At 38.3% G+C, this 288,358-nt stretch overlaps 4 protein-coding genes across 5 annotated transcripts; all 4 read right to left on the bottom strand.

Moving 5' to 3' along the window:
* Window positions 1-45,902: 45,902 nt before the first annotated feature.
* Window positions 45,903-63,394, bottom strand: LOC145991808 (transmembrane 6 superfamily member 2-like). Its single transcript, XM_083127858.1, has 3 exons — window positions 63,290-63,394; window positions 62,648-62,866; window positions 45,903-46,390 (listed from the first exon to the last, which is right to left on the bottom strand). The coding sequence occupies exons 1-3, from the start codon at window positions 63,392-63,394 to the stop codon at window positions 46,187-46,189; spliced, it is 528 nt and encodes a 175-aa protein (XP_082983984.1). The 3' UTR covers window positions 45,903-46,186.
* A 19,060-nt stretch (window positions 63,395-82,454) lies between these two features.
* Window positions 82,455-115,981, bottom strand: LOC145991493 (transmembrane 6 superfamily member 1-like). Its single transcript, XM_083127510.1, has 6 exons — window positions 115,954-115,981; window positions 107,240-107,449; window positions 103,656-103,857; window positions 101,894-102,182; window positions 89,886-90,104; window positions 82,455-82,981 (listed from the first exon to the last, which is right to left on the bottom strand). The coding sequence occupies exons 2-6, from the start codon at window positions 107,436-107,438 to the stop codon at window positions 82,778-82,780; spliced, it is 1,113 nt and encodes a 370-aa protein (XP_082983636.1). The 5' UTR covers window positions 107,439-107,449; window positions 115,954-115,981; the 3' UTR covers window positions 82,455-82,777.
* A 36,666-nt stretch (window positions 115,982-152,647) lies between these two features.
* Window positions 152,648-229,282, bottom strand: LOC145991492 (transmembrane 6 superfamily member 1-like). 2 transcript variants are annotated; one of them, XM_083127508.1, is made up of 6 exons: window positions 229,168-229,282; window positions 194,547-194,756; window positions 192,295-192,496; window positions 166,952-167,240; window positions 164,298-164,516; window positions 152,648-153,134 (listed from the first exon to the last, which is right to left on the bottom strand). In XM_083127508.1, exons 2-6 carry the CDS (start codon window positions 194,743-194,745, stop codon window positions 152,931-152,933), a joined length of 1,113 nt encoding a protein of 370 aa, XP_082983634.1. In that variant the 5' UTR covers window positions 194,746-194,756; window positions 229,168-229,282; the 3' UTR covers window positions 152,648-152,930. The 2 variants fall into 2 exon arrangements, with proteins under 2 accessions (XP_082983634.1, XP_082983635.1); XM_083127509.1 differs by lacking the exon at window positions 229,168-229,282 and adding an exon at window positions 200,622-200,691.
* A 20,412-nt stretch (window positions 229,283-249,694) lies between these two features.
* Window positions 249,695-286,480, bottom strand: LOC145991491 (transmembrane 6 superfamily member 1-like). Its single transcript, XM_083127507.1, has 6 exons — window positions 286,349-286,480; window positions 262,267-262,479; window positions 261,405-261,606; window positions 259,481-259,769; window positions 256,361-256,579; window positions 249,695-249,938 (listed from the first exon to the last, which is right to left on the bottom strand). The coding sequence occupies exons 2-6, from the start codon at window positions 262,466-262,468 to the stop codon at window positions 249,732-249,734; spliced, it is 1,119 nt and encodes a 372-aa protein (XP_082983633.1). The 5' UTR covers window positions 262,469-262,479; window positions 286,349-286,480; the 3' UTR covers window positions 249,695-249,731.
* Between the last annotated feature and the right edge of the window lie 1,878 nt (window positions 286,481-288,358).

The raw sequence follows: 288,358 nt of genomic DNA, 5'->3' as shown, positions 1-288,358 counted from the left end.
TCCTGTGATGTGGGCAAATTTGATACTGTATTCTGCAAAGATTCAAGTGCCAATTTTACATTGTTTAATTCAGAAGCATCAGCCACATTTTGCATAGCATTTTGGAGCAGGGCTATATCTGCCTGAGAGGGTGTGGATTGTTGTAAAATTTCAAGTTTTGTTTGGATATCATCGATCAAGTGATGAAAATGAGATAGCTCAGATTTAGTGTTGAGGTTTTCAAGTTTTGTGATCTGTTGCTGGACACTGACGAGGGTATCTACAATACCAGGCAAGCGGGATTCTAGTACATTTGCCAAATCACTTTGCACTGCTGCTATTGTACCTTCAAGATGGGTTATGGTACTTTGAATTTTTCCAAAATCTTCATATGTTTCAAGTTGCAGCTTGATATTTGCTACACTCCGAGTTATTGCACTCAAAGCATCAGAAGATGGCAAATTGTTCATAAAATTTTCAAGTGTCTCAATTTTTTCTTTAACCTCGGCTATGGCATTGTTCAGGGGGTCCAGATTAGGTATTTGGAGTGATTGAATCTGTTCTTTTAGAGTGGAAATCACTAGATCAAAATCTTCTTGTGATTTTATGCTTTTGACAATTGTTTGGAGCTGTGTCTGGACATTATTTATCTGCTCTTCCAATTGCTGTTTCAATTGCTCAGAATTGGTGGCCTGGGTCTTAAATTTGGCTTGAAGAGCTGCTACAGCTTCTTCCAAACTTTGAAAATTATCTAATGTGGCCAAATCAGTATATTTCTGAAGCAATAATTTGAGTTCAGAATCAATTTTAAGAAGAGGGTCCATGCATTGTGATTGTAAATTTGTAATTTCTAATTGAAGACTGGCATTGAGTGTGGTTTGTAAAGCTTGTAAATCACTTCTTAATTTCTTGACTCTGACATCAAGCATCAGAATCTCATCACTGTGATCTTCATGTCTTGTATGGCCAAATATATCATTAGGCATTTTTGTTTTAGTGGTTATTTATTATTGAATATCTGATTCTTAATTCTATAAAAAAGGGTATAAGCTTGTCATATAATCCAGGGACCTCAATATATAAGCAGTCACCAGCAGAAACAGTATAAACAGTGCCAGAAACCATGTTTGAGTGCTTAATTCTATAAATATTTCTCCCTATTGAAATTTTGACATGACCCTCAGGGGTTGTAATAAATTGCAATTGCCCACCTACAGGTAATTGGTAATGATTTAAATTATTGTTAAATATGTACAATGTTTTGCCTGTTTCATCATCAACATCTGTAAGTATGCTGTTCAGATGAATAATTAACAAGTCACTCAGTTTAGACAGCATATCAGAAGAGGCTTGTGGTGTTGGCAGCTCCATAATAGCCTGTTTTTTGAACCCAAATAAGTTCATAGGCATGTTTATTTATTTCAAATCATGCTCTGTAATTGGGCATTGACTCCCATTTTTCAAATCACAATGCCCCCATGGTAGAGTATGTATGCCACATGATAAAATGCATCTCTTATCATCATGTGGGTCCAGGGCCACTTTTCTTACAATATTTGAAGTCAACAAGTGATCCTCACTCTGAATTCTATTTTCTGGTGTTCTGATTGAACTCTGGGATTTGAGGCAATTTTCATAATCTTCAAATTGGAGGTCTTTTTCAACAGTTACTTTGCCAATGCCCTTGGCCTTTTTGACAACAGCACTACATGTTTTAAAACTATACACCTTGGCACTTAACCCAGCAAATGCCACAATAACATCACCAAGTGTCTCATCTTTTAACTTGCCAGGCACCTTTTTGTTGTGGGGTTGAATTATTGTATGTTCACTGGTATCAAAGTATTGAAACAATTCAGACTGCGCAATATCTTGATAAACATCTTCTGTTTTAATATCAAGAATAAAACTATCCGTATCCATGTACATCAGTTTTACACGATCACCATAAAAAGGCTTCAACACATCATAATACAATGTTAACATATGTAATTTGGACAATTCCAATATCACAGCCCCTACATAAATAGGTTTATCAAACTTAATCTTTGTTTTCTTCATGTTGAAAAGTGCCATGTGCTCATCATAAATTCTTCTATAATTGAAGTTGGGCTTTGCAACCAATTTTTTGCTCAGGGTGGGGTCAGTAATTATTTTAACATCGGTATGTTTTCTGACATTTTCAATAGTTTTGCCATATACAGAATTAACCATCAATTTAAACAAGTCCTTATCAAATTGGCTCTTTGCAGATGTTCGAAGCTCTGTGTTTGTATCAATGTATGGTTTCAACCATTCTGAGTGCCTGAACCTCAAGACTTTGCCAACTTTGGTCACTTGAACACCATGTTTCATCAGGAACTGGAGGTTTTTGTAATATATGACATAACCTTGTTTTGGCTCCAGAGTCATCATGAGCTTCTTCTGTTTAGAGCCAGGTGAGCACTGAACCTCGGGAATTGGGGGCAGATCAGAAAATGTGTTGTGCAAATGATCAGGAATTATCAGATCAGCCTCTAAGAAGAGGCCATAATCACTGTCATCAAAATCCTTAAGATCTTCAATGTTGAAATTTTCAACCCACTCAAGCCCTGCATATGGCAGTTTATCCATCATGGCATGACCATAGAGGCTGTTTGCATCTACATACACTATATAATTTGATGGCCGTGCTGGATCATAATCAGGCATATATTTGTTATTTGCTCTGGCATATCTCTGGGAACATTGCACCATGCCTCCTCTTATACATTTCTCCATAAACAGATACTTATCTTGATCTGGGATCAGATCCAATTGCATTTTAGTGTTCAAAAACGTTGCAGCCCATGCTAGGCCCGGGGCACTGTAAAAATATATTGGGTCCAGTCCATAATTTTGCATGCAAGATTTTCTGAATGTCTGTATTATATCTGCTAAGAGGGTGACATCAAGTTTCAAATATGCCATGTGATAATCACCAAATGTCTGGCAATTTAAATTGTTCCACATCAACTGAGCATGGTGATAATCTTCATCAGTGATTCCAGATCCTCTGATTCTGCTGTAAAACTCTTCTTGTGGTGGCAGGGAACACTCATCAAATTTAGAAAAATCTGTAACATAGTCATATGGATATACACCCTTCCGCCTAATTAATTTCAGGTCCAGATTTGGAAACGAGGCACTTGTGATTTTGAATTTATCATCAGATAATTGATTTGCCAGTGTAGCCAGGCTAGCAGGTAAAAATCTGTAAGAATCAAGAAATCTTATGTGAATAGGAACACCATCAACTTTAATTATCTTGCTAATAGATATATATTTCTCATCATTTTCAGCTAAAATATTTAAATTCTCCTTGTCAAACCCCTCGTACCTGATCAAATGATGAAAATCATAATTGGATGCTCCATGGCAAAATATGGGGATAAATCTTGGTCTCTTGATCTGAATATTACAGCTTTTACACAGGGCCATTAAGAATTTACCATCTGTATGAGAATGGTGATGAACCTTGATATTTGCATCTGAAAATTCACAATCACATACCGGGCATTTTTCTGCATTGTTGAAATCTTCAATCTGTTTCTCTGTTAAGGGCAACATGGGCTTTGATTTTAATAAGTTGTTAGATGCTATGTCACGGCACACATTTTTTATTCTATGTGCAAATATTTTGATGGCATTTGGTCCCACGTATGAATATTCTTTAATAACAACACCATCCCGTACAACCACACAACAAAAGCTGGAAGGTTCATGTTGCTGGTATGGTGTACTTGAAGATTCTTCTGGATCTGGATTGCAGAATGCAAGAGGTTTGAGGTTCGATTCAAAATGACAGGCAATATATACTGGGTGTTCCAACAAGGCTTCAAACTTTTTGAATTTGCAATTTTCACTTGGATTAGGCATCACCATATGAACAGGTTTATGGTTGCCACAGTATTTCAGATGCTCAATTAACTTGTTTTTAGCAATTTCTGCACTCTCTTCCCGAACCCCCTTCACCATTTTTTGACCATCAAATACAGTTAAGCATCTTCTACACAACTTGAATATTGTATTGGATTTGTCTAGTTGTGTTCTGACTAAAGCTTCAAGATTATGTATTAGAGTGTAATGATATGTGCCATCCTCTTCAATTAAGAGCAAATCAATTGGAATAGCAGATTCATCAAGTATACTGATTCTGAGAGGTGCTATCGGGCAATTGCCAGTGGAACAAATAAATACATTAATAGATAATTGTTTGCCATTGATGTGCTTGGCTCTTTTTTTCAAATTTATCAATATTCTGAACAGACATTGGATATTCTAAACCCTCCATTGCCTCATCGAAATTGTGTTCATGTTGTTTGTAATAAGTTATTCTCTCTGGATGCTTTGAAACTGGATACAGAGCAGCTAAAATACACCACAAAAAGCATTTCTGGTCATTATTTTTTATATTAACCACGGCTCTTTTGTTTTTGATATTGGCAGGTAATGGCAAATATGTAGATCCTCGCAATGGGCTGAATTCAGAAATATTAACATATAACTTGTGGGGAGAGCCGCATAGGCTCCATCCAGACTCTTTTGCTGCAAATTCAGAGTGTTTAATATTCAATTGATCCATCAAACTGCTTATTATTCTGTCCGAATTTGAATTTGAATATACAGGTACAGTTTCTGTTATGTGGGGCTGTGTAAATTTTGTGCCATTTGGCTTCTTATATTGTACAAACAATTTGAGGGACAGCTTATAAGACCCATTTTGTGCATTTAGAATTGCCTGCACATTAGGATTTATACTGTTCAAAAAATTCTCAATTCCACATCTTGGCTCTGATTCAAACCGGTGATCCCTTAATTGGCCGTTAAAACTGCTACGGATGGGTGCATAGCGTGGCTGCTTTGCAGGTGAAGCATTAACAGGTGCTTCATGCTTCCTTTTCAGACCAGATGTGGATGGTTGTGTTGATGATTGTGCAGAGCAAGTGCCTTTATGTGTATATGTGAAGTATTGCATGCTGTATTTTCTATGGCATTTGGGGCATATTTTTGTGGGAGTTCTGCATTTGTCTGGGTTACAAATCTTTTGGTGCTTGGCCCAATTAGGGCTGGATATATTCTTATTGCATTGATTACAATATTTTTGATTCGGCATTTTTGTTGTTGTTTATTATATACAATTTCTTGGGGTTCAAATCAAAACTCTATGCTGGATAAAAATATCAGTTGGATTCAACACTGTGCTTTGTGTGTGTGTGTACGTGTGTATGTGTGTATACACTTAATATTTTTGGCTTTGGTATTTATATACAATTTCTTGGGGTTCAAATCAAAACTCTATGCTGGATAAAAATATCAGTTGGATTCAACACTGTGCTGTGTGTGTGTGTGTATGTGTGTATGTGTGTATACACTTAATATTTTTGGCTTTGGTATTTATATACAATTTCTTGGGGTTCAAATCAAAACTCTATGCTGGATAAAAATATCAGTTGGATTCAACACTGTGCTGTGTGTGTGTGTGTATGTGTGTATGTGTGTATACACTTAATATTTTTGGCTTTGGTATTTATATACAATTTCTTGGGGTTCAAATCAAAACTCTATGCTGGATAAAAATATCAGTTGGATTCAACACTGTGCTGTGTGTGTGTGTATGTGTGTATGTGTGTATACACTTAATATTTTTGGCTTTGGTATTTATATACAATTTCTTGGGGTTCAAATCAAAACTCTATGCTGGATAAAAATATCAGTTGGATTCAACACTGTGCTGTGTGTGTGTGTGTATGTGTGTTGATATTTTTGGCTTTGGTATTTATATACAATTTCTTGGGATTCAAATCAAAACTTTATGCTGGATAAAAAAAGCAGAAATAGGGCACAACTTGGCCACAAGTGGACCGGAAGTGGACCGGAAGTGGACCGGAAGTAGACCGGAAGTGGACCGGAAGTGGACCGGAAGTAGACCGGAAGTGGACCGGAAGTAAATATGTGTGGGTGTGGGTGTGCGTGGGTGTGTGTGGGTGTGGGTATCTGAGGGGGTTCATACTTTCTGAGGGGGGTCATACTTTCTCATGGAATCCATGAGAGCTTTTTTACAAAAATCTTGGATTAGACGGGGTTCCACACTTGAGCAAAAAGCTCATATGGGCATGTTGAGCTTGTTTTAAGTGTGGCCAAAGCTGCTTTAGGGGGTTCATACTTTCCGGTCCTGTCCCTACCGTAAATACCACTACTCATATACATTGTACGAGTATTTCTAAATGGCCCCTCCCTTCTACTAGCTTCAGGAGTAACAGTAACCTGGGCACACCATAGATTATTAGAAAAAAAAATCACCATATTTTAGATACGCAATGAAAAATAACTGAATAATTCACACGAGGAATCGTTCTTTACTTGATAAGAGAGCTATGCACAGAATGAAGCTAATGGTTCTTTTTCTGAGCGTTGCTGTGTTGTTCGAGAGAACTGGTTGCTGAGCAGAAAGTCCTTGCGAAAACCAGATGGGGAGCAATCAGTACTAAGAGATTGCACACCCAATACACTAAAGCGTTGGCTGCATCGTTTGGAATTCCGTACTGTGGCGGCGTCAGCCAAAGAATAGAGCCTCCAATTGTGTACACTTCTACCTGGAAGACAAAGAGAAAACAATATTCAAGACTCACTTTCTGTAGCTAGATTGCTATCACTCATTTGATGTGACCGAAAAGTGTTCATGTGAATCGAGAAGAATTAAAAGAAATGTATTGAATGACTGCAAAATGAAAGAACACATAAATAAAATAAATATTAGAACTAATATGCATCAATGTTTAGTTCATATATTGGTTATTTTACGTCATTACTCTCTATTAGAGGTGGATCATTCCTGATGTCTAAAATTAAGCAATCGGGGAGCCTTAAACAAGCTCCGAATCTTTAGTAGTGCCTTCGAACCACTTCGCCACACATTTAATACACAGGTAATATGTAGATGCCCTAATAATTAGGAACAACCAAAGCACGAAATAAAAGTGAATCAATATTAATCTCCATCAGACATACGTGGGTGCTGCTAGCAAACTATTTGCTGTCATACTTACACAGTGTGCAAACTGAACTTTTTGCTTTGGAGAAATACTAAGAAATTCGTTCTTTTTTAGAGTTTATATACCGATGTATCTCTATCGGTTAGTATCGCTTGAAACTTTTCCACCGATAACATTGTCTTTGAGTCGCTAGAACCAAGGCCAAAAACAACATTCATCCTTTTCTAAAGTTAATTCACCCTTCCTTGTGGTAGGTTGCAAGGCCAGCACAAGACGTTCCGTATGTACGAGTAGTTTTTCCATAGAAATACTGAATCAACCTCCTGGGAAGCAGATACAAGATCAAAGGCATGGGCAAAGTGAAAGCTGCGACCAAACTTCTCGAAGGCATGTCACTGCCTTGTAAAAGCTGTGTGGAAATGAACGAAATCACTCATTCCCAATTCCTGCTCGCAAACTTGGGGGTTAAGAAAGATGGACATTTTCAAAACCAGCAACACTATATCATGCTAGGCTGTTTGCAGGCCAGTTGATTTCGGAGTTCTTGGGAAAGACTGGTGAAAGTTGCTATGGAATTCGTTTGGTTCATCTATATTCACACAAGAATGGAGGGTTGTGGATTCAACAATTTCTTCTTGCAATCTTTCCTTCTGTGTAAGTTTCTTATGCAACTGTTGGTATCGGTCAATTCTGCAGCGACTTGTTTGTATTGCAAATGACAGAGAATGATGAATAGCACAGCATAAAGAGAGCCAGCGAAATGAGCGTTCTTTTAATAACTCTATTTGTATATATTTTTACGTCGCCTTTCTCCCTCCCTAAGTTAATCCAAACGACAAGAATGAATAATAGTGTTTACATGAAACTGAAGAAAAGAGACAATTCACCAAATTTTTTAGTGTAACTGCAACATGTTAAAAAGTCTTGCAACATTACAAAACTTTCTTTACATCCCCTGTGTCTACAGAGAAGTTCACATAAAAAAATTACCAAATGTCGCAAGACATCTTACAGATCTTAGTGTTGTAAAGCTACATAAAATAATTTGGGAGATATTGAAATGTGAAGTATTGAGTTACGTAGTATGACTCAGTAACTAACCTTTATCTTAAAATCGAATTTCACAAGTATCATCACAATAATTAGTAGTGGTATTACTGACGATGACTAGAAGAAACATTAGAATAATTGTATAATAAATCATTGATTTTGTCATCTTTTGCGAATCATTGCGACGGATTCGCTGTTCCACTGTTAATTATGACCCTTTATATTTGATACATTATTATTTCATTTTGATAAAAGTTGAACAAGTTTGTGAAATATTTGTAAGAAGTGTACTATTGTTTTTGGTGGAGGGGGAGCGAAAATTTACCTCTATCGCCAGGGTTACTGGAGTTTTGTGGAGGAGAATCCCGTGCATCCTCCGTTAATGTATGTCACGGTATTCTGTGGATATGTACATCTCTGTCTAATATTTTATTTTAATTATGTATAATTAATCAATATGTTACTGATGTATTGCGTAAGATTTGATTTTGAGGTTTGAAATGTTCATAGATATCAGTCGGAAAAATTAAATTCTGGCGAGAATACGGGAGTTGGGCGTAAGGTTCTGAGTCACGGTGAAGATTGTCACGAAGGTTCACTACTCTCTGCGGCCCACCTGAGCAATAATAGGTCTTATGGAATATCTCCGTTTCCAGTCGGCGGATACACGTGTATTTTGGACAACCAAAGCGGTATGTTATAAAAGATACCTAGATGTAATTTTAAGATGATCAACTGAATATCATGGACGCAAGATCGAATTTGTTATAAAAAGGCAAATCATGGACCATCTACGAATCTGAAATTCTGGCGCCGGAGAGACTGAAACTTAATCCTAATCCTTCCGTACCTACCTGAGGACACGCGTTGGGCCCCGCGAGGACACAATGACAATGGACCGGGGTCGAACAAACCTCGCTGAGAGGGAAGCGACGCTTACCATTAACGAGATTCCAACCGAAATTTCAAATGAGGTATAAAACCATGGAAACCCAAAACATCTACACAGTTCGCCGCGATTCTCGTAGTGAGAGCACCTCCGTGCTAAACCGCTGTATTCCGTGGTCTTAGTATTTTTTTGCGACCAACAGCGTGTGACTGCAAGTGAGTTGATACGGGTGTGCTTACATCAATCGCTGGAGGACGTCGAAGAGAGACTGTCGTTCTGTTATAATCTTACGCAGTTAATAGTTTTGTGAAACGAGGAACGTCAAAAACCATGGCAGGCTAGAAGGATAAGAGAAGAGGGGGACGTCGGGTGTCCAAGTCCCTAGCGACGCCGCCACTACCACCCGCCTAGACGCTACCGCCAAACCAGCATATGCCGCCAATACCAACGACGCACCATACCATGGAAACCATCCAACGACGCTGCCAACACCATCCGTCGAGATTGCCCAACCAGCAAACGTCCAGCAGTAACAATGAAGAAACGCTCGACGCTTCAGAGGAGGGAACTCAAGCCGACGCTTGAGAGACGCCCGCCAGATGAAAGCGACGAGCCTGGAAATGCTAGCCGTTGGAAGCCGACGTCAGAGCGAAGGAGAGATACGCGACGCCGAGAGAAAATGAAAGTGCCAAGTGTCACCATTGCCGGCCATCGTCGCGGTTATTAGCCGAAGAAACATTTTTCGTCACAATGGAACCACGTGTGATTATCCGCACCTAGGAAAGATGAACCACCTGATGACGTAGCAGAGCCTGGTACAGTATTCATCTGTCGATTCGTATCCACGTACGAAGGTATTGTTTTCTTTCATCGCCCTACCACCAAAACTAAAGCCATTTTGATTCGCTGTTTTCGAGGTGAATCGGCACGCCAAACCTAAATTTCGTGTCTTGAAATTGAGTACTGTTATAAAATAGGTCGTTTTGTGTTTGTTTTTAATGTCTTTTTAATGTCACCATTTAAATATAAAGCTCCTTCATTGTGTTAAATTCCATTGTAACTTGTCAAAGTGTGCTTCATAATAAAGAAATCCGCCACGCAGTCGTTTGAATAATTAATCGATAGTTGACTGTTTAGTCTTTTGTTTGTTGAATAATATGTGTTAACATTCCCAAAGTCGTGCAAGTGATGCTCCTTTATTATAGAGTTGTAATGTAATTTTTGCTCGCGCCGAAGGCTAATTGAGATATCCCGGCAGCTATAGTATATTTGTGTATTACGTCACGCAGCAGAGTTGTAATTGGTTGAAAGGACGCGAGAGGGCTTGTGTGTAAATCCGAGAGAATTGGTAAATTTGATACTTGCTGCCTAGACGCGAATGTTCTTGTGGAACGAAAGGTTCAATCACGCCGACCGTTAATTTTGATAATTGTTTTTATTGAGGGCTGGCACATATTTAATTATAAGGAGCACAGGAGCTGAGATTAACGACCCAATTCAAAGAGTCCATGTTAAAAGAAAGAAACGTACATCGATTATATCCAAGCTTTGCATGTATAATTTTATGTTGATATGGCCCATCGGAATGAATGTGTGTGTGTGAATGGATGAGTGTTTCAGGGCGAGCTGTACTGTGTTTTGTTTTGTTTATGTCAGATTCCAATACATATATTTTTTATAGTTTGTACGAGTTATCGTTCGATGTTTACAGGTACCAGGTGGTCAGGTACAATGCTATTTGTTGTTATATTTTATGTGCCGACAGGTGTCAGGTAAAATTAAGGTGATATATTTCAAGGTATTATATCCCCGCCCTCTCATTGAAAGGGTGCGATTACCGTCCAGAACCCGAACTCATCCTGGACCGTTTGCTAACGCACGAACGGCATTTCCTGCCTATTAGTGTGTGATATGTATACCTTGTGTTTACACGTTAATATCATTTTAAGAGAGCGAGTTAAGATGATATAGGAAAGAGTGACTGAGAATAAGTGAAATGAAAGATACACGCACAATCACAGACAGTGAGAGAGGGGGAAGAAATAGTAAAGAAGGAGGAGAAAATGAGACAGAAATGGGGAATTAAAGGAAAAGCATTACCCTGTGTATTGTCATGTCATGTCACACATTCCCAATCTTTACCGCAGGATAGTTGACTAACATCCTCTACTGGCCGCTTTAATCATCAAAGGTTGTCCCAAGTACATACCAACTGATGACTTCGGTATGAAGGAGTCTCCCATCTAAGATCACAATGGAATCCGTTAGTGTGACGTCACAGCAGACGACGAGCTGGGACTGAGTCTAAACAAATAAAAACGTGCTTTTCTCACTATTCAAATACATCAAATTTCAAAGGGTAATTAAAACTACTCCTTCCGATGGAAAATCCCATGGATTTGAATAGAAAGAAAACACGTTTGCCCGTTGTTTAGACTCTGTTCCAGCTCGTTGTCTGCTTGTGACGTCACCACTAATGGACTACATTCTCTGAATCGAAACTAGTCTCCCGTGTGTGAGTGAAACGTCCTACCACCATAGCAGAAAAATGATCTATAAAATGACCTTAAAATATCAATAAAATGACCTAAAAATTTAACATTTTGTCTTTATTTAAGGGTATGACAGTTAGTACGGCACAGTCCTTACTTTCGCAAACGTTAGAACTGAAATTACAAGGTGTATGTGAATTTTAGGTATAAAAATCTGTATAAATCTTACCATATTAGTAGGTGAAACCCAACGTTCTGGAGCGGTCTTTTGACCTACTTTTCGCCTTACGACATTTTACTATAAGGCTGTCTCCCCTTACGATATTTTTCTGTAAGGCTAGACCGGTCCTTTGACCTACTTTTCGCCTTACGACATTTTACTATAAGGCTGTCTCCCCTTACGATATTTTTCTGTAAGCTCAGTTCTAGAGCGGTTCTTTGACCTACTTTTCGTGTAGACCCAAATGGAGAATTCAACGCCCGAAAATGGAGCTCGGTGGAGCTCGCCTTAATGGTTTGCTCTTGTAAGGCATGAGCTCCATTTTCTCGCAGTGTTACCAACTCCTCACTCGAAAAAATCACCAGGGTTTTTGTTTTTGGGTATAACCTAACCTAAAGCAAGGAGGTGGCAACCTTGCTTGAGGTATTTTCTCGCAGTGTTGCCAACTCCTCACTCGAAAAAAATCACCAAGGTTTTTTTTCTTGGTCTAACGTAACCTAAAGCAAGGAGGTGGCAATTTTGCTTGAGGCTTGCCTTACAGTGCATAAAGCAAGGTTGCCAACCCACTGGTACTTTTGCCATAGCCTTTTACAAGAAAAAAAAAAGAGAAAGGGAAGAGTTAAACAACCGACAGCTTACCCACAGCCTTTTTTGCTCTAACCTAACCTAAAGCAAGGAGCTGGCAACTTTGCTTGTGCAATCAACCCGGTCGACCGCCCTCAAGTGGAGATAAGCGTTGCCAACTCCTCACTCGAAAAAAAAAATCACCAAGGTTTTTTTGGTCTAACCTAACCTAAAGCAAGGAGGTGGCAATTTTGCTTGTGCAATCAACCCGGTTGACCGCCCTCAAGTAAAGATCAGCGTTGCCAACCTACATATACTAAACAAGGAGAGCCGGCACTGCCGTAAAAGAGAGAGAGAGATGGGTGGATGGTAATATAGTATGTGTGTGCGTGTGTGCGTATAATATGTAGCATTATTAACTAGAGTGTGTTGGCAATTTACTTGCAACTAAAAAAATAGAGATGCCAACGTTGGTGTAAGATGAAGAGAGAGAGATTTATGGCTGGCAACAGTAACGAGCGAATGCGCCATATCGTAATTTTCCAACTCCGTATATCGTGATTTTTGTAAACCTCTCTCTCGGGGGAAACACGATGTGTTATACACACGCGCGCGCGCGCCTGTATTGTGACGCAAACAAACAAACAAAATAATAAATGTTGTCTTTTAGGATACCTGGCCCCCTATAACCTCGCGAGGGTGCGTGGTGCCCAACGCAGTTCTAATGGCCGCGGCTAACAAAGCCATGCCTTTGTAGAGTTTCATGGGTTCTTTTTTTTTTCCTCCCACCCCCTCAATTTGTTTAAGAAATTCGATTTGATCCTAAAAAACACTCTGCATCCTATTGGAGTGCTTTGGATGTGTTTTTAGATTAAAAATTTTGTAATTGGGGAATGTAGAAAAGCTATTCTTGCTTGTTGGCGATATTTTTTAAAACTGCTCTGTGACCCTCTCGTTTTTCACGTCGTAGGCGAAGGACTTCTCTGCAATCAGGATGACACTGCATAGGGTATCCTCGGGCAAGGCATCGTGGAACTCGCAGACGACCTTGATGTTGGTTCGATCGTTGACCACAATCTTCTTTCTCTTAGATGTGTTGATGACGGTCATGGGTCTCCGTGCTTTGAACTCGCTGGGCGTGTAGTACATGTCCACGCTCCCCTCGGTCACGCGTTTGTAAGCCGAGAACGCTTCGTAAAGTTTGAGGTAATCGTTTTTGGTCACGTCGAGGTTGTAATTCTCGCGCGGGAACACTTCGTTGCGTCCATTTTTGAGATAAACATTCTTGATCTTGCAGTCGTCGAATTTACTGGAATCTTTTTCCTGATTGTTATTGCGCCCGGTCTGAAAGAGCACTACGACGAAATCTGGCATGTCGAACTGTATGTTGTTGAACTGCGTTGTCACGTCGAATTCCATGTGACTTCCCGATGCCACCTTCTGTACGCACTGGTAACTGTGAAAGTGAATCGCCACCTGCGGACTTTTCAAGATCTCCGCTTTGTACTTGAGGGCGTAGTTTGTTTCGTATTCCACCACCGGCATTCTCAATTCCATGCTCCGGATGACGCATTTCGCTGCTTCGGGTAGAGTGTTGGCTATCGGCGTGGTGCCGTCCGGACCCAAAGTAGCGTATCGCATTAGTGCGTCGTTGTCGTTGGTCGCTCTTCGAAACGTAACGCGCAGTCCTCCCTTCCACATGATCTCCTTGTAGTCCGAGAAGAAACCAGGCAGCAGACGCATGGGAAAGAGCACCGTGTGACTTTTCGTCGATATTTTGGTCCCGGCTTCGAATCCTCCCGCTTGATAGTACGCTGCGTCCGTTTTGGATAATTTCAACGTTCCCACTGCCGTCGACGTGATGCCTGGATAATCTATTCTGTCGATGACGGTGTTGTGTTTCCTCACCTCCACCTGCGAGAACAGGTGAGGCACGAAGTTGTCCACGAGTATCAAGTTTGCTGCTGCAGGAAACGCGTCTCCGCTTTCATTCTTCACCACGTCGAATTGAAGGTAGAGGTCCGCTCTGTGAGGATGAATGAACCCGTCGCCTACGTCCACGTCATATTCGATCTCCCTGTTCGCCTCGTTCAGATTGGCAAACGTGCGACGGTTGGGAGGGAAAGATTGCAATTCGTAACTTTCGATTTGCTCCATTTTACATGTATGGTTATTTATTATACGTTGATCTCCACGATGGCCGTCGTAGTGGCACCTGCGAAATCCACCACGTCTCCTTTCTCGTTCGTCACCACCAACTCTATGTCGTCTATGCGGTTACGACATACCGGAAAATAGATCGGCGAAGAGGGCGTGTAGATGATCGGTTCCATGAACTCGGAACTTGGTTTGAAAGTGGCTATGATTCCCGTCTGCTTATGACTTCCTAACAATCCGTCCGAAGATTTCGTGATCATACCTTCGGCCACGTTACAGTGTACGTTCACAGTCTCTATGGCCAAGAATTTAGGAATGTTGGTTGCTACGTGCTTGATACCAGCTTCGAGTTTGGTGTTGTTCTCGAAACCTAAAAGTTCTCCCATGGTGCTCAGGTCCACGGTCTCCGTCGCGGATAGGATTTCCACTCTGTGCGTGACCGAATTTTGAGAAAGGTATGTGCCTTTGGGTAATTGAGCTTGCAAAGTGGAAAGATTGTATTGTCCTGGCGTGACGACGATGTGTTCGCTTCCGACGCTAATTTTGTTGTTGTGCTGCGTGACGTTGGGTATGAGGTACATGCTGTAGAATGCACGCAGAGCCACGGATTTAGGATAGACGATGTCGTCGTGCAGCGTGAGTTTCAAGATTGAAGATTCGCTCGTGAGATGGAACACGCCCATCCTAGTGATGCTGTTTGAGGTTCCACAATGCTTTCTGGAAATCCTCGATCGTAGGGTTATTTATTTTAGAGAGAAACGCGAGCACGGAGAGGCAGAGATGACCGCAGTTCACGTCTCCGAAATTTTGAATGCGTTCGTCGTTGTAGTATATAGAGGTTTTGTTCGTTTTCAGATAATGAATTAAATTTGTAGGTGGAACACCTCCGAAAGAATCGAAAACGAATGCTTTATCATCATTTTTGTGGTAACATATCCAATGCGTGCCTGGATTTTCTTGACCGTCCAAGTTGACTACTCCGCATTCTCTTCTTTTGACGGTTGAAGGTAACGAGTCGGACATGAAAACTCCTCTGAAGTGTTTGATTTGTAACGGTTCGATCAGAGATTCAATGTCTCGGTTGGTGAGTGCTTCTGTTTCTTTTTTTTAAACTTTTTCATCACGCCCTTCCCCTTTTTCTTCTCCATGGCCAGGTTGTGACGTTTCTGTTCTTCCAATTCCGCCTTGTTCTTCTTCGAGTCGATGACGGTTTTCGCGATGGCGGCACTTCCGCCGGCCAAACTTCCCACGGCCCCCAATGCTGCCAGGATGGCCGGGATGCTGAATATGAAACCTCCGATCTTTTGCTGTTTCCGCGAACGTTGCAATCTTTTCAATTGAGGTGTGCTGAGCAGCAATTTCATTCCGTGTCCTTTTGACAAGCAAGAACGTTTCTTCTCGCGTTGTTTCTTGGTGAGTAACCCATCGAGAGCACCTAGATTTTTTAGATTGGAGTATGGTATCTGGTACACGACACCCTTGGGCTTCATGTTGATGCTCTATGTGTTATTTTCACGGTATGTTATTTATATATATATTCTGAGATTTTTTCTTGTGTAGTTTTTTACGGTATGTTATTTATATATTTTCAAGGCCTCGCTGTCGTTACACAAATTCTATTACGTGCTTCGTTTTCTTGCCAAGAAGTTCTTTTGTCCCCTTGTACACGATTCGAGTTTTGTTCTCGATTAAAATAGATAGCTTCTCGTCGGATAACATGTTAGCGTATCGATCTGGTAAAAATAGACTGTATTGTGCGTTGAGCAACAGGCGTACCTTGGGACCATACTGGGTAGAAACAATTGAACCGGAAGTTATCGTGTAAGGTTTGTCGACTTCCAATTCCTGAATTTTTACATACTCGACTGACAAATTTAGCATTTGTTTTAATGCTTGGAGATCACTTATTTTTTCGGTCGTCATATCAAAGAAAAATTTCAAAGTGTTAGAGAGAAATTTAATTGTTTTTCACGATGTGTGTTATTTATATATACCGAAGATTATTTTTTTTTCACGATGTGTGTTATTTATATATCAAGTTTTTTTTTGACACGTATATATATTATTATTTTTTAACAGAGGAAGAAAGTTCGTGCTTCGGAAAACGCGAGGATGTGCGTAGTGATATCTTCCGTCTCCTGCATAGACTTGTACCAATCATCAGTATACTGTCTTCTTCCCTGCCTTGCCTCGTACAGTTCGTCCGACCTATCGTCCAATTTTTGCCCTGCAGCCAAAAGCAGAATGTTGAGATCACCGCACCTCAGGCCGCTGATCTCCCGAAGAAGGTCCTTGAGAACCATTTCACAAGGGATGCGAAATTCCGGCATTGTTCTTGCTATGTTTACAAGTTTATTAACATCTCCGTTAACTACCTTTTTGAATATTTTAGATAGTAGCTCGGGTGGCAAATTAGTTATGCAATCCATGTTGTTTTTTTACTGTATGTTATTTATATACCCCACCCCAATTTTTGTTTCGTGTTCATGGCGATGGTGGTGCCTAGTGCGGCGACCCGTTCACCCAACGATGCGTCTCTACTCACGAATCTTTCGAAAGCTGCGTGCTCTAACTTTCTGTCTGCTTCGTGACGTGCATCCAGATCCGTCTGCGTGGTGTTGTAGGCGATGTCGTGATCTTTGCATGCGGCGTCCAACGGATTCACACCCTTGTCTCCTCTCTCCAATCTTTTCTCGAGTTTGGTACCCGGTCCGCAGTACTGGTAGCCAGGTAAATGCATCTCGAAAGGTAACTTGTTGATGATGTCGTTCACGAGTCCCTTTCCTTCGGCAACGTTCCAGAATTTCGGAGGCAGCGTGTTGATGATTTTGATCAGGTAACCTATGCCCTTGTCGTCGTTCACGATGAAGTTGGAAAGTTTCGTGCTGATCATGTCCACGATGCCAACCTTCTCGTTGTAGAAATTACGGTTGCCTGCATTCTCTTCGCCGGCTATCACCAACAATCGGTCCACGAGTTTCCTAACGTCGTCCACCCAAACGAATTCTTTGGGTAACGTGTTGTAGCGTTTGACGCCGCTGCCTGTTTTGACCTGGTTCCAAATCGGTTTGATGAGATTCCTGTACTTCTCGCCGCTGCTCGATTTCACCCTATTCTGCGAGGCGTCGTTGTTCTGGTACAAGGCATCCGTCATGATCAGAATTTCCTTGTAACTCTGGTAATCTTCGTCGGTGTAATCTTTCGGCTGCTTTTTGGCGACGAGTTCCCACAGTCCAACCGTACCCGGATACCTGTTCCAACTATCCTTGTCGCCTAAATTGACTTTAATGTCGTTGCCTTCGAAGGTCACCTTCGATTTCCCAATCTTCCACACCACACCGCCGCCTTCGCTGGTTTCCATGCTGGGATACAATCCGAACACTTCATCCTTGTCGAATTTCCCCGTGCTCAGGTAGTCTCGTGCCAAAGGTCCCAACTCGATCTTATCCGAAGACGACGACGTGCTGCCTATGGCTCGACGTCGTGCAGGTGCATCCTTCAGTTCGAACGGCGTCGAAGGAATGCTCGAAATGGGCGTGGGTACGGTGTAACTTTTAGCTGCGAGCGGTACGAGTTCATTAATCAAATTTTTATTTTGTTCCGTGACACTTTTAATTTCTTTACCTAGACCGCTGATGGCATCGATCACGGGTTGATCCTGACGTTTCTTCTCTTCGTAGAATCCGCGATTCTCGGATTTCCAACCTTTGAAGCGTTTCGCGAGGTAATCGCGAAGCTTGAGATTTTCGTCTTCGATTTTTCGTTTCGTCATGACGTTATTTATATACGTCGTTTCTCACAACGTTGCAACGTTTAGAAAGTCGTTGATTTTGTTTCTGTATTTTCCATCGTTGGGTTTCCTCGTCATGTCGATCGTCGCGAATCCGAAATCGTCACCGTTCCAGCAAGTAGAGCAGCAGCGTTCCGAAAATTGATTGTAGTTCATGTCTCCGCCTACGTAGTCATCGTACGCGTGCTTGAGGTTGGTGTGATCTTGACGAAACAAACATATGAAATTAGCGTTGTCGCGTACTAACTGTTTTGGAATTTTGGAAAACGTTTGAGCTAGGTAGAAGCAATCCATTCCTTTGTGACGACCTTGCGTGAAAAAGTTGCGAATTTCATTTTGATTTTCCAGGATGGCGTCGTCGAACACGACGACTGAATTTTCACGACAATCGTCGAGTGGTTTTATTTCCGAGGCGAACGTTGCAATGTCCAGACCATCGTACAGTTTCATCAGTTGCTGGTATTTGGATTGCTCCAAACTTTTCGAGAACACGTACAGGTGCCTGTTCTTCCAATCTAACCAATTCGGTGCGAGGAGAAAATTGTCCACGAGCAGTGTCGTTTTCCCACACCCCGAAGGACCTACGATCAGACAGCGGATGCTGTCGGGAAGCAACTTGCCGTTCTTTTTCTTCGTTTGACTTTCCGGATCCGGTAGACGCTTCACCACGTTCCACGTACTCACAAGATCACTTCGTTCGCGTCGATCCAACTCTTTTCTGGAAGTCCCAGCCATTTGACAAACAGTTTGTCACCTTTCCTACGCAATACTTTCTCGATGAGGTACGTGTCGGGGTGTTTCGTTTTAGAGAGTTCCTCTTCGTAAAATCTTCCTTTCAAAATCTCGCCGCTACTATCTTTTATTATATACGTGTGTCGGTTTCCGGGTAGAACTCGAACCACCGTAAAAAGTTCCGTGCTCCAATTTTTTGTGAATCCCTTCTCGAAGGTGCGTTTGAATTTGCTGATCCTCACCTGGTCTCCAATTTTGTATTTAGCTTTTTTTGTCGTGGGTGTGTACTTTGGACAGTAAACGGTAGAAATTAAACGCTGCTCGTCGGACTTGGTAACGTCGGCTGGCTTCATGCCTATCGTTCTGTGTACCGTATCATTATAGGTGTCGACGAGTTCCGGCAGGACGTCGACCCATTTGTAATTTCCCCGAAGCGTGAATCGTTTCCACATGTGTGTTTTCAAGGTTCGATTGAATCTTTCCACGATGCTGGCTTTGATGTGACTGAAGCTCGAATAATGTCGAATCTTGTGTTTTTGAATAAACTTTTGGAATACGGCGTTGTAAAATTCTTTACCGTTGTCCGTTTGCAGAAACCGTGGTCGTCTGCCGCCGCTTTCGCGAAAAATTAATTTGAATGCTTCCGTGACGCACGTTCCCGTTTTCGCCTTCAAAGGTAGAGCCCATGCGAATTTCGAAAACGTGTCTATGACGGTGAGGAGGTACTTGTTGCCCTTGTTCAATTTATGCACGTTTTTCAAATTGCCGCTACTCATCTCCACGAGGTCACTTTGCCAGAGGTCGTCGATGCCCTTGGTTACCACGGCCAAACGTTCGTAGTTACGGCGTGCAGGTTTATGCAATTCTTGGACGATGGCTTGCCTTGACATTTTTTCTTAGAGATTACGTTTCAAGAGAAGCACAAGCGTGATGGGATTCAAAGAGGGTGGCACTTCGCTCGTGTTTTGAACGATCAGCTTATCGCCGGCACTCACGTCGAAAACAGTAAGATCTTCGTCTTCGTGTATTTCATATATGTTGCGCGTTTCGTTCCAACGCGCCAGAGGAATATTTCCTGCTTTCTGGACACCACGATTCGATATCAAAGTCATGGTGGGAACGCTAGCTTTTCTGCCGTGAGACCAGTACGAAAATTCGTTTATCTGAATCGTGCCATCGAGGAGAAACTTGTAGTACGGATGATAAGGATGCAACATGTACAGTTTGTTACCTTCGACGAAGGTGGAGATTCTCTGTTGATTGGGTACGCTGTTGATTTCGATGGCTTGCAGAGAATGCAGTTTAGCGAATTTAGTGTCGACGCTAACGAGGTTGCTGTGAAGCTGACCCAGTGTGTTTTGTATGGGCAACAAATGTTCGACTATGGTATCCGTTACGGTAGAAAATGACGGTTTGATTTTCACTTCCACGTTCAACTGCTTGTAGCTTTCGTTGAGTTCTTGCAACTTGGCACCGAAAGAGGCCAGCGTCGATTCCTGTGTTGATTCCAGCACTCCAACTTGATCTCTGATGTTGACGACAATGTTCTGAAGGTTCTCGATTTGATTCAATTTCGAGCTCTTCTCGGTAAGATCGTTCACGATGATTCGCATCTCTGTAAACTGCATGTGAAGGTCGGCGACGCTCTGCGAAGTGGGCAGCGTCGACACCAGCGAGGCAAGTTCGTCTCGAATCTGTTCCACGTTCGCCGTTTCCGTTTCCAGTCGTTTCAGCATGCGTGATATGTTCCTTTTCAAAGCGTGTAATTCTTTGGAGGTAGGGAGATTGCCCACTTTACTCTCGAGATCGCTCAACGAACTTTTGATGTCACTCGAATCTGATAGTGCCGTCACCGCCGTTTTCAATTTTTCCAAATCTTCGCTCGAAGGCACGCTCGTTCGTAACGATTCCAAGTCACCCTGTATGTTGTCCAGTACGTGATGAAAATGAGCGAGATTCGTTTCGACGTTTAAATTTTCTAAATATTCGATCTTCTGCTGAACCGTGCTTAACGTGTCTTGAATGCTCGTCAACGCTCTCGCTTCAGCGTGAATATTTTTAATTTCTTCGTTGATCAATTCCAAGGACGCCTGAAGCGTGGCGATGGTGGTTTGAATGTGTTCGAAATCTTGATAGGCCTCCAATTGAATTTTTATGTTCGCGACGCTTTTACCGATGACCTGCAGTTCGTCCGACGATGGTAGGTTCGTCATTGTATCTTCCAAAGTCTGCAACTTGGATTTAATTTCTTCCAACGTGCTGGTGAATTCTTCTTGTAATTTGGAAACGACGACGTGCAAGCGTTCTACATCAATATCGTTCACGACGGTTTGAAGTTCAGAGAAATTCTTTTCTATTGCGGAAGTTCGTTCTTCGATTTCGAGTTTCAATTTTTCCAAATCTTCATTTTTCGCTTGAAATTGCTGTAATTTGGCCAAATCATTTTGAAGCGAATCCACGCTCAACTGTATATTTTGAACGTTGTCGTAAGAAGGTACGTCGACATAATTTTTTATCAGCGTTTTCAGTTCGGAATCGATTTTCAGAATGGGGTCGAGACATTGCGTTTGGAGCGTAGCGATTTCCGACTCTAAACTTTTGTTTAAGGTTTCCTGCAAAGCAATCAAATCGGTCCTCAACTTCTTAACTCGAATGTCCAACATGAGAATCTCTTCTGCGTGGTCTACACGCTTGGTGTTGCCGAAAATGTCGTTAGGCATTTTTGGTTAACGGTTATTTATAATAGGATAGACGATTCGTAATTCTACGAAGAGAGGAATAAGTTTATCGTAATCTCCGAGGAGTTCCACGTAAAGATAATCTCCTGCAGACACATCGTACGTAATGTTAGAAAGCATCTTGTCGTGCTTGATTCGAAAAATGTTCTTGCCGGTAGAAATTTTGATTTCGCCTGCGTTTTCCGGATTCACGGTGATTTGAAGTTTCCCGTCGATCGGAATTTCGTAGAAATGTAAATTGTTATTAAAAACATAAAACATCTTGCCCACGTCCTCATCCAATTTCGTCCAAATGCTGTTGAGGTGAATGATCAACAGACCGTTGAGTTTAGTTAATACGGAAGGTAGACATTCATGATCTGTCGTCGTGCGGTGTACAGTCTCCATTGTTTGCTTTCGGAAACCAAAGAGATTCATGTTGGTTATTTAAGAAAAAATTGAGAACGTATCTAATATAAATAACACCACAAAAAAAATGTGTGCAATTTAGTAACCATCTTTTTTTCTTAGCAAAAGAATGGAGAAGAAGGAAGCAAAACGTGCATGCGACCAATGTGGGAAATATATATCCATTTCTAACTTGAGAAGACATCGGAAGGATGTGCATGGCAAAGGATCAAGTAAGAGAGAGCTCGATGTTGACGATCAAGCGCCACGAAAGAAGCAGAAGAGTGCCGGCGAAAGTATTCGAAATATTTTAACCGAGGAGACTTTCCGATCTGAAGAAACATCTGATCTAAACAACTTTTTTCGCTCGGTCAAAAGCAAGTTAATTTCGTCTATCACCGAAGCTTTGTTGCAATGCTCGTTGAAAATCCACCTCATCGTTTCCGCCATTTACGAAAACGTAAAAAAAGAGCGAGAAACTTTCCATCATTACACTGGTGTAAAGAGCCTCCACGCCGCCGACGTCGATGAGGTGGATGCCATTTGCAACCAGATGATTGACGCTTTGTTGAACAAGCACGAGACTTTCCAAAAACGTGGATCGGGTTGGACACTTTGCGGTTCGTCTCACACTTTAACTTTGAAGGTGGCACGATACAACCCGATGGGAGCATCCAGCTACATCAATTTGCCCCCGGAAATAGCCAGTAAGAAAGCCATCATCAACATTCAAAATGAGGATAACAGATGCTTTTTGTGGTGCATCATTGCCGATCATCACCCAGCCAATGATGACAAACATCGTTTATACCACTACAACAAGCCGGAATATCTCTCAGAATTTGAAAAACCTATGGCTGGCATTAATTACCCCGTAAATCTACGAGACATTAGTAAATTTGAGGCACAGTACAAGACAGATAAAAACGAAAATATAGCAGTACACATCTTCGGATTAGACAAAAACAACACCATCTACGTTCTCAGACACAGCAACATTAAAAGTAATCGTGTCATCAGATTACTCCTGATCGAAGATGATGATAATTATCATTACTGTCTAATTCAGAATCTTCCAAAATTAACAAGAAGTCAAATTACCACAGATCACCATAAAATTGGAGTATGCGACAGATGCCTGAGTATATTCTACGGTCAAGGAAAAAAGAATGCTGATGAAGAACTCCGAGATCATCATGAAATGTGTAGTAAACATTCGGCTACGACTATCAAAATGCCTTCTCGAGACATGACATTTTCCAACTACACCGCATTACTCTGGCATCCCGTGGTGATATGCGCCGACTTTGAAAGTTTCCAACTTCCACTCGCCACATGCGAACCGAATCCCAGCGTATCAAGCACCACCGAAATTCTACATCACGAAGCCTGCGCTTTTGGATTGATGGTCAACAACACAGGCGATGTTATTTTACATCGTGGCAATGATGCTCCACAAATATTCCTTCAAACCTTGAAGCAGATGGCCATACAATTCGCTCCTCCACTAAGAGAAGACAAAGCAATGGAGCCTCTTACCCAGGAAGAGAAGAAAGCATACGACCTTGCCTCTCAGTGTCATGTGTGCGAAAGTAACTTCACCCTCGAAAATGTCAAAGTTCGCCACCACAATCATCACACGGGAAAATATGTGGCCCCCCCTGTGTAACAACTGTAATCTACAAATCAAAAAACCGAATTTTATTCCAGTATTCATTCACAATTTGGAGGGCTACGACGCCAAAATCTTCATAAAGGAGATGGGATGCGACGCTCAACCCATTAGCGTCATAGCTCGCACCAACGAGAAATTCATTTCATTCAGCAAGAAGGTGGACGTTGGAAATGGCAATCGCGTAGAAATTCGCTTCTTGGACTCCTACAACTTTCTGTCTTCGAGTTTGGCGACACTCGCGTCTCAACTCACCGACGATGATTTGATCGCCACCAGGAAATGTTTCGGCGACCAACATTTAGCACTGTTGAGACGCAAGGGTGTTTACCCGTACGAATACATGACGGATGCTTCCAAATTCTCAGAAACATCATTACCACCAAGAGAAGCATTCTACAGTCGTCTTAGCGACACCTGTTGCAGCGAAGAGGACTACCATCATGCTCACCTCGTGTGGTCTACATTCTCTTGTCAAACCATGGGTGACTATCACGATCTGTATCTGAAGCTGGATGTTACGCTATTGAGCGACCGTTTTCATCTCCATCGCTCGAGAGGAATGGCAGCATATGGTTTGGACCCCGCTTTCAGCTACACCACACCGGGTTATTCTTGGCAGGCGATGTTAAAATCCACGAAGGTGAAGATAGAACTCATCAAAAACGTCAATCAACTTTTGTTTGTCGAAGAGGCAAAACGTGGTGGAATCGTCCAGTGTCCCCTTCGATACGTCAAGGCCAACAATCCATATGTTGCCGATTTCGATGCAGGGAAACCGACAAACTTCTTGGCATACTGGGACATGAACAATCTGTATGGTTATGCCATGTCCGAGACTCTGCCTATCGGAGAATACGAGTGGATGAGCGAGCAGGAACTTCAAGATTGTTTGGAATGGAGTGAAGATCATAAAAATGGATGTTTCCTGAAAGTAGATTTGGAATATCCTGCATCGCTTCATCGAGAACACCATGGATTTGCGATGGCACCTGTGATGGAATCGACTCCGGAGAAGAAGCTGATGCTCACCTTCAAGAGCAAAGAGAATTACGTGGTGCATTATCGCCTCCTACAATTCTACCTCCAGCATGGATTGGTTTTGAAGCGCGTGCACTCGGGATTGAAGTTTAGACAGACCAGGTGGCTAGCACCCTATATCGACGGCAACACTCAACGTCGAGCATCAGCTTCTTCTTCCGCAGACAAAGACCTATACAAGTTGATGAATAACAGCATCTACGGCAAGAGCATGGAAGATGCGAGGAAAAGAAGAAATATCAACTTGGTCTCCGACCCGAAGAAAATAAACAAGCTCGTCGCTCAGCCCACGTACAAGAACTTCACGATACTGAGCGACACGTTGGTATTGATCGAACGTGCTCTCCGCCACATAACATTCGACAAACCAATCGCCGTGGGAGTCGCAATCCTCGAGTTGTCAAAGCTGGCCATGTACAAGTTTCACTACGACATCATGAAACCGCGCTATGGAGAGGCAATCGAGGTGGCGTACACCGACACGGACAGCTTCGTGTACAACATCCACACCAATGATCTATACGAAGATCTAAAAAGCATAAGCCACCATTTCGACTTCTCGAACTATCCAAAAGATCACGCGCTCTTCGACGACAGCCAGAAAATGACGATCGGGAAGATGAAGGATGAAGTCAACGGCCGCATCATCACAGAGTTTGCGGGTCTTCGAGCGAAAATGTATGCCGTGAAAATCCAGGACGAGACCGAAATAAAAAAAGCAAAAGGGGTGGGGCGTTCGAGCACAAACAAACTGACCGTAGAAGATTACAAGTCGTGCTTGTTCGACAAAAAAATCAAACGCATGACCGAACATCGGATCACGAGCACCATCGACCAGTTGCATACATCCACGATCAACAAAGTGGCGCTTGATCCCCACGACACCAAATTGAGGCTACTCGACTGCAACATCCACACCCGAGAATGGGGATGTCATGACGAGGAAGAAACCTGCTCGCACCATTAGACTTCTGCATCAAAAAAGTACGTATTATTTCTTGCACCACTTTTTTTAAAAAAAAACAATCATTCAGACTAATTTTTGTATTCACACTTTTTTTTTATATTTTTCTATCATTTTTTTTAAAGAAAAATAATCATTCACACTTTTTTTTATATTTTTCTATCGTTTTTTTTTAAAAAAAAACAATCATTCACACTAATTTTTGCATTTACATTTTTTTTATATTTTTCTATCATATTATGTACACTATTTTGAGGATATTTTTTTTTCTTTCAGATGCAGCACCCTACGGAAACTTTTTTACTTCTTACACTTTCTATTCTTAACCAAAATATTTTTCTTCTCTTCAATCATAAAACACACACATTACACACGGAGGTCCTCTGTAGGGAGTTATGGGGGGGGGGTGGGTTAAAAAAGAACCCATGAAACTCTACAAAGGCATGGCTTTGTTAGCCGCGGCCATTAGAACTGCGTTGGGCACCACGCACCCTCGCGAGGTTATAGGGGGCCAGGTATCCTAAAAGACAACATTTATTATTTTGTTTGTTTGTTTGCGTCACAATACAGGCGCGCGCGCGCGTGTGTATAACACATCGTGTTTCCCCCGAGAGAGAGGTTTACAAAAATCACGATATACGGAGTTGGAAAATTACGATATGGCGCATTCGCTCGTTACTGTTGCCAGCCATAAATCTCTCTCTCTTCATCTTACACCAACGTTGGCATCTCTATTTTTTTAGTTGCAAGTAAATTGCCAACACACTCTAGTTAATAATGCTACATATTATACGCACACACGCACACACATACTATATTACCATCCACCCATCTCTCTCTCTCTTTTACGGCAGTGCCGGCTCTCCTTGTTTAGTATATGTAGGTTGGCAACGCTGATCTTTACTTGAGGGCGGTCAACCGGGTTGATTGCACAAGCAAAATTGCCACCTCCTTGCTTTAGGTTAGGTTAGACCAAAAAAAACCTTGGTGATTTTTTTTTTCGAGTGAGGAGTTGGCAACGCTTATCTCCACTTGAGGGCGGTCGACCGGGTTGATTGCACAAGCAAAGTTGCCAGCTCCTTGCTTTAGGTTAGGTTAGAGCAAAAAAGGCTGTGGGTAAGCTGTCGGTTGTTTAACTCTTCCCTTTCTCTTTTTTTTTTCTTGTAAAAGGCTATGGCAAAAGTACCAGTGGGTTGGCAACCTTGCTTTATGCACTGTAAGGCAAGCCTCAAGCAAAATTGCCACCTCCTTGCTTTAGGTTACGTTAGACCAAGAAAAAAAACCTTGGTGATTTTTTTCGAGTGAGGAGTTGGCAACACTGCGAGAAAATACCTCAAGCAAGGTTGCCACCTCCTTGCTTTAGGTTAGGTTATACCCAAAAACAAAAACCCTGGTGATTTTTTCGAGTGAGGAGTTGGTAACACTGCGAGAAAATGGAGCTCATGCCTTACAAGAGCAAACCATTAAGGCGAGCTCCACCGAGCTCCATTTTCGGGCGTTGAATTCTCCATTTGGGTCTACACGAAAAGTAGGTCAAAGAACCGCTCTAGAACTGAGCTTACAGAAAAATATCGTAAGGGGAGACAGCCTTATAGTAAAATGTCGTAAGGCGAAAAGTAGGTCAAAGGACCGGTCTAGCCTTACAGAAAAATATCGTAAGGGGAGACAGCCTTATAGTAAAATGTCGTAAGGCGAAAAGTAGGTCAAAAGACCGCTCCAGAACGTTGGGTTTCACCTACTCATATTCAGAAATATTGCAGTAGGTAATCTCGAGTGACATGTTGCTTTGTTCCTACAATCAAGTGGCGATAGAATTCTTGTTTTCATTGCTACCAACATCAAGGCAATAAATGTCAATTCCTGGCTAAAAATGAGTAAGTGAAGTGTAATGAAATTACGAAGAAAAAAACAGGGAAAAACGTAATATGCGAAAAATGACGAAAAAATGACGTAAAACTTAAAAATAGAAAATAAAGGAAAACATGCACAATAAAATTCACATTTTTATAACTTAGGTATTAAAATCCTGAATACGAACTTCTAAGAGCAATGCATACAACATGAGGAAAAAAGATGACATGCCATCAAAATCCGGGCCCTGGAAATAAACAAGATGTTGACTAAGTAAGAACAAAAACCTACTAAAGCTGAAGGGGCAGAAAATACAATACGTACAAGGGAAATATAAATATACAAATAAAAGGAGAATGGAAAACAAAGCATACAGTTTTTTTTTCTCCGGAATATTCCTATATCTGGGCATCAAAGGACACTCATTAAAATGAGCAAACAGTCTCCATTGCTTATTATCAGATGATTGAAGATTTGTTCTGGTTACATATACCTTGAATACAGAAGCTAGTGGAGAAATAGTAACGATATAATTGGCCGTATCAGCGAGCTGGTTCCAGTTCGACAAAAATGGTCCTCATTGCATACTTTACCAAGACAAAATCAACTTACTGTCATTGAAGCTCCTGCTGTTAGCGCTGCCACATTCTTGACCCAGGCTTCAAGCGGAGTCGCCAGACCGAACATCAGCAAGCAGTAAGAAGGCACCAAAAGGAACAGAGCGAACAGGCCTTGGATGTGATAAAAAGGCGCTGGGTCTTCTAGGAGAAGAATGCGTTCCACCTCAGTACCATACCACATGGGAATGTCCTGTTTACTGCCCAAGCAGACCTATTCAAAGCAGAAAAGAAAAAAGTAAACAGAATTACAGTACTGTGTCTATGTGTGTCGTGCATCGGGGTTTTACTACGTCAAGAGACAAGAAAATATTAAAATACTCCTAAAAATGTAATTTTGACTTTCCTTTTCCTCTGGTAACAGCTGATGATATCCATTGTTGACTTACTTCTCTCATCTCTTCGACATTTTTTCTGTCTTTTAATATTGGCAGAGACCTTATTTTTTTTTAATACTTCTGTCAAGCCTTGCAAATGTCTACTATCTGGTTTAGCCCCAGTTGGGTGCCACTTATATTTGTAACGTAACAACGTTGTAGGTTCGATCTTCACCACCAGTGAAAAGAAAGTAGCGAATCTTGCTACGGCCAATGTCATTGGCTAGTATCTGCACCAATGAAACAATTTTCAAACTTGCCCCTTGCGATGAAGTTTCCAATGCTATCGCATAGGGAAGGACCACATGACGAGTTTGTTTGGACTTTATCTTGCTCAGTGGTCTATTCACACTAATACGGTCCATTCCAAATGTTTGAAATTCTACCTTGTGTCAAGGAAGGGTTCTCTCAGCACTATCTCGCTGTTGTATTTTGAATAGGTATTTGAAAATGAGTTGCCGGTTTTGATTTCTGAACCCTAACCCCATGGCCATGGCACGGTGAACTCTCGAAAAAATCAACGAGTTGTTATATGAATTTCACACCATGATATCACTTTAAGTTAACCTGTTACTTTTGTTTTCCTGAACCAGTTTAATGCAGTAATTCATTGATCCCATCTCATATCACCTAATCCAGTTTCACCCAATGGCTTATCAGCACATGTCAATCAGATTTGACAGCTGTACGATTTTTTAGGCGAAATGGGATATCCCGTTTCCCCTAAACTAGTTGGAAGGAAACTATCGTAAATGAGGGAAATTTTGTCGATCAACGGAAACACCAGACAATTCAGAACACGTGCTGATTACGAGCAGTCACATGAACCAAATAGTGTAGTCTAGTCAGGTATGTCAGCCACGTGAGCCAAAAGTCAGCAATACAATACCAATAGCCTTTGTCATATTCTAAATGCTAATTGAGGTTCGGTTCGGTTAGGACTTGCACCTCTTCCAAATTTCATACATAATACATTTTTTCGAAAAAAAAAGTTTTATGCATAAAGAACAATTTAAAACTTTATTTTCACATAGTAATAGCGTTAACTAAACATCGTTTCCCGTGTAATTTTGTATTTAAGTACATTTTTAACGACCACGTGCACACTATGAGTAACATAAAAGACTAAATAAGAATTTCTTTACATAGCAAAGTTTAAACAAGGTTCTACATGGAATAAGATACCACTAAGAAAAGTAAACGCAAGGCGTGAAAATAACGTTAGTGTTAGTGTTAGGGAAAATAGTCACGGTTATACAATAACTATGGAAGTGTGTAACCACCGCCATGTTAAGCAGATTTCAGTTGTATATTGGCATTTATCTTATTCGTATACTTTCAAGTTAAGAACTTGGATTAAATTATCTATACTTAATTGTTTTTATAATTCATGTATATATTTACGTCTTATCTTAAGTTATAATATTATTCGCGTATTTTTGCAACATATATTCAGAATTTATAGGCTAATTATTATCCCAAATAATATATTCAACGTTTTCATTGTTTTTCAAGCACAAGTTAAATACATCTCTTTTTAATATCGATTTTTGTTCAACAATGTACAAGAGTGAAGTAATTTGTCTTCGTTATAAACTAAATCTTTATTTAATCATTTTTATGCGCAAGGGCAAATATGATTTATTTGATAAAATCAGTTTAGTTATTTCTATATAGTTTAGCATTGTAATATTATAGCAAAGTATTTCTCCCTCGTTTTCAATAAAATATCGTTTTCCTATTGGCTGTTTATGTTAGGAGTGGGGGAACCACGCTTTGTGTTCTTGGCGATCTAAAAACTTCCACGTTGGCATTTTTAATTGTTGCCAACCTGAACTTTAGCTTACTATCGCTAATTAACATTGATGTGTTATTTTATGTTATGAGTTTGTATTGTACGTTATAACAATCTGTTATGCTGCGCCTCGCGCTTGAGGTAGGCAGTTGAGGTTTTGCTATTAACTGTGAAGGCTGTGCACGGACTCTCGTGTTAAATAAGTTGTTTATCACTGCCTGCGATCGTGCAAGACCCAACGAAATACAATTTTTAACTTGTGCGAATCAGTATGTACGCGCGCGATTGGTGATTAAAGATTTTGGACATTTTAATTATAAAGTATTTGGAATTTTATTTACTGTCACGTGTCGCAATTCGGTGGTTTCCTTCCTGGAGGAAGGGTGGATCGTCTTAATCCCGATCCCTGGGTGAGAACTGGTGCTCCCAACTGACCAGCCGGAGCAAGGAGCGGTGTGTTGCCAATTCGGATCTCCATACCCTGGAGTTACGAGTGGTGGCACGTTGCAAGTGTTAAGAATTTTAATAACTTTGAACTGTTTTCTTATACGTTAGGGCCAAAATTGTTCCAGCATCCGCATATTATTACTGGCTTCATTTTAAATACGTTTCCATTCCATTTTAAGCCATTGCAACATGGTGTTTCATTTTAAATGCACAAGACCTGTTTTCTCATCAAAAGTAAAGTAGAAGAAGCAATACATTCAAGCAAAGTTACTAGCGACCGGTATTTCACAGCAAATTGTCATGAGTTTTAGAAGTAATCGATAAACAAACTGGTCGTGCATACGCAAACGAATCCATTTCCTCATTTTCTTTGTACAGTTAAACGCAGAAGCATGTTAAGGACATAGGTATTGACGTAAAAACACGCAACACAATATTGCCGCAGAGGGTACATTTCATACCTCACTCGAGAAATACAGCACGAGCGACCAAGCTTCAGTCGTCCGATCGCAAATCTTGCGCGCTGGAATTAGAAGGAAGGAAGAATTTTGTTGACGTAATGACTTTCCCTGCAGAACCTCTTCGGCCATTGGGATCAGGCAGCCAGCCAGCAAAACCCCGGTCGCGGGATACATGTAGACTCGAAGCAGGAAAATGATCTAAGCAGAAATGATGACGGCTAAATTCTTTAGGATACCACAGGTTGCCAGATTGTGAGAACGTTGCCAAATCAACTCTAAAACCCTTCTCAGAAGAGCGATTCAAAAAAGGGGTTTTCTTCTTCAACTTGGGCGATTTTCACTAAATAATAACAATTAGAGATTGAAGTGTAATTAGGGAACTTAGTACAATATTAATCCAAGAATACTGTATATTTCAGTAACCCTTAGATGGAGATGTAAAAGAATTTCACATTGTCGCCAGGAAATGTACGTATAGACTAACCGAGACGATTTTCTTTAACTGCGGGGAGACAAAATCCTTTTTTTAATGTTGTATTTATATTTTCCCAGTACAGTACGTCCATGTTCAAGCCAGTGCTGAATATAGTATAGCAGAAGCACTGCAATTATTAGATATTCCAATTTAAATTTTAATAATAGTAATAATATGCAAAACTGAGTTCTAAATTTTCAAAAGCCACAACATAACTAAATTCTGATATAAAATGTCATTTTCTGTACACCGCTGCTAACCGCAATAACATTATTTAGACTTCCAGATTAAGATTATTACACTGTAGGGTCACTACAGTATCTATGGAAGCAGTAATCAATTAAATTCAATCAATCGAATCACGACATATATCATTGTACATAACAGATTCTTGAATAAATGTTGTAACCTTCACAAAGTTATTCTCGTCATTTTTTATCTTTTTCCTAATATTTTAAGCTAGAAATTTATTAGGATTTTAGTCATATTTATTTAAATGGGTATAATATAAGAGTTTATTACTAGTTTAAGTATATTTTCAATTGATAATGGCATTTAAAATTCACGGATGGAAAAATATTATTCTTGAGTGTTGTACCAAAAAGGTTGGATCAAAATAACCCTTTCCCGTAATTTTTCCTATCTCAAAACTATGTTAATATTATTCCCATTACCTTACACTTGTCTCAAATTCGAAGTTCATCAGCTGTCGACCAGAGAATAGCCAGAGTCAGCTGCAAGGGAAACAATTCGGCATTCCCAAACCCGGAGGGAGGATATCAAAACAGGAACCACGAGCAACGTACCCAGTATCCTGACAGGTTTGCCAGCTTGGGAGAAAGAATGCTCCGACATGTTCCAGCTGTACTCCATAAGGGATCAAGGAAACTTTCTCTCCCTTGTTAACGCAGTTCGTCAAGTACCCCACGACGTGCCATGTTCCAGAGAGTCTACACAGCCCTCAAAATTGTCATGCTGTGTCTCGAACAAAGATCTTCCATATAATCTACAAATCCAGCAGTAAAAGTTTTACAACAACGACATGTTCCAGAGGGTAAATTACATGATTCCTCCACTAAAGTGTTATGCTACATTCCTAATAAACATATTACATGACACACTTCCATGTCAGGAACAACTCTACAAACTTAAGTCTATTCTTCTTCACAATCCTCAAAAGAAGAATTGCCCAACGAAGTGCTCAGGGCCGCATTTACGCGCAGGCTATCTAGGCTGCAGCCTTTGGGCCCGCACCACAAAGGGGCCCGTGCCATTAAAAAAAAAAAAACGGTTTAAAAATGTTAATTTTGAATAGACTAAAATAAAAAAAAATGTATTTGTTTTAATACTGTGGTGCGGGCCCTCTTATAATCATAAAATACGTCGACGCAGTTATTTTGTGTGTTCTGTGAGCTAATTCGACTGAACTCTTCAATGGACAACTGATATGAGTTGAGACAGCATTCAGGAATCTCGACGGTGAAACCATAAAACGTTCATGGCTCTGTTTTTCTTTCTAGCAATGGACATGTATACTGCTATGTATGTACACTTTTTTGTACCGAACACGCTCACAGTTTACTCATGGTGGTTATTGTGATTGGAAAAATGGTGCTGCACGTCTGGTTGAACACGAAACTTCTAAAAACCATCTGAATGCTGTAATTGATTTTGCAGGACGCTCTAAAGAAGTGGGGCGTATTGATCAAGAACTGACGCGACAAGCAGAAGATGTAGCAAAATACTGGCGAGAAGTTCTCAGGAGATTGATAAATGTGATAGCTTTTATCGGTGAAACAGGTCTAGCATTTAGACGTGAATATCAGGCACTTGGGTCACCGAGAAACGGTAACTACCTTGGACTACTGGAGCTTATTGCAGAGCAGGGGCGGCGCCAGAAATTTTCGACCGGGTGGGCAGAAACTCCTTATTGATAAATTAGGGTGGGCAATATAAATGTAAGACCATATATACAGAGCATTCCCTGACATTCGCTGCGAGACTCGGCGGCAAGCGGCCCTGCATCAGCGTTTGTCTTTCCCGGTGAACGGGGTCCGCGACAGTCGCTAGAGTCGGCTATTAAAATTACAGTCTTCATAATGCGTACTAACCTTGACTACAGAAGGTGTTGAAAATGATGTCCCTCTGCTGCAACACATTCCTGGCATCTCCGAAGGAAATTGGCATTTACACGTGAAAGTTGGTCTACTGTAATTCTCCCGATTTCTTGTACAACACTCTCTTTTAACTCACGGATGGTGTGCGGATTGTCTTTGTATACTTTATTTTTAGATTTCCCCATTTTTCTTTCCACTTTTATTCAGACTGACCCTGTTATTCTAAACTTTTTTTTTCAAGGTTTAATATAGTGGTCCTATGTGGAACGGGAACACCAGCAAATTTCGTTGCAAAACGTCGTCGCACTTCTCCACAATTCCTCTTTCCGAAGTAACACTCGACAAGATAAATCCTCTGTTGTAATGTAAACTTTTGTGGTGCCATATTAAGCCACAATCTTCAACACACGGACACGACACAACACAACTTCCGAGGGAGGATTATACTGGCGTCAGTCTGCAACGTCAACAGAAAGGGAAAGAGAGCGAAGGCAGGGAGAGCGAAAAAAAACAGACTGTAGCGTGCGACTGTCGCAGACTCGTTCACCGGGAAAGTCAAGTTCTGACGCCGGGCCGCTTGCCGCTGAGTCTCGTAGCGAATGTCAGGGAATGCTCTAGTGTATATTTGTATGTAAGACGTATGTATCCCCCTCTCTCTTACACTCCCGATTTTCCTCCTACTTCTTTTCCCTTTCCATTTCTCTTTTCCCTCTTTATCTTTTCGAATCTATTGTCGCATCTTGTTCCATTTCCTTTCGCTTTGTCTCTGATGGACACAATTATTTCATGCGCAGCCATACCACAGCCATACATGCATGTTAATACAGTGAAGTAAATGTGAATTAGGTTTAAGCTTGTGTTGCAAATACAAGGCACATACTTGATTTTATGTATTCGGCGTCAATGATAGAAAGTGCGATGTTAGACAATTGTGAAGCTTATCGTAATTAAAATGCATGTTCCTGAGCATAGTATTTTCATCGTATAAGCTTTTGACTGGAAGAGTTTTCTTACTCCTTGGGGGTCACTTTTCTTAGCTTACAAGGTTTGTACAACTGAGAAATCTATCTGAATGTTTGTAGTAGCGGGGATGGGGTGCCAACGTTTGAGAGGCAATGACAATATACTTTTTCTTGGTAGAAAAGGCTTAGCATAAAGAGGCCATAGTGCGGGGGCAAAAGGTGGCAAAATATGGCGGGGAACTGCATCCCCCACTTCCCGCTCCTCCTAATCGCCGCCACTGAATATTTGGATCGTCTTATTAGGAATGATTTAAAGCACACACGGAAGACAAATTCTTTGTTCATTGTCCATGGAAGTATTCCTAGGCTAATGAAAGGCTATATTGACAAAATATCACTCATAAGTAATAAACAAGTAAGATTGAAAAATCTGTTCAGAATTGAAGAGATTATTAGCTAAGTTGCTATTTGTTTTCGGAACTGTCATGTTACTTATGCGGGAGAAGCAATACACGTATGGTTACATGAACATATTTTTTGAGGTAACAAAATGATTTAGGACACAAAGAATTCATCGAAGTTGATCACCGTGCCAATAATAATTCATATATGTTTCATAAATGACTTGGGTTGTATGGTGTGACCATTTCGAACACAATAGAATGTCAACCTCTACCCTGTGCAGCATACCCTGGAAACTTTATTCATTCAGGGCAACGAGTCCCTGGCGCTTGGAACCACTGTCAAAGTAATAATTTATGAGGGTTTGTATTTTGAGTGTCAGCGTGTGTTTGTTTTCGCCCCTTCGTTACTTTCATCTAATCACCATCGAACCTTATCGTCGTCATTATCAAAATTAGCAGAAAAAATACTTAAAATAAAACAAATCAACCAGAACTTACTCTTCCAAAAATGGAGTTTCATTAGTTCATACCTCTCAGAAAGTTGAGGTGGTAGTTTCAATTGCACAGAGTTTCATTAGTGGATCAAGGCAGCTAATTCCGTGAACAATGACGTTGTTTTCCAAAAGTCTCAAATATTTGTCTCAGGCAATCACCCTCTTAAAATGGACGCATCTTCTGTTGTGATAAAATGCCACGTTTGGTGCGAGTTCTTTCTGTATATTTTTTCCCAACGGCATAACGCTGTCGCATAATAATGAAGAGGTCCCGTGTTCTACTCCCCCCTCCTCTGGTGGGAGCACAATGCACACTGGTTCGGACTACACGTTAAACTGTAGGTTTAGTCCCGATTTGCCTATTTGAGCATAAAAGTGGGCTTAATAACAAACTAACAAAATCGTCTTCTGGATACTTCGTGACAACTTTTTTTCTTTACTTCAACTGCATCTACAGATTCTGTTGACATTTTCGGCTGATTCATGTGGCAAAATTTATGTGTGGGACGAGAATTTCTAAATAGGATAAGCCACTCATTAGTAATTGAATAATTCTGTAGCTTTTTCCATACATAACTGGTTTACTAAAAAATTTTCACTTCAGTATTGTAGTGATTATTGTGATTGCTTCTTATTAGTAGAACGAATATAAAGTTGATATTTCGCATACCATATTGATATTTGAAGATAAGAAGTATATAAAAATTTTAATGAAATAAAAAAGGGGACACTTCTGGAATTTCAATGAAGAGCTAATTAAAATTATATTATAATCTCTAGCATACTTAAACCCGAAGGTTTATGGCTGCAGCAACACAAGCCTCCCATCTGTGCCTATCCGGGGCAAGATCAATCCAATCTTTCCCATCCTTGCCGATTTCTTTTAGGTCCATCTCAACGATATCCTTCCATTCTCGTCTTGGCCTTCCTACAGGTCTCTTACCATCAGGTTTCCCAACAAGAATCCTGTAAACTATTCTTTCCTCTGCCATCCGTGTCACATGGCCTGCCCATCTAAATCTTCTTGATTAAATTATTCTAATAATAATAATAATTAAAAAGTCGAAATAATGTATTGTGTTGCCGGAGGAAGTAACGCTAAGATGATGTTTTTATTTGTTTATTTGAAGATTATTTTAACCATACCCAGGCCGGGATTTATATACGTATGTGGAGGCCCGGAGCTGCAGTTCTCCAGTTCAACCTAAATTCTGATCTAATCTTGATCATACCCTGCATAATTTTGAGCCTCCTAAGCATACTAACTGATTTTAATCAATGACAAAATTGGCTTTTATGGGATGATAACATATGAACATTTCATACATGTTATGAACACCAGAACACACTTATTTATCGAATCATTCATATAGCTATCTCCAAGTACATGTACTTATTGAATTTGATTGGGTGGGCAATCGGGTGGGCACAGGAATTTTTGGGTGGGCGCTTGCCCACCCGTGCCCATCCCTGTCGCCGTCCCTGCCCTGTAGCGCGTCGCTTCGGTCTCAGCACCCTTCCTTTAAGGAGCTTTCCGACCGAAGTAACAAGTAGCACGCGAATACGCCATATGAACGTGTCGTTTGCTGTTTGGACCCTCATGTGCAATGAATGCTATTTTACAGTCTGGAAGTGTGTGTCACTAGTGTGACAGTGTGAACATTCCGTGTCGCTTGTCCCATTGGTTTGAAAGTTGCCTTATACTCATGTCGATGGCACTAAGAAAGTTTTGTGAGGTTCCCCTTGTCGTTTCATGCAATCATCATTATCATCATCGCCGCGATTAGTTTAAAGCGGAAGAAAAGATACAGTAAATATCAAAAATACAAATGCTTCAGTGTGTATATCTTTAAAAGAAATGATGATGATGATAATAATAATGAACCTAATTCATACACAAAAATTTAGTTGCCAAGAACATTCCACGCGTATTTTTTCTCCCGTATTATTAACGAAAGTATGACGATAACATTACGTGGTCGACTGTCTAGAATGTTCGTTAATATCTTCGCGACCACTGTACCAAATATCATAGCAATTATCACATTCATAGAAATGCTTCATGTAAAAGAATCAGACGTTGCAGCGAAAACTCCATTTACTTCCATTATAAGCAGTCGAACACCAAGCACCGGGGTCAACACCAGCGCCTCTAGCGGATCATTTTCGAGTGGAACCAGCCAGTGAGCGCAGAAGCATGCCGTTTTCCACACTACGTTATTCTAGGCGCTGTAATTCCGTAAACGTTGGCTGCTGATTGCGTTGGGCAGCAGTTTTCAACAACAATAGAAGGTAAGTATTATGAAATATGGCCTATTGTTAATATTTGTCATGTTTTTATTCTTGTTAGGTGTTGTTGTTTTGTTGAAAGTTTAGAACTTTAATTTTCTTAGCTTCAGTGAAGACCGAGACAACTTGTCGTGAATTCCTTCTTTATCGGAAATGAACCAAAGCAGGGTTGCCAACTCATTTTTCTATATATTACCAATCAGGGTGAATAGGGTCACTTTTCTGATTAAAATGTGAAATGTATGTAATTGGCCTGACGTTGATAAATAAAAGTAACGTTCTTTTTTATTTCAGATGAGGAAATATAATCGTAAAACACAGCAGTAATGGAGTGAAGATGACGTAAGGAAAGCAGAAAGAAGAAAGATGTTTACTCGCAGACGTTGTCTCGACAATCCAGGAACATAAGAAAATAAATGTTCCAAAAATTAGCACTCATGAGCATGCAAATCTTGCCATTTTATAATTTTTTTCTGAAATATTGTACTTTTGTGTGATTTTCCAAATTATGTATGATTTTGCATGGTTGACGCAGTTTATATGCATAAAATGTATGTGGCCCTATTCATCTTACAAGTGGCCCTATTCAGCCGGACATGTTAGACTGAATAGGGCCAATGCATGCATTTCTTTTTTTATATTATATAATTATATAACATTATAAATTTTTTTAAATGCAAAATTTGATGTGGACTCTGTAGTAGACATATGGTTAATTATATTTCTGTAAAAAAAAATCCTACATTAAAACATTGAATACAGTAGTTCTAGGTGATTTTCTTGAAGATGGCCCTATTCGCCCCAATCAACCCTATGTGTTTCTTGTCGACCTCACATTCCCATTCTGTATTCCATTAACTCGATCATGGGCGTCAAACATATACCTGTAACTCCCTATTACTGATCCATTTTCTTTCATAGAAAAGTAAAAAATAATAGTGGCGACTGGATGCTAAAACTGCGGGAAGGGGGGGGGGGGGGCAAGACAGTTTACTTTCTCTTGGTAGACATAGTGCGGGGTAAAAAGTGGCAAATTGTGGAGGGGGCAATTGCCCCCACACGCCCCAACTGCTTCCAAAGAGTGAACAAATATTGCACAATGATTCAAACATTGCTAATCAGTAATGACATATATTGATTTTTATTATCTACTAATTCATGTTATCTGCATTTCACGATAAATGGATTATCATAAATTTGTAGACATTCTCGTTGAATCTAGCAACAGGTATGTTTTGCTGCCTTATCATTGTTTTTCTGATTCTTGTAAGATTACACCTTTTTTCATTGATAACATTAAAATTATGTAAAGTTTTCACTGATTTTAACCCCTTTAGTGATTGATGTATTTTTTATATACAGTATATATTATACTTTTTTCTCTCAAATATCAGCTGGAACTAATTTTATCTTCTCATTCTTGCATGCACGATTGTCCTTGTAAACACATGTGAAGTGTTTCTTAGTCGGAAGCACATTTAAATATAAACACGAAATCCCATTAGCAGATGTCCATGAAGGAGTGGTTACAATAACGAGTTATGATTCTAGAGATCCAAGGTTTGAATCCTGGGTATGGCATAATTGTTTTATTTTTCTAATTTATTTCATCAGTTCTGATCATTATCATCTTCACAATATTCCAGAAAAGTATCAAAATAACTCTCTTAGAAATGTGCAAACACAGCGTAGATTGCTCACTTTCCTTAAATAATGGACTAAACAGTGCGATTGTTGACCTTGAATGAAAGGTACTAACGTGAAGCAAAAGTGTATGACTCGTAACATTAACGCATCATTAATTTATGCTCATCATCATTACCCACGTCAGCTTTCAATTTGATAGCTTATCTAAGTAGAGGGTACTCGGGATTTTTTTTTATCTTGGGATGGTCCTACTGTTTCTCTCTCTCAAAAACACACACACACACAAAACCTTACAATTTGAAGAAAATGTAGAGACGAAGGACTTCTACCCTACATAGTTTGTTATGTCCATTCAAATTGTACTATTATAATACTCTGCGCAGGGCCGCCGTTAGGGGCGTGCGACGCGCGCCACCGCACAGGGCCTCGCGCTTCTAAATCAGTAATTCATTAATTTCTTGTGCGTGCAAGCGAGATTTTATTCGAGTAGAGGGAAGAGAAGGAAGAAAAAAAAATTCTGTGAAACGAAAAATTTCACCATAAGAAAGTTTAATTTCTCGAAACGGACAACAGAGTCCATTCTTGTCAAGCCATCAGACAGAATTCGCCGACAAGGAACAGCAACGTATTTGTGAATCCAACTTTCCTGGATTTCCTGTCAGATATTATTGCTCGACAGAGGACAGACACCTTAAAATGGTTATTTGTCTACTCTTCAAGCAGAGGGACAACACATTTGACGGTGTGCCGCCCCGCGTTTGGAATTTATGATTTGGCCAATTTGAGAAAAGATGAAAAGAAGAGGCCGCATCAAAGTCCTGAATAGTGTTGCCCACGGGACGAGACGGGACAGACTTTTAAAAATTCGAGACGAGACGAGATTGACCATGTGTCATGAGACAAACGAATATTTTCGAGACGAGACAGCATTTCCACGAGACGAGACAGGCCAAACTCTCGTCTCGTGGGCAACAGTAGTCCTGAAGGACCTTTTGAGCTCTTTTCAAGCCATCGTGTTTACAACCGCAGCAAGGTTTCTCTGCCGGAAATATGAAACTGTCTTCGAGTGTTTGGTACTTCAAGTAGTGCAAAGCACGTAACGCTAATTTTTTTTTTAGAAAGTAATGAGTAGAACCTGGATTTATAAGCACAATCAAACAGTAAAATAATCAAGTTAATAAGCACAAAAAATGAAAAAAAAATAAGCACCAGAATAAGCATAAACAAATACAGGAAAATCTGAAAAAATATTTGTTTATTAGATCTCTTGCCTTGTTCAAAGCTATTACAGTATGTTTTCATGCTTCAGTTCATCACGAATATTACGAATTACATCATGAAAATACTGTGGTACATAGTTTTGCGCAATGTGGATTCATCTTGCATCCCTTTGTTTGTGTATTTTTCTAAAACTTACGAAGCTGCGCATTATTCAAATTTTACAACGTAAAACTAATGCTAAACACAAGTTTTTGGAAAATGTATGACTTGAACTCGATTGTTCACCTACATTGCTTGTAATCCGTTGCTGATTTAACTTAGATTTCTTCTTAAGAATCTCCTTATGACGTGTTGTATTAATATGTTGCACAATGTCATATTTCTTCTTTACAGAAACACTCTTTTCACACGCCAACCAAACAAAATAACATATTGCCGTCCTCATTAAAAACATTGTTTTCAAACTCGTTTACATATTTGCGTAACAATGCTGTTTGAGAAATTTTTGTGGGTGGCATTACTTAAGTTAATTACAGTACCCAAAACAACGCGTGATCCTGAACTAACACAATACATTACGCAACTCTGCAACTGGGTGAGCTAACACCAAGCACCACATGGAATGGCATGACGTGGATCGCGTCTGCTGACGTGCGAGGAAAAAAGGCTGGGAAATTCCCGTGCGGCTATTTAGAAGCATTGATCTCGTCATTCTCATTCCGTCGTGTGACTGAAATAGGATTGAAATATGACAGATTTGGGTAAAATATGCTATTTTAAATCGAAATCATGAAATAAGGCTCCTGCAGAAATAAGCATTTATAAGCACTTTCAACCTTAGTTAAATAGCTCATCAAGGTATGTAATACGAAGTATAACCCCTCTTTTTATCATTAGAAGTCTGGAAAAGAATATGCATTTCGCTTATAAATCCGGGCTCTAGTAATGAGTATGGGTGCGATTTGTAGGCACTATAAACTCCATTGTGACGACGATGGTAAATGAAATTAGAAAAAAAGTTACTTTAGATAAAAAACAATAATAATTTAAGCATACCTATTACTGTAAAGATAGCTCCCGCGTAGCATAGTGGTTAGCGCTCTAGCTTTAGAGCGAGCGGTCCCGATCGGAACCCCCAAAATTTCGCGTTGACGCAGCATCGTGAGGACAATTGAGGAGATGCTTGAAAAGATGATGTGCAGGTCTCCGGTCTTCAAAGCCAGAAAACAGCGGCTATGGGATTTGATGCGCAGATCACGGGTCACTCAAAGAAAATTTGTTGGCACACCCTGGCCCTCGGAGGGCTGGAGTTGCTTGTAGCAGCATTAGTGTGAAGAACTTCTAAATTACGGATACGTTCAGTGCTTTTGCATCATTAATATCATACCAGTACGATTAAATATCGAGTTCTCAAAAAATGCTCTCGTTTATATATATATATATATACAACAATCTGCCATCTTCATAATATTTATTCTTCAGAATCCAAGCAAACCGCAAATTAGGTTTGCTCTGTTAGTGTTTCCTCGAAAAACTTTGTGAATATAGTTTAACAACTTGTCCTAATTTGTAATAGTGGAGCAGAGGAAGAGATTGGTTGATTTTGTGTTATTTAAGTCCACTTTATGCACAGTAAGGCTAATCGGGACTGGACCTACAGTTTAAAGTGGGATCCGAACCACTTGTACCTCCACCGGGTATCTAATAGAGGAAGAGACAAGGCCATCATGTACACGATAAATTGGTAAATACATTGGTTGTAAATTATACATGACTTAGTCTACCTGTTTACATTACTTGTGGCGCAAGTTTATTTGTGTGCTTTACATTCAGTTTCCTTTTTATTTTTTTAATGAAAATTCTCCATCCTACAAAGTTTGCCATTCTTATTGAGTTGTCTGCTAAGAAAGTCAGTGATTGTGATTTTAAGACCTGAACATATCTTAGTGGTCAAGGTGGTTAAGCGGTGAACCCCACCGAAAATTCCAGGTTCAAATCCTGGCATGGACTTCAGTGTTTAATTTCATTTCATTGTGAGTATCCATAAATTTCATATAGTGGTGGACATGGGTGTTTCTCTGTGAGTGTTCCTTCTTTAATTTCATCTAACCACCATTCGTGCTCATCGTTACAATGTTCCTAAAGAGGCAGAAAAGTGACGCAAAATAATAAAAGCTGCAGTAAACATACGTTTGAGAACTGTCCTGTTGCTGGCACAATCATTTGCCTCTTACTTGTGACTGCACAGCACTCAGTTTGCAAGAATTTTTTTCATGGTGTTTTCATTTGGGCTTTTCGAGGTGAGCAATTCGCAACACAGGATTGGCGTTCATCTTTATTTAGTCCCTTATAGGGTGGTATTCAAAGCACTTCAGATTTTAAACAGCGCTCGTAGCACTCTCGTGAAAAAATAAAGGGCAAATTTACAATTTCCTACCTCAAATTTGTCTTTTCTGTAAGATTTCGTTACTTCTTGTCGGAAGGAAACGTGGAAAATAAATATCAGGTTTTGTAAATTATATTTTATGGAGCGACCACAAACAAAAGGACCTTCGGCTAAAATCCTTCGCGCACCTTCCCCTCGATCCGTTCAGCTCGGGCCATATGAAAGCATGGTCCACCCGACCCCTCCCCTCCTCGCAGGAGTACGGTGCACAGGAGTCGCGGGTCTGTGCAAGTTTCTTTGCTGGTGGTTCCACTATAATAGTTTCATTTCAACATATACTTGCGGACAGATTTATTTATCAGAAGAAACAAACGGAATATAATAATAAAATGATACACAAACATATTTCACTTCAGGCCCGTAGACAACATTTATCTCCGGCGGGGGGGGGGGGGGAGGTCATGGGTTATCAGCGGTAGCTTTGTAAAGCAAGTCCATTTTCAAACGTTTAACAGTACTGTGTGTGTGTGTGTGAGGGGGTGGTTATGAAGTTACTAGAGGACACAGAAAATGTAGAAATATCATTCAAATGAATGTTTTTTTTTTCAATATCTTGCACATACCACTCGTAGCTGAAGCCGAGAGAATATTCTAATTACTTCCTGCTACTTCGACTTCGGGTCGTAAATCAGATGACAGAATGTGATATTTGTTATTTTTATTATGTGAAGTTTACCTTTATCAAGTCTTGAGCAAAATAATATCTGCAGTTTTACCAAATTTCAGAGGACCCTGTTTCACTTTCTAAACAGGCACGTTCTATGTTTTCTGCAGCGACCTTTCATCCCTCTGGCGTCAAACTTTACAGTTCTATCCATTTCTAAAAAGGGGCTTAATAAATAGACCTCTCAAGGCAAGTGGTGAGCAGGTCAACGTGCCTTGGTTCGGCATGATCCCCCGCACAGATGAATACAAATAAAGATCTGGAGATATTTTATTTTTATTTGCTCACAAACCCTCCCAGAACGGGCGTTTGCGGATTTTGCCAGATTCTACAACTATGCCTAAGTCCCAACAAGTTTCAAGTCAATGAAATCATTCTTTACCTTCCTTGTCATTCTTGTTTGAGACAGTAGTGCCTGCGGGTGTTTAGAATCGCGAATGTGGGAAATGAAAAATTCCGCCGCGATGGATAAACGGAAATAATGGCAAAATCCTGGGGTTTAGTGTTAGCGTTAGCGTTGTTGTTGGTGATTAGTCGCAGCCGTGAGTGCCACTGACAGTGGTGATCTTAAATTAAACTCTTCTGTGAGGCAGGTGGCAATGTAGGATCAAATTGCGAGGAAGTGTGTATTTCATCTTCTGCACCAGATGATAGATTAGTTCTGCTTCTGCTTCTAGACTCAGGTGAGTGACCGTCGGCTTTAGATAATAAATTTGCAGTACAAGTCTGCAAACACAAAGCATATTTATTCTAGGGCTTATAGCTCAGTAACGAGGTATCAATCAGCAAAAGTCATTAAGAAAAGTTGTTTACCTTGATGACACCTTCCTCTACAGGGTGTCAAATTTTAGATTTAATTGGTGGTTAAAGGGGATGCGATGAACACGCTCGTGGGTATAACAATAGATAATTACATAATACTAATAACCATGTTTGCTTTAGCGTAGAATTATACGAAAAACGGATGATGTCGATATTTTCACTTTTCATAATACAGGGGCCTCGCCGATATAGTTGGCACAGGGCCTCGCGTTCCCTAACGGCGGCCCTGACTCTGTCAACGGGGGTGGCGTTAGGGGGGTGGACGCTTGTGCACCCCTTAGTTTTCTTTCCCACCGCCTTCAGCACCCCTATCACTAAACAAATTTTCAACCAAAGATATTGTCAGCTCTTCACAGAGGAAAAACCTTTGGAATAACCAAACATAGTTTCTGGCAACCATATACTTGCTTAAACAAACTAAAAATAAAATATTATTTACCAATACTAAATGCTCTTTAGTAATCGAGCAAATGTGCTTATAGTTACCAAAGAATTTGACCAAAATTACCAACTTTAGTGAATGGTACTATGCTCATTGTTTACCAAATAACGTAACCAAATGTGCATTGTTAATTCAGGGACGACCGATTCGGTTGTCCCTGGTTAATTGAACCAAATTATAAAGACAGGCCACTATTATTGCATACTACAGAAAAGCTATTGATACTAATTTGAAAAGGAAGCCATATTTACTTCAGTGGTCAAAGCAAGAAAGCAAACGTGAATTTTGTCATTGACATATTTTCATAGAAGCCTACTAAAATTTGATTTGCATTTGATGTAGTGGCTAAAGCATACATGCATGTTTCATTCTTCCTTCATTTTCAATATGGCACCCATAGATGGTTAATCCCGGTGCCGTCCTGTCTGTCAAGGGGATCTCTGGAGCGAACGAATAGAAACAAGCCTCTGTGTAAGTGGTGACTCGAGAGGGCTTGACCAAAGAAGCCGTGAGAGGCGATGTGGGTGCATGGAGGGGAAACGTGGCTGCAGCTATCACACGTTTACAGCAGCGTGCACTGCTTTGCTCCGCCACCCACTCGCTTGCTCTCCCTTATGCGCGGCCTTCCTCCACAGCTAGATTCCTGAGACAATGGGTACAAGAATAGAGAAGAGACGTACAATTTAAAATATTTTTATTTGAAAATTATCAAATAGCCTCACATTTGATTTAAAAAATAAAAATAACAACAACACAATGTTCATGATTCTTGTATTCATATACATTGTACGAGTATTTCTAAATGGCCCCTCCCTTCTACTAGCTTCAGGAGTAACAGTAACCTGAGCACACCATAGATTATTAGAAAAAAAAATCACCATATTTTAGATACGCAATGAAAAATAACTGAATAATTCACACGAGGAATCGTTCTTTACTTGATAAGAGAGCTATGCACAGAATGAAGCTAATGGTTCTTTTTCTGAGCGTTGCTGTGTTGTTCGAGAGAACTGGTTGCTGAGCAGAAAGTCCTTGCGAAAACCAGATGGGGAGCAATCAGTACTAAGAGATTGCACACCCAATACACTAAAGCGTTGGCTGCATCGTTCGGAATTCCGTACTGTGGCGGCGTCAGCCAAAGAATAGAGCCTGCAATTGTGTACACTTCTACCTGGAAGACAAAGAGAAAACAATATTCAAGACTCACTTTCTGTAGCTAGATTGCTATCACTCATTTGATGTGACCGAAAAGTGTTCATGTGAATCGAGAAGAATTAAAATAAATGTATTGAATGACTGCAAAATGAAAGAACACATAAATAAAATAAATATTAGAACTAATATGCATCAATGTTTAGTTCATATATTGGTTATTTTACGTCATTACTCTCTATTAGAGGTGGATCATTCCTGATGTCTAAAATTAAGCAATCGGGGAGCCTTAAACAAGCTCCGAATCTTTAGTAGTGCCTTCGAACCACTTCGCCACACATTTAATACACAGGTAATATGTAGATGCCCTAATAATTAGGAACAACCAAAGCACGAAATAAAAGTGAATCAATATTAATCTCCATCAGACATACGTGGGTGCTGCTAGCAAACTATTTGCTGTCATACTTACACAGTGTGCAAACTGAACTTTTTGCTTTGGAGAAATACTAAGAAATTCGTTCTTTTTTAGAGTTTATATACCGATGTATCTGTATCGGTTAGTATCGCTTGAAACTTTTCCACCGATAACATTGTCTTTGAGTCGCTAGAACCAAGGCCAAAAACAACATTCATCCTTTTCTAAAATTAATTCACCCTTCCTTGTGGTAGGTTGCAAGGCCAGCACAAGACGTTCCGTATGTACGAGTAGTTTTTCCATAGAAATACTGAATCAACCTCCTGGGAATCAGATACAAGATCAAAGGCATGGGCAAAGTGAAAGCTGCGACCAAACTTCTCGAAGGCATGTCACTGCCTTGTAAAAGCTGTGTGGAAATGAACGAAATCAGTCATTCCCAATTCCTGCTCGCAAACTTGGGGGTTAAGAAAGATGGACATTTTCAAAACCAGCAACACTATATCATGCTAGGCTGTTTGCAGGCCAGTTGATTTCGGAGTTCTTGGGAAAGACTGGTGAAAGTTGCTATGGAATTCGTTTGGTTCATCTATATTCACGCAAGAATGGAGGGTTGTGGATTCAACAATTTCTTCTTGTAATCTTTCCTTCTGTGTAAGTTTCTTATGCAACTGTTGGTATCGGTCAATTCTGCAGCGACTTGTTTGTATTGCAAATGACAGAGAATGATGAATAGCACAGCATAAAGAGAGCCAGCGAAATGAGCGTTCTTTTAATAACTCTATTTGTATATATTTTTACGTCGCCTTTCTCCCTCCCTAGGTTAATCCAAACGACAAGAATGAATAATAGTGTTTACATGAAACTGAAGAAAAGAGACAATTCACCAAATTTTTTAGTGTAACTGCAACATGTTAAAAAGTCTTGCAACATTACAAAACTTTCTTTACATCCCCTGTGTCTACAGAGAAGTTCACATAAAAAAAATACCAAATGTCGCAAGACATCTTACAGATCTTAGTGTTGTAAAGCTACATAAAATAATTTGGGAGATATTGAAATGTGAAGTATTGAGTTACGTAGTATGACTCAGTAACTAACCTTTATCTTAAAATCGAATTTCACAAGTATCAGTAGTAGTATTACTGACGATGACTAGAAGAAACATTAGAATAATTGTATAATAAATCATTGATTTTGTCATCTTTTGCGAATCATTGCGACGGATTCGCTGTTCCACTGTTAATTATGACCCTTTATATTTGATACATTATTATTGCATTTTGATAAAAGTTGAACAACTTTACATTTGTGAAATATTTGTAAGAAGTGTACTATTGTTTTTGGTGGAGGGGGAGCGAAAATTTACCTCTATCGCCAGGGTTACTGGAGTTTTGTGGAGGAGAATCCCGTGCATCCTCCGTTAATGTATATCACGGTATTCTGTGGATATGTACATCTCTGTCTAATATTTTATTTTAATTATGTATAATTAATCAATATGTTACTGATGTATTGCGTAAGATTTGATTTTGAGGTTTGAAATGTTCATAGATATCAGTCGGAAAAATTAAATTCTGGCGAGAATACGGGAGTTGGGCGTAAGGTTCTGAGTCACGGTGAAGATTGTCACGAAGGTTCACTCTCTGCGGCCCACCTGAGCAATAATAGGTCTTATGGAATATCTCCGTTTCCAGTCGGCGGATACACGTGAATTTTGGACAACCAAAGCGGTATGTTATAAAAGATACCTAGATGTAATTTTAAGATGATCAACTGAATATCATGGACGCAAGATCGAATTTGTTATAAAAAGGCAAATCATGGACCATCTACGAATCTGAAATTCTGGGGCGGAGAGACTGAAACTTAATCCTAATCCTTCCGTACCTACCTGAGGACACGCGTTGGGCCCCGCGAGGACACAATGACAGTAGAAGGGAAAATACTTTAGACCTAACAATAGACCCGTTAATTGACATTAATGGTTTTTTAATTCATTTTCGAGGGGTGACGCTATTGTTATTTAATCTAGCGCCACGTGTCGTGGGTGGAGGAGGAGATGAGTCATCGATGACTCATGCACACGTGTGAGTTTGAAATTAATGGTTTTCCATTAGTGCACAAAAGACACTATTATGTATTCCGTTTTTGACCTAAGCTAACACTATTGTTGTATATTATATATGCGTTTCTGCCGGATATGAGTCACAGATGATTTATACTGACGTTGGAGTTTGGAATTAATGGTTTCTCCATTAAGGTACAAAAGACACTATTATGGAGTTCGTTTTCGTACTATTCTAACACTATTGTTGTATTTTATTAATGCGTTTCTGCCGGATATGAGTCATGGGTGCTTTATACAGATGTGGGAACTTGGAATTAATGGTTTTTTCCATTAATGTACAAAAGACACTTCCGGCCATTTTGGCGTCGGCGGTGTAATATTTGGTATAATTAAGGATCCGGATTTACCCGAATTCAACCGGTGTCGACGCGTTCGATCGGAGGTAGAAGATATTATAACACATGTTCGCTTTAAAGGCGAAGAAATTGAACGATGTATCCTATATGAAAACGAAGTATGCGAGCAGAATCCATGTTATTAATATTAACCTGTTACGGAAGAACCTGTTATGTGGTTGCATTCATCGGCACCCCCAAACCGCGCGCGTTCATGGACACGCGTGGGGGAAGAAAGGGTCGCCATTGTTACGGCCCCCTTCGCTTGGTCTTCTTCTGAAGTTGAATGGAAGGCAAGTGTCGCCAAATTTTTACACACGAGTATTGATTTTTTTTGAGGTTCCAATTTTATTTGGTGGAAGTAATCTACGCGGTATTTCTGCCGCCTTTTGTAACATTGCAAAGACTATTTAACCTAAGGCGTAACGAATTTGGCTGAACTAGGAACATTCTGTTCCAGTATCTACAGGTTAAAGTGGATGCGATCCACTATTTGCTCTTATTTCTGGGTTGCGAACCACGGCCCATTTGATTATTGGGTTATAAACATCAGGATTCATGTAAAATTGACCAGATGTTTTTACTGTTAGAGACAATATTTCGCATTTTTTGTGTATTTTTACTCAGAAAACGCTATTTGAACGATTCAAGCAAGAGTTCGCATGGGAATTTAGACACACAAACTGTGTTTCTTCAACTTTAGCTGAAATTTAGGTTTATTTTTTACTCTAATATCACAATTTCTTCTATTCAGGCAACATTTTTTATTAAATTTTGGACTCACAAAGACATTTTTCAACTTTTAACTTGTTATTTTAAAAGTTTATTTCCATTTTTTACTCTAATATCACAATTTCTTCTATTCAGGCAACATTTTTTATTAAATTTTGGACTCACAAAGACATTTTTCAACTTTTAACTTGCTATTTTAAAAGTTTATTTCCATTTTTTACTCTAATATCACAATTTGATCTATTCTTGCAGAAGTGTTTATTGCAATTTTGACTTGCAAAGATAATTTTTTCAACTTCTTTTATTATTTTTTCTATTTATTGCCTTTTGTATCTTATATTTTTAATTCTTAACTTTGAGTTTTGTTCTTTATTTAAAAAAATTCTCTAATCACTAAGGAAGAAGTACTTTTAAGTAAAACTGTACCCACAAAGTTTATTATTACTATTATTATTAGTATTATTATTATTATTATTGTTGTTGTTTTTGTTTTGATGTAGTTGTTGAATCTTGTTGTTGTTGTTGTTAGGGTTTATTGACTTCCACTACGCTATTTTTGGTTTGCTTCGTAGGAAAGTTTGTTTATTTTAGAGTTTCCTCGGTATTTTCTTACTGTTAGGGTAGGTAAAGTTTCCTAAATATATGAGTAGGGTTCCATATATTCTTGTTCTTGCATGTTTTTCATATGATGTGATCACAACAACTCTCCAAGTGCTTTTACTGCATGTTTCCATTTTTATTGAGGCTTAGTGATTCCTAGAGCCACTTTATGCATGAGAGAAAGCTTGAAAATTTCGATCTCAGATAGCCGTCAACCTTATGTCAGAGTATTTTCGAGTATATTTTAGACTTATTATGGGGCAGTAGAATATCACGGCTTGCTTATTTTTTAAGTATGTTGCGCAGTTATTGTATTTTTGCTTTTGCTTTCTAGATAAACTGTATGAAATGTTTAATATTTTTTCCTTTTTTTTGCACTTATAAGAGGCCAAACTTTTACTGTAACTAAAATTATTATCTCTATAAGCACTGAAACCCCTTTACCAAGAGTACTATAACTGAATGTTTATTAATATTGTTTCTTTCATCCCTTAAATATAACTACTTAACAATATAATGACAAATCACAGGACAAGACGATGTTAGCAGATGACTACGTGGCTCTTAAGTCCACCTGCCAAACTTTTCTTACCATGCTATTTACCCTTATAGTATTTTATTCGGGGTACGTTTCAAGTACTACTTGACTTTTTGAGTGTTTGATTAACACCAGGGGTTATTTGTATCTGTTATGCTGTATTATTTGAGGCTTCTTTTTTTATTCTACATTCACTATATGTCCCTGAGAACTAAATTTCCACTGACTGAAGCTTAAAGCTTAGGCTCTACAGCATGTTGAATGGTTAAGCACTGGTCAATATGAATTTTACAGAGGCTAGTAGGAGGCATAGGAACACACGCCAGAGCCTTATTAGCGTGCAAGAAGCATTTTCAGGGAGTACTACGAGGAAACGAAGTTGATTTTTTTGAGGGCTTTACCAGTTACACAGCCAATATTTGCTATTTCAAGTAACTACATGTACCAAAACATTTTACAGCCCAACACTAACTAGACTTCAATTTATATTTTATTAGGTGCTAAATGTAGCAAGAACACTGATTGTACATACTTTTGAGAATCCAACTATTTCAGGATTTTTTCTATGTACGCATATTTTTATTGATTACTAACTTTAACAGACCAATCAGGAAGACGCCAAAATTCACTAAACTTAGTACTATAGTGTATGTGATTGCATGAAAAGTAGAAATTATAACAACCACAAGATTTCGCTTTTTTTGCTTTTGGGACTAATCGTGACGCTGAGGATGAATGGATGGCCAAAAATCTTAAGGACTGGATGTATTTTACCATTACAGACGCCTAAGTAGAAACACTAGAGTACTGTTAGCTTTCAAAATTGAGGTTATACTGTACTGTTTTTTAAATATTTCGTATTTGGCACGCTTAACAAGTTACATTTATATCCATTTCAGGACAAATATTGCTAAAACTCTCAAATTAATGTGTACAACTTTATATTTCTGCTATCAAAGGAATTAACAATCCTATTTTACAAACAAAGGGTATTGTTTACACTTTATTTACTTCAATCTGAGACTAATATTTTACAGTAATTGAATCATTCAGCCCTAGTCAATATTTTACTGCATCAGAAAGTTTGTTATTAATCTAATAAGTATCCTATTTTGTGCTATTCTAACGCAAACGTTGTTTAATTCACTGGTTATAATGCAAACTTTTGCACAAATTCGATATATTCACTACCTTCAAACCAAACAATTGTACTTATTTAGCGCATTTCATTTATATTTCTTGTAATTAACTTATGTTTCTTATAATTAACAAACTAAACTAATTACTTTGGCATGTTAAAAACCTTATTTTTTACTATTTCCTATTCTATCAGGTTCTATATTGCTGTTTTTATCAATTATGTAAGACCACACTCTGGTAAATGCACATATATTCTCTTTTATACACACGCACGTCACACACACACACACACACACACACACACATTTACACACTTATACGAACATACATCTGACGTTTTTCAATATTTTGCTATGAAGTTTGCATCCACGCTATTCAAACAAGGGCAGGCAATGTAGTATTTATGAGTATTAGTAATCCCAAAGTGGTGTTTTTGGTGTCCAAGTTCAGATGAGAGGCTGCTATGTGCCTTTTGCAGGGGATTGCATGTGAAGTGTATGCATATTGAGCATTATTGACTGTGTAGGCTTCCAAGTTTTGCTGTTATTTTCCTATAATTCTGTGAGACTGTAGAGAGTTCTCCCTTTTCATCCAGTTTTCTTTCATTGATTGGATACTTTTTGGGAACTTAGCAGTTTTTATGTTATGAAGCAGATTGTTGTAGAATATTTTGCATGGTCTTTTGTGATATTGAGTGGGTGCTGTAATGGTAGTAAGTATCTTTCCTTTTTGTGTTGATGTTCTTGTGTAGGTTTCCTATTTTCTGTCAAGTTGCAGTACTTAGAATAATCGCTACTGTCTTATTGATCTACGAAGCTCCTTTGAATAATCATTTGCATGTGACCCTATACTCCACGTTGTACTTTGTTCTGGGAGCTATCTTTTGAAGCCTTGGCATTCTGCTAGTACAGTATTATTATCGTAGAGGTAAATTAGTTCGTGAAAATATGTATTTTTCTGATTAACTATAGTCGCTTAGTTGTTCTAGCAGGTATAAGTAGTTACTGCTGATGTTGTTAATTTTCTATTCGCAGGGGCTATGTATGATGTAGCGTATTTGTGTTGGCTGTCCCTTTTATTCCTATGTTGTTGAGTTTCTCCATAAGCATGTCCTGTTTTACTCTATTCTATGCCTTGTTGCTGCTAGATATCTGAGGTATGTTGCTGGTTCATATCTGAGTTAGCTTGTTTGACTATCTATTATTTTTGCTATGGCTGTGGCTATTGATGTCCCTTTCTGAATTCCATGTTGGTTTCTGTTTATCCTTGTTGCTGCTTGTTATCTGAGTTAGGTTGTTTGACTTCAGGACTATCCTTTTTTAACTTTATTGTTGATTGCTGTTTTGTTTATTTCCTTATTTGTTTTTATTTGCTTACTGAATCTATTTGTTTTGTGTCTTGTAATATTATTTACTATAGTAACAAAATTATTTTTAAAAATTGATATTTATCACCATACTTGTATATTTCTTGTTCAGTATTTGTCAAAGTTTAATTTATTTTGTCCGCTATCTTTAGCAAATAACACTATTTTGAAATTTAATATATAAATTCCTGAAAATTTACTGTAATTTTATATCAACTAACATATTTATTTTAACAAAAATAACAAAATTGTACAAAAGTTCAAATAGCAGAAGAATTGTACTCTTAAATTATTAACTTTGAAAGAATAGTATTTTTAAAACATTAACTTTGAAAAAATGTACTTTTAAAACATTAACTTTGTAAAAATTGTACTTTTAAAACATTAACTTTGTAAAAATTGTACTTTTAAAACATTAACTTTGAAAAAATTGTACTTTTAAAACATTAACTTTGTAAAAATTGTACTTTTAAAACATTCACTTTGAAAAAAATGTACTTTACACCAGAAATAATCAAATATATAGGAAAGAAGGAGAAGTTCTGTTGCTCAGAATAATAAATGTGGGATGGAAGGAAAATAATTTTGTTACTATAGTAAATAATATTACAAGACACAAAACAAATAGATTCAGTAAGCAAATAAAAACAAATAAGGAAATAAACAAAACAGCAATCAACAATAAAGTTAAAAAAGGATAGTCCTGAAGTCAAACAACCTAACTCAGATAACAAGCAGCAACAAGGATAAACAGAAACCAACATGGAATTCAGAAAGGGACATCAATAGCCACAGCCATAGCAAAAATAATAGATAGTCAAACAAGCTAACTCAGATATGAACCAGCAACATACCTCAGATATCTAGCAGCAACAAGGCATAGAATAGAGTAAAACAGGACATGCTTATGGAGAAACTCAACAACATAGGAATAAAAGGGACAGCCAACACAAATACGCTACATCATACATAGCCCCTGCGAATAGAAAATTAACAACATCAGCAGTAACTACTTATACCTGCTAGAACAACTAAGCGACTATAGTTAATCAGAAAAATACATATTTTCACGAACTAATTTACCTCTACGATAATAATACTGTACTAGCAGAATGCCAAGGCTTCAAAAGATAGCTCCCAGAACAAAGTACAACGTGGAGTATAGGGTCACATGCAAATGATTATTCAAAGGAGCTTCGTAGATCAATAAGACAGTAGCGATTATTCTAAGTACTGCAACTTGACAGAAAATAGGAAACCTACACAAGAACATCAACACAAAAAGGAAAGATACTTACTACCATTACAGCACCCACTCAATATCACAAAAGACCATGCAAAATATTCTACAACAATCTGCTTCATAACATAAAAACTGCTAAGTTCCCAAAAAGTATCCAATCAATGAAAGAAAACTGGATGAAAAGGGAGAACTCTCTACAGTCTCACAGAATTATAGGAAAATAACAGCAAAACTTGGAAGCCTACACAGTCAATAATGCTCAATATGCATACACTTCACATGCAATCCCCTGCAAAAGGCACATAGCAGCCTCTCATCTGAACTTGGACACCAAAAACACCACTTTGGGATTACTAATACTCATAAATACTACATTGCCTGCCCTTGTTTGAATAGCGTGGATGCAAACTTCATAGCAAAATATTGAAAAACGTCAGATGTATGTTCGTATAAGTGTGTAAATGTGTGTGTGTGTGTGTGTGTGTGTGTGACGTGCGTGTGTATAAAAGAGAATATATGTGCATTTACCAGAGTGTGGTCTTACATAATTGATAAAAACAGCAATATAGAACCTGATAGAATAGGAAATAGTAAAAAATAAGGTTTTTAACATGCCAAAGTAATTAGTTTAGTTTGTTAATTATAAGAAACATAAGTTAATTACAAGAAATATAAATGAAATGCGCTAAATAAGTACAATTGTTTGGTTTGAAGGTAGTGAATATATCGAATTTGTGCAAAAGTTTGCATTATAACCAGTGAATTAAACAACGTTTGCGTTAGAATAGCACAAAATAGGATACTTATTAGATTAATAACAAACTTTCTGATGCAGTAAAATATTGACTAGGGCTGAATGATTCAATTACTGTAAAATATTAGTCTCAGATTGAAGTAAATAAAGTGTAAACAATACCCTTTGTTTGTAAAATAGGATTGTTAATTCCTTTGATAGCAGAAATATAAAGTTGTACACATTAATTTGAGAGTTTTAGCAATATTTGTCCTGAAATGGATATAAATGTAACTTGTTAAGCGTGCCAAATACGAAATATTTAAAAAACAGTACAGTATAACCTCAATTTTGAAAGCTAACAGTACTCTAGTGTTTCTACTTAGGCGTCTGTAATGGTAAAATACATCCAGTCCTTAAGATTTTTGGCCATCCATTCATCCTCAGCGTCACGATTAGTCCCAAAAGCAAAAAAAGCGAAATCTTGTGGTTGTTATAATTTCTACTTTTCATGCAATCACATACACTATAGTACTAAGTTTAGTGAATTTTGGCGTCTTCCTGATTGGTCTGTTAAAGTTAGTAATCAATAAAAATATGCGTACATAGAAAAAATCCTGAAATAGTTGGATTCTCAAAAGTATGTACAATCAGTGTTCTTGCTACATTTAGCACCTAATAAAATATAAATTGAAGTCTAGTTAGTGTTGGGCTGTAAAATGTTTTGGTACATGTAGTTACTTGAAATAGCAAATATTGGCTGTGTAACTGGTAAAGCCCTCAAAAAAATCAACTTCGTTTCCTCGTAGTACTCCCTGAAAATGCTTCTTGCACGCTAATAAGGCTCTGGCGTGTGTTCCTATGCCTCCTACTAGCCTCTGTAAAATTCATATTGACCAGTGCTTAACCATTCAACATGCTGTAGAGCCTAAGCTTTAAGCTTCAGTCAGTGGAAATTTAGTTCTCAGGGACATATAGTGAATGTAGAATAAAAAAAGAAGCCTCAAATAATACAGCATAACAGATACAAATAACCCCTGGTGTTAATCAAACACTCAAAAAGTCAAGTAGTACTTGAAACGTACCCCGAATAAAATACTATAAGGGTAAATAGCATGGTAAGAAAAGTTTGGCAGGTGGACTTAAGAGCCACGTAGTCATCTGCTAACATCGTCTTGTCCTGTGATTTGTCATTATATTGTTAAGTAGTTATATTTAAGGGATGAAAGAAACAATATTAATAAACATTCAGTTATAGTACTCTTGGTAAAGGGGTTTCAGTGCTTATAGAGATAATAATTTTAGTTACAGTAAAAGTTTGGCCTCTTATAAGTGCAAAAAAAAGGAAAAAATATTAAACATTTCATACAGTTTATCTAGAAAGCAAAAGCAAAAATACAATAACTGCGCAACATACTTAAAAAATAAGCAAGCCGTGATATTCTACTGCCCCATAATAAGTCTAAAATATACTCGAAAATACTCTGACATAAGGTTGACGGCTATCTGAGATCGAAATTTTCAAGCTTTCTCTCATGCATAAAGTGGCTCTAGGAATCACTAAGCCTCAATAAAAATGGAAACATGCAGTAAAAGCACTTGGAGAGTTGTTGTGATCACATCATATGAAAAACATGCAAGAACAAGAATATATGGAACCCTACTCATATATTTAGGAAACTTTACCTACCCTAACAGTAAGAAAATACCGAGGAAACTCTAAAATAAACAAACTTTCCTACGAAGCAAACCAAAAATAGCGTAGTGGAAGTCAATAAACCCTAACAACAACAACAAGATTCAACAACTACATCAAAACAAAAACAACAACAATAATAATAATAATAATACTAATAATAATAGTAATAATAAACTTTGTGGGTACAGTTTTACTTAAAAGTACTTCTTCCTTAGTGATTAGAGAATTTTTTTAAATAAAGAACAAAACTCAAAGTTAAGAATTAAAAATATAAGATACAAAAGGCAATAAATAGAAAAAATAATAAAAGAAGTTGAAAAAATTATCTTTGCAAGTCAAAATTGCAATAAACACTTCTGCAAGAATAGATCAAATTGTGATATTAGAGTAAAAAATGGAAATAAACTTTTAAAATAGCAAGTTAAAAGTTGAAAAATGTCTTTGTGAGTCCAAAATTTAATAAAAAATGTTGCCTGAATAGAAGAAATTGTGATATTAGAGTAAAAAATGGAAATAAACTTTTAAAATAACAAGTTAAAAGTTGAAAAATGTCTTTGTGAGTCCAAAATTTAATAAAAAATGTTGCCTGAATAGAAGAAATTGTGATATTAGAGTAAAAAATAAACCTAAATTTCAGCTAAAGTTGAAGAAACACAGTTTGTGTGTCTAAATTCCCATGCGAACTCTTGCTTGAATCGTTCAAATAGCGTTTTCTGAGTAAAAATACACAAAAAATGCGAAATATTGTCTCTAACAGTAAAAACATCTGGTCAATTTTACATGAATCCTGATGTTTATAACCCAATAATCAAATGGGCCGTGGTTCGCAACCCAGAAATAAGAGCAAATAGTGGATCGCATCCACTTTAACCTGTAGATACTGGAACAGAATGTTCCTAGTTCAGCCAAATTCGTTACGCCTTAGGTTAAATAGTCTTTGCAATGTTACAAAAGGCGGCAGAAATACCGCGTAGATTACTTCCACCAAATAAAATTGGAACCTCAAAAAAAATCAATACTCGTGTGTAAAAATTTGGCGACACTTGCCTTCCATTCAACTTCAGAAGAAGACCAAGCGAAGGGGGCCGTAACAATGGCGACCCTTTCTTCCCCCACGCGTGTCCATGAACGCGCGCGGTTTGGGGGTGCCGATGAATGCAACCACATAACAGGTTCTTCCGTAACAGGTTAATATTAATAACATGGATTCTGCTCGCATACTTCGTTTTCATATAGGATACATCGTTCAATTTCTTCGCCTTTAAAGCGAACATGTGTTATAATATCTTCTACCTCCGATCGAACGCGTCGACACCGGTTGAATTCGGGTAAATCCGGATCCTTAATTATACCAAATATTACACCGCCGACGCCAAAATGGCCGGAAGTGTCTTTTGTACATTAATGGAAAAAACCATTAATTCCAAGTTCCCACATCTGTATAAAGCACCCATGACTCATATCCGGCAGAAACGCATTAATAAAATACAACAATAGTGTTAGAATAGTACGAAAACGAACTCCATAATAGTGTCTTTTGTACCTTAATGGAGAAACCATTAATTCCAAACTCCAACGTCAGTATAAATCATCTGTGACTCATATCCGGCAGAAACGCATATATAATATACAACAATAGTGTTAGCTTAGGTCAAAAACGGAATACATAATAGTGTCTTTTGTGCACTAATGGAAAACCATTAATTTCAAACTCACACGTGTGCATGAGTCATCGATGACTCATCTCCTCCTCCACCCACGACACGTGGCGCTAGATTAAATAACAATAGCGTCACCCCTCGAAAATGAATTAAAAAACCATTAATGTCAATTAACGGGTCTATTGTTAGGTCTAAAGTATTTTCCCTTCTACTAATGACAATGGACCGGGGTCGAACAAACCTCGCGGAGAGGGAAGCGACGCTTACCATTAACGAGATTCCAACCGAAATTTCAAATGAGGTATAAAACCATGGAAACCCAAAACATCTACACAGTTCGCCGCGATTCTCGTAGTGAGAGCACCTTCGTGCTAAACCGCTGTATTCCGTGGTCTTAGTATTTTTTTGCGACCAACAGCGTGTGACTGCAAGTGAGTTGATACGGGTGTGCTTACATCAATCGCTGGAGGACGTCGAAGAGAGACTGTCGTTCTGTTATAATTTTACGCAGTTAATAGTTTTGTGAAACGAGGAACGTCAAAAACCATGGCAGGCTAGAAGGATAAGAGAAGAGGTGGACGTCGGGTGTCCAAGTCCCTAGCGACGCCGCCACTACCATCCGCCTAGACGCTACCGCCAAACCAGCATACGCCGCCAATACCAACGACGCACCATGCCATGGAAACCATCCAACGACGCTGCCAACACCATCCGTCGAGATTGCCCAACCAGCAAACGTCCAGCAGTAACAATGAAGAAACGCTCGACGCTTCAGAGGAGGGAACTCAAGCCGACGCTTGAGAGACGCCCGCCAGATGAAAGCGACGAGCCTGGAAATGCTAGCCGTTGGAAGCCGACGTCAGAGCGAAGGAGAGATACGCGACGCCGAGAGAAAATGAAAGTGCCAAGTGTCACCATTGCCGGCCATCGTCGCGGTTATTAGCCGAAGAAACATTTTTCGTCACAATGGAACCACGTGTGATTATCCGCACCTAGGAAAGATGAACCACCTGATGACGTAGCAGAGCCTGGTACAGTATTCATCTGTCGATTCGTATCCACGTACGAAGGTATTGTTTTCTTTCATCGCCCTACCACCAAAACTAAAGCCATTTTGATTCGCTGTTTTCGAGGTGAATCGGCACGCCAAACCTAAATTTCGTGTCTTGAAATTGAGTACTGTTATAAAATAGGTCGTTTTGTGTTTGTTTTTAATGTCTTTTTAATGTCACCATTTAAATATAAAGCTCCTTCATTGTGTTAAATTCCATTGTAACTTGTCAAAGTGTGCTTCATAATAAAGAAATCCGCCACGCAGTCGTTTGAATAATTAATCGATGGTTGACTGTTTAGTCTTTTTTTTGTTGAATAATATGTGTTAACATTCCCAAAGTCGTGCAAGTGATGCTCCTTTATTATAGAGTTGTAATGTAATTTTTGCTCGCGCCGAAGGCTAATTGAGATATCCCGGCAGCTATAGTATATTTGTGTATTACGTCACGCAGCAGAGTTGTAATTGGTTGAAAGGACGCGAGAGGGCTTGTGTGTAAATCCGAGAGAATTGGTAAATTTGATACTTGCTGCCTAGACGCGAATGTTCTTGTGGAACGAAAGGTTCAATCACGCCGACCGTTAATTTTGATAATTGTTTTTATTGAGGGCTGGCACATATTTAATTATAAGGAGCACAGGAGCTGAGATTAACGACCCAATTCAAAGAGTCCATGTTAAAAGAAAGAAACGTACATCGATTATATCCAAGCTTTGCATGTATAATTTTATGTTGATATGCCCCATCGGAATGCATGTGTGTGAATGGATGAGTGTTTCAGGGCGAGCTGTACTGTGTTTTGTTTTGTTTATGTCAGATTCCAATACATATATTTTTTACAGTTTGTACGAGTTATCTTTCGATGTTTACAGGTACCAGGTGGTCAGGTACAATGCTATTTGTTGTTTATATTTTATATGTGCCGAGAGGTGTCAGGTAAAATTAAGGTGATATATTTCAAGGTATTATATCCCCGCCCTCTCATTGAAAGGGTGCGATTACCGTCCAGAACCCGAACTCATCCTGGACCGTTTGCTAACGCACGAACGGCATTTCCTGCCTATTAGTGTGTGTGATATGTATACCTTGTGTTTACACGTTAATATCATTTTAAGAGAGCGAGTTAAGATGATATAGGAAAGAGTGACTGAGAATAAGTGAAATGAAAGATACACGCACAATCACAGACAGTGAGAGAGGGGGAAGAAATAGTAAAGAAGGAGGAGAAAATGAGACAGAAATGGGGAATTAAAGGAAAAGCATTACCCTGTGTATTGTCATGTCATGTCACACATTCCCAATCTTTACCACAGGATAGTTGACTAACATCCTCTACTGGCCGCTTTAATCATCAAAGGTTGTCCCAAGTACATACCAACTGATGACTTCGGGCGAGCCCTTATGAAGGAATCTCCCATCTAAGATCACAATGGAATCCGTTAGTGTGACGTCACAGAAGACGACGAGCTGGGACTGAGTCTAAACAAATAAAAACGTGCTTTTCTCACTATTCAAATACATCAAATTTCAAAGGGTAATTAAAACTACTACTTCCGATGGAAAATCCCATGGATTTGAATAGAAAGAAAACACGTTTGCCCGTTGTTTAGACTCTGTTCCAGCTCGTTGTCTGCTTGTGACGTCACCACTAATGGACTACATCCTCTGAATCGAAACTAGTCTCCCGTGTGTGAGTGAAACGTCCTACCACCATAGCAGAAAAATGATCGATAAAATGACCTTAAAATATCAATAAAATGACCTAAAAAAATAAACATTTTGTCTTTATTTAAGGGTATGACAGTTAGTACGGCACAGTCCTTACTTTCGCAACGTTAGAACTGAAATTACAAGGTGTATGTGAATTTTAGGTATAAAAATGTGTATAAATCTTACCATATTCAGAAATATTGCAGTAGGTAATGTCGAGTGACATGTTGCTTTGTTCCTACAATCAAGTGGCGATAGAATTCTTGTTTTCATTGTTACCAGCATCAAGGCAATAAATGTCAATTCCTGGCTAAAAATGAGTAAGTGAAGTGTAATGCAATTACGAAAAAAACCCAGGAAAAAACGTAATATGCGAAAAATGACCAAAAATTACGTAAAACTTAAAAAATAGAAAATATGACGAAAACATGCACAATAAAATTCACATTTTTATAACTTAGAGGTTCTTATTCAGGATTTTAATACCTAAGAGCAATGCATACAACATGAGGAAAAAAAGATGACATGTCATCAAAATCCAGGCCCTGGAAATAAACAAGAGGTTGACTAAGTAAGAACAAAACCCCACTAAAGCTGAAGTGGCAGAAAATACAAGTAAAACAATGGAAAGGGAAATATAAATATACAAATAAAAGGAAGAATGGAAAACCAAGCATATACAGTTTTTCTTTCTCCGGAATATTCCTCTCCCTGGGCATCAAAGGATACTCATTAAAATAAGCAAACAGTCTACATCGCCTATTATCAGATGATTGAAGATTGGTTCTGGTTATATATTCCTTGGATACAGAAGCTAGTGGAGAAATAGTAACAATATAATTTGCCGTATCAGCGAGCTGGTTCCAGTTCGACAGAAATGGTCTTCATTGCATACTTTACCACGACAAAACCAACTTACTGTCATTGAAGCTCCTGCTGTTAGTGCTGCCACATTCTTGACCCAGGCTTCAAGCGGAGTCGCCAGACCAAATATCAGCAAGCAGTAAGAAGGCACCAGAAGGAACAGAGCGAACAGGCCTTGGATGCGATAAAATGGCGCTGGCTCTTCTAGGAGAAGAATGCGTTCCACCTCAGTACCATACCACATGGGAATGTCCTGTTTACTGCCCAAGCAGACCTATTCAAAGAAAAAAGAAAAAAAGTAAACAGAATTACAGTACTGTGTCTGTGTGTGTCGTGCATCGGGGTTTTTCTACGTCAAGAGACAAGAAAACATTAAAATACTCCTAAAAATGTAATTTGGCCTTTTCTTTTCCTCTGGTAACAGCTAGAGATATCCATTGTTGACTTTCTTATTTCATCTCTTCGACATTTTTTCTGGCTTTTAATATTGGCCGAGACCATATTTCTTTTTAATACTCGAGTCAAGCCTTCCAAATGTCTACTATCTGGTTTAGTCCCAGTTGGGCGCCACTTATATTTGTAACCTAACAACGTTGTAGGTTCTATCTTCACCACCAGTGAAAATAAAGTAGCGAATCTTGCTATGGCCAATGTCATTGGCTAGTATCTGCACCAATGAACCAATTTTCAAACTTACACCTTGTGATGACGTTTCCAATGCTATCGCATAGGGATGGACCGCATGACGAGTTTGTTTGGACTTGATCTTGCTCAGTGACCTATTCCCACTAATAAGGCCCATTCCAAATGTTTGAAATTCTACCTCGATTGTGTCAAGGAAGGGTTCTCTCATCACTATCTCGCTGTTGTATTTTGAATAGGTATTTGAAAATGAGTTGCCGGTTTTGGTTTCTGGACCCTAACCCCATTGTCATGGCACGGTGAACTCTCGGAAAACCAACGAGTTGTTATATGAATTTCATAAGATGATATCACTTTAAGTTAACCTGTTACTTTTGTTTTCCTGAACCAGTTTAATGCAGTAATTCATTGATCCCATCTCATATCGCCTAATCAAGTTTCACCTAATGGCTTATCAGCACCTGTCAACCAGATTTGACAGCTGTACGATATTTTAGGCGAAATGGGATATCCCGTTTCCCCTAAACTAGTTGGAAGGAAACTATCGTAAATGAGGGAAATTTTGTCGATCATCGGAAACACCAGAAAATTCAGAACACGTGTTGAGTACGAGCAGTCACATGAACCAAATAGTGTAGTCTAGTCAGGTATGTCAGCCACGTGAGCCAAAAGTCAGCAATACAATACCAATAGTCTTTGTCATATTCTAAATGCTAATTGAGGTTCGGTTCGGTTAGGTTATCATAATTGAGGATGAACTAACATAACCAAACAGAGCACGTATCTCCCTATTGAGAGACCGTTCTATTTACCTCATTTGAAATATTTCCCATTCAACCAGTTTCGAAAAAAATCGCGATTAAAATTACCACCCGAGCGCTAGTGTGGCTTCCAATATGGCCGCTCTATGTAGGATAAAACGTTTGTTTACATTCAGTAGTAGTACGAAAGAGCAGCGTGTTGTCATGGCTGGGTACGGAAGAAACGTTTAAATTACGCGATATTTTTAAATATTGCGAATGCGATGTGAATTCCAGGAACTATAACGAAGGTGAAGCTGTGTTAAGAACGAAGCATTTAATTGTAATAGGCAAAAATAACACTGAAAACTCAGACGAAACTAATGTATACGCACTGGTTCTTCAAAGCAGATGCTGTTTCATCACACCTCAGTGTGTCGAGGCTGGAATATGATGCGGTTGTTCGCTCGCTGAGGACCGGCAAGACGGCGGGTATTGATGGAATCGGGCCAGATCTCGTGAAGGTGCTGAATTGTAACGAGCGATTGGCAGAAACGGGAAGGTCTCTGCTCAACAACATATTCAATAGTGGAACCTTCCCCAAAATATGGAAAACGAGCTTTATTTGTCCTCTATACAAAGGGAAAGGGGATGTAAAGGACACTAATAATTACAGAGGTACTTCTCTCCTGCCCGTGTTAGGGAAGGTATATTGTAGCATTCTATACAACAGATTAAGAAAATGGGCCGATATTTTTGATAAACTAACCCCCCTGCAGGCTGGTTTCAGGTCCTATTATTGCACTGTACATAATGTTTTTATCCTGAACACACTGATTCAAAGCAAATTAAACGAGAAAAGGGGGAAATTATATTGCTGCTTCGTTGACTTTGAAAAGGCGTTTGACTTTATCAATGGGCAAATGCTATGGGGGAAGTTTGGGACATGGGGGTTTCGGCTAGAATTATTAATACGCTAATGAATATGTACAGAGGGGTCAAATATTGTGTCAAATATGGGCAGGGGGTGGTCTCTGGGCAGCACGAGAGCACGGTAGGCATCAAACAGGGATGCATACTTTCGCCTTTACTTTTCATTCTTTTTATTAATGACGTTGCTATCTTCGCGGGAGAAGAAGGTGACGAAACACCGGAGATAGTCGGGACACCGATACCAATGCTTCTCTATGCGGATGATCTCGTTTTAATATCAAACGAAGTACAAGGGTTACAGCGGGGATTGAACAGACTTAAACAATATTGCACAACATGGAAGTTGAAGGTAAATACACGAAAAAACTAAAATAATGGTGTTGAAGAAAGGTTATGTTCTCGCCGCAAAGGAGCGGTGGGCCTATGGGGATTCCGAGCTTGAAAGGGTCAAACGTTTCACCTATCTAGGCATCACGCTGAGTATGGCAGGGGAGTGGACAAAGCACATCGAAGGCAGAAAGGGAAAAGCTTGTTATGGGCTGTACAAGGTAGAGCGACTGCAACGGAAAGTCCCTACAGTCAGTGTGAGATTGCTGGATCAAATTTATGAAGCAACGGTGAAAGCAACCTATTTTACGGCGCGGAACTATGGGGGAGGGGAGGGGGGTGAGTAGCAAATCCGATACAAACGTGGTTTCTAAAACAAATATTTGGAACAAGCACGTGTGGCGTCCTGAGGGATATGGGAAAACATAGGGAGGATGTCGAAGCGAAGATGAGATGCTTCAAGTACTGGGTGAAGCTGGAACAAGGGGCTGAAGAACTGTGTCTGCGAGTTCAGATTGAGGAAGGGTTCGCACGCCACTGGGCAAGTGGGATTAGGGGCGACTTGTACAGAATGGGTCTGGGGGAACTGTGGGAAGATGTGAGGGGCGGGAGGTGCGAAACTGGGATGTTGCAAATTATAAGGGAAAGGTTGGTGGACAGCAGCAGGCAAGACATCATGGAAGAATGTTGGGAGAAGGTAACGCTCACCGCCGCACAACCGCCAGGGGTGTGGGTGGAATGGGAGAGAAAACGATACATTGATACGTGTACGTACCAGCAAAGAAGTGGATTCGCCTGGTTCATGCTAGGGGGTGGAGGCAACACAAACTCAAGGGGCCGGACGGTCTTGCCATCTGCACGTTATGTGGCGAAGAGGAGACGAGGGCTCACATCCTACATGAATGTGTTTGGTCGGCACCCCTCAGACAACACAAATGGGGGACAGTGCAAGGGACAGCATTTAGCAGACGATCCAGGCTGTATGTAGGGAGGAGAGGAGTGATATAACGAATGCAAACATCGAAGCCCTGGGCTCCTATTTACATGCAGTTTGGAGGGAGCGCAGGAAAATGCAGCAAGGAGTCAGTGAAAGTGAAGGACACGGAACAGCAGTGGCTCTGGTATAGGTGGAGCGTGTAGTGCAGTGTTGTGAAGGTAGTAATAATGAACAATCTCAAATGAAAGAAGAGGACCACATTGCCATTTATATATGTACATATGTAATTCTTTTCAAAATGTTTCTGTTTATAAATGTTTCTGAATGTATGATCAATGGGGTGTATATTCAAGGCGGGGTGTTTATATAACAATATTTTAGGATATGCACAGTCGAAGGGCTCGTATCAATATCAATAAATATCATATCATATCACTGGGACTCACGGAAATGATTTGAAAAGCAATTCACCTGTATGTGCAAAGCTTGGACAGGAGAAAAATGTAAAAACCCCGTTGCAGTTCTTCCCCCAAATAGGCAGGCTGGTATAATAATAATAAAACAGGATAATAATAATATAATTCACAATTTCGTCGAGGCTATCTTCACTGAAAAATGACTAACTGAATGAAACTAACATTGGCATGTCATTTTTTTCTGGCTCCCTTTATGATTACAGACAATAATTAATCCTCAAACTATTTTTATCTTCACACTTAATCGACTTGCACCTGTTCCAAATTTCATACATAATACATTTTTTTCGAAAAAAGTTTTATTCATAAAGAAAAATTAAAAACTTTATTTTCACATGGTAATAGCGTTAAATAAACATAGTTTCCCGTGGAATTTTGTATTTAAGTACATATTTTAACGACCACGTGCACACTATGAGTAACATAAAAAACTAAATAAGAATTTCTTTACATAGCAAAATTTAAACAAGGTTGTACAAGGAATAAGAAACCAGTAAGAAAAGTAAACGCAAGGCGTGAAAATAACGTTAGTGTTGGGGGAAACAGTCACGGTTATACAATAACTATGGAAGTGTTAAGAACTTTGAACTGTTTTCTTATACGTTAGAGGCAAAATTGTTCCAGCATCCGCATATTATTACTGTATTGGTTTTAAATACGTTTACATGCCATTTTAAGCCATTTCAACATGGTGCTTCATTTTAAATGCACAAGACCTGCTTTCTCATCAAAAGTAAAGTAGAAGAAGCAATACATTCAAGCAAAGTTACTAACGGCCGGCATTTCACAGCAAATTGTCATGTATTTTAGAAGTAATCGATAATCAAACTGGGAGTGCATACGCAAACGAATCAATTTCCTCATTTTCGTTGTACAGTTAAACGCAGAAGCATGTTAAGGACATAGGTATTGACGTAAAAACACGCAACACAATATTGCCGCAGAGGGTACATTTCATACCTCACCCGAGAAATACAGCACGAGCGACCAAGGTTCAGTCGTCCGATCGCAAATCTTGTGCGCTGGAATCAGAAGGAAGGAAGAATTTTATTGGCGTAATGACTTTCCCTGCCGCACCTCTTTGGCCATTGGAATCAGGTAGCCAGCCAGCAAAACCCCGGTCGCGGGATACATGTAGACTCGAAGCAGGAAAATGATCTAAGCAGAAATGATGACGGCTAAATTCTTTAGGATACCACAGGTTGCCAGATTGTGAGAACGTTGCCAAATCAACTCTAAAACCCTTCTCAGAAGAGCGATTCAAAAAGGGGTTTTCTTCTTCAACTTGAGCGATTTTCACTAAATAATAACAATTAGAGATTGAAGCGTAATTAGGGAACTTAGTACAATATTAATCCAAGAATACTGTATATTTCAGTAACCTTTAGATGGAGATGTAAAATAATTTCACATTGTCGCCAGGAAATGTACCTATAGACTACCCAGGACGATTTTCTTTAACTACGGGGAGACAAAATCCTTTTCTTTAATGTTGTATTTATATTTTCCCAGTGCAGTACGTCCATGTTCAAGCCAGTGCTGAATATAGTATAGCAGAAGCACTGCAATTATTATAGATTCCAATTTCAATTTTAATAATAGTAATAATATGCAAAACTGAGTTCTAAATTTTCAAAAGTCACAACTTAACTAAATTCTGATATAAAATGCCATTTCCTGTACACCGCTGCTAACCGCAATAACATTATTTAGGCTTCCAGATTATAACACTGTAGGGTCACTATAGTTTTGGTTTGAGTTGGTGTTTTAAGTCCACTTTATGCACAATAAGGATAATCGGGACTGGACCTACGGTTTAAAGTGGGATCCGAACCACTGTGCCATGTGCCTCCACCGGGTATCGAACCCGTGACCCCTTGACTGCAAGGCGACGACGCTACCACTGCGCCATCGGGGAGGCCCTAGGGTCACTATAGTATCTATGGAAGCAGTAATCAATTAAATTCAATCAATCGAATCAGGACATATATAATTGTACATAAGAGATTCTTGAATAAATGTTGTAACCTTCACAAAGTTATTCTCGTCATTTTTTATATTTTTCCTAATATTTTACGCTAGGAATTCATTAGAATTTTAGTCATATTTATTTTAATGGGTATAATACAGAATAAACTTAAACTAGTAATAAACTCTGTATAAGAGTTTATTACTAGTTTAAGTATATTTTCAATTGATAATTGCATTTTAAATTCACGGATGGCAAAATATTATTCTTGACTGTTGTACCAAAACGGTTGGATCAAAATAACCCTTTCCCGTAATTTTTCCTATCTCAAAACTATGTTAATATTATTCCCATTACCTTACACCTGTCTCAAATTCGAAGTTCATCAGCTTTCGACCAGAGAATAGCCAGAGTCAGCTGCAAGGGAAACAATTCGGCATTCCAAAACCCGGAGGGAGGATATCAAAACAGGAACCACGAGCAACGTACCCAGTATCCTGACAGGATTTGCCAGCTTGGGAGCCAGAATGCTCCAACATGTTCCAGCTGTACTCCATAAGGGATCAAGGAAACTTTCTCTCCCTTGTTAACGCAGTTCGTCAAGTACTCCACGACGTGCCATGTTCCAGAGAGTCTACGCAGCCCTCAAAATTGTCATGCTGTGTCTCGAACAAAGATCTTCCATATAATCTACAAATCCAGCAGTAAAAGTTTTACAACAACGACATGTTCCAGAGGGTAAACTACATGATTCCTCCACTAAAGTGTTATGCTACATTCCTAATAAACATATTACATGACACACTTCCATGTCACGAACAACTCTACAAACTTAAGTCTATTCTTCTTCACAATCCTCAAAACAAGAATTGCCCAACGAAGTGCTCAGGGCCGCATTTACGCGCAGGCTATCTAGGCTGCAGCCTATGGGCCCGCACCCCAAAGGGGCCGTACCATAAAAAACCGGTTTAAAAATGTTAATTTTGAATAGACTAAAATAAAAAAAATGTCTTTGTTTTAATACTATGGTGCGGGCCCTCTTATAATCATAAAAGACGTCGACGCAGTTATTTTGTGTGTTCTGTGAGCTAATTCGGCTGAACTCTTCAGTGGACAACTGATATGAGTTGAGTCAGCATTCAGGAATCTCGATGGCGAAACCATAAAACGTTCATGGCTCTGTTTTTCTTTCTAGCAATGGACATGTATACTGCTATGTATGTACACTTTTTTTGTACCGAACACGCTCACAGTTTACTCATGGTGGTTATTGTGATTGGAAAAATGGTGCTGCACGTCTGGTTGAACACGAAACTTCTAAAAACCATCTGAATGCTGTAATTGATTTTGCAGGACGCTCTAAAGAAGTGGGGCGTATTGATCAAGAACTGACGCGACAAGCAGAAGATGTAGCAAAATACTGGCGAGAAGTTCTCAGGAGATTGATAAATGTGATAGCTTTTATCGGTGAAACAGGTCTAGCATTTAGACGTGAATATCAGGCACTTGGGTCACCGAGAAACGGTAACTACCTTGGACTACTGGAGCTTATTGCAGAGCAGGGGCGGCGCCAGAAATTTTCGACCGGGTGGGCAGAAACTCCTTATTGATAAATTAGGGTGGGCAATATAAATGTAAGACCATATATACAGAGCATTCCCTGACATTCGCTGCGAGACTCGGCGGCAAGCGGCCCTGCATCAGCGTTTGTCTTTCCCGGTGAACGGGGTCCGCGACAGTCGCTAGAGTCGGCTATTAAAATTACAGTCTTCATAATGCGTACTAACCTTGACTACAGAAGGTGTTGAAAATGATGTCCCTCTGCTGCAACACATTCCTGGCATCTCCGAAGGAAATTGGCATTTACACGTGAAAGTTGGTCTACTGTAATTCTCCCGATTTCTTGTACAACACTCTCTTTTAACTCACGGATGGTGTGCGGATTGTCTTTGTATACTTTATTTTTAGATTTCCCCATTTTTCTTTCCACTTTTATTCAGACTGACCCTGTTATTCTAAACTTTTTTTTTCAAGGTTTAATATAGTGGTCCTATGTGGAACGGGAACACCAGCAAATTTCGTTGCAAAACGTCGTCGCACTTCTCCACAATTCCTCTTTCCGAAGTAACACTCGACAAGATAAATCCTCTGTTGTAATGTAAACTTTTGTGGTGCCATATTAAGCCACAATCTTCAACACACGGACACGACACAACACAACTTCCGAGGGAGGATTATACTGGCGTCAGTCTGCAACGTCAACAGAAAGGGAAAGAGAGCGAAGGCAGGGAGAGCGAAAAAAAACAGACTGTAGCGTGCGACTGTCGCAGACTCGTTCACCGGGAAAGTCAAGTTCTGACGCCGGGCCGCTTGCCGCTGAGTCTCGTAGCGAATGTCAGGGAATGCTCTAGTGTATATTTGTATGTAAGACGTATGTATCCCCCTCTCTCTTACACTCCCGATTTTCCTCCTACTTCTTTTCCCTTTCCATTTCTCTTTTCCCTCTTTATCTTTTCGAATCTATTGTCGCATCTTGTTCCATTTCCTTTCGCTTTGTCTCTGATGGACACAATTATTTCATGCGCAGCCATACCACAGCCATACATGCATGTTAATACAGTGAAGTAAATGTGAATTAGGTTTAAGCTTGTGTTGCAAATACAAGGCACATACTTGATTTTATGTATTCGGCGTCAATGATAGAAAGTGCGATGTTAGACAATTGTGAAGCTTATCGTAATTAAAATGCATGTTCCTGAGCATAGTATTTTCATCGTATAAGCTTTTGACTGGAAGAGTTTTCTTACTCCTTGGGGGTCACTTTTCTTAGCTTACAAGGTTTGTACAACTGAGAAATCTATCTGAATGTTTGTAGTAGCGGGGATGGGGTGCCAACGTTTGAGAGGCAATGACAATATACTTTTTCTTGGTAGAAAAGGCTTAGCATAAAGAGGCCATAGTGCGGGGGCAAAAGGTGGCAAAATATGGCGGGGAACTGCATCCCCCACTTCCCGCTCCTCCTAATCGCCGCCACTGAATATTTGGATCGTCTTATTAGGAATGATTTAAAGCACACACGGAAGACAAATTCTTTGTTCATTGTCCATGGAAGTATTCCTAGGCTAATGAAAGGCTATATTGACAAAATATCACTCATAAGTAATAAACAAGTAAGATTGAAAAATCTGTTCAGAATTGAAGAGATTATTAGCTAAGTTGCTATTTGTTTTCGGAACTGTCATGTTACTTATGCGGGAGAAGCAATACACGTATGGTTACATGAACATATTTTTTGAGGTAACAAAATGATTTAGGACACAAAGAATTCATCGAAGTTGATCACCGTGCCAATAATAATTCATATATGTTTCATAAATGACTTGGGTTGTATGGTGTGACCATTTCGAACACAATAGAATGTCAACCTCTACCCTGTGCAGCATACCCTGGAAACTTTATTCATTCAGGGCAACGAGTCCCTGGCGCTTGGAACCACTGTCAAAGTAATAATTTATGAGGGTTTGTATTTTGAGTGTCAGCGTGTGTTTGTTTTCGCCCCTTCGTTACTTTCATCTAATCACCATCGAACCTTATCGTCGTCATTATCAAAATTAGCAGAAAAAATACTTAAAATAAAACAAATCAACCAGAACTTACTCTTCCAAAAATGGAGTTTCATTAGTTCATACCTCTCAGAAAGTTGAGGTGGTAGTTTCAATTGCACAGAGTTTCATTAGTGGATCAAGGCAGCTAATTCCGTGAACAATGACGTTGTTTTCCAAAAGTCTCAAATATTTGTCTCAGGCAATCACCCTCTTAAAATGGACGCATCTTCTGTTGTGATAAAATGCCACGTTTGGTGCGAGTTCTTTCTGTATATTTTTTCCCAACGGCATAACGCTGTCGCATAATAATGAAGAGGTCCCGTGTTCTACTCCCCCCTCCTCTGGTGGGAGCACAATGCACACTGGTTCGGACTACACGTTAAACTGTAGGTTTAGTCCCGATTTGCCTATTTGAGCATAAAAGTGGGCTTAATAACAAACTAACAAAATCGTCTTCTGGATACTTCGTGACAACTTTTTTTCTTTACTTCAACTGCATCTACAGATTCTGTTGACATTTTCGGCTGATTCATGTGGCAAAATTTATGTGTGGGACGAGAATTTCTAAATAGGATAAGCCACTCATTAGTAATTGAATAATTCTGTAGCTTTTTCCATACATAACTGGTTTACTAAAAAATTTTCACTTCAGTATTGTAGTGATTATTGTGATTGCTTCTTATTAGTAGAACGAATATAAAGTTGATATTTCGCATACCATATTGATATTTGAAGATAAGAAGTATATAAAAATTTTAATGAAATAAAAAAGGGGACACTTCTGGAATTTCAATGAAGAGCTAATTAAAATTATATTATAATCTCTAGCATACTTAAACCCGAAGGTTTATGGCTGCAGCAACACAAGCCTCCCATCTGTGCCTATCCGGGGCAAGATCAATCCAATCTTTCCCATCCTTGCAGATTTCTTTTAGGTCCATCTCAACGATATCCTTCCATTCTCGTCTTGGCCTTCCTACAGGTCTCTTACCATCAGGTTTCCCAACAAGAATCCTGTAAACTATTCTTTCCTCTGCCATCCGTGTCACATGGCCTGCCCATCTAAATCTTCTTGATTAAATTATTCTAATAATAATAATAATTAAAAAGTCGAAATAATGTATTGTGTTGCCGGAGGAAGTAACGCTAAGATGATGTTTTTATTTGTTTATTTGAAGATTATTTTAACCATACCCAGGCCGGGATTTATATACGTATGTGGAGGCCCGGAGCTGCAGTTCTCCAGTTCAACCTAAATTCTGATCTAATCTTGATCATACCCTGCATAATTTTGAGCCTCCTAAGCATACTAACTGATTTTAATCAATGACAAAATTGGCTTTTATGGGATGATAACATATGAACATTTCATACATGTTATGAACACCAGAACACACTTATTTATCGAATCATTCATATAGCTATCTCCAAGTACATGTACTTATTGAATTTGATTGGGTGGGCAATCGGGTGGGCACAGGAATTTTTGGGTGGGCGCTTGCCCACCCGTGCCCATCCCTGTCGCCGTCCCTGCCCTGTAGCGCGTCGCTTCGGTCTCAGCACCCTTCCTTTAAGGAGCTTTCCGACCGAAGTAACAAGTAGCACGCGAATACGCCATATGAACGTGTCGTTTGCTGTTTGGACCCTCATGTGCAATGAATGCTATTTTACAGTCTGGAAGTGTGTGTCACTAGTGTGACAGTGTGAACATTCCGTGTCGCTTGTCCCATTGGTTTGAAAGTTGCCTTATACTCATGTCGATGGCACTAAGAAAGTTTTGTGAGGTTCCCCTTGTCGTTTCATGCAATCATCATTATCATCATCGCCGCGATTAGTTTAAAGCGGAAGAAAAGATACAGTAAATATCAAAAATACAAATGCTTCAGTGTGTATATCTTTAAAAGAAATGATGATGATGATAATAATAATGAACCTAATTCATACACAAAAATTTAGTTGCCAAGAACATTCCACGCGTATTTTTTCTCCCGTATTATTAACGAAAGTATGACGATAACATTACGTGGTCGACTGTCTAGAATGTTCGTTAATATCTTCGCGACCACTGTACCAAATATCATAGCAATTATCACATTCATAGAAATGCTTCATGTAAAAGAATCAGACGTTGCAGCGAAAACTCCATTTACTTCCATTATAAGCAGTCGAACACCAAGCACCGGGGTCAACACCAGCGCCTCTAGCGGATCATTTTCGAGTGGAACCAGCCAGTGAGCGCAGAAGCATGCCGTTTTCCACACTACGTTATTCTAGGCGCTGTAATTCCGTAAACGTTGGCTGCTGATTGCGTTGGGCAGCAGTTTTCAACAACAATAGAAGGTAAGTATTATGAAATATGGCCTATTGTTAATATTTGTCATGTTTTTATTCTTGTTAGGTGTTGTTGTTTTGTTGAAAGTTTAGAACTTTAATTTTCTTAGCTTCAGTGAAGACCGAGACAACTTGTCGTGAATTCCTTCTTTATCGGAAATGAACCAAAGCAGGGTTGCCAACTCATTTTTCTATATATTACCAATCAGGGTGAATAGGGTCACTTTTCTGATTAAAATGTGAAATGTATGTAATTGGCCTGACGTTGATAAATAAAAGTAACGTTCTTTTTTATTTCAGATGAGGAAATATAATCGTAAAACACAGCAGTAATGGAGTGAAGATGACGTAAGGAAAGCAGAAAGAAGAAAGATGTTTACTCGCAGACGTTGTCTCGACAATCCAGGAACATAAGAAAATAAATGTTCCAAAAATTAGCACTCATGAGCATGCAAATCTTGCCATTTTATAATTTTTTTCTGAAATATTGTACTTTTGTGTGATTTTCCAAATTATGTATGATTTTGCATGGTTGACGCAGTTTATATGCATAAAATGTATGTGGCCCTATTCATCTTACAAGTGGCCCTATTCAGCCGGACATGTTAGACTGAATAGGGCCAATGCATGCATTTCTTTTTTTATATTATATAATTATATAACATTATAAATTTTTTTAAATGCAAAATTTGATGTGGACTCTGTAGTAGACATATGGTTAATTATATTTCTGTAAAAAAAAATCCTACATTAAAACATTGAATACAGTAGTTCTAGGTGATTTTCTTGAAGATGGCCCTATTCGCCCCAATCAACCCTATGTGTTTCTTGTCGACCTCACATTCCCATTCTGTATTCCATTAACTCGATCATGGGCGTCATACATATACCTGTAACTCCCTATTACTGATCCATTTTCTTTCATAGAAAAGTAAAAAATAATAGTGGCGACTGGATGCTAAAACTGCGGGAAGGGGGGGGGGGCAAGACAGTTTACTTTCTCTTGGTAGACATAGTGCGGGGTAAAAAGTGGCAAATTGTGGAGGGGGCAATTGCCCCCACACGCCCCAACTGCTTCCAAAGAGTGAACAAATATTGCACAATGATTCAAACATTGCTAATCAGTAATGACATATATTGATTTTTATTATCTACTAATTCATGTTATCTGCATTTCACGATAAATGGATTATCATAAATTTGTAGACATTCTCGTTGAATCTAGCAACAGGTATGTTTTGCTGCCTTATCATTGTTTTTCTGATTCTTGTAAGATTACACCTTTTTTCATTGATAACATTAAAATTATGTAAAGTTTTCACTGATTTTAACCCCTTTAGTGATTGATGTATTTTTTATATACAGTATATATTATACTTTTTTCTCTCAAATATCAGCTGGAACTAATTTTATCTTCTCATTCTTGCATGCACGATTGTCCTTGTAAACACATGTGAAGTGTTTCTTAGTCGGAAGCACATTTAAATATAAACACGAAATCCCATTAGCAGATGTCCATGAAGGAGTGGTTACAATAACGAGTTATGATTCTAGAGATCCAAGGTTTGAATCCTGGGTATGGCATAATTGTTTTATTTTTCTAATTTATTTCATCAGTTCTGATCATTATCATCTTCACAATATTCCAGAAAAGTATCAAAATAACTCTCTTAGAAATGTGCAAACACAGCGTAGATTGCTCACTTTCCTTAAATAATGGACTAAACAGTGCGATTGTTGACCTTGAATGAAAGGTACTAACGTGAAGCAAAAGTGTATGACTCGTAACATTAACGCATCATTAATTTATGCTCATCATCATTACCCACGTCAGCTTTCAATTTGATAGCTTATCTAAGTAGAGGGTACTCGGGATTTTTTTTTATCTTGGGATGGTCCTACTGTTTCTCTCTCTCAAAAACACACACACACACAAAACCTTACAATTTGAAGAAAATGTAGAGACGAAGGACTTCTACCCTACATAGTTTGTTATGTCCATTCAAATTGTACTATTATAATACTCTGCGCAGGGCCGCCGTTAGGGGCGTGCGACGCGCGCCACCGCACAGGGCCTCGCGCTTCTAAATCAGTAATTCATTAATTTCTTGTGCGTGCAAGCGAGATTTTATTCGAGTAGAGGGAAGAGAAGGAAGAAAAAAAAATTCTGTGAAACGAAAAATTTCACCATAAGAAAGTTTAATTTCTCGAAACGGACAACAGAGTCCATTCTTGTCAAGCCATCAGACAGAATTCGCCGACAAGGAACAGCAACGTATTTGTGAATCCAACTTTCCTGGATTTCCTGTCAGATATTATTGCTCGACAGAGGACAGACACCTTAAAATGGTTATTTGTCTACTCTTCAAGCAGAGGGACAACACATTTGACGGTGTGCCGCCCCGCGTTTGGAATTTATGATTTGGCCAATTTGAGAAAAGATGAAAAGAAGAGGCCGCATCAAAGTCCTGAATAGTGTTGCCCACGGGACGAGACGGGACAGACTTTTAAAAATTCGAGACGAGACGAGATTGACCATGTGTCATGAGACAAACGAATATTTTCGAGACGAGACAGCATTTCCACGAGACGAGACAGGCCAAACTCTCGTCTCGTGGGCAACAGTAGTCCTGAAGGACCTTTTGAGCTCTTTTCAAGCCATCGTGTTTACAACCGCAGCAAGGTTTCTCTGCCGGAAATATGAAACTGTCTTCGAGTGTTTGGTACTTCAAGTAGTGCAAAGCACGTAACGCTAATTTTTTTTTTAGAAAGTAATGAGTAGAACCTGGATTTATAAGCACAATCAAACAGTAAAATAATCAAGTTAATAAGCACAAAAAATGAAAAAAAAATAAGCACCAGAATAAGCATAAACAAATACAGGAAAATCTGAAAAAATATTTGTTTATTAGATCTCTTGCCTTGTTCAAAGCTATTACAGTATGTTTTCATGCTTCAGTTCATCACGAATATTACGAATTACATCATGAAAATACTGTGGTACATAGTTTTGCGCAATGTGGATTCATCTTGCATCCCTTTGTTTGTGTATTTTTCTAAAACTTACGAAGCTGCGCATTATTCAAATTTTACAACGTAAAACTAATGCTAAACACAAGTTTTTGGAAAATGTATGACTTGAACTCGATTGTTCACCTACATTGCTTGTAATCCGTTGCTGATTTAACTTAGATTTCTTCTTAAGAATCTCCTTATGACGTGTTGTATTAATATGTTGCACAATGTCATATTTCTTCTTTACAGAAACACTCTTTTCACACGCCAACCAAACAAAATAACATATTGCCGTCCTCATTAAAAACATTGTTTTCAAACTCGTTTACATATTTGCGTAACAATGCTGTTTGAGAAATTTTTGTGGGTGGCATTACTTAAGTTAATTACAGTACCCAAAACAACGCGTGATCCTGAACTAACACAATACATTACGCAACTCTGCAACTGGGTGAGCTAACACCAAGCACCACATGGAATGGCATGACGTGGATCGCGTCTGCTGACGTGCGAGGAAAAAAGGCTGGGAAATTCCCGTGCGGCTATTTAGAAGCATTGATCTCGTCATTCTCATTCCGTCGTGTGACTGAAATAGGATTGAAATATGACAGATTTGGGTAAAATATGCTATTTTAAATCGAAATCATGAAATAAGGCTCCTGCAGAAATAAGCATTTATAAGCACTTTCAACCTTAGTTAAATAGCTCATCAAGGTATGTAATACGAAGTATAACCCCTCTTTTTATCATTAGAAGTCTGGAAAAGAATATGCATTTCGCTTATAAATCCGGGCTCTAGTAATGAGTATGGGTGCGATTTGTAGGCACTATAAACTCCATTGTGACGACGATGGTAAATGAAATTAGAAAAAAAGTTACTTTAGATAAAAAACAATAATAATTTAAGCATACCTATTACTGTAAAGATAGCTCCCGCGTAGCATAGTGGTTAGCGCTCTAGCTTTAGAGCGAGCGGTCCCGATCGGAACCCCCAAAATTTCGCGTTGACGCAGCATCGTGAGGACAATTGAGGAGATGCTTGAAAAGATGATGTGCAGGTCTCCGGTCTTCAAAGCCAGAAAACAGCGGCTATGGGATTTGATGCGCAGATCACGGGTCACTCAAAGAAAATTTGTTGGCACACCCTGGCCCTCGGAGGGCTGGAGTTGCTTGTAGCAGCATTAGTGTGAAGAACTTCTAAATTACGGATACGTTCAGTGCTTTTGCATCATTAATATCATACCAGTACGATTAAATATCGAGTTCTCAAAAAATGCTCTCGTTTATATATATATATATATATACAACAATCTGCCATCTTCATAATATTTATTCTTCAGAATCCAAGCAAACCGCAAATTAGGTTTGCTCTGTTAGTGTTTCCTCGAAAAACTTTGTGAATATAGTTTAACAACTTGTCCTAATTTGTAATAGTGGAGCAGAGGAAGAGATTGGTTGATTTTGTGTTATTTAAGTCCACTTTATGCACAGTAAGGCTAATCGGGACTGGACCTACAGTTTAAAGTGGGATCCGAACCACTTGTACCTCCACCGGGTATCTAATAGAGGAAGAGACAAGGCCATCATGTACACGATAAATTGGTAAATACATTGGTTGTAAATTATACATGACTTAGTCTACCTGTTTACATTACTTGTGGCGCAAGTTTATTTGTGTGCTTTACATTCAGTTTCCTTTTTATTTTTTTAATGAAAATTCTCCATCCTACAAAGTTTGCCATTCTTATTGAGTTGTCTGCTAAGAAAGTCAGTGATTGTGATTTTAAGACCTGAACATATCTTAGTGGTCAAGGTGGTTAAGCGGTGAACCCCACCGAAAATTCCAGGTTCAAATCCTGGCATGGACTTCAGTGTTTAATTTCATTTCATTGTGAGTATCCATAAATTTCATATAGTGGTGGACATGGGTGTTTCTCTGTGAGTGTTCCTTCTTTAATTTCATCTAACCACCATTCGTGCTCATCGTTACAATGTTCCTAAAGAGGCAGAAAAGTGACGCAAAATAATAAAAGCTGCAGTAAACATACGTTTGAGAACTGTCCTGTTGCTGGCACAATCATTTGCCTCTTACTTGTGACTGCACAGCACTCAGTTTGCAAGAATTTTTTTCATGGTGTTTTCATTTGGGCTTTTCGAGGTGAGCAATTCGCAACACAGGATTGGCGTTCATCTTTATTTAGTCCCTTATAGGGTGGTATTCAAAGCACTTCAGATTTTAAACAGCGCTCGTAGCACTCTCGTGAAAAAATAAAGGGCAAATTTACAATTTCCTACCTCAAATTTGTCTTTTCTGTAAGATTTCGTTACTTCTTGTCGGAAGGAAACGTGGAAAATAAATATCAGGTTTTGTAAATTATATTTTATGGAGCGACCACAAACAAAAGGACCTTCGGCTAAAATCCTTCGCGCACCTTCCCCTCGATCCGTTCAGCTCGGGCCATATGAAAGCATGGTCCACCCGACCCCTCCCCTCCTCGCAGGAGTACGGTGCACAGGAGTCGCGGGTCTGTGCAAGTTTCTTTGCTGGTGGTTCCACTATAATAGTTTCATTTCAACATATACTTGCGGACAGATTTATTTATCAGAAGAAACAAACGGAATATAATAATAAAATGATACACAAACATATTTCACTTCAGGCCCGTAGACAACATTTATCTCCGGCGGGGGGGGGGGGGGGAGGTCATGGGTTATCAGCGGTAGCTTTGTAAAGCAAGTCCATTTTCAAACGTTTAACAGTACTGTGTGTGTGTGTGTGAGGGGGTGGTTATGAAGTTACTAGAGGACACAGAAAATGTAGAAATATCATTCAAATGAATGTTTTTTTTTTCAATATCTTGCACATACCACTCGTAGCTGAAGCCGAGAGAATATTCTAATTACTTCCTGCTACTTCGACTTCGGGTCGTAAATCAGATGACAGAATGTGATATTTGTTATTTTTATTATGTGAAGTTTACCTTTATCAAGTCTTGAGCAAAATAATATCTGCAGTTTTACCAAATTTCAGAGGACCCTGTTTCACTTTCTAAACAGGCACGTTCTATGTTTTCTGCAGCGACCTTTCATCCCTCTGGCGTCAAACTTTACAGTTCTATCCATTTCTAAAAAGGGGCTTAATAAATAGACCTCTCAAGGCAAGTGGTGAGCAGGTCAACGTGCCTTGGTTCGGCATGATCCCCCGCACAGATGAATACAAATAAAGATCTGGAGATATTTTATTTTTATTTGCTCACAAACCCTCCCAGAACGGGCGTTTGCGGATTTTGCCAGATTCTACAACTATGCCTAAGTCCCAACAAGTTTCAAGTCAATGAAATCATTCTTTACCTTCCTTGTCATTCTTGTTTGAGACAGTAGTGCCTGCGGGTGTTTAGAATCGCGAATGTGGGAAATGAAAAATTCCGCCGCGATGGATAAACGGAAATAATGGCAAAATCCTGGGGTTTAGTGTTAGCGTTAGCGTTGTTGTTGGTGATTAGTCGCAGCCGTGAGTGCCACTGACAGTGGTGATCTTAAATTAAACTCTTCTGTGAGGCAGGTGGCAATGTAGGATCAAATTGCGAGGAAGTGTGTATTTCATCTTCTGCACCAGATGATAGATTAGTTCTGCTTCTGCTTCTAGACTCAGGTGAGTGACCGTCGGCTTTAGATAATAAATTTGCAGTACAAGTCTGCAAACACAAAGCATATTTATTCTAGGGCTTATAGCTCAGTAACGAGGTATCAATCAGCAAAAGTCATTAAGAAAAGTTGTTTACCTTGATGACACCTTCCTCTACAGGGTGTCAAATTTTAGATTTAATTGGTGGTTAAAGGGGATGCGATGAACACGCTCGTGGGTATAACAATAGATAATTACATAATACTAATAACCATGTTTGCTTTAGCGTAGAATTATACGAAAAACGGATGATGTCGATATTTTCACTTTTCATAATACAGGGGCCTCGCCGATATAGTTGGCACAGGGCCTCGCGTTCCCTAACGGCGGCCCTGACTCTGTCAACGGGGGTGGCGTTAGGGGGGTGGACGCTTGTGCACCCCTTAGTTTTCTTTCCCACCGCCTTCAGCACCCCTATCACTAAACAAATTTTCAACCAAAGATATTGTCAGCTCTTCACAGAGGAAAAACCTTTGGAATAACCAAACATAGTTTCTGGCAACCATATACTTGCTTAAACAAACTAAAAATAAAATATTATTTACCAATACTAAATGCTCTTTAGTAATCGAGCAAATGTGCTTATAGTTACCAAAGAATTTGACCAAAATTACCAACTTTAGTGAATGGTACTATGCTCATTGTTTACCAAATAACGTAACCAAATGTGCATTGTTAATTCAGGGACGACCGATTCGGTTGTCCCTGGTTAATTGAACCAAATTATAAAGACAGGCCACTATTATTGCATACTACAGAAAAGCTATTGATACTAATTTGAAAAGGAAGCCATATTTACTTCAGTGGTCAAAGCAAGAAAGCAAACGTGAATTTTGTCATTGACATATTTTCATAGAAGCCTACTAAAATTTGATTTGCATTTGATGTAGTGGCTAAAGCATACATGCATGTTTCATTCTTCCTTCATTTTCAATATGGCACCCATAGATGGTTAATCCCGGTGCCGTCCTGTCTGTCAAGGGGATCTCTGGAGCGAACGAATAGAAACAAGCCTCTGTGTAAGTGGTGACTCGAGAGGGCTTGACCAAAGAAGCCGTGAGAGGCGATGTGGGTGCATGAAGGGGAAACGTGGCTGCAGCTATCACGCTGCTCCACCACCCACTCGCTTTCTCTCCCTTATGCGCGGCCTTCCTCCACAGCTAGATTCCTGAGACAATGGGTACAAGAATAGAGAAGAGACGTACAATTTAAAATATTTTTATTTGAAAATCAGCAAATAAACTCACATTTGATTTAAAAAATAAAAATAACAACAACATGATGTTCATGATTCTTGTATTATTCATATACATTATACGAGTATTTCTAAATGGCCCCTCCCTTCTACTAGCTTCAGGAGCAACAGTAACCTGAGCACACAATAGATTATTAGAAAAAAGACCATTCACCATACTTTATACTATATGTATTTCATGTGTTCTGAATAGAAGCAATGAAAAATAACTGAATAATTCACACGAGGAATCGTTCTTTACTTGATAAGAGAGCTATGCACAGAATGAAGCTAATGGTTCTTTTTCTGAGCGTTGCTGTGTTGTTCGAGAGAACTGGTTGCTGAGCAGAAAGTCCTTGCGAAAACCAGATGGGGAGCAATCAGTACTAAGAGATTGCACACCCAATACACTAAAGCGTTGGCTGCATCGTTCGGAATTCCGTACTGTGGCGGCGTCAGCCAAAGAATAGAGCCTGCAATTGTGTACACTTCTACCTGGAAGACAAAGAGAAAACAATATTCAAGACTCACTTTCTGTAGCTAGATTGCTATCACTCATTTGATGTGACCGAAAAGTGTTCATGTGAATCGAGAAGAATTAAAAGAAATGTATTGAATGACTGCAAAATGAAAGAACACATAAATAAAATAAATGTTAGAACTAATATGCATCAATGTTTAGTTCATATATTGGTTATTTTACGTCATTACTCTCTATTAGAGGTGGATCATTCCTGATGTCTAAAATTAAGCAATCGGGGAGCCTTAAACAAGCTCCGAATCTTTAGTAGTGCCTTCGAACCACTTCGCCACACATTTAATACACAGGTAATATGTAGATGCCCTAATAATTAGGAACAACCAAAGCACGAAATAAAAGTGAATCAATATTAATCTCCATCAGACATACGTGGGTGCTGCTAGCAAACTATTTGCTGTCATACTTACACAGTGTGCAAACTGAACTTTTTGCTTTGGAGAAATACTAAGAAATTCGTTCTTTTTTAGAGTTTTTATATCGATGTATCTGTATCGGTTAGTATCGCTTGAAACTTTTCCACCGATAACATTGTCTTTGAGTCGCTAGAACCAAGGCCAAAAACAACATTCATCCTTTTCTAAAGTTAATTAATTCACCCTTCCTTGTGGTAGGTTGCAAGGCCAGCACAAGACGTTCCGTATGTACGAGTAGTTTTTCCATAGAAATACTGAATCAACCTCCTGGGAAGCAGATACAAGATCAAAGGTATGGGCAAAGTGAAAGCTGCGACCAAACTTCTCGAAGGCATGTCACTGCCTTGTAAAAGCTGTGTGGAAATGAACGAAATCAGTCATTCCCAATTCCTGCTCGCAAACTTGGGGGTTAAGAAAGATGGACATTTTCAAAACCAGCAACACTATATCATGCTAGGCTGTTTGCAGGCCAGTTGATTTCGGAGTTCTTGGGAAAGACTGCTGAAAGTTGCTATGGAATTCGTTTGGTTCATCTATATTCACGCAAGAATGGAGGGTTGTGGATTCAACAATTTCTTCTTGTAATCTTTCCTTCTGTGTAAGTTTCTTATGCAACTGTTGGTATCGGTCAATTCTGCAGCGACTTGTTTGTATTGCAAATGACAGAGAATGATGAATAGCACAGCATAAAGAGAGCCAGCGAAATGAGCGTTCTTTTAATAACTCTATTTGTATATATTTTTATGTCGCCTTTCTCCCTCCCTAGGTTAATCCAAACGACAAGAATGAATAATAGTGTTTACATGAAACTGAAGAAAAGAGACAATTCACCAAATTTTTTAGTGTAACTGCAACATGTTAAAAAGTCTTGCAACATTACAAAACTTTCTTTACATCCCCTGTGTCTACAGAGAAGTTCACATAAAAAAATTACCAAATGTCGCAAGACATCTTACAGATCTTAGTGTTGTAAAGCTACATAAAATAATTTGGGAGATATTGAAATGTGAAGTATTGAGTTACGTAGTATGACTCAGTAACTAACCTTTATCTTAAAATCGAATTTCACAAGTATCAGTAGTAGTATTACTGACGATGACTAGAAGAAACATTAGAATAATTGTATAATAAATCATTGATTTTGTCATCTTTTGCGAATCATTGCGACGGATTCGCTGTTCCACTGTTAATTATGACCCTTTATATTTGATACATTATTATTGCATTTTGATAAAAGTTGAACAAGTTTACATTTGTGAAATATTTGTAAGAAGTGTACTATTGTTTTTGGTGGAGGGGGAGCAAAAATTTACCTCTATCGCCAGGGTTACTGGAGTTTTGTGGAGGAGAATCCCGTGCATCCTCCGTTAATGTATGTCACGGTATTCTGTGGATATGTACATCTCTGTCTAATATTTTATTTTAATTATGTATAATTAATCAATATGTTACTGATGTATTGCGTAAGATTTGATTTTGAGGTTTGAAATGTTCATAGATATCAGTCGGAAAAATTAAATTCTGGCGAGAATACGGGAGTTGGGCGTAAGGTTCTGAGTCACGGTGAAGATTGTCACGAAGGTTCACTCTCTGCGGCCCACCTGAGCAATAATAGGTCTTATGGAATATCTCCGTTTCCAGTCGGCGGATACACGTGAATTTTAGACAACCAAAGCGGTATGTTATAAAAGATACTTAGATGTAATTTTAAGATGATCAACTGAATATCATGGACGCAAGATCGAATTTGTTATAAAAAGGCAAATCATGGACCATCTACGAATCTGAAATTCTGGCGCCGGAGAGACTGAAACTTAATCCTAATCCTTCCTTACCTACCTGAGGACACGCGTTGGGCCCCGCGAGGACACAATGACAATGGACCGGGGTCGAACAAACCTCGCGGAGAGGGAAGCGACGCTTACCATTAACGAGATTCCAACCGAAATTTCAAATGAGGTATAAAACCATGGAAACCCAAAACATCTACACAGTTCGCCGCGATTCTCGTAGTGAGAGCACCTCCGTGCTAAACCGCTGTATTCCGTGGTCTTAGTATTTTTTTGCGACCAACAGCGTGTGACTGCAAGTGAGTTGATACGGGTGTGCTTACATCAATCGCTGGAGGACGTCGAAGAGAGACTGTCGTTCTGTTATAATCTTACGCAGTTAATAGTTTTGTGAAACGAGGAACGTCAAAAACAATGGCAGGCTAGAAGGATAAGAGAAGAGGGGGACGTCGGGTGTCCAAGTCCCTAGCGACGCCGCCACTACCATCCGCCTAGACGCTACCGCCAAACCAGCATACGCCGCCAATACCAACGACGCACCATGCCATGGAAACCATCCAACGACGCTGCCAACACCATCCGTCGAGATTGCCCAACCAGCAAACGTCCAGCAGTAACAATGAAGAAACGCTCGATGCTTCAGAGGAGGGAACTCAAGCCGACGCTTGAGAGACGCCCGCCAGATGAAAGCGACGAGCCTGGAAATGCTAGCCGTTGGAAGCCGACGTCAGAGCGAAGGAGAGATACGCGACGCCGAGAGAAAATGAAAGTGCCAAGTGTCACCATTGCCGGCCATCGTCGCGGTTATTAGCCGAAGAAACATTTTTCGTCACAATGGAACCACGTGTGATTATCCGCACCTAGGAAAGATGAACCACCTGATGACGTAGCAGAGCCTGGTACAGTATTCATCTGTCGATTCGTATCCACGTACGAAGGTATTGTTTTCTTTCATCGCCCTACCACCAAAACTAAAGCCATTTTGATTCGCTGTTTTCGAGGTGAATCGGCACGCCAAACTTAAATTTCGTGTCTTGAAATTGAGTACTGTTATAAAATAGGTCGTTTTGTGTTTGTTTTTAATGTCTTTTTAATGTCACCATTTAAATATAAAGCTCCTTCATTGTGTTAAATTCCATTGTAACTTGTCAAAGTGTGCTTCATAATAAAGAAATCCGCCACGCAGTCGTTTGAATAATTAATCGATGGTTGACTGTTTAGTCTTTTGTTTGTTGAATAATATGTGTTAACATTCCCAAAGTCGTGCAAGTGATGCTCCTTTATTATAGAGTTGTAATGTAATTTTTGCTCGCGCCGAAGGCTAATTGAGATATCCCGGCAGCTATAGTATATTTGTGTATTACGTCACGCAGCAGAGTTGTAATTGGTTGAAAGGACGCGAGAGGGCTTGTGTGTAAATCCGAGAGAATTGGATCGTATCTGGTTGCTCTTCATCGTGGCTCCCTGTAGTTTCCGGTGTGCCCCAAGGAAGTTCTCTGGGGCCCCTGTGTTTCTCTCTCTTCATGGATGACATTCACGAATATATTTCTTCCGAATGTTCAGTATTATTGTATGCTGATGACTGCAAATTATTCCGAAACATTACCTCACTTCAGGACACATGCTATATCCAAGACAATCTCAAACACATTGAACGCTGGTGTCAAGACTGGAATCTCAAATTAAATCCGGATAAATCTGTTGTCATGAGGTTTACCCTAAAATCCAATAACACAGTGCCATCCTACAAGTTATGCAACCAGGTTATTCCGTTCGTACGACAGCACAAGGATCTTGGTGTCATTTTTGATAGCAAACTGACTTTCAACCATCACATAGACTACATAACTTCGAAAGCGATGAAAACACTCGGACTAATTTACAGATTTACAGACATAACACACGTTTCTGTCCTCAAAACCTACTTTACAATGTGTGTTGTTCCTATTCTTGAATATGGCTCCTGTATTTGGTCAATGGCATGTGAAAGCAATTTAAAGAAAACAAACAAAGTAGTAAGTTTCTTCGTCAGAATAGTCAAACACAGATGCCCAGCCCTTGCAAACTTCTCCAAACAAGAAATTCTATCCACTCTACAAATTCATGATCTTTCTCTTCGCCGTCAACTCTCAGATTTAACACTACTCTTCAGAATCATAAATGGACAACTTTTCACCAGCGAACTCTTGCCACTTCTTAATATCAGAATCCCACGTCCCAACAGTAAATGCAACAACTTCTTTTACATTAAATCTTCAAGGCTATCCTTAGAACAAAAATCACTTCTCTACAGGCTACAAACCATTTACAACTCATTAAGAGACGCTCCGGGCTTCCATTTATCAAAACAGACTTACAGAACTGCGTGCATAAAGCAGCTGAAGAGTAAATAATATTATTTTTTGCCCTAGTTGTTATTATTCTTGTTATATATGTATATGTGTGTGTATGTGTCCATCTTATTATTTTGTTTATTTCTTTTCCGGTTGATATCCTGATGTAAAATGGATTTTTCTGTATTCAGGACTTTTCAAATAAATAAATAAATAAATAAAAATAAATAAATTTGATACTTGCTGCCTAGACGCGAATGTTCTTGTGGAACGAAAGGTTCAATCACGCCGACCGTTAATTTTGATAATTGTTTTTATTGAGGGCTGGCACATATTTAATTATAAGGAGCACAGGAGCTGAGATTAACGACCCAATTCAAAGAGTCCATGTTAAAAGAAAGAAACGTACATCGATTATATCCAAGCTTTGCATGTATAATTTTATGTTGATATGGCCCATCAAAATGAATGTGTGTGTGTGAATGGATGAGTGTTTCAGGGGGAGCTGTACTGTGTTTTGTTTTGTTTGTCAGATTCCAATACATATATTTTTTACAGTTTGTACGACTTATCGTTCGATGTTTACAGGTACCAGGTGGTCAGGTACAATGCTATTTGTTGTTTATATATTATATGTGCCGAGAGGTGTCAGGTAAAATTAAGGTGATATATTTCAAGGTATTATATCCCCGCCCTCTCATTGAAAGGGTGCGATTACCGTCCAGAACCCGAACAACCTGGACCGTTTCCTAACGCACGAACGGCATTTCCTGCCTATTAGTGTGTGATATGTATACCTTGTGTTTACACGTTAATATCATTTTAAGAGAGCGAGTTAAGAAGATATAGGAAAGAGTGACTGAGAATAAGTGAAATGAAAGATACACGCACAATCACAGACAGTGAGAGAGGGGGGAGAAATAGTAAAGAAGGAGGAGAAAATGAGACAGAAATGGGGAATTAAAGGGAAAGCATTACCCTGTGTATTGTCATGTCATGTCACACATTCCCAATCTTTACCGCAGGATAGTTGACTAACATCCTCTACTGGCCGCTTTAATCATCAAAGGTTGTCCCAAGTACATACCAACTGATGACTTCGGTATGAAGGAATCTCCCATCTAAGATCACAATGGAATCCGTTAGTGTGACGTCACAGCAGACGACGAGCTGGGACTGAGTCTAAACAAATAAAAACGTGCTTTTCTCACTATTCAAATACATCAAATTTCAAAGGGTAATTAAAACTACTCCTTCCGATGGAAAATCCCATGGATTTGAATAGAAAGAAAACACGTTTGCCCGTTGTTTAGACTCTGTTCCAGCTCGTTGTCTGCTTGTGACGTCACCACTAATGGACTACATCCTCTGAATCGAAACTAGTCTCCCGTGTGTGAGTGAAACGTCCTACCACCATAGCAGAAAAATGATCTATAAAATGACCTTAAAATATCAATAAAATGACCTAAAAATTTAACATTTTGTCTTTATTTAAGGGTATGACAGTTAGTACGGCACAGTCCTTACTTTCGCAAACGTTAGAACTGAAATTACAAGGTGTATGTGAATTTTAGGTATAAAAATCTGTATAAATCTTACCATATTCAGAAATATTGCAGTAGGTAATCTCGAGTGACATGTTGCTTTGTTCCTACAATCAAATGGCGATATAATTCTTGTTTTCATTGCTACCAACATCAAGGCAATAAATGTCAATTCCTGGCTAAAAATGAGTAAGTGAAGTGTAATGAAATTACGAAGAAAAAAACAGGGAAAAACGTAATATGCGAAAAATGACGAAAAAATGACGTAAAACTTAAAAATAGGAAATAAACGAAAACATGCACAATAAAATTCACATTTTTATAACTTAGAAGTTCGTATTCAGGATTTTAATACCTAAGAGCAATGCATACAATATGAGGAAAAAAGATGACATGCCATCAAAATCCGGGCCCTGGAAATAAACAAGAGGTTGACTAAGTAAGAACAAAAACCTACTAAAGCTGAAGGGGCAGAAAATACAATACGTACAAGGGAAATATAAATATACAAATAAAAGGAGAATGGAAAACAAAGCATACAGTTTTTTTTCCTCCGGAATATTCCTATATCTGGGCATCAAAGGACACTCATTAAAATGAGCAAACAGTCTCCATTGCTTATTATCAGATGATTGAAGATTTGTTCTGGTTACATATACCTTGAATACAGAAGCTAGTGGAGAAATAGTAACGATATAATTGGCCGTATCAGCGAGCTGGTTCCAGTTCGACAAAAATGGTCCTCATTGCATACTTTACCAAGACAAAACCAACTTACTGTCATTGAAGCTCCTGCTGTTAGCGCTGCCACATTCTTGACCCAGGCTTCAAGCGGAGTCGCCAGACCGAACATCAGCAAGCAGTAAGAAGGCACCAAAAGGAACAGAGCGAACAGGCCTTGGATGTGATAAAAAGGCGCTGGGTCTTCTAGGAGAAGAATGCGTTCCACCTCAGTACCATACCACATGGGAATGTCCTGTTTACTGCCCAAGCAGACCTATTCAAAGCAGAAAAGAAAAAAGTAAACAGAATTACAGTACTGTGTCTATGTGTGTCGTGCATCGGGGTTTTACTACGTCAAGAGACAAGAAAATATTAAAATACTCCTAAAAATGTAATTTTGACTTTTCTTTTCCTCTGGTAACAGCTGATGATATCCATTGTTGACTTACTTCTCTCATCTCTTCGACATTTTTTCTGTCTTTTAATATTGGCAGAGACCTTATTTTTTTTAATACTTCTGTCAAGCCTTGCAAATGTCTACTATCTGGTTTAGCCCCAGTTGGGTGCCACTTATATTTGTAACGTAACAACGTTGTAGGTTCGAAAATCAAATTTTCGAAAATGTAGGCAGAAAATCAAAATCTATGATAACCAAAGCTTACAAGATTTACATAAAGAATTCTGAAGAATCCATAAAAAATAATCCTAGGTCTTTTTGGAGTTATATTAAAGGTAAAAAGAAATCAACTAATAATCAGTGTAGTTTAACCTATAATGGAGTATCACTTGACAATAACAAAGATATAGCTAATGGTTTTGCGCAATTCTTTAAGAGCGTTTTTAATGATTCTATTCCAACTTACTCAATTCCCAGTGAAGTACCTATGATAGTAAATCAACCATTAGTATTAGATAGTATTACTGAATCTGAATGTAAAACTTCTATTAGAAAATTGAAATCGAAGAAAGCTAGTGGTCCAGATAGTATACCCGTTTACATATTTAAAGGATGTACTGATTGCTTATTGTTTCCTCTATGCACCATATTTAATCTGATTATAACCACCCAAATTTTCCCCGATAGGTGGAAAATAAGTAAAGTAACTCCTATACCAAAATCTGGTAACGCCAAGGAAATCATCAATTATAGGCCTATATCTTTAATTTCAACACCAGCAAAAATTTTTGAACACATTTTATATAATAGAATTTGTTATCATGTTAAACCGTATATAACTCACCATCAGCATGGTTTTATATCCAAAAGATCAACCTTAACTAATCTTATCTCATTTACCCAATTTTTGGCAGACTCATTTAACAATGGTTACTCTGTTGATACTATTTATACAGATTTTGCTAAAGCTTTTGATAAGTTAGATCATGATATATTAATATATAAGTTAGCAAATTTCGGTTTTTCGTTTCCATTATTAAAATTAATAGCATCGTATTTACAAAATAGGAAATTCTATGTCACCTACAATTTTGAATCATCCCCTTTATATAATGTTACATCTGGTGTTCCGCAAGGCTCAAACTTGGGTCCCTTACTTTTTATAATATTTATTAATGATTTATCCTCTGTTATAAAAAATTCTAATTATCTGCTATATGCTGATGACCTAAAAATATTTAAATCCATTACAAATATAAGTGATTTAGCGCAATTACAGAAAGATATAAACAATTGCTTTCAGTGGAGTGTCACCAATAGGTTAGATTTTAATATAAGTAAATGCAGAACTATTACGTTTAGCAGACATAACTTATCTTATACTCATAACTATACTATGAATGGAATAGTTTTAAATAGAGTTAAACTTATAAAGGATTTGGGACTTTTACTCGACTCAAGGCTTACTTACAGAGAGCACGTACAAACATTAGTATCGGATGCATTTAGAATTTTAGGCTTTATATTTAGAACTACCAGAGAAATTAATAATATTCAAGCTATTGCTTCAATATACAATTCGATATTAAGAAGTAAGTTAGAGTATGTTAGTGTCGTCTGGGATCCTTATTTTCAATGCTACCGTGATTTAATTGAAAATGTTCAGAATAAGTTCGTAAGATATTTATATTACAAAAAATTTAAAAGATCTTCATATTTAGAAAGAATATCCTATAATACTATTTTATCTGAATTTGGGTTCTCTTCATTACAATCAAGAAGAGAACTAGCCAAACATATTTTACTTTATAAATTTATAAATAACTTAATTGATGCTCAAGATTGTCTTCAGTTGATAGGATTCACAATTAAACCTAGAACGTTGCGTTCTTATTTGCCATTTTCTTTGGTTAATTCTAAAAATATTGTACATCAGAATTCAGTAATGGTTCAAATATGTAAAGCTCATAATGTACTAATACAAAATAATGTTAATATTGATTTTGCTATGTCCTACGAGAGATATTTATCTGTCATTAAACAATTTATTCATAATTAGTATTTTGTCTAAAAAAATTGTAATTTTATATTTTTAGTTATTTTATCAATGCTAAATACAATTTTATAATACAATATAATATAACACAAACTGAAAATAGGCATTAATATCATTTAATTATTTGTGTATATGCAATTGGTTTATGTGTTTGTATATGTTAATATTTGTGTTTATGTATATGTTAATATTATGTTTATGTATATGGATATTATGTACCATAGTTTATTTACTTGTAAGCCCCCGTTGTAAGTGGAGCAATAGCTCTGTTATGGGGAGTATGTATAAATAAATAAATAAATAAATAAATCTTCACCACCAGTGAAAAGAAAGTAGCGAATCTTGCTACGGCCAATGTCATTGGCTAGTATCTGCACCAATGAAACAATTTTCAAACTTGCCCCTTGCGATGAAGTTTCCAATGCTATCGCATAGGGAAGGACCACATGACGAGTTTGTTTGGACTTTATCTTGCTCAGTGGTCTATTCACACTAATACGGTCCAAATGTTTGAAATTCTACCTTGTGTCAAGGAAGGGTTCTCTCAGCACTATCTCGCTGTTGTATTTTGAATAGGTATTTGAAAATGAGTTGCCGGTTTTGATTTCTGAACCCTAACCCCATGGCCATGGCACGGTGAACTCTCGAAAAAATCAACGAGTTGTTATATGAATTTCACACCATGATATCACTTTAAGTTAACCTGTTACTTTTGTTTTCCTGAACCAGTTTAATGCAGTAATTCATTGATCCCATCTCATATCACCTAATCCAGTTTCACCCAATGGCTTATCAGCACATGTCAATCAGATTTGACAGCTGTACGATTTTTTAGGCGAAATGGGATATCCCGTTTCCCCTAAACTAGTTGGAAGGAAACTATCGTAAATGAGGGAAATTTTGTCGATCAACGGAAACACCAGACAATTCAGAACACGTGCTGATTACGAGCAGTCACATGAACCAAATAGTGTAGTCTAGTCAGGTATGTCAGCCACGTGAGCCAAAAGTCAGCAATACAATACCAATAGCCTTTGTCATATTCTAAATGCTAATTGAGGTTCGGTTCGGTTAGGACTTGCACCTCTTCCAAATTTCATACATAATACATTTTTTCGAAAAAAAAGTTTTATGCATAAAGAACAATTTAAAACTTTATTTTCACATAGTAATAGCGTTAACTAAACATCGTTTCCCGTGTAATTTTGTATTTAAGTACATTTTTAACGACCACGTGCACACTATGAGTAACATAAAAGACTAAATAAGAATTTCTTTACATAGCAAAGTTTAAACAAGGTTCTACATGGAATAAGATACCACTAAGAAAAGTAAACGCAAGGCGTGAAAATAACGTTAGTGTTAGTGTTAGGGAAAATAGTCACGGTTATACAATAACTATGGAAGTGTGTAACCACCGCCATGTTAAGCAGATTTCAGTTGTATATTGGCATTTATCTTATTCGTATACTTTCAAGTTAAGAACTTGGATTAAATTATCTATACTTAATTGTTTTTATAATTCATGTATATATTTACGTCTTATCTTAAGTTATAATATTATTCGCGTATTTTTGCAACATATATTCAGAATTTATAGGCTAATTATTATCCCAAATAATATATGCAACGTTTTCATTGTTTTTCAAGCACAAGTTAAATACATCTCTTTTTAATATCGATTTTTGTTCAACAATGTACAAGAGTGAAGTAATTTGTCTTCGTTATAAACTAAATCTTTATTTAATCATTTTTATGTGCAAGGGCAAATATGATTTATTTGATAAAATCAGTTTAGTTATTTCTATATAGTTTAGCATTGTAATATTATAGCAAAGTATTTCTCCCTCGTTTTCAATAAAATATCGTTTTCCTATTGGCTGTTTATGTTAGGAGTGGGGGAACCACGCTTTGTGTTCTTGGCGATCTAAAAACTTCCACGTTGGCATTTTTAATTGTTGCCAACCTGAACTTTAGCTTACTATCGCTAATTAACATTGATGTGTTATTTTATGTTATGAGTTTGTATTGTACGTTATAACAATCTGTTATGCTGCGCCTCGCGCTTGAGGTAGGCAGTTGAGGTTTTGCTATTAACTGTGAAGGCTGTGCACGGACTCTCGTGTTAAATAAGTTGTTTATCACTGCCTGCGATCGTGCAAGACCCAACGAAATACAATTTTTAACTTGTGCGAATCAGTATGTACGCGCGCGATTCGTGATTAAAGATTTTGGACATTTTAATTATAAAGTATTTGGAATTTTATTTACTGTCACGTGTCGCAATTCGGTTGTTTCCTTCCTGGAGGAAGGGTGGATCGTCTTAATCCCGATCCCTGGGTGAGAACTGGTGCTCCCAACTGACCAGCCGGAGCAAGGAGCGGCGTGTTGCCAATTCGGATCTCCATACCCTGGAGTTACGAGTGGTGGCACGTTGCAAGTGTTAAGAATTTTAATAACTTTGAACTGTTTTCTTATACGTTAGGGCCAAAATTGTTCCAGCATCCGCATATTATTACTGGCTTCATTTTAAATACGTTTCCATTCCATTTTGAGCCATTGCAACATGGTGTTTCATTTTAAATGCACAAGACCTGTTTTCTCATCAAAAGTAAAGTAGAAGAAGCAATACATTCAAGCAAAGTTACTAGCGACCGGTATTTCACAGCAAATTGTCATGAGTTTTAGAAGTAATCGATAAACAAACTGGTCGTGCATACGCAAACGAATCCATTTCCTCATTTTCTTTGTACAGTTAAACGCAGAAGCATGTTAAGGACATAGGTATTGACGTAAAAACACGCAACACAATATTGCCGCAGAGGGTACATTTCATACCTCACCGAGAAATACAGCACGAGCGAACAAGCTTCAGTCGTCCGATCGCAAATCTTGCGCGCTGGAATTAGAAGGAAGGAAGAATTTTGTTGACGTAATGACTTTCCCTGCAGAACCTCTTCGGCCATTGGGATCAGGCAGCCAGCCAGCAAAACCCCGGTCGCGGGATACATGTAGACTCGAAGCAGGAAAATGATCTAAGCAGAAATGATGACGGCTAAATTCTTTAGGATACCACAGGTTGCCAGATTGTGAGAACGTTGCCAAATCAACTCTAAAACCCTTCTCAGAAGAGCGATTCAAAAAAGGGGTTTTCTTCTTCAACTTGGGCGATTTTCACTAAATAATAACAATTAGAGATTGAAGTGTAATTAGGGAACTTAGTACAATATTAATCCAAGAATACTGTATATTTCAGTAACCCTTAGATGGAGATGTAAAAGAATTTCACATTGTCGCCAGGAAATGTACGTATAGACTAACCGAGACGATTTTCTTTAACTGCGGGGAGACAAAATCCTTTTTTTTAATGTTGTATTTATATTTTCCCAGTACAGTACGTCCATGTTCAAGCCAGTGCTGAATATAGTATAGCAGAAGCACTGCAATTATTAGATATTCCAATTTAAATTTTAATAATAGTAATAATATGCAAAACTGAGTTCTAAAATTTCAAAAGCCACAACATAACTAAATTCTGATATAAAATGTCATTTTCTGTACACCGCTGCTAACCGCAATAACATTATTTAGGCTTCCAGATTAAGATTATAACACTGTAGGGTCACTACAGTATCTATCGAAGCAGTAATCAATTAAATTCAATCAATCGAATCACGACATATATCATTGTACATAACAGATTCTTGAATAAATGTTGTAACCTTCACAAAGTTATTCTCGTCATTTTTTATCTTTTTCCTAATATTTTAAGCTAGAAATTCATTAGGATTTTAGTCATATTTATTTAAATGGGTATAATATAAGAGTTTATTACTAGTTTAAGTATATTTTCAATTGATAATGGCATTTAAAATTCACGGATGGAAAAATATTATTCTTGAGTGTTGTACCAAAAAGGTTGGATCAAAATAACCCTTTCCCGTATTTTTTCCTATCTCAAAACTATGTTAATATTATTCCCATTACCTTACACTTGTCTCAAATTCGAAGTTCATCAGCTGTCGACCAGAGAATAGCCAGAGTCAGCTGCAAGGGAAACAATTCGGCATTCCCAAACCCGGAGGGAGGATATCAAAACAGGAACCACGAGCAACGTATCCTGACAGGTTTGCCAGCTTGGGAGAAAGAATGCTCCGACATGTTCCAGCTGTACTCCATAAGGGATCAAGGAAACTTTCTCTCCCTTGTTAACGCAGTTCGTCAAGTACCCCACGACGTGCCATGTTCCAGAGAGTCTACACAGCCCTCAAAATTGTCATGCTGTGTCTCGAACAAAGATCTTCCATATAATCTACAAATCCAGCAGTAAAAGTTTTACAACAACGACATGTTCCAGAGGGTAAATTACATGATTCCTCCACTAAAGTGTTATGCTACATTCCTAATAAACATATTACATGACACACTTCCATGTCACGAACAACTCTACAAACTTAAGTCTATTCTTCTTCACAATCCTCAAAAGAAGAATTGCCCAACGAAGTGCTCAGGGCCGCATTTACGCGCAGGCTATCTAGGCTGCAGCCTATGGGCCCGCACCACAAAGGGGCCCGTACCATTAAAAAAAAAAACGGTTTAAAAATGTTAATTTTGAATAGACTAAAATAAAAAAAAAGTATTTGTTTTAATACTGTGGTGCGGGCCCTCTTATAATCATAAAATACGTCGACGCAGTTATTTTGTGTGTTCTGTGAGCTAATTCGGCTGAACTCTTCAATGGACAACTGATATGAGTTGAGACAGCATTCAGGAATCTCGACGGTGAAACCATAAAACGTTCATGGCTCTGTTTTTCTTTCTAGCAATGGACATGTATACTGCTATGTATGTACACTTTTTTTTACCGAACACGCTCACAGTTTACTCATGGTGGTTATTGTGATTGGAAAAATGGTGCTGCACGTCTGGTTGAACACGAAACTTCTAAAAACCATCTGAATGCTGTAATTGATTTTGCAGGACGCTCTAAAGAAGTGGGGCGTATTGATCAAGAACTGACGCGACAAGCAGAAGATGTAGCAAAATACTGGCGAGAAGTTCTCAGGAGATTGATAAATGTGATAGCTTTTATCAGTGAAACAGGTCTAGCATTTAGACGTGAATATCAGGCACTTGGGTCACCGAGAAACGGTAACTACCTTGGACTACTGGAGCTTATTGCAGAGCAGGGGCGGCGCCAGAAATTTTCGACCGGGTGGGCAGAAACTCCTTATTGATAAATTAGGGTGGGCCGGCGCTCACCCAGCGTCGCATAACATGGGTACCTGGGGGAAACCCTGGGGGGTAAAGGCGGTCAGGGTCGTGATGCTGATCACATCACCCCCACTCACGACCGGATCAAGAAAGTGTGGGGCGTTACCCCCACACCCCCTATACGCCTTCATGGCGTGGTGCTATGCACAGGGGAACACTTTACTTCTTCTTCTTTTAATATAAATGTAAGACCATATATACAGAGCATTCCCTGACATTCGCTGCGAGACTCGGCGGCAAGCGGCCCTGCATCAGCGTTTGTCTTTCCCGGTGAACGGGGTCCGCGACAGTCGCTAGAGTCGGCTATTAAAATTACAGTCTTCATAATGCGTACTAACCTTGACTACAGAAGGTGTTGAAAATGATGTCCCTCTGCTGCAACACATTCCTGGCATCTCCGAAGGAAATTGGCATTTACACGTGAAAGTTCGTCTACTGTAATTCTCCCGATTTCTTGTACAACACTCTCTTTTAACTCACGGATGGTGTGCGGATTGTCTTTGTATACTTTATTTTTAGATTTCCCCATTTTTCTTTCCACTTTTATTCAGACTGACCCTGTTATTCTAAACTTTTTTTTTCAAGGTTTAATATAGTGGTCCTATGTGGAACGGGAACACCAGCAAATTTCGTTGCAAAACGTCGTCGCACTTCTCCACAATTCCTCTTTCCGAAGTAACACTCGACAAGATAAATCCTCTGTTGTAATATAAACTTTTGTGGTGCCATATTAAGCCACAATCTTCAACACACGGACACGACACAACACAACTTCCGAGGGAGGATTATACTGGCGTCAGTCTGCAACGTCAACAGAAAGGGAAAGAAAGCGAAGGCAGGGAGAGCGAAAAAAACAGACTGTAGCGTGCGACTGTCGCAGACTCGTTCACCGGGAAAGTCAAGTTCTGACGCCGGGCCGCTTGCCGCTGAGTCTCGTAGCGAATGTCAGGGAATGCTCTAGTGTATATTTGTATGTAAGACGTATGTATTCCCCTCTCTCTTACACTCCCGATTTACCTCCTACTTCTTTTCCCTTTCCATTTCTCTTTTCCCTCTTTATCTTTTCGAATCTATTGTCGCATCTTGTTCCATTTCCTTTCGCTTTGTCTCTGATGGACACAATTATTTCATGCGCAGCCATACCACAGCCATACATGCATGTTAATACAGTGAAGTAAATGTGAATTAGGTTTAAGCTTGTGTTGCAAATACAAGGCACATACTTGATTTTATGTATTCGGCGTCAATGATAGAAAGTGCGATGTTAGACAATTGTGAAGCTTATCGTAATTTAAATGCATGTTCCTGAGCATAGTATTTTCATCGTATAAGCTTTTGACTGGAAGAGTTTTCTTACTCCTTAGGGGTCACTTTTCTTAGCTTACAAGGTTTGTACAACTGAGAAATCTATCTGAATGTTTGTAGTAGCGGGGATGGGGTGCCAACGTTTGAGAGGCAATGACAATATACTTTTTCTTGGTAGAAAAGGCTTAGCATAAAGAGGCCATAGTGCGGGGGCAAAAAGTGGCAAAATATGGCGGGGAACTGCATCCCCCACTTCCCGCTCCTCCTAATCGCCGCCACTGAATATTTGGATCGTCTTATTAGGAATGATTTAAAGCACACACGGAAGACAAATTCTTTGTTCATTGTCCATGGAAGTATTCCTAGGCTAATGAAAGGCTATATTGACAAAATATCACTCATAAGTAATAAACAAGTAAGATTGAAAAATCTGTTCAGAATTGAAGAGATTATTAGCTAAGTTGCTATTTGTTTTCGGAACTGTCATGTTACTTATGCGGGAGAAGCAATACACGTATGGTTACATGAACATATTTTTTGAGGTAACAAAATGATTTAGGACACAAAGAATTCATCGAAGTTGATCACCGTGCCAATAATAATTCATATATGTTTCATAAATGACTTGGGTTGTATGGTGTGACCATTTCGAACACAATAGAATGTCAACCTCTACCCTGTGCAGCATACCCTGGAAACTTTATTCATTCAGGGCAACGAGTCCCTGGCGCTTGGAACCACTGTCAAAGTAATAATTTATGAGGGTTTGTATTTTGAGTGTCAGCGTGTGTTTGTTTTCGCCCCTTCGTTACTTTCATCTAATCACCATCGAACCTTATCGTCGTCATTATCAAAATTAGCAGAAAAATGACTTAAAATAAAACAAATCAACCAGAACTTACTCTTCCAGAAATGGAGTTTCATTAGTTCATACCTCTTAGAAAGTTGAGGTGGTAGTTTCAATTGCACAGCGTTTCATTAGTGGATCAAGGCAGCTAATTCCGTGAACAATGACGTTGTTTTCCAAAAGTCTCAAATATTTGTCCCAGGCAATCACCCTATTAAAATGGACGCATCTTCTGTTGTGATAAAATGCCACGTTTGGTGCGAGTTCTTTCTGTATATTTTTCCCCAACGGCATAACGCTGTCGCATAATAATGAAGAGGTCCCGTGTTCTACTCCCCCCTCCTCTGGTGGGAGCACAATGCACACTGGTTCGGACTACACGTTAAACTGTAGGTTTAGTCCCGATTTGCCTATTTGAGCATAAAAGTGGGCTTAAAAACAAACTAACAAAATCGTCTTCTGGATACTTCGTGACAACTTTTTTTCTTTACTTCAACTGCATCTACAGATTCTGTTGACATTTTCGGCTGATTCATGTGGCAAAATTTATGTGTGGGACGAGAATTTCTAAATAGGATAAGCCACTCATTACTAATTGAATAATTCTGTAGCTTTTTCCATACATAACTGGTTTACTAAAAATTTTTCACTTCAGTATTGTAGTGATTATTGTGATTGCTTCTTATTAGTAGAACGAATATAAAGTTGATATTTCGCATACCATATTGATATTTGAAGATAACAGGTATATAAAAATTGTTATGAAATAAAAAAGGGGACACTTCTGGAATTTCAATGAAGAGCTAATTAAAATTATATTATAATCTCTAGCATACTTAAACCCTAAGGTTTATGGCTGCAGCAACACAAGCCTCCCATCTGTGCCTATCCGGGGCAAGATCAATCCAATCTTTCCCATCCTTGCCGATTTCTTTTAGGTCCATATCAACGATATCCTTCCATTCTCGTCTTGGCCTTCCTACAGGTCTCTTACCATCAGGTTTCCCAACAAGAATCCTGTAAACTATTCTTTCCTCTGCCATTCGTGTCACATGGCCTGCCCATCTAAATCTTCTTGATTAAATTATTCTAATAATAATAATAATTAAAAAGTCGAAATAATGTATTGTGTTGCCGGAGGAAGTAACGCTAAGATGATGTTTTTATTTGTTTATTTGAAGATTATTTTAACCATACCCAGGCCGGGATTTATATACGTATGTGGAGGCCCGGAGCTGCAGTCCTCAAGTTCAACCTAAATTCTGATCTAATCTTGATCATACCCTGCATAATTTTGAGCCTCCTAAGCATACTAACTGATTTTAATCAATGACAAAATTGGCTTTTATGGGATGATAACATATGAAAATTTCATACATGTTATGAACACCAGAACACACTTATTTATCGAATCATTCATATAGCTATCTCCAAGTACATATACTTATTGAATTTGATTGGGTGGGCAATCGGGTGGGCACAGGAATTTTTGTGTGGGCGCTTGCCCACCCGTGCCCACCCCTGTCGCCGTCCCTGTTGCAGAGTATGACGACTTTTTAAGCAATCATATAAAATAAACATGGAAACCGTGGAAGTGGTCACACGAACTACCTATCATCGACGATTTGCGAGGAAGTTGTGCAAATAATTGGCAAGCGAGTTTTCAATGATGTTATCTCTCGAATCAAGCAGTCAAAGCACTATTTCATATCATTAGACTCAACTCCAGACAAAGGTCATGTTGATAAGCTTACTTTGATTTTCAGATATTTATCCCCCATGCCAATCTTATGTCAATCAACTCTGTTTTCCCCGATTTATTTACAAATTTCAATTTGTTGATTCCACGGGGTGGATACACATGTAAACTTTTCACTTGTCCTGACCCACAAAACGATTTAGAGCAAAAAACTGAACAGTAGATGTTACTCTTTCGAACATTTCCCACGCTTTGAACGACTTCAACACAACATAGTATCCTACATAGAGTGGTTCCGGAAAATCCCACCAGATGGCACATCGGATAATTTCAAACGCGAATTGGATTTTGCGAAAGGTGATATCCCGTTTCGCATAAAATGGCGGCCAGGTCATAAATCACATTATCTTGTGCTGATAAGCAATTAGGCGAAACGGGACTACAGAAATTTCTTACGAGCATTGTGCACACTCGTCAAAACTTACCAATCCTCGAATAAGCGAGACGAATGCTGCCAAAAACAGAAGAATGCCCAAAATGCAATCTGACACCAACATGAGAACACCCCTTGCATTCTTTGCCTTCTTGCTCTGGTCTTTGTCTTCTTGAGTAAGGCACCTCCACACAATGAAAAATGGGAAAATAATGTACGGAGCGTTCAACAGAGTGCACCACTGTAGGCCACATTTACTGAGGCATGCTCCAAGAAGAACGTTCACCACGCTCTGAAATATTCCGCCTCCCCAGTACAAAGCAGTTGTTCTGTAATTTAAGCTGTAAAGGTACGAAGACAGATTTATTGGCATTGTGTGAAACACATACTTTATCATAACAATATATAATCACATCTCATATATTTTCTAACATAAGCTTGTTTATGTAGTTTCGTGCTTTCAAACATCATTAATTCAATCACTGACAACACATGTGACTTACATGAAACTGTTAGCATGTACCCAGCAAGAATTTGCCTGAAGGAGTGAAGTAATGGAGCGAATATTTCTTTGTGTGTTTTGTAAGAGAGTGAAAAGTTTTATTTTGAACACTACCATTCACGAAATTCAACAAAACTGATTTTTTCGTTGTAGTTCCCCAACTGCATATGCTGTGAATACGATTTCTTATAAATGTAGGCTATTTCTCAATTCGGATTTGATGCATCATGAATTAATTTACAAAATGAAATGCTTACAAGTAATATAATTTATAATTATGTAGTGTTTCTAGCACTAAGTATAAGTACATGCGGCAGAGTTCATTATTATATTAGGCCTACAGAATTATCTGGAAATTCATTTCGGAGCACATTGAATAGTTTGGAATATTTTTTTTTGCCAAAATGAGTAGCAAACCAATGTTAAAAGTTAAAAATGGATATTTTGATAATCAAAAGTTGCTGGTCAACTTACATACCCTACTTTTTCTATGAGTAGTTAAAAAAATGGCCACTTGAACAGACCAATGGCACAATAATGGGTGCCACCATGATCTACCGTGTCGCATTTACAACGTGTTTCAAAATGATTTGAACGATAAAAACACGTTCCATGAACAAGACAACCTAATCGCTGATCGAATATCCTATGAAATACATTCAAACACATCATTCATTTTTATTTTTTTTGGAATGGTCCAAGTAGTTCTAAGTTCTGGCGCCAGGTTCCAGGCTGACCAGTTGTAAAATGGCTGCCACTGGTGAGGAGAAAGCATTTTGCGAGAATTATAGGTTCGGTCGGTCGTGATTGTGTGACGTCAGTTTCATAGACGATTTCATGAAGATACACCAGCAAAGAACTCAATCATATTAGTGCTGTTCTGCAAACCAGATGAGAACGTACTGAACGTGCTAAACATGGTGAAACATGTCCGGATGGAGCTAGATTACCATATTGACATGTGCAGAGTGGAGAGTAACAAAGGGTCCTCAAATTGAGCATTTGCGAGTTAACTTCGCCCGGCACTTAAACGTGGACAGTTTCATTATATATGTGTGAAATTGGATCTCAATTTGATAATTTATGAATAAAATACGAACTGAAATCGTTCAAATCATTTTGAAACACCCTGTACTTTACACAGTATACTGACTCACATAATAACAGCAAATACCTCTTCCCAGTGAAGAACGCAAGTGGAAGATTATTTTCACACATGCAGTGTCGATTTTTTGCAGTTCATACTTTTCTATCTTAATGCAAATGTTGAGATTTTTAATAATACAAAAAGATAATAATTGTTATCCATTACCCTTTGCTGCTATAGAAACACAGCACGATGTATAATGGGCAGAAGCCGAACATATCCCAGAAGCAACTCAGATACCCCCAGGTGGATGCGAGGTACGGTTCGCCATTGGCCAGATACCACGACATGAACCCAGAGACCTTTCCCAGCATCTCCAGACAGATGACTAGATCAATCACGCACGTAAATGAGAACAAGGCAAAACCTGAAAGACAAGCTTTTATTTAAAGAAAAGGAAGTAAAAAAAAGAAGGAAAAAAACATTATAAAAAACACCCTTTGCGAACATTTTTCCAAAATTGCTTCTGATCAATGTATCCGAAAGTGTTAAGATATACATGCTGAAGTTGCAATTTGAACACATGTATGTAAATGTATTTCAGTACACATAGGAATCTATAAAATGTGTTCAGAAGTAATCAAACTTAGTTTTTAAATTAAATGCTATCAAATTAAGTGCGTTGTGCTGCTAATGAAATATTCCTAAGTTAATGTATGCTTCTCAATTTTTTCTCGCAGAGCGTGTAAAAAGATACGTAACCATTAAAATAATTATTTTTGTATGCCTATAATTTCGAGTGGGAAGTAATTACAGTACTATGTAGCAGTAAAAATTGGTTATGAATTCATGTGTACTACGTTGCAGATAGACATCATGGTTATTTTTCTTACTCAGTGGCATATTTAAGGGTATCGAAAATGTGTGATCCGTCCTGAAATGCTTCAATAAAAGAAAAAAAATCATAGTTAACATCTTTTGCTGATTTACATATGTACTTCTATTTTGAACACTACACTTGTATTACAACGATTGTCCTTATGCACAACACTACAGTGCATTGGAGAAATGTGCATACTAAATTCAAACAAATTGGCACAGCAGGCTTAAAGAAAACCTTTTAGGCATCGGAAATGAAATCATAAATAGACTACTCTCAATTTAGGTGTATTTCAGTATATTTGGACTTTTGTAAGATAAACTGACTGTTAGTAGGTAATAGCTGGTAATAGCTGGCATAAAATCACAAGATACAGTTGGAATAATGAACAAAAGTCTGTAATAGATTCTATATTGCTAAACAAGGAAGTAAAGAAGAAGATGAACAACATTAAAGTAATACCCAGTGAGAACTTGGACAGTGACCACAGGCTACTAGTAGGAAATGTGAGGAGATGGAAAATAAAAGATGGAAGGGAAGAACAAGAGAGAAGGATAAGAGTGTGTAAATTGAAGGGGAAGATGATAAAAGAGAAATATCAAGAAATATTGCGAACAAGTGGCAAGAGATAAACCCAAAGGAGTAGAAACAAAATGGATAAGATTTAAAACAGAATTTGTAGAGACAACCGAAGAGGTATGTAGCAGGACAAGCAAGAAAAGAAAGAAGAAAGAAAGACCATGGTGGAATGAAAGAACTAGAAAGGCAGTGAAAAACAAAAATGATGCATTTATAAAATGGTTTAAATGTAAATCACAAAATGCACAGAAAGAGTATGTGGAAAAGATGAAAGATGCAAGAACAGTAGTAGTAAAGGGTAAAGAACAAAGTAGATGGAAGAATGGGCCAAAGTGCCAGATGAAGATGTACATGGGAACAAGAAAGTATTGTATGGATTAGGGAGAGAGAGAGAGAGTAGAAGCGAAAGAGGAGACAGCTGTAAGCTGAGGAATGAAAGGTAGTAGAGGATGAAGAAATAAGGAGAATGTGAAGAAATAATTGAGAGAAATTGCTGAACATGAAGAAACTAAATGAGCATAAAGAAGTGAAGGAAAAATAACAATTTAAGGAAAAATGAATCTCACATGGATAGAAGTGGAGGAAGCACTGAAGAGAATGAAGAGAGGTAGAGCACCTGGAGTAGTTGAAGTTCCAGTGGAAATGATACTAGGAGCTGGAGTGATTGGTGTGCAGTGGCTATACAGGGTGTTGAAAAAAGTGTGGCAAGAGAGAGATTTGACAAAGGGACTAATAGTTTTCATATTCAAGAAGGGTGACAAAGGAATGTAGTAGGAGAAAAAATAGAGAATAAAATAAGAGACGTAACTGAGATGAACATGAGGGAGGAACAGTATGGATTTAGAAGAGACAGATCAACAGTAGATAGATTTGGTGTTTTAAGTCCACTTTATGCACAGTAAGGCTAATCGGGACTGGACCTACAGTTTAAAGTGGGATCCGAACCACTATGTTCCTCCACCGGGTATCGAACCCAGGACCCCTTGCTTACAAGGCAACGACGCTACCACTGCGCCATCGGGGAAGCCTAGATCAACAGTAGATCTGATATTCATCATAAGGCAAATACAGGAAAGGCAGTATGACTATGGAAATGATTTTATTATGGCATTATGGCATCGATAGCATGGACAGAACAAAGATTTGGAAGGCTCTAAGAGAGAAAGGGGTCGAGGAAGAGATAGTGTGTAGAGTGCAGAGCACATACAAGGCCAACCAGAGCTGTGTGAAGACACCAGTGGGAAGAAGAGTGGTTCAGTATAAGTAATGAACTAAAAGAGGGAAGTGTTCTTTCCCCACTGATGTTCATAATTACAATGGAATTAACGGAGAGGTGGGGAAGAAGATAGTGAAGGAAGAGATGAAGGCCCTGTTGTTCGCTGATGACTTAGTAATATGGGGAAACAGGGAAGAAGTACAGAGACAGATTGATAGTTGGAATAAGGAAATCAGAAGAGCAGGAATGAAATTGAGTGCAGAAGAGATCGAGATGCTAATATCAACAAGAAACAGAGCCAGAAATGAATCAAGAATAAAGATTGACACGGAACAGTTGAGGGTAGTGGAGAGCTTCAAATATTAGGAAACATAATTGAGAGAAGTGGAAGAATAGATGAGGAGCCAAACAGAAGAGGACAAATGGGTGTTGGACTATATCAAAGCGTTCGAAGATATTAATATGGAACAGGGATGTACCTATGAAATGCAAGAAGGTAATATATAACACATACTATGTGCCAATAATTAAATATGGAGCAGAGACTTTGACAAAGGCAGAGAGAGTCAAAGGAAAGATGCAGGCAGTAGAGATGAAATTTTTAAGGAGTATATTGGGGAAGACTAGAAGGAATAGAATAAGGAATGAGGAGATCCGACAGACAGTGGGTGTGGTGAAACTTCAGGACAGGATAGATCTGGTGCAGATGAGATGGTTCATGAAGAGGATGGATGCAGAAAGACTTCCAGTAAGAGCTTACAATGCACAAGGAGTGGGAATAAGGCCAAGGGGAAGACCAAGATGTCGGTGGAAATAGCAGATAGCGGAGAGTGTCAGTAGAAGAGGACAAGATTGGAATATTGTGGAAAGAGAGGAGTGGTGGAACACCAGGAAAAATGGAGAGGCTTGACTTCTATGTCGACCCAGCCAGAGGCAGGAAACGGCAAAGGATGATGATGATTTTCTTTCTTTGTTCTCGATGTTTGTAAAGCCTCTTCCTGCGATTTTGAGTGAGACGAAAATTGTTTATTAGCTATAATTGAATGTAATTCGTTATATGTAGTTACACATGACGAAAACTCTAAAATAGTTCATTTTGTTAAGCATATAAAAACAAATATTACAAACACATACCATAATAAGTCCAGTCTTTTACTTTCTTCATCAGGAGCTTGTTGATTCCAACAATTGTGCAAAGGATCATCATTGCCAGGATAAAAGCGATGCCCTTAGATGCAGATACAACGGTATTGTTGTACAAGTAGGATATGGGAAACGCCGTCAAACTGACTACTAACATCACTATCGTGTTTCTCAAATTTTCATTTGCCATTTTGCGTTTGTCTGTGAACATTGAATATACAAAAAGGTTACTCTGAAACTAAAATAATTTATATAAAGTTCACACACAACACATTAAAGGCTAGATTATATTTATCCCATTAAATTTTCATCATGAGGTACTAAACTGGAAATTAGACTACCTACTTACCTTTCAACCGGTTCATTAACTGATTGTGTTAAGTACTGTGCCTTCATTTGGTTATTGTGCCACTTGAGCACGTCCCATGTAGAGACGAGAAAAGCTCCGCTTGCCGGCAAAATCCCCTCAACTCAATTGGGAAATTTCCTAGCCAGTATTTAAGTTTCTCTTCGGTAAACACACTGAGGAGCACTGTAATAGGGCTAACGCTAATCAACAACATGTTATCCACATCAAATTCCAGTCGTCGGAATATGGATGCATATGGATTGATATGTCGTGTTGTAGGAAAAGTTATATTCGCTTCTGTGCATACCGCTAAGGTGACAAGTAATAAACTGATAAGTGTTGAGTGTTAAAAAGTTTTATTAGTGTTGTTACAATGAGCAAGATAAACACGCTTTAGAAGAAATAATTTTTGTGTGTGATTCTAACCTGTAAACAAACTCCTTCAGAAGAGTGAGGAGGCGACTTTTGAGGGAACTTTCTCAAAGGATGTGGAAAATGTGCGGAGTACAAGGAAAATATTTTCAACATCTGACACAAAAGTACGTGATTACTTGTAATTATGAAATGTTTTAATTTTAAAAAATCTATGCACTTGAGTTGAGGATTAAGGCATTCTATTTCCCTGGCAAGCAGCGCGATTCCAGCTGCTACGTGGGACACATTCAAGCGGCAAATTAATCATAGCACTGAAAGTTGAGAATAGTCACATAACATTCAGTAATGTGACAAATATAGTGATCATTTATGTCTATTCCGTTCATTGTCTTAACGGGGGTTATGTAATCCTAAACAAACCTTATCAGCAATAACGTATCTGCATAATTATGGATATTTACCTAATACCATAAACGAACTTACGCAAATAGATTCGCTTACATTTCAAAACGCTTTAAAAATTTTCCAAGAATACTATCATTTTGAGTCAAATGGAATTTTGGAGGAACGAAGTTTAGAATTAATGAACCGTCCGAGATGTGGTGTTCACGATGATGAAATTCAGTTTAACATGCTAAGATATAAATGGAACAGTAAGACAATTAAATGGTATTATGCAATAATTAATCGTGAAATACAAGGAATAGCAGAGGCAGCTTTTGAAACGTGGAGCCAGCACACAGATTTAAATTTCGAAGTGGACTCACAAAACCCCGATATTATTATATCTAACAAGCGAGGGAATCCACACAGAAATCATAAAATAGGTGGATATTGTTCTTCTGTACTAGATGGTAAAGGTGGTGTGTTAGGCCATGCAACTTATCCAAACAGTGCAAATTCACCTATTGAAATACATCTCGATCAAGACGAATCTTGGTATCTACAAGAAGATCATAATGCCCCTGGTGATCAAACAAATCATTTCTCGGTTTTGTTGCATGAAATTGGACATGCTCTTGGAATATCTCATAATAATAATCAAGATTCCCTCATGTTTGCTTTTAACACAAACAAAATAGAATTACATAATGATGATATTCTCGCCATACAATCTTTATAAAAAGGAAACAAACTATCGAAGACAAACATGTCGAAGAAGAACAGTTACCAGAGGAACAACCTAAATTATGCGAATTAACGAATATTAATCAGTTTGTAATAGTAAATGAATTTTTGTACGTGTTTTATGACAAATGGTCTTGATAATTCTACAACTGCAATAGGTCCGCAAAGGATCACTGATTGGTTAACATTTTTACTACCGGATTTTGAAAGAATTACCGCAGTTTATCAAAGACCCTCAGGACAAATAGTATTAATAAAGAAGAAGCAGATAACAAATGTAATATACATGTTCGATTACCCCAGTTTAATTTTGTTAGATGGTTATCATAAATCTATCACAGAATTTGGTATCAATTCAAGATCCAGAATTCATACTTTTGTGAACAATTTTTCTGGTCGCACGTTTATATTTTATAACCACATATATTTTTTACGGAAATAAACGAATGCACCTTAAGGCCTAAACAGCATGGTCTAATAACCAGAAATTTCCCTGGTATACCACCAAACATGGATTCTTCTTTCAGATATAATAACGGAAGATTGTATTTTTTCAAAGATTATGTATTCTATGAATTTAACGAATCCTCTAACTAGTTGATACAGGCAGGAAAAAATAACCTTCAATTATTTAATATCAATTGTCCAAAATATTCTCATTCGTTCGTGGAAATATTAAATAGATTAAAATCGACAATAGATGAACTAGAATTGAATTCGTTTTAAGAAAAACTTATTAGACGACCACCTTCTGCTCTGTGTTTCTCACAAGGGTGTTGCAACCCTTCGATGCTCACATTAGAAGGTGGTGAAAGAAATTTTGAGAAACAGAAGAGCCAATTGGAAGAAAAAAGAGATTTGCGAATTATCCTGTTTCCTCCCAAAATCCCACAAGGATTCTAATTCACAAATCATGAAAAAAATATATGATACATTATAATATTAGACAAAAAATGTTTAGACTTAGACAACAAAATAAACAATTTGTTGTTTAATCCTAAACTTTGTTTCTCTGATATTTTTTTCATTATTTATCTTATCTTTTAACTGTGTAATTTTCACGTCAATTCTATTGTTACCAACGGCGTTTGCTACATTTGATAAGAAATCGTTTACTCGAGAACCGGAAGTGCTATCCGACATTTCAGTAGAGCGATCTTCATCTTTTTCGTTATTTTAATACTCTCGAAATAAATACTACTTTTATGAAAATTATCTATTTTTTGCTCTTGAAGTCTCAACATTTCAATTAATTGTTTAATTCTAAACTTTGTTTGCCTAACATTATTTTTTTAGTTTTTTTTCCCTTTCTAACTGTGCAATTTTCACGTCAATGCTATCGTTACGAGCGATGTTTGCTAGTTTTGATAAGAAATCGTTTATTCGAGAACCCGAAGTGCTATTCGACATTTCAGTAGACCAAACGTAAAGCTAAACGACGACAAATTGGAAGAATTCGGTATGTACTGATTAATATATAGCTTTTCTCTTCGAACACTCTGGAATAAGATAGATCTGGAACGTGCTGCTTTGCAATGATGTAATGTTCGACAGCATATGCACCGAGCGCCGAACACTCTACAATGCAAAAGGTCCTACTCTGCAATGTGCAGGAGCATGCTTACGTCATCTCAAGGTCTCACGCATATGATTACGCAATCGGAAAACTCTTGCGCGACCCACTCTCCATCATCCTTGTGCAGCTCGCAAGATGAAACTCGATGAAACCGTTACAGCGTTACGTTACAAAAGTCGAGCGGGCGGTCTAATCCTCAGAGTGTTAATCATTGCGCGCCAAATTAAAAAAAAAAAATATTGTGTTGATGGTTGCAAACAGCGGCCAGAAATCTAAAAAAAAATGTTATCTTGGTTCCTATTAGATATTTCGACAATTTGACTTAAGATTCGTGTAGCCCACTCATATATTGCGGGTTGCATAACACTCAGGGGCATTTCGGGTTGCATAACCTCCAGGGGCAAGAACCTATTTTTATTGTATTCTCTCTTACCAATTAAGGTACTTGAAATATTCAAAATGCTATTTTTAGCCCGATCCTGTGGCCGAGTGGTTAGCACATCGCGCTCCGACGCCAATGGTCCCGGGTTCGAATCCCGGTCGGGCTTGGTTGTTTGCGAATGTCCATTCATCAATTTCATCATTTCATCACTCATCCCCATCTTCGCAAATTAGCCACGAGGCACAAAACGCGAAGTAAAATAAACTAAATCAAATCAAAAAAATCAAATCAAAATGCTATTTTTAATAAAATTTTCTGTACAACTTAATGGAGATATCAGTTTTTGAAAATCTCAAATATGTAACCCTTATCAAACGATTTTAAACAATTTAATTTTTAATTTTCTCAACAAAATTTTTAATATATCGATATCCCCATTGAGAGTTAATAGAATTTCTAACTAATTTTTAACATTCTTAATTAGCTGAATTAAATTCTTATAATCAATTTTATTCTTATTCAAATTAAATTTAGTACTTAATCCGGTGATAACTGCTGAAATGGTTGTAAAACTAGTACTGATAATTGTGTATATATAGTTAGTGGTATTAAAACATTTACAAATCCTGTTTCAGCTGATAAAGCTATGGATAGAGTGAATTATTTCTTTGCAAACTGAAAATACGTATTATTAATTAATCAGAGCACCAATTCTTTTATTTCACAGTGTCTCGGGATGTTCACCCTTTACCACGGCCGTATTTAGAGGGGGGTTCTAGGGTTCAACCCCCCCTGAAAATTCTCACCTGTTGGATTAATGGAAGTTCAGAAACCAAAATCTATGACGCATTTCCAAAATTTTATTCGAAGTTTCGCAGAAATACAACAATGAGACAATGTTGAAATGATCCAACTAAATTTTTCATAAATTTAGAATTCTGAGACTTGAGCGAAGCAGTATTTTATCTCGGAATTTCAGCACACACTCGCGACACCTCCAATTTCACTTCTGATGTCCTCTTTCCCAGTATTATTCCTGGGTCAGACTGAAAATTCCCTTATAATTCTTCCAAAATTCCTTTCCAACTTTTAAATTCCCTATCCGATAAAGTTGAAAATCCCCATTGATAGGAGTTGAAACTTCGGATCCCCAGTTTTGTAGCGCGTTACTTTCGCGATTGCGGTTACAATACATGCACCGGGCTAATTTTTTAAAAAGAATAACTGGTTACATAGTTTTCAAAATTCCAAAAATTAAGTTTTAAGGTCTTTTATATATATTTTGCGTGGAATGGGACAAGTCAGTGATGATTTGGTTACTGCAACTGCCATAAAATTAGATTCTTTTATCTGTAATTTTTACAGCAGTCGAGTCCCTGCATTTGAACGTAATCAGTCAATTTAACAGTGTGTCTACCAAAATAATAAATCCAAAATTCTTGACTTTTCATGGCTTTTTCTTGACCTTTCTTACGTTTTTCGTAACCTTTATTTATTTGACCGCGTATGGCCTCCCCGATGGCGCAGTGGTAGCGTCGTCGCCTTGTAATCAAGAGGTCCAGGGTTCGATACCCGGTGGAGGCATATAGTGGTTCGGATCCCACTATAAACTGTAGGTCCAGTCCCGATTAGCCTTACTGTGCATAAAGTGAACTTAAAACACTAAATCAATCAATCAATCAACCAATCAATTTATTTGACCGCATACTTAGATAAAGTTGGAAATTAGCAATTAACAAAATAAATATTTATTTAACGAAAAATCCCTACCAAATGGCCGGTTGAAATGAAAACTGAAGCTGTATTTAGTCCTCCTTCATGGCCATGCGGTCTAATGCGCTGTGCTTTGGAATCTGGCAGCGTGACGGCTTGGGTTCGAGTCCGCCTGGGTTCAGCCTCTGGGTTTTCGGCCTGTGTATAGGATCGGTGCAACCCACCATCGTGAGGAAATTGGGGAGCTACGAGTGAGTAGCGTAACCCGATGTGGGAAATCTCCTTAACGACTGAGGTTTCGACGTGCTGACCCCACGTCACTCCATTACTGGTTCAAGATCTCCACACCTCTAGGTAGGATTGTGGGAGGGAGACTGTCAGTCGGGAGGTAGGCCAAGTCCCTTCCAGGGCTGACGAGGCATGAGTTATTATATTGCTGAAGCTGCATTTAACAAGAGAATTAGACTTGATTTATCAATTTATAGATACTGGACTGTATTTGGCCGACTTGCGAGGCTGTGGCGTCTGACGTCACAGCCTGTATAATCTTATGTGGGGCTCATGTTGGTCCTTCCTATATATTTGCGATTGTCCCTTCATCTATCTTATCATCTTCGCAATTAGCCAAAGGATGAGAAAAAAGTGATCCCCTGTGCATAGCGCCACGCCATGAAGGCGTATAGGGGGTGTGGGAGTAGCGCCCCACACTTTCTTGATGCGGTCATGAGTGGGGGTGATGTGATCAGCATCACCCCCCTGACCGCCTTTACCATCCAGGGTTTCCCCCAGGTACCGATGTTATTCGACGCTGGGTGGGCGCCGTGGCCGCTTCCAACGTTAGAAGAGTTCCCGGATTTGAACCGGCCAGGGATCGAACCCGGGACCTTTAGCAGTGAAGTAAAATAAACGAAATCAATAAGTCATTGTAATAGCAATAGTTCTTGACCACAACTATAATTTCTTGACTTTTTATTGAATTCTTGACTGTTAGACACCCCATTTAATATTATAACGTAACACAACAAGACTTTGGTGGCGAGGCTCTAGGATCTAGGGAATTCGAGGCAGTGATGAATTCAGGGGTGGCCCGGGGGAGTTAGGAAATCCCTTCTGGAAATAGAAAAGCCCTCCCCGAAAATTTCAATATCCTGGAAGAACATTCGGACACTAGTTAAGAAATTTGGCAACCATATTCAATTTGGTTTTTTTCATTTACTTTAACATAGAACGTACTTTTCTGGATTTTTCGTAATAATAAGTACTGATTCAGCCCTTTTTTGTAATTAAAAGTCAAAATAAAATAAAGAAGATTTATTCACAGCTCGTAACTTTACATATCTTTCAACGATCAGGCGATCACTCTTCTCCAACTAACTATAAAACTCCATAAACATAAGAATGAATGCCGACACCTTTCTCTGATGTCTAAAATAAAATAAGGAAGTAAATAGACGGTCCGGAGTCATCCATTCCCTCTTCCCTCGAGAGAAGTTGTTTACTCCGCCACCAGCCTCAAGACACCAATGTGTCTATTTAACACAGATAAAATCATAAATGAAAAGGATATAAGTAAAATTTACCAATGAATTGGTTCTTAATCAAGGCGACAGACTTCAGTAGCGTGATCTTCCCGAGTGACCGCTTATATGGTACTTTCGGTAGAAGTTTTCTATTGAAAATGAATGCAAGCGTTCCCTAATGTTTCCTGCTGCCGAAATATACCTACTCAAATGCAGGCTGTTCTACTCTCTCTCTCTCTCTCCCTCTCTCTCTCCCCCCTCTCTCTCTCATATATGTATATAAATAGACAGTGATTGTGTCCTCTGACCAAGTCACATTTGCAAAGGGGGAGTGAAGATTAGCTGAGGCACTTGAAATTCCAAGAACTTTGTCCGACCCACGTGCATCTTTTTGCATGGCCAGTACCCTTGTCCACGAGGGTCCCTAAAGAGAGATTAGTACAAGAGACGAAAGAAAGAATTCTCGAACCGAAAGTTGCTCTGTACGTAAATAATCACTCACGACATGTAAGGTTGTAGAAAGAAGTAATTTCCAAGATTTCTAATTCTTTGTATTCGTCTTTCGAAGTAGTGACGAATTTGACTCGTAATCATTGCTCTGGTTGGATCCCCACACCTTTGAATGTAGGGGGGAGGGGGTCCGAACCTTCCCCGGGGTGTCAAGACCCCCCGCCAGTTACGCCTATGATTTTAAGTCCACTTCATGCACAGTATGGCTAATCGGGACTGGACGTACAGTTTAAAGTGGGATCCGAAGCACTATGAGCCTCCACCGGGTATCGAACCCCGGACCCCTTGATTACAAGGCAACGACGCAACCACTGCCAGAGAACTCCGTGCCACTGCGCCATCGGGAAGGCCCCTTTTCATCGTTGAAAATTACCTTGTACATTATGCCAAGTCATAAGTGAATAAGTTTATTGATAAGCGTTTATTTTTTTCAAACTGTTGGTAATTTTCTTCTTATGTTAACGTCCTTGCTTCTGTTAAATCTTTATTGTCTACATTTCTCCTGCAAGAGAGAATCCGGCCTGGGATGGGATTTGCGACGACATAAACGATCGATCTCCCATGCGTGTTATTCTTCCCAGCTGCCTCTCCTCGCCCGGCATGGACGTCCGACCCCATTGGGTTGGGGAGGCAAGAGGGGCTCAGGTGGTAATTTTAATCGCGAATAATTACGAATGAAGCCTCTTGGACAAACATTCACAACCTTCAACTTTCGTATATACTACGCTATCAGATGTAACACATACCTACAAAAAAATTGCTCAGCTGGTAGTTTTGAACGATACACTTTCCTAGGAATCGCAGCTAAGGCCGAACTTCCTGTTGCCTGTAACACTCGGCAACCATGATGATTTTCCAGTTTTCGCTATTCACTTGCTTATCGGTGTTGCGACTTCTACGAAAATGCCATGTTTACTCTTGTCCCGATGTTCTCTTGCCAGTGTCGTCCGTTAATATTAACGGAAATATTGTATGTTTTTCTTAAAAAAAAAATCATGTCAGTCATACATTACGATTATAGATATAGATGGAAAAATAAATTTGAAACGAGAAAAACATCGTAAGAAATGCGAATTGTCGGGTTAAGTGATTGTGATTACTAGCTTCTCCTCTACTATATGTGATCATTCGTAATTACATTATTGTACTCACGTGTGTACAGTCCAACCCCGGTCGGTAACTAAGAAGTACTGCATTTGTTAATTTTCCTCTCCTTTGCGCGTAACTTAACGTGGGAACAATTCGTGAAATTTCACACATAATAAGCAAGGATAATATATGAGAGGTGCAACTTAACTGTAAAAAAAGGCCCATTTACTCATTATAACACCATTAAGCCTTGTTTCCATGATTATGCAAAACTAAATAAGCTGACCAAGGCAGTAATTTATTTTATTGAAAATATAAACTAAAACGTAACGTTTCAAACCTTCTAAGCCAAGCGTCAGGTTAACCTTGCAGCAGGTTTTATGTATCAATCCGCGCGAGAACTGAGCTCAGAATCTTCCGTGCCAGTCTTTCCTCAACCGCCGAGCTGCTTACATCGGAGACACTGAGAAAATCTACAGTATTGCCAACCGCACAACACATCAAAACCCGCATGCATGTCAAGTGGATTGTATTTTTGCTTCTCTTTGTCTCCTGAAACATAACATTTTAAAAGTACTTTCTGCGCATATATTATTTAATAAATGTGTCATTAATATAAGAGCGAAACAACTTCTAAACATGAGAGCATGTGTGTATATTTCGAGCACGCAAAAATAAAAATAAACAAAGATAAAAGTAAACAACGATAGGCCCCTCTTGAATTTAATGACAAATTATTGTTTTTGGTTTAGAAAGAAATAGATTTATGAAAAACTTGGTTGCTTCGTTCGCAATACATCCGTTACTGTAAGACACACGCACTTCAAGTTGTACCACCAAAAAAGCATGATTTGTTATTGGTGATATATACAATCAGGTGCATTGTCTGTCGCTATTACTCTGGTTTCAATTTATGAATCACTTCACTAAACCAGGATTCAAATCTTGGTCTGTCTATTTGTTGCTGATAATCACCCTTCCCTTTCTTTGCGCTGAAAAGTAAATATGCGCCTTCAACAAAGCTTTCATTGCCGCCAGTGGGTGAAACAATAAGCCTCCCCCTTCCCCTCATCGTCGGTTTCTTCAGCCCTGGCGGTGGTTTTGCATGGTGGTATCCTTCCATGGTTTATTCCCCCTTCCCCCACTCACCGAGTTGAAGGACGTCTCGTCCAAATAATAAACATGTTTCTTCTCACTGCGATATATTTTAATACCGCGGAGATTCTTTTGTCGTCAAACAACAAACAATCGTTTCCTCTTGCTAAACTCAAACCGCAAATCATTCAACACCCGTCATACAATTCGTGTGCACATTGACGGCAAATCACCTCACGCCCTGTTTTACTTTGATCTTGTTGCCGCAAGGAGGATTATGCATTTAAAACAACTTGCTTGACTTTGAAGAACATTTCCTTTCGGATGAAGCCCAAAATAACATTCGGGTAAAACCGCGCGCTGAACAGGAGATTCAGCCATTCTCGCCGCTCTACAATAAACATAGGGTTAAAATAGTGGGATGTGCAACACTGGTATCAGCGATTTCACGCGCTCTGCAACGCATTCAGTCTCGCTCGACTCGCTCTAAAGTTTCAATGTCTCTTCAACGCAATACAGATTCGAGTTGGCGAATCTGCGGTTCTAAGTTCGTCTGCACAGTGATTGCAACCAATTAAGTCCATACCTGCTAATCAATGTATTATTTTGTCTGTATATTACAAATTAAATAACTGTTTTCTTGCAAGTATGCAGTTGTGTCGGAATAGAACCCGTCTCAGTGGAACTATATTCTTGCGCGCACGTTTGGATCTACATATGCTAAAACCTGCTGCAAGGTTGACCTGACGCTTAGCTTAGCAAGGTCTTCATCAGACTCTGTATCAAGTACAAAAGTAACAAGATACACAAAAAGGGCTTTATATATACACACAAACATTACTTTGTCCAGACTATTAGAAAGTTGTTAGGAACTTTCTAGCAGGTGGCTATCACTTTCCAACTGTACTCTCACCTAAAAGGCAAAACATAATTACTTTCATATAGAATGTGAAGAGATATTCATATAGAATATCTCACGTTCTTTTTCCTTCATTTTTCTCCCTTCTCCTCTCCTCTTTCTCTCTTGTCCTTTCCACTCTTTCTAACACCTTCTTCCATTCTTTGTTTAACTTCAGTCCCCCATTCCAGTTCATTATGTCTTCTTCACCTTTCTTCTCTATTTCCTTGGCTTCCTTCCATTTTCTCACTAGCATTCTCTTCTCCCTTCCTATCTGCTTAGCCTCATCCCACTCTATGTCATGTCCTGTTTCTCTCGTGTGTTTAAATATTGCATTTCTCTCTCTCTTAAGTCGTACATCATCCCTATGTTGTTTCAACCTGTCTTTCAGCCTTTTTTTCGTTTCTCCTATGTACACACTCTGACATTCTTTACATTTCACTTCGTAGATAATCCCTTTCTCTTCCTCTTCTCTGATCTCCTTTTTCTTGCTTGCATTCTTCGCTATTCCTAAGATGCTTCTCCCTCCCTTCCTGTAAGTTTTAATTCCCGCTTTCCTAAGCACTTTGCATATCTTTTCTGTGGTCTTCCCCATACTCCTTATTCCAAACCTTCTCTCCTCTTTTTCTTTCTCTTCCAATTCTCCCCTGCCCGTTTTCTTACTTCTTCTGTTTATGTCCAGTCTATCCTGCTTCTCATAGCCATTCTTTTCCAGCTGTTTCCATAGGCTATTTATTTTGCCTTCTTTTTCACATTCTTTCATGCATATTTTCTTGATTCTGTCCTCCATATTCTTTATAAAATTTCTTTTTGTCACCTCACTTACATCACTTCTTTTGTGGCAGAATACCCTTGCTGCACACTTCTTCTGATGCCAAGTGGTTTCAATTTCTTGTCCTCTCTTCCTTTGCATCAATATATCTAGGTAGCTTAATTTGTCTTCTTCTTCTATTTCAAGTTCCAATAATATCCCTCTTTCTTCATCTTGTATTTCTTTGGCAAAAATGTCGAGCTGCCTCTTCGTTCCCTTCCATATGCCAAAACATATGTAAGAAATACAAGATGAAGAAAGAGGGATATTATTGGAACTTGAAATAGAAGAAGAAGACAAATTAAGCTACCTAGATATATTGATGCAAAGGAAGAGAGGACAAGAAATTGAAACCACTTGGCATCAGAAGAAGTGTGCAGCAAGGGTATTCTGCCACAAAAGAAGTGATGTAAGTGAGGTGACAAAAAGAAATTTTATAAAGAATATGGAGGACAGAATCAAGAAAATATGCATGAAAGAATGTGAAAAAGAAGGCAAAATAAATAGCCTATGGAAACAGCTGGAAAAGAATGGCTATGAGAAGCAGGATAGACTGGACATAAACAGAAGAAGTAAGAAAACGGGCAGGGGAGAATTGGAAGAGAAAGAAAAAGAGGAGAGAAGGTTTGGAATAAGGAGTATGGGGAAGACCACAGAAAAGATATGCAAAGTGCTTAGGAAAGCGGGAATTAAAACTTACAGGAAGGGAGGGAGAAGCATCTTAGGAATAGCGAAGAATGCAAGCAAGAAAAAGGAGATCAGAGAAGAGGAAGAGGAAGGGATTATCTACGAAGTGAAATGTAAAGAATGTCAGAGTGTGTACATAGGAGAAACGAAAAAAAGGCTGAAAGACAGGTTGAAACAACATAGGGATGATGTACGACTTAAGAGAGAGAGAAATGCAATATTTAAACACACGAGAGAAACAGGACATGACATAGAGTGGGATGAGGCTAAGCAGATAGGAAGGGAGAAGAGAATGCTAGTGAGAAAATGGAAGGAAGCCAAGGAAATAGAGAAGAAAGGTGAAGAAGACATAATGAACTGGAATGGGGGACTGAAGTTAAACAAAGAATGGAAGAAGGTGTTAGAAAGAGTGGAAAGGACAAGAGAGAAAGAGGAGAGGAGAAGGGAGAAAAATGAAGGAAAAAGAACGTGAGATATTCTATATGAATATCTCTTCACATTCTATATGAAAGTAATTATGTTTTGCCTTTTAGGTGAGAGTACAGTTGGAAAGTGATAGCCACCTGCTAGAAAGTTCCTAACAACTTTCTAATAGTCTGGACAAAGTAATGTTTGTGTGTGTATATAAAGCCCTTTTTGTGTATCTTGTTACTTTTGTACTTGATACAGAGTCTGATGAAGACCTTGCTAGAAGGTTGAAACGTTACGTTTTAGTTTATATTTTCAATAAAATAAATTACTGCCTTGGTCAGCTTATTTAGTTTTTCCCATTTACTCATATTCGACACGCGCAACCTCAACTGCATAAAGCAGGATCTACCATACAGAGGGACAGTGAAAGCAAGCTGTTATCAGAGTCCATTATTCTAGGAAATTAGCTACGAATTCAAAACCAGAAACTTAGATCTTTTCCTTTTTATTTTAACAGTGCAAAAGTACTTTTATAGAATGGTAACAATCAAAAAGTAAATATATTCCCTTTCTTTATATATCCATAATCAGACAACTGTCTGATATGCAACTTAAATTTATATCTAACTAACTAACTAACTAACTAACTCCCTAGCCTTCTTAAACCCGAAGGTTCATGGCTGCAGCAACACAGGCCTTCCATCTTTCCCTATCTTGAGCAAGTTCTATATACTCTTTTCCATCCCTACCGATTTCCCTTAGGTCCATCTCAACGTTGTCCCTCTATCTTCGTCTTGGCCTTCCTACAGGTCTCTTACCATCAGGTTTCCCAACAAGAATCCTGTAAACTCCTCTTTCCTCTCCCATTCGTGCCACATGGCCTGCCCACCTAAGTCTTCTTGATTTAATTATTCTAATAATATCTGGACATGAATACAAATTATGTAGTTCTAAATTATGTAACCTTCTCCACTCACCTGTCTCCTCATCCCTTTTAGGTCCAAAGATTTTCCTAAGGATCTTATTTTCAAATACTCTCAATTTATGTTCCTCTTTCAATGTAAGGGACCAAGTTTCACATCCATATAATACAACAGGCAAAATTACTGTTTTGTATATTTTAACTTTTAGTTTCTTAGATATTAAACGAGAAGACAAAAGTTTATGAAGAGAGAAGTAACATGCATTTCCTGAATTAAGCCTACTTTTTATTTCCTCTTTAATATAATTTTCATTTGTTAATATTACTCCTAAGTATTTGAATTTGGAAACTGATTCAAACGAGTTGTTATCAATAATTAGATTTTGATTATTACCTAACACTTGGTTTTGGCCTGTAAGCATATATTTAGTTTTCTCTTTGTTAACTTCCAAACCTATCTCTTTAGCAGTTTTGAAAAATATTTTAACATTATTCTTAATTGTATTCACATCATCCCCCAGTAAGTCTACATCATCTGCATATGCTAACAACTGAGTCACACCATTTAATTTTAGTCCTTCGTTAGTTTCTTTTACCTTCCTAACAGCATATTCTAAGGCAAAATTAAAGAGCAATGGAGATAATGCATCTCCTTGTTTTAACCCAACATGAATTGTAAATTTGTCAGACATATTAATACCCACACGAATTTTACTTTCTGTTTCACTGGTGCATATTTTTATCATACTAACAAGCTTCTTAGGTATTCCAAACTCTACTAATATATTATATAATTTATCTCTTTTGACCGAATCATATTTATATCCTACAACTTAATTGATTAATAATTGAGGGATAATACGTGAGTAGTGAATGCGGCCATACGACCGAGAATTCTAAGAATAGGTTCCTCAATACCCAAACTAATATTAATTTAATTAGAAGTTAGAATAACCAAAACCTAATATAGGGTAAAGAAATGAACAAATAAACTATAGAATTTTAAAGGAGCTACACTGCTCTTTCCCCCGTGACCGATGCCTCAAGACCAACCGTGCTCGTTTCCTCCTGGCGGCTCTGAGCATAACAGCCAATCAAATCCAGGCATGACATCAGTTGCAGTGTTACCAGCACATTTAGTACATTTGTGGGCAGAGGGTTATAGGGGATGATGAAACATTAAAATGCCGAACAAAGAAAACGTTTATAGTATAAAAATATACATAAAAACTTAACGCACGCATGTATGCACGCATGCATGTGAATATTCGACTGAAAAAGATCCTGTTAGAGGGTGTGCCTAAAGTCTCTAAAGTAAACATACGTATATTGCTTAACTATGTCTGTATTATACAGTGACGCAACCACAGGTTGCATCTCTGGTATTATATTTTTGTATGACAAAAATAATCTGAGTAATTAATTCGGCATATACGGGGGGGGGGGAGAAGTTCGTCATGCGCCTTGGGGGGGGGGATGGGAACCCCTGCATCATGGGGACTTTCTCATTCAGAGCCACCACAAGTTACATTCCAATTATTTCATTGACATTAATTAACTAGGGCTAGGATTTTGATGACCTAAAAATTCGTAAAAAATGCCCTTAAAAAGATGCATTTATGACCTAAAAATTTCCAAAAAATGACTTTCAAAATGACCTAAAAACCGTTAAAAATTCCAAAGTAAAATTTTATTTGCACTTCAAATTACAGCAACTCTAGTATGCAACTTTTGACAAATTATGAGAGCTTATTGTTCAGTTTTGAGTTGCAGTGTGTAACGAATATTTTCTGTAAATTTTCAAAAAGAAATGAATGACGATTGTCAGCTAGCACACTTTTATACATAGAAAAGCTCCTTTCAACATCAACAGAGGTAATAGGGGCATATTTAAAACATACAATGTCACTTGGTTCTAATTCGGTTTCAGAGTCTGGCAATGAAAACGTTTTCCCACACAATACGTCACGAATAGAACATATTATTGTGTATCCTGCATTTTTCCCTAGCACTTTCTGCATCTTTTCTCTCACTTGTATTCCAACAGTACCTGGAACTGCTTCCAAATTATCCTGAACTTTGTTAAGGAAATTAACTTGATCAACCAATGTAGATCCAGATGTCTCGAGTGAAGTTATGGCAGAAGGTAGGAAGCCGAAGTTGGACTTTATATAGCATAATTTTCCCTCCATTTCGGGATCAGCTAAGATTTCCTGTGCTTGTCTTATAAACAATGCTTCACTGCTGTCGAACGAGGTTACAACTTCTTTCACAACTTGTAGGGTAGTGTTTACCGTTCAGGACTGTCAATCTGATGGTCGTAGGTTCAAACCCTTCCGGTGGCAGAAAATTTTCGTAAGTTTTAGACCTTTCCAATTGTGTTCAATGTCCACGCAGTGTGAAACGGAATGATTCAGTTTGTAATTAACGATGGGGGGAGGGGAAATATTAAATTACAAAATCTCCATTTCAACGAACCGAGAAGTGGACAAAAATTGGATAATTCTTATAAATATTAAAATTACATTCATATTTTTAGTGATACAATCGCAGGTAAAATCAAAGATCTTACATGGAAGATTTTATTTTGCTCTGAACTAAGCCAAAAGTCATTTTGAACCGATCTAATACATTCTCCAATACATTTCAAAATGTTATTGAATGTTTCATATCGATAATTTGACCAATGCATCAATTCTTGACGCTGAGACAATATTTTCTGCAACTACCTCTTCTCTTCAGTCCCTTCTGTTCTTCTCTTCTCCTTCTTCTCTCCCCTCCTTCTGCTCTGCTTTTATCTCATATCGCCTTCCCTACTTTTCTCGTATCTTATCTCCATCCCACTCATCTCCACTCCTCGTATCTCTTTTCCTGTTTTAGATTTCCTACTCCACTGCACTCTTCTCCTCTTCTTTCCGTTCTTCTCTCCTTTACTCTCCACTCCCCTCTTCTCGTCTCCTCTTCTCCCATCTCGTTTTCCTCCTCCTTTCTCTTCTTTGCTCCATTTTCCTCATCTCTTCTACAATCTTCTTCCATCCTCCTCACTACATCTCCTCTCCTCGTCCATCCTCTCTTTCTTCTCTCCTCTACTTTTCCTCTTCTCCTTTCGCTTTCTCTTTCTCCTGTTCTTTCTCACCTCTCGTTTTCTCTCACCTCTTTTCCTTTCTGGAGACTCATCAGCGATGAAATACTACAGAACCTATTTTTTTTCTTTTAGAAAGAATTTTGTCACTTGCGATATAATAGTGATATTTTTAATAATTTTATACAATAATACTTGTTTTTATTTCTCTCGCAACCCTGAAATCGAGCCTAACTCTACACGCAACCCACCAACGCCTTGTGTAAATTGGGTTGCCTAGTTTAAAATGTCGTTGTCCTAAAACTTTTGAGAGACAATGTACAGTCATGGAAAAAAGTTCTTCCCCATAAGGCTTTAATAGGAGCAAGTAATGCAGGAGGGTAGGCAACACATATTGCACCCTTCGATGATCGGGTGATTTTGCCTGTCTTAACACCGAGAAATGTCTTCCACGCGAAGGTCAACATGGCAGGAAAACAAAGAGGGTCACGTGGCTATTGGTTACGTGGAGTGTTGTGCTTCTCCACGTCCCCAGTTCTTGATCCACATTGCAGAAAAAGTAGAGCTGCGTGCAATATATGAAAATAGGTTGTTTTCAACTACACGCTTAATTATGATTTTCCCAATTGTAAATCTATCACACGTGTCTCCCGATTTAGTCGGGACAGTCTTTTACTTTGAATTCCTGTTTGTCATAGGCGTAACTTGACGGGAGCAGAAAGGGCATTTGTAACCCCCCCCCAAAAAAATAATGTTTCTTAAAGCTGCTAAAACAGGAATTAAATACTATGATTTGACGCGTCCAAAAAAAGTATTATATTGAAAGATTTTTCCCAAATACGTAGATAGCAATTTAATACTTTGAAAGTGTCTCAGATTTGTTTATTATGTCACATCTTAGTGTGGCACAGGTCTACTACAAAAGTGGAATTTCGTAACAGAAATATGAACCCACTCCTTTTTTTCGTAGCCGATTTCATCTTGAAACTGAAATTAAGAATATTAGTTAACAATGTCATTGGTAAACAATAAAAAAATGTGTTAGACCCAATTCTTTAATACCTTATCATAATCTTTATCGCAAGTTTAAATTTTGTTGTAAGTCCACTTTATGCAAAAAAAAAGAGGTAAAGTTCTCACTTGTGCTTAGCGCTACGCCATGAAATCGTATAGGGGGTGTGGGGGTAACACCCCACACTTTCTTGATTCGTTCGTGAGTGGGGGTGATGTGATCAGCATCACGCCGCTCCACACTTTCTTGATTCGTTCGTGAGTGAGGGTGATGTGATCAGCATCACGCCCCTGACCGCCTTTACCCCCAGGGTTTCCCCCAGGTACCCATGTCATTCGACGCTGGGTGGGCGCCGGGGTCGCTTCCAACGTTAGAAAAGTTCCCGGGCTTGAACCGGCCGGGAATCGAACCCGGGGCCTATAGCATGGTAGTCAGACGCGTTACCGACTGAGTCACCGGCACAGATAGACTAATCTGAAATGCATACAGTTTAAAGTGGGATCCGAACCACTATGTGCGATCACCTGGTATCGTACCCTAGACCCCTTAATTACAAGGCCTTACCACTACGCCATCAGTGAGGCGCACACAATCTTTGTATTTCGACCTTTTTAAACCTATATGTATCATATAAGAGGTTGTTTAACGTTGCTATGCCTCTATGGATTATATTTAGCCAGTATTCGAGCACATAGCGTCAGGTTTCATAGAATATAAGCTTCTCTTCCATGTTTATGGTTTCCTGTCTGCAGTAGAAAAACTGGCAGGTTCCCATTGCTTTTCTTTCAATAGTCTTCCAATGGTTGCATATCATATCACTCAAATTTGATTCATTCGTTTCGAACACAATCCCCGATGGCGGAGTGGGATCGTGGGCGCCTTGTAATTAAGGGATCCCGGGTTCGATACTCGGTGGAGGAACATAATGGTTCGGATTAGGGATGGCCAAACGGATCCGGATCCGAAAAATCCGGATCCGTTTGGATCCGGATCCGGATCTGCTTGGATCCGGATCCGAGAAATCCGGATCTACTTGGATCCGGATCCGTAAATTCCGGATCCGGATCCGAGAAATCCGGATCCGGATCCGAAAATCCCGGATCCGGATCCGAAAATTCCGGATCTGGATCCGAGAGTTCCGGATCCGCGGATCCGGATCCGGGTCTGAAAGTTTCGGATCTGGATCCGGATCCGAGAGTTCCGGATCCGCGGATCCGGATCCGGGTCTGAAAGTTTCGGATCTGGATCCGGATCCGAAAATCCGGATCCGGATCCAAGAGTTTCGTATCTCAATCCCATTATAATATTACCACACCTTAGTCCTACAAGAATTTTTTTCAAGTGTTGTTCCTAAAATACTTTGCTACGCATCGGCTAACACACTCGTGCACAAATGTCCGAAGTGATTTTGTAAATGCCATTGAAACGAATATGTATTCATTCGAATGTATTGGAAATGAAAACACACATAAATGTGAGACATTCCATTCCAGGATGAAACCTTTAACACATATAACAAGATAGAAATGTTATAGAAAAATTATACAATTGTTCTACAGTTACAGTTTTACAAATTAAAATAAAACATTATAATATATGTAGTGTTAAATAATTACAAAGTGTAAGACTAACAAGGGAGGTTATCTAAAGGTCCCCCTCCGATTTCCATGAAACTTGGCAGTATAGTGGGGCCCAAAGGAAGAATTACGTGTTTTTTTGTTTCAGCTAAAAAACGGTTTTAGGGGGCAAAACCCCCTCAAATGTCAAGATGAGGACAAATTGAAGTGAGGATCTGACCCCTGTGTCTTTCCGATTTCCATGAAACTTGGCAGGTGTATAGTGGGGCCCAATGGAAGAAATACGTGTTTTTTTGTTTCAGATAAAAAAACGGTTTTAGGGGGCAAAACCCCCTCAAATGTCAAGATGAGGAAAAATTGAAGTGAGGATCTGACCCTGTGTCCCCCTCCGATTTCCATGATACTTGGCAGGTGTGTGTATAAACGGGCCCAAATGAAGAAATACGTGTTTTTTTTTTGTTTCAGCTAAAAAACGGTTTTAGGGGGCAAAACCCCCTCAAATGTCAAGATGAGGACAAATTGAAGTGAGGATCTGACCCCTGTGTCTTTCCGATTTCCATGAAACTTGGCAGGTGTATACTGTATAGTGGGGCCCAATGGAAGAAATACGTGTTTTTTTGTTTCAGATAAAAAACGGTTTTAGGGGGCAAAACCCCCTCAAATGTCAAGATGAGGACAAATTGAAGTGAGGATCTGACCCCTGTGTCCCTCCCATTTCCATAAAACTTGGCAGGTGTTTAGTGGGGCCCAATGGAAGAAATAAGTGCTTTTTTTGTTTCAGCTAAAAAACGGTTTTAGGGGGCACAACCCCCTCAAATGTCAAGATGAGGACAAATTGAAGTGAGGATCGGACCCCTGTGTCCCCCTCCGATTTCCATGATACTTGGTAGGTGTGTGTATAAACGGGCCCAAATGAAGAAATAGTTGTTTTTTTTGTTTCGGCTAAAAAACGATTTTAGGGGGCAACCCCCCTCAAATGTCAATATGAGGACAAATTTAAGTGGGCATTTGATTTGTGTGTCCCCCTCCGATTTCCATGAAACTTGGCAGGTGTATAGTGGGGCCCAAAGGAAGAAATACATGTTTTTTTTTGTTTCAGCTAAAAAACGGTTTTACAGGGCGAAACCCACTGAATTGTCAAGATGAGGACAAATTGAAGTGGGGATCTGACTAGGGGTGGCCAGATCCGGATCCTGGCGGATCCGAAATCCGGATCCGGTTGGTTCCGGATCCTTAGGATCCGGATCCTAAAATTTTTCGGATCCGGATCTGCGGATCCGGAATTTTCAGATCCGGATCCGGATCCAGAACTTTCGGATCCGGAATTTTCAGATTCGGATCCGGATCCGCGGATCCGGAATTTTCAGATTCGGATCCGGATCCGGATCCAGAACTTTCGGATCCGGATCCGGATCCGGATCCAGAACTTTCGGATCCGGATCCAGAATTTTCGGATCCGGATCCAGAATTTTCGGATCCGGTACTTTCAGATCCGGATCAGGTACTTTCGGATCCGGAATTTTCGGATCCGGATCCGGAATTTTCGGATATATATATATGTGTGTGTTTGTGTGTGTGTGTGTGTGTGTGTGTGTGCTCGCGTGCGCGATTTGTAATTAATTAATACACTTACTTACTAGGGAGGTCTAAGTCTCCCCCTCCGATTTCCATGAAACTTGGCAGGTGTATAGAGCCCCCCCCTCAAATGTCAAGATGAGGAGAAATTGAAGTGGGGATCTGACCCCGAAACCACGTAAATATGGCATAGGAAGACACAGGGGGCATAGGGCCTCTCTATACACCTGTCAAATTTCATGGGAATCGGAGGGGGACACAGGGGTCAGATGATTCCCACGGCAATTTGTCCTAATCTTGACATTTGAGGCGGGTTTTGCCCCCTAAAACAGTTTTTTAGCCGAAACAAAAAAACACGTATTTCTTCCTTTGGGCCCCTCTGTACACCTGCGAAGTTTCATGAAAATCGGAGGGGAACACAGGGGTCAGATCCTTACTTCAATTTGTCCTCATCTTGACATTTGAGGGGATTTTGCCCCCTGAAACAGTTTTTAGCTCAAACAAAAAAACACGTAATTCTTCCTTCGGGCCCCTCTATACACCTGCCACGTTTCATGGAAATCGGAGGGGAACTCAGGGGTCAGATCTACACTTCAATTTGTCCTCATCTTGACATTTTAGAGGAGGTTGCCCCTAGAACAAATTTTTTTCCGAAACAAAAAAACACGTATTTCTTCATTTGGGCCCGTTTATACACACACCTGCCAAGTTTCATTGGAAATCTGAGGGGGACACAGGGGTCAGATCCCCACTTCAATTTGTCCTCATCTTGACATTTGAGGCGGGTTTTGCCCCCTAAAACCGTTTTTTAGCTGAAACAAAAAAAAAACACGTATTTCTTCATTTGGGCCCGTTTATACACACACCTGCCAAGTATCATGGAAATCGGAGGGGGACACAGGGTCAGATCCTCACTTCAATTTGTCCTCATCTTGACATTTGAGGGGGTTTTGCCCCCTAAAACCGTTTTTTAGCTGAAACAAAAAACACCTAATTCTTCCTTTGGGTCCCACTATACTGCCAAGTTTCATGGAAATCGGAGGGGGACACTTAGATAACCTCCCTTGTTAGTCTTACACTTTGTAATTATATAACACTGCATATATTATAATGTTTTATTTTAATTTGTAAAACTGTAACTGTAGAACAATTGTATAATTTTTGTATAACATTTCTATCTTGTTATATGTGTTAAAGGTTTCATCCTGGAATAGAATGTCTCACATTTATGTGTGTTTTCATTTCCAATACATTCGAATGAATACATATTCGTTTCAATGGCATTTACAAAATCACTTCGGACATTTGTGCACGAGTGTGTTAGCCGATGCGTAGCAAAGTATTTTAGGAACAACACTTGAAAAAAATTCTTGTAGGACTAAGGTGTGGTAATATTATAATGGGATTGAGATACGAAACTCTCGGATCCGGATCCAGATCCGAAACTTTCAGACCCGGATCCGGATCCAGATCCGAAACTTTCAGACCCGGATCCGGAACTCTCGGATCCGGATCCAGATCCGTAAGTTTTGGATCCGGATCCGGATCCGAATGGATCCGGATTTTTCGGATCCGGATCCGTTTGGCCATCCCTAGATCTGACCCCTGTGTCCCCCTCAGATTTCCATGAAACTTGGCAGAAGAAATACGTGTTTTTTTGTTTCGGAAAAAAATTTGTTCTAGAGGGCAACCTCCTCTCAAATGTCAAGATGAGGACAAATTGAAGTGGGGATCTGACCCCTGAGTTCCCCTCCGATTTCCATGAAACGTGGCAGGTGTATAGAGGGGCCCGAAGGAAGAATTACTTGTTTTTTTGTTTGAGCTAAAAACTGTTTAAGGGGGCAAAATCCCCTCAAATGTCAAGATGAGGACAAATTGAAGTAAGGATCTGACCCCTGTGTTCCCCTCCGATTTTCATGAAACTTCGCAGGTGTATAGAGGGGCCCAAAGGAAGAAATACGTGTTTTTTTGTTTCGGCTAAAATACTGTTTTAGGGGGCAAAACCCGCCTCAAATGTCAAGATTAGGACAAATTGCCGTGGGAATCATCTGACCCCTGTGTCCCCCTCCGATTCCCATGAAATTTGACAGGTGTATAGAGAGGCCGTATGCCCCCTGTTTCTTCCTATGCCATATTTACGTGGTTTCGGGGACTTCAATTTCTCCTCATCTTGACATTTGAGGGGGGGGCTCTATACACCTGCCAAGTTTCATGGAAATCGGAGGGGGAGACTTAGACCTCCCTAGTAAGTAAGTGTATTAATTAATTACAAACCGCGCACGCGAGCACACACACTATATATATATATATGTGTGTGTATGTATATTATATATATATGTATATTAGCAGGTAACAATATGTTATAAGCACATTCTTACTTTCCAAAGAAGCGCATGTGGGATGGCAAAACGGATCCGGATCCGAAAATTCCGGATCCGGATCCAAAAGTACCGGATCCGGATCCGAAAGTACCTGATCCGGATCTGAAAGTACCGGATCCGAAAGTTTTGGATCCGGATCCGAAAATTCTGGATCCGGATCCGAAAGTTCTGAATCCGGATCCGAAAGTTCTGGATCCGGATCCGGATCCGAATCTGAAAATTCCGGATCCGCGGATCCGGATCCGAAAGTTCTGGATCCGGATCCGGATCTGAAAATTCCGGATCCGCGGATCCGGATCCAGATCCACAGATCCGGATCCGAAAAATTTTAGGATCCGGATCCTAAGGATCCGGAACCAACCGGATCCGGATTTCGGATCCGCCAGGATCCGGATCTGGCCACCCCTAGTTCGGATCCCCCTTTAAACTGTAGGTCCATTCACGATTAGCCTAACAGGACATAAAGTGGACTTAAGACACCAAATCAAGCAACCAACACAATCCCGTTATTGTCCAGATTATCGAATCCAGAACCTTCGTCGCGAATAACATAAGCAGGAAGACAACGTGAAATAACCGAACAGAAACAGAACCTGGATTAAGTCGACGATACAGCACGGGTTCTGAAATGAAAAAGAATACGAAAGTTGAAGGACCTCTATACGCACCCACTTTTCCTCCACTCAATGGGGAAGATATCCTTCTAGCTGAGAAGCCTTTACGTAGGAGTGCCCTGAGGGAACTTCAAGGCCACGACGATAAAGTGTTCTACGTGCAATGACGGGACCAAATCATACGTCAGATAGCTGTGTTCCTCCTTATTTCGTACGCCATTGATAACTGGAACACGTGACCTCGTCTTTGGTAGAGCAAGAGCCTGCTTGCTTGCCACCACCCTTTAGTTCAGTGACCTTCGCCCGTAGTCAGCAAGAGTGAATGACTCACCAGATACTTGTTGTCTGTGAGGCTACACAAGAATAGATATTTCGTTAGTGGCTGTAAGTATTGTTTCATCTGCAGTTATATCAGTTAACATTTCAATAGTTTCCTAATGGTTACGTTAGTGATAAACATGTAAATTAGTTCTCGAGAGTGAACGTTTTATCTATTTGAACGGGGGATTTTTATAGAGCCTGCATGTATTATTTTTTCCTGAAACAAGAAGAAATTCGAAGACGCAAAAAGAGTTGTATAAGAGTAGTTAACAAAAGGAAAAAAGAAGAAGAAAACGAAAATGTAAATGCTGAAATAAATTATGGTAGAGATCGAGTGAATAACATTTTGTCATGGGGCCTCCTCGATGGCGTAGTGATAACGTCGTCGCCTTGTAATCAGTGGATCCCGGGTTTGATACACGGTGGATGCACATAGTGGTTAGTATCCCACTTTAAACTGAAGGTCGAGTCCAGATTAGCATATCTGTGCACCAAACCAAAACTAAGAAAGAAATTATCACAGTGTAAGAAAATTTCATGTTCAACCAGATACGAAACAAAAGGGAATAATATATTGCAGGTTGGAGTTTACATCTGTAGCATCTAACCAGTACAATTATGAATCGCAACATATCGTATCAGATCCATTTTTATTATACATGTATGATAATATAAGGGAAATAGAGGAAAGAGAAAACCAAGCGAAACACGGACGCCTTCTCCAGAATTTCAAATCTCGTTACGTAAGGTTCTGGGTTGGAGTCCCGAACAGGCATGACTTTCTTGTTCTTGCCCTTTTATCTGCTTCATTTCATCATAATTCATCGTTATGGTTTACCTGCAGGGGAAGAATAATGACAATAATTGCCAATACAAAGCCAATGACAAACAGAACAACTCTATTACGGAGGTGCCAAGAAGAAACGAGACTTGGCAGTTTCTCCGTGTCTCGGTTTGTCGAATTGAAAATTGCTCTCCCGTTCTCGGTCTCGATTAGTTAAATATAGAAATCGAAAATGTATGTGAATGAATATACATGTATTTTATATATTCTGGTTTTGTAGGAGATTTCGTGAGAGATGAAGTAAGTACTCTTCCATCGTATTTATTTTTATAATTTTTATTCCCTGTTCGATGATCGCGACGATAAGGACGAGTGACCATTACATGAAATTGATGACGAAATAGTCAAACACCCCCGACAAGGGCGGTACTCAAACCCGGGAACTTTGGCGACGATATCGAATGTCAATCACTTAATGAGCTTGACCACCGAGCCTGCTTAATGTTGTTTCTGTCAGGTAATTCGTAATAACTATCATTTGCTTCATAATTTATCTTATTGTTGTGTTTAACCTGAATTCAAAGAATTGGTTGAAAGGCAAAAATGCAAGATTGAATGTCTCTGATGTTACTTCGTGCCGAATAATATGACGTGGTATTATGATATGAATTTATTAATCATATAATATGCCTATTCATTCCATTGGTTGATCCCAATTGAGCACACAAAATATGCTATAATGTCCACTCCATGGAGGAGTGGTTAGCACAGCGCGCTACGATGCCATGGGTCCCTGGTTAGAATCTCGACTTGGGCGTGGGTGTCCTTGGTAAGTGTCCCTTCATCAATTTCATCACAGCATCACTCATCTTCATCGTCGCTATTTGCCAAAAGTGAAAGAATAGCAAATCTAAATAACAAACATCCAATCAAATCGAACATCTCTACCGATTTAATTCTATACGGTACCGAATTCCCACTTTATTACTGCATCTTAAGTCATTTTACAGCATCTCAATTGTTTTCCGATTCGAAAACATTTGGAATGTTGTTTTGTGCAGTTGATTGTGCATTGTTTCGTTGTTTGGATTGTTTAATTAACGTCGCATTAATTAGTTTTAGACCAATCGTGACGGGGGAAGCAAGAGCACAAAGGAAGCGAAAAAGACAAGGAAGAGACCACTGCTTTCTTTAAAGATAGCATCCCGTGAATACAACTCAAGTGACTGCAGAATATTATGAATAAAATTTATTTCGCTTTTTCCTTTTATTTCTATTTCAGTTATTTTACTTCGCTTTTCTTCTACCACTCGCGTTACTCGTGTCGGTGAGGAAGAATTATAAACTCGTGAAATGGACGATGGTACAAAAAAATATATGCCTCTCCCACGGTTCGAAACTGTCAGTACAAAATATTGTCTTATTTTTAAAATTTACGGGCAAATATGGTTTGTCACGTAGCAATTTTCGCTTATCTCTTTCTCAAGGGGTTCCATTGCCTCTCTGATGTCGTAGTGGTAACGTCTTCGCCATGTAATGAAAGGCTTCCGAATTCAATACCAAATAGAGAGGCATTTGGTTCGGATCCCATTTTAATCTGTAGGTCCAGTGCATGAACTGGACTTAAACAATTAACGTGTGGCATGTGGTCTGTGATGAGAACCATCATTTCAGCGAACCTTCTTGACAATGACTCTAATATCACTTGAAAGAATAGTATTTCCTTACGAGTAGCTTCGTCAAGAAACCAGTTCCTGAAATTTTCTTCTGGAGACATCGTAGCACCCAGCTGTTTGTTGTGGCTGGGGCACGAGTCATGTGACTCATGCTATCAAAGCTCAATCCTTCCCGAGAACTCAGAATCACCAGGCAAACTTAAGCGAATATTTTGTTATTTGGGTTGCATAAACAACAGGCTTAAGACGTTACGAAATTCTACGTCCCGTGGCCCAGGTATTTTTTTCTAAGACTGTACACGGGGTAGTTCTCACGAACTGGCGTGGAACAAGGACGCTGCGTTATTGTTCGCTTGTCACGCTTGTTTGTGTTCCATTCGTTATCGTTCTGGGTTCCCCTGAAACGCGCTTCCTCTTTACATCGATATCATTTCTGATATTATCGATAGTAGCCCACGCCGATCGTTACAGGCGTTACACAACTTTTTTCGAGGTGTACAAAACTGTACAAGACCTGTACATTATTTTAAGCCCATTTTCGAACAAATCGGTGAGTGTTGCACTGCAAGCTGACGCTGGAGTGCAACTTTTGAAGTTTGAATTTCTGTTGAACTGAGGCGTTACAAAACCTTTCTCGAAGTGTACAATACTGTACGAAACCTGTTCATTATTTTAAGCCCATTTTCGAACAGATCGGCCAGTGTTGCACTCCAAGTTGACACTGGAGTGCAACTTTTGAAGTTTGAATTTCTGTTGAACTGAGGCGTTACAAAACTTTTTACGAGGTGTACAAAACTCTGGTATTGTGAAATTGAATTTTCATGGTTGCACTCCAAGTTGACGGAGCTATTTTCCTGTTGCTTTTAACACTCGGCATGCATGATTACTTTCCAGTTTTCGCTATTCAATTGCTCATCGGTGTTGCGAACACTACGAAAATGTCATGTTTACTCTTGACCCGATGTTCACTCTTGCCCTGGTTTCCGATAATGCCCAGTGTCGCCTGTTTGTGACACGTTAATATTAACGGAGATATTGTATTATTTTTTTAGAAGAAAATCCATATCAGTCATATTTTACCATTATATAGATGAAATAAATTGTAACAAAAAAAAAACATCGCGAGAAATGGGAATTGTCGGGTTAACTGTCTGCGACTACTAGCTTTTCCTGTACCATTTTATGATCATTCGTAATGAAATTATTGTACTCACGTGTGTACAGTCCAACCCCGGTCGGTAACTAAGACGTACTGCAGTTGTTTATTCCCCCCTTTGTGCGTAACACACCATGGGAAAAATCGTGAAATTTCACACACGAGATGCAAAGATAATATATAATTGGCTGAGAATTTTTTTTCGTTTCATTTTGACTTTTAATTACAAAGAGAGTTGAATCGGTGCTTATTATTACGAAAAATCCAGGAAAGAAAGGTCTATGTTAAAGTAACGTCAGTAGAGATTGTGATGCATTACATTTCTCTCAAAGTTTAGTCCGAATCACACGAAACTGGATTTTGTAAGCCCATAGTGTACGATAGCCGTTTAATGACGTATTGAAGACTGAATTGGCTAAGTTGGACTAACTGGACACAGGCTGAGTATACTGTATTTCCGTGTATCACCCTTGTTGGGCCTGCATCGCCTGGTGTAATTTGCCTAACGATAATATAGTTATTTCGACTTCTTAAAAGTGCTAGAGAAGGACTTTTTTTTTAAGGTAGATTGCTCCGGGTCATGTTGGCTGTGTGGGTTTTAGGCGGGGTTGCAGTTGACTCGGACTGGTATAGCCGTTACGTACTGACTTTTGACAATCTAATTGGACGGACTGTTATAATTTAATTGGGAGATAATACATAGTTATTTTTATTGAGTTAACTAAAATGAGGTTCTTAGGTGTTTTGATTGGGTATGAATGAACCATGTCATGCATATATAAATTTGGAAAGTATATTTAATGATATGATTTGTTAATAAAGATTATGGATGAAAGAATATTAAGTTTACATTAAATAGTTTAAATACCTACTGAAAGATAATTAACTTCCACTGCGCAGATAATATAATCCTCGTCTCACTTCTTTATTATTTATAAAGGGGAAATAAGAGACGTAGAGGATTATAATTTCCAGTAGGAATGCCCTAGTTGGCGCCGACTGGCTATACCCATCTGCTAGTTTTCGCCTCACACGATACATGTTACCGAACTCTTCGATGTACTTTTGTTCCCATAAGACATTTCGCAGAGCAGACAATCTGAAAAGATGGACGAGCAATTTGCAGAACGTTGTAGGACAATTACTGCTGTATTGAAAATTTAAAAAAAGCAAAAGTATGTACTAGAAATTGGCTCGGAAGAAAATATGGTAATGAATGCGTAATGAACAAGCTTTTTAACGAACTCGGGTATGCATATTCGTACACGAGATTCGCAGGATTTATTCATTATTTTTTTTGAAACTAAATAAATCAAACATTAACATTGAATGCACTTGTAACAATAAGGATTTTCATTATCGACTAATGATATTTGTCACGTATACATCTCATCGCTTTGCATAAATACCTAACGAACTGTATCTACACGAACGGGAATCATCTCTGTTACTTTTTCTTTTATGGAGAAGCAAAGAAAACAAACCAACACTCGGAAACCACAGACAAGAAACTTTCCTTCGGCAAACTCACAAATTATCTTCACATGGCCAAACTTCGCTCTGATTGGCTGTTCTACCGAATCCAGTCGGGAAAAGCCAGTTGCAATTAGAACATGACCTATTCTTCAAAAACAGTCAAGTAGTCAGTCAGGCAGCCATCACTTCCGGTCAGGTAGCCAGTACGCTGGTCTAGTGAACGTCAGTTCCGGCGCTGTCGCCATAGCAACGGTATACCTGGCATAATACAATGCACTGTCCGTACCTTCCCCATGCATTTAGTATTGGAAACGGATCGCGAGGGGTACATTTTGTTATAAGTGACCGGGGTTATCAACGAAAATGATAATACGTATCTTACACCATTGTAAAGATTAGATTCAGAAGAATTCGTACATAAAATACAGGTTGCTTACAAGTAACAAGTTAAAGAAGAAATGGAAAAACAAAATCTGCATTTTCCATGAAAGTGACCGGCAACTTATGATTTCTTCGGTTTCCGATACACAGGCTTGCTGACGAGTAAATGAACGCAAGTCACATGGTTCTTTGTAAGTGGTTAGATATTTTCTCATTGCTATGCGTATGATTACAATCATTATGCACATTAGGCACATTTCCTGCCTTTGCACTAATGGGCATTCAAAAACTACAATGCATCTTATCGATCGGAACAATACATATGTGTAGTCCATAGTCATAGACGTCGAAGGAAATTCTTGTAGGGGTAGTCAGGCCATTGACATATTTTAATAGTAGTAGTAGTAATATTGGGAAAATGATTTTAGTCAATAGCCGGAACAGCAACCACAAATGAATAGGGACGAGTACTCCTACTACTGATATCCACAACAATAATAAATGAGTATGAAGATAATAATAATTATTATTGATTATTTGATTTGGTGCTTTAAGTCCACTTTATGCACAGTATGGCTAATCGGGAATGGACCTACAGTTTAAATTGGAATTAGAACAACTATGTGCCTTCACCGTATTATATCTAATTATTATTGCATCCAAAGTAAATGTGTAAACCCAAGGTGTATCACGTCTGTTATTTCAGGAAATTAGGTTCGCATTTACATCTTAAACGAATGGCACTTTCCAAAATATATTATGTTCTTGAATTTCCAGAAATTCTGAATAATCGTAACTCGTAAATAAGCGATTTCTAACCGAAAATATTTTACTGCCATTTAGAGATTATGAGGAATTGAGATAACGTAATTGTTTAACACAACTGACAATGGCAAACTGACAGCAATACGAAAGAAATATCTCTCTTAGCAGCTTTTCTTGGAAATTCACCCCTTTTCCGAGTTATGCATATCGCTGTGTTCATTAAGGACTAGTGAACGAAAGATTGACCTTGTGATAAATGCAGTGGCGTAAATAACATCCCTCGCTAACCCCGCGGTGCGGCGGAGGGTCGGGAGGGGCGAACGAGCTTCGGGACGCAGTAAGAATGATAAACTAAGAAAGACCGATAGTTCCAAGAAGGTTTACTTTCAGCGTTAAAATATATTTTCAACCGAACACATGGGCCTATATATAGCTCACGTAAGGGTGGGGTTCAGCTTTTGGTTCAATTAGGGTTCCTATATTTCATAAATGAAAATCCGGGACACTACTGGCCGGTAGCTTGGTAGGGAGGGGGGGGGGAGACCCGATAAAGTTGTATGTATGTAAAACATAATTGTCATTCACATCATACATTGTGTGGGAACTTTACTTGTAAACTGCGGACTGAACAGATAGGCACCCAAGCACTGACTCCTTATAGTAAGCAGGCTACTATTAGTGGCGTAGCATGAGCATTTCGGATGGGAACGCCAAGTTAGAAGGAAGGGTAGCGCAGGGACGGCGACAGGGGTGGGCACGGGTGGGCAAGCGCCCACCCAAAAATTCCTGTGCCCACCCGATTGCCCACCCAATCAAATTCAATAAGTACATATACTTGGGGATATATGAATGATTCAATAAATTAGTGTATTCTGGTGTACATAACATGTATATTTTACTTGTGAATATTATCTATGCTGAAATGTTCACATATTATCAACCCATAAAAAGTCAATTTTGTCATTAGAAAGTGAAAGTAATTACTAGAGCTATTGAAACAAAAACTGTGATCAAATGAATACTTCCATGATTAAAAGCAGCTAGTAGGCTTAGGAGGCTCCGGATAGGGACAGATGGAAGGCTTGTGTTGCTGCAGCCATAAACCTTCGGGTTTAAGTATGCTAGAGAGTATAATAAAAAAAGTAATGTAAAGTGCTCCCCTATGCTTTGCATCACGCCATGAAGGCGTATAGGGGGTGTAGAGTTTGGAGTTTGGGCCCCATACTTTCTTGATCTCGGCCGAAGCTGGAGGTGATGTGATCAGAGTATAATATAGTTTTAATTAGCTCTGCATTGAAATTCCAGAAGTGTCCCTTTTTTTATTTCATTACAATTTTTATATACCTGTCATCTTCAAATATCAATATGGTATGCGAAATATCAACTTTATATTCGTTCTACTAATAAGTAGGAATCACAATAATCACTACAATACCTAAGTAAATAAATTTTAATAAACCAGTTATGTATGGAAAAAGCTACAGAATTTTTCAATTGCTAATGACTGGCTTATCCTATTTAGAAATCTTCGTTCCACACATAAATTTTGCCACATGAATCAGCCGAAAATGTCAACAGAATCTGTAGATGCAGCTGAAGTAAAGAAAAAAAGTTATGTCTCGAAGCATCCAGAAGACGATTTTGTTAAGTTTGTTTTTAAGCCCACTTTTATGCTCAGATAGGCTAATCGGGACTAAGCCTACAGTTTAACGTGTAGTCCGAACCAGTGTGCATTGTGCTTCCACCAGAGGAGGGGGGAATCGAACACAGGACCTCTTCATTTTAAATGTGACAGCGTTATGCCATTGGGGAATAAATATACAGAAAGAAATCGCACCAAACGTGTCATTTTATCACCACAGAAGATGCGTCCATTTTAAGAGGGTGATTGCCTGAGACAAATATTTGAGACTTTCGAAAAACAATGTCATTGTTCACGTAATTAGCTGCCTTGATCCACTAATGAAACGCTGTGCAATTGAACTACCACCTCGACTTTCTAAGAGGTATGAACTAATGAAACTCCATTGATTTGTTTTATTTTAAGTCATTTTTCTGTTCTAATTTTGATAATAACGACGGTAAGGTTCAATGGTGATTAGATGAAAGTAACGAAGAAGCGAAAACAAACACATGCTGACTCTCAAAATATAAACCCTCATGAATTATTACTTTGACAGTGGTTCCAGGCGTCAGTGACTCGTTGCCCTGAAAGAATAAAGTTTCCAGGGTATGCTGCATAGGATAGAGGTTGACATTCTAGTGTGTTCGAAATGGTTATGCCATACAACCCAAGACATCTATGAAAAATAGATGAATTATTACTGGTACGGTGATCAACTTCAATGAATTCCTTGTGACCTAAATAATTTTGTTACCTCAAAAAATATGTTCATGTAACCATACGTGTATTGTTTCTCCCGCATTAGTAATATGGCAGTTCAGAAAACGAATAGCAACTTAGCTAATAATCTCTTCAATTCTGAACAGATTTTTCAATCTTACTTTTTTATTACTTATGAGTGATATTTTGTCAAAATAACCTTTCATTAGCCTAGAAATACTTCATGGACAAGGAACAAAAAATTGGTTTTCCGTGTGTGTTTTAAATCATTCCTAATAAGACGTTGATTTTAATCCAAACATTCAGTGGCGGTGATTAGGAGGAGAGGGAAGTGGAGGATGCAGTTCCCCCCGCCACATTTTGCCACTTTTTGCCCCCGCACTATGGACTTTATATGCTAAGCCTTTTCTAGCAAGAAAACGTATATTGTCCTTGCCCTTCAAATGTTGGCTCTCAATCGCCGCTACTACAAGCATTCAGATAGATTTGTCAGTGTACAAACCTTGTATTATAAGAAAAGTGACCCTCAAGGAGTAAGAAAACTCTTTCAGTCAAAAACTCATACGATGAAAATACTATGCTCAGGAACATGCATTTAAATTACGAGAAACTTCACAGTTGTCTACCATCGCACTTTCTATCACTGTCGCTGAATACATAAACTCAAGTATGTGCCTTGTATTTGCAACACAAGCTTAAACCTAATTCACATTTATTTCACTGTATTAACATCCATGAAGGAATGTGATTAGAATGTATGGCTGCGCATGGGTAAACACTTCCTTGAAATAATTGTGTCCATCAGAGATTAGAAAATAATAAACAGGAAAACAAGAAAAGGAAAGGAAAAAGAAGTAAGAGGAAAATCGGGAGTGTAAGAGAGAGGAGATACATACGTCTTACATACAAATACTAGTATATACTATATATGATCTTACATTTATACTGCCCACCCTAATCTATCAATATGTAGCTTCTGCCCACCCGGTCGAAAATTTCTGGCGCCGCCCCTGAGGGTAGGCCTTTTTTTTTTTTTTTTTTGCTTAAGAGTTTACTTATGGAATTAGCCGACATATGTATTGTCTATTTAAAATCACAATCTCATTGTGTTTATTACATTAAGTCAGCCGGGTTCCGATAAAACATGATCCATGCTTGTTTTATGTAGAAAATAAGATGCCTCAGTGTGCAATAAATGCTTGGAGCACTGGTGTTTTATACCATTTTAATTAGATTGCTCAAGTCAGAAACACCGTACACTATTCGGAGTATTTTGCTCCACACGTAACACATGTGTAGCAAAACAGTATTTTATAATCAAGGAAACCTTTCGGCATGACGCAAGTAATTAAAAAACCTACCTCAATCACAAGCGCCTTTAGAACAACAGTAGACTTCATTGTTGTGGATGATACAACTATTGAATGATTTGGTTTATTTTACTTCGCTTTCTATCACTTTTGGCTAATCGCAAATATGAATATGAGTGATGATATTGATGAAGTTGATGAAGAGACACTCACAAAGAACAAACATGCGTAGGCTCGGGATTCGAACCGGAAACCTCTCGCGCTGTGCAAAACACACTGACACGAAGGGGGGTGGATGATCCAACAATCGTACACTCTACTGACGTAACAGTGCCTATTAGTAGTAATTCAGAGTTTCAGACCACTGTTTATTGTATCTTGAGAATGCTGATAAACATTTTAAAATGTTAAGAGTTTTGAAACGAATACTAAACATTTCCACTGGCACAGTATTAGGCAGTTAGATACTAACGAAAAAATATTTTTTTAAATAAATAGTTTTGTGGGTTAGGTGGTAGAGCAGCCACAGGCTGAACTTCTACCACGAGGACTTTATCAACTTGTTTGACAAAAACTTTTTTGTTCTTTTAGTTTTTAATGCACTTCACTGTTCTTGCGATAAATTACACGATGCAGTGGTCATTAAAGAAAGATACGTCAGTCAATATTGCTTATTGTAGCATCACACAGCATGAGCAGAGGCACGAGCGCGAAAAACCGGGTAGGAATTCTACTTCTGTCGTCTGCATCGGAAGTACAGCGCCTTGAATCGGAAGACAGGAAAGGTCACATGGCCCCTAGAACCAATCAGGTCTCCGTGCGCCAGCGTGTGGCGAGAGCATTTCGCCCGTGATGTAGAGATCCAAGCCAAAACCTTTCCCTTCTTCTCTCTGCCTACAGGAAGGCATGGTTCTGTACGCCAAACCTAGCCGGCGTCCGGCAAGCAAAGATATTAGAGAAATGCTACAAGGAGAGCTGTTAGTGGAGCGTTGTAGACGGATCGCGAAAAATAGATTTTATAATGCCATTATGCTCAAACATGTATATAATTAGTCACGTTTTACTTTATATTTACAGCATTTTTAAAATTTTAAATCAGGGAACGCCGGGCGTATGGGCGTATTAGGACGCTACGCTACTGGCTACTATACAATGGAAGAGAAGAGAATCTTAACTGAAATTCAGCACCACTAGCAGACGGCGGCGCCATCGTGAAGTCAAAGATGTTTGCAGTACCGTCTGTATCTCGTTAACTCTTGTATTATGGAGAAGGAGTGGTTCAATGTAGTTAGATTGTTTTGTAAAATGACCATTTAAAATTACGTCCACGCATTTAAATATAAAAAAGTTCAGGAAAGTAGTCTTAATCATTTCTTCTTTCCCGCCCGATTCCAGGACATTTGTGCATCCTGAAGAAACTATTCGGAACACCGAGACAAAATGATACCATTCCGGGATTGTCCCTGAAAATTCGGAACGCCTAGGGTCCCTAGGGATGATGTGGCTATCAAAATCCACTCTGCCACCACATGAAAGGTCACACATTTATTAAATTAAGTCTATCTACGAACTTCTAACTTTTCTACATAAAATGAGCAGAAAATGCTTTTGAAAAAGCTAATCCCAGCTTATCTTTAAAAAAGAATCACAATGTTAGAATTAGTCTTTTCCACCTTGCTACAAAATTGATAATATCATCATCGGTGTTATTTTATATTATATATTATGTATGTACACTTGACAGTAGAGGGTCCATTAGTCGAGGATCTCCCGTTGAATTGCAAGGACATTAATTCAACCTCCTTAATGTTAAACACATCCTCTCGGGTGTTGAAGATGAAACTGGCAGTGTAGCCAAGATAACCAACAATTTGTGCATATTTGAGTACAAGAGCTTGTCACAATTTTCTACTGCCTACAATGCAGACCCTGGACATGTCTCTTCAATTAATGATTGCCACATTTTCCATTCAGATTTGAAAATGTAAAAAATATCAACCAGGCCATCTAACATTTTGACTCAGTGTTCTAATGAATGAGGAATAGATATTTCATATTGGAATAAGTTGTTGGAATTTTTCAATGTGTTAACTGTGTTGAGGGAAACTTTGGTTCATTTCTACTACAAAATGATCCAAAAATGGACAACAGTAAAGTTTCTACTATTAGTGTAAACGATTTCACAAGTCACCCTACTGAGTATTAATACTTTCCTGTTCATCTTGTTTCAAACAACTTGAGAACGTTACAGAACTTCCCCAGCTATCTTGCACTGCATTTTTTACAACCAAATTACTTTGAGAAGAATGATTTATTTGCACTATTTTACTTCGCCTTTTGTGCCACTTTTAGCTAATTTCCGAAGAGCGGGATGAGTGATGACATGATGAAATTGATGAATAGGCACCCACAAACGCCCATGCCCATTCCGGGTTTCCAACCCGGGACCCACGATGTGCTAACCACGGGGGGCTGCTCCTTTGAGAAGACTCGAGGGAAAAAATTATAACTGATTTGACAGACTCAATATCACAGAAATTCCACAGGAATAGGCAATAGCCAGGGTTAAAATATGTGCTGAACAATCTACAAAAATTGCTTTTGGACACTCCTCTGAAATTATCTATGTCTCACCCCCTTAATCCTACCACTAATTAGGGCCTCCCCGATTGCGCGGTGGTAACGTCGTCGCCTTGTAATCAATGGGCCCCGGGTTTGATACCCAGGGAAGGCACATAGTGGTTCGGATCCCACTTTAAACTGTAGGTCCAGTCCTGATTAGCCGTACTGTGCATAAGTGGACTTAAACAGCAAATGAATCAATCATTCAATCTACCACCGATTACATCAGCACCATCATATTATTCACCAACTATTTTTTTTCTAAATCCCCACCCACTCAACCCAAAGAGAGTAGAAGTTCTAATAGCTGAAGCTAACCCAGATGCAGTTACAATCTCCAATAGGGACAAGTTTCCCATTCCGGTCTAGTGTTTGGAAAATGGTTTATCGACTTTCGGGATTATCAAACAGTTGGGAAATTTCAAATTATCAACAATTTAGAACCTGAGGAATAGTTAAATCTTGAATGGTAATAATCCATATCGGGAACTTCTAATGAAATTATAATATTCGCCCTATAAGTTCACAAGCAGCTGCTTCGGGCAGAAATTACATGTGGCATTATATAATTTGTGAAATGTTAGGCGTTTTGCGGGTATTTTCCACAGAAATTCCGAAACTATCAGGAAATTTCAGACATTTGCTTTGCAGTCCCATCTGGTGTGTTGAATTAAATTCTTTCCCATCCGTATCCCGTTCTACCGTGCGTTCATTTCGATCTGCAGCCGAGAGATCGGGAGAAGCGTGGCGGGCGGCGCTGACGGAGATGCCGACATTTGCGGCCTGTAATGCCCGCTTATTTTTATAGACACATGCAGACATTTATATAAATATTGCAAAACGATCACTAACCTGTGTTATAACACGCAAAAGTTCTTCTGTAATTCATCCAAGTTCTGCTCTTATATACACAAATAAATACACTATAGAAACGATGTTAAGAGCCACAGATAATAAAGCATTTTAATCATAGTTTTGACCAGTAACGTCCTGTTTAAGTTTATATCCTTGAAAGAGTTTTGTGGCCATGGGAATCGTTTGGAGGTTTCGAATGTTCAACACTGTATCAGGATTACACTGCAGACGAAACCGATAAAAGTGAATGGTTTTCGTGAGCTTCCTTGCAATCCGAAATATCCGAGCTCGAGTTTTTTGTTCCTTCGCGACTAGATGAAGACAGAGTTGTAAATATAGTGGCGAGCAATGTAAACCAAGAGCGTGTTAATTTCGTACTGTGCGCAAGAGTGTTATTCTTGGTTACTTGCAGTTACTTGTTTGTGTTGTTGTAGTGTGTATGTGTGACGTGTCAGTGAGACGATTGGAATGCCAGCCGCAAGATTCACGTTAGAACAAAGATTTACCTACGTGAAAACAAACTCGTGTCGAGACGTGTGTAGGTAATTTGTACAGAAATTCCCATGCGTTTCAACTCCACACAGAGATACGGTTAGACATCTTGTCCTTAAATTACGAGAAACTGTATCGTTAAATTTTAAAACACCTAAGCAAAAACGACGGATTCTAACCGAAGCAAAACTCGATGATATTGGTGCAGCGTTAGAACGTTCTCCAAACAAACCTCTACGCCGTGTTTCACAAGAGGTGGGCGTGTCAAAATCATCGGCACATACAGTCACTAAGCTACTAAAATTAAAACCATACTCTTATAACACAGGTTAGTGCTCGTTTTGCAATATTTATATAAATGTCTGCATATGTCCATAAAAATAAGCGGGCATTTCAGGCCGCAAATGTCGGCATCTCCGTCAGTGCCGCCCGCCACGCTTCTCCCGATCTCTCGGCTGCAGATCGAAATGGACGCACAGTATATGCTTGTAGTTTATAAGAACAAAATAAGTCTGAAGAATTTTTTAGGAACAAGTCTCTGCGCATAGCACATAGAACAGGTAATCTGGTAATTTTACAGAACCTAAAAGGGGGGGGTTGGACCCGTTGAACCCCCCCTAAATACGCCCATCTCTCTGGGATATGAAGATTGATTTTTACCTCTCCCACGAATGAGTTCACATCTTTGGCACAGTATTCTTCTTTGTGTCCTGCAAAGTTACACATAGAAGTGTTCGTGTTCATTGAGAAAATATTTTTCTATTAAAAATTGAATTAGAGCAAAACATTAATAAAAATAAATAAGCATACGAACAGGAATTAGCATTTGAGCGAAATTCACCTGAGAAGTCATCTCTACATTCCACAAGGGATTCAGGTGTTCTGATCCAACTATCAGCCAGCTCCTTCACTCTGTCTACTAGGGTTACGAGATCACTAAAGGAAAAAATAGGACATAATATCCCAAAGTGTAGGACACAAAACATTCACAATAAATAATACATATTTCCAGAGCATGTTAGAAAATAATTTAAAATTTACAATTTTCAGCTTTTTTAAAAAAATATTCCTTAATGAATTCTTAAATGCAATATTTCCAAACTTGTAATCAATACTACACACTACTCTTCTTAATCAAGGATTATAGACTATATTATCTTTGTCTTAGTTCTTACTACTTGTTTTAAATCATTCTTCTCAGAAGAGCCATTTTTCATAAAAAAAATCAGGTTTTTTAGTCAAAATATATTTATGAGAGACTAAACAAAACAGCCAAACTCTGTGAAATTATACTGTACCCCAGTACCAAACTTTTTGAAAAAAAAAAAATTATCTGTGACACTGTTGTGCTGATGGTAATGAAAGTAATCTCTCATTGTTACCTGGAACGGGGCAGCCGAGAGATACTTATACTTATGTACGAACCTCACACCAGCTTTCATGACGTCACAGGATTAGTCAAGTATAGTTAATTTACAACATTTAACAAAGTGCATTGTACGAGTATAATATTTAGTTTTCTGAGTGAATAGTCCTCTCTTATTCGTTCAGAACGTTGCTTTCACCTGAAGAACGTTTCAAATGTTATTGACATTGGAAAATACATAAATAATATTGATGAAAGTAAAATCCAATCTTTACCGTTCTGCATAAAGTACCTTTATTTTTCAAATTACCAATGGAAAAGAAGCGATATAGATAAAATTTCATCCTACATTTGGAACTTACTGTAAGTTCGTAAAGAATTATCGTCGTTAGTATATAATTGCTTTAAATTGCTGTGGAATGAGAACTTACTGTCCAAGTTATGAATGCAAGATAATTTTGTAAACTTTTACGTACAGATGGTTCAGGAAAGAACTAGTAAGATTAGAATTTCGTATTAAATAAGATTTCCAACTTTGGGAACTGAATTCCCGTGTCTACTTTGATAAATGTTTAATTTTCTAGAAATCTGGTAAATATTTGGATGCCCAAGTTCCCGTGGTTTGGTTGTAGGTTACATTTTTTTAAAGATCATTTTTTGCATCAAAATCTTAACATGCAAACAAAGAGAGAGAGTGTAAAAATGGAAATGCAACACACGTCTAGCCTAACCTATTCGCAATACCTAAATGCTAAGAATACCAATCTTATATAACAGTAATTCAAGCCTATGAAAAGGGATTTTCGATCACACGGAAAATGAAACTCGTTGAGAATATTAATGCAACATGCAAGCAACTTAACTTTAATTAAGTAGCCAAAAGCAAAAAGAAAGATAATAATATAAACCTCATGTTCTATCAGAAGATTATAGTTAAAAGAATATATTTTAAAGTCCTTATAATTATATTCCTTCTTGGTAAGCATGCCAGATAATGGTAAAAAGCAAGAGACAAGTTAGCCAAGTTATTTTTCAGGATAAGGCGTAAGTTTTAATATATATCAGCGTGTTTCATTCATCCCTAATAACGACAATTTACTTCTAACTGTACCTGGACATGTACTGAAATCGTGTCATGCAAATATTCGCTGACATGTAAGTTGATAATTTTTGTGCTTGTGATATTTAGATAATATATCTCTCTCCTACTTTTCCACAGAGCATAAATGTAAATCAATCAAATGTGTTACATGAAATCACAATGACTGACTATGCAAATGTAATAATCGTTATTATAGTAAATTTTCAATTTAGCAACTTGTCTACAATTTGTCTACATTTCCAAATACCTTAAATGCTGGAGACACAAGTACACGTTTTTTATAAAATTAGTTTGTTAACTACATCGCAATAATCAAAAAGATCTTCCTGTTTTTGACAGAAATAATCGAGAAAGCGAAAATATAACATTCATTACTGAGTACAAAGGTACAAAGTTATCCACAATGTATTTGTGAAATATGCTAATAAAATTGAATAAAGTCATAAAATTATATTGATGTACATTGTATTTTTGTCACGTCATGTATATCAAGCACATAATTCTTGTAAACTGGAACATAGCCTGAAGAAGTAAGTGAATATCCTTTACTGTGACTGGAAAGAAAATGTGTTAAAGACGTGACTATTGCACTTTAAACTGCACAATTTTAGACAACGTATGAGCAATAAAACGGACATATAAATAACAATCAACATTATTTCGTGTCAAATAAAGTAATATAATAGTTACAAAGTCGGAATTCGCGTAATTAATATTACCATTCAGCTATGTTCACAAATTCCTAAATGTCGTACATATCGCACTGATTGAACACAGACTTTTTTTTAATAACATCTAATTACATGTTGTACTACATACAAACGCATAAATTTATTTGCTACTGATCAGGAGACAAATATGTTTAGTTTGCGATAACAATTATTGCTCTTACTCTGAAATGAATATATTTACAGGATTTATTTTATTTACATTTTACTTGGGATTACCGCTAAGCAGTTTTCCCATATCTATATATGTACTGTACATAAACTTACATTTTTTAGTACATTATTATTAAAAGATACTATGAACAATTTTTTTTATATTAAATAGTTAAGCCACATTTTCTAAAAAAAGATAACAATATATATCCAACTGTAAGGTTAGGTTCACAAATCAAAGATTCCAAACACTGAGGAAAATTAATTTCACAGTTTACAAGAGTTTTATAGAATGTCTCTCTTTCTTGTGTGTATCTACGTATTACACTCAAATAGGATATGGTGTATATCTTCCTTGTTGCCACATGTAGCCTACAGTTTGGGTTTTGTAGAATCCGGATCTTTTGTAAATGACTTTTAGTAGTTGTATGTCCTGACCTAATACGATTTAGTAATACTATCACATTCCGTGAACCTTGAACTTTTGTAAACCAAGGCCTCATTCTATTGAAATTAGCTATCCTCTGATAACAGCTGCCTGAATTTTGAAATTCACCTTTGTACCATTCCGTCCAGTTTTCCTTCAACTTTTTCTTCACCCTCGGTAGAAGGTCTGTGTACCAGGTTTTCAGCTCCAGTACAGGTTGAATTACCCTAGCTTGTTTTGCATACAAATCTGCCATATCATTTCCTAAATTTTGACAATGTGCTTTAACCCAGGTTAAATGAATTATCTTTCCCCTGCTCCTTAAATTTTGTAAAGTTTTTACACAGTTTATAATGTATGTAATTTAAATAATAAATCATAATTGGACTGAATTGAATATAATACACTTTTGGAATCCGTTAATATTAATATATTTTTTCTTGCAATTTATATGTATAAATTAGTGCTTGGTAAATTGCATAAGCTTCAGCTGTAAAATGTAAAAATGGAAAAATCTTCCGGTAAATGTATCATAATTGATTCCTTCTTCTGTACATCATAAACAGCACATCCTACATTTTGACTACTTTTTGAACCGTCTGTGTATATATAAAGTAATAATCTTTCCGTCTTTCCATGTAATCATATTTTGTATATTGTTCAGGAAAATAAATATCTCTATATTCACAAACAGGAAAATCTAGAGTATATATTTACAGGAACTCTTTATCGGACAATTCTTCTTCTTCTTTTTAACTGTCCCTGTCAGCATTATCTTGTCGACTTTGGATATCGTTTGTATTTGTTTTAATGTTTTTTTTTAAGATTGATAGTTAGTCTCTCAAATTAATCAGAATCACAAACGTAAAACGATTAGCTATTATGAATAATTCACTTTTTTTTTGTCCTTTTGCTGTTTCTTATTTTTTTAAATATATGTATAGAAAAATCACTTTATATTTCGAGTCTACATTTCCGAGCATATGCTTACCTCATCCATATTAATGAAGGGGATAAATCTGTGATTTGTTGATCTGAAAAAATTGGACATTCTAGAAATAAATGTTGAGCATCAGGGTTATTATTGCCACATTTACAATTTTCTTGAGTTTTAATATTTATTTTTGGTAAATGTGCTGGTGTACGTACATGTCCTGTTCTTATTATTTTATTAAAAACTATAACTTGCCGTAGGATTGTGTATGAATTGAACCAAGGGACCTTTAAATCCATCTATATGTATTGCCCACAAACTTAAATTGATCCTTGCACCATTCGTTCCATTGTTCCATAATTTTGATTTTCACTCGTGGTAATAAATCCGTATACATTAATCTATTGAAACTTATGAGTTGTAAATCTCTGGCCTGTTTAGCATATATGTCCACTCGATCATTTCCTACATTAATATTATGTGCTTTAACATAACTGACAAATCTCTCATTCAAATACATATATTTCGCCAAAACACACGACTAATCTTTTGACGTCATCAGTCCTTTGACGTCATTAGGTTGCGGCCCGTATACGGAGTATACACGAAGTATACGCATCTTGGAGGCCCCGCCTGGAATGGCAAACGAATATTCAGCAATTACTGAACTTGAAATGGTTCCAGAAGTTTCTCCTAGGATGGTTTTTATCTTAATATCTTGTTCTCTATACCCCTTGCTTTACAATCAAAATATTGCCTCATCAGTATAAACGACAAGGCAAGAAATTTCAGTCAGGCACTGAACAGTGACATCATCAGAATATGACCCCAAAACTTTGCTCATTAATTGCTTCCGTTTTTGTTCTTTTTGGGCAATGACTTAATCAAAATAAATTTACTTTTGAGTTTGGGAGTGCAGTCCATAAACTGGCAACTTGCATGATTTCTCCTTGTTTGGCTGAAACACGCATTCTCCTAATTAATATTATGCTACACTCAAAATGTAGAACACTTATGATATTTTTCAAATTTCACATAAGGCTAAAATGTAGGACATGTCCGAGAAAAACCGGACGTCTGGTAACCTTATCTACACGACTTTTGTTGTGATCCAACATATGTGCGTTGCAGATCTCTATTTCTCCTGCATCGCCATATTTGTTTCTTGTCGACCTCACATACCCATTCTGTATTCCCTTAATAGCCCAGTCAATCAAGGACTTTCAGAAATCAAATTGGGTTGCATATGAATTGTATTTGTCTTTGAAATGTTATTAAATATAAATTTATAAATATAAAAAATCGTATATTAAGGCTTCAGTTCGTCTAAAGTCTTCTAACAAACATCTCGTAACCTTACAAGATATGAATTACTATTGTTTAGTTCGAGAATTATTAAGACTTTCAATTTTTTATTTTTTAAAAATAGATTTAATAATATATGTTTGAAGTTTGCACTATTATCCAATATGGCGGACTCTTTTCAAGATGGCGGCCGTGAGAACGCAGATGGAAATCGGCGATTTGACTGAAGATATCTTAAGTGGTACAACTATTAATTCTTCCAAGTCTCTTGCTCTTACAAAAAGTCAATGATTCCGGTCTTAACCGCCGGAGTATGATAAAGAGACACTTTTTTAGTACTATCCTCCATTGGGAGACACATTTTATGGAGTACCCTTCCTTAAAATACATTAAAACTTATGTCGTTTTATATCTTATAAAATAGGCTACAAGTTTTATTCGAAACAATTTCTTGTAATTTAATTTGTTCAAAGTTACAAGGCAAAAACTTTAGAAAGTAATACAAAAATTTCATTTTTTGAAGATTATTTTTTAATTTACGACAAAACCACCAAAATTATCGAACAATTGAACATAATCATTTTTTTAGCACATCTAATGAGAATTAAGACTAAAAAAAATCACCTGCCTACGACTATTGGTTACGGAGACATAGATCAATAACTGAGAGTCTACGAAATTGATGTTTGGGGGGGGGGCGCTGGAGGGAAGCACCGCGAAGAGGGGCGGGGACTTTTGGGATTTTGCACTACTAGTAGTGTTTTAACAACTGACCAAAATTCAGCTTTTGCGGAATTATTCCCGACATGAAACTTATATTGACATTGACTGGGCTATAACTCGGTTATGGGCGTTATACATATACCTGTAACTCCCTATTACTGGTTCATTTTTTTCGTAGAAAAGTAGAAAATAAGCGGCGACTGGATGCCAAAACTTGGGGGTGAAGGGGCAAGATAGTTTACTTTCTCTTGGTAGGCAAGGAGTCCATAGTGCGGGGTAAAAAGTGGCAAATTATGGAGGGGGCAATTGCTCCCACATGCCGGAACTGCTTCCAAAGAGTGACCAAATATTGCACAATGACTCAAAGATTGCTAATAATATATTGATTTTCATTATCTACTAATTTACGTTATCTGCATTTCACGATGAATGGATTATCATACATTTGTAAACATTCTCGTTGAATATAGCAACAGCCATGTTTTGCTGTTTTATCATTGTTATTCTGATCCTGGTGCCGCCCTGCCTGTCAAAAGGGAATCTCTGGGGTGAACGAATAGAAACAAGCCTCTGTGCAAGTGGTGACTCGAGAGGGCTCGACCAATGAAGCCGTGAGAGGCGATGTCGGTGCATGGAGGGGAAACGTGGCTGCAGCTATCACCCGTTTACAGCAGCGTGCACTGCTTTGTTCCGCCCACTCCCTTTCTCTCGCTTATGCGCGGCCTTCCTCCACAGATTCCTGAAACAATGGGTACAAGAATAGAAAAGAAACTTACAATTTAAAATAAATTTATTTAAAAATCAACAAGCACATTCGATTTAAAAATAAAAATAACAACAACATGATTTTCATGACGAGTATTTCTAATTGGCCCCTCCCTTCTACTAGCTTCAGGAGTAACAGTAACATGAGCACATCATAGATTATTATAAAAAAGACCATTCACCATATTTTATATATTTATTTCATGTGTTCTGAATAGGAACAATGAAGAATAACATTAGATGAGAAATCTTTTTTTGCTTGATAAGAGAGAACCATACGCAGAATGAAGCTAATGTTTCTTCTTCTGACCGTTGCTGTGTTGTTCGAGAGTTATGGTTGCTGAGCAGAAAGTCCTTGCGAAAACCAGATGGGGAGCAATCAGTACTATGAGATTGCACACCCAATACACTAAAGCGTTGGCTGCATCGTTCGGAATTCTGTACTGCGGCTGCGTCAGCCAAAGAAAAGAGCCTCCAATTGTGTACACTTCTACCTGGAAGACAAAGAGATATCAATATTCAATACTCACTAACTGTAGCTAGATTGCTATCACTCATTTCATGTGTCCGAAAAGTGTTCATTTGAATGGAGAAGAATTAAAAGAATTGTATTGGATGAATGCAAAATGAAAGAACACATAAATAAAATAAATATTAGAACTAATCTGTAAATTTAAAATGTATACACACAATGTTATGAAACATGCAACAATGTTTACTTCATATATTGGTTATTTTACGTCTTTACTCTCTATTAGACCATGGGCTTAGAGGTGGATCATTCCTGATGTCTAAAATTAAGCAATCGGGGAGCCTTAAACAAGCTTCGAATCATTAGTAGTGCCTTCGAACCACTTCGCCACACATTTAGTACACAGGTAGTATGTAGATGCCCTAATAATTAGGAACAACCAAAGCACGAATTAAAAGTGAATCAATATTAATCTCCATCAGACATACGTGGGTGCTGCTAGCTAAATATTTGCTGTCATATTTACACAGTGCGCAAACTGAACTTTTTGCTTTGGGGAAATACTAAGAAATTCGTTCTTTTTAGATTTTAGAGCATATGAGCACTTGTCATTGGAGCTGAGCAGATACCGTTGTATCGGTTGAAATTTTTCCACCGATAACATTATTTTTGAGTCGCTAGAACCTAGCCCAAGAGCAACATTCATCCTTTTGAAAAGTTCGTTCACCCTTCCTTGTGGCAGGTTGTAAGGCCAGCACAACAAATTCCATATGTAGGAGTCGTTTTTCAAAGAAATACTGAACCATCCTCCTGGGAAGCAGATGATTGACAAGATCAATGGCATGAGCAAAGTGAAAGGTGCGACCAAACTTTTTGAAGTCATGTCACTACCTGGTAAGATATTGCGTATCCTACAATACTGTTATCTAAACATACTCCATTGATCAAACATTTAGAAAAAAAATATAAGTACATGTATAAATGGCAATATGGCCCTCTTCTAACATTAGAGAGTGTTCATTATCACTACCTTCACAACACTGCACTACACGCTCGGCCTATACCGGAGCCATACCCTTTAATTTCACTGACCCCTTTCAGCATTTTCCTGCGCTCCCTCCAAACTGCATGTAAATAGGAGCTCAGGGCTTTGATGTTTGCATTCGTTACATCACCCCTCTCCTCCCTATATACAGCCTGGATTGTCTGCTCAACACTGTCCCTTGCACTGTCCCCCATTTGCGATGTCTGATGGGTCCTGCTCGCAAACTTGTGGGTTAAGAATGATGGACATTTTCAAAACCAGCATCACTACCATGCTAGGCTGTTTCCAGGCCAGTTGATTTCGGAGTTCTTGGGAAAGACTGGGGAAGGACGCTATGAAATTAGTTTTGTTTCATCTACATTCATGCAAGAATGGAGGTTTGTGGATTCAACTATCTCTTCTTCTTACTCTTCCCTTCTGCCGCGTAAGTCTCTTATGCGACTGTTGGTATCGGCCGATTCTGCAGCGACTTGTTTGTATTGAAAATGACAGAGAATGATGGATAGCACAGCATAAAGAGTCAGCGAAATTAGCATTATTTTAATAACTCTATTTGTATATATTTTACGTCGCTTTTCTCCCTGCCAAGGATAAACAAAACGACAAGAATGAAGCGTTTACACGAAACTGAAGAAGAGACACGAATTGTTTGGTGTAACTGCATCATGTTAAGAAGTCTTGCAATATTTAAAAACCTTCTTTATTTACATCCCCTGGGTCTACAGACAAGTTCACATAAAAAAATTGCCAAATGCCACAAAGACATCTTAGTGTTATAATACTACATGAGAATAATTTGGGAGTTTTTTAATGTCATTAAAGAAATGTGATGAGTTCGTATGACTCAGTAACTAGCCTTTATTATCTTAAAATCGAATTTCACAAGTATCAGTTGTGAAAGCGTCGGCCCCCCCTTTCCCTCGTTTCTATCCGGCCCTCTGGATTACTTTCTGTCTTAATCCCTCAATCTCTCCTTTCACCTCACCCTGGGTGCCAAGCGGGCAGATTATATTTGCGCCGGAATTACGAAAGGGGGGTTTCACATAGAATTTACATTTTTATGTCCATGGTTCGTTTACACATGTACAGAAAGTAAATATACAACTTGTTCAATGGACAGTACCATAGTTCTCTGAATCATAACATTCTAGTAGGATATATTGGATTATTATACGTAGTTATATATATATATATATATACATATTTTACATAGCGTTTCCATGTGTGTCTGCATAGACCAAATTACCAAATCTCTAAATGAATATAATTGCGCACCTATGGCACAACCATCGGCACTTACTTTACCACAGAGTTAGCATAACTATCTCTGTGGGCCTATCCTCAGCTTAAATGATATTCCGTTCATTACAAATGCGTTTCCTTACGCCTTCACTCCTTCCTTTGGGCATCAATTAATCAATACGGAAATATCCACATAATCAAAGCTTTTTCTAAAAGGGGACTTGGGACAGCAACAGGGCCTGGCATAACCAGATGCTACAGTATTATATCCAGTCTAGCCACCAAAAGTGGACTAAACTTGAGGAGACGTTCCTCTTTCGTCGATCAATGGGGAAACACTCTTTTTTTTTGCTAAAGCCCACTGGCTCTTTTTATAGCCGGGGTAAACGTCCGTGGACCCCATACAGCACACCAAGTTTCAGACATATTTCAGAAATATTACAATCTTTCATTTATGTTTCTAACATTCTGGTTTCGCGTTGATGTTACAGAAAGCATCACATGAAGTCCCAGTTTTGTTTCTGAAACATTGCAATGTTATAGTTTCATTGTCTAGTTTCTGCAACGTCTCATTTTTCTTACATCTCTGAGAAATGTTTCAGAGACATTTCCGCAACGTTGGATTCAGTCATCATGCATGCGTGGCGGCCATCCGGGACATTTTCTGCGGCGGCCATGTTGTTACCTTCAACGCTGACCGGGAGACGTGCACATCTTATGAAGAATAATGTTGTTTATTGAGCGGTAAGTTGAATATTATTAATGCAAAAGTGTGTTTAATTGTGTTATACTTATTCACGCTATATATTTAAGCTGCGTTGTGTAACGTGTGTGAAAAAGTGAGTGGAAACAAGGCAGTTCAAGCCAGTGTTTAAAGAAGTATTTTGTTTTGTTTGCTTAATTAAAATATGTGGACGTAAAGAAGCAATGAACTTCTCCACTTCATGAAACTATAATCGCGAGAAATAAGTTGCCTGCGTTGTGTGTAGTGAAAAAGTGAATGGTCGAGACGCAAAGTATTTCCCTGCATGTTTTTACTGTTAAAAATAGCTATATAGTAAAAGATAGCTTTTCCAATATTTCCAGCCATCAATCACCACATGGGTAATTTTTTGTGTTACAAAACTTAATTCCTAATTATATTTCTCTCTTAATCACTTGTTAGGTTACTCACTTATGTTAATCATCTCTCTCTTTCTCTCTCATGTAGTCTTGTATAGATTTGTTTCTCATGAGGCTTGTGATGCCCTCCATATACTATATTCATAATTTTTCGTAATTAGGTAGGTAGAATTATAGATTATTGACAAAAATAAAATAAAAGGTTAAAATGTAATTATGATGCTGCACGATTGCACAAGTTGCAGATGTTGTATTTAACGTGACATGCTAAAAGAAAGATGAAACATGAATTTTTTTTCTGCGGAATGCCGAGGAATTTTCTAAAAAAAAGTAGATAGAAACACTGATTTTTACTAATATTAACGATTTGGATGTTACATAACATATTGAGCATTCAATAAAAATCTTTATGCTAGTTCTGAGCAACTAATATGAAGTAAAAGCAATTTTTCTTGCCAAAATTGCATCTGTTTTACGGAATTCTCCGAGCTTACCTTTATAAAAAAACTAAATGGTGCTGACATGAAGAATGTAAATTCTTGATGTTGCTTTGCAATTCCCTTCAACGCTAAGATGTTTATGACTCCAACAGTTAGTTTTTATGCAGATTTAGCAGTCATTAAGTATTTTATGGCTGATATAAGATTAGTTTCTTTCGCAAGATTGATCATTTTTGGACAAAATTTGGATTTCAAGTTACAATAATTCAAAACTATGAAATAATACAAGTTTAATATAGTAGATTTAGGTCATTTGTGGTTCAATTGTTATTATTAAGTTTCAAGAGGTAAAAAATTTGTAATATTTAGTTGTTTTTATGCTAAAAATCCATACAATCATCATTTCTTCGTAATTAGGTAGGTAGAATTATAGATTATTGACAAAAATAAAATAAAAGGTTAAAATCTAATTATGATATTGCACGATTGCACAAGTTGTAGATGTTATATTTAACTTGGCATGTTAAAAGAAAGATGAAACATGTAATTTTTTTGTGCGGAATGCGAAGGAATTTTCTAAAAAATTAGATGGAAACACTGATTTTTACTAATATTAACGACTTAGATGTTACATAACATATTGAGCATTCACAAAAATCTTTATGCTAGTTCTGAGCAAATAATATGAAGTAAAAGCAATTTTTCTTGCCAAAATTGCATCTGTTTTGCGGAATTCTCCGAGCTTACCTTTATAAAAAAACTGAATGGTGCTGACATGAAGAATGTAAATTCTTGATGTTGCTTTGCAATTCTCTTCAACGCTAAGATGTTTATGACTCCAACAGTTAGTTTTTATGCAGATTTAGCAGTAATTAAGTATTTTATGGCTGATTTAAGATTAGTTTCTTTCGCAAGATTGATCATTTTTGGACAAAATTTGGATTTCAAGTTACAATAATTCAAAACTATGAAACAATACAAGTTTAATATAGTAGATTTAGGTCATTTGTGGTTCAATTGTTATTATTAAGTTTCAAGAGGTAAAAAATTTGTAATATTTAGTTGTTTTTATGCTAAAAATCCATACAATCATCATTTCTTCGTAATTAGGTAGGTAGTATTATGGATTATTGACAAAAATAAAATAAAAGGTTAAAATCTAATTATGATACTGCACGATTGCACAAGTTGCAGATGTTATATCTAACATGGCATGTTAAAAGAAGGATGAAACATATAATTTTTTCTGCAGAATACCGAGGAATTTTCTAAAAAAGTAGATGGAAACACTGATTTTCACTAATATTAACGACTTAGATGTTACATAACATATTGAGCATTCACAAAAATCTTTATGCTAGTTCTGAGCAAATGATATGAAGTAAAAGCAATTTTTTTGCCAAAATTGCATCTGTTTTACGGCATTCTCCAAGGTTACTTTTATAAAAAAAAAACTGAATGGTTCTGACATGAAGAATGTAAATTCTTCATGTTGCTTTGCAATTTTCTTCAAGGCTAAGATGTTTATTTTACTTGTGCAAAATATTGTTTTTGTAAATGAATACTCTGACCAGAATTTATATTATGACATTATTTCCTTTCAGGAAAAAATGAATGTTACTGCACTCCAACAAGAGGTTATAGCGGAGAACCTGCAATGAAATACTTCTGAACAGAACAGAAGCAATTGTATTTTGACAAATTTAGACAAATAAAGAATATATTTTATGAAAAAATATTATTTTTATAATAATTTTTCTTTGAAGTGATGCATGTCCAATTTTTAGAGTTCAATGGTGACATGGATAGTGTCTGATCACTCGCTGGTGTAAAAAAAGAATTCTCAAAGTATGCTTATTTATATTTATTTGGTTCTTTGAATTGATGTTGTAAGTCCACTTAATGCACAAATAGGCTAATCGGGACTGGACCTACAATTCAAAATGGGACCCGCATCACTGCAATGTGCCTCTACCAGAGTTTCGAACCAGAAATCCCTTCATTACAAGGAGCTTAATTCAATTTCTCAGTGTATTTTGAAACTGATCGACCCATCCTAATCACCATAACAACGTTGAATACTCAAACATGGGTGAAATATAAATGATTAAAAAATAATAGAAATGAGAACATATAATTATAATATATCTTTGAAGTAATAATTCAATGGAAATTGGTCACAAGTAACATTAAGAGAATTAATTTTTCTAACTAGTAACCACAACCTCTGATACACACTGCACATTTAATATTATAGAGAATGTCAAAACTTTTCATTGATTTATAAATTTTTAGTTATTATTCAATTATATTATTCGTATTGTTACTGCCTAAAAATTGCTAAAGTTTAGCTTGTCTCCACTTTGCACTTGTTACTTGATATTTATTACCCAGTTTTGGTTACTGGTTCATTTACTGAATTTATTTTGTGGTCAAAGTGTATCTACCGTAACGCAACTCCCGTACGATACGCTACATTTCTCCAATTATGTAAGTATATAGGATATTATTACATTCATTTTGAATTTTTATTTGAGATACGTAAAAGGTGAGAATGTCACATAGTAGATTTTTAGTATCCGAAAGTTATATTTGAAGACATGTGCTCAATTTGTGATGTTTGAAATTAATTTGGAATATTACTGTGTAAATCTGAAAGTTCGAACGCCATATAGGTTGAAAACCATACATGTGGAACATGTATTCTCTCCAGGAAAAATGTTTTCATTCATACAGAGACATTAGAGTAGAATTTTCAGATGACCGTGCCTCATAGAATCATGAATGAATTTCATACAACATTAAATGCTTCCAGCCTCTCATCTATTAGTAGAGGGGACGGGAGCATTATGCTGATCACAACACTCAAATCCCACCTTCTTTGTGACAGGGTGCAACAAACCACGAAGAGCTTATTATTGCATGTAAAACTTTACACAGATTTGAAGGTAGTAGTTTAGGATTTGGTGGCGAATACGAGTATTTTTGTTTTTTTAGTTGTAACTGTTGTATGGTGTGAATGAATGTGTATTTCGTAGTTTTATGCACTTTTTCCTCCCTCGAGAATAATTGTAGCAATTGAGATACGTGGTCATTTGAGGAGAGGTAAAATAAATATAATTAAATATCATTCCTAATTAGGTATGAAACATTGCTAATTTTATTTTCAGGAAATGATTTACAAATAAATATTGAAATAAAGGGGCTTAACCCCAATAGGCCCCCTTAAATATTTCATTCGTGAATACAGTACTGATTCCTTTCAATATAACCGTAATGTAAAATTATATCACTGCAATGTAACTGAAATATCACAAAACCTTACGGAAATGTATCTGTAATGTTACACTGACATGTTTCTGCAATGTTGCATTGACACGTTTCTGTAATGTTGCACTGACATGTTTCTGTAACATTACGAATGTTATGTTAGATTCGCGGACATTTTTACATTGCTGAAACATACCTGAAACATCACAGTAATGTTTCGCAATGTTGCTGCAATGTTACAATGTTTCACGAGTTACGTATCCGTAACATATCTGAAACTATGTTGTGCTGTATGGGACGTGAACCCCATAGCGTTGGAAAATTCCACTGCCAACGGTCTTTTGAAAGACAGCTAGCTCCCCCAACCGGGGAGGTAAAAAACAGGGGAATTTAACATTCCAGCAAAGCACAACCCAATAAACATATACACTTACATGCAATAATAACATAAAAGTACACTCATGGAAACATATTACTTAACCCTACACCTTGTAGCTGGCCAGCAATTAATTAACATATTACCAAAACCAGTAATGGTCAATCCGACCGTTACACAGGTTCATTATCATCACTATAATTAGTAGTGGTATTACTGACGATGACTAGAGCAAGCATTAGAATAATTGTTATCTACGAGTATATAATGAATCAGTTATTTTGTCATACCTTTTGCGAAGCATTGGCTTTTTCATTGCCAATTCTGACTGTTCATCTTTCATACATTATTATTGCATTTTGATAAAGTTATAGGTCTCGAAACCTCGTTGTACAAGAAAATTGACTGTTTTTATGGGAGTAGAAAGATTACTTACTTCATAAACAAGTTTACATTTGTGAAATATTTGTAACAATTGTACTATTTTTTTTAGGGAGGGGAGCGAAAATATACCTCTATCACCAGGGTACTGGAGTCTTGTGGGGGAGAAACCCTTGCATCCTTCGTTAACCTTGTATTTACATGTTAATATCTTGCTAAGGGAGCGAGTTAAGATGATATAGGGAAGAGAATGATGGAAATGAAAGACACACGCACAAACAGACAGTGAGAGAGACGAGGGAAGAGAGGGGGGAGGGTGAGAAATGGTAAAGAGAGAGAGAGGAGATTGATTGATCGATTGATGTTGCAACTTTTGGCTAATTTGCGAAGATGGGTGCACAATTATGCCATAAAGTGCAAGGGGAATTGGGTACGATTGAATGTATTTCATGTACGTTAAATAAGCATGACATTAAGTATCCTATGCATGAAATGGAAGCTTTGGGTATCGTATATGCAGTGAGGAGATTCCAAAAATACATACAAGGTAGATCGTTTGAAATATGGACGGGTTCAATTCCGAGCTATGCATTTTTTAGCTATGGAAGAACCAATCCCTATCATGGCGTCGCCACGTATTCAAAGATGGTGTTTGTTTTTGGATTTATTTACTTATAATCTGATTTGTACTAAAAGGTTGATGTTGCAGACATGTTATCAAGGTTGCGACTTCCTGACATACATGATGATGATCCTAGGCAAGAAGAATTTGTGTACTAGGTTGCGCTTACGCAAAATGCGAAGCAAGCGATTTTGACATATTGCCAACAAGTTTTCAAGTTAGCAAAATCTTATTGTCGGAATGGATGGCCACAAGACGTGAAAGTGTTCGAAGAAGATGAATTGATGGAACAATTGGCGTACAAGAGAAAACAGGCACAATTGAGCATCACAGATGAGTTACTGTTTTGGGGTCGGAGACTGGTTCCCAAAGGAGTGCGAAATTACATTATTCAGAGAGCCCATGAAGATCATTGCGGTATTGTAAAAATGAAAGTAATGCTCCGAGGAAGATATTGGTGGCCAGGAATAGATAAGGCTATTGAGGAGTATGTAAATAAAAGTGAAATTTATGGGGAAGTCAAGCCAAATACAAGAAGTATTGTGGGCTGAATGCTGACATCCGTGGGAAAGGATGCATATAGATTTTTTTGTGTGTGTACAGAAGCATCACTTATATTATAATAGTAGATGCCTACAGCAAATGGGTAGATTGTGTTAGAGTTTCATCTACTTCATTTAAAGAAGTAAAGAGTTATCTTATCAAACATTTTGCTATTTTCGGAAAGCCTCCCCGATGGCACAGTGGTAGCGTCGTCTCATTGTAACCAAGGGGTCTCAACTGGTTCGGATCCCACTTTAAACTGTAGGTCCAGTCTCGGTTAGCCTTACTGTGCACAAAGTGGACTTAAAACACCATATCAATCAATCATGTTATTTTCGGACTACCAAATTGTATTATGGCGGATAATGGTCCACCATTCTCATCTACAGAATTCAAAACATTCTGTGATGAACGTCATATAAATTTGTATCATTCTGCTGCGTACCATCCTGAAAGCATCCTGGTCAGGTCGAGCGCTGCGTGCAGACTGTAAAAACAAAGCTAGACTGTGCTGTACGGAAGCAATTGAATAAGAATTCGCATGTTAACGTTGAAGAATTGTTACGGAGAGTATTGATGGCTTTGTGAAGCAAATATGACGCATCAGCTGACAAAACGCCACAGCAAATGATATTTTCCTACGTTCCCAGGAATACATTTGTTGGCCAAATGGAAGAATAATACATCAAGACTGCAAAAGGGATAAAGTAGAAGAAACGTTGAACCAAACACGTGATTTTGTAAGGGTTATGCTACCATTTAAGGACAAGAGGAATGCTATAAGGTATGTGAAGGGAAAAATTGTACCACGGAGAAGCAAAGTTACATGACTGGTGAATGGTGAAGGTAGAAACCGGGTCGTGCATAAAGTACAGTTGAAGTGGATACAAGACAAGAAAGATAGAAATCGCATTGGAAGTCCGAAGATGGTGGAGGATAATGATAAACGAGTACATGTGCCAGATACAGGTCAAGACGGCGTATCAGTTTTCGACGATGAAGAATTATTGACTGTTGGAAGATATGAAAATAATAACAGTGGTGCTGGGGGCTGCAGTTTCAACGCCAGGCGACCAGCCGTCTACGTTGTATTCAGATGGTTCCTGCAGCCTACATCAACAGCAGTATTAGTGTAGGAGGTCCTCTCGACAGAGAAAACCGCCTGATAGAAATATGGAAGAGGGGAATGTCAAGTGTGCATAATATCTGAGTCGACATTCCATAGTTTGTAAAGATTGTTTATTACTAAAGGCAATGTTCGGCTATCTTAGAAATAGTTTTGTAAGTTGAGTATTCAATCGTTGATATTTTGTATCCTAGTGTTAATTATTAGGTACCTACGTGTGTGCATTAATTAACCTCTTACATGCAAGACAATGGGGATGAGTGATGATATGATGAAATTGGTGAACGGACACTCGCAAAAATTCATGCCTAGGCCAGGATTCAAACCCGGGGCCCCTGGCGTCGTAGCGCGATGGGAAATGAGACAGAAAATGCGCAATTAAAGGCAGGGCAATTCCCCTGTGTATTGCCGTGTCACATCCCACATTCCCAATCTTTACCACAGGATAGGTGTTTTTACGTGATGTGATTAACATCCTCTACTGGACACTTTAATCATCAAAGGTTGTCCCAGGTACGTACCAATTGATGAGGGGTTTGGGCAAGCCCTTATGAAAGGACATTTACGAAGAAAACTCTCATGTAAGATCACAATCCTCTAAATCAAAGCTAGTCTCCCGCGTGCCAGTCAAACATCCTGCCACCATAGCTGAAGAATCCGGAAGGAAGAAAGTAATAACAACAAGAGATGGACTAAGTAAGAAGACAAAGTAAAGAAAAACTAAAAGGGAAAAATAAATATACAAATAAAAGGGAGAATGGAAAACAAAGAATACAATTTTTCTTTCTTCTGGAATATTTTTACCTCTGGGCATCAAAGGACATTCATTAAAATGAGCAAACAATCTGTCTCCATTGCCTATTATCAGATGATTGAAGGTTGGTTCTGTTTGCATATTTCTTGAATACAAAAGCTAGAGGAGAAATAGTAACGATATAATTGGCTGTATCAGCGAGCTGGCACCAGGTTCGACAGCAGTGGTCTTCATTCATACTTTACAAAAACAAAACCAACTTACTGTCATTGAAGCTCCTGCTGTTAGTGCTGCCACATTCTTGACCCAGGCTTCAAGCGGAGTCGCCAGACCAAATATCAGCAAGCAGTAAGAAGGCGCCAGAAGGAACAGAGCGAACAGGCCTTGGACGCGATAAAATGGCCCTGTGTCGTCCTGGAGAAGAATAGGTTCCACCTCAGTACCATACCACGTGGGAATGTGCTGTATACTGCCCAAGCATACCTGTTCAAACCAGAAAATAAAAAAACAAAACATAATTAAGAGTACTGTATCTCTGTCTGTGTTGTACATCGGGGTTTTACTAAGTCAAGAGAGAAGAAAACATTAAAATACTCCTAAAAATTTGTAATTTTGTCTTTTCTTTTCCTCTGGCAACAGCTAAAGATCCACTTTTGACTTTCTACTCTCTTCTCTCAGACAACTTTTTTGCATATTTTTCTGGTTTTTTATATTGGCCGAATCCCTATTTTTTTTCAACAGTAAGTCTAGCCTTACAAATGTCTAATAGCGGGTTTGACCCAAGCTGGGCGACGCTTACATCTGTAAGGTCACGACGTTGTAGATTCCATCCGCACCACTGGTAGCGATTCTTGATACCGCCATTTTAAGCAATGCCATTGGCTGGTATCTGCACCAATGAATCACACGATGATATGACTTTAAGTTAACCTGTTACCATTGTTTTCCTAAGTCAGTTTAATGATTAATTTATTCATCCCATCCCATTTTGTCTAAGCCAGTTTTACCTAATGGCTTATCGGCACCTCTCAATCATATTTGACAGCTTTCCAGCATTTTAGGCGAAATTGGATTTCCCATATCACCTAAACTGCTTGGAAGGAAACTATCGTAAACACCAAACAATTCGGAACACGTGCTGATTACAAACAGGCACATGCACCAAATAGTCAGGTATATCAGCCACGTGAGCCAAAAGTCAGAAATACAACACCAACAACCTTTGTCAGATTCTAAATGCTAATTAACATTCGGTTAGTTTGGGTTCCATAATTGTTCCTGTGTTTTAAAAAGTGATCAAATGAACTGCAATAATTACCGTGGAATTTCTCTACTCTCAAAAACATATAAAATATTATCTAACATTCTTTTAACAAGACTAACCCCATATGCTAATGAAATTATAATTTATAAATGTGGATTTAAACGTAACAGATCAACTACAGATCAAATTTTTCACATCAGACAGATACTTGAGAAAAAGTGGGAATATAATCAAAATCCATTAGCTATTCATTGATTTAAAAAAGGCATATGATTCGGTCAAAAGATATAAATTATATAATATATTAGTCGAGTTTGGAATACCTAAGAAGCTTCTTAACATGATAAAAGTATGCACCAGTGAAACAGAAAGTAAAATTCGTGTGGGTATTAATGTGTCTGACAAATTTACAATTCATGATGGGTTAAAACAAGGAGATGCATTATCTCCATTGCTCTTTAATTTTTCCTTAGAATATGCTGTTAGGAAGGTAAAAGAAACTAACGAAGGACTAAAATTAAATGGTGTGACTCAGTTGTTAGCATATGCAGATGATGTAGACTTATTAGGGGATGATATAAATACAATTAAGAATAATGTTAAAATATTTTTCAAAACTACTAAGAGATAGGTTTGGAAGTTAACAAAGAGAGAACTAAATATATGCTTACAGGCCGAAACCAAGTGTTAGGTAATTAACAAAATCTAATTATTGATAACAACTCATTTGAACTAGTTTTCAAATTCAAATACTTAGGAGTAATATTAACAAATGAAAATGATATTAAAGAGGAAATAAAAAGTAGGCTTAATTCAAGAAATGCATGTTACTTTTCTCTTCATAAACCTCGTTTAATATCTAAGAAACTAAAAATTAAACTGTACAAAACAGTAATTTTGCCTGTAGTATTATATGGGTGTGAAACGTGGTCCCTTACATTAAAAGAGGAACATAAATTGAGAGTATTTGAAAATAAGATCCTTAGGAAAATATTTGGACCTAAAAGGGATGAGGAAACAGGTGAGTGGAGAAGGTTACATAATTTAGAACTACATAATTTGTACTCATGTCCAAATATTATTAGAATAATTAAATCAAGAAGACTTAGGTGGGCAGGCCATGTGGCACGAATGGGAGAGGAAAGAGGAGTTTACAGGATTCTTGTTGGGAAACCTAATGGCAAGAGACCAGTAGGAAGGCCAAGACGAAGATAGAGGGACAACGTTGAGATGGACCTAAAGGAAATCGGTAGGGATGGAAAAGAGTATATAGATCTTGCTCAGGATAGCGACAGATGGAAGGCCTGTGTTGCTGCAGCCATGAACCTTCGGGTTTAAGAAGGCTAGAGAGTTAGTTAGTTAGTTTGGGTTATCATTTTGTATTGTTAACCTAAACTAATCCTATGCACTAATTGAAGATTAATTAACATGACCAAACAGAGCAAGTATCACCCTATTGAGAGACCGTTAAATTTCCCTCGTTTGAAATATTCCCCTTTCAATCATTTTAGGGGAAATGGGAAATCCCGTTTCGCATAAAAGGGCAGCCTAATCATAAATCACAATATCTTGTGCTGATAAGCAATTAGGCGAAACGAGACTACAAGAATTCATTACGAGCATTATGGACACTAAGAAGCCTACGAGTACTTACCAACCCTCGAATAAGCACGATGAATGCTGCCAAAAGCAGAAGAATGCCCAAAATGCAATCTGGCACCAGCATGAGATCACTCCTTGCTTTCTTCGCCTCTTTGCTTTGGTCTTTGTCCTCTTGAGTAAGGCACCTCCACACAACGACAAATGGAAAAATAAGGTACGGAGAGTTCAACACAGTACACCACTGTAGGCCATGTTTACCGAGGCACATACCAAGAAGAGCGGTCACCACGCTCTGCAATATCCCGCTTCCCCAGTACAAAGCAATTGTTCTGTAATTTAACCTGTAAACAAGGGAAGGCAGGTTAATTGGCATTGTGTGAAACACATGCTTTATCTCCCAGTAGTAATGGCAGCACTATGTTCCTACGCGTCAGCAAAAATTCGATGCGGATGGTGTTATGTTACATCCGGTGGTAGCGGGCCACGAGCGATTTTATTGTTGAGGCAGCAGAACGTGACTGTTGACATTGAAGACATCGGAAGCGGTGGGGGGAGGGGGGTCAATGGATTTGTCACGTTGTTTCTTGATGTATGCTAACCTAACACGTGCGTATGTTTGTGTGTGTGTGGAGGAAATGCGCGCGCAACCATTGCGTATGATTCAAAGACATGAAGAAATGATTTAAAGATGGCGCCGAAGGTGCTTTACCCCGAAAGCTTAGCGGCTAAGGTTATTGCTCTGTAAAACAAGAGGCATCGAGGGTTCGATTCCTGGTAGAGTCAATATTGATTGATTGATAGATTGAGTTAGTTTTTTAAGTCCGTTTTATGCACGGCAAAACTAATCAGGATTGGAGCTACAGTTGAAAAGTGGTGATTCGGACCACTATGTGCCTCCACCGAGTATCGAATCTGGGACCCCTTGATTACAAGTCGACGATGTCAATATTGAATGGTCTCGATTAGCCTGGGTGTAAATAAAGGCAACAAAATGTTTGAGTTCGAAAATCGAGTTGGGTTAGTGGTTAATGTTGTCATCTGGCAATGAAGAGGTCGCGGGTTCGATTCTCTAGGTAGTTAAATTAGGCCAATTGTTTAGTCCCGCCATTATAGGTCCCCGATTAGTCCATCTGTGCATAAATAGTGTTTGAATAAAATCAATATGGCGGCCTTGGGTTAGTGGTTAATGTTGTCGCCTGGTAATGAAGAGGTCGCGGGTTCGATTCTCTAGGTAGTTAAATGAAGCCAATTATTTTGTCCCGCCATTATAGGTCCCGATTAGTCCATCTGTGCATAAATAGTATTTGAATAAAATCAAAATGGCGGCCGCGTTTTGTGTTTAGCGGCGGCGGCGGCGACCGGGGCGCGGCGCGGGGCGGGGCGGCGCGGCGCGGCGCGGGGGGTGTTTTTTTTTCCGCGAGATGTTTCAACCAAGTGGTTGAGGGTTCGATTCCCAATGTTGGTGAAAATTGGATATTCAATTGTATTTGTTTAAAAGTTCCGATTAGCTTTTTTGTGCACAAAGAGAAAATGAACTAATTGGAAATAGGATGTTTATGCTGTAATGAAAAGGTCCCGGGTTCGATTCACAATGTCAAATTGGCTGATAATGATGTTTTTTTTTTAAAAAAAAAGAAGAAGTGTGTTGAGTCCCCATTAGTATTTAGGCAGGAACAGATATTAAAAATCAAAACAAAATGCCTTTTGATTACAACGCAAAGACTTTACCGCTAATGTATAAAGATAAATTAGAATCTGTTGTTTTGCCGTGTGGGGCCCCAGTACCGATTAGCTTAAATGCATAAAGAGTAGGTAAAATAAGCAAGATGGCCGTCACTATTGTTTTGTGATCAAAGAGGAGTCACAGGTTCGATTCAATCAAAGGAGGCAAGATTCTATGTTTCAATTCCATGTAAAAGTCTAAAGTTATGTTTCGATTAACCTCAATGCATAAAGAGGAATTAAACAAAAACAAGCAAAATGGCGACAGATGTGATAAAAGAAAAATTGAATTAGTTTTTTATAGTGACAAGAAAAAATAGCGAATCATTGTTAGAAATAGAATGAAAATAAAGATACTTGCCTTTGCGTGTCCAGCGCTGTGCAGAAAAGCTCTCATGCTTTATCTCCGACAAGTCCACAATACACATTTTTTTTTATTGTATAGTTAATTATTAATGTTGTTATTAACACAGATTCTTACCAGTGTGAAGAAAAGCTCTCATGCTTTATCTCCGACAAATTCACAATACACACTTTTTCATTATATAGTTAATTATTATTGTTGTTATTAACACCGAGTTTTACCAGTGTGAAGAAAAGCTCTCATGCTTTATCTTCGACAAGTCCACAATACACACTTTTTCATTATATAGTTAATTATTAATGTTGTTATTAACGATTGTTACCAGTAAAAATATAAACCATGAGGATTTTTAAAAGGGTGATAAGTGAAAAAAGCCAAGACATATATTTTATCCCTGTTTATTACCAATATTTACAAAATTCAAAAGAGCCGCACACACACACACACACATACATATGTAAAATGTTTATATTGTGTCACCAGTTTATCAGCATGTTATTTAACAAGTTTTTATTCTTCAAGTTTGTTCACTCACCCACATAAGGAATTGTGTCACTATCATATCCATTTTCTGCTGCAACCACTGAATTAAAATGTTTCACTATTTTTTCCACAAGCATGTTCTCGCAAAAAACAAACACTTCTTTGGAAAGTCTTTTTCCGTCGATGTTTTGTATAGACAAAGGCTCAGGTTTTGTACATCCATGTAGATGGGAAAGCACAAACTTCTCCTTATTACATGCATGGACAGGGGAAATATCTGTGCAACCGAAACATTGTTCGCGAAGGTCGAGAATGCAAGATTCCACACAGTTTCCAAAATATGATTTCAGATACGGCGACACTGTTTCACACATAACTTTCGCATGCTCGATGCACACAAATATCTTCATAAAGTTCCGCCACGAACTTTCTGCGATGAACACTATCTCCAGGGAACCGTAAGCTGGTTTCTTCCTTATAATGATCTGACGGCGATTGTACAGTGTGGTTATCAGCAATTCATGTTGCTCACTTAGTGGGTAGGAAACACGAGGCTGCTCACCTGGAATAGCGATGTAATTGTCGATTACTGGAAACAATTCCTGAAGAGCGTGCCACTCCTGCAACTGTAGTTCAACACCGGCCGCCCCGCTTCTGTGTAGCCTGACCACAGGTTGGAAATCCAGATGAGAGGAAAGTCCGATTGAGATAACTTTTGTTTTCGAAGCATTCAAATAGTAGACGTGATCGAATAATATCGACTGGCGTATAAGACTAGTTACTTGTTTTTGTTCTTCAGGTAAATGCTGATCGCTCTCTTTCTGAAGAACCCCTTTGAAATTAGTGTACGGTTGAAATCTTTTTTTCAACGGCATCGAAATAGAGGATTCCATGACTAAGAACTGCGAGATACTGCATGTCGCAGCGTGCAGGTATACATTTGAAGAAATGCGTGGGTGTGTTTTTGAGACGCATGCGCGCGTAGCAAACCAAGCATGTGCTGGACAAAAAAGGTGGAGGGGGCGGGGCATTACAAAGATCAATGGTGAGAGAAAAATCAGCAGAATATCATAAACGTCATATTGAGGAAATATTGGATAACAAATATTAATTAATTTAATTAAAGCATCAACCGCATTGTCGATCTGAAATTAGGTTTATAGACAGGGGGCAAAATGGAAAATATCGACGATGTTCTAGTATTGGATTGTTTCTGTATTTCCATCGGTATAATCCTCCACCACATTTGAAGCATACTGTTTTATCCTCTTTTTGAATGTAAAATAATCCTGCTTCGGACAGAGCTTCTACAAACGGGAATTCTTTTGATTGCCAGTTTCTGAAAGAGGACAATCTAGCATTGAAAGATCCCATCTCTGGATATTGCGTCATTGTTCTGTAAAGACACAAAACAAGATAAATATTATAAGTAAGCTGTTGTAAACTGTAACGCTACAAAATTATTAATATACTATTAGGACTATATGTAACTTGTATAAAATTTCAAACAGTATTTACTGTCAATATTTTCTAGTATACGTACCGAGTATTATAAATTTAATTTACGAGTCAGCAAATAAGTTGTTATAATATTGTCGTTTTTTATCGGTACTGGGAATAAAATTTGAAATTTATGCATGGGTTTACCAGAGGCTCTATGGAATAAATACAGAAAACAGTAATGCCCACAGTACACAGACCCGTAACTTTGTATCTGATGAGTGTTGTACGTATAGAATTTAGAGTTATTTTCCAAAAATCGCAAATGGTTATGCACATGTGGAGGTTTTCCGTAACTATCAAAAAATTCCCCCCGGGAGTTACTGTCTATGTAAATTGCTACCCAGTGCTTCCCGGGGCTATCTTTGGGATCTGTATTTACAATCAACGCTGCTGGTAGTTCCACATGTACAGGTAATTCATTAGCTGCGAAAACCCCAACATGATGATTGTCAAAGGCTCTATTTGATATTAACCCGTGAAGCAAATTTAAAGTCGACAGCATTGCTGGACACTAAATAGTAATATTGTGCAACTCACCTTGTTATACAATTAATCCAGATGAATATCTCTTTGATTATTAATTTCCATGAGAGCGTCTAATTCAGAGTAGATAACACAAGTCACAGTGGATTCCAAAGCCGATTTGAAGTGGACTTCCAAGCTAACAGCCCCTTGCCGTTGAAGACTGCAGTGGGATATGGCACTTGCAGCTGCGTCTGGTGTTATATCGAAAACAAGTAATGCGTATCCCTGGGGGTATTCCTCACGCGATATATTGTTTCCTTCATCCATATAGTGTATCCCTGTTCCAGAGAATAATATGTGATATGCTGTTATGTACTTGTTGTTTTCAAAGTCTGGTTGAAGTGGTTTGCCGGGAATTTGGACTCCATCAACATATAAAGTAAAGAAGTTGTAATTGAAATGTTGAAAATTGAATGGGTTTGTAGACAGTGTGCCGTTGAATGCATCGTTGGTAACAAACCCCACAACTAATCGTTTCGGAAGACGTCCAAGTATCACATTGTCAATTGTTTTTGAAACAATATCTTTTGGAATAGTTACAGCTTTAAGTTGTACTCTTGTTAGAGGGTATTTTGCTGTATGTTTTTGCAATATGCGATTGTGACTAAGTTTGATGGATGAACTGACCGATACTTTTCTCACATATAGTGTAGCATCCAGAATTTCCACTTTGCCTTCACTGTCATCTAATCCCATCAAGCAGAAAGTGTTTTTCAAAGGAATCAGTTTTATTCGCATTTCCACTCCATTGATCAAAAATTTCTCTTGATTGAAAATATCAGAATGCAAGTAACCAAACATATCAAATGTTTTACTCTGTTTTGTTAGTTGGTTACGTTTTGTAAAGCCTTTGTTGTCTTCCGAAACGTTATCAAAAGCGCCTGCTGTATCCTTGTACCACAATGCACTTTGGAGATGAGATGATTTTGCAGATATGTCATAGTTCAGTGCTTTTTCAAAATAAGACCTGTATGGGTGCATGTGAGATGGAAACGAGATGAGTTTGTTATTTAAGTAGATTTGTACTTCGCTGAACATTGCATTGAGAAAATCATTGACAGGTCCAATTGTTTTATCTGTGGGTAGCAATAACTGACCATTCGCTTTTACAATTCTGGCATCTATATTCAACATTGTGTGTGCTAAATCCATATAATCATCACCATGTCCAGGTATTACAAACTCGGTGGGGGCATTATCTGCCAGGGAACTAACAGGTTTGTATCCGATGGTGTGGTGTTCTAAGATGCTTGTCTGAGTAGGTTTTACCGAGAAAATATCCAATTCACTTTTAAAACACTCACATGATTTCTCCCTAATTAGCGCCATATCTAATCAAAAATATCTGATGTTATTTGAATTTTCTTACGGTTGCGTTTGGTTGTTTTCTTGGTGTTTGTATTGGCACTGGATCTCTTTTTTCTCTGAGCGATCCTTCCAGTTCGCTGTCCCGAAGCAGAGTGATTCCTTTTGAAATGTTTATGCCCCTGATAACCTGAACCAATCATTTCCTTGAGCTTTGTTTCAGCTTTTCTTTTAAGATTTGATCTGGCATCCGAAATTCTGGATTGTAGTGACTGTTTTAGGGGTGTTTTGTCTACAACATCACCTAACACATTTACCCCTGTTTTTAACATTTCTTTCCCTACAGCTTTCGCTCCTTTTTTGATAAGAGGCAAAGCTGACCGAAAAAGTCCTCCAAGAAAACTTCCAATGCCATGTCCTTTTTGATAGGCAGCAGCGTAATAAATGTTACCTACACCAGATCCAGCTTGTTGATGGTAGTATCGTGTCATTCTATAGAATGAAGGGATCTGAACCAGTTAATTGATGGGGTGATGTAAACTACTCATCATTCATCCTCTTGATGAGACCACTCGTCATTGGCATGACGAGTTATTGCTTGGCATGCGAAAGGTACAAATTACACAAAGGAATTAAACTACTGAAAAGACAATGGCAACTCGTTGGATTTTGTGAACCGTTGAACCTGTATCATGGCTGGGTGTAGGATAATTACCTGTCTAACTGAAGTCTCTTAGCTGAATGAAAATAGCGAAGTCCTCTGTGAGCTTCTCTCCTATTTGTTGACCAGAGCGTGCTTCCACTATCGACCTCCTGCCTTGCTGACCTCCTCTCTCTCCCAACTCAATTCCCAAAGTCCAGTCACTTCCCAGCTTGTCTCACCTCTATATTCCCTGGCCATCGAGCTCTTCCTCGATGCCGAATCGCCGAATCGTGTTTATTATCATAATTGCTACCATGCAAACCGCTGACACCAAACCCAGAAGTGTTACCTATTTCCTGAATGCTCAGGAGGTTTGCATGGCACAACACAATGCATTGTAAACATGCCTAAGAGGCTTGAGACAGCTGAGAGAAAAACAAGTGAATGCCCTGGTCAACATGAAGCGTTCAGAGAGACTTAATAAAATAAACATACAATCCTATGGATTGATACGTTCGCGCCTCCTAGGAAAAATTTTCTCCTTTGAAAATTTAAAAGTCAAATCGCAAAGCTTGACATGACTCAGGTTCGCCAATTCCATATATTTTCTTAAAAAACCAAATATACAAAATAAATCCACCATAACTGTCTGTTGTTTGCCGTATCCCGAAAAAAAGAAAATTTTTATTCCCTAAACTTCATAATGAATAATACCCTTAATACTAACAAATTCGTATGTTTATACGATGTAAAAAACAATAATATATACTATTATAGGACTAGAAATCACAAACGTTCGTGTCGTTAAGTAATAAAACTCTTAGTGTATCACATGTGCGTGTACGTAATGTGTATAATGTATAATTGCTCATCAATCTGCTTCTAGTCAAGAGTCTGTGCTGTCTCGCCACGCGATAACGACTCTGTGTCTTCCGCGAGGCAAGCGGTTGGAGCGTCGTGCAAGATGGAACGGAATTCACAATGTTTATTTATATTGGCACTTGATATAGACTCTTCAAATAAATAGAAAAACCTTAAAAAGGTGCACAAGTAAGTACACGTAAGTAAGCATGTAAAACATTGTCACATCTCACTGTTTTGTCCGTGTGAAAACCTGATCATATCAAAGTGCGTATGTTTTACGAACTAGGTAGCCAGTGCACTCCTAACATCGTAGAATATATGAACTTGCACGGCTGTGTTGCACATTCCAATGTATTATTATACAATATTCAATGCATATAGTGAGTTACACTGAAAACTGTCGCTGGTAAAACTTAATTATAGCGTTCAATTTTCTCTTCTACATTAAACTGTACACTATATACATATATATGGCTTGGTGAATACCTTTGTATGACTGCACACAAAATTAATAATCTTCCAAATGACAAAACTATGTGCTTGAGTTTAAATATCAAATAAATGTTCTGCGAACAAATGTGTCGCTTTCAATATTCCATGTTGGTGAGAAGGAAAAAAAAAAAATATATCACACTCATATCTGCATGCTATAAACATATGCATAAAATATTGTCACTAAAGCATGCTTTCTAAAATGTTCGAAAGTGCTGTAATTATGTTTATTATTGCTTGCATGTCCGTTTATTATTCAAAGTGCAAAATTTCATCGTAAAAAAAAATTAGGCACTAATTGATGCACTGGTCAATTGACACCACTGGCGCGTGTCGCTTCCTTGTAACATAATGTAAACTTGAATGCATATAAAACTAGTTCTTATGCATGACACAAAACTGAAAATGTATATAAGGACTATGGAAAAGTACTGTTTCCCATAATGCATGTTAAATGACCAAATAGATACACATGATAGGAGCTCACATGTGTATGTGTAGAAACACTGTAGCACAATTCTGTAATTATTGTTTGTGACCAGAACTGCTGGTTGTAGAATGTATGTTTTCTCTGCTTCCTCTTCTTTCTGGATTGCTTGTCGTCTTGACTGCATTGGGGCAATGTAAAAATGTAGTAAATTACCCGTAGAACTTGGGAGATGGGGAAAAGTTGTTGTTTTTAACTGCAAACAGTGTGGAGGGGAATTTTATTTAGCTCCATCACTAGGTGTTGTTGATAATGTGTAGTCCGCTATACTGGGAAATGTATGGTTGACTACATCCTTCCTGTAAAAGGTAGTCTCCGTGCAGTAATAAGTAGAAATGTCTGCATGTCTCCCTCAAATTGGTGGTGACGAGTCTCTTCTTGAAATAGTACTTAAAATGTCTGCATGTCTTCCTCGAATTGGTGGTGACGAGTCTCTTCTTGAAATAGTACTTAAAATGTCTGCATGTCTTCCTCGTAGAATGATACTCAGTCTTTCTGCCTGGTAATAGTAGACTGCCTGCGGATGTCCGTCATGAAAAATGCCCATGGATGGTGTAGGCATTGCTTGTCCATGGTGCTCCGTATAGACAGGTTAGGTTGAATATAGGGAAAATTATGACAAAGAAAGGAAATTGCAATAGGATGGGTATATATAATTCAAGTATGCATGTACACAAAACCAACTAATTTCCACTGCCTTTTCTTTTAAAATTAAATTAAATTGTCTCATCAAAAATAAAATATGATTAAAATAAATTGATAAAATAATTGCCATAACTCTTTGAAAATAAATAAGGAAAATTTAAATAAAATATCCAACTGTAATTAAAAATATTAATGTCCATGATTAATGTGTTGCCTTAACCTATTAATTATTACTGCGCTGCTCTAAATGAATCTGTTTAGAAAGCTGATAATGTTTATACAAATAATATCCTAAGGTTGCGGTTAATAAAACATTCCAAATAACAAAAACTAATATAGACATGGGCAAAGGGTTTAAAACTAATTCTTGAAATGAAATGTTCTTACTAATTGATTGATTAAGTTGTTTTAAAGCAAGTTCAAGCGGAGTCCATTGGGGAATAGTGAAATCAGATAAATTCTTGGGAATATTGGGTAGTAACTCAATTTCCTTCATTTTTACTTGTTCGAAAGCTAACATTCTTGTGTGTAAAATTTGTTGATCCACAATAATTTGCGAAAAATCCTGATAATTAAAAAATAAAGATTGGCCTTCGTTAAGCTGAACTGATCTGTGCGTGTTCAAATTATTATTCAAATTCTGAATGACAATAAATTGACCTGAACCTGATATTAAAATACCATTGCGTGTTCTGATAAACTGAAATAATTTATTGTCAGTAATAGACTTCACTACAAAATGTAAAATTAATAAACAAAGATAAGTGTTGCAAGCATGTTCTGAATTCTGTTTAAATATAAAAAATTATTATGGTGTGAACCCTTAAAATAAATAAATAAAATTTGTGTTGCGCAAAGCAAGCTGTTAGTATCTAAAAGGTTGCTTTGGCAAGCCTCTAATGGCCTCCTAATAAACGTTAGGCCGGTGCAATTTGCCATGGTTCATAAATATGCAATGTAAGACAAAAATTTCAGTAAATGCTACTTCTGAGTTTCGTTGAAACTCCAGGTGGTAACAAAATATAGCATCAGGGAATTAAAAAGGTGAAATTCAAATTTTAAACACAATAAAAATAATAAAAACTTTCTCAATTTCAAATTTTCTTTAAACAAAAGAAATTTATCCACTCAAAACTTCTTGAGTCCGCCGTATACCTCAAATCACTTGGTCGTGTAAACAGACCCGCCGCGGAAAGGTATACTTGACCCATATAAGAATGGTGTGTCAATCCCTTAGGTATGTTTAAACAAAATAGATAGAGAATAGTTATGCTATATATTAAAATATAAATACAAATTAATAGTTATTACCTACTGTACTAACATTAACATGAAGTTAATCAGTAAGAAGTAATGAATTTATAGCTGCATTGTCGAATAAGGTGCAAATTGGGTAAGTAAGCTAAGCTAAATTTCCTAATAATAAATATTAATAATAATAATAATTTCTCAAATTATAACATTTGTGGTAAACCACTCTGTTTAAATTTGGAAAGGCTAACAATGCCGTGGCGACTTTTGCTGCACATGCCTGTGCTAATCACCGAGGCTTAGCCTGGGCATGTTGCTGACAATTTTGATTATTCTAAGTGCATAAAGTGCTAAAATTGCCCTTTTGTAAAATTTCCCTGATTTTATCAAAATTTCGTTTATCTTTATCGTGATTTAAACCAAATGTACGTCGATTTCCCAAAAAATTTACTTACTATAAATATCTCTATGAAAAACGGGAAAATTTTGCGAGAAAAACGCAAAAAATATTCGTCTCGTTGTTCCTATGTAAAATTATTGGTCGTGATTAAACTGAAGTGCATAAATGCGACGTTTTACGGAAAAAATTTATCTATATAGAACAAAATATCCCTAACATTGTTTACATGAACTTCTATCGTAAAAATCAAATTCTAATGGCTGTATGCGTAACTAAACTGTCCCCATAAAATTTTAATGGACGACCGCCCCTGGCCGTTGTAATCTCAATGCTAAGTGTTTTCTGACTTCCAGCGTGTTCAAAGTACTCGGAAAAGCGCTTGAGTGCAGAAAAGGAATTCGCTGATACCAGACATTCTAAATTGTGCAAGGTTGCATTTGTGGTCGCTGGACGTAACTGAAAATTTCTCTATGGCGACAACGAGAGCTCTGGCAAGTTCGCTGCCGTGATCGGCGACTTCGGGGAAGTTCGGGTTCCGTTCGGGATGGGTGGAGGGGAAAAGGTCGCTGCTTCGAGCAGCGGCCAAAGGAACGGAGAGAGAGAAAATGCAAGGCGATGGTTCGCTGATACATTGAATGACGCGTAACTGTTTACAAAACTTTAACTTACTACGAACAAAGTCTAGTAAGCGCTGCGGGAGTTCGAAATAAAGTCAAGGACTTTGAAATGACGTAATACATTGGATGAAAAAGGAAAAAACTTCGCTGTGCTTGCGACAGCGTATTACTTGAACACTTCCGTGCTCGTACAATAACAACAGTTGGGAAGCTGTTAGCAAACTAAATGACTAAAAAACCTTGCATAAGGTACAATTAAACGTAAAAAATGAATCATACTTAAAATTTAAATCGTAATTAATATAAAATTTTAGGTGAACATGAAGTCGTAGAAAATATGGTCTGTAAACGAAACAACAGGTTCGGGAACCTGAAAATTTGGCTTACTTTCTGCTTTTAAAGTAACACTTGAAACTTTCTCGACTTTTACTGGTGACTGATTCGCAAATGACTCTTTAATATTTACAACTGGCTGAACACAGTGTGAAATAGGCAATTCACTTTCCATTTCGTGACTGTTTTGAACAAAATTAGGATCCTTGCTTACGGCAAATTTCTGAACTCTATCTTTAACGGATAAAATATTCTTCGGCAAATCTATACTGTCGTCTTTAATGACTAAACTATTTCTGGATGCATCCTGAACTTCTTCTTGTACCCTAGGTTGAATAATAATGGACTGAGGCAATGGAGGCGGAATTGGCGGATTCATTGTTTTCAATGGTACCACTTCAACAATTGGTGTAACATCGTCGTAAATCTGATCAATGGACGGTGGATCATTATTAAGTTTGCTTAACTGTAACTCGTTGGTACACTCATGGTCATAAGTAATAGATTTCTTGCGTTGACATTGAAAATAACAGATTATGAAAATTATAAAAATACTAATAATAAATGTTGTTAATAATAAAATTGTAATCATATTATAAGGATAGTCAAAGGACTTGTTCAACAGATAAATAAAATTAGAAGCTTTTACGTGTGGAAGTAATCCGTTTAAAATAACTAAAATCGCAATGATTTTCATGTTGCTTAGGCAATCAAAACAAACAGTTCTTCAAAGCTAACACGTACTTTAAGCCTGCCTAGTCTAATTCGTAAATATTTTAACTCAACTTTTAATTATTTCTGACTCTAGGCTCAAATTATCTGCGTGATTTATTTATTTAATATAATTTATTTATTCTCTAAATTTATTAGCACTGTTTAACTTATGTTATTTTAAATTTTACTGCAAACTTCTCTTATTTTACTTTCAGGTGTTAACTTTACATTTAAATTCTTTGAAATCAATCGAACCGTACTAAGGTACAAGGTAAGGAAAAAAATTGAGACTGATTTATTCCTGACTACCTGAAATAAAATAATAATTATTATTTATGCGATCTTTAAATGCATTAAAATACTAACATCACTAAAACTTGAAGAATCTTTAATTCTCTCTACTCATTCTAAAATATGCTTAGCATATTATTGTGGCAAAGCTTTAAACTAAAACCGTTGTGGTTTAATCATAATCATTCTGCGATGGCAGAATGGATTTCCAGGATTATCGGTTGCAATCCAATATCCGAAGGAAAATACTTGTTATAGGAGCGCAAAAATCTTGACGTCGACGTCTACATATTCATATAATATAAATATTCTCATAACTGGCGCTTAAAATTAAACTTTGCTAATATAATCATATACCTTCTTCTGAAGAGTAACTATAAAATTCCAGTGATGTATTCGCTGAGCTAGTATTGTTACATACTGCAAAAAACTTTTGTGCCGAAAGCACATTATTAAATAATAAGTCTGCTTTTAATCTTTAATATTATTAGTGCTATTTTATTATAAATTATTATTATGTTACGCGAGTGGATTTAAAATATTAGACCTGTTTCACTTTAATAAATGCCGTAACTTAGAGCAAACTTGCAATATTTATATTTAAAATTTTAAAACAATCTGCATTTTAAAGTTTTTAACATTCGAAGCTACAACGTGCTAAGGATAAATATTCAACTGTCAAACGAAACATTGTTTCGGACAAAGAAAAAAAAATATATAAATATACTAACAAAAAATATCTCGTTAATATGTGAGAAACGTCCACGCCGTGTGATGCTCTCATAATTCTCTTCTAGTTATTCAAAATAAGTTGGCTGTGCCTAACTTTGCTTAAAGCATATAAGTATATGTATATCTGTGTACGGATTCATTCTCGTCACAACTGCTTACCTGTGCGGATATCTCTCGTCACTGCAGCCTATTTATACATCTATTACTTCTCAACTAGAACTTTTAATTAATCGGGCGGTTTATACCCTAAATCACGGTACGCCACTCTAACTATATACGCCTGGCGTAATAGCGGACATAATTGTACAGCGTGTCGAGGAATATAATTAGCGTTTTGTTTCTTTACATATTAACATGAATTAAAATTTTCAGGCAATGTATGCGTAAGTTAAGGTAACGTAAGGCAAGTGACTATCTCGTATAAACTTGACTATCTCCTTAATCTAAGCTCCCTTCATGAGGTGCTAGGAGACTTCAGTCATTAAGAATATAAATGAGTGGTCCTCGGGGCCTTATTCGTTCCCAAAACTATATATGTATAAAATGTAATATCCTCGTTGCAAAAGTCTTAGCAGTCATAGTTCAAGCATTCTAAATCCTTTACAAGTTACGGTCAGTTTTAAACCAAATTTAAATTAAACTTTTAAGAAATTTCAATTAATAATAATAATAATAACAATATATTGACTCAAACAAGCATACTCTGAGCCATGACTCGTTAAAATGCACATAGTGCTGATTGACTCTGACTCGGTGGCACTAATTTATTTTCCTCATTCATAAATAACTTTAAAATCCACTTTTAATCCACGTTGTTAATTAATTAAAATGTTAAAGATAAAATCGTTTACTATTCACTGTAGCTTACTGCATCCTCATAACCAACGTTGTAATAAGTTTCGTATTCAAGATTATGTAAAAAAAATTCTAAATCACTGTCAATGCAAGAAATCTTCAAGTCTAAATGCCTATTCCTTATTCCTTATTTAAAAATTCTGGATGGTAAAAATTTCCCAGGTGGGAATTTGTCGTAGCCATGGTACCGGGTTCGTGAGTGAACCACAGAGCTACCAGGAGCAGATTGATAGGGAATCGTCCACGGACGTCCCTGGGCCGGCCACATTTTTGGCAAAATGGGCCTCCCTAAAATCCGACATCGAACCTTCCGCCATGCGGAATGCCGGACGCTCCTGATACCAAAGCGCCAGCCCGACGCGGGTAACCGCGACGGAGCTAGGACGCAGTTCCTCCGCATTCTTACATTTCGCTGATTATCGACCCAAACTTGAAGTCGATAAATTTAATCGAATTCATCCTCATGTTAGACTAAACATCTATCATGGCATATATAAATTCTTCTCCCCCCCATTAATGCAAAAAACTTTAAGCCCTATGTATTTTCAAAATAAAATATGGCAAGGACATACTAACGAAACTAAATAAATGAGCAAAATTTTGGGGTGGGGTTGAATTTAAAACTGATTAACAAACTCTTTTCATTCCTGTAAGAAATGAAAAGGCCCACGTATCTTCATCACGTAACGAGCTTTGGGGTGGGGTTAATTTAAACTGGCTAACAATTTCTTTTCATTTCTGAAAAAATGAAAAGACCCGCTAATCTCCACCACGTAACGAACCTTAAAGTTCGTGGGATCTTAAGAGCACCTAGAATGTTAACCAGTTAATTGATGGGGTGATGTAAACTACTCATCATTCATCCTCTTGATGAGACCACTCGTCATTGGCATGACGAGTTATTGCTTGGCATGCGAAAGGTACAAATTACACAAAGGAATTAAACTACTGAAAAGACAATGGCAACTCGTTGGATTTTGTGAACCGTTGAACCTGTATCATGGCTGGGTGTAGGATAATTACCTGTCTAACTGAAGTCTCTTAGCTGAATGAAAATAGCGAAGTCCTCTGTGAGCTTCTCTCCTATTTGTTGACCAGAGCGTGCTTCCACTATCGACCTCCTGCCTTGCTGACCTCCTCTCTCTCCCAACTCAATTCCCAAAGTCCAGTCACTTCCCAGCTTGTCTCACCTCTATATTCCCTGGCCATCGAGCTCTTCCTCGATGCCGAATCGCCGAATCGTGTTTATTATCATAATTGCTACCATGCAAACCGCTGACACCAAACCCAGAAGTGTTACCTATTTCCTGAATGCTCAGGAGGTTTGCATGGCACAACACAATGCATTGTAAACATGCCTAAGAGGCTTGAGACAGCTGAGAGAAAACAAGTGAATGCCCTGGTCAACATGAAGCGTTCAGAGAGACTTAATAAAATAAACATACAATCCTATGGATTGATACGGTATTGAAAATATGGGTCATTCATAATCAGAGCTTTTCACCACAACGTCTAAAATGAAGTTTCAAACACACTAGTCCGAAGGAGAATGGGATGTGTGCACCAGTGCTATCCCTTAAGTCAATTTCTATTTGTTCGAAATTATGTTTCTGCACTGGGATGTAATGTGGTGAATCGAAAATTTGCACACCATCACTTCCAAAAGTATGTTCCATAGGATTAATGTTTATAATACGTAATAGAGGGGCGACAGCATCTCCCACCATATGTGATTCCGCAATATCTGTGTAAATATACATCTGGGAAGGAATTTCTCTCACAACATTTGGAGGCGAGCGTCCAATTTTTACTTCTGATAGATCATCGGTCGGTTTAAAACCTAATATCCGTGCCAGTTGAGGTGACAATCGTACATTTATGTTTCTCTGCTTGGTAGATATATCAACAGTCACATGTTTGTACGCAGGATGATTTCGGAGACTAAAATTTAATGTTTCAGAATATTTATTGATTTCTGCAACAATGCTGTTTATAGATGCGTAATAGCCTTCGGATATTCGAAGTTCGTTCCATTTGACATCATCCATAGATTTATATTGAATATAGTTGTTAAATCTTGTAATGTTTAGTATTGAATAAGGATAATGCACTTCTACCAATGCCATCTCCCATTTGTTGGTGTCCAACTCCACACGGTTCTGAAGCTTTGTGGTGTAATTAGTTAGAGTATTACTTGGGAAATATTTCATGGAACTGTTACTAGGCAAAGTAAGGTAGAAAGCGTTTGCTTTTCTCATGATGTGTTATGAAGGTTATTTGTACCACTGATGAGAATACCTACAAAAATTTATGCCTCTCTCTCTCTTTTTTTGACTCCAAAAACGATGCGCTAATCCAACTGTCAAATAATCTGGAGTAACCTTTCCAATGAACTAACAACTTTTTACTGGCTCCTTTACCTTTGGTCGCAAGGATTTTATCAATTTCATGCATATCCGGTAAGCGGACCAATTGCAACTCTTCCGTATAAAATGTTCCATCGATTTTATGTCCTTGTAGATCTTTTAATTCATACACTTGAGGATTTCTTTTCAAAATACGTTCCACCACAAATATTTCTCTTGTCCAATTTTCCATGTAACCTTTGTCAAAGCGTTTTTTGGTTTTTGTTATTCTCACTGTATCTCCTATTTTGAATGGCATCTTCAATGACAATAGTGGAGATGAATCAGATTTGAGTTTTTTGTCATACATATTGTGCCATACTTTCAAAACCTTCTCAGGAGTAACATCTGCTGGTGCCATTTTAATACTCGAGTGAATTTTATGATTATAAGCTTTCAAAAGCTTTGGGAGTACATTAACATAACAGCTGGTTCTTTGCTTAGTAAAATACTTCCACATGCGTTCCTTTAAAGTTCTGTTGAATCTTTCAACAATACTAGCTTTAATATCAGGATTCTTTGTTGTAAAATAAATTACATTTTGTTTTTTGAGATATTCCTGCACAATACTGTTGGTAAACTCACGGCCTTTGTCAGTTTGTAATTTCAAAGGTTTTCTTTTGCTTTGTTTGAAAATTTGCTGGAAAGCCTTTTTTATACATACACCAGTTTTATTTTTTACAGGGACAGCCCAAGCATGCCTGCTAAAAATATCGATAACTGTGAGTATATATCTGTACCCTTTGTTGTGATTCCGCAAACTCTGCATGTCATTCAAGTCAGCCTGCCATTGGTCATCGATATTATGCACAAAATAAAAGTTTCTCGGAAATCGACGCTTTACAGGTCTATGCAAAGTGTATGCAGTTTGCTTTGTCAACCAATGTTTGATTGTTGACAATGGTATGGATTTTTTTACAGCTTTCCATAGTGTTGAAGCTGTAGAATAGGATGCTGGATGAGATGGATTGTACCAGATATTCTCTAATATTTTTTCGCTCATGGTTTGTATCTTGACCAAACTGGAACAGTACGTTTACGTTTGTGCCCTGGAAATGATGATACAAAAGAAATTGGTTCCTTTTCTTCTTCTTCTTCTTCTGCTTCTGTTAATTCTTGTGCCTCTTCTTGGTTAGCTCCGGACAGCGGAACATGGCGTCCGGGGTTGCCAAAAACAATCTGTTGAATAAACTCCTGTCTCCGGGGGTTACCTATATATTCTTGAGGAATATTAGATAACGCCAGAGCTCTATTGAATAGTTGCCACCCAACAGGATTGCTTGTTTTTCGTGGTCGAATTATATCCGATACTAGATCGACAATATTTGAGCCTTCAATTTTATTATTGTTAATAAAAACTGCCCCATATTTATCCCAATCAATATTACTATTATGTAAAAGACGTTCATACAACAGTTCGGCTTTTCTACGATACATGCTAGGTGTAGCAGCTAGAATTTCTTCTTTCATATCAGTCAACTTCTCAGTAGATTCTGTAATCGGAAGCGACACAGGTTCTCTTTGTTTTCGAGTAATAGACAGAAATTTTTGGAGCACAATACTGTAACGATTCCATTTTTCATCATCCGAAAGACCTTTGAGATTCAAAATTACTTGCATATCCTGATCCAATTGCGATAAGGATGTAGACGGTGCAGACATAACAGGATGTCTCATGTTATCCATAAATTCTTGAGGTATTATAACCATTTTTTTGGCATGCTCCATGTTCAGATTTCTTTTTCACTTAAATAAACTTGATAACACACCTCCTATTAAAGGGGCTAATAACGCAGGTAAAAATCCTCCGTGTTGCACTAGTATCTGTTTCTTCTGCTTTGTAGAGTGTCCTTTGGCAGAGAGATTACGTATCACCTTCTTGTACCGGCTCAATCTTGTTTTCTGAGGTGTTGAAAGAGGAACATTCCCTTTTAGAACATTGTAACAACACTCACAGATTGAATTAACTAAGGAAGAATCAGCAGCTTGTAATATCGCTGTGCGAAGTGCTGGTTTAGCATCCGACAAAACTTGGAGCACTTTAGCGTGTTTCACTCTTGGAGCCATGATGACAGAATAAACGACTAGTGATTATACTTGCTTTTTTTGTAGGAATATATACATAATTGATATCATCGTCGGGAAATATCCGCGACCGAAAACGTACTTCTTCCGGAGTGTTCTGCTTCAGATCAAACAGCAAATATCCATGGGGTTCAGCGGTGGCAGTGTAATATGCATCTTTTATAAAATTTGGATTCTCCGGGTATACTTGTCTAGATAAATAATTAATTTGGGCTCTGTCTCTTGGATTTTTGAAGCATACAATATAATGACTATTTAAAGATATATCCCTATTCCCTTTTCCCTGATGGAATAGATTTTGAGTGATAAAGAAAAGACTAATATCACGATGATGACACCCTTTTGTAAATAAATCTGTGACTCTTTGATCGCATTCCCTCATCTGATCATCGATAATAATAAGATGAGGTCCAGAATTTGGCACAAATTGGTCAATATTATGCATTCCTTCCCGAAATTGTACAAAACCAGGGAAATCATTGTATGCAGATTGCCATTCCCCGTAGCACACCAAAATATTGTTGAATTTTACATTTACCATTTGGGGTAAACACTGGAGAAAATGCTTCACAAAATATGTCTTTCCACATCCTGATGGACCAGCCAATATTGCAGAGAACGGGTGTTTCCACAAGCACTCCATTTCTCAAACTGTGAAGAATGTTTTAAATTACATATAATATAAAAGTCGAATGTTATGAATATTTTTCTAGTTGTTAGATTTTACTGATATGTTGTATCTTCAAATTACATATATATATATTATATTGTATTGTATTATATATATATATACACTTCATCAATAAATAAATATGCGTGTGTGTCTGTATATATAGATATATATATACACACACACATACAGACAATTTTCTTATAGTACAAAATTCATTTTACAACAGCACAACAAATGCCAGATAGCATTGTACGCATGCGCGTTTGTAAACCCCGCCTACATATTCCGAGCATCAGCGTTGTGTTAGATAGCTCTCCATTGTTTCAACAACGATAAACAGCTTGGTGGCCCAGATCAAATTGGTTCTGGAATCTACTGTAACGTGTACCGTCTACTTTGAAGTATAAAAAGGTGAGTTGCACAATATTACTATTTAGTGTCCAGCAATGCTGTCGACTTTAAATTTGCTTCACGGGTTAATATCAAATAGAGCCTTTGACAATCATCATGTTGGGGTTTTCGCAGCTAATGAATTACCTGTACATGTGGAACTACCAGCAGCGTTGATTGTAAATACAGATCCCAAAGATAGCCCCGGGAAGCACTGGGTAGCAATTTTCATAGACAGTAACTCCCGGGGGGAATTTTTTGATAGTTACGGAAAACCTCCACATGTGCATAACCATTTGCGATTTTTGGAAAATAACTCTAAATTCTATACGTACAACACTCATCAGATACAAAGTTACGGGTCTGTGTACTGTGGGCATTACTGTTTTCTGTATTTATTCCATAGAGCCTCTGGTAAACCCATGCATAAATTTCAAATTTTATTCCCAGTACCGATAAAAAACGACAATATTATAACAACTTATTTGCTGACTCGTAAATTAAATTTATAATACTCGGTACGTATACTAGAAAATATTGACAGTAAATACTGTTTGAAATTTTATACAAGTTACATATAGTCCTAATAGTATATTAATAATTTTGTAGCGTTACAGTTTACAACAGCTTACTTATAATATTTATCTTGTTTTGTGTCTTTACAGAACAATGACGCAATATCCAGAGATGGGATCTTTCAATGCTAGATTGTCCTCTTTCAGAAACTGGCAATCAAAAGAATTCCCGTTTGTAGAAGCTCTGTCCGAAGCAGGATTATTTTACATTCAAAAAGAGGATAAAACAGTATGCTTCAAATGTGGTGGAGGATTATACCGATGGAAATACAGAAACAATCCAATACTAGAACATCGTCGATATTTTCCATTTTGCCCCCTGTCTATAAACCTAATTTCAGATCGACAATGCGGTTGATGCTTTAATTAAATTAATTAATATTTGTTATCCAATATTTCCTCAATATGACGTTTATGATATTCTGCTGATTTTTCTCTCACCATTGATCTTTGTAATGCCCCGCCCCCTCCACCTTTTTTGTCCAGCACATGCTTGGTTTGCTACGCGCGCATGCGTCTCAAAAACACACCCACGCATTTCTTCAAATGTATACCTGCACGCTGCGACATGCAGTATCTCGCAGTTCTTAGTCATGGAATCCTCTATTTCGATGCCGTTGAAAAAAAGATTTCAACCGTACACTAATTTCAAAGGGGTTCTTCAGAAAGAGAGCGATCAGCATTTACCTGAAGAACAAAAACAAGTAACTAGTCTTATACGCCAGTCGATATTATTCGATCACGTCTACTATTTGAATGCTTCGAAAACAAAAGTTATCTCAATCGGACTTTCCTCTCATCTGGATTTCCAACCTGTGGTCAGGCTACACAGAAGCGGGGCGGCCGGTGTTGAACTACAGTTGCAGGAGTGGCACGCTCTTCAGGAATTGTTTCCAGTAATCGACAATTACATCGCTATTCCAGGTGAGCAGCCTCGTGTTTCCTACCCACTAAGTGAGCAACATGAATTGCTGATAACCACACTGTACAATCGCCGTCAGATCATTATAAGGAAGAAACCAGCTTACGGTTCCCTGGAGATAGTGTTCATCGCAGAAAGTTCGTGGCGGAACTTTATGAAGATATTTGTGTGCATCGAGCATGCGAAAGTTATGTGTGAAACAGTGTCGCCGTATCTGAAATCATATTTTGGAAACTGTGTGGAATCTTGCATTCTCGACCTTCGCGAACAATGTTTCGGTTGCACAGATATTTCCCCTGTCCATGCATGTAATAAGGAGAAGTTTGTGCTTTCCCATCTACATGGATGTACAAAACCTGAGCCTTTGTCTATACAAAACATCGACGGAAAAAGACTTTCCAAAGAAGTGTTTGTTTTTTGCGAGAACATGCTTGTGGAAAAAATAGTGAAACATTTTAATTCAGTGGTTGCAGCAGAAAATGGATATGATAGTGACACAATTCCTTATGTGGGTGAGTGAACAAACTTGAAGAATAAAAACTTGTTAAATAACATGCTGATAAACTGGTGACACAATATAAACATTTTACATATGTATGTGTGTGTGTGTGTGTGCGGCTCTTTTGAATTTTGTAAATATTGGTAATAAACAGGGATAAAATATATGTCTTGGCTTTTTTCACTTATCACCCTTTTAAAAATCCTCATGGTTTATATTTTTACTGGTAACAATCGTTAATAACAACATTAATAATTAACTATATAATGAAAAAGTGTGTATTGTGGACTTGTCGAAGATAAAGCATGAGAGCTTTTCTTCACACTGGTAAAACTCGGTGTTAATAACAACAATAATAATTAACTATATAATGAAAAAGTGTGTATTGTGAATTTGTCGGAGATAAAGCATGAGAGCTTTTCTTCACACTGGTAAGAATCTGTGTTAATAACAACATTAATAATTAACTATACAATAAAAAAAAATGTGTATTGTGGACTTGTCGGAGATAAAGCATGAGAGCTTTTCTGCACAGCGCTGGACACGCAAAGGCAAGTATCTTTATTTTCATTCTATTTCTAACAATGATTCGCTATTTTTTCTTGTCACTATAAAAAACTAATTCAATTTTTCTTTTATCACATCTGTCGCCATTTTGCTTGTTTTTGTTTAATTCCTCTTTATGCATTGAGGTTAATCGAAACATAACTTTAGACTTTTACATGGAATTGAAACATAGAATCTTGCCTCCTTTGATTGAATCGAACCTGTGACTCCTCTTTGATCACAAAACAATAGTGACGGCCATCTTGCTTATTTTACCTACTCTTTATGCATTTAAGCTAATCGGTACTGGGGCCCCACACGGCAAAACAACAGATTCTAATTTATCTTTATACATTAGCGGTAAAGTCTTTGCGTTGTAATCAAAAGGCATTTTGTTTTGATTTTTAATATCTGTTCCTGCCTAAATACTAATGGGGACTCAACACACTTCTTCTTTTTTTTTAAAAAAAAAACATCATTATCAGCCAATTTGACATTGTGAATCGAACCCGGGACCTTTTCATTACAGCATAAACATCCTATTTCCAATTAGTTCATTTTCTCTTTGTGCACAAAAAAGCTAATCGGAACTTTTAAACAAATACAATTGAATATCCAATTTTCACCAACATTGGGAATCGAACCCTCAACCACTTGGTTGAAACATCTCGCGGAAAAAAAAACACCCCCCGCGCCGCGCCGCGCCGCCCCGCCCCGCGCCGCGCCCCGGTCGCCGCCGCCGCCGCTAAACACAAAACGCGGCCGCCATTTTGATTTTATTCAAATACTATTTATGCACAGATGGACTAATCGGGACCTATAATGGCGGGACAAAATAATTGGCTTCATTTAACTACCTAGAGAATCGAACCCGCGACCTCTTCATTACCAGGCGACAACATTAACCACTAACCCAAGGCCGCCATATTGATTTTATTCAAACACTATTTATGCACAGATGGACTAATCGGGGACCTATAATGGCGGGACTAAACAATTGGCCTAATTTAACTACCTAGAGAATCGAACCCGCGACCTCTTCATTGCCAGATGACAACATTAACCACTAACCCAACTCGATTTTCGAACTCAAACATTTTGTTGCCTTTATTTACACCCAGGCTAATCGAGACCATTCAATATTGACATCGTCGACTTGTAATCAAGGGGTCCCAGATTCGATACTCGGTGGAGGCACATAGTGGTCCGAATCACCACTTTTCAACTGTAGCTCCAATCCTGATTAGTTTTGCCGTGCATAAAACGGACTTAAAAAACTAACTCAATCTATCAATCAATCAATATTGACTCTACCAGGAATCGAACCCTCGATGCCTCTTGTTTTACAGAGCAATAACCTTAGCCGCTAAGCTTTCGGGGTAAAGCACCTTCGGCGCCATCTTTAAATCATTTCTTCATGTCTTTGAATCATACGCAATGGTTGCGCGCGCATTTCCTCCACACACACACAAACATACGCACGTGTTAGGTTAGCATACATCAAGAAACAACGTGACAAATCCATTGACCCCCCTCCCCCCACCGCTTCCGATGTCTTCAATGTCAACAGTCACGTTCTGCTGCCTCAACAATAAAATCGCTCGTGGCCCGCTACCACCGGATGTAACATAACACCATCCGCATCGAATTTTTGCTGACGCGTAGGAACATAGTGCTGCCATTACTACTCTCCCCCATGACAATATAAAGCCACATGTTATATTTTCTAACAAGCTTGTGTATGAAGTTTCGAGATTTCAAACATCATTAGTTCAATCACTGACAACACATGTAACTTACATGAAACTGTTAGCATGTACCAAGCAAGAATTTGCTTGAAGGAGTGAAGTAATGGAGTGAAGATTTGCTTTGTGTTTTGTAAGAGAGTGAAAAAGGCATATTTTGAACACTATCATTTCCGAAATTCAACAAAGGTTATTTTCTCGTTGCATAACCCCTATTGCAATACGATTTCTTTTTTAAAAAAATGTATTTCCGAATTCTGATTTGTTGCATAGGTGTATCTTGCAACCGAAGGTGAAGTGTTCATATTTCCACTAAGTATAAGTACATGCAAGCATAGTTAATTATTATATTAGGCCTACAGAATGATCTGGAAATTTATTTCGAATCACATTGAAGAGTTTGGAAATTTGTTTTGCTAAAATTAGTAGCAACCCAATGTTAATAGTTTAAAATGGGTAACTTTTGTAAATCAAAAGTTGCTGGCCAACATACATACCGTACTATTGCTATGACTAATGGCCACTTGAACAGATCAGTGATACTATAAATAGTGGGTGGCACCATGATCTACCATGTTGCATATACAACATGTTTCAAAATTATTTAAATGATAAAAACATGTCACATGAAGAATACAACATAATCCCGTGAAATATATTCAAACACATCCTTCAAGTTTTTTGAACGGCCCCAGTAGTTCTAAATTCTGCCGCCAGGTGATCAGTTGAACAATGGCTGGCATTAGTGAGGAGAAAGCATTTTCCGAGAGTAGGTTCGGTCGGTCGTAATCGTACATGTCAGTTTCATACACGATTTCATGAAGATCCACCAGCAAAGAACTCTATCGCATTAGTGTGCTGCGGTGCAAACCAGTTGAGAACATATTGAACCTGCTAACTCGACGAAACATTTCTGGATGGAGCTAGATAACAGTATTGATATGTGCAGAGTGGGGAGTAACTAAGGGTGCTCACATTGAGCATTTGTGAGTTAACTTCGCGTGGCACTTAAACTTGGACAGTTACATTACATATGTGTGAAATTGTAGCTTATAGTGAATATTTAAGAATAAATTGCGAACTGAAATCGTTCAAATCATTGTGATACACCCTGAACTTTACACATTATTTTGAGTCACCCTGAACTTTACACAGTATTTTGTGTCACATAAGAACAGCAAATACATCCTCCCAGTGAAGAATAAATATAATATGGAAGGTTATTTTCGCACACACAGTGCAGATATTTTGCAGCCACTACATTTCTATCTTTATGCAATTTTTGAGATTGTGTTAATGATGCAGAAATGTTATTATGCTATCCATTACCCGTTGCTGCTATTGAAACACAACATGATGTATAATGGGTAGAAGCCGAGAATATCCCAGAAGCAACTCATATATCCCCAGGTAGATGTGAGGTACGGTTCGCCATTGGCCAGATACCACGACATGAACCCAGAGATCTCTCCCGGCATCTCCAGACAGATGATTAGATCAATCACTGCCGTAAATGAGAACAAGGCGAAACCTGAAAGACAAACTTTTATTTAAAGAAAAGGAAATAGCAGTAGTAAAAAAGAAAATAAAAGAAAACACTTTTCAAAAATAACAATTTGCCAACATTTTTCCAAAATTGCTTCTGATCAGTGTGTCCGAAAGTGTTAAGCTATACTTGTTGAAGTTGAAATTTGAACACATGTATGTAATTGTAGATTACATTTCAGTACACACATGAATCTATAAAATGTGTTCAAAATATTTAAAAAGTGTTAAGGCGCTATCAAATTAAATGCGTTGTGCTACTAATGAGATATAAATATTCCTAAATATTCCTAATATAACACATAAATATTGCTTCTGAATTCTTTTCCGCAGAACGTGTGAAAAAAACAACAACTTACCATTAAAATAATTCTTTTTGTACACCTATTATTTCGAGTGGGTAGTAATGTAGCCGTAAAAATTGTACATTTTATGAATGGTTGCGTAATAAGTTGCAGATTATTATGTACCCATACAGCACACACATATCCAGGAGACGTCTAATGGACGTCTTCTGAATATTGGTGCTGAAATTCTGGATATCCATAGGATGTCCAATAGACATCCATAGGACGTCACCTGGATATCCATATGTCCATCCGGGGGACGTCCATAGAATATCCAGGAAGGACGTGTTTTGGACATTCTGTGGATCATTTTTGGATGTGTTTTGGACATTCTATGGATGACTTTTGGACATTTTTCGGACATGAGTTCACGTGATAGAGGTATTTTCTGGATGTTTTATTTCATTGTGGATAAGGATGTATATTGGACTAAAAATGTACCTAATCTGGACATTATGCTGATATTTTTCGCACATACTTTGGATACGAAAAGAACATTTCTGGACTAGATTTACACAAATCGAAGACCTCGAGTACACATATGTTTATAACAAACACTCCACTCTCTCTCTCTCTCTCTTTCACTCACTCACGCACACGCACTTACGCACACAAATTCAAACACACACACACATCTATACATCCGAAAGGTACTTTCTATTCACACGTATAAGCGTAGTAAGCAGCGCTTATTCTTCACTACCACACAAGGCAACGTCCTCATACAAACTGTAGTTGTGTTTGAGACGAGACACAAATAAAACCTCGTGGCAACTTTCACCTGCTTGGCTCGTATGCGTTACTCGCTAAAAAGACAATGGTCCTATGGGCAACGCAATTCCTGTGGGAGATGTTTTTAATTTACGATTTATTACTGCATAACAGAGTTTGAGTGCTAACATAATTAAGACTAGATAATATGACTGAATCTTAACACGCATATTAAACATTTATGTCAAATTTGTGATAACACGTGGACGTAATACCACATATCCCATGAATAACCAGAACGAGACGTCCTATGGATATCCAAGATGAGAGATTCTCTAGATAACCAGGACTGCTATCCAGAATGGGACATCCATAGGATGTCTTATGGACATCCACAATATCCATGGATCTGAATTGCACACTGTGGACGTTCTATGGACGTTGCTTGGAGATGTGAGCTGTATGGGTAAGTACATAAATGTATAACAAATATCATATTTTACACATGGACATGATAGTTATTATTCTTACCCAGTGGCATATTCAAGGGGTTGTAAAGGGCGTGATCCGTCCTGAAATGCTTCAATAATAGAAAAAATCACAGTTAACATCTTTTGCTGATTTAAATTTGTATTTCAATTTTGCAACACTGCTCTTGTATTGTCCTTAGGCACAACACTACATTGCATTGGTGATGTGCATACTGAACTCAAATAAATTGGCACGGCAGGCTTAAAGAAAATCTTGTAGGTATAGGAAATGAAATCGTACATACACCACTCTCAATTTAGGTGCATTTCAGAATATGTTTTCTTTTCTTTTTGTCCTTGGTGTTCGTAACGCCGTTTTCCTGCTATTTCGAGTGAGACGAAAGTTATTTATTAGCTATAATTGAATGTAATTCGTTATATGTATTTACGCGTGACTAAAACAATTTATTTTGTTAAGCATGCAAAAACAAATAGTACAAACACATACCATAGTAAGTCCAATCTTTTACTTCCTTTATTAGGAGCTTGCAGATTCCAATAATTGTGCCAAGAATCATTGCTATCAGAACAACAACGATGCCCTTATGTAGAGATTCAACGGTATTGTTGAACACGTAGCTTATGGGAAACGCCATTAAACTGACGACTATCATCACTATTGTGTTTCTCCACTTTTCGTGTTCCATTTTGAGTTTTTCTGTGAACATTGAATATACAAAAATATTATTCTAAACTAAAAAAATATAAAGTTTTCGCACAACATATTAATAACTGGATTTTATTTATAACATTATATTTTCACCATGAGGTACTGAATTGGAAATTAGCGTACCTACTTACCTTTCAACCAGTTCATTAACTGATTATGTTAAGTACTGTGCCTTCATTTGGTTACTGTGCCGCTGGAACGCGTCCCATGTAGAGGCTAGAAAAGCTCCGCTTGCCGGCAAAATCCTCTCAACTCATTTGGGAAATTTCCAAGCCTGTATATAAGTTTATCTTCGGTAAACACACTGAGGAACACTGTAATAGAGCTTACTCTGATGAACATGTATCCAGAACAAATTAAAACATGTCATCTGTATCTGCCTATGAATGTCAGAATCGTCAGCATATGGGTGCATATGTCATGTTCTAGAAAATATAATATTCGCTTCCGTGCAGAACGCTAAGGTGAGATGAATTTTCACGAGTGATTCTTATCTGTAAACAAACTCCTTCAGAACAGTGAGGAGGCGACTTTTGAGGGAACTTTCTCAAAAGATGTGAAAAATGTGCGGAGTACAAGGAAAATATTTTCAACAGCTTTTGTGACAAATGTACATGATGTTTTGTAATTATGATAGGTTTTGATTAATATAAGTCTATGCTCTTGAATTGAGGGGTAACACATTCAATTTTCCCGGCAAGCAGCGCGATTGTAGGTGCTACATGGGCCGCCATTCAAGTGGCACAATGACCAAATGAAGGCAAAGCACTGAAAGTTGAAAATAGTCATTTGAAGTTAACATTCAGTCATGTGATATACACAACGATTGTTTGTGTCTATTTCGTTCATTGTCTTAACGGGGAAAAATAACTGACTGTACAAACCAGTGCTGTAGTAATCATAATGTTATCACAATGCTCAAATGAATCTTTTGCTTCTGGCGACGTGATGCTACCCATTTGTTGGTTCCATATGTATGTACACAGGAAGTGCCTCTACGTATTTACACTCTTTTATGAGGGATAAATGAACATTATCATTGTAACAATAAATTTAATAAAACAAAATTAATAATATGTAAATTACATATTCCTCATGCAAATATATTCATGCGCACTGTTACATGGATGACTATATTGAATTTTCATTTCCAAGAAATTTTTATTGCGTTTTGCAACACGTATATTCGCGGCCTATATGCATTACTACCTCAAGTTCACTTTTTTTACATGTTACTTTTAAGTGTGTAATTTTACCTGATGCATGCATGTATTGTATGTGCTCTGAGGAAGGTCAAGGGAGAACATTAAATTGCATTACATGCCTTACTTTCTATAAATAACCATTTGCGCTTAACCTGTAAATACCCAGTGTCACCTACAGGTGCAATAATTTCGAAATATCATTAAATATACAAATTATAACAGATTTATTTTTTATTTTTGTAATATTCTGTTCCTTAATGCTTTACCATGACGGTGGCGTTGGACAGTGTTCCGCTCTTGTGTCGAGCTCTGTAACTAATTGTTCGAGATGGATGATTGTAGAGACGAGATATCTCTCACTGTTTACGGTTCAAATGTCAATATAAAGCGAAAGACATAAGTTATCATTATCGAATTCGCAAATTTAGTTGCAAGAACATTAATAGTATGTGATGTAATTGTTGTTTTTTTTTAAAAAAAAATAGTATTGCGTATTATTATTACATTCATAAACATTTAGTGTTACCTGTAGGTGACACTGGGCATTATATGTCAACACATAATAAATTAGTTTTGCGGAGTATGTGGTGGAATGCATTTTTTTACATCCATCAGTTCTTACACTTTAGATTTACCAAAAAATGACAAATTTTGTAAAGTTAGAAACTATTTTGATTTACTGAATTCCAGTTTTATGAAAAACTTCTCCAGGTGTTTCTCAAGTCATGTGGCAATTCACAAGACAGTGGTACGTACCATGCTATGGGTGACACTCTTCGAAACATATTATACACTGAAAACCTACAAGTTTGGTTACAAGATGTGGTCAGCAGCTACAAGAAGTGGTTACCTGATATCCTTGAACCTTACAAATGTACAAATTCATCACCAATGAGGCTCCAAGGTGAGATAATTTTGGGAGCAGTTGTAGTGTTGGACATGGAATTTCACTTGCGAAAGGAACTAGGTCCATACCACTGAAATTACTTTACTAATCCCACACAAAGTACAGAATCAAGGGTGGGAAAAGTGGGTCTGTGTCATTGTGAATAACCAGCAATGTGATCGTTATTAGATAGCATGGCAATAACATAATAACTGTTCCGTCAAATCGTCAAATCCGTAAAGGATAATCCTGTTACAAAGATGGACAGAGTAGAATCAGCTCATGTGAAGAAGTACAAAATCCAAGTGGACTGTCCCTCCGTAGTAGAGAAATACAACTAGTACATGTGTGGTGTGGATCGTTTTGATGAGAATGTGTGGTCCCTAAGTATTGCTCTCCGGAGTGATTCCCTCTCCTTGCATTTGGATTGGATGCAGCATGCCCAAATGAAATGCATGGTTATTTTTTAAAAAGGGAGCAATGGTAGGTATAGCTACTGTGACTTTAGAAGAAATATATTGTACAAACAGAGAGATATGTGGCAATAGGTCAGAACGAAATGTGTATCGCGGAGTTCCATTGAGTGGGAGAGTTCTAGCTGAAGCTGGACTTGGTGCACATGTTGAAGAACTTGTTCATGTTTACTGCAGTGAGAGGAGATGTGACAACTGCCATAAACACACCAGAATTATGTGCCAAAACTGTAGCATTGATTTATTAGTAAAGTGTTAATACAATAACAAGTTCCATACCTGAAAAATATGGTATGAAATATTTGAGTGTGTGTTGCATATGATTGCAGTGAAACCAGTAGCGGCCTCTGCCTATTCGCACATTCTCACGTGCACATCCAAATAAATCTGTAATGCAAATCATTATTACTCGTATATACTTATTTATTGAACTCTATCTCCTTCGAAACATCAAGTGTTCCCACGCCGCTCCACCAAGAGAGATGGTGGAGAATCAGTGATGTCAACCCGCCTAGACCGAGCCGTGCTTGGTGCTTGAACTCAATGTTAGCTTGGCTCCCTATGACGCTGTTGCAGCAGTCGCTTAGAGAACGCTGATTGGGTCTTTTGGGTTGAGCGCCGTGTGAGGGGATGTTGTATCATTTAGGAAGGCCGTGAACGTAGCGATCTGTGTGCGAACAAATGTAGTGTTGCAAACCCATTCCATTGGAGATCGTATGACGGAGTCGAGGCAACCGATACATCATTGCAAATTGAGTTTTGTAACGCCTCTGTTCAAGAGAAATTCAAACTTCAAACGTTGCACTCCATCGTCAACTTGGAGTGCAACATTGCCCGATCTGTTCCAAAATGGGCTTAAAGTAATGTACAGGTTTCGTACAGTTTTGAACACCACGAAAAAGTTTTTTAACGCCTCGGTTCAAGAGAAATTCAAACTTCAAAATTTGAACTCTAAGGTGACGGTTGATATCCACACTCTCTGGCGTAACAAGCTGTGGGCGTAGTGGGCGACTGCCCAATGCTTCACGCCTGAAGGGGCCTCGGGTGCCGTAGAGTTGATACGAAAAATGTAATTAATATAAGTGAGGGAAAATATGGAAGAGGCTTTTTTTTGTCAATAAAATTACAACATTCTGGTTTTATCTGGCTTTAATTTCTAGTTAAACGTTATATACATCAAATCAGGGACGTAACATATAGGCAGGCGGGCTATAAGCTTGAGGGGGTCCAAAAAAAGTAAACATTTTTGTCGTGTTTCTCATGTGACACATTTACGCAAAAATTCATGATAACTTGCTTGGACATTTTTAACCATTTATTCTTTTCTTGAATAAAAAACACTTTTCTTTTCTTTTTCTCTAGACCTTGCACTCCCGATTTTAATATTTTAACAAAGAACCTCCAACTCCCACGAAGCAACTCTGAGACATTTAATTGCTTGCGTTGTTTTCAACCCAAGGAGGACATGGATAATAATTCTTCCTAAAGCTTCACATTTCAACTTCCCGAAAACAGAAAAATATATTTTCAGGGCGAATGAAATTATTATCATTGTCGACAGCGATTCATAATTATTATTTAAATTTGATAATTTGCTTACGTATCTCTGAAGATTTTGAATCAATTCACAATGAGATTTCAAATTTAAAGAACGGACGGAGGCCTCGCATTATGATCTCGCCCAGGGCCTCGCGTTTTGTTGCTACGCCACTGACCACACTACTTACATTCCAGGGGTTCCGGGTTCGATACCCGTAGGGAGTACATTGTGGTTCGGATTCCACTTTAATCTGCAGATGGAATCCCGATTAGCCTTTCTGTATGTAAAGTGGATCTTAGAACCAACTCAACTTCAATAGCAACCACCTTGCAATGTAAAGAAATCAATTAAAATGGACACGGTGTGATCAGTTTTAGCAGTCGTAGAGCACAACGACAGAGGACTTGCTGAAAGTAAGATAGTCTCGTATCTAGAACTAGTTTCAAGAGGGGTGAGAACCAAGTGCCTCCCATGTGATAATAATGTTAGTAGCTTATTTTGTGCTGAGCACTGTTTAAGACCTAATACAGCACCAAGTAATAAAGTGTAAATTTACATGGATAAAATATGCAAGATGTAAAATAATATAGTGAGAGCAAAGTATTTACATTTCAAACTTATAGTTTTCATCAAGACCTTCTAATATACCTCTCATGGTAATAATTGTTTACTGTTAATTCATGCTCGGTCCATCAATGGGCTGGTCTCTGTGTACGGAGTAGCAAGCACAGTGGGCTGCGATGCCAGGGGTCCTGGGTTCGAATCCCGTTCTGGACATGGTTACCTTTTGTGAGTGTCCCTTCGTCGATTTCAACATATCATCACTCATCCTTATTTTCGCGATTAGCCAAAAACTGGCAGAAGTGCGAATTCAAACAAACGAAATCAATCTGGTAAGCAAGCACATGAATGGCCACTGGCCAGATACACATCCACGTCCAATTTGTACAATAATAGAAATTATAAAAAATATTATGAATAGGTTAATCAGATCGACATGTCTGTTAATATTATAATTATTAAAAGAAGTGAATTATTTATTATTATTATTATTATTATTATTATTGTTATTAGCTGAACAGATATAAAGATGACATGAGAATAGAAATATAACACCATGTACTAACTTATGTCTAGTAAAGATCACTGAAATTTGTGTCAAATAGCTATCCTATAAAAGAAATGAATGTAAGGAAATACCTTTATTATTTATATAAGTGGCATAGTAACGTGCTTCATTTACGGGATACCAAATCCAACCTATGTACGTGTGTGGAGGGAAGGGAGCATTTCATTTCAGAATAGCGCACATGATTTCCTGTTTATTAAGACTCGCGTAATTTCGACGTGGCCTTTGGCCACGTTTTGTACGCTCGCATGCGTGACCTTCGGCCACGTTGTGGGTGCAATCATGTTATAGATGGGGTTCCTCAATGATCTTAATGACTTTGAAAATATCTGCATGTTGTATTGGATGATGGGAACATGTGTATAATTTGAAAAGTTTAGAAAGTAACTTTGTGTGTATGGGCTCTAATAAGGTACAAATATTCAAAATATTGTTGTCTATTTTCTTAATAATGAACTGAGTAAGTAATAACCTTTTCAAGATAATTAGTTGGATGTTTTGCATAAATGAATTCAATAGCGATTAAATTGAAAATGCAATATTTACGTCTTTTGTAATTTTCTCATTTTTGAACGTATTTCGATAATAACTGTTTTCCGTCATTCCCATCAAATTCCTACCTCTCGTCTGTAATAAATTCTGATGCTCGTATTTTGAAATTCGAAAAGTCTAGCATAATTCCCTTACAGTAGTTTTCGGAGTTAAAATAAATGTTCTTTAAGTTCCCTAGCAACGTCCGTTTCCATGGACAATAACAAGCACGGCAAGCTCTACGGAATTGTTTGTTATCATGCCTCTAAACAGTTAGTTGTCCTCTTCCGTAGCCGAGCGGGTTAAGGCGTTCATTCGTCTTGAGATCGTTCGCTGCGGGACGGCGGAGGTTCGAATCCGGCTCTGGTCGGAATTTATTTGGCCTACGTATAGGGCCGGTGGCAACCCACCATCGTGAGGAGATTGGGGAGCTCCGAGTGAGTGAGCGTAATCCGGTCGCAACGGCTGGGGGTTGGTCGGGCGACCACCCGTCACCCTGCAGATCTCCACGCCCCCCTGGTGGCTCGCGTGGGATTGAGGCCAGCAGTCGGTAGGTAAGCCTTGGCCCAATATTGGGCTGTTGCGCTATTGGTTTATTTAAACAGTTAGTTAAAACAAGCACAATGTACATATTTTCGCATTGAGTATAACAATATATACGTAATTGTATCTGGGTTGAATCTTCTTCTTATGTAGATGTCACCCTTGTTTGAGGCACCTATTCTAACCAGGAGTTCATTCATCTGTGTGTTACTGATCTGTGAGTAATATAATGTATCTCGATAATTAAGAATTGAAGCAAACAATGTATGCTGCAAAAAAATGCCCGCGGCAACGGCTTGCTAAGGATATGAAAAAGGGCATTTTCACCCTTAAGGAAGGGCAAAGTGAGCGATTTTTAAATTTTCTCGGCCTTTTGGAACGATTTCATGGGGTGTCGTAATTAAGATTTTGGAACTGGTTTAAAAAGGAGATAATTTCTGGGCAAATGAAACTCTGTGTGTGTGTGTGTGTGTGTGTGTGTGTGTGAAAACGTGCGCGTGCGCGATTTGTAATTAATACACTTACAAGGGAGGTTATCTAAGTGTGTCCCTCCGATTTCCATGAAAATTGGCAGGTGTATAGAGGGACCCAAAGGAAGAAATACGTGTTTCTTGGTTTCGGCTAAAAAAGGGTTTTAGGGGGCAAACCCGCCCCCCTCAAATGTCAAGATGAGGAGAAATTGAAGTGGGGATCTGACACCGAAACCACGTAAATATGGCATGGGAAGAAACAGGGGGCATAGGGCCCCTCTATACACCTGCCAAATTTCATGGAAATCGGAGGGGGACACAGGGGTCAGATCCCCACGTCAATTTGTTTTCATCTTGACATTTGAGGTGGGTTATGTCCCCTAATGCAGTTTCTTTTTCAAGTGTTGTTCCTAAAATACTTTGCTACGCATAGGCTAACACATTCGTGCACAAAAATAATCTTACTTGTTTAACATAAAATGTCAGAGGTAATTTTGTAAATGCCATTGAAACGAATATGTATTCATTCGAATGTATTGGAAAATGGAAACACATAAATGTGAGACATTCCATTCCAGGATGAAACCTTTAACACATTTAACAAGATAGAAATGTTATCCAAAAATTATACAATTGTTCTACAGTTACAGTTTTAAAAATGAAAATAAAACATTATAATACGATATGCAGTGTTATAGTATAATTACAAAGTGTAAGACTAACAAGGGAGGTTATCTAAGTGTCCCCCTCCGATTTCCATGAAACTTGGCAGGTGTATAGAGGGGCCCTATGCCCCCTGTTTCTTCCCATGCCATATTTACGTGGTTTCGGTGTCAGATCCCCACTTCAATTTCTCCTCATCTTGACATTTGAGGGGGCGGGTTTGCCCCCTAAAACCTTTTTTTAGCCGAAACCAAGAAACACGTATTTCTTCCTTTGGGCCCCTCTATACACCTGCCAATTTTCATGGAAATCGGAGGGACACACTTAGATAACCTCCCTTGTTAGTCTTACACTTTGTAATTATACTATAACACTGCATATCGTATTATAATGTTTTATTTTCATTTTTAAAACTGTAACTGTAGAACAATTGTATAATTTTTGGATAACATTTCTATCTTGTTAAATGTGTTAAAGGTTTCATCCTGGAATGGAATGTCTCACATTTATGTGTTTCCATTTTCCAATACATTCGAATGAATACATATTCGTTTCAATGGCATTTACAAAATTACCTCTGACATTTTATGTTAAACAAGTAAGATTATTTTTGTGCACGAGTGTGTTAGCCTATGCATAGCAAAGTATTTTAGGAACAACACTTGAAAAAAATATCTTGTAGGACGAACTAATGAAAAATTTATTTGCAATCGAAGATCATAATACCTTTTAAGGTGGGGTGATATTATAATGGGATTGAGATACGAAACTCTCGGATCCGGAACTTTCGGATCCGGATCCGTTTGGCCATCCCTAATACAGATGAGATGAGTCAAGACGTGGCAGAGTGTCATCTTGTCTCGTGTGTAATGAGGTCGGCCTCATTCCCGTCTGAAGTTGTAAATGCTTACCTCTTTGTTGCCTCTGTGTAGTTTCCAAAGTTGATCTTCGGTCCACTTTATGCTCAGATTGGATAATCGGGAATGGACCTACAGTCTAAAGTGGAATCTCAGACAATCTGAATTGTGCTTCTAAAGGGGAGCAAACTTGTGACCCTGTGATAATCAGTGTTTGGAAGTAACTAGTTACAAGTAACAGTTACTTCTTTGATACATTAATTCTTGCAAACAATAGATGAAGAGGAAAAGAGAAAGTTGTTGTTCTAAATTTATCTCCTGCCGGTGGTCAGTCGGTAGGCTCCAGCCAGGTTCCAGGAATTTCAAGGTTTATCGTATCCCCTTTGGTCCTGAAGCCAAATTTTTAGTAAAATGTTCACAAAATTTGAAGTTTTGGGACATTTGCCACCTACCTAAAGATAATATTGCTGTGTTTCCCCCCCCTTAAATTTAGAAATATATTTAGAAGAGGTATCAAATATGATACCTAAGGATTCAACGAGGAAAATGTTACTTCACAAGTGGTATCATATGTGATACCTTGGGACTCAATGAGGAAATTTAATACATGACAAAAAAATGACAGTAGTAACGTTTTTATTTAAAACACTCTACTTTCATACCCTTGGATATATTTCAATTTTCATGGGAATGATTTTACATTACTTTCTACGAACAGTGGTTGGCGATTGGGGGCGACGGGGAGAGGATCAGTTGCCACCAATATTTGGCAATTTTTCCCCCACACTATGCTAAACCTTATGTACCAAGGGACAGTAAACCTTCTTCCCCCCCAGTTTTGACACTTTGCCCCCCCCTAGTTTTGGTACCCAATCTGTGGATGGAATATCCACGCACAAAATTTGAAAAAAAAAATCAATATTTGTACAATGCTTCTAAACTTGTACATTTTCTTAAAATTTTGAGCTCACCTCAGTGAATGATGAGAATATTTTTCTTATGGACATTAATATAATAACTACCTTCTGATGAAAAGGAGATAAAAAACACTTTGCGTGTAGCACACTGTACAAAAGTGATACCATCCCATACAGGATTGCGACATTTTGGCCTATTCTTTTGTCTTTTTTACCATACCGTGGTAAGTGAGTGACTGCTGGCTTACAGATATGGCTGGAATTGTGTTGGTGTTTGAGGCCTCTTTTCCTGTGTAGAGAATCATTATCTTCAATTATAACACCATTAAGCCTTGTTTCCATGATATGAAAAACTCAATATGCTGACCAAGGCAGTAATTTATTTTATTATAAAACATAAAGTAAACGTAACGTTTCAACCTTCTAGCAAGGTCTTCTTCAGACCCTGCACCAAGTACAAATGTAACAAGATACGAAAACAGGACGATATATGTACACAAACAATACTCTCCTCCAGACTATTAGAAAGTTGTTCTGGAACATTCTAGCAGGTCTTTCCCTTGACAACTGTACTTTCACCTTAAAGGCTAAACATATTTACTTCCATCTAGAATGTGGTTGGACTCTCTATCTCACGCTCTTTTTCCTTCATTCTTCTTCCTTCTTCTCTCCTCTTTCTCTCTTGTCCTTTCCACTCTTTCTAACACCTTCTTCCATTCTTTATTTAACTTCAGTCCCCCATTCCAGTTCATTGTGTCTTCTTCACCTTTCTTCTCTATTTCCTTGACCTCCTTCCATTTTCTCACTAGTATTCTCTTCTCCCTTCCTATCAAAAAGCAGAAAATAACAACTAACAACAATATAATTAAAGTTCTCTTTTCAGGTCGCTCTCGGTCAAAATTTTCTTTGTTTTACCTCTTTGAATTCTCACAAAAAATATGAAAATGTGGGATTTTTACCAAATTTGAATTTTATATAAATTATAAGTTTTCACATTTGATCTAATAATCATAAGTCAATTAGGGTACTGCCCTCATTTTGTACCGTAACACAATGTTAATGTTAATATTGCGTTGGGATCGAACTAGAGACCCTGAATTGTCCATTGGGTACTATGCGGTACATAGATTAACAGATAAAATGTCTATGAAATTTTTTTAATATATATTTCTTATAATCCTACGCAGCCTATTATAATAATTAAAACGCCACTTGTGAGAGTCGACATGTATCATTCAGTACTGCTCTAAATTCTCACACATTTTTTTTTTTGCCACAAATTTGCCAAAATGTCTTCTAAAACTATACAGGCCTCTGCAGATTTTGTTGAAATTAGAGATAGGATAGTGATGAGACAGGAGAGGATTCTGATTGCTCCCAGTCTTGTCTCGCATTTTGAGACGAGGCTGTAGTAGTCTTTTAAACTGGAGACGAGAATCAGACCAAACCTTTCGGGACTGTCTGTGATGAGATTGGGACAACTCTCTTTAAAATCAAAATGAGATGAGACCCGTGTGAGACCCACTCGGTCTCGTTCGGCTTTTGGGATATTCTTTGAAGAGTTTACGTAAAACAAATTTACCTTACTATTCGACTACTCTCATACGAAGCTGAAATCTACCAGGTTATTTACAGATGAGTAATATGCTTTGTTTATCGTAATTGCAGAGTTAACACTAGTTAAGGGCTGTCAGACCCACCACCTCTATTTTTTTCCAATTCTTCAACTGAGAAAATTTGATACCCACCTTCTGCCTTTGGATTTTTTGGGATAATTCGTTTGTAACCCTTTGTCGGACTTCTGAAGAAGCATCATTGGGTTAGTTGGACCAAGCCACTGCGTGGTCTGAGGTGTAGGACTTGTTTATTTTTGCAAGACCTTGCTAGAAGGTTGAAACGTTACGTTTAGTTTATGCTTTATAATAAAATAAATTACTGCCTTGGTCAGCATATTGAGTTTTTCATTATCTTCACTTTCCTTGTCATTCTGCATATTATTGGTGTCATTGTCAGTAGAAATAATCTTTTCAGAGAAGTTGAAGTAAGGTAGAATTCATTTCTTAGCTCACCCATTACCCTTCCAATTTTGAATCCAGGAAGCAGCAATGGCAAAATCGATGAAGTGATGAATCAGTCAGACTGTCCAATTTTTTGTGCTCTCGTTCAGTATTCGCTCAAAACTCCACCTAGTACAGGGTGTCCCAAATAAACGTATACCAAATGTTGTAATTGACTTTGATCTGGGTATACTTTTATTTGGGACACTCTGTATATCACCACCTCCCATATTGATATTGCAGTGACAGCGTTTGGGTGTCAAATCTTGGGCTACAAGGACAGTTCACTTTCTCTTGGTCATTACGAGGCCATAGTGTGGAAAAAAGTGGGGGCAACCGCTCCATTGGCCCCCTTTATCGCCGCCACTGGGTGTGGGACTTTAATATTCCCACCATCTTTCCTTGACCATCGTCAACAATCTTCCAAAGGCTCGACGACATATTCATTTGAAACTATGGTTACGGATCTATAGTCAAACAATTTGACAATTGCAAAATTTTCATAATTTCTAGATATGGGCAAAACTGATAAGCGGTAATCCCAAATAAAAGTAAATAAATAAATTCATAATTTCTTTCACTTCGTCCATACGTTCATTTTAATTTTCACTTGATGAAAAATCACCTGAAGATCCTTCTTCAACAATTAAATCATCATCATTGTCATCATCGGCATGTTCAAAATCAACATAAGAGTCTACTGGTGTATCAGCTCTGCAATTTCTTTGTATATTACAATTAGAAAAAGAATGATCCTAATAGAGAAATAAAGTAAGAAATAGAGCAAGGTAGCCTACAAAGTCACACACACTCTCACTTCACCTGTATTCCGAACAATTAAACTAATGGTAATAGTGTAGCTATTTCTACAATTTCTCAATTGAAAGGTCTAGTGAGAGAGGGAGCTATGCCACTTTGACAAGAAATGGAAATAAATTGAGTTTTCTAAAGCATTGCGTTGAGTCATAATTTGTATAACAAAGGGTATTTTTTTTTTTGCTGAACATATTGTTAGGTAAATTATTCAAAAGGAAAAATATGAATTTCAATATAAATACCATTTATTATGAACATGTATGGTATATTGTTGTAGTATACCCATGTGGAAAAATCAATCTAGCACATCAAATGCTTTGAACAAGGCTTAAATACTTTTGCCTGAGTGTAAATCATGTTCACAGGGTTACATATGATCTACATAAAGACAACTTCATATGTCTTCTGGAGGATCTTCACTGTCCATTGTTTCTGTGGATTTTAGTTTTTGGTAAACACCATGAAGAACTGGAGGAATATAAGGCATTATTGCCATGAGATCTTTTAATTTCAGGGCTGATATTAAATCTTGCACCGGTTACTGCAACACAACCTCTGCCACTCCTATTGCAGACACCATCAGTAAGTGGCATAGCTCCTTCTCTCATTCAAAATGCTGATGAGGACGTATTCAAGAACTGAGAAAATCTGCTGCAGAACAAGCGGGAGCTATGCCACATGGTTGTAGTTCACATGATAGATGACAGATGGTAGGAGAAGACTGAAAATGGCAAAAAATAAAATTTTCAAGATTTGTGGCATAGCTTCCTCTCTCACTAGACCCCTCAATTGATACACCTGAATAGCAAGAGAAATGGATCTTCCGATCTTTTTCGGGTTCGTATTTTTGGTGAAGAAAGTAATGGTTGAGTCCCAAAGTATCAAATGTGATACCTGGGTGAAATTACGTCATAACACTAACATATTTTACTTTCTATGCGCATATTTCAACTTTAATAATGGCATTATCATCTAAAAATATGTTTTAAATACAACTACAAAATAAAACCGCGAAGTATCATATATGATACCTCGGGACTGAAGGGGGTATGTTTCATCTTTCATTTGGTAGACCTGAATTCCACAGCGATATACACACCTCGGAAGAGGGGTGGATTTCCAAGAAGCGGGAAGATAAGCCTCTAGGAGGGAAATTCCTTCCTATTGCTGGCAGTTTGCAATTGTCAGTTGTGTGCTGTGAAGTGTCTCTTGTTTCTGTAGTTTCTTCCTCTGTGACCTTATAACTTCCCCCTTCCGTAAACAGCATCAGATAGTTTTTTTGCTTTGCTATAAATCGGATTAAGCTGAAAAGGGACGTACTGCAATATGTCAGTGTTTTTACGAAAGAATTCAAAGATACTGGTAGCATGAATGAAACTGAATGCGCATATGAATGGAAAACAATGTAATTTTTTTCACATGATTTCATTTATCTCAGTTCCTGATAATTTAGAAATGTAAGTAAAAATATTCCCGGTTAGAATTCGCTTATTTATGATTATTCAGCATTTCTGGACATTTTGAAACAAGTAATATATTTTGGAAACGATCATTCACGCTTGTTTATGTAATCGTCTCAGAGATAACTGAAGGGGTAAGTTTAAAATGCCATTTTTACCTTAATTGTTAACGCACAATTATAGGCTATAACATCATCATTTTTATCATTCTCTGGTTCATAAACACTTGAAATTGTACAATCTTTTTTTTTCTCTCTGACACGCCCTTTATGCGAAACAGACCTACCTCCCTTCTTAGAATATATTCTACGTGAGTGATATCTCTCTCTCTCTCTCTCTTTCTATACAGTTTCTAGAACCCCCCTTCCACTCCAATGGACATTCCTTAAGAACAACAATGATAATAAATACAAATTTTTAAGTTGCAGTAGCTCAGGTCAACTTCCGTGGCGGAGTGGTTAGCTCAACGCACTATATGTCAGGAGTCCCGGATTCTAGTTCGTTTCGGACATGGATGTTTGTGTTTGTTCCAATGAGAATACAGAAAACAGAACATTGACATACGTGAAAACTGAGAAAATGTTAATAACGGGGGATACTACCGCATAGGAATATTCCTTTAAAAAAAATTAAAAAAGTCGTTTCGGTGCTTGGCTACCATGCGAGAGACCCCCGGTGGGGGAGAAGCGAGATTTTTTCCCACCTGTTGAAGCTGCTCCAGCGCCCACCCAGCATCGTATAAAGTGGGTATCTGGAGGAAACTGGGGGTGGGGGTAAAGGATGCCAGGAACGTGGTGCTCATCACATCACCCCCACCTTCGGCCATGTTCAAGAAAGTGTGGGACTCTAACTCCACACCCCCTGTACGCCTTCAAGGCGTCGCGCAAAGAACAGAGCACTTTATTTTGTAATAAATATAAATATACGAAGACTTATATTATGTATCAGTAACGTAAGTAAAAAACATGTTAGTCTTCACAAAATATTTTATTACAATTAATGATCGATTTGTGTAATTTGGTTGCAAGAAAATTTTCATCAGAAAGTAACTGTAATAGTAACTTACTTTTGAAGTACATGTAACTGTAACTGAGTTACTTTTTAAAATGAGTAACTGTAACTGTTACTTTTTTAAGCAAGTAACTGTAACTGTAAGTAGTTACCTTTTTAAAAGTAACTTTCCGAACACTGGTGATAATAATGTGACAATGTTACCACTACGCCATCGAAGAGACCCAGTATCTCATCCTGAGTCACGAACTAAATTCTATGAGCAATATGTACAATGTGTCGTGTTACAAACTTTGGCAGCATATAGAGGTCATTAAAGCAAACAAGTTTCCTTAGTAACTTTTTCTGCTGACAGCTCGGTCCAACACTACGAACCCTCGAGAAACGTAATTTTTTCCAGAATGCATGCAAAAATTTGTCAGTGGCCAGTGATGTATTAATCGAATTGGGGATGTATTTCTTTTATTATCTATTGCTTGAATATTAAATTATGGTAGATAAAATTATATTTATTATTTGTGATTAATTTATGATTTTGATTATGTCCGTTTCGTACGAGAAACTTACTTACCTGAGGAGAGGAGGGGGAGGGTCACAGGCCCACACATTTTCTTTAAATGTTTCAAGAAACCATTTTGTTATTGAATTGTTGATTACATATGTGCGGTCATGTATTAATTATAATAATTACAAAAAATTACGATCATCAATAAAAATAATAATCAATTATTCATAAATTCACGAAAACCATAATAGTTTTAAATCGTTGTAAAAGTACTGTAACTATGAGAACGTATAAACAACTATAGTGTTGCCTTGGAGAAATGAAAACACATTTTCTGTATAAAAGAGCAATAGCTCTGTGAACTTGTGGGACAATCTCCTGGTTGCTGAAGGCCTGGTGATTCAGGGGACGTTTGGGAAAATATCTTGCCAAAGACCAGGGTTGCATAATAAACCTTTTTTGAGCAGGCCTCATCTCCAGGAAGCTATCAACTCGGTTCAAGCCCCGACCACTTAGCGACCTTTTGGATGAGATGAGTCAAGGCAAATGGATAATGAACCTTTTCTTACTCCCACAAAAATAGGCAATAATTAGGCAGAGAGTTCAATGAACTAACCGATCTCTAACTACGCACTGGTAGTGATCAGGCTGGAAACTTCATACGAACTAACCGATCACTGATTCCAAAGACCAGGGTTCTAAACTGCGGTATAACCAATAGGTTTCGGCCTACAAGTTATATCTGGTGAATTGCCTATATAAAAAGTTTATGTATATAATCGTAAGCTTGTATAAATCTCTAAATAAGAGACAATAATGAAAATAATAATTTATTCCAAAGTAATCTAGGCAAAAATAAACAAGTCCTACACGTCAGACCACGCAGTGACGTGGTCCAACTAACCCAATGATGCTTTCAGAAGTCCGACAAAGGGTTACAAACGAATTATCCCAAAAAATCCAAAGGCAGAAGGTGGGTGTCAAATTTTCACAGTTGAAGAATTGGAAAAAAAAATAGAGGTGGTGGGTCTGACAGCCCTTAACTAGTGTTAACTCTGCAATTACGATAAACAAAGCATATTACTCATCTGTAAATAACCTGGTAGATTTCAGCTTCGTAAGAAAGTAGTCGAATAGTAAGGTAAATTTGTTTTAAGTAAACTCTTCAAATAATATCCCAAAAGCCGAACGAAACCGAGTGGGTCTCACACGAGTCTCATCTCATTTTGATTTTAAAGAGAGTTGTCCCAATCTCATCACAGAAAGTCCCGAAAGGTTTGGTCTGATTCTCGTCTCCAGTTTAAAAGACTATTACAGCCTCGTCTCAAAATGCGAGACAAGACTGGGAGCAATCAGAATCCTCTCCTGTCTCATCACTATCCTATCTATAATTTCAACAAAATCTGCAGAGGCCTGTATAGTTTTAGAAGACATTTTGGCAAATTTGTGGCAAAAAAAAAAAAAATGTGTGAGAATTTAGAGCAGTACTGAATGACACATGTCGACTCTCACAAGTGGCGTTTTAATTATTACAATAGGCTGCGTAGGATTATAAAAAATATATATTAAAAAAATTTCATAGACATTTTATCTGTTAATCTATGTACCGCATCGTACCCAATAGACAATTCAGGGTCTCTAGTTCGATTCCAACGCAATATTAACATTAACATTGTGTTACGGTACAAAATGAGGGCAGTACCCTAATTGACTTATGATTATTAGATCAAATGTGAAAACTTATAATTTATATAAAATTCAAATTTAGTAAAAATCCCACATTTTCATAATTTTTGTGAGAATTCAAAGAGGTTAAACAAAGAAAATTTTGACCGAGAGCAACCTGAAAAGAGAACTTTAATTATATTGTTGTTAGTTGTTATTTTCTGCGTTTTTAAAATTAGTGTTCAAAAATCCATAGTCTCTTTGTACCGTCTTCGTTGTCTGATGGGTCAGTCCTCTTTGAATTGAAAACAGAAATTGCATTAGATTTTGTCTCTTCTTTGTAGGTGCTGGAAATGGGGAAACCATAATGACTTTCCAATGTCGGGAAACCATTACTCATAAAAAAAAAATACCTGTAGGAAACAGTTCCTCATTCCACAACATTTCACGATGATTGTATAGAAGCATGTTCGGATGACCATATTCATAAATTTGTCACAATTAGGCAGAGGTATATCTGGTTTTTAATTTTTGAATGGTGAAAACTTAGTGGGCTTGATAAAATAGTACTTCTAAATATTTTAAAATTTCCTCGGATTGCCTAACCTTTTTATTTGTTATAAAAGAGAGCGGAATGAGTCTTCTGAATTCTCTCTTTTCGAAGTTTGTCTTTATTCCCGAAACCTTTCGCACAAAAATTGTAATTACTAAAATAAAATGTAACAACTATTTCACAGTGAAAGTACTTAGTATCTGAAGAATCCTCATGAAAAGAATCGTACTAATTGTAGGTCAGTTGTATACCCTTATGAAGCAGATTCATATCTTATATTTTTAGAAATGTTTTCTCAGCCTTACATAAAGTGACATTAGCTTGCAGCTCGACTTCCTAAAACTAAACTTTATCTTATTGCATCATTTTACCTTAATTTTAAACAGGTTTCACCTACTTAGAAAGTTCTCCAAGAACGCAGATCGAGTGAAGTAACTCGTGCCACAATAGACTACAATAGGTTTACGGTTCTTTTAAATTGCATATGCAAATGCATATTTAAGGATTTTTAACTAAAATGCATATTTCATATGCAGGTGCATATTTGTATGAAAATAAGTTGATGTGCATATTTTTGTACCCACAACCAACACCAAGCATATACTGTATTTATTTTTCTTCTCCTCGCTTCTCTTCTCTTTTCGTTATCTTTTCTCTGTCTTTCTTCTTTCCTTTTTACTGGATTGTATGAAATGTGGCAAGTACGTCTTGCCTGAAAGATTCCATTCGTCGATTAGAAGACAAAGGGTTACAACTCCAAACAGGCATCCAAATTATAGAAGACGTTAAAGAGGCCCTCGCTCAGGTTGAAGATCCTGTGTATGTACAGAAATTGGATGTAGTATTGAAAACGAACAGTGGGTATGCAACAATGGTGAAAGTTTGCCAAATTCTGCATACAAATGGACAACGTGTGGATGATCTGAAACTTGATGTGTCTGTCTCACTTTGTTGCCCTAAAATACAGTCCACTTGAATCTTCCGTAGTGGAACGTGTGTTTTCTGAATATAAGACTATTCTAGCTGAAAACAGAAGGAGTTTCAAGTTGTAACATTTAAGACATCGTGTTGTTATCAAATGCAATCATGATCTTGGTGTAATGTATTGTTTCATTTAACACAGAACCATTATAATTGAAAAAAATGTGTAGCGAATGAGCATTCAGAATAATGCATATTCATTGCCTGGCATGTAATCTTTCATAGTTTGTAATATAAAGTATTTATTAATTAAACGGGTTTTTAAAGTGCATATTTTAAACTCTTTTAGTGCATATTTTGCGTTTCTTTAGTGCTTAAGTATCCGAGCCCTAGTGATCACCATCACACCCGGCCGCCTTTACCACTCAGGGTTGCCCCCAAGTGTCCATTTATACGAGGCTGGGTGGACCTCAGAGCCGAACAGAAACAGGGAAATTACTGTTCAAGATCACCTGCCCCGGAATTCAAACCCAGGTCTTCCGCGTGGTAACCACATGCTCTACCAACTGAGCTACATCGGCTCTTATGGAGGAACATTGTACCCTCTTCCAAAAATTTGGAACGTAAAATGTACCGCTGTACATAGGCGCCGACTTTGGGGGGTAAGACACTTTCTGCACCTCAATTTACGTATATAGTTATTTATTTATACATATATAAGATATTGTTTAGCGGCGCTGTACACCGCTGTGGCACTCATTTATTGAATACCAAAAAGGTTGATAAGTAAAGTCTCTGGTTTTTCCTCTTTTGTATTATTATGTACATAAACTTTCAGAGGTACTGTCAACGCAAAGCTGCATTATCACAATCTACTCCACTCCTTTCAGCGGAAATAAATCAACTTCAGTAAGCAAGTATTTGCCCATAAGAGAAATATATTTACTTTTGGACCCGGTAGTTTTATTAGTGTTGCCCTCGAGACGAGACGAGACGAGACTTTGGTCTGTCTCGTCTCGTCTCGTGGAAATGATATCTCGTCTCGAAAATATTAGTTTGTCCCGTCTCGTGTTTCGTCTCGAAGGGTTCTGTCTCGTCTCGTAAAAGTAATGCAGGATATTATGCCAACAAAAGTTATAACTGGGAGACATCACAAAATATTATTCTCGAAAATGGGTTAAACCTGTAATACTTTGCTCACTGTAGTTATAGTGAGAATAAATATGATTCCTTAATCATAAGAACATGAGTATATCGAATAAAGTTTGTTGATTATCAATAGCTAGATAATGTATAGAATCTGCCTTGCTTTTCTAGCTCCCATCCACTCTTTATCCATCGTACACGCAGGGAGCTTTCAGACAGAAGGAACACGCGACAGGCGACAAGCCACACGGGGGTTTACACTGAAGTGACAAGCGACAGGATCCCCTTCCGTTCCGTCTGATAAAAGTATCGAGGCGATTTTACGCTCGATATTAAGAAAACGACCCAATTTGAGCGACACGCAAGCGACAAGAGACACGTGGTACTTCGGTTCAGAAGGTTACGTTTACTGAGGGTTCGTATCCAAGCGAAACATGTTGCTTGTCGCGTCTCTCCTGTGACTTGTTCAATGTGACAAGCGACACGGAAGTATCACACTGAAGCAACGAACGACAGGGACACTTCAGTTTATAAGCAAGCATGAATGGTGCATGCGCGAATAACAATCCTGGCGACTATACACGGTATCCAGAAAACGGCCTAATCAGAACAACAACAAGCGACAAGCGAGACGTGCAGCTTCGGTTCGAAGAGTTTCCTGCGAGGAAGATTTCTTCACACCAAAGTTACAGGCGACAAGCGACATGAGTTGCTTGGAAGCGAACTTTCAGTAGTCAATGCACCCTGTGTCCTTTGTCGCTTCGGTCCGTTGTTCACGGATGCGGGGTGAACGCTTTCCTTCAGACTGAAAGGAATTGTGTCGCTTGTCGCTTGGGTGGGAATTATACGTGTCGCTTGTCGCTTCGGTGTGAAATTTTCAGAAGATAGCTTTCAGGTTGAAGCGACAGGCGACAAGCGACACAGGGTTTTCGCACCAAAGCAACAAGCGACACGCTCCTTTAGGGAGATTTCAGACCGGAGCGACAAGCGACACATGTTGCTTTGGAACAAGCCAATCAACAGCAACGTTGCACAGCGTAGGAGCATGGCAGGCCGCACAAACCTGCGTTCGATGGGTGAAATCATGAAGCGAAACGTGTTACGGGTCGCGTGTCGCTTCGATGTGAAACCTCCCTTAGTCTATAAGCGAGCTTTCACTGTGAATTCACTACCAACAGACAGAGGATACACAATGCATGCTATTAAAAAACGGCCCAGTCCGAACGACACGCAAGCGACAAAGCAACACGTGCCGCTTGCCGGTCTAGTCGCTGCCATTCATTTCCAAGCGACAATTGTTGCTGTCGCATGTCGCTTATTACTCCTATGACTTCAGGCAATTTTATGTTCGTTACGTCAAAGCAGAGTATCTAATTGCACTAGCATTTTACTAGGTTTTTAGAGCCGCGGTGGTGTAGTCGTTATGGCGTAGATACAGGGATTTTGCAGGTTAAGATAGCTGGGACACGAGGCTAAAGTCTGGGCAAATTCGTTTCGGGACAACGTGTGACGAATTAGCATTTTTCGAGGGGGAATCTTACAGATCTTTATTCATGTAATAGAAGCTGTTTTGGGTTTCCAAAGAAAATGCATTATTCAGAATAAATAAATATTTGCAATTGATTAGTTATTTTGTTTATATCTTTTCGAGACTTTCGAGACGAGACGAGACTTCTCAGGAGCCGTCTCGTGTCTCATCTCGAAAACGAGACGACACGGGTGGTCAGTCTCGTCCCGTCTCGTGGGCAACACTATAGTTTTTCGGGGAAGGGGTCCTGACCAGGGCGGCTCAAGTTAAAATTTTCGCCCTGGTGAGATGGATTTTTGCCACCCCTTCACTTTCCACCCTGCTATCTCTAACTCTCACCTTCGTCCCCCTACTTTTCCACTCCCAATATAAACCTTCACCATGTTACGTATTTACGGTTTTAATTTTTTTTAAAATAATAGCCTTAGTTTTAAATACTGTAGTAAGCCTATTACTGTTAAAAAATAATACAGATATGCATTTATCTAAAACTTACATAATGATATCAAAATAACAGTAATATCTTATCTACATGATTTTGCAATGTATTTTGTTATGCAGAAGTAAATTCAAACATTTTCCCCTTGCTTCTGGGCTTCAACTTCTGGAATGATGATAACCACTTTCCTTTTTATTTCCGTCCATTATCGATTCTTTATACATTGCTTTTACCTTTTCCATATATTTCTTTAATATTTTACTTTCGCAAATCGGTTCACATCCCACAACGTTTTATTATATTCTATCACCTCGTGCTGCCATCTATGTTTCTTCTTTCAACCTCCTTTGTTCCATCTCGTGTAATTGTTTCCAATATGAAGTATGTGGCTTGTAACAATTCTTCTTAAAAGAAATAGGCTGGCTTATATATTCAAAATCAATATTTTCGCGCTACTCAAACAGGACACACCGGTTTGACGCCCCCTGAGCAGGGTTTCGGAGCGGAGTGTACCGTACTAAAGGAGCGCTCCGGAGCGACTTCGAAGCGTCAGTTCTACTCCGCTCCTCTCTCCGGAGTGGAGCGTGGTACGACAGCACTCCGATCCGGTGCGGAGTGGTTCGACTTCTTGAGACACACGCTCCGCTCCAGAGCGTGGTGCTTTTGACAGCACTCTCCGATCCGGTTAGGAGTTGTTGTTTTTTACACGAATGCTGTAATGCAACTATGAATAATGGGAATGTGCACATTAAAACCGACTTCCGTGACGGAGTCTGCAGTCCTGTTTCCACGTACTCTAGTTGTTTGTCTGTATGATCGCCCCCCGCTTGGAGGGGAGGGACAGAGTGGATCATGCTTTCTTATGGCTCTAGTCGAACGGGTGAAGGAGGAGGTGCGCGGGGAATTTTGGCCGAAGCTTTTTTGTTTGTGGTCGCTCTACAGCACAGCAACCTATGACGTCAGGGATCCGTGGGGTGGTTCAAATCCCGGCATGGGCTTGTACAGGGTCAACAAGTTAGTAATAAGTTTGTTTTATACACTTGTAGGTTGAATTGTATGTTCTGCAAATATGCTGTATAAAGAAACAAACTGCTGGAGTACTAAGTGTGGCGAGTGTACAATCTTTGTGTGTATCGTTCATCAATTTAATCATAACATCGATCATCCCCATCTTTGCGATTAGCCAAGAGCGACAAAGAAGAGAAGTAAAATGAACTAAATCAATCAATCAATCATGCACGATAAACATTGATAAAACAATACAAGAATGCTGTTTTGGCTCAATAGAGAGAGAGAGAGAAAAAGAGAGAGAGAGAGAGAGAGAGAGAGAGAGAGAGAGAGAGAGAGCTATAGTACGTAAATTGTTCATTTGATGTAAGTTGAAATATGAATTATGAATTACGTAAATAGTATTTCTGTATTGAGATGTACTATTTTGTATTGTGACTCTTAGATATACGAGTTTGAATGTTATGTGTTGAATGGGTTAGGAATAATTTCAAGCAATCAGTTTTTCTGCTTTGCGGATTTATCCGACCCACCTCCTCCATACAACAGACAGCTTCGTTTTGTGCCGTATTCCGTGTTCCTTGCAGGTGACTCAGTGCAATCGGCTAGCGCATTGGTCTTGTGCCCGTTTCAAAAGGGGAGCAGGATGTTTGTGTGTGCTTTCGGGGTTGAGAACTTCGTTCGTTGCGCTGTACGTTGCGTTCGACTTATCCGTACATGGTAGAGACATCGCCTTTGCCAGACAGATCCAGTGTTGCCAGTTGTATTAGAATTATGCTACACCAATTCTGGCTAGATTGTTCTCTTTTAAAACTATTACTTGCGCGTGTTGTTCTTCTCTTCACTGTCATAAAAAGAAGCCTTTAAAAGCTGTGTTCTCTTGTATCATTACATGCATATTATGTGTGCTTGTCAATGGTGGTGTATGGACATTTAATTAATTTTTAACGCCGCTGATACATAGACGTCTTCAGGATTTTTTCCAGGAATTTCCCCAAAATAGTATTACTCCCTTTAAAAAAAATTCTACAGTTTGAAGTTATCATGTTCCTGCAACGCCCTTGCAATAATTAACATATATTACTGTGACTGAAATGAAATTATATGCGTGAAATATGTACTACTTGATTGACTTTCATTTCCGGGTGGCGTGGCCCCCTCCCTTTAGGACGTCCATGCGAATGGAGAAATCATTCCAACCAATCTCGGTTAATGTAATTATAAGGTGACTATATTTGTTAAATCAATATACAAGAACAACAAAGAAAAATCCGTAAGTGTTAATTCTATGCATCATAAGCCACGAGAATCATGGAAGATCTATACTGTAATAATGAATTGAAGGAAACCATGCCGAGTTTTTATTTATAGTCTACCTGTTCAAGTAGGAATGGAATGGTGCACAAAAAGAATTACAAATATGTATGTAAAAGAAAACCAAGTATTTCGATAAAGTTATTTCTATAATTGTAATCAACAATGACCAATTGTCCTTTCAACTAAGTATAAGTTTCAATTTGTCTTTTCCGGACTATTACCTTTGCCTTGCCTTTAATCGTATATTTATCATGATCCGTAATTTTAAACAAATTCTAGATAAGTCGGCAAAAAAATAGGATACCGAAACTATGGAAAATAAATATACTGTGATAGAGAAACAAACACAAAGGAAACACCAATGACATTAACGCGATTCAAACCAACACCATTTGTCGTTGAGAGCTTAACTCACATCCACGAACTAGCAGAAATATTCCCATGGAATTCGTTATTCTTCTGATATTGAATACCCAATGATGCTTTCTGTTATGTAATAGACACTTATGAAGTGAATACATTATTAGGACTTAGCCAGATTTCAGAAAACACACGCACACACACACGTACGTAAAAGATATGAATAGGTTGTTCATTTGGAAATTTATTTCCGAATTGTATTTTTATGCTCTTGTGAATAGATGTAAAGGAAAGTGAAGTCTCTTATTGTTAAACAGAATTACAAATGTATATTTCATTAAGGATTAATTTATCACAATATACATTGCAATTATACATTCAACATACGTTGAAACAATGCCTTTTGTTATGGACTTTTGGTGGATTTAAGACTCAACAATACGCTATCGACAATAGATCTACAGTTTAAATCCTACCTAAAGTGGAATTCGAGCCACTATGTCCCTCTACCGGATATCGATCCCAGTGCTCCTTCATTACAAGGCGACGTTGTTACCACTATGTTATCGGGGTACAGCGCGCTACTTTTTTTAAAAAAAATCAGTACACATTTATCAATTCTCTCATTATAATCGTTGCGATTAGCCAAAATTCAAAGATAAGTAACAAAAATCAAATCAAATGCCATCAGTAAGGAAGGCACGTATTGCTCGCAGCCCTGTTTTCCAAAATGAATGTATCTGCTGACTACACATTGTTCATTACTGAAAACTTGCTTTCAGTTTGCTGTGTACAACGTACTTAATACAAAAAATATCAATTTTATACGTACATATACGTTTTCTGGTTTTCTAGACTCAGAAAGTTAAATATAGCAACATTCCATTCGTCGTTTTTCTAAAATTTTTGCAATTTTCTTATAACCACCATGCCTATTTCCAGGTTACTGCTAAAAAGACTTGAAATGTTAGATATGGCAACCAGACATTTTGTAATTTTTGCAGTAGTATACGTATGTAACCATTAAATACCTATTTCAACTTCCTGCCTTTAAAATTAGGAAAAAGAATCGATATGACAACCCTGTATTTCATACTATTTAAATTCCCCTGTTCGGCTGTATACAAACAGCATTCCGATTTTCGACTTTATACCTTCATAAAATTAAACCAAATGTGGCAACTTACATTTTTGGTTAAGCCGGTTTTCAACTTTCTAGTGTCAGGATTTTTAAAAAGTTAGATATGAAAACTCTGTATTTCAAATTAAAACGTTTCCTAATTGGCCGTGTTTATGGTAACATTAATAAGCATGATTTCGATTTTCAACTTCATACATTCAAAAATCGAAAAGTTAAAATTAGCAACCTGAATTTCCAATTACTTTAAACTTTTCCCTTTCGCTACATTCAAAGTATCATACATAACCAGCGTAAAGGAAAGTTAGATATGGCAATCGTGCACCAGCGAGTGTTTGGCATGAACACCTGTCTGCCTTTTATTTTCCTCCGTACAAGTTGCTTCGCCTTTCCTCTGCGTGCTCCTGGCCTTTAGAAGGTCGAATGGATTTTCTGCAGTAGTTTCGCCAGTGTTACTCGAACCAATATCCCGGAATAATTCACTTCTCCCGCGCCGTGGACTGTAACGTCGGGCCGATATGCCGAAGTGCTTAGCCCGAACCAGAAGTTGAACGGAATTGAGTTTCAGTCGCAATCCCTGGTGGCAGGAAATGAATGAGTGGTTCCATTCTCTCAACTTATAAAACCACAGGTGGCACACCTGCTATTGAAATATATTGTCCCCAGAAGTAGTAGTAGAGTAGTAAAAGTGATAATGAAAATGTAATAATAATAATATTAATATCGCTCTCTTCACGAAAACAGTCCAGTGAAGATCGAAGCTTCCCCTTGCCTCCTCCACACCCCTGGCCTCCAGGTTTGCCACACTTCTTCTACGCTTCACAGTTGACACATTGCGTGTTGTACGTATGCGGGCGGTTGGTTCATTGTGCCTTCCCTGGTGTATTGTGTAAGGATTATTCCTTGCTTATTGGCAACACTGTAGGTGAGTGACGTAATCTTGTCTGGACTGTTTCCGTGGCGTTTAGTAATAATATGTTTTATAACAACAATAACAGGCGATTTTCAAATGCCGTACAAATTCCACAAACAAAATTACTAATGTACTCGGAACCTTTGATCGTTAGTTTTCTGTATATACTTGTATTAACCAACCTCGGAGCGCTCCGGAGTCGCTCCGGAGAAGAGTGAGCAAGTACTTTGAATCTCGCTCCTCGCTCCGGAGCGTGGGCAACAGCCGGAGCGTTGATCAGCTCCGCTCCGAAACCCTGCCCCTGAGGGCGGCGCCCCTTACAATACCTTAAGCCCCCCCTTGGTTCGGATCCCCTCAACACTCTTCTAAAACTTGTTTGATAAGATAAAATTGAGAGATGTGACATAAACATTAAGGGCTGTACACTGATAATTACTTAGGAGGTGAAATTGGATTTGTAGTGTGAAAAGTATACGACCTTTCAAGGCATACTGTCTCCGACAAAATAACAAGTGGACCTTGTACCATGAACTCAAGAATAAGAAATGGACCGTGGTGGAAACGAATCAATCACCAGATTAGAAATTTCAATCCTTGTAAAATCACTGAGTAGATACGTTCGATTTAGAAATAGATTTGATATTACAAAATCAAAATCCATTTTAAAAATTTGATCATAGGATTCTATTTCAATATGTTTCTGCAGTCAAATTAGTTTTTGCTGATTGACTTACTTTGGTCTATTTTACTACTCTTTTCAGCCATTATTGATTGTGATAACCACTCCGCCACGGAGATCGGCTCAAATTATTTCCTTCCAAAATTAATACCATCCTAGCACGATCTAATTAACTGCGTTCCATTTCACACGCACACAAACACACAATTATACAATTATCTGAAATGAGACTTGTGTTATTGTTAAATTTATAGTACAGAAAACGGACAATTAATTGTGTAGGAAAACAAAAATTAATCCAACAGATCATGATTAATTTAGAATATTAATACAATGAACTCGTTGTAATTGCAACAATTTTTTTCGAATAAATCTTACGTTTACTTTCATATAATAAACGATGCCCTATTATTAACTAAAGTACAAGAAAAACATAAACGTCTAACTCATACATTTTTTTTCTTCAGGTGTACAAAACTGTACGAAACCTGTACATTATTTTAAGCCCATTTTCGAAGATTTCCGACATTTTTGAAGTGAGATGTTAACTTGGAGGCAACTTTTGAAGTTTGAATTTCTCTTGAACAGAGGCGTTACAAAACTTTTTTCGAGGTGTACAAAACCTGTACATTATTTTAAGCCCATTTTCGAACAGATCGGGCAGTGTTGCACTCCAGTTGACGCTGGAGTGCAACTTTTGAAGTTTGAATTTCTGTTGAACCGAGGCGTTACAAAACTTTTTACGGGGTGTACAAAACTTGTACAAACTTTGGTATTGTGAAATTGAATTATCGTGATTATTGCACTCAAAGTTGACGGGGCTAACTTCCTGTTGCTTTTAACACTCGGCATGCATGATTATTTTCCAGTCTTTGCTATTCACTTGCTTATCAGTGTTGCGAACTCGACGAAAATGTCATGTTTACTCTTGACCCGATGTTCACTCTTGCCCTGGTTTCCGATAATGCCCAGTGTCGCCTGTATGCGACACGTTAATATTAACGGAAATATTGTATCATTTTTTAGAAGAAAATCCATGTCAGTAATATATTACCATTATATAGATAAAATAAATTGTAACAAGAAAAAACATCGTAAGAAATGGGAAATGTCGGGTTAACTGTCTGTGACTACGAGCTTCTCCTGTACCATATGTGGTCACTCGTAATTAAATTATTGTACTCACGTGTGTACAGTCCAACTCCGGTCGGTAACTAAGAAGTACTGCACTTGTTTATCCCCTCCTTTGTGTGAAATTCACCATGGAAAAATTCGTGAAATTTCACGCTCGAGATGCAAAGATAATATATAATTGGATGAGATTTTTTTTTTTACTTTTACAGCAGACTCGCGATTATACGAGCTAATTGGGACCAAGACTACCTCGGATATTACGGAGATACTGTGCTAATAGTTTGTAAATGACGAAACAACACTTAAAGCTCCATAGTAATTATTTATTACTAGTACATCATAAATGAGAAGATTACTTTTTTCAAAAAGTCCTTCATAGTTTTTGGACACGCCTTTTCCGTTTGCCACTCATACTACATTACTGGCTTAGAATAGACCTATACACAGATTTATACACCGACAATCTAACGAACACGAGAAGCGCGGACGGTGACTTGACTCCAGCTTACTAGTAAACAAACAGGGGGTGCGTTATGAAGCGCGATGTTTTCCAACCACTCCCTCGGTTAACCCGGAGCCTCGGTTAATCGGGACTCGGTTAATCGCGAGTCTACTGTAATTACCAAGAGGGCTGAATCAGTGCTTATTATTACGAAAAAGCCAGGAAAGTAAGTTCTATGTTAAAGTAATGTCAGTAGAGATTGTGATGCATTACATCTCTCTCAAAGTTTAGCCCGAATCACATGAAACTGGATTTCCAGTAGGAATGCCCTAGTTGGCGCCGACTGGCTATCCCCATCTGCTAGTTTTCGCCTCACACGATACATGTTACCGAACTCTTCGATGTACTTTTGTTCCCATAAGACATTTCGCAGAGCAGACAATCTGAAAAGATGGACGAGCAATTTGAAGAACGTTGTAGGAGAATTACTGCTGTATTAAAAATAAAGAAAATAAAAAGTATGGACTAGAAAATGGCTCGAAAGAAAATAAGGTAATAAATGCGTAATAAACAAGCTTTTTAACGAACTCTGATATGCATAATCAAACACGAGATTCGCACGATTCATTAATTTTTTTTTTTTAAACTAAATAAATCAAATATTCAATGCATCTGTAATAAGGATTTTCATTATCTACTAATCATATTTGTCACCATAGGAGTAACTTGGCGGTGGCAAGGGGCACTTGCCCCCCACAAAATTTTTCAGATTTGTTAAAATGTACAAGTTAAGGATACGTTTGTTAACACCCTAAGACCTAAGGAGCTAAGTAATAAATAATAATATTTATGATTTCACAAATGTAACAGTTATTAGGAAATAACCTTGGACACTATTTTTATGGAATGACAACATTTTTGACTGTTCCCCAAAACTTGAGCCTCAAGTTTGTACCTGCCGCCCCTCCCCCCCCCCATCCCCCACTAAGTTAAGTCTCAAGTTACGCCCATGTTTGTCACGTATACATCTCATCGCTTTGCATAAATACCCAACGAACTTGACACGAACGCGAATCATCTCTGTTACTTTTTCTTTTATCGAGAAGCAAAGAAAACAAACAAACACTCGGAAACCACAGACAAAAAACTTTCCTTCGGCAAACTCGCAGATTATCTTCACATGGCCAAACTTCACTCTCATTGGCTGTTCTACCGAATCGAGTCGGGGAAAGCCAGTTGCAATTAGAACATGACCTATTCTTCAAAAGCAGTCAAGTAGTCAGTCAGGCAGTCATCGCTTCCGGTCAGGTAGCCAGTACGCTGGTCTAGTGAACGTCACTTCCGGCGCTGTCGGCATAGCAACTGTATACCTGGCATAATACAACGCACTGCCCGTACCTTCCCCATGCATTTAGTATTGGAAACGGATCGCAAGGGGTACATTTTGTTACAAGTGACCGGGGTTTTCAACGAAAATGGTAATATGTATCTTACACCATTGTAAAGATTAAATTCAGAAGAATACATAATTAAAATACAGGTTGCTTACAAGTAACGAGTTAAAGAAGAAATGGAAAAACAAAAGATGTCATTTTCCATGAAAGTGACCGGCAACCTATGATTTCTTCGGTTTCCGCTACACAGGCTTGCTGACGGGTAAATTAACGTAAGTCACATGGTCAGATATTTTCTTATCGTTATGCGTATGGTTGCAATAAGTATGCACATTAGGTACATTTCCTGCCTTTGCACTAATGGGCATTCAAAAACAGCAATGCATATTATCGATCGGAACAATACATATTTGTAGTCCATAGTCATAGACGTCGAAGGAAATTCTTGTAGCGGTCGTCAGGCTATTGACATATTTTAATAGTTGTAGTAGTAATATTGGGAGTGTCTAAAGTGGTTTCAATCAATAGCCGGAACAACAACCACAAATGAATAGGGACGAGTACTACTACTAATATCAACAACAATAATAAATGCATATGAAGATAACAATGGTATTTTATTATTATTGAATTGTTGATTTGGTGCTTTAAGTCCACTTTATGCACAGTAAGGTTAATTGGGACTTGACCTACAGTTTAAATTGGAATCCGAACAACTATGTGCCTCCACCGTATTATAATTATTATTGCATCCCAAATAAGCTATTTCTAACCGAAAATATTTTACTGCCATTAATAGATTACTAGATGATTTCCCGGCGTTGCCCGGGTATTTATTTATCCCAATCTTGTATTAGACAGGAAAATAATGAATTCTAACTATAATGTAAAATGTAACTAATTTTAAATGTGATCGTGAATGTCACCAATTAGCTTAGCGACTCCGAAAACTATGGATTCGACACTAATCTACGTCATTTTTGGTATTTTATTTTGCACCCCTCTCGCCCCCATGCCGATAGGTCATGAACTTATAGTTGAACAGCATTGGGAGTGTCACGAAAACTATGGATTCCATTCGCAACTCAGCCTGAATGTTAGACAACTATTTTTTGTACGAATGCAGTAGACGTTATGTCTTGTAAATGCTATATTTGAGGAATACACATGATTACATAGCCTACACAAACTAACAAATACAACTAGATTGTGTTCCCGCAACACACACGCACATCTTGTTAGAATGTTCCACTGCTGCAAGTCCCACTAAAATACACTGATTAATGATTAAAACCTGAACATCCTCCTTGCTACAAAATTGAAAATATCATCATCGGTGTTATTTTATATTATATATTATGTATGTACACTTAACATACATAAATAAAATAGACTCCTCTCTCATATTTGATAAGCACATTTCAGAAGTTTGCAATAGAGCAAGGAGAATGCTTGGTTATATATTTTTCTCATGGAAAGTTTTTAAAAAACAAGATACCTTAATATTCCTGTATAAAACGATAGTTCGTCCTATTCTTGAATATGCAAATGAATTACGGTTTCTGACTACAAACAGTCACCTTCAAAAAGTTGAAACAGTTCAAAAACTTTTTATCAGGTTATTATGCACAAAGTTTAAAAAAAAATAGTATGACCAACATTACTCTGAATCGTTAACACAGTTGAATATGTTTACCTTAGAAGAAAGAAGAAAAATGAAAAGGATAAATTTTGCAGAGAAAATATTAACTTTCCAAGTTGACAGTGAATACTTTTTGAATAATATGGCTTATAAAATTCCCAGATATTCCCATAGGTATATCTCAATTCTCACATGCCTAAACAAGGCCAGAGGTTTAGTAGCTAATCTTGTTGAAACCTACAATTTGAATTTATGTTGATGTATAAGATTGTAGGATCCACTGTTTTATTTTATAATTATATATTTATTTTTTTTAATTTTGTATAGCCAATTTTGACATAGTGATATACCTTGTTGTTTAATCGTTATCATCACTTAAATAAATATGATTATTATTATTATTAGAACAATACACAGTTAATTGCGGAATATTATATAACAATAAAAAAATATTAGTATCAGAGATGTAATAGATCTCGTTGAAAACTGTAAACTGAAGTGTAAATATGCTAACTTGTTAGGTTATGTTATTCTATTTTATTCGTGTAACTTTGTACTTGACTTCGTGCTGTATTAGGTTTCATACTGTGTTCAACACTTAAAATAAACGATTATTATTATTATTAACAGTGCAGGGTCAATTGGTCGAGGATCTCCCGTTCAATTTCGAGGACATTATTTCAACCTCCTTAATGTTAAGTACATCCTCTCGGGTGTTGGAGATGAAACTGGCAGTGTAGCCAAGATAACCAACAATTTGTGCATATTTGAGTACAAGAGCTTGTCACAATTTTCTACTGCCTACAATGCAGACCCCGGACATGTATTTTCAATTAATGTTTGCCACATTTTTCATTCAGATTTGAAAATGTAAAAAATATCAACCAGGCCATCTAACTTTTTGACACACTGTTCCAATGAATGACGAATAGGAATTTCATATGGGAATATGTTGTTGCAATTTTTCAATGTGTTTACTGTGTTGAGAGAAACTTGGGTTCATTTCTACTACAAAATGGTCCAAAAATTGACAACAGTAAAGTTTCTGCTATTAGTGTATACAATTTCACAAGTCACCCTACTGAGTATTGATACTTTTCTGTCCATCTTGTGTCAAACAAATTGAGAACGTTACAGAACTTCCCTAGCTATCTTGCACTTCATTTTTTATAACCAAATTACTTTGAGAAGATGTTCACTGCATACTCTGTAATGTTCGCTTTGTTTACTTTCGCCAACCAGACGACGCGGTGGTATCATCTGATCAACAATTATCGAGTCCCGTGCCGTGAAGCGCACCTTCTGTTCTTTCTAGGAAAATTGGAGGATAAACGTGAGTTTATGTTAAACAACCGAATACTGCACAGTACCATCCTGAACAAGGGTCAAATCCCCCTCCCGCCCGCTTGAATTCCGTATGCTTACAAGAACCGGCCTCAATCATGGCTGCTCTCCCTCCTTTATTGCTTGCGGCTCATCTTTCCAAAACCTCAGCAACGCTCTATAGCCAACGCCATGTTACCAACCTTAGCAACCACCGTAGCAACCGGTTGTTTAATGCCAATATGGCCGCAGCCATGCGCGGGCCCAGCAGATGACTTGACTTGGACCATCGCTTTATGCACCCGTGGAGACCTTGTTTGTAGAAGTCCGCAGGTTGCTCCAGACGCCATGACTTGACTTCAGAAATCAACGTTTCATTGTCGTGGAAGTGCTTTCCCTTCAGAAATGACTTCATTGTTGGTAAGGGTGGAAGTCTGATTGTGCGAGGTCTGGAGAGTACGGAGGATGAGGAAGGATTTCATATCCACAGGACCGTGCTTCTGTCTGGGCAACATGCGAGTTGTGAACTGGAGCGTTGTCTTGCAGGATGCGGACGCCTTTGGTCAGCATGCCACACCTCTTGGTTTTGATGGCCTTCCGCAATTTATGCAGCAGTAAAGCGTAGTACGTGCTCGTATTTGTGGTACCCTTCGCCAGGAAATCCATCATAACTACTCCATGCTAGTCCCAAAAAACCATGACCATCAATTTGCCCGCTGAGGGTTGGACACAGGCCTTCTTTGGTGGTGGTGAGTCAGGATGCTTCCATTGCTTTGACTGGACCTTGGTCTCTGGGTCATGGTGATGGACTCACGTTTCACCCTGGTTGATTAGTCTGTCAAAAAAATCCTCCTGGTTTTCCTGGCACAATCCTGTCAAATTAGCCTGGGATCACGTGACTCGTTCCTGCATTTGGAAAGGTGAGAGTAGCCGAAGAACCCATCGGGCAGACACCTTCTGCATGTGCAAATGGTAATGGATGATTTTTTCCACAGACCCCACACTGATCTTGACATCTTCAGCTAGTTGGCGAACGGTTATGCGGCGATCCTCCAAGATGGCGGCTTTCACTTGCCCAATTGTGTCTTTGTCAATGGTTTACTGGGGTCGCCCGGGAATGGGGTTGTTTCTACTGAAGTCGAACCAAACTTGAACTGACGATGCCAGTGCTTCACTACGACATACGATGGGACATCCTCTCCATAAGTCTCTTTCATCTCATCAAAAGTTTCCTTAGGTGTGCGGCCTCTCAAGTAAAGAAACTTGATGACTGCTCGGTATTCGACTGGATCCATCACTACACCTTGTCTCAATTCAGTTCAGAATTGCAAATTACCTCATGACCTATGCACATATGTATCATTACACATATAAAATTTCAGTATTCTACATTAACTAGAACTGGGTCAGGGGAAATCTTTAATGAACGTCCCTCGTACGTATATCTGTACAAAAGTTTTACATGAATTATTGCTTTTTCTTTTAGTGTCGAGCGCTATTGATTAGCCTACAAGGAGGTCACAATGTGGGCGTACCCCTTCCCCCCCCCCCTCTGTATTTTCGACATACGATGGTTATGGGTGAATGCTTGATATGAACCTGATGGTTTAAGTGTCCGGAACATCGGTATGGAGTCCGTCTTTTTCGTTGCACGGCCGTGCTCTGCGCCATATTTTGACACACTTCGCGATGCAAGTATGAATAAGACCTTTTTCTGAAAGAATGTTATCTTACCTCCTGGTTTAATCTGGATGATCACTACTTACAGGCACTATTACACCACAAACACTCAGTGATATAGGAGGAGGCCGCTCTCGTCGTTGTGTCCGCGATGCCTCGAGTCTCACTGTCCTTATTGTGTCTTGTGTCGTTCACCCCTGCTTCCAGGGGTCAATCACTTCGCGTCTGGTTCGTGGGTCGTCCTCCGTCCAGGTCTAGGCTGGTTTGACCCGGTCAATGCTGACGCGGGTCTCACGACCGTTGAGACGCAGGGTCAAGGTCTTGCCGTTTTTGCTTAGAACTTGGTGTGGTCCGGAATACGGTGGTTGGAGGCTGCCTCGTACGGAGTCGTCACCGAGAAAGACGTGGGTACAGGTTGCCAGGTCCTTGAAGACGAAGGTGCTGGGTTGATTGTGACGGGAACCGGGTTGTGGTCACAGCTGAGCCATGTGTTGCCGAGCTCGACAGTCAAGCTTGGATGGCGTTATTTAATCCTAATTAGAAATTCTTTGACCTAACCTTGGATCATAGGCGCCGACTCTAAGGGGCTTGGTGGGCTCGAGCCCCCCACCCAATGTTAACGATGTGGGAGCAGAGCCCCCCCAAATAATTTTGCTTAAGAGGATCTAATGTATTATTTTACTTCTCTTGTAAAGTTTACTCTGAATTGTGCCACATGAAGTTAACTTTAAATATACATTTGAAATGTTCTAGACCATCAACTTTGGGGGCTGAGACCGCCGAACCATCAACTTTGGGGGTCTATGACCGGAGACAGCAAAACACATGGCTTATTACTATATACTAAGTATATAATTATTATTTACTATTATAAATATATTAATCAGAGACATAATGAATTTAGCCAACGACATCTTAAAGACTTTGGAAATCCCCTAAAAGAATGCAAATATTTAGGAATATTTTTTATGTGAATGAGAAGGCTGGCCATACTGGACTGCGAACACTTTGCCTTCGTCGGTGGACGTTGAGAGGCTCCAGTGTGCAACAAATCTTAAGGAACTATGAAAACCTTCTCAATTTGTTCGAGAAATTTTCTGAAGAAGATCAAAATGTGCTGGATACCTGGAGACAATGCTTCACTTCAAGACATTTTTCTTCCTCTCCCTCTACTGCCATGTGATGGGTCCAATAGAAGAGATAAACTGTTAATAAGTCTCCACGCATTGGCGCTACAGAAGTGGAATCAAAACTAAAACACTTGACTGACATCTTTCAAGAAAAGCGAATGGGTTTTGAGCATTCTGGCAGAAATGCACAGAGGGCAAACCCAGCCTCGTTGATGAGCCAGAATTGCCTCGGCAACGTCACGTCCCTAAGAGACTTGAAAAACCTGATGCTGCCAAACCTCACAAGTTCTGCACTCCAAAATAGTAAATCGATATACACTGACGTGGGTGACACAGCAAAATCATGTGTTAAACAAGGACATGAATCTACAGGACTACAAAAAGTTACAGCCGTAGAGAAAGAATGCATCTCAGAGGAATCTCCTCCTGCAGCCTGCTTTTCGGACAATTCCTGGCGAAATGTTCCTCATGTGCTGTGACCTCCGTCATTTCCCTTTGTACCCCCATTCGATACCTGCGTTCCATGTCGGACATACGTATTCCCGGGAATCCCTCACTTCTTGTGGGGAATCCCTGCTGCATTCATTTTCGACACGCGATTTGTGCATCATTCACTAGCCCAGGTGTGTTTTCTTCGATATCGTGCCGCATCTTCTTTATGAGTACTATTTGTCGGCATATGGAGGTGTGAGGTCCATTTTCACACGATTTCGGCATCCTCTAGGTCTGACACGGTGCGTCATTCGACAAAATTCCATTTACATTTTCGTCTTCATTTCACTTGGCGATTCACCTCCTCCGCATTGTAAACGGAATTTTGCATCACCCTGTATGTATGTATATATATATATATATATATATATATATATATATATATATATATATATATATATACACACACACACACACACACAGGCTGTCATTTTAATGGCGCCCACGGACCACAGATTCGTATAGAGGACATCAGAACCAACAACTTTTCCCAGTAACATTTTTCTCGTTGGTGCGTCGATTCGACGCTACAGCCGTTCAAAAAATACCGTCTTGCCGCCTGGATGCTGGCAACCCAACCCAACATTGATCGTACCTGTGACGTCATATCCTGCGGCGAAACGCGCACGGCAGGGTTGCAAGGAACACACACATTTTGTGAAAAATGACAAACTACCAACCACATTATTAGCTGTAAAACGAAGCGAGAAACGCGTCCAGCAGACCGAACATCATAGCCTACCAGCCAGATCAGCAGTCATCTCAGGGGAAGGGGGAAGTGAACCAACGATATGAGAAATGGTAGAAACCTTATTCAAAATGAAATGTCAATGTCGGATTTTGACTCAGCCTACATCTAAAGTATCAACAACAATACATTTTATTGGACTTACAGCTTACACGTGGCTGTTTACGCCCAACTACATGTCAAATATTTGCAAATCTCTTTGCAAGGTTGATATCTACAGGTTTGTGTCCAGATGCCTTATGGTACTTTTGTGCTGATAACGGAAGTATCCGAGGTTCACGTTGTTACATTACGGCTAAAACACGTAACAATCTAATGATGAATCAGTAGCGAATATACTGCCCTGTTCACAGTTGCAAACCATTACACGTGTATCCGGTGCATAGAAAAACACAGTCGTCGGAAAGCTTGTATCAGTACTACTTATATCCCTGTATTTTCAATCATTTTTGTCACTTGCCTCATAATGCCCTGAATATACATTATATTATGTGTTGCTTACTTTTGGAAGTTTGAGTTCTTTCATTTCTATTTTGTCATCTGTTCAGTGTGTTACAGACTACTAGAGTCGTTTTCACGTTCAGAAGACACAATGGGCTCTTATGGGCAATGCTTTTCTTATGGGAAATACGAGCGCGCTGTTGTCAAATTTCTGGATTTACAAATTTAGCTTAAGTAAAATCGGTACCTGCAGTTTTGCAGGAAATTTTGTAGAGAATACGATGGTGAACACAAAAAACTGGTAACTTGCTTACATAATTTTAGATAAATTAAAAACGCAAATTTTCTGTGAAAACACAATTTTTACATTGTTTTCATTCCTAACGTTGAAACATGCGGTAAAATTGAAGCTTTCATTATGAAAAAAATTGACACTGTTTTCTAATTGTCATAGGTGACGGTGGTACTCAGAATTTATCAATACTTTAAAGTATATTTGCATTAAAAAATATTCAAATAAAGTATGTGGAGATTTTTTATATTCGTGCAGTAGAAAATGTCGTCGCTGGCCATTTTTTGTTCTGTAATTCCAAGTAAAAACTTTCAGCGACAAAGTTGTGGAGAAAATAATGAAATTATTTTTTATAACCACTCAAAGGTTCCCAGAAATATTACTTCCATGCATTTGGAGTTTCTTTTTAACCCGAACCGCGCGCGAAGTAAGGAGACGTTGCCTGGCCATCTTGAGCTGACTCACCGCAGCATTTCGGCTAATCACCACCAAGTTTTCCAGTTGTTATTTTATTTCCATTCAGTAAAAATATGAACTTCATGCAGTTTGTTATAATAGAATTGAAATTACTTAAATTTAATAAGTGACAATTATTTCCAATGCTGCTGTTGTGAGCAAGTAGTGTAAAAGTATATATTACTGGGACGAGAAATGATGAGCCCCTCTCAGGCAGATTTGGCTACACTTAAAACTAGCTCAAGATGTGCATATGAGATTATTGCTCAAGTATGGTACTCTGTCTAACCCAAGATTTTTGTAAAAATGCCCTCGGGAATTTCCCGTGAAATGATGAGCCCCCTCAGATTGATTTGCCTACAATTACAAAAGCCACATCTGTGAGATTGTTGTCCATAAGCCTGTCAAAAATATGCCCCTCTTGATATTGTTTTGGATACACTTAAAAATAAGCCAAAAATGCTCATAAGAGCTTATTGCCTCTAGTGTAATACTCTGTCAAGTGTGCTTAAATACTTGACAGTCAGTTCAGAGAATTAATATGTTAATCTGAATATTTTAATTGGACACGAGGCCCAACTTGCATATCTAGTACAAAGACAATGTAATATGCAGAGGCCTTCTAGAATTGCTCTGTGACTCTTTCATTTCTTACATCATAAACATATGATTTTTCACCTATAAGAATAACACTACATATGGTGTCATCGGGGAGTGTATCATGGAATTCACAGATAATTTTAATGTTTGTTCTGTCATTAACCACAACTTGTTTCCTTTTTGAGGTGTTGATGACAAACATGGGTCTCTGTGCTTTGAATTCATCTGGTGAGTAATACATGTCAGTATTGCCAGTAGTGACCCTTTTGTATGCTGTAAATGCTTCATATTATTTGAGGAAATCATCCTTGGACATGTTTAAATTATAATTTTCTCTAGGAAACACCTCATTTCTGACATTTTTAAGATATATGTTTTTGATGTTGCAGCTATCAAACTTACTTGAATTTTTTTCCTGATTATTGTGTCTTCCAGTCTGAAACAGTACCACCACAAAATCTGGCATGTCATATTGTATACTGGAGAATGAGTTTGTAACATCAAATTCATAATAGCTACCAGTGGCAGGCTTCTGCACACATTGATATGTATAAAATTGTAAAGACACCTGTGGATTTTTTAGGATATCTGCTTTATATTTAAGAGCATAACTGGCCTCATATTCAACAACCGGGATTCTTAGCTCCATAGTCTGAATAATGCATTTGCCTTCATCAGGTAGGGTATTAGGCAGAGCTTCCCCTGTAGAGTTTAATGTACTGTACCTCATCAAAGCATTATTATCATTGGCAGCTCTTCTAAATGTAATTCTTAAACCACCCTTCCACATAATATCTTTGTAATCTGAGAAGAATCCTGGCAACAGGCGCATAGGAAACAATACTGTGTGGTTCTTAGATAATATCTTATCACTAGCCTCAAATCCACCTATTTTGTAGTAAGAAGCTACAGCTACAGTTTCTGTTATGTGGGGCTGTGTAAATTTTGTTCCATTTGATTTCTTATATTGTGTAAACAATTTGAGGGACAGCTTATAAGAGCCATTTTGTGCATTTAGAATTGCCTGCACATCAGGATTTATACTGTTCAAAAAATTCTTAATATAACATTTTTGCTCTGATACAAACCGGTAATCCCTAAGTTGGCCATTAAAACTGCTATGGATGGGTTCATAGCGTGGCTGCTTTGCTGCTCTAGCATTAACAGGTGCTTCATGCTTCCTTTTCAGACCAGATGTAGATGGTTGTGGGGGCAATGTTGATGACTGTGCAGAACAAGTACCCATATGTTTATATGTGAAATATTCCATGCTATATTTTCTATGGCATTTTGGGCATATTTTTGTGGGAGTTCTGCATTTGTCTGGATCACAATTCCTTTGGTGCCTGGCCCAATTGGGACTGGATATATTCTTATTGCATTGATTACAATATTTTTGATTTGGCATTTTTGTTGTTTATTATATAAAATTTCTTGGGATTCAAATCAAAACTCTATGCTTAATAAAAGATATCAGTTGGGTTCAGCAGTGTGCTTTGTATATTTAGTGTATATACTTAGTGTCTTAATATTTTTGGCTTTGTTGTTGTTTTATTATATACAATTTCTTGGGGTTCAAATCAAAACTCTATACTTAATAAACCTATGACAGGTTGTAAAGCTGATAGCCTACATGCACAAAGGTAGAATAAGTATTGATCTACTGAAGCACTGACCTATCACAATTGCATGTCTGCACAGGCATGTCGTGGTGTACATGGAAAGGCAATGACCTAATACCATGTGTCATGTATTGATCTTGTATAACAAACTAGGGCAGATATAAACTCTTTGTTCTGTATATTAAATCAAACAAACCTATAATTCAATTTATATAAATCTGTTATATTTTTGTGTTTTTTTTTAAAAAATAAGAGGAGTACTGCAACAACACATCTGTACTCCTCAGCTACTCTCACAATACTAACTGATATGTGATGCAAAAGCTCCTGCATCATAATTTGTTGCACAACATAATGCAAGAGCTTTTGCATCATAATTTGTTGCATAATATTGGGTAATAATTTGTTGTACAACATGATACAATAGCTTAGTTTTAAGTGTAGCCATAATAATATCAAGAAGGGCATATTTTTAACAAGCTTATGGACAACAATCTGGCAGATGTAGCTTTTGTAAGTGTAGGCAAATTAATCTGAGGGAGGTCATACTTTCACAGGAAATTCCCGAGGGCATTTTTACAAAAATCTTGGGTTAGACAGAGTACCACACTTGAGCAATAAGCTCATATGCACATCTTGAGCTAGTTTTAAGTGTAGCCAAATCTGCCTGAGGGGGGCTCATACTTTCTCGTCCCAGTAGTACCACAAACCCCACTACTTGAGCAACATTAGTGCTGTCGCAAATACACGTTGTTTTCGTTTACATTACTGTCGACATTAATGCTGAAATGAAGATCACCTTTCAGTTTCCAACGTACACATAAATTCATAGACACCATATTAACCTTTGAAAGGCTTTCCAACACATGACAAAATATGGAGCTTCAAGATAGAAATATGACATGCCTTGCTTGAGTCATTCACGTCTTATCAGTTCACGTGGGCCATAACTCATTTGTTTGTTTGGGTTGCAACTTGAATCTAACCCATGTGCCAGGGTCCCCTTACTTGAGTGAGAGATCTGCTTTGGTCTGTTTAGACTTTTCCCCTCTCCCGAAAAAGTGTTTTCAGTTGTGTGAGCTCTCAGTGATTTTTACTTTTTATGTGATTTCTGAAGTGTCATATTCGTGCATTACACTCGCGTGTGTAGTGATCGCAATGGATCATAGTAAAAAGGGTAACTGTAACGTTCACAGTATAATATTAATGTTAATAATTACATATAATTATCATTATATATACAAAATATGTAACACCTTCATTGTGAAGGAAGGTCATCATTTCCCGGCGACATGAGCTAGCGCTGTATTGGCAACACTGTGCGGTTTCTCCATAAGCGCCGTTGTCTCTTCTGAACGTGAAAACGACTCTAGTATCAGAAGGACGAAGTGCATAGACTAAATTGTAGATGGCAACTTGGTAACTAGATTTGCAAATATTTGACATGTAAGCTGAGACAAAATTCGATATGACCACTTCCACTTGAATTCTATTTTTTTCGTATCGTTTGTTTACTTCCTGTTAGGTTACAGAACGTGTTTTCTAGTTTTGTGTTACGGTACATATTGTGGCTGATTGTAGCTATGTCATTTTTCACAGAGTATGTGTGTTCCTGGCAACCCTGGAACGCATCGCTTCACGACGGGATATGACGTCACAATAAAATGTTGTGTGTGATTGCCAGCATTCAGGCGGCAAAACGGGCTTTTTTGAACGACTGTAGCGCCGAAACGACGCACCAACGAGAAATATGTTACTGAGAAAAGTTGTTTGTTTTGATGTCCTCTATACGTTTCCGTGGTCCGTGGGCGCCATTAAAATGACACCCTGTATAAGCCATCATTTTCTGAAAAAATAAAAATAATGAAGGTAAACTGGCTGTTATGGTGATCTCACAACGGTTCGGGTCAGTACGCCCCTGACTATACGGTGGCGGTAATATGGGCAACGACCGTCACGGTCAACCCGGTATCGATTTGCGTACCGTCGCAATGTATTCAAGGCGTAATGTGCAATTTGACGCGATTAGCCAAGGTATCAAACCATACGACGGTCAAAGAGTCAATTACGTTTCACAGTTAATTCTGTTCCCGATAAAACTGTGTTAAATGTACTCATACTTGAGTATGAATTTGCGGTAGTAAAAAATAAATATTTAGAACTTACTGTTTAACAACTGCTCATCTCCATACTGCACTATTTAAATTACTACAACAGTTCGCCATTATTAATACTGAAATTCATTCCTAAACTTATGCTAATGTCGAACCTCCAATTACTAAATGATGTTTCCACGGCCAACGCCGGTCCGAGTTGTTGCTAGATGTAGAAGAACTTTATTACGTCAGAAAGAGTTCCTGAAAGATCCTGGCTGGGAACTTTCTACACGTTTCTATGCATCGTTTCAACCTACGGGCTGCATAAATAATGAAGTTGTTGCAAGGTTAGGCTCTAAAATCTTGAGAGCAATTATTCCTCCAGCGTCATTTCCTTGGAATCCTGAGAATAATCGACGGTTGGCCTTGTGCCGCGAATGAATCCTGCCATTGTGTGTACCAATTAAATCCTACAGCAGGAAATATACAAGGCCGTTAGCCGGAATGCAGGATTCCATCGGTCTAATTTTCCGAATTAACATAAAACTGATAAAGGAGTGATGAAAGGAGTTTCGCTGGAAGCCGGGAGGGGAAAAAGAAGTAAAGGGGGGGGACACTTAACGCGGCCGCACCACAGATTATAAAGATCAGTTCTTCCTATCTCTCCTTTGTAATCTGTGCGTATACCAAAAGGGCATGAGGAGCCACCCTACGGCGCCTTCGAAACTTAAAGCGTTGCACATAGCAACCTCCAGGGGTGTCCATCCCCCTAAGACTTATGACGCACTCCCCCCAAGAAAGGTAGAATCACCCAGCCCCCACCCCCCCCTTTATGCCGAATTATTTACTCAAATTATTTTGGTCAAACAAAATTTGCGGAACAATATAATACAGATATATTTAAGCAATATATATGTTTACTTTCATGTTTGCTAACATAAAACGTACAAACTGCTCAGGCCACTGCCATTGTTAGTGTACTGAACATTATTCTTCACAGTTTGTCTACTCCACTAACCTTGTATTAATGTGAACAGCACGCTCCCCCCCCCATCCAAACCGATTCTAGAGGCATAAGAGTTGGTGTTTCATTTCAACCCAAACGCCTCGATCACCCACAGGTAGGTAGAAAATTACATAATAATCAAAACTAAAAATCAATAACAAGTCAATCGAACGAAAGGATCCCCCCCATTTATGTGTGAAGATATATATAATTGGTATAAAATTTTGTTCTCCCACCAAAATAATTCTCATGGCGCATGCGCGTCATGAAACCCCCCTGTGGGCAACCCTGGCAACCTCTCTGCCAAACACATCAGTAGAATTGAAACCATAAGAATTCTAATTCTATTGTTCTCCCCTCCTCTATTGTTGTAATCAGTGCACGTGTGTGCACACGTGTTCACAAAAGTTGTAAACAAGTTTAACATGATGTAGTGAATAGAAGTGTAGGGTGAATATACAATGTTCTTTGGTTATTAACAAAAGAACAAGAGGAGAAAAGTACATGAAAATAATTTTTTGTATATTTATTTAAAAGGAAAGAAGATTTATATTGTATAAGAAGTGGAGGGTGAATAAATAATGTTCGTTTGTTATTAACAAATGGGATGCAGGGAAAAGTAAATGAAAATAATCTTTTTGTGTATTTTTATAAAAGGAAGCCGAAAGATCAATGGCGGCCGCGTTTTTCACAATAGTGCAAGCCTGAGAGCGCATGTGTTTGGAAAATGAAAAGGTATACTCGAAAAGACGCAGCTGTTTTTGAGATGTACAAAATAAATTTTAGTGAAAAGGTTTTTACAATGTGAGACGGAAGACGCGGAATTGTTACTGCTTGAATAGATTGGGATTTTGTAACCCGCGGGGGAGACTCTCAAAAGAGGAGCGTTGATGGTTTTCAAAAGTACGAAATACATTTTAATCAAAAGTTTTTTGTAACACTAAAGTGGAGACGACTGGAAAGAAGGACTGCACAAGTTATTTTTCAAATGTAGAAAAGAAAATTTAATGAAAAGATTATTGTAATGTGAAAAGGGAACCCGAGAGAAAGGATGTACGGTGCAGGAGTTTTTCGGATGTAAAAACAAGTTTTATTGAAAAGATTTTTACAATGTGAGAGGAAAGACGCTGTATTGTTATTGAATGATAGCCATCGTCGTCCCAAGTTTACCCATAATGCTAACCTTTTTACTAGTCGGGGTATGAGACTCTAAATTGCTCTCAGGCTTCGGGTGTATGTTGCACGTTGTAAGGCCTACCAAAGATTAAGCCAGAACGATACAGTGAGTACACCAGGGTTAGCTTTAACATATCAAATTTTATTCATCAACAAGGCTTAGAAAGAAACTTAGACCATTACAGAAAGGTTAGGAGTTTAAAGTACGGTTACAAAATAAATGTACTCAAATTACCACAATACATTTGAAAACCACCCCATTACTAAACTATCTCGTAAAATAATATTCCAATGAAGGTTTCCTAAAATTCCTAAGCTGGAGGTAAACATTCGAGTCTGATTAAAGAGATGGGGTTCTAAAAGAATGAATGAAGTGGGAAATGGGGAGGGGGAGGGAAACCTGATTAGTCACTTCTCTTACTCGAAAGTGTGTTCTTAGCTAGACCAAGACCACTTCTCTCATCCGAAGATGGAGCTGATTCTCTGACTAATGGACAGAGTACAACCTCTTATCTCTCGTCCGGAGACAAAGTTCAGCTTCTCTCATCTGAAGATAAGGACATATATCGTTTCGAGAGACCATTAATAGATTTACACCATTATGAAAACATAATTAAATTTTCATACTTTTATTGTGTTATCATTTTTAATAAAAAGCAATAATTATATAATATCTAACACATATTTAAAATATTTCACCTATCTTCTAATTTCTTGACATTTTGAACCAATCGTTAAAGGAATTAATTTGCTAGTTTATAAATGTAGCAAACTAATTTATTTATATATGTTTATAGATATAAATAAATAATGATATTAGTTAATTATTTAATAATTGATATATATTTCATAATTTATATATATATATAACCAAGGTTTCGGGCTTGGTCCCCTTCCTAAAAAAAATCCAGGGTACGGGCCTGGGTGTGGGTTTTGGCAGGTGGAGTGTGATCTTACACCCTGTGATTTATTCTTATGGTGGTTTGCGAAATCGCAGGTATACGCCAACAAACCACGCACCCTTTTGGAACTGAAGGCGGAAATCATACGGGTGATTGGAGGCATCGGGACAAACATCTGCGAGAGGGTTATCAATAATTTTGTGGAGCGTATGAATACATGCAGACTCAGTAGGGGTGGACATATGCCTGGCATTGTCTTTCATACGTAAATGGGAGATGCTACTGCTTACATTTATGTGAAATATAACTATTTTCATGATATTTTCCCTATTTTTATTTCATTTTCTAATTCTGCGTCATATACGGAACACCCTATATATATATATCATTGGATCGAACATACGTGCGCTGCAGATCTTCCTTGTTCCTATATATCGCCATATTTGTTTCTTGTCGACCTCACATTCCCATTCTGTATTCCCTTAACTCGATTATGGGCGTTATATACCTATAACTCCCTATTACTGGTTCATTTTTTTCATAAAAAGTTGAATACATTAAAATATGCTAAAATACAACACTGTCCAGACAAAATTAACCATACCCCACAAAAAATTCTTAACTTGCTAATGCATTGTTGACCATCCAGTACTACGAGCACGATGGAACTTCCATTGTTGAATCACATTGTCATATTCGACAACGTTCGAGGTACGTAATGTTACTAGGAGCAGTAGAGGCTATATTCTTTACAAACGGCCTTTGTGAATTTATAGGCAGAGTTAATTTAATCTGGGTACATGCTGGTGGGGGGAAATGTATGATAAGAACTACCGATCAGAATTCTAACCTAGAACAGGCAAGCAAGGCACCGCAGGGCACTCGAAAATCATCAACAACGGATGTGGTGTGGACCACAACCATCTCTGCGTGACCAAAATTGATAGAAATTAGTCCAAGGAATGATGCAAGACCAGGTGTCAACTATGTATTGTAAAAGACAATCACTGGAACAAATGTATGGAAGAAAATTGAAGCCCCCTAATCTTCCAAAGAAAGGCAATTCCGAACATGTATTCCAAGTGAAAAATGCACCAGTCAATGTTAGAAAGTCATTGCCTAAAGTTAGAGATACTGCATCATTTAGTTCTACAACAGGACCTGCTTGGAAAGGAATAGACTCGCAGACGAGCAAAGCGATGCCAGATGCACCAGGACTTCACGTGAAATCAGCCAACTCTAAGCTTTCAGAAGACATGTCGCTATTGATATACCAGATAAGTGAATTAGATAAACGCTACAATGAAACGAAGAGAGAAAAAGAAACGTTAAAAGATGAACGATATTTTATGACAAACGAGTTGGAGAAATTGGAAGCAGATTTTGAAGAAGCTAAGGAAGAGGTAGAATCTATATGCAATGAGATTAAGGACTATAAGTTAATTCTGAGTCGTCTTAAGATGAAAAATAGCAATTCACACAGGGTTTCCTCTTCCATCGCCACAAAACAGCATTGCAGCATCCGGTTATCAGGAAAGGAGTTTAAGGGCAGGCGAGATGAGATAACCAAGAGGGTCATTGCTGATCCAAGCTTGTTGACCTTAGTCGAAATGAAAACATCAGGCCTTGACAATTCTTCAGAAACTGTCGTGTCTGAAGACGGTAGCTGTGAAAAGGTCTCCATCACAGACTTCGAATCGACGGGAGATGAACTAGGGGCTTCGTCTAGTTGTCAAGATTTCGAATTGAAAGATACCCCAAAGAGGGTGTTATCGTCGCAATTCCCAAACGCATGTGGAAGACCTGTAGTTGTAAAGAAGACAAAATTCAAAATAAGAGGCCGATATTAAGCCTGATTTCCTTCATATTATTTATGTGTGTGTGTGTTAGGACTAGGTAAAACACATTATGAATTGTAGGCTCATACTGATTAACCACCATAGTCGCAGTTCTGGTCTGGAAGCAGTGGCACTGTTCAAATGCAAGTCATGGAACTTACCAGGGTAAGCAGTGTGGTTGAAAGAAATCGATAAGCCTGCAGTTCGTACATCATCCGGGGACACCGATGTCTTGGCGCTAAATAACGTTCAATTTATGTTCAGTTTCATTCACTTGTGTGTGTGTGTGTGTCGATGAGAGTAGATATAGTGGAATATCTGTCCGTGTGAGGTATGAATCTCGCAACATGGAAATACTAAAAACTGGATTCTTCACTTCCATAGGAAATACAGAAGACAAAAGTTTTGGTTGGGAACAAAAAAATGCATGGTAGCGATCGGAAAAGGATCAGATGAGTGTAGTTCAGGGCGAGAGTAGAAGTTGACAATTGGTTATTATAGAGGGTCCCATGTACAGTGGGATCCATGAGTATTACCGTGCAAATTGCCCATGGCTATTTCATTAATATTTCTTTGATATCATATGTGTTTTTAAGCAACGGAATTTTATGTATGCTGATACAGAAGTTGTCAAAGCTTGTTTTGAGTTTTCTTTTAATTCTTGAAGCCCTTATTGGGTCAAATGAAGTGCACGAACATGGTGATGGACAATTTGCAAGGTAATACTCATGGATCCCACTGTACAGTAGACTGTTTTTAATTCGAACTTGGATAATTCGAATTACTTGGTAATTCGATCCGAAGTTTATTTCCCTTGAAATCATCTTTAAAGATACCGTTCCTTAGTAGTCTTCAAAAGTATTAAATTAGGTTCCAAAAATTAAACTAGGTCTTGAAGTAAACTCTTCAACTAAGTTTTACGTAATGCTATAAAAGTTGTAATGTAGAAACCGGCAGATTATATGAAGTTTTATTCTCACACCAACGTTCATGACTGCAAATAACTTCGCTAGCAACTGACGCTAATTCAAAGAGAGACTTTGTTTTGCAGTGCAGAACGAAAACTTGGATTTAATGTATTCCTACGCCACTGCTTAGTCACCGCAGCAGTTTCTACCAGGTATTCAGTACAGGTTCCACAGCGGGTTAGAACAGGTTGTGGTGAAACAGGATTTGTCTGAACGTTTTTAGTTTTCCCAAAAGGCAATTCGAGATTGAGCTCCGCGGGTCTTCTTCATGTTGGAAATTTGTGATGTTTACCCACAATAGCACAATCAATCAGTGGCGTAGCGTTATAGTACGCACGTACGCCCGGCGTTCCCAGATTAAAAATTTCAAAAATGCTTAAATGCTGTGATTATAAAGTAAAGCATGACTAATTTCATATATGTTTGACCTTCATGGCATTATAATGGCTATTTTTCGCGATCCGCTTGCAACGCTCCACTCTCAACACTCGTTCTAGCATCTCTTTTCAATGCCTTTCCCGGCCGGACGCCGAGCAGGTTCGGCCTACAGGACTCCTATATTCCTTGCTGCCTTTCTGGAGGGAAAGCTTCCATTTCTACAGCACGCGCGTAAATGGGCTCTCTTACGCCAGCGTACGAGAGGTCTACCGTGATTGGTTCATGTGACCCTTCCTGCCTTCTGAAGCAGACGACAGCGGCAGAATTCCTACCCGGTTCTTCGCTCTTAGCGCTCATGCAACTCGTGCTATGTGATGCTACAATACGCAATATTGACTGACGTAACTTTACCAATCTCAAATATACTGCTTCTTAATGGCCACTGCATTGTATAATTTATCGCACGAACAGCGATGTGTATTAGAAACTAAAAGATCAACACAGTTTTTGTCAAATAAGTTGATGAAGTCCTCGTGATAGAAATTCAGCCTGTTGCTGCTCTACCACTCAACCCGCAAAACTATTTTTTTTATTGTATTTTTTCGTTATTATCTAACTACTTAATATTGTGTGAATGGAAATGTTTAGCATTCATTTGAAAACTCTTAACATCGAATAGTCTCTGGAGAAAATTATTTTAAAATTTTTATCAGCATTCTCAAGATGTAATAAACAGTGGTCTGAATTACTAATCGGCACTGTTACGTCAGCAGAGTGTTCGATATTTGGATCATCCACTCTGCTTTTCACAGTGCGCCAAGACGACAGAGGTCCCTGGTTCTAATCCCGGCGTGAGCACGGGTGTTCTTTGTCAGTGTCCCTTCATCAATATCATCACTCATATTCATATTCACAATTAACCAAAAGTGGTAGAAAAGCGAAGTAAAATATACCAAATCAATCAGTGGTTGGATCGCCCACAACAATGACGTCTACTGTTGTGCAGAGGCGCTTGTGATTCAGGTAGGTTTTTAATGACTTGCGTCATGCAGAAAGATATAAAAAAAGGTATAGATCACCAGAGTTCAAAACATCTGTGGCATAGTGAGGCATCTAATTTTCTAGCTAAAACATGCAATGATGATGTTTTATTGAAAACCCAGCTTACTTCAGACAAATAATACCTGTGGCGACCATAAGTAAATTATTAAGCAAGAAAGGGCCGACTCTTCCTTCGGACTTGGCGTTCCCACCCGAAATGTCCATGCTACGCCACTGAAGGATACATGTTTTTGTTATTTGAATTTTGGATAATTCGAACATTTTTCGTGTCTCGGAGTTCGAATTAAACAGAGTCCACTGTATATTAGGGAACATCATCACAATATCAAAATCTTCATCGCAAATATACTACTACATACAAACGTATACCGTTAGTGCGGAAAATCCGATTGCTAAATATACAAGCTTGTTCCAAGCGTGTCAGCCAGTGACGTTCCATATGCAGCGAGTAATCTAAATGTAGCCACATAGATTTATAGTTTATACAGAACAAGCGTACGCTGTAATGTAAAAAAAAATAGCAACGTACAATTCTGTTATTGAGGGAAAGTGTGATTTTAAACAGCGTATCCAACTGATAGTTACCGGTTACTTCTCAAGCATAAACTCTTGAACATAAATGCAAATTATAACACCATTAAGCCTTGTTTCCATGATATGAAAAACTCAATATGCTGACCAAGGCACAAATTAATTTTATTATAAAACATAAACTAAACGTAACGTTTCTACCTTCTAGCAAGGTCTTCTTCAGACTCTGTACCAAGTACAAATGAAACAAGGTACAACACAAGAAGATATATATATATATATATATATATATATATACATACAAAAATCACTCCTCTCCAGACACAAAATTATTTGAAAGTTTTTTTTTTTTTTTGGAACATTCCAGCAGGTGGCCTTCCCTTGTCAACTGTACTTGCACCTAACAGGCGATTTAGCTAAACAATTCCTTTCATATGGAAAGTGGTTGGACTCTTTTATCTCACGCCCTTTTTCCTTATCCTTTCTTTCTTCATTCCTCTTCATTCTTCTCTCCTCTTCTTCTCTTGTCTTTCTACCCTTTCTAACACCTCCTTCCATTCTTTGTTTATCTTCAGTCCTCCATTCCAGTTCATTGTGTCTTCTTCTCCTTTTTCTCTATTTCCTTGGCCTCCATCCATTTTCTCACTAGTATTCTCTTCTCCCTTCCTATCTGCTTAGCCTCATCCCACTCTATGTCATGTCCTGTTGCTCTCATGTGTTTAAATATCGCATTTCTCTCTCTCTCTTAAGTCGTATATCATCCCTATGTTGTTTCAACCTGTCTTTCGCCCTCTTTTACGTTTCTCCTATGTACACATTCTGACACTTCACTTCGTAGATAATCCCTTCCTCTTCCTCTTCTCTGTTTTCCTTTTTCTTGTTTGCTTTCTTCGCTATTCTTAAGATGCTTCGCCCTCCTTTCCTGTACGTTTTAATGTCCGCTTTCCTAAGCACTTTGCATATCTTTTCTGTGGTCTTCCCATGTTCCTTATTCCAAACCTCCTCTCTTTTTCTTTCTCTTCCTCTTTTTCTTTTTCTTTCTCTTCCAATTCTCCCCTGACACTTTTCTTCCTTTTTCTGTTTATGTCCAGCCTAGCCTCCTTCTCGTAGCCATTCTTTTCCAGGTGTTTCCATAGGCTATTTATTTTGCCTTCTTTCTCATATTCTTTCGTGCCTATTTTCTTGATTCTGTCCTCCATATTCTTTTTAAAATTTCATTTTGTCACCTCACTTACATCACTCCTTTTGTGACAGAATACCCCTGCTGCACACCTCTTCTGATACCAAGCGGTTTGAATTTCTTGTCCTCTCTTCCTTTTCATCAATATATCTAGGTAGCCTATCGTCTTCTTCTTCTATTTCGAGATCCAACAATATTCTCTTTCTTCATCTTGTATTTCTTTGGCAAATATGCAAAAATGCAAATTGGCACATAGCAAATGTTTCCATCGACCAATATTTATTGTACAGTATTTGTGTGCAGGAATGTGATCGTTACTGCAAAGAGGAATTCACACTTTAACATTTCGTAACGCAGGATGCTACACATATAGCTATCACATTCCTAACATATATTGTACACTTTACATTATCTACGTGAAGGCATAATCCATTACTGTCAACGTTGTGCAAGTACATCCACTGGGATCTCAGAAACAGCTAGAGCCGACGAATATGAAGATTAGCCTGAAAGATGAATAAAATTCTAAAATTTTACGCAAAACAAATCGGCTCGCCTCGTCTATCCCTTTACCCCTAGAAATCAACATCAAAATCGTGCGACTTATGAATGTGCATTTCTTCTGAAGAGTGAACAAGTATTGCACAATGACTTGAAGATTGCTAATCGTAGATTTATTTTTATTATCTACCAATTCATGTTATCTGCATTTCACGATAAGTGGATTATCATAAATTTGTAAACATTCTCGTTGAATCTAGTAACAGCCATGTAGGTATGTTTTGCTGTCTTATCATTGTTATTTTGACTCTTGTAAGATTGCATAATATTAACGTTATCAATGAAAATAAGGTATGAAGTTTTCACTGACTTTAACCCTTCTAATGATGGATGTACTATTGTTTTTATGTTCGACTTTTTTTTTATCAGCTAGAACTAATTTCTTTCTCTTAATTTTTCCACGACGTGTATGGTTGTTTCTGTAAACACATATGAAGTGTTTTTCTTTTAGTCTGAAACACATTTAAGAAATATAAACATGAAAGCTATACACATTAACGGATGTTCTTGAAGAAGGGGTTACAATGCCATGGACCCAAAGTTTGAATCTTCGGTGTGGCATGGATGTTTGATTTTCCTAATTTATTTAGTCAATTCTGATCATCAATACATTCAGAATATCACAGAAACATAGAAGAATAACTTTAAAAAAATGTGGAACACAATTATAGTTTGTTCACTTTGCTTAAAGAATAGACTTAACAGTATGATTGTTGAACTTGAATAAAACGTGCTGACGTGAAGCAAACGTCTATGATTCTTAACATTAATGTATAATTCATTTATGCTCATTATCATTAGATTATACATATTTAATGTTATCGTAACGTAAATCAGTCACCCACGTAAGCTTTCAATTGGTTAATTTGTGTAAGTAATAAGGTTTCTGCGAACACTGGTTTAATTTATAGTATTGTGAACACAACAAGTAGGGTACTCAGTATTTTATATCGAGGGATTAGCCTAGTGCTTCACAAACGCAAACACACAATCCAAAATAAAATAAAGAATTCCCAGAAATTGTAGTTATATTTTTGTGAGTTATGACACCTAATAGGTATACGTCAATTCAAATTACAATCTTATAACACTCTGTTCTCTCTGGAGCGAGCGAACGAAAACAAGTATCTGCGCAAGTAATGACTCGAGAGGGTTCGACCAATAAACGCGTGGGAGGCGAAGTCGGTGGATGAAGTGGAAACGCGGCTGCAGCTACCAGTCGTTTGCAGTAGCGCGCACTTGCCGCTAACTTGCTTTCTTCCGTTATGCGCGGCCATCTTCCACAGATTCTGGAGACAGAGTGTGCAAGAATGGAAACGATACGTACAATTTAAATTATATTGATTTACAAATCAGCAAATTCATTTAATTAAATTAACGACACAAATTTCATGATGCTTGTATTCCTATAAATTGTACCAGTGCTTGTAATTGTTCTCAAAGTTTTATTTTATTCCGATCATGGATTTGAAAGGATGTTGTCGCCTTATCGACCCCTCCATTCGATACGCACTTAAATATAACTAAATATTTTATATATGCAGGGTGATTCAGAATTCCTATTACACACTCTAGGGGTTGTAGAGGGGACTTTGTAGATGAGTTTTCATAAGGAACACATGTCCGGAAACGCACAGATGACAAGATCACATAATTTCACATCTCCCGCTTCACGGTAGGCAACCCACATTGACGGAATGCGACCTGATGTCATGTGCGCTGCTTCCAAAGTCCTCTGTTTACAATCCAGTGTGCTTCGACCTTCACATCAGTTGCTATTCAGTCGTTGCGGAAGACAGTACAGTATGGTTGAATACACGTTTGTAGAGAACACCGACATGTTGTTAATTTACGGCGAAGCTGGACGTAATGGTAGAACTGCGCAACGTCTGTATGCAGAGCGTTTTCCGCATCGTGTCACTCCATCACATACCATTTTTGCCCGATTAGAGCAACGGCTGCGAGAAACAGGTAACTTCAAAGTTAACAGGGCCGACTGTGATGCTCCACGGACATGCCGCACTCTCGACGTTGAAGAGGAGGTCCTTCATCGAACTGACGAGAACCTGTGAGTGAATACTTGCACGTCACATGAATGTGTCTCAGAGCAGCGTCTGGCGTATTCGTCATGACCAGCAGCTTCACCCGTACCACCCCCAGAGGGTACAGGCAATGGGTCCGGCACATTTTGTACCACGTATCAATTACTGTTCATGGTTTCTACACAATTGTGAGGAAGTTCCCGAGTTTCCTCGGCTTGTTCTTTTTACGGATGAAGCGCATTTCACCAGGAAAGGTGTTTTCAACAGTCGGAACAGCCACATTTGGGATGACGAGAATCCTCGTGCCATACCTTCTCATGGATTTCAGCAACGGTTTGGCATCAATGTATGGACTGGTATCATCGATGGTCGTCTCATTGGGCCGTACCTTCTTCCGGGCCGTCTAACGGGTCCGAGGTACTTGACTTTCCTGCAAGAAGCATTGGCGCAGTTCTTGGACGATGTGCCGCTGCACATTCGCCAGCACATGTGGTTCCAACATGATGGCACACCAGCACACTTTTCCCATCTCGTCCGACAACATCTCAATCAAACATACGGGGACAGGTGGATAGGTCGCGGTGGACCAACTCCTTGGACAACAGATCGTCGGATCTAAATCCTCTTGACTTTCTCGTACGGAGCCACGTGAAGAGTCTTGTTTATGAGACTCCTGTAGTGTCGGAGGAAGACCTGGTTGCACGAGTTCTAGCTGCAGCAGACAGATTCAGCACACACCAGGTATTTTTGAGCGTGTGTATGCAAACATCCTTCGAAGGTACATTGTTTCCAACGAACTTCAGGGTCGCCACATCGAGCAGCTCTTGTAGTGACGCAGGTAAAGCGGGAGATGTGAAATTATGTGATCTTGTCATCTGTGTAGTACCAAAACGGTACGTTTCCTGACATGGGTTTCCTTATCAAAACTTGATCTACTAAGTCCCCTCTACAACCCCTAGAAGTGTGTAAAAGGAATTCTGAATCACCCTGTATATTTCGTATGTGTCCTGAATAGGAGCAATGGAAGATAACTGAAGAAACCACGTTATTTGAGGTATTTTTTTCCTTAATAAGAGACAGACATACACAGAATCAAGCTAATGTTTCTTCTTCTTCTGAGCGTTGCTGCGTTGTTCGAGAGTTCTGGTTGTTGAGCAGAAAGTCCTTGCAAAAACAAGGTGGGGAGCGATCCACACTAAGTGATTGCACACCCAAAACACTAAGGCGTTGGTTGCATCATTCGGAATTCTGTACTGTGGCTGCGTCAGCCAAAGAATAGAACCTCCAATTATGTACACTTCTGCCTGGAAGACAAAGAGATGATAAATATTCAAGACTCAGTTTCTGTAGTTAGATTGATATCTCTCATGTCATGCATAATTTTGTGTAAGACAAGGTCTTACGTTTTTCGAAAAAATGTTTAAATAAATGTATTGAATAAATGCTGGATTAAAGAACACACAATAAAATAAATATTAGTGCTAAAAATTTTTAGTGCTAACCTGTAACTTCACTTAATGTATTTTTAGAATACATACACACAATGTTTCAAACATGTATGATTGTTTAGTTTATCTATTGGTTAATTTACGTCATTACTCTCTATTAAACAATGGACGTAGAGGTGGTTGAGAGTAGGAGAAATAGAATGAGAAAAATAGGGAAAATGAGAAATGAAGGAATCAAACACACACCGAATGAGAAAACGGGGAGGGGAAGAGTAAATAAGAGTATGATGCATAGAACGGAGGAAGGTAAAGCATTCCCTTTAGTATTGGGTCCTGCCGTTGAGCCACAGTTGATGTGGAACCCCTCACATTTCAAATCTTGACCATCGGGTGGGTGATGTGATTCACCTTTCAATTTAGGGGTCTCGACTTCAATACCCAGTGGAAGCACATAGTGGTTCGGGTATCCCATTTGAAACTGTAGGTCCAGTTCCGTTTAGCCTATCTGTGCATAAAGTGGACTTGTAGGAACTAAAAAACCGAGATTCTGTATATATTGTATATATATGAAGATTACGAATACGAGAAAACCTCGTCAAGAGAATATTTACGCTTGTTTATTTCCTGGAATTGTCCGACCAGCGGGCGATCCCAAGAATGCGCTAACTTTGTAACTTCCGTGAAAACAATGACTGAAAGGCAAACGCGTGGATCTAAACAAGATCTAGCGTGTTCGAAAGGTTGCGAAGCCTAAGATTATAAAAGGGAGCTCACTCCTCGAGCTCGCTCTCATTTGACTCTCATTGGATTTTGACTCTCATTCGAAGCTCATTTGGATCATTAGTCTCTGATTACACTTTACTCTACAACACATTACAACTACAGAACTACGACGACGGAACACGAAGTTACGGCTGCCTAGCATGCAGCGAGTCGCGCAGGATCGCTCGGATTTGTGAGCCAAGGGTCACGGAATCGAACCTTGGCATCAGTCACCATTCGGTCTGCAAGAAGCATCTGGACAAGAACATCACTCACCTACCAGGTATGAACAAGCGTGAATAACCTTTAAATTCAACTTTCCATATCTCTTCCCTCTTAATCGGAGCAGGTTCAGCTAACAGATACAATTAAGCTCTACCTAAAATGTATAATTGAAACATCCCTGTGACCTCAGATCCCAGGTAAGACGGGATTACAACAATGTGATAAACATTCTCTACTGACCGAAGATCCCACCTAAGATCGCAACTCCGTGAATAGAAACCAATCTTTTTCCATGTCCCTCAAACGCCCTACTGACTGTACCACCGTAGCTGACAAATCGGGGAAGAAAGTAGAAATAACAAAGAAGATAGGGACTGAAAATAAGAAGAAAACTCCACTAAGTCCGAGGGGAAGAACCCAAGTAAAGAGAACCGGAAAGAGAAAGTAAATATGTAAATAAAAGGGAGAAGACTAGAATAAGCAGACCATTCTTCTTATTTCTGGAACATTTCTCCCTCTGAGCGCCAAACGACGCTCATTAAAATAGGCTAACAGCCTCCGCTGTCTGTTGTCATATAACTGAAGATTCTGTTTGCATACACCTTGAGTACAGAAGCTAGTGGAGAAATTGTTATGTCCTAATATTTATGACATAAACAGAAATAAACATCTCAAAATTGGAACTTCATAATTAAATATATTAAAACTTGTAACAAGTTGGATTACATTATTAAAACTTAAAATCATCCATCAGGATATATATATATATATATATATATATATATATATATATATATGTATATATATATATATATATATATATATATATATATATGTGTGTGTATGTATGTATGTATATGTATGTATGTATAAACAAGGTGCATAATCGCCACTATACACATACTATTACATTGGCCATAGGTGCCAGTTTACCATGTACAATAATGCATTTTATAATATATATCAGAAATAGTAACGATATACAGGGAGGTTATTTCAGTCGTTTACCGCCCGAGTGTCGGCCGCTTAGCGGCACCTTCATGCAACAGGTCCCGGCAAATTGCATTACAGGAAGTCCGTAACAGAAACCGCTTGTTTTGTAATGTTTCCACTTTTCACAATTACAGTTACAATTACAATTGAAATAAGCACGTAACTTGTTGCAAGGATGCTGGAAAAGGTGTCCTCGCAAATACAAATATTTCTGGCACCTTATTTCTGACATCTAATCTTAGATTAGACATCGCTACTTTATCCTCAGTTGTCGCGACAGCGCCGGCAGCTTATCGGGGGAGTTGTCAGCCGCGAGAGGGCGCTTCATACTGCACGTGTCGGCAGTGATGCCAACCGTAGGGACATGTCCCTACGCATAGGGACTTTTCACTATATTTCGCCCGCGTAGGGACAGATTTTGCCAAATGAGGGAAAACGTAGGAACTTTTTTCAATATTGGAAAATGAAAATTTATGGATTAGTTTATTGGGATACTTTAGAGAGGAAGAGAAAAAAAAGAACTAACTAATAAATCTCCATCAGAATTTTGGAACATGTTATCGGTTACCAAGAACTTGCAAGGCAAGTTCTTTTTTAAAACATTTCCACTCTCGCGAAAATCGTGCTAGCTTTGCCGCATTCTAACGCGAAAAAGGAAAGAATATTTTCAATGTTAAGTGATACAAAAACAAAAGAGAAATAAAATGGGACCAGAATTGTTAAAGACTGCAGGAAATACAGCATATATCACCAACCAACATCTATCTCTTCACAGCAGCAACATGTATGAATTCAAATAATACCGTGCGTCCATTTCGATCTGCAGCCGAGAGATCGGGAGAAGCGTGGCGGCGGCGCTGACGGAGATGCCGACATTTGCGCCCTGTAATGCCCGCTTATTTTTATAGACATATGCAGACATTTATATAAATATTGCAAAACGATCACTAACCTGTGTTATAACACGCAAAAGTTCTTCTGTAATTCATCCAAGTTCTGCTCTTATATACACAAATAAATACGCTATAGAAACGATGTTAAGAGCCACAGATAATAAAGCATTTTAATCATAGTTTTGACCAGTAACGTCCTGTTTAAGTTTATATCCTTGAAAGAGTTTTGTGGCCATGGGAATCGTTTGGAGGTTTCGAATGTGCAACACTGTATCAGGATTACACTGCAGACGAAACCGATAAAAGTGAATGGTTTTCGTGAGCTTCCTTGCAATCCGAAATATCCGAGCTCGAGTTTTTTGTTCCTTCGCGACTAGATGAAGACAGAGTTGTAAATATAGTGGCGAGTAATGTAAACCAAGAGCGTGTTAATTTCGTACTGTGCGCAAGAGTGTTATTCTTGGTTACTTGCAGTTACTTGTTTGTGTTATTGTAGTGTGTATGTGTGACGTGTCAGTGAGACGATTGGAATGCCAGCCGCAAGATTCACGTTAGAACAAAGATTTTTTTATGTATGACACGTACGTGAAAACAAACTCGTGTCGAGACGTGTGTAGGTAATTTGTACAGAAATTCCCATGCGTTTCAACTCCACACAGAGGTACGGTTAGACATCTTGTCCTTAAATTACGAGAAACTGTATCGTTAAATTTTAAAACACCTAAGCAAAAACGACGGATTCTAACCGAAGCAAAACTCGATGATATTGGTGCAGCGTTAGAACGTTCCAAACAAACCTCTACGCCGTGTTTCACAAGAGGTGGGCGTGTCAAAATCATCGGCACATACAGTCACTAAGCTACTAAAATTAAAACCATACTCTTATAACACAGGTTAGTGCTCGTTTTGCAATATTTATATAAATGTCTGCATATGTCCATAAAAATAAGCGGGCATTTCAGGCTGCAAATGTCGGCATCTCCGTCAGCGCCGCCCGCCACGCTTCTCCCGATCTCTCGGCTGCAGATCGAAATGGACGCACGGTATAATCAACGGTAAATGACTCAACGTTATTCATTAGGGGTGTGCGGGATCCTGAAAAGTCAGGACCGGGATCGGGAAAAAAAATTCCCGTCCCAATCCCGACTTCGGGAAATGACTTCCCAAGTTTTCGGGATCCCGAGCAGTCGGGAAATACAGAATGGTCACTTTAAAAAGTCGTTAATTCTTAACATTTTTTGCGTTGTACGTTTCTGGAACTTATTGTAAATTGTAAGTTTTTATTCTAGAAATGCAAAAACAATCACTTAAAGTGAAAATGACTTGTAGAATTCGAGATTTCGAACATTTCAAGTCCCGAAAATTTTCCGACTTGGTCGGGAAATTGCAAATTTTTCAGTCCCGAATGTCGGGATTTAAAAAAAAATTGCCGTCCCGATCCCGTCCCGACCCAAAAAATTCTGTCCCGCACACCCCTATTATTCATTAAGGCAAGAATTTGCAATACCGGACCCTTCTGTAATTTCTATGCTACGTCTTATACTCACGAAATAATTAGTCGTGATGATTTATCTCAAGTTAACATGTTGGGGTGAGGTGAAAAAATTGTTCATTAACGTGTAGAAGTTGTAAAATAAGCTTTTCAATTCTCGCAATGATTCTCCGTATACAAGTATGGTAGCCATATTTGTTGATATGAACAATTGACGTTCGCAGTTAGTTACGCTGTCTACAGCATTGCCACACTGTTGATTTCATACTTGGAGAGAATGGATTCTGTAAGAATGGCGGAAGAGAACAGTAAAAAAGTTGTTAATGTTGTTTAGATTGTAAGGTGGAGTGTGCAGGAGGATGGCCGTGGGCTAATTAATAAACTTATGGATTTCAGTATATTGCCCAAAGAAGGTGCTTGCATGTGACAGCAACAATCACGATGTAGAAGAACTGATTTTATTACAGGTAAATTTGGCAACAGTACATAGATCATAAAATTGCAGGATACGAAAATGGCGTCTTCGATGATGAACGTTTGCCGTTAAAGTGCTACGAAAATAAGATTTTTTTTACCGGTTCGTAATCACAATTACCGCAAAAGCATTCAGGAATAGCCCCACTGACCATTCTCAGTAAGGTTAGGTTAAGTTAGATTAGGCAAGGCAAACATAGTTAAAATTTGGGCTCGAAAAAAACATGCACGGGTAGCCTCACAAACATACTTAAAATTTGGGGTCGTAGTAATATCAGGAATGCATATTTCGTTTTTTAAATATTGAAAACACAAAATCTTCCGGTAAATAATGAGCAATCGTGCAGATCGCGAGCCACTCAATTTAACTTATTTTGCAATTTCTACACGTGACCCCCAAATTTTAACTTCAAATTCGTGATTAGGAAGCCTCAATTAGTGAGTATGCCAAATATTACAAAAATCGGGGAGGGGTCCTGTGTTGTAAATTCGCTCCTTCATTAATTGTGGAAGCACCGAGCAGAAAGATTTAGTAAGTAAATGTGTATATTTTTTCTCCTGTTTTGCATGCTCATGAGGTGTTGTTGTTTTTTTTTAGTCGCTTTACTTGGCGTAGGGACATTTGGTCAGTTGTAGGGACATTACCGAAAAATGGTTAGCAACACTGTCGGCTACCAGACGTAGTCAGTGTACGTTCATGTTCACTTCTGTTTGCGTTTATCAGTACGCGTGTTGTTTATACTGTGTTATTGTACTGTGCTACTCATGGCCAGTGCTTTAGTGTGTTAATTGTTATTCATTCATTACTTATGCCGCTAAACAAATATAGTCTTGAACAAAGAGTTTTTATGCACGATAATTACGTGAAAACTAATTCTTGCAGAAAAGTGGTCAGGGAATTACGAGAGACAGGATCTCTTGAACCTAAGAAACGTGTTGTATTGCTGTTGAAGGAGGTCTTTTTCAACATCTCTTATAACACAGGAGGTTAGTGATCATCATTATTATTACTTTTAAATATCCTTTTACGCTTTCGGTTTGCTTTATGCGCCGGGATGCTGTTTTCCATTTCAGTCAACTGAGGATAAAGTAGCGATGTCTAATCCAAGATTAGATGTCAGAAATAAGATGCCAGAAATATTTGTATTTTGGAGGACACTTTTTCCAGCATCCTTGCGACAAGGTACGTGCTTATTTCAATTGTAATTGTAACTGTAATTGTGAAAAGTGGAAACATTACAAAACAAGCGATTTCTGTTACGGACTTCCTGAACGCAATTTGCCGGGACCTGTTGCATGAAGAGTCTGCCGAACGGCGACACGCTGGCGGTAAACGACTGAAATAACCTCCCTGTACTTAGCCGAATCAGCAAGCTGACACCAGTTTTGGCAGCAATGGCCTTCAGATTGCACACTTGACGAAGACAAAACCAACTTACTATTGTTGAGGCTCCTGCTGCTAGCGCTGCCACATTCTTGACCCACGCTTCAAGTGGGGTCGCCAGACCGAACATCAGCAAGCAGTAAGAAGGCGCCAGAAGGAACAGAGCGAACAGGCCTTGGATGCGATAAAATGGCGCTGGGTCTTCCAGGAGAAGAATGCGTTCCACCTCAGTACCATACCACATGGGGATGTCCTGTTTACTGCCCAAGCAGACCTATTCAAACCAGAAGATAAAAAATAAGAACAGGATGAGAGTACTGTGTGTGTGTGTGTGTGTGTGTTTCATACATTGAGGTTTAACTATGTCAAGAAAGAAGAAAATATTAAAATACTGTAATGATATTGTAATATTGTCTTTTCTCTCGCAACAGCTAAAGTTATCCATTGTTGACTTTCTACTCTCATCTCCCCGACATATTTTCTTCATATATATCCGGCTTTTAATATTGGCCGAATACCTATTTTTTCAATACTAAAGTGAAGCCTTGCAAATGTGTACAAGCGGGTTTGGCCCAAGTTGGGCGCCATCTTTATCCATAACGCCATTTTAATCAGTCTCATTGGCTGGTATCTGCTCCATTGAAAATGAAGTTGAATTTATGTTCAACTTCGTACTTAAGTGTAAATAAATAAATTCAAAGGACAGCATGGATCTGATATTTATAGATCCATGCCGTATTTTTGTGTATATACAATATATTCATTGGAAGAAGTTTATCAGATAGGAAAATGTACGATATTGCTAGTTTTCCCTTTGAACTCTTCTCGGTAATTCACATCGCTATGAAGAAAAATCAGTGACACGTTAAATTAATGTGATATTGATTCTAAAAAATTGTAGTAGCAAAATAAAATGACCAACACATTCGTTGCAAATTGCACAGTAGAGCTTAATTGTGGCACAGTGCATGACGGTAGACAGAAAAATATTTTCAGGGGGTATTTTCGCCCATAATTGGTCCTTTACTTAACAGCATTATATACAGTTACTATGCACAATACAAGTATGCGTTTTACTGATTTATTCAAATAATTTAATTTAAGTAATTACTACACTCAAGAGCACCGAATGTAAGTTAAATCTGCCCAGGTGCATTTTTAAAGAATATCGAAACATTCCGCCCCGAAGGTCAACTGCAGCGACGCTGCCGCGATGGTGTGTGGGAGTTCAACAGACTCACGTGACTGGAGCGGCGCCGCCTATTGGCCGCGGTTTCGGATCGGATCAGACACAGGGTACGAGCATTAGCTTCATTTCATTTCTGACTCCAGTTATTCTTTACCTTGTTCTCCGAAATTTCATCTTTATATTGATGTACGAGCACAATTCTGTTTCATGACTGCTGTCACAATTTTGACACTTGCCCCTTGCGATATATCGGGTGTCCCACTTAAAAGTGGTACGACTCACTGATTGCTTTTCATACTAGTTGAATTGTTTTTTCATATGTAAATACTGCAGAGTTTCAAGACATGTGTCATCATATAATTACATTTTCACATCTTATGTTATGTTAGGTACACTTACTGTGTAAAACTGTCTGGTTTATAACAAATGCTGAAAGTGCCATCCACCAGCATCCAGGCATCGCTGCGCTCGCAGTACAATGTTCTGAGAAACACGTCGTAATTCTTCAGGGGAGATGTTATTTATCTCGTTTGTGATGTTCTCTTTCAGTTGGTCTAACGTATGAGGGTTATTAGCATACACTTTTCCTTTCAGAGCTCCCCATAAATATAAATCACAAGATGTTAAGTCCGGCGATCGCGGAGGCCAAAGGTTTTTGCTGACAAGCCTGTTTTCGGGAAACACTTCACTTATACGGGTCATACTCTGGTTGGAGGTGTGGGCAGGGGCACCATCTTGTTGAAAGACGCCGCGTCTTTTTTTCATTTTCTATTAACTGTGCATAGAACGACTCAAATATCTACAGATATCTTTCGTTGTTGATAGTCTCTTCAAAGAAAATTGGTCCGATAATGCATGTTCCCGACACTGCACACCAAACGCCTATCTTCTCTGGGTGAAGAGGTTCCTCATGCACGACGTGTGGGTTATCCTGTGACTAAAATCTACAATTCTGTGAGTTGATGTAACCAGAAAGATGAAACCAAGCTTCATCTGTCATGAAGAAGAGCATAGGATCCAAGTAACCAACAGCAATCGAAGATAACATCCAGTTGCAATAAGTAACTCGTTTAGCTTTGTCTGGTTCTTTCAATTCATGCAGTACGGTCACACGAAATGGTCGGAAACGGAGCTCTTTTAGTACACGATGGCATGTTGTGCGGGATACACCAACTTGTTGAGATAATCTTCGTATCGATTTCTTGGGGCTTCTCAATATGTTACTGCGAATTCTGTCCATTACCACCGGGGTCTTCACTGTGGGACGCTTCTTCTTCAAAACATTACTAACGGATCCTGTAGTCCTCCATTTGTTATACATCTTTTGAATTGCATTGGTTGTGGGAGGCTTCATACCGACGTATTTCGCCACAAACATTTCTTTAGTCTCTTTAATGGACCCTGTCTTTATGTAAAATTCAACAATATCTATCCGGTGTTCAATTGCGAACTGCACCATTTCTCCGCAAACTTTTGCACAACAATCTCCGCAAACAATCACTTTTAAACTGTCAACAATATTCAGCAATTACGTGTGACTTCAAGTAATGCGATATTTCAGTGTAGGCAACTACATTAATCTGATTCCACCCATTTATTTGTGAACGCCAGAATGAATGTTAGGCGTACAACTTTTAAGTGGGACACCCAGTATTTCCCAATGCTATCGCATAGCATAGGGCAAGACCACATGACAAGTTTGTTTGGACTCTATCTTGCTCAGTGACATTACACCAATGTAGTCCATTCCAAACGTTTGAAATTCTGACTCGATTGTCTCCCTGTTGTATATTTGTAAAGCTTGGAATATGTATTTGAAAATGAGTAGCCGATTTTGGTTTCTAAACTTGCATTAATGCACTCCCCCAGAAATTTTGGAGGTTGAACCATTTAAGTTTATCTTTTACTATTATCTTTCCTGTGTCAGTTTAATGCAGTTATTCCTTACGAGCATTGTGCACACTCTTTAAGTCTGTGAGTACTTACCAATCCTCGAATAAGCAAGACAAATGCTGCCAAAAACAGAAGGATGGCCAAAATGCAATCTGACACGAACATGAGAACACTCCTTGCTTTCTTCACCTTCTTGCTCTTGTCTTTGTCCTCTTGGGTAAGGCACCTCCACACAACGACAAATGGGAAAATAATGTACGGAGCGTTCAACAGAGTGCACCACTGGAGGCCATGTTTACTGAGGCATGCTCCAAGAAGAACGGTCATCATGTTCTGCAATATCCCGCCTCCCCAGTACAAAGCAATTGTTCTGTAATTTAACCTGTAAAGGAAGGAAGACAGGTGGGCATATTGCGAAACACATACTTTATCCCCCAATAACAATATAAAGTCGCATCTTATAGATTTTCTAACATGAACTTGTTTATGAAATTTCGTGCTTTCAAACATCATTAGTTCAATCACTGACAACACATGTGACTTACATGAAACTGTTAGCATGTACCCAGCAAGAGTTTGCCTGTAGCAGTGAAGTAATGGAGCCAATATTTTTTTTCCGTGTTATAAGAGAGTGAAAATGCATATTTTGAACACTATAATTTCCAAAATTCAACGAAGGTTATTTCTTCGTTGAAAATCCCTACTGTATATGCCGTAAATACGATTTTTTTTAAAAAAATGTATTTCCGGATTCTGATTTGATGCAATATGAGTTAATGTACAAAAAGAAATGCTTACAAGTATTGTACATATATGATGTTTCTAGGCTATCAACTGTAAGTAGAGCGTTATAATTCCACCATAAGTACATGCATCAAACAGTGTTAATTAGAATATTTCAGAATGATCTGGAAATTTATTTCCAAGTACATTGAAGAGCTTGGAAATTTGGTTTGTCAAAATGAGTACTACCCCAATGTTAAAATGTTTAAAAATGGCTATTTTGGAAATCAAACGTTGCTGGACAACATAGATTTCCCACCTTTTCTATGAGCGGCTAGCAACAGCTATAGCACCTAACTTGACCTGCCTAACCTACTCATGTATGCATCTAACCATAGTGGAGTCGCTGTTCCATTCACAGCGCAGAACGATTATTTGGAAATAACTCATATTTCCATGCTGGTTGCTTCGGGAAGGAGCCGCTTCTTGCCCAAGCAGTAGGCCTAATTGGTTGTTTGACCAGAAGTTCCTTCCTAAGTTAACGCGGCAACAATGGGTCACTGCCATAAAGGCGGTTCCACACCGGCTGAAACGCTAACTCCACTTTAATTGCAGAAATGAACATGTGAAGAGGTTAAACAGGTTAAGATTTATTTATTTCTACTATGCATACTTGAGTATGTTAGGCAGGGCAGACTTGGTGCTTTTGTACTCCGTGAGGCCTTAGAAAGATCGCTAGCTTGCAGCTGCCGACAATATGCGGGTGTGTCCGCGAGAACCAATCAGGTCCGCGATTGAGCGAGCCCGGTTGCCACAGCTAACTCGCTGCACCCTTTTGGAAGGGTGAGGGTGAGTGGCCTCTGCCTCTTGCTACCTCGGCCTGTTTGTTCGGCTGAGGAGCAGACGACACAAGAGTATCGGCAATAGTGTGCGAGCGACGTCTGCTGTTAGCCCGCGAAACGCTCTTTCTAAGGCCTCCTGCAGTATAGCATATATGTCTCCAAGCTGCTGCAAAGCCGCTCTTACCTCCTCTAGGACCAGTTCCAGAAGTGTGTACTTGAACAGAGCAATGCAACAATAATAATTTGTGCTACCATACTCTACTACTTATCTCATATACATTTACACAATATCCTGAGCCACACAATGACGGCGAATACATCATCCCAGTTGTGAAGTTTATTTTCACACACACAGTAGGCCTATAGATTTTTGCAAACCATACTTTTTTATCTTAATGCAAATTTTAAGATTATGTTAATAATTCAGAAATGTTAATTATGCTATCCATTACCCGTTACTGCTATGGAAACACAACGTGATGTATATTGGGTAGAAGCAAAGAGGATCCCAGAAGCAGCTCATATACCCCCAGGTGGATGTGAGGTACGGTTCGCCACTGGCCAGATACCACGACATGAACCCAGAGATCTTTCCCGGCATCTCCAGAATGATGATAAGATCAATCATGGCCGTAAACGAGAACAAGGCGAAACCTAAAAAACAAACTTTTCTTTAAAGAAAAGAACAAAAAAAAAACATTGTAAAAAGAACTCTTTGGGAACATTTTCCCAAAATTAATTTTGATCTGTATGTCCAAATGTGTTTACATACTTGCTGAAGTTGTAATTTGAACACAGGTGTGTTCCTGTAGAATACATTTCAGTACGTATACATGAACCTTTAAAATGTGTTCAGAAGTGATCAAAATTAGTTTATATATAAAAAAAAATCTTCAAAAGTGTTAATGTACTGTAAAATTAAATGCGTTATGCTACTAATGAAATATAAATATTCCCAAGATAATGCATGGTTCTGCAGTTTTCTTCTCGCAGAATATGTGAAAAACTAACTTACCATTAACATAATAATTTTTGTACACCTATTACTAGAATGGGAAACAATTACTGTGAAGCGTAGGCAAACACATTGGAAAGGCAGACATTCGAAATTAAATTGTAAATTCACTGCACTAAATTTAGGTGGATTTTACCATAATTTTTATTCCCAGATGTTGGTAACGCTGTTTTACTGCTATTTCGAATGAGACGAAATGAATGTAGTTCTTTATGTGTATTACATGTGACCAAAACTCTGAAACAAATTTAATTTTGTTAACCATAGAAAAGAAAGTAAGTATAGTATTAAATACATACCGTAATAAGTCCAATCTTTTACTTTATTTGTTAGGAGCTTGTAGATTCCAATAATTGTGCCAAGAATCGTTGTTGCCAGAACAACAATGATGCCCTTATGTAGAGATCCAACGGTGTTGTTGAACACGTAAGATATGGGAAACGCCATCAAACTGACGACTACCATCACTATCGTGTTTTTCCATTTTCCATCGTTTGCCATTTTGCTTTTGTCTGTGAACAATGAATATAGATATATGTTAAAGTTTTATCAATTTTTCAGGAGAGCATTTTTTAACTTCAAAACTCTATAACTTCTACATTTATGTATCTAAAAAGTTGAAAGTTGTACACCACATGGAATGCTTTTTTGTATACAAACATTACACGGAAAATTAAAAATATTATAGAATTTAATCTTCCATACATCTATCTGTCTGTCTGTTTGTCCTCTAATTTTCTCTATATAACTGTTGTGAATGTCGTTGCAAATCCAGAAATAGTGAGCTAATACCTGAACGTAGCAGGCATTTTACTACTTATTGGTCAGAAAAGCTTAAATTATTTGATTGTTATTTCTTTTTATTGTTATTTTTATTGTTTTATTGGTATGTCATGAAATGTACAATATACAAGTTGAACATAAAGAGTGTTACAAAACTTGCAAACATTAATTTTTCATGTAAAGATACAATGGAATGTACGAGAACTGCAACATTTATTGATGAAAAGGATATTTGTGTAGTATTCCTGGGCCTCTGAGTCACAGAACACTTTTAGTTCTTGCAGATCATGATACTTTTTTCTTGCAGATAGGTAGCAGTCACTCATAACAGGATGATGGAAACAGAAACTCTCCTTCAGCGAGCTTTGATTCCTCTTCCTGGTGCTTAACAGGAGTAGTTACTACTGATGATGTCCATTCCCCGTTGTAAGTTTCTCGATGACTGATGTATCGTGGATGATGGCGTTCCACCTTCATCTCCTTGATAACACGAGATGGAAATGGACATTTTGGTTTGTACATTGATTGCAAGAAATTTGTCCAATCTCGTATCAAAGTCGCATCAACCTCCACCACATCAAAAGGAGTAGGTTTTGCTGTGGCATCTTCTATAATGTTCATCCAATCCCTGGGAACTTCGGCTCTCAACTTTCTTCTGATAAGACCCATATTTTTGTCATTACCTAACAGGGAATGTCACATGAACAGAATCAAAACGCTTCAATTGGTGAACAAGATAGTGAATATATGAAGGACTCGGTGCAAGAAGGAGCTAACCCTCAAAAAGTTGTTTTCGAGATATTAGCATTTGAAAGTTTGAAAAAATCCATAAATCTGAATTTTGTTTGTATTGTCGTATAGTTAATTTCAAAAGCATGGCTGAAGTTTCCATATTACATGGACACATTCAAATGTGGTACAATTATTGCAAAGATGATTAAATTAGGTTTCCTTCAGTTCATTGTTTCCCATTGTTGGTTAGATCCTTATTGCATCACAATCTTCGGTGTCAGTTCTGTGGAATAACAACAAACAGGAATGCATGACCATTATATTGTGAACAAAAAAATATACATAAGAATGAAAAATCAAAGTTAATTTTGTAGGGACAAAAAATGACATACAAGTTTAATTCATATGCAGTGTCAACCGAAATATTCTCAGCACTGACACCAAATAGTGGCATATGAAAGCAGGTTGCACAAACTATTCTGAATTCAACAGATCCAGGCCCTCCTAATGTATCAATCATCAAGTCCATCCAGAATTTCCACTCTCCTCGGCAGCTACTTCTGTCGGAACAAGGCTGAGATAAAAAATATGGTATATTGGAGGGATTCATTCCAACAGGGACATTATGTCTGAATATTTCCGGACATCTATGGGAATCTGTTCCTTGTACTTGCATGGCAAATCACTTAGGGGTACCTCTGGCAGTGGACGGCCTCTTTTCTTTAGAGTACACCTACCCCATACTGGCGCTTCTTTCTGGTATGAATAACTCTCAGGCAGAATATGGCGAGTAACGGATTCCATCATGAACACCGCAGCCTCTTTAAACTTGAGGGGCTCCTTACCATCTGTGGTGGTTTTCTTGGTAATTGATGCCACAAGTGGTGTGAGATCCTTGAAGTCTGTTTGCTGCATGCGTGTTACATGAAATGTCATCTTTCTGTTTGCACTGCTGATCACATCTGCCCATTCATCTGTTGTATATTGTATATTATAGGAAAATGTGAATGACCTCCTGGAAGATTGTCCCTTTGTGTAGGAACGTTTCGTATTCTGAATTCTAATATTTTGCATGTGTTCTGTGTTGCACAACCAGCCAAGTCCCAAAATGTGTGAAAAATGAACTCTGCATCCCCCTTAATTTTATTCCAGCATTTCTTTGGACGAGTACGTGGCTCTATCTTCCTGGCTGGAACAACATCCTTTATGTGCCCGGAAGTATACTGTTCCCCTTTATTTCCTCTTCTCTTACGTTTCACTCTCTCCCAGTTATCCTGGTCGCATCGTCCCTTTCTGGTTGGAGGATTTTTCACAGGAGATCGCACTGTCGTCCTTGTGATGTGAAGGTCATTCTGAAATGGATCAGAGTAACAAATTTATTTGAAAATGTAAACTACCACAAAGCAATAACAGTCCATCCACTCGACGAACAGAAATTTCCGAAACACATCATTTTTGCAAATGACAAAACAATTCTGATTATTTATCTTTACATTATTTCTACAATACCTTTCCTGTTGATTAACTGATTGATTTGTTGTTTTAAGTGTACTTTATGCACAGTAAGGCTAATCGGGACTGGACCTACAGTTTAAAGTGGAATCCGAACAACTATGTACCTCCACCGGGAATTGCACCTGGGACCCCTTGATTACAAGGCGACGACGCTACCACTGCACCATCCGGGAGGCCACCTTTCCTATTCTATACGATTTATCGCAATGTCCTTGATGGTACGTTGTCAGAATTTCTTATTATTATGGAACCATGTGCGTGTGTCATGTCGATTTCTTCGTGATTAATCATTTCAGCAATATGGTGCTAACCTACATTCATTATGTTAGCAGCACTTGTCATCAGAATAAGTTCATGATTTTACTGTACGAACTTGCAAGGGGCCTGAGGAATGCATAGTGAGCTGATTTGGGCATTAACATGCACATCACGACGCACACTTACCAACCGTTTTCACCGTGCCCAAGTCTGAGACAATAAGGTGTTAACCAACATTTTCAAAAAATACCAAAAGTAAAAACTTCTTTCTTACCTCCGAGTCGGTGCTTTTGCTGCTCGACACTCCACACACATAGTCTGTGTCATCAAAGCTGTTGTCACCGCACAGGGCGCCATTTTCCTCATCAGAATCACAAATATATGAGGAGGTGCTCTGCAGACCTTTCTCGTTATCCGACATTTTCCTGTGGCTTGATACCTTGTTGCACAGAACTTTCAGTTCGAAGAAGGGTACCATGTGATTGGACGCGAATGTGACACAGCACCAGCACCACTTCTTGGTGAATGCAGCAGACGTTCATGCCGCACGTACTGCACGGTGTATCTCAATTTTGACAGAAGTGATGGTTAACTCCTTATTGCACCGAGCCCTTCATATATGAAGAGCGTGTAATTCTTATTCTGACCCCACACGAATCACAAAAAAATTCTCTAAGTGCTTCACTTCAGGATCAGGTAGTGCGGTCACATAGTGATGAAGAAAAGAAGCTACTTCGTTAGACCCTTTTTTACCGATTATCTCTGGGTACGCATAAAATACTGCAGCATTATCAGACAGTCTATGTATATTAAATAAAAATAGAGAAAGTTGCCGTTTGTAGTAAACAATATTGTTGCTGATGTTAGGATTCGTTGATTTCGTTGAAAATCCATGGATATTGCTTCCGCGTTTCTGTACTTTCTGCTTCTCTGTCTGGTCTGTCTCTTTCGCACGTAAAATGTATCAGGTTTGCATCGGCGGACCTCGTTTTCTATGCTTTCCTTCCGTAAACGATAACACAAGTCCTGTACATGCATACGTGTACAGGACTTTGCCCGTTCTTTCCTGTTGTGAACGGATTTTGCCCCTTCTCTCATTGCATACTATATTTTCCTACGGCAATAGCTCTGTCACTTGACTCATTTTTATAAATTGAATTTATGCATCTGCAAGAGTGTCTAAGGAACTATAGAACTGCATCAATGACTCACTTTCGGTAAAAATGGACTTAACGCGTTCTTTCCGTGCACTCTTCAAATTTAATTAATTGTAAGAACTTCGTGAAACAAGAAATCTTTAATAAAAATGTTATTCTCAAACTGAAATAGCTTATATACAATCCATAAACAGTATATTGAAGACTGGAATTTAAGGACCCCATTAAATTTTCATCATGAAGTAGGAAATTCGCCTCCCTCTTACCATCCAACCGGGTCAATAACTGATTTTGTTCAGTGCCATCATTTGGTTATTGTGACTCTTGAACGCGGCACATGTTCAGCCGTGGAAAGAAATTCATCCCTATAAGACTACTGGTTTAAGTATTCTCCATGATTGTACACATTATTCTATAGAATCTGTAACCGTACATAGTATCCTACATTCGCTGATGAATGCTAAGGATAGTCATTTGAAAGTAACCTACAGTCATGTGACAGACAGCCGGCCCCCGTGACGGAGTGGTTAGAACATCGCGCTATGACGTCAGGGGTCCCGGGTTCGAATCCCGACCTGGGCATGGATGTTTGTTAGTGTCCAATCATCAATTTGATCATATCGTCTCTCATCCCGATCTTCGAAACATAGCCAAAAGTGGCACAAAAATCAAAATAAAATAAATCAAATCAATCAATCAATCATGTGACAAACAGAGCGATCGTTAGTGTCTATTCCACTCGGTGTCTTATGGAGAAAAAACGGGTGTACTAACTAAATGCACGGCCATGAAAATAGGCAACTGGGTGGAATTGCGCTGGTGAGCAAAGCGAGAGCGGGACCAAAGTCGCTGGTTCCCGGTCACCGTGGGGCAACGTCAACCGAGCTGCGTTGCCTAGTTCGAGCGTCAGGCCGACCTCTCTCCAGGGCACTTTTGTGGCATCCCTGATTTCTCGAACAAATACTATTAGTTTGTATCACATTGATTAGAAAAACGAACTCTAAAACGATTCTTTCATTCTCTTAAAACTCCGACCACACGGGGTTGTACTCCGGCGTGGCAACAGCGCGAACTTCTGCTACCCGCCTAATTTCATGGCCGTGCATTTAGTGCGGTAGTAAGCACAATTAAACACTTGCTTCTGGGGACGTGGTGCAACCCATTTGCTTGATCTAGGTGTATGTACACAAGAAGTGCATGCATAAATTCACACTCTTTTTATAAATAAATAAATAAATTGAATAAAACATTAATAATATAAAAGTTACGTGTTCCTCACGCAAATACACTCCTCACAAAAAGTTTGGAATAGTGTTATAGTTAGGGATAACATGTTTGGAATATTATTATGTTAGGCAATAGGTGATATGCACGGTGGCATATGTCGGCGAAAGGTCGAGAACGTCCACCAGACAGATACTATGTGTTGTTGCATTTCAATGCTGTGTCTATCACCTATTGTCTAATATAACAATATTCCGAACTTTTTGTGAGGAGTGTATATTCATGCGCACTGTTTCATGCATGACACTAATAAATTTTCATTTTCAAGAATTGTTATTGTATTTGGCAACACGAGTGGCCGCGGTGGCTCAGTCGGTAACGCGTCTGACTACCATGCTCAAGGTCCCGGGTTCGATCCCCGGCCGGTTCAAATCCGGGAACTTTTCTAACGGTGGAAGCGGCCCCGGCGCCCACCCAGCGTCGAATAACATGGGTACCTGGGGGAAACCCTGGGGGGTAAAGGCGGTTAGGGGCGTGATGCTGATCACATCACCCCCACTCTCGACCGGATCAAGAAAGTGTGGGGCGTTACCCCCACACCCCCTATACGCCTTCATGGCGTGGTGCTATGCACAGGGGAACACTTTACCTTTTTACCTTTATTTTGCAACACGTATCTATATTCCCTCTCTATACGAACTACTACTTCAAGTTCAAGTGTGTAATATAACCTGATGCATATATACATTATATGTGTTCTGAGCAAGGTCAACGGGGCTAATTAAGGTACATGCCTTACTTTCTATAAATAACCATTAGTGCTTAAGTGTCCGCCACTACTGGCTTCTCCCCTACTATATGTGATCATCCGTAATCAGAGCTGACCCTAGGGGTTTGAAACTCGGGCAGAATTATGTTATTGGATATGATTAAATATTGCCACTTTTATAGTTAAAGTAACAGTTTCATATTGAGCATACCCAGTTTTGTAATTAAATATAATGAACGTCGCACCAAGAGTACTACATAAGAATTGAAATGAAACAATAATTTCGAAACTTTTAATAGTCCCACATAATTCTCGCATTTCAACCTTCAACATGTTCTGCTTATTACTCTCAGATAATAATAATAATAATAATAATACGATATACAGGGTGTGTCATAAGTAATAGCGCAAACTGACACAGTTGAAAGTACACGATAACAGAAGCAAAGTCGTCTCAGTAAACGTGGGGCCGGAAACGAGCCGTTTTCGAGATAATTGCGAATGTGTGGTTACAAGCAGTTACTGACTTCATTGATTGTAAACGTCGTCCTAGTTGCTAAAATGCTAATAAAATAATTCAGTAAGTCACTGGAAATCTCATTGCTTTTTTTGAATATTCTACTTACAGTAACAAACAGTACGTTACATGTTACAATTACTGTACACTCGTACCTGTTAATGAAGGTGTTCAAAATGTTGTCCTTGCATCTGGATGCAATGCTGTACGCGATTCCGCATTGAGTTTCGAATTCTTTCGAACACCCCCAGTTCATTTCAGAATTGTAACAAGCATGTACAATTCTCTGTACTGATTGTATCCATCCTGTTTGATTACAACGCCACCTCTCGGAAATGTTCTGTTTTGTAAACAAAGAGCAAACCTCGGAACGCGCAAGGAGTAAAGCACTCGGTGTTTACAAAATGCAATCAATGACGGCTTCTAACCTAACATTCGCACACCATTTTACCAACTAGGATGACGTTTACAAACAATGAAATCAGTGGCGGCTTGAAACCACACATTCGCAATTGTCTCGAAAACTGCTCGTTTGCAGACCCATGTTTACTGAGACTTTTTTTCTTCTATTATCGTGTACTTTCAACTGTGTCAGTTTGCGCTATTACTGTGTGTAATATATATATATATATATATATATATATATTAAATGTAAATATATAAATTTAATTTAACATTGTATTATGATTATATAGTATGACCACTCCATGTTTTTGTTAAGTGGGCGGAAAATACTTGTGTTCACTAGCGAACTCTAGGTTTAAAAATAAGATGTCGTTATGGCGTCAGATCTGATTGGTGCTGCACAATATACGAGCTCGAGTGTTCAAGAGCAACCAGGAAGGCTCGGACACTCGAGTTCTGGGTAGAACGTCCATCAGATACACTGCACGTACACTAACACCATTCATGTAAAGGTAGAGTTCGTTAGATCTAATTTGTAAAACAGTAGAGTTAGTCTGCGTGTTTAATGGAACTGGAAAAAGGGTTTCAAATAATTTCTGTTATCATTATTATATTTTGCATTGTGTTCACAAGAAGGGGAATAAAAGTCATGTTAATATATATATTTATCAGTTTTCCTTGAAGCATTCTGGTAGTAATTTTAACATCTTTATTTTCAATGAACATTCTCTAGACGCATAGGACTCTCTATGTACGCTCCACTGCGTGGTCACATCAGCCTCGATTCCTCCCGGAAGTTTTCCTCAAAGGAATCGAAGGTAGTGATAAAAGAGCATGGTTGATCGTGTGTTTTTCGAGGCAGGTTCATTTGACCTTGTATACCAGCTGTAGAGTTGCCTACGAGACGAGACGAGGCTTTGGTCTGTCTCGTCCCGTCTCGTGATAATACTGTCTCGTCTCGAAAATATTCGTTTGTCCCGTCTCGTTTTGTCTCGTCTCGTCTCGTAAAAGCGATCCGGGATATCATGCCAACAAAAGTCAAAAGTAGCAGAAACAGAAATATTTTTTTCCGGGAAGTGGGATAAAGCTCCAAATATTTTACCCATTGCGTGGTGAGAATAAATAAGGTTCGTTTATCATGAGGACATTAATATTAAAAATGCAGTTTGTTGGTTACTGATTGTTAGGTATCTTATGAAATCTACCTTGTGTTTTTTTCTCGCTTCCATACAACTGTCTATCCATCGTTCATTTAAGTGAGTGATTAATTGAATATTTGCTGGAATAACAAAAAAGGATGTTAAATCCAGTTGACGCAAAATAAATTTCCTGATTAATATTTTATGCTCATTACTATAGTAGTAGTGTACATAAATCTTCATTGATACTGTCATTCAAAGCCATATGATCCCAATAGAATCCTTGTTTTCTAGTAAATTCGGCAGGAATACGTAACCCTCAATTATGCTAAACAAATATATTTTATGTTTAGCTAGAGCAAGCACATTGCCCACCTTCGGTACGTCCAGGACTTGACATTTCTTTTCAATGGCAAGGACAGCCAAATGAGGCAGTTTGCATCCAGCATCCTGTTTCGAGCAAGCCTTTTCAAAGACTTTAAGGACGAGAAGGTTCTTTCACATTCACACGCTGCCTTGGAAACTGGAATTGTTACAGAGAATCCAACTAGAGTGTGAACCTTGTGAAATGGCAATTTATATTTTCCTAGGATTTCAAAGAAATCCATTATGTGGAGTACTACCGTGCCACCTTCGTAACGCTGAAGAGTTTTGGTCAAAATTTGTATTTCACCTTTCACAGGATTAAAAATCTAAAAAAGGTTGCAGTTATCTCATAATTCACGAAATATTCTGACCATGGCATTTCTTACTCTTACTCTACCACTCCAACGTATGTCTGTGCTACACAATTACAGGCACCTATGGAGTTCGTGGGAAGAACTTCTTCGATTTTGATATGTACGAGAAAGAACGAACCTGCATCTAATGTTTGAAGAGTGGAAAATCCTAATAAGCGTTCTTTTACCTGCCCGCAATATGTTTTGAATCGAATTTTAAGTGTAATTTGCATTTTAAGGTTCAAGTTCAATACATTTACAAATAATATCACCTCATTTTGAAATTAACTTCTAGAGTATCGAAGAAATTCGCTTTGTTAAGGTTTGCCTCAGACTCATCATCTCAAAATTCAAGTCCCTGAATAGTAAGAAACCGTGATGAATCCACAACAACTGACATGTAGTGTCTGTTTTTCTTCGATCACCTTTGCTCACGGGTTCGATACCCAGTGAAGGCACTTTAAACTGTAGGTCCAGTCCCGATTAGCCTTACTGTGGATAAAGTGGACTTAAAACACCAAATCAAGAACCAACCAAATCTTGAATCAACTTTGAATGTCTTTTACTAATTAGCGTTGTCACTAACGACCACGATTAGAAAAATTTGCCCGTACTACAGATGATGTCTTGTGGTCCGCAAAATATTCGTGATGTTTTAAAACCATCCACGTTCAACACTTTTTCTCAGTTCTTAAAACTGGTTAAAACTTAGGTTAATCTCGACGATTACAGGACACAAATGAATGAGAAATCAACTATACCCAGGTCGGTGCTCGAATCTTGAACGAAAGTCACACATATAACTATATATACTAAAACAAATTAAAATTTGTTAGTCAAGTTGGTATTATAAGCAGGAAAGTGATATCATGCAGAATACACCACTTTGAAAAGGTGAAAATTGTCATACTCTTATAAATGAACTCTCTTATTATTCGAGCCGGCCCCTGTGGCGGAGTGGTTTGCACATCGCGCTACGACGCAGGGCGTCCCGGGTTTGAATCCCGGCCTGGGCATGGATGTTTGTAAATGTCCATTCATCAAATTCATCATCATAATATCATTACTCATCCCCAACTTCGCAAATTAGCCAAAAGTGACACAGAAGGCGAAGTAAAATATAGCAAATCAAATCTTATTATTCGATATTTAATTAACTTCAGTTGGGTGGACGGGGGGACGCCCCCCTGCCCCCTCGGGCGTCGTCACTGCTTCCATCCCTCTAATAACTTCGCTGCTGATAGCCTCAGCTTCGAAATGGAAGCTTGTGTGTCGGCGAATAATACAAAGGACTTGTGTTCACTGCACCTCTTTCATTCAAAGCCTGCCGTTTTCCTTTTCAGCTTTTCCTCGCAAAACTTCCTTTCGGCAAGCAAAGCAAATTACAGAATTTTTTGTACCCCTCCCTTGCATCAACCTTCAATCCTAGGTCTGGATTTATGGCACTTACCCGCTACTGCAGGTCAACCTCGCCCCGATATTTGCCCCCTGACGCAACGGTATCCATTGTTCAAAGCGAAACCTCTGTCAGTGGGGAGAGGCGAAAAATAATCTCCGGATACACCGTGGCTATAACCAGACAGGGGATGGGCTGATTTCCCGCCCCATGACATTGCTGCCAGCTTCTCTCTGAAGTTTGATAAAACTACTTTGTAAAATTTGTTTAGTAACGAGTGAAAATGTAGACAGTAGATGATATTACATATTGCTCAAAAACTTGAATGCTAAAATCACAGAATAAAAAGAACAGCTACAACATTCGTTCATCTGATTTACAGAAAGGCTAATCGGGGCTGGACCCACAGTTTAAAGTGGGATCCAAATCACTATGTGCCTTTACCGGGTATCGAACCCGGAACCCCTTGATTACAAGGCGACAACGCTACTACCACTATACCATCGGGGAGTCCCCTCATAGAACAAAGATTTATCCTACGACGATTATACAGAACTTAGTGCCCTTTGTTTATTTGAAATCTATTCTATATCAGCCTCAGTATTTCGTTATTACAATCCAAGGAATAGTATTCTCCTTAAATAAAAAAAAATAAAAATATATATAAGCATTAGAAATAATCTTCAAACGGACGTAAAAAAAATCGAATCCAACCACCTGTGGAATGCCTGAGGGAAACAACATGAATTTTCTCAACGAGGACATTTCCGAAATTTCCATAAGATTCTAATAATTTCCCAACCCGTGCAAATAATCATGTGGTAAAATCTTGTCATGGTTCCCTGTAAACACTAAAATCACCAAATTAGTTATTTCCATATTTCCCGTATTTTCTCCTTCTCTTTAGCTCCCAGCTGCTCGGAGTGGGATAATGCAAGATTATTTGTCCATAATTATCTTCTTCTCTTAGTCTTGCTAATATCTTGGACTCCCTAATAACTCTCCCAACAACTTATCAATTTGTACTGCCATGTTTCCTAGAATGTTTTCCTACTTCCTAATAACATTCACTTCTGTACATCCTTTGATGTAAAAATTAAATAATAATTATAATAATAAACCCTATCCGTCGGTCCGTTTATCTTTCCAACCTATAGAGCTGAGACTATTTTTAGAAGATAAATCTCGGACCCTGGCACTCCACGATGTTTTGGCACCTCCTTCCACCTTCTCTACCTGCCCTTTTACTTGATGTTATTAAGAATTGTATAAGTATCTGGAGAACTATCGTAACATAAAATTATTAACCTGGAATAAATTGAAAAAAATGGGGAGTAACGCTATGTTTCGAAAAAGTATAGAAACTAAATTTAGGTATTCATTCATTACTCTCTCTAGAATAGTCGTCTTTTGACTTAATACACGCTTATCAACGTTTCTAATTGAAATACTATATTCCAAGCAAACAAGTATTTGCAACTGATTAAATATTTTGCTATTATTTTTTGAGACATTCAAGACGGGACGAGACATTTCAAAAGCCGTCTCGTGTCTCGTCTCGAAAACGAGACGAGAGAGGCATTGCGTCTCGTCCCGTCCCGAAAACGAGACACGAGACGAGACGAGACGGGACATGCCCCGTCCCGTGAGCAACACTAACCAGCTGCCAGATTGCTCCGCTCGTTACAGTGAAAAGGCCAGTATTCACTCTGTTGATCGTGAAAGAAAAAAAAATAACGACTACTTTGTTATGGAACAGAATGGGGGAGAGATAACATTAATATTTAGTATTAACGTATGTTTCAAATTACAGATTTGCAATATAAACAAAAAGCATGGTTGATCGTGTGTTTTTCGAGGCAGGTTCATTTGACCTTGTATACCAGCGTAGTGTTACCCACGAGACGAGACGAGACTTTGGTCTGTCTCATCCCGTCTCGTGATAATGCTGTCTCGTCTCGTGTCTCGTCTCGAAAATATTCGTTTGTCCCGTCTCGTGTCCCGTCTGGATGGGTTCTGTCTCGTCCCGTCTAGTTTTGTCTCGTCTCGTAAAAGCGATCCGTGATATCATGCCAACAAAAGCAATATAAAGAAAATGGTGTGAAGTCTTTATTAACCTTAGATCAGGTGGGAGATTCGGACCTCACGCAATATCGTGAGCCTTTTTCTTCAACTCGTGACAGAGACCAGCGATCTGAAGGTAATGATGAGAATAATCCTATTAGGTACTCGACCAAATAAATGTAGAGGTACAACAATAGTTTTAGAGTTCCGGTCAGGAATTCTTGGGTAAATAGACGCCCTCGTCATAATTTAATACAATTCTCTGATTCAGACGAAGAAGCTAGGCTGAATAATAATGATAGAAGTAACAATAGTGTTATTTTTACTGACGGTGTGTTAGGCAAGTTAAGTACTCACATTGCACAAAATAAGTTAATTCAAGCTATTGCTGATGTTCCACACATTGTATCCGAATCGTCGGATAATACCGGGTGTCCCAGATTACAAACTTTATTCATATCCGCTATATGCAATGGAGAGATGTGAAAGTGGTGCCAAAATATTGGTAAACTAACCAAGTTTTTTTGTTGCAGGTTTGAGTAACGTGGCTGTAGTGTAGCAGTGTCAGTGCCCAGAAAATCGGAAATGATCACAAATCAGGAAAAAGCTCAGCATGTCCTCTGGTATCACGAGACCCGGTCACCAAGAACAGTGCAGAGGAACTTTCAAATGTACAGAATTCTTTCGTCTAGAATATCTGCCATCAATAAGTTGGTATTTAAAAAATGGAATTTATCTTCATTCCCAAATCCTGTCAAGTCCAAGAAACATTGCATGGAAAGATGCCACCCGATGTCAAGATGTCCGGATTCCTTGTCACTGACACTGCTACGCTACAGCCACATTACTGAAACCAGCAACAAATAAACTTGGTTAGTTTTCCAACATATTGGCACCACTTTCACATTTCTACATTGCATATAGCGAATATGAATAAAGTTTGTAATCAGGAAAATACTTCTGGGACACCCGGTATATTTCAATTTTTGCTTGCAATTGAGAAAATTGTGGAAAAGCGGTTGTTTGCCTTGAGAAAATCATGTTGTCAGTGTTAAATACAGTGGGTCACAAATTGCATAGTGTGTGGATGACTTGCATATCCAGAAGTTGTAAGGAAAATACTGGATACGCATGAGACGTCCTTGGGACGTGAGAAGCTCATTACTAGGCCCGGATTTATAAGCACAATCAAACAGTAAAATAATCAAGTTAATAAGCACAAAAAATGGAAAAAAATAAGCACCAAAATAAGCATAAACAAATACAGGAAAATCTCTAAGAAACATTTGTTTATTAGATCTCTTATCTTATTCAAAGCTGTTACAGTATGTCAGGAAGGTCATCCTGAGATTTTATTGTGTGAAGCTCCTGTGTCTGCCAGTGAAGAATGATTTGTACAGTGAAAATGTTCTTTCCACGTAGCATGACATCACAGGCGCATGTGAAAAACACCACAGTTCTTCTTCGGTGAATTCCTCTTCAATGTCTGTATCTTCACCAGAAATATTTTTATAAATTTGACACAGTGTTTTGTAACCGGGATTTTTCAGTAATACCTGACTGAGCTTGTCGGACACAATTTTAGCAACACCGTGAGTTTCTGAAGACAACGTTACTGAAATTTCATCAATGAGAGAAAGCGAATGTTGCATTGGATTATTTCGAGCTTTCAACTGTGTTATAATATCAGGTAATTTTGAAAAATGATTTTGGATGTACTGTATCTTTTCTTGGATGCCGTTTCTCCCGTGCGGATATTTAGAAGCATTGATCTCGTCATCCCAATGCCGTTGTGTGATTGAAATAGGATTGAAATATGACAGATTTGTGTAAAATATGCTATTTTAAACCAAAATCGTAAAATAAGCAAGCATAACCGTTTCCTCCAGAAATAAGCATTGATAAGCACTTTCAACCTTAGTTAAATAGCTCATCATAATACGAAGTATAACCTTTCTCCTTACCATTAGAAGTCTGGAAAAGAATATGCATTTCGCTTACAAATCTGGACTCTACTCATTACGAACTATGTATTGCACAGGCAGAATAATTGGGAAGACCCAATAGAATTCTTAGAAACTAGATTAAGAACAGCCCGAGTTTTGCAAGTTTCGTGGACAGATGCCTTGTTGGTCGAAAGACTGTTGCCTAGCTATTCCGAGAAATTTCTTATAATGAGTGAAGTTCCCGACTCTCTTGAAACATTCAAATCGAGTATAAAAAGAATGCAGAAACATCAAGTGAATTTTACGCGGAAAAAAGACAGGAAAAATGTGTTTCCCCCCTCTTGCCTAAAGAAAAAGTTCCTATGCAATGCCGATGTTTGACTTATGATTTGCGGTATTTTTAGCCTTTGTAGACAGTTGCGGTAATTATGATAACTCATCTAAGAAAAATGATAGCTTAGGTAAAAAACATTGTTTTCAGTACATTTCAAGCTACATTGTATGTTTCGTATATATTTTCAATATTTTGATTTTGACCAAAATTCAAAGTTTTGGATTTTTTTGTTAGGGAAGTTATGTAATATCAGAGTATTTCGGCTGAATTAGTGTTATAGCTCTTCGATCGTTTCTTGATTATCTTTTTCAAAATTTTGAGCACAGATGTCTCCAATGATGGAGCTAAGAAAATATATTTACAGCGTAAACATTACTCTATGACAGGTACCTGTGAAACAAAATTTCCAGATTGATATTTCATGGATTTCACTGCTGTTTACCTACTAATTATTCATACAGTGCTTCTAAAGGTGGTTACTTTTAGTGAGACTTCATATCGAAGCAACACGCGACAAGCGACACGTGTCTCTTAGTAACTGGCTGTCAGTAATAAATGCAACCAACCATTCAGCTTGTGTTGTCTGTTGCTTGTGTGTCCCTCGGACTGAGTTCTTTTTCATACCGTGAATCGTGTCGCCCTGGCCTGCTGTTCGCGCATGCACAGTGAAATATTTTGCTTTAGACGACGTGAAATATCCGTGTCGCTTGATTGAATGCAGGCTTGTGTGACATGTTATCCTACAGCTGTGTGAAACGTTGCGACAGGAACTGTTAATTTAAAGGAATGCCATTTCTCTTTGTACATTGCATGACATGAAACTGTGTTTTTTTCAGAATATCTGCATGTAATATTTCAGAATCTTGAAATTACTAAAGGACAGGGGTTCCAGGCTGAGAACTTGAGTATAAATACCTCGTAAGTTGGGGTAATTGAAGGGTTTGTTTAATCTGGTTGGCCTGGATCTCAGGATACCAAGAATAAAATGTTGAGGATTGCCCGCACTGCTCTAAGTCCTAGCCTGGCTACCTTAGTGATATTAGACGAACGTTGATTGGATTGTTCTCTAGACGAACCCGTATCTTTTTATCTTCGTATATTAAAAACAGTAACTACTATATTCAAGGTCTGGTGTTCAAATTTCCTGCCGATCGGATGTAAGTTACCACTTGTAAACAGTCGTTGGATTTTCTTTACCTACCATGAGATGGGTTGATGCCTCGACTACCGGAGAGGGATAGAGGAGTTTCTAGAAACGCAAATCCTTTCCGAAAATAAAATGGTCGCTACGCTGCGCCGCTGTTATTGTTGTTAATTTTATGACAGTTTTACCATTCGCAGGCTTTACTGACCTTCAATTGGCAACTTGATTTCTTAGGTGTTGGTAAACTTATTTCTATTCATAGCCTAGGACTTTGTGACATAGTTAGATAATCCAGACCTTTGACTCCGTATACGCCACTGGGTAGCACAAACAATATCCAGTCAGTATTCAACTTCTTGCCATGTTCTCTCCAACATGTCCCCTGTTACTGTTGCAATCGTATCACGTATGCGGGTTCGTAACTCTGGGATGTTATTCACTGGAGTCGCAAACACTCGAATTGCCTAGATGCCTGGCGGATGGATTTACTCGGGCTTCTCTGAAACCCCTCTCGAATTTTTTCCACCTTTTCCTCCGACACACGACGCCGAGCTCCACCAGATTGTTTTAGGACACTGCCGGTTGCTAGAAACTTACTAAACCGCAGCCTAATTGATTTAGCATCAGGTGCAACTCCTCCGTACACTCGTCTCAAATTTCGTTGCGTTGCAATCACAGATTTTGTCTCAGCATACCACACCACTGCCTGCGCGCGTTGTTGAACCGTCGCCATTTTTATTTATGCCACCGTGGCGCTGCGTGGTGAGCAAACGGACAACTTCAAGTCATGAAAACAAAACTTGAAGATCTGGCCTTTCATTTGGTGTTACAGTTATTTCAAAATTCATCGTACTTCGTTCACAGTAATTAATTGAAATTAGGGATATTTGAACGGAACACTCTGTATTTAAGATGTTTTAAGGATAAACAAATAATAAATTTCGTTACTATGGAAAAGCAAACAAAGCCTGCAATTTGCGTAATTTTCGTAAGGTTTACAATATTTTTCATAAATTTTCGATTCAAAGAAATTATGGAGAATACTTCTCTCTCACAATATTTTTATACAGATAGATATCTGAATCGGTATTTTAGCAAAGTACTTCTATCTGGAGTACTATTACAGCTTAAAATTACTCAGCTTGAATACATTGAAAAATGGAAGTAATACTGGATTTCGGAAGAGTATAAAAACTAAATAAGATAGCCTTTTTTTATGTAATAGACGTTGATTTGGGTTTCCAAAGAATATCCTTTACTCCGAGTAAATAAATATTCGCAACTGATTAATTATTTTGTTTGTATTTTTTTTTCCGAGACTTTCGAGACGAGATGAGACGAGACTTTTCACGAGCCGTCTCGTCCCGTCCCGTGTCTCGTCTCGAAAACGAGACGAGACAGGTGGTCAGTCTCGTCTCGTCTCGTGGGCAACACTAACTGCGAACCTATATACACAACCGACAAGAGAAATGGTCAAGTGTTTTACAGGAAATTGTCTTTAGTATCAATTCAGTATATCAAGAAACCTTAAAGATGTCTCCTGCCGAATTATTTTTGGGTAGGAAGTTCTCTAGAAGTTAAGTGGCAATTTCTCTTGTCGGATGAATATCTTGAAAACAAGATTTAATAAATAAATTGGAACTTTCGATAGAAAATATGGCTAAAATGTGGCATAAGCGAGACAAAATGTATTAAAAAAATTGCAGACATAAGATTTTCTGTAGGTGACTTAGTTTTAGTAGAGACGCATAAAATCTCTAGTCTAGCACAATATATAACAAAATCATTGAGCCTGAAATATGCTGGACCTTATAAGATAGTAAAATTTCTAGGTGGTAATAGTGTTTTGTTGTAAAATGTAAATAAGAAAATATGTCATGCTCATGTAAGCCAGTTGAAAGTGTATTTTCTCGACTTCACGATTAAACTTTTTTTTCTTATCGGCGTGCTACCCAAAACGTGTCAGAACTAGTTTGTTTGTATCTTATCTGTGTAGTAGTCTGTTGTACAGTCAACGGCAAAGATAATGGTAGACAAATTGTCCACCGCTATTTTCATTACTTTTCCATTCTACATCCTGCGTTGTTTTAAGGAATGAAACTATGTTGGTTCGAAGCAGGCATTGTTCTCTGCTTATTGGTGCCTTTATTTCAATTCATTGTTATCACTAGGGCTCAGAAGACCTATAAATTGCCAAGAAAAAGACCCATAAAAAGACCTAAAAATATCAAGAAAAGGACATAAAAACTGAAAAAACGACGTATAAATGTGATCCAAATTAATTAATAACTTCAGTTTTAATTACATATTTAATGAATAAAGAAAATACAAAATTCTGGTGGTATGGAACACACACTGCGAAAAAACAATATGAATGAAATGCATCTTCTTTCAGACATTATATATTTTTTAGATTAACATAATTTGAAAAATCATATTTGAAGAATTATATTTGGCCTAACCACACTAGGGTTACAGAAATAGGACTTCGGAAACCTTATCTCAGTTGGGTATATATACAAGGTGTACAACTTTGCTTCCGCCGTTTTCCGACAGGTGGCAACAACAGGAAGTAGCGGTCGAAAGAAGCAGATCGCAGACGTCACGCAGTTAGCTTGGACCTCTGTCAAGATAACCCCATTCAAACATTAGTCGAGTGGTGTGTGCATCGTGAAGTTGTTCGCGATTGAAAATGTCAGTGTACGAGCCAAATTCTCGCCATTTGCAGGAGGTTCTACTTTTTTGTTTCAATATGAAGAAAACTGCGGCTGAGGCTCGTCGAATGCTCTCCACTACGTATGGGGAGGACGCTATAAGTGAGAAAACCTCTCGTGAGTGGTTTCAACGCTTCAAGAACGGTGACTTTAACGTCGAAGACCGGCATAGTGGTGGCAGACAGAAAGTTTTCGAAGATGCAGAAAACCAAGTGAAACAATCACAGGTGCTCGTTATCGAACGCAATTAATGCGTTTGAGCCGAGCATTGAAGGACAAACGGCCGCAATACAGCGAGAGGCACGACAAAGTGATTTTGCAGCATGACAACGGACGACCCCACGTTGCCAAAGTGGTGAAAACGTACTTGGAAACATTAAGATGGGACGTCCTACCCCACCCGCCTTATTCTCCAGACATCGCTCCCTCTGATTATCACCTGATTATCATCAATGGCTCATGAACTGTCTGACCAACATTTCCGATCTTATGAAGAAGTCAAAAAGTGGATCGATTCGTGGATCGCCTCCAAAGATGAACAATTTTTTAGACGCGGCATTCGTAAGCTGCCCGAAAGATGGGAGAAAGTAGTGGCCAGCGATGGACAATACTTTGAATAATGCCTTGGTAAGCAATGTTTTTCATTACAGCGTCATATTTTTGGGGGAAAACGGCGAAAGCAAAGTTGTACACCTTGTATATATATATATATATATATATATATATATATATATATTATTTCTTTACTACAGAAAGGACGTTTAAGAGGTGATGAACTGATAATGATTCGAATTGAGAATGGGCAATAAAAACGTAGTCGAAAGAAGGTGAAGTTGCAAAAAAAAAGCCGTTAAGATCTAAATAAAAGGCTAAAAAAAATACCAATAAGCCAAAAAACGCCGAAAAGGCAAAAAAGGAGAAATAAAACCCACCTTTTTGTGGCCTACAATGACCCAAAATGAACATATATTATGTTCGGCTTCGTCTTCGGACACTAGGAAGAAAAAAGGATATTTCCTCAACATCCGAGCCCTAGTCATCACATTGTGTAATTCAAACCAAATGAAAATGGTGGTGTACAATTCGCCTACTATTTCTTTCGCCGTTGCGTGTACATACGTGCACGTGTTTATTTCCTCCTCTACCTAACAGTGACTCAAGGTCAGACTCTTGAGATTCTTTCCGGAAATTTGTTACGGAACGAAAGAAAGTTATAGATTACGTAATGTGAAAATTCAAAACAAATGTTGAAAATTAATTATGTGTCGACACATACATTTGTTAATAGTTTGGACACTAGTTATTTGTAAAAACACTAAGTTGCTGACATAGGCAGTTTATTAAGATCAAAAACACTTAACAGGTAACCTTTCAACCCTGTATCAGTGTCTTCCTCAGACGAAGAACTAAACTATGTTAGGCAGATTTCCGTCGTATATTGGCATTTATCTTATTCGTATCCTTTCAAGTTAAGAACTTGGGATTACATTATTTATACTTAATTGTTTTCATAATTCATGTATATATTTACGTTTTATCTTATGTTATAATATTATTCGCGTATTTTTGCAACATTTATTCAGAATTCATAGGCTAATAATTATCCCAAATTATATATGCAACGTTTTCATTGTTTTTCAAATACAAAATGGCTAGGATTATTTCTATCTTTCACGCAAATTTTGTTGTTTAAGCACAAGTTAAATACATTTCTTCTTAATATTGATTTTTGTTCAACAATGTACAAGATTGAAGTAATTTGTCTTCGTTATAAACTAAATCTTTATTTAATCATTTTTTATTGCAAGGGCAAATATGAATTATTTGGTAAAATCAGTTTAGTTATTTCTATATAGTTTAATATTGTAATATTATAGAAAAGTATTTCTCCCTTGTTTTCAATAAAATATCGTTTTCCTATTAGCTGTTTATGTTAGGAGTTGGGGAACCACGCTACGTATTTTTGGCGATGTAAAATCTTCCACGTTGGCATTTTTAATTGTTGCCAACCTGAACTTTAGCTTACTATCGCTAATTAACATTGATGTGTTATATAAATTATCAGTTTTTCTTGTGTTATTTTATGTTATGAGTTTGTATGATTGTAAGTTAGAACAATCTGTTATGCTGCGCCTCGCGCTTGAGGTAGCAGTTGAGGTCTTGCTATTAACTGTGAAGGCGATGCACGGACTCTCGTGTTAAATAAGTTGCTTATCACTGCCTACGAGCGTGCATGACCCAACAAAATATAATTTTAACTTGTGCGAATGAGTATGTACGCGCGCGATTCGTGATTAAAGATTTTGGACATTTTAATTATAAAGTATTTGAATTGTATTTACTGTCACGTGTCGCAATTCGGTGGTTTCCTTCCTGGAGGAATGTGCATCGCCTTAATCCCGATCCCTGGGTGAGAACTGGTGCTTCCAACTGACCAGCCGGAGCAAGGAGCGGTGTGTTGCCAATTCGGATCTCCATACCCTGGAGTTACGAGTGGTGGCACGTTCCATCCATAATTGTGTTGGTTAGATGCAACAGATGTGAATTACAACATGGAATAAATTATTATTTTTTTGTTTCGTATGTGGTTGAACATGAAATTTTCTTACACTGTGACAATTTATGATTTTAGTTTTAGTTTTGTGCACAGATAAACTACTCGGGACTGGACCTTCAGTTTTAAATGGGATACGAACCACTACTTGTCTCCACCGTGTATCGAACCCGGGATCCCTTGATTATAAGGTGACGACATTATCACCACGCCATCAAGGAGGCCCCGTGACAAAATGTTATTCACTCGATCTCTACAATAATTTTTCAACATTTACATTTTCGTTTTCTTCTTTCTTTTTGTTAACTACTCTTATACGACTCATTTTGCGTCTTCGAATTTCTTCTTGTTTCAGGAAAAAAAATACATGCAGACCCCCCCCCCGTGCAAATAGATAGAAAGCTCACTCTCGAGAAATAATTTATAAATAACGTAACCATTAGGAAAGCTATTCGAACATTAACTGATATAACTGCAGTTGAAAAAATACTTACAGACGCCTACGAAATATCTATTGTATAAGGTCACAGGTGACAGGTATCTGGTGAGTCATTCACTCTTGCTAACTACGAGCGAAGGTCACTGAACCAAAGGGTGGCGGACAGGCGTCTGCTCTACGAAACTAGGGTTAGCAGACGAGGCCCGTGTTCCTGTTATCAATGACGTACGAAATAAGGAGGAACACACCTTTCATGTCAAACTCGACGTATGTTTGGTCCCGCCATTGCAATGTAGAAGACTTTCTCGTCGCGGCCTTGTAGGCATAAGTAAAGGCTTCTCTGCAAGAAGTATAGCTTACCATTGAGGAGAAGAAAAGTGCGTGTGTATCGAGGTCCTTCAACTTTAGTATTCTTCTTCATTCCAGAACGCGTGCTGTATCGTCGACTTAATCCAATCTATCCGTTGTAGGTTTTAGGTTCTGTTTGTGTTCGGTAATTTCACATTATCTTTCTGCTTATGTTATTCGCGACGAAGGTTCTGGATTCGATAATATGGACAATAACGGAATTGTGTTGGTTGGTTCATTTGGTGTCTTAAGACCACTTTATGCAAAGTAAGACTAATCGGGAATGCATCTACAGTTTAAAGTGGGATCCGAACCACTATGTTCCTACACATTACTTTGCTACTACGTATTTACATCCCTACGGAACTTGGAAGAAAGTCCACGTAGAGATTAGAAAGTTTTGTTCCGATTAAATCTGACGTATAGTAAATGGAAATGCAAAGTGCTACCTTGTGCTTTGCACCAAGTCATGAAGGCACGTAGGGGGTGTGGAGTTAGGGCCCCACACTTTCTTGTTACGACCGAAGGTGGGGATAATGTGATCAGCACCACGCCCCTGGCCGCCTTTAACCCCATCACCCTTGAGTTTCCTACAGGTACCCACTTTGTACGACGCTGGGTTGGCGCGCGAGCCACTTGAACAGTTGGACAAAATTCCAATTCTCCCCAGTCGGGGATCGAACTCAGATCTCTCGCATGGTAATCAAACGCCCTAACGACCGAGCTACTGCGGCACATATAGTATAGTAGCCTTTGTAATTAAGGCAATAATTATTTTAGCGTTTCGTTCAACGCTTTTGGGCGAATCATTTTCGGATATGTAACGTGTAGCTCTTGTCGCTTCTGCGACTTGGCTTGAGAACAGTCGATTTTCTGACGAACAACATTCCACCTGACAAGTCACGTGACTTTCCTACATTTCCTGTGTCTGTTGGCTATTGCATGAAAGACGAGTTGCTCTTGAGACAGACAGAATCACCCGATGTGTGTTGCCTACTTTTCCGGGATTATTTACTGCCATTAAAGTCTTATGGGGAAGAACTTTTTTCCACCACTGTACACTAACGCCATTCATGTAAAGTAGAATTCGTTAGATCTAATTTGTATTAAAACAGTAGAGTTAGTCTGTGTGTTTAATGGAACTGGAGAAGGGTTCCAAAGAATTTCTGTTACCATTATTATATACAAGGGTTGGATAAAAAGTAATGGCAACACTGCTGTCCCGTGAAAGGGGTGAGTCACAGCGCCACAAGCGTTTCGTGGCTGATAAAGGAATGTCAGACGAGGAAGTATAGTGAGTGGGAGCGATTGTATGTTATTCAGTCAAAAACAGCAGTGCTCTGAAGCAGAGGACGAGAGTGCAAGCGCCCTAACAATATGTTTAGGCAAGAAGAACAACGTCTCTCAGGCAGACGGTCAACCCAGCCTACTTCTGCACCTTCTTGCAACACCACCTTCGTCTCGTATTAAGAAGGAAGCGACGGCACGGTGTCCCATCATTCTGCTTGACAATGCAAGGTGTCACACTGCGAACAATGTGACGGCGCTCCTGCATAACTGGTAGTGGGAGGTACTGGAACATCCGCCGTATTCACCGGTATGAGACCGTGTGATTACGACCGTTTTGTCAAAATGAAGGAACCACTGGGCGGGAAGCACTACGACACGCGCGAAGCCATCATACGTGCTATAGGGCGGTCACTGCGGGACATCGACAGAGATGGACGCGCTGACGGTGTACGACGCCTTCCATACGTGTGACAGAAGGTCGTAGAGATGAGGGGCGATTACTTTGAAGGAATCTAACACGTGCTCCTCTGCCAATACAGTCAAGTACCAATTATACCAGTGTTGCCATTACTTTTTATCCAACCCTTGTATTTTGCGTTTTGTTCACAAGAAGGGGAATAAAAGTCATGTTAATATATATATTTATCAGTTTTCCTTGAAGCATTCTGGTAGTAATTTTAAAATCTTTATTTTTAATGAATATTCTCTAGACGCATAGGACTCTCTATGTACGCTCCACTGCGCGGTCACATCAGCCTGTATTCCCCCCGGAAGTTTTCCTCAAATGAATCGAAGGTAGTGATAATAAGACACCTGTACTTCAGACTAAGGAAAAAATCATAAATTTTGATTATAGGCCCTGTGAAAATTGTATGCCCCAGGCCCCGCATCCACCTAGGGCCGGCCCTGTCCATAATTAAATTATTGTACTCACGTGTGTGCAGCCTGTGTAAATTAGTCCACACACGATCGAATGGAACACTCACTTCCCTTTCGTGAACGACTCCTATCAACGAATTGTGGGGAAATGATAAGAATATCAAAGTTTACATAAACTTGTCTGCTTCCATCCTAAGTGTTGTTTACATGCAGAATATCTTCCATATTGACTCAGAGCGATAAGTTTTATTTCGTCTAATCATTCCTGTTACATGGTAAGGGCAGGCAGCAATAAATCTTCACTCGACCAGTTTATCGCTTGTAATCCACAGAAAGAGAAAATAAAACACTTCAAATAAATGATGTGTTTACGCTTGTAGTATTATTGTAGAAAAGTTATGTGAGCGCGCTAGGGTGATCAATTCTCTCATATTTACGGTAACTTCCGTATTAGAGCTATTTTTTTTGGAAGCTCCCGCTCTTATTCTCCAGAATATTTCATTAACAGTCATGATCGCGAAATTGTATTGAAATTTTCACAAGAAGATTTAAAAATGCTTGGTTCTGCAGCAACAGTGGACAAATATACGACGATTGGGGTATAAGTCACGAGAATGTGGAACCGGTACAAAAATTCGAAATATACAAATGGAAGAGGACGCTGTATAGAAAAAAAAAACAAAAGAGCCGCACACAAAGCGCCATATGAACCCCCAAAGTAGTCCCCCAGAGTGTCCAAAACACGTATTCTAGTTGCTTTGACTTTCTTTTCTTTCGTTTTGTTTTTGTACTGCCAATGTAGCCTGGTAACTAATACATGCGTGTAGAAAGATACGTTATAAAAATATTTTTTTGGTACTTCTCTATCAACCCCTCGTTCACATGACCTGCATTGTTCATACATTGTTCTGTCTCATACAGTGTCCTCTTCTGCCGGTCCTGCTTTCTAGCAAAAGAAAAAAAATAGTTGCCATGACTTATGCTCCAACCCTCGTATACAGGTCATGACTAAGAAACATGAAAATTTGTAATTTTTTAATCTGCGTTTTGACCTGTATATTGTATAAAATGTAAAGTAATTATTTTGTTTTAATATTATTCATTCAATGAACAATTAATTACTGGAGTGACGCAACGCGAGACTGCTCTTGGATACATAGTTCAAGCTTCGCACAGAAGATGGCTCTACATGAGAGAACTGCTGCCGCCATCTGTCGATCGGTGCTAGAACTTCGTGACAATCTCTCCTTGTAGTCGAAGTGTCAATATTTGAACGTCATTCAATGAATGAATGAAAGTAGGCACGAATAATTTATATGGCTTGTTGATATTCATTGAATTAATTCCACGATTTACTATTTTGATTAGAATTCCCACCTCTGGGAAGAAGAATTAACAGACTTAATTTGAATGCTTGAGGTGTGTGAAAGGAACAATCTTCAGATTAGGAAAATTTAGCGTAAATCATCCTTTCATGTTGAACCACCTGAACTTGCATTGTCTACTTGAAACTTTGATGACATGTGAACTTCCAGGAAAACATCAATGCTTATTTTCTGTTGATGATAAACATATCCCGAATATTTTTACCCTTCCCCCCTTCGCCACAAAAGCGTAATAACGAGCTTTTGATGAAGGGGTGCACGTATTCGGGAACATTTTATACCGGCATTCAGGACAGGAGATAATAAAAACTTATCGTTTTACTTGTGGGTAATGCCCTAGTATATATTTACCGGGGGGGGGAGGGGGGTTAAATCTGCCTAGGATATTTTCGCCGAGGGTGTAAAAATGTTCGTGAATAAGGCTGTCCGATTACATTGGCAAGACTCAAAGGACAGGATATTGAAATGTGAACAACACATGTTTTATATATTATTCCAACATTTCTAGAGATAGGTTACTTTCATTCATTCGAAAGTATGCGTGGTGGTTTCAATTCGTGAACTTAGCGGACTTACGGAAAGATCCAAACTCGTGTTATTTTTCAGGTCGCTTTATGCACAGATACGATAATCGGGACTGGACCTGTAGTTTATAGTAGGATCCGATCCACTATGAGCCT

This window comes from Lepisma saccharinum, chromosome 8 (genome assembly GCF_977018435.1).
Source record: "Lepisma saccharinum chromosome 8, izLepSacc3.1, whole genome shotgun sequence".
Taxonomy (NCBI): Eukaryota; Metazoa; Arthropoda; class Insecta; order Zygentoma; family Lepismatidae; genus Lepisma; species Lepisma saccharinum.
Note: the sequence above shows the minus strand (reverse complement) of the source record. Positions and strands in the feature narration are given on the sequence as shown.

Bases quoted from the DNA above. Each gene is read 5' to 3' on its own strand.
- LOC145991808 (XM_083127858.1), bottom strand. From the start codon at position 63,394: ATGGGCCTTATTAGTGGGAATAGGTCACTGAGCAAGATCAAGTCCAAA. The intron at 62,867-63,289 runs GTAAGTTTGAAA...TTCTTTGAATAG, and splicing joins TGGAAACGTCATCACAAGGT to GTCTGCTTGGGCAGTAAACA. The intron at 46,391-62,647 runs GTAAGTTGGTTT...TTTGTCTTCCAG, and splicing joins CAGCAGGAGCTTCAATGACA to GTAGAAGTGTACACAATTGC.
- LOC145991493 (XM_083127510.1), bottom strand. From the start codon at position 107,438: ATGGCAAATGAAAATTTGAGAAACACGATAGTGATGTTAGTAGTCAGT. The intron at 90,105-101,893 runs GTAAGTTTTGAC...TGCTTTGAATAG, and splicing joins TCTCGCTTATTCGAGGATTG to GTCTGCTTGGGCAGTAAACA. The intron at 82,982-89,885 runs GTAAGTTGGTTT...TTTGTCTTCCAG, and splicing joins CAGCAGGAGCTTCAATGACA to GTAGAAGTGTACACAATTGC.
- LOC145991491 (XM_083127507.1), bottom strand. From the start codon at position 262,468: ATGGCAAACGATGGAAAATGGAAAAACACGATAGTGATGGTAGTCGTC. The intron at 261,607-262,266 runs GTATGTATTTAA...TTTGTTTTTTAG, and splicing joins AAAAGATTGGACTTATTACG to GTTTCGCCTTGTTCTCGTTT. The intron at 256,580-259,480 runs GTAAGTACTCAC...TGGTTTGAATAG, and splicing joins TCTTGCTTATTCGAGGATTG to GTCTGCTTGGGCAGTAAACA.
- LOC145991492 (XM_083127508.1), bottom strand. From the start codon at position 194,745: ATGGAACACGAAAAGTGGAGAAACACAATAGTGATGATAGTCGTCAGT. The intron at 167,241-192,294 runs GTAATGGATAGC...CCTTGTTTACAG, and splicing joins TGTTTCAATAGCAGCAACGG to GTTAAATTACAGAACAATTG. The intron at 153,135-164,297 runs GTAAGTTGGTTT...TTTGTCTTCCAG, and splicing joins CAGCAGGAGCTTCAATGACA to GTAGAAGTGTACACAATTGG.